Source organism: Lepidochelys kempii, chromosome 3 (genome assembly GCF_965140265.1).
Source record: "Lepidochelys kempii isolate rLepKem1 chromosome 3, rLepKem1.hap2, whole genome shotgun sequence".
Classification (NCBI taxonomy): domain Eukaryota; kingdom Metazoa; phylum Chordata; order Testudines; family Cheloniidae; genus Lepidochelys; species Lepidochelys kempii.
Genome location: NC_133258.1, coordinates 146462141 through 146703085, shown reverse-complemented (window position 1 = coordinate 146703085; position 240945 = coordinate 146462141). Strand labels below are relative to the sequence as shown.

Below are 240945 nucleotides of genomic sequence, written 5' to 3'. Positions count from 1 at the left end.
CCACCCACCAGTGGCCAAGCTCCCTGCACTGCTGCAGCTCACTTCACCTCTGCCTTGTCCTTCCAGCGCTTGCCGCCGCGAAACAGCTGTTTCGTGGCATAACAAGCTCTGAGAGGGAGGGAGGAGGAGGCCGGAAAGAGGCGGGGCTGGGATTTGGGGAAGGGGTTGGAATAGGGGCAGGGAAGGGGTGGAGACTTTGGGGAAGTGGTTGGAATGGGGGTGGGGCAGGGGTGTCGAGCACCCACCGGCACCAGCAGAAGTCAGCGCCTATGCAGATTGGAATCAAGTTGCCCCTTAACCTTCTCTTTGTTAAGGTAAATAGATTGAGCTCCTTGGTCTATCACTGTAAGGCATATTCTAATCTTTTAATCATTCTCATGGCTCTTCTTGAACTCTCCAATTTATCAAAATCTTTCTTGAATTGGGGATACCAGAACTGGACACAGAATTCCAGTAGTGGCTGCACCAATACCATATACAGAGGTAAAATAACCGCTCTACTCCGCCTCAAGATTCCCCTGATTATGTACCCAAGGATCACATCCTTTAGGCTACAGCATCGCACTGGGAGCTCATGTTCTGCTGATTATCGACCCTGACTTCCATTCCCTCCCCCCCAGCAACATTACATCCTGTTGAGAGGTCCTTCAGATTGAATATGATGTCAGCTGCGTCAGTGTTTGTATCATAATAGTTGCTACATAGGTGAGGTGAAGCAGCTTTGGACTCAGACCAGTGGAAAATTTAACTTTTTAAAATATAAATTAGAGCAACTTGTCTATTTACCGATTTGTGCTATTGAGGATTTTTTTAAAGTACTGTAATGCTTTTGTATGTTAAAAAAAATAAAGACGATAACCAATAGAAAATCTGTGTGAAAACACTAAGGATCTAAACAAAGAAAGTAGGAAGTTCAAAATTAAGGCAGTCACACTTCGTGCTTCAGGGACCTTCCAGCTCATGAGGCAAAATTCTTCTTGTGGAACTATAATGAATATTTTCTAATTCTTGATCCACTGCCTTCTACTAACTGATTTAGATGGTCCATTTTGGCCTAAAGTTTCAGATGTAAATAGCGATTTTGGGTACTCAACTTGAGACATCTTGAAGGGATCTTATGTTTCAGAACTGCTGAGCACTCTCTCTCTAAAATCCAGGCTCCTTTAAACTATCTCTAGTTGGGCACACAAAATCACTTTTAAACATGTAGCTATGAGCACTCTAGAAAAGTCAGGACAGCATGTGTTCCAGTCTCTGTGGTGCAATGCTTCTTTTGCTGGATTTACACTCCTTAAGATCAACTATCCTCACAACTCCAGGACTACCAAGCCTGTCTCTCTCTGACATAAACACAAACATTTTAAAGAAAAAAAGGGTTTTCTATCTCAATCTATTTTCAAAAATTGCTTTTGGAACACACAGCAGCCAGTCTGAGTAATCCGACTGACAACAATTCCATTCACATGGTAGTAGTGTTTTCCTGTTTAAAATAAGATTTTCCTATCTATGCTCCAGTTTATTTTTAAGTTCAGAAAACACAAGTTGTATGTCACCCAGCTGCTTTTTCTTTCCCGCTCCATTTGCATTTAGCCCTGAAGGGACATAGTTTTATTCACATTTGGATAAACAAACTCAGAAAAATGTAATTTACGTGTATATTAGCCTGTAAATGGTGTGTGTTTCCTTGGCTTCACTTATCCACCAATAGGTTCAGTCAATCTCACATCCACTGTGGAGACTAGGACTGAGCAAAGATGCATGAGGAAAAAAATCTGGTTTATATGTTCTCAGGGAAAAAGTAATGCAGAGCAAAATCAATACATTTCATTCTGAAAATAGAGCCCTTGGTGTAACCCAAGTACATATATTTCCTTAATTTACTTTATAAATGTGTCCTAATTATTACCATACAAAACCCCACACCATTTTAGGTCTTAACTATTTCAGTTTTCCCACCCCCACTCTTAGGCCTCTATGTGGTACTAAGGCAGCTTGGTATTATGGGTGGAGGGATAAAAAAGTGGGGGAAAGAAAATGTAAGATGATGTGATGTGGCATTTGTTTGGGATGACCTGCCTGACTAACTTGTGGCTTCACCATCCTTATAGATTCCTCGCTAGTCATGAGTAATGCATCCATCCCAAAAAAATCTGACCACCACCACACTGTAATGTTTTCTCTATAAACACACACAGTTGCAAAAATGTATAAAAGTACCTGTTCTAGAATCTAGGTATCATTGATTAAAAATACAGTACACCCTTAAAAAGAAAAGGAGTACTTAGAGATTAACGAATTTATTTGAGCATAAGCTTTCGTGAGCTACAGCTCACTTCATTGGATGCATACAGTGGAAAATACAGTGGGGAGATTTTATATACACAGAGAACATAAAACAATGGGTGTTACCATACAGACTGTAACAAGAGTGATCAGGTAAGGTGAGCTATTACCAGCAGGAGAGCGGGGGAGGGGAGGGGGGGCCTTTTGTAGTGATAATCAAGGTGGGCCATTTCCAGCAGTTGATAATGTAGCTTTGAACCTTATGAGGTTAATGACCTGAAAAAAAAATCTCTTGATCAATGTGATAAACTGTCCTCCCTACCCTGCAGATCCTCCATAACTTTATGCAGGACACCCCCTGCAAATAAAGCCTCACAACAGATTAGCTGTTCGAGAGCAGACCAAGGTTGGAGGTGAGTTCCAGAGTCAAGAACGCCCTGCCACTAGTGAGTTATCTTGATCACTTACCGGATAATAACTGTGCTGGCATCCTACAAGGATAGAGGTGGGTCTCTAACACAACCAGAACCCAAACTGGATCAGAATCAACATATTAAGTCTCACTCAGAACTGAAGGCAGCTAGTGCAGATTACAGGTGTAGTGTGCTTTTTGTGTGAAACACTGCGTAACAAGTGAGTCAGTGAATTCTGCACCAGCTACAATTTCTAAATGGTTTTAATGTGTAGACTCACATAGAAATGATCCATCCTGGAGACGATAAAGCCCTGGTAAGGGTGCCAAGGTCCACATTCAAAAGGAAAGGTCACAGCTTTTTGCTGTGTGCAAATAAAAGCAGTAACGATGGCTCCATGTTTATCTGGGCATCCAGAAACTCGTGTCTTGCTTGTTTTTCCCCATCTTATGCACCAGTCTTCTATTATACTCTCGTAAATTGCTTGACTGAGCGAGCAGCGTTGGATGAGATGGATATGGAGAAGAGAATTATTTGCATATGGAACATGCTGTAGTCCATATTTATCACAAACTAATAGGCCTATGTAACCTTTTGAACAAGAGGGTTAACAGAATGGAGTTCTGGGGAATCCTGCATGACAGAACCCTCTGGGAAGATGAGCAATTGCCCAAAACTACCCTCTGGGATCTTTTAGAAAAGAGCAACTTCACCTACTGCTGCTAGGGTCTCTAGTCATGTTCCATCACTAGTATTACAGGCAGCCAACAGATTTAAAAGAATCGTCATGAACACCTCATTTACATTCTTCACCAGGAGATCAACTAATGACAAGTACTAATTGGCAGGCCAGATGTGAGGGGCCTCCACTATCTTTTTACATCAGGATTGACTGTTTTGGATTCTCATCTCCCTGCACACTGGGGATTTGTGCAGAGCTAGGAGGGAAGATTCTTAGGAGGGCGCTGTAGAGGACCCCGTTTGAAAAGGTTGCATTCACAGCCTGGTTCATGTGGATTGGAGAGATCATGGGCAACGGGATAGCTAAACTGGGTTTAAAGAGAAATGTTTAAAATGAAAAGTAATTGAGATTTGTCATAGGAACTAGTAATAACTACAAAGAAGCTGGTGTTAGTTTATATTTAAAAACAGAAACATGAAACCAATAAGTAGATATTTCACAATTGCCCTGACCACTGTTGCTGGTTCCTTCTCTATCCATTTCCCATTCCCTTTGTATGTCTCTTTTTACATTTTAACCCCTTTAGTGCAGAGACAGTGTCATCCCCCTGTTTGGGAAGTGTCCAGCACACTTTGGGAGATCGTACAATTTGAATAATTGTTTGTTTACATGGGATTAATTAATTTTGCTGCTCCTCAACATTTGAGCAAAAGTCTCTTCCAAGTTTAGAGTACTGAGACAGTCCATGTTAGCTGTCCCAATAAGCTATCTGATATTTCCCTTATCATGCTCTAACACAGAATCACAGAAGAGGAGAGGCAGGAGTTTAAAAGCAGAGCAGGCTGGTATTCCTTTGTGTTAAAAGTCACCTTTTATCCTGGAAATGGGAGTATACCCAGCCACCTCAGTATCCAATCTAAGACAGGTTTGGCAAGCTTTCTGGCACCAAAGCTCATCATTTACTCATCAGGAGGATTCACTGGGGCCACAGAATCACCAGTAATTCATGAGGCTGCAGTAGTCTTGGGCTTGTGAGGGGCAGGCTTCAGTGAAAATACCCAAATTTAGGACTGTCTGGGTAGGGGAGGCAGTCCTCATGCCATACTAGGAAGTTTTCCATTGTGAAATGGGGGAAAACTGAAGTTCTTGCAGGGATTGAGTTGTCTCTGCCCTAATTGGCAACTGTCTCCTCTTGAGATTCTGAGTCAAATGTTGCTGGATTGAGGAGTACAGAAGTCAGATATCTCAGACTGAAGGTAGCTTTAGTCTCCATGACCTCTGTGAAGTCTTCCATGATGTACTTATTATTAGAGAAGAGGCCAGACACAGAATCAGTCAGGGACACAGTCAAAGCTGTCAATGTTCTGTGCAATGGAGGATGTCTGCAAAGTGATTGGGGTGGGGATGGAACACTACAGGCTGCATTAGAAGAGAGGAGGACCCTTACATGTGGCCACATCAAGTGAAGAAATAGTTGTAGTAAAAACAATCAATGGAGAAGGGTAGTTAAACCCTAATTACAGAATACTAATATTTATTTATGCACAAATTTTACCTTTATTACTTCCACTGTTATTTAAGGGCTAGATAGATGTGTGTAAATGGAAGATAATGAGGATTTACTCCCAGACTGCTAAATGAGCTCATGCTGCACATCTTCAACTTTTTGTTAAAAATGTGTATGCCACACAGAATCAGTGGACATTATTATTTATTTTGAAAATCAAGACAGCTAAATCTAAGAAACACGTGTTCAAGCTGATGGTGGGATGGTTCTTGTTTAAAATCTGCCACCACATAGAAAGGAGAACTTGGGAGATTCCCCTGCCTCGGATGGATTTCACACCTTCCTTGATAGTGCTAAAACTTTCCTTCCAGAGAAGATTTAGTGCTAGGACTCAAAAATAATTCTAAAAAGCATTTTTTTCTTCTTTTGGAATAAACCAGATTGTACCAAAAGGTAGATATTCTTAAAAAATAACCCCCGCCCCCCAAACAACAACAACAACAACAACGAACCAACTGGTGATTGAGTCTCAAGTCTCCCTACATGTCTCGTGGCCTATACTTTTAATGAAGCAAGCTGAATACTGCTATGTCCATCACTATATTTTTCATTTAATAACTTTTCATTAAATATTCACCTTGCAAGTATGCAGCTACTTGGATAACATGACATTTGCTTGAGAACACAGAAAATAAAAAAATGTAACCAACTAGAATTTTTCCTATTTCTCACCTTTCCTTTTTTCCCAATTAAGACAAGATCTAAATCGTTTTGCATTTCATCCTATGCTATATCATCACTGGGATTTCTCACTCTCTCCAATCTGCAGCAGTGTACAGCTATGTCCTGGAGCCAATTATATAATGCACTCAGGCAGAACTAATCCTAAATAAATGCTTTATAAATACGATTGGTTTTATTCCAGAAAACCCAGGCCCACAGAAGCAGACACACAATTTTAAGAGATTTAGTAGACATGACCTTAAAAACAGTTTAGAAGCTCAGGGCATCTGACTGTGAGGACATCAGTGTTGTACAGGAAAATATTTATTACAAATTTGTGTTATGTGTTACAGTTGCAATTTCATCAGCAGAAACTGGAGCAAATAAAGCATGTCATCATTGTCTTCCTTCCAGGAAATCTTATTTTTATCTCAGCACTGATTCCTCAGTTGGTTGCTCATTTCTTGCAGTTCAGCAATCATGCTGTCCATAGCTGTTACTTCATCAACTAATTCACTGGAAACCTCACTGCTTGTTGCATCTGCAAAAAGTTGCTGCATAATAAAGACAAAAACAATATTTAACTATATTTACAGTCATCATAATCGAAACTAGATGCAGTGAGATCATCCTACAAACAGAATTAAAGTCCCCAATTTGCATATCGTGACCTCTGATCTCTCTCTTTTTTTCGCATCCATGGTCATCTCCCTCATCTTAACTTGACCCACCAATGCCACTTTGTGGTGAACAAACAGAAGGCACACATAGAAGTGAATGACTATCATTCTCTTCTCAGACTCAGAGCATGTTTCCTTTTCAGTCCGCCTGACATTCTCCAGTCCGCCCAGGAAAGCTGGGTTTCTGTTAAGGCCCACTCCTGCCCCTATTAAAATCTTAAGACGTTTTGCCATTAATCTCAGTAAACAGGATCAGACTCTCCCTTCACACCACAGTTCACACAACACTGTTGTGTGGACTGATCTGTTTGGTAAAGTAAAAGTAGTTCTGTATTTTAACTGACTGTCATTTTTTCTTGTATGTTATACTATATATCATTTGTTCCAGATTGCCAAAATAAACATGTTGTAACATTTGATGTCAGAACATGAGTGGGTGGCTGCAGGCATCTGTCAATAATTAACTCAATCAACAGAAAACAAGACGCTGAAGTGTAATAATAATGCTAAGCACTTATACAGTGGTTTATATTTTTAAAACTTCAGTGTCGACAAATCCTGTAAAATACTGTAATCCTTCCTTTACATATAGGAAAAGTGAGGCAGAGAGGTTAAATGATTTGCCTAAAGCGATACAACATGTTAGTAGTAAAACTGGGATTACATCTCAAGACTTCCTGAATCACTCCTTTGTATTACCCACTAAAAGACAATGCTACCCGACAGCCAGCTTCTGCCATCCGTAGTTATGTTGCTTTCCTCAAGTTAGTCTCATTGAAATGCATGGGACTATTTGAGGAGTGAGGTACCACTTAGCATGAATATGGGTGGCAGAATAAATGTCATGCTGGTGATCAAAAGGGAAATCTGGCCATAAATTCCATGTTTTTGATCCAAAGGAAGTGTGTAGAGTAATTCACTTTGTCAAACTCAATGACTAAAAGACAGAACGAAGCCTAAATTTAGATAGGATAAAAACTAACCAAGGGCATAAGGATTGCTATGGGATATATACGTCACCACCACCATCAAAATATAAGAAAATAAGATTGACATATAAACAAAAGTATGCTATGGAGAGCTAACAAGTCACCAACTTGCTTCACGAATGCTTTGCCACTGAACAAAGAACTCCTTCTTACAGAAATATAGATTTGCTCATTTTAAAAACTACACATGATTTTTTTGGACACTCAGCCTAGCAAACTCAAACTAGGAATTTGGCAGGCAAGTTAGGTCCTTCCTGTGTAATGCAGGTAGTCAATTTACACTGGCTCAGAATTACTGACATTACACTGACTTTTTTTTTAAAAATCTGCTACTTTCTTAACATTGTTAAAGAACTAGTCAGTTAGACTAATCAACTAGATATGCATGATTTACTTTAAAAGAAACTGTGCTGATCTGTTCATATCACCTGTATGGTCAGGAAGCTTTAGCATTTGATCTTTAATTATTTTCTCCGCTCTCTCTCTTCTTCTGAAGAACAAGTCACTAGTCTAACACCTAAGATCATTCTCAGTACCTTGAAAGAAAAGTACTTTGTTCAAAATCCCCCCCAAACACTGAGTCCTCAAACTAAAGACAAGAACCAGGTGAAAAAATGGCTATACTGGAGTTACTGCTGAGCAGACATATAAATCGAAACTTTTGAAGGGGGGTAGTATTTAAACAAAAAACAAAACACAAAAATCTTTCTTAGTGCAATGTGACGTTTAAAATTTAAGACAAAAAATTGGAACATACAGAAAAATCAGTTCAGATCACCCAAACAACTTAATCTCTGCCCATTTCACTTCTCTTACAATTGTCAGAAACTTAGACACCCTTATCTGCCAGGAACATACAAGTTCATTTCATCAGTAACTTTCGGAATTAAGAACAGATTTTACTAGACTCTGATTCTTAATCTTCCAAAGATTGCACCATACAGTATGATTTAAACCACCTGGACTTGTGTTTACATCATTCATGCCAGGGACTCCTGCCTCCTTTCAAGAGTCATACTTAGTCTAAAGAAAAGACATACATACAGTCCTTTACTACTTACTGAATCAAAACAGAACACACAAACGGCAATAATTTCCCAGTATTCCCAAGAGGTACTGAAGTCAGCATTTAAACAAATGTCATTAGTCATGGAGTCAGCATATCTAGCGATACAAACTTCCTAGGCTCAGATCCTTAAATTACAGTCCTTAAATGGTAAGAACCAAGTTTAGCCAAGTTTGTAAATGTATATACATGTATATAAAACCTATGCTCTGTAATTCACACACGCTAAGTACAGACACAGGATGAAGCGATCTTAAAATCAGATAGGAACATTAATTTTTATTCAACAAAAATATATTCAGGAGCAGGCCTTAATTAAAGAATGAGTACACCTTACACTGTGAAGGGAAGGAAGAGTAAAAGATAGAATGTTGATGGTTGTACAGGGACAGAATTAAGGATGACTGCATAGCTACAAATTTTCAATTTTATTTTTGAATTATCACATTTTTATGGCATTTTCAAAAATGCTTAGTGTTATGTTTGTTTATACCTAACTACAGTTTAAAATATTTTGCCTAGGAATTTAAAAAAAAATTCAATAATGCTGAGTTGCAATAATTCTGGCAGATTTTGCAATCCGTGCAGAGTTGGAGCCCATTGCTTCTCAGACGGTCTCCCACAACCCCTGCTCCCAGAATGGTTTCCTGCCTGGCATTCTTCTCATGGCCATCCACATATGGAAAATAACCCAGAAGTGAAACATAACTCCATTTCTGAAGTCTTCCAACCTTCCAAACCACCTGTGCCAGTTTGCGTGACATTTTCCAATAAAATTCTAACCTGAGCTAAGAATTGGCCTGCGAAATTTTAGGATGATTGGTTTGGTTTAGGCAAAGATGGGGAGAGAAAAATTTGGCTTATAATAGTGACCCTTAATTAAGCAGAAATGAGCATCCCTCTATGATGTAGTGTGATTCATGGGCATTATCTGATCTATAAATGTCTTCTATTTAGGAGGTGGGCTGAGAGATCAGAACTAAAGATAAAGTCATAGAGACTTTTCCTTTGAGATATTTCTAAACCAGTCTCACCTTTGCTTTGGATGACAAGCCACGCAGGTTGAGTCGAGCTGAAGAAAGTATCTGCAAAGCTCCCTGGTGATCAGATTTGTTTTTACTGCACTTTATTGCCACTAAAAGTCAAAGCAAAAGGGGGAAAAACATTAAACACCATAATGATAGCCTGTAGGTATAAATCCAACAGTTAATCAGAACACTGAACAGCTGTCATAAAACATTTGGAACATAATATCCCACAAAGAGAAAACTTGATTAAAAATAGTAAGTTTGCTTAAGGAGAAAACAAAAGCGTAAACAAGAATATGTTCAGTTAAGGTATATTTTAGGATTCCTTCACAAGTCATTCTCACTACTTGTATTGACAGACCCTACTGCTCTATAAAAAAAAGTGCCATATACCTCCAACACATACACTATGTATACACCACATTCCTTAAGACTGCACTATAAAGCAAAACCTTAACCCTGATCTCATATTTCTCCAAGAGAAAACACACCACACCACACCACACACTTCACTGGTGCACAGATGTCTATATGGGTGTGCTGATTTTTTTGGCACATTCAGAGAATTCTGAGGGATTACTGAGGTATGATTTTACTTCGCAGAAGCCGTGTTGGTTAGTTCCCATCATGCCAAGATCATCCAGATCCTATATAATTCTATTTCTATTTTTTTAAATTTGTAATTACCATTTAAGCCAATTTACCCAGCACTGTTGTAAGGCTTATTGGTCTATAATTCTCACTATCACCCCATGTAGTCTGTTAAAAATAGATGCATTTACTATACTCCAGGATAGAAGCTAATTTTAATAAGATTGGACATTTTCATTAACAGCTCAACCACCTCATTCTTAAGTTCTTTCAGAATTCTTGGATGTACTATATGATGCTTAATTGGCAACTGATACTCCTTAATTTTTCAATATATTCCAGCACCTCTTCTTTTGACACCACAGTCTCTGACAATACCTCATCTTTACAAGAGGAGGCTACTTCCCTGTAACTGGAGATTCTTCAAGATATGTGGTCCCTATTTGTATTCTACTGAGGCTTATATGCATATGCCATACATCTGGAGCTGGAGATTTTGAAAGTAGTAGTGTCTGCTGGTCTGCACATGTGCCCTTGCTCCACCTCAGGGTTACATCCAAGGCGATAAAGGGCAGGGTAGAACAACCGCACTCTCAGTTCCTTCTCCACTGCGAACCAAGAAATCCACAGCAGAGGGGAAGGAGGGTGGGATTGGAATACAGATAGGGACCACACATCTTGAAGAACCTCCAGTTACAGGTTAGTAACCTCATCTTCTTCGAGTGATGGCCCCTATTGTATTCCACTGAGAGTGATTAACAAGCAGAACATAGTGAGAAGGAAGATGATAAAACCGTGGAATGGAGAACAGCTATGCTGAACAGGGCATCCATCGCAGAGTCTTGCACCAAGGTGTACTGGGAAGAGAAGTTACTCACCAAGGGAGAGGGAGGCAATCCCAACAACAGATAGCTGAGTGTAATGCATCCTGAAATCCACTTAGAAATCCTTTGAGCAGAGATTGCTTGCCCCTTAATCCTTTCTACTATAACGATAAAGAGTCTAGGGGACTTCCTGAATGATCTCGTCCTCTGCAGACAGAAGGTCAGGGCACCACAGACATTGAGTGAATGAAGGCACTGTTCTTTCACTGAGGTGTGTGGCTTCAGAAAGAACGCAAGTAAGTGCGTGGGTTGGTTGAGATAAAAATGGGATACAACCTTTGGCAGAAACTTGGGACGCAAGTGCAGGGAAACTTTATCTTTATGGAATGTGGTAAATGGGGGCTCCACTATCATTGTCCCCAGTTCGCCTACCCTTCTTGCAAAATAGCAATAGCTATTAGGAAGGCAGCCTTCATGGAGAGGAGAGACAGGGAGCAGGAGGCTAGTGGTTCAAAGGGTAATTTCATCAATATTGTGAGGACAAGGTTGAAATCCCATTGGGGAGCAGTGGGTTGAACGGAAGGATAAGTTTGTAGGAGGCCCTTCCAAAATTTTGTAGTCAAGGGGTGTGTAAAGACAGAGTGCCTTTCCAAATGGGGGTGGAAAGCACTAATTACTGCTATGTGCACTTTGACAGAGTTGAGAGTGAGTTCTGACTCCTTCAGGGACAGGAGATAGTCCAAGAGAAGAGGAATGCCCATGGCTTCAGGGGCAAGACTCTTCTGCTGGGCCCAGGAGGTGAAATGTTTCCACTTGGCCTGATAGGACTGCATTGTGCACTCTTTCCTGCTACTTGAAAGGACATCTTGTACTGACAACGAACATTCCCATTCTAACGAAGATGCCCATCCAAAAACCAAGCTCTCAGGTGACGGGTGTGTGGAATGGGATGTCTGATCCTGCCGTTGCGTTGCGTAAGCAGTTCCAGAAAAGCTGGCAGCAGAAGTGGGGGACATGTAGACAAACGGAGAAGGGAAAACCAGAATTGGTGAGGCCAGAAAAGGGCAATCAGGATGACCGTAGCTCCCTACTGCCCCATCTGATCTTGTATAGGACACATGGCAGGAATGGTAGGGGAGGAAAGGCATTACTGATCTGGTCTGATCGGTGGATAACTAAGGCATTGCCTTGGGAAAAGATGCAGAGCCCTCCCCAGGAGCTGTACTGGATGCATTTGCTGTTTGTGCTGGAGGCAAAGAGGTCTCTGGTCAGATTCCTCCAGCAGTTGAAAACGGTGGCAATCACAGAGTCGTGTAGCTCCCATTCATGGTCAGCCACAAATTTCCTGCTGAGGGAGTCTGCAATCACGTTCTGAGTTCCCAGAAGAAAGGCTGCTGACAACAGGATCTTGTGGGCGATGCATCAGTCCCAGAGATGAACAGCTTCTGCACAAAGTACTGGTGACCTCGTGCACCCTTGTTTATTTATGTAGTAAATGGTGATGGTGTTGTCTGACATGATGAGAACGTGACAGAAGTGAATAGATGGGAGAAATGCATGACATGCTGTCCTTACCATCCGAAGTTCTAGGATGCTGATGTACATCCTGGATTTCTGAGTGGTCTAAGTTCCTTGTGTCATGAGTTTGCCCATGTGGGCACCCCAGCCATTGAGCAATGCATCTGTGATGATCGTTGTGCTTCGAGAAGACGGAAAGAAGGGTATCCCGGTGAAAACCTGAACCGGGTCCATCCACCATCGAAGGGAACAGAGAACCTCGGGGGAAACTGTCAGTAGGAGGTCCATGGAATGGTGCGTGGGATAATAGGATCTCTCAAGCAACAGCTGTAGGCATAAGAAGCGGAAATGAATGAAGGCAGTGATGTACATGCTTGCTGCCATGTGGCCAAGAAGGGAAAGGCAAGTTCTGGTTGGAACAGAAGTACTGGAGGCCACTGTGGTAATCAGTGCTTGCAGGGCCTGAAATCTATCCTCTGGTATGTAGCCATGTGCACAGAACGCATCAATATGTGCCCTGAATTACTATACGGACTGTGTGGGATATGCTCACCCCCAGGGAGGAAAGGAGTAGGAGCAGCAAGGAGGTTGAAGGTTGAGCCTCTTGTCTGGATCGTACTCTAGTAGCCAGTCATCGAGATAAGGGAATTTAAGGACCCCTTGACACCAGTGAAGACCCATGGACCCGTGTGCCCGAATGGTATAACTCTGTACTGGAAGTGTCTTGGGCCTACCATAAATCTCAAGAACTGTCTGTGGGTAGGATGGATATCTAAATGGAAGTAAGCATCTTGCATATTAAGAGCCATAAACCACGCATCTCTTTCTAGTGAGAGTATAATGGCTGCAAGGGTGGCCATATGAAACTTTGGTTTAGGTATGAAGTGGCTGAGATGACAGAGATCTAAGATTGGTCTCCATCCTCCCTTCTTGGGCACCAGGAAATAGGTGGAATGGAACCCTGCACCTTGAAATACTGTAGGAACAGGCTCTATTGATCCTCTTTGCAGTAGGGAGTCTACCTCTAGGGAGAGCATACTGTCATGAGAGTGGTCCTGGAAGCAGGACGGGACGAGGCATGTGGATGAGGTAGCATCATGAACTTGATCATATAGCCATGTCGAATGACATTCAGGACCCACTTGTCTATTGTAATTGCACTCTGAGCTGGTAAAAAGTGTGCTAGATGTCCCTCAAAGAGGAAGGGTTGTACGTATGATAGGATGCAAGGCAACTGACGGCTCTCTAGATGCACTCAGAAATATCACTTTTGTGAAGACTGAGTTTGTGGTGTCGAAGACTATATGGGCAGACCCGGGGGATGGGACCATTGGTCTTCTGACGCTTTCAAAGATGCTTGTAGAGTTGCTGATGAAAGGACTGAGGAGTTCTGACCTGTTGTGTGGGAGGTAGGTGGTAAAACTTTCACTTGGGTGCAGGTGTATAAATACACAGCGATCACAGGGTGTCTCTGGAGTCCTTGAAGGAGTCGTCAGTCTCCTGGTTGAAGAGGTGAGATTCATCAAAAGGGAGGTCCTCAATGGAATTCTGCACCTCCTAAGGAAATCAGACAAATGGAACCAGGATTCCCTCCTCATGACAATCCCTGTGGCCACAGTTCGTGAAGATCTGTCCACTGAATCCACTACAGCCTGGAGCACTGTCCTGGTGCCCAGTCTGCCTTCCTCTGGGATAGTGTGGAAGTGTGCATGATCCTCCTGGGGAAGATTCTCTACAAAGTCTGCTAACTGACTGTAATTTAGAAAGTCATATTTAGCTAATAACGCCTGGTAGTTGGAGATCAGAAACTGAAGGCTGGCTGAAGAAAAGACCTTGCAACCTAGGAAGTCTGGTCTCTTACCTTTCTTGTCAGCTAGAGTAGAATGTGGAGGTTGTTACCAGGCTTGTTCCATTGCTGCTTGTATAAATCAAGGAATTGGACAGGGGGTGAGAAAACAGAAACTCAGACCCCTTTGCCAGTACATAGTATCTCTTTTCCACTGATTTTGCGGTGGGTGTGCAAGTGACCAGAGTATGCCAGAAAGTTTGGGCCAGTTGAGGAACAACATAGTAAATGTTGCTGATGCCCTCAGTAAATGTTGACTGGTCGCACCACTCTGAATGGTACAAATGCATGCAAGGTATCAAGCAACTGATGTTGGCTCTCCTGCACTTCCTCCAGTGGAATGTGGAGGGCATCAGCAACTCTTTGTAACAGTTCCTGGATCTGACGGTGGTCATCAGGGGAGGGAGGAGAAAGGAATCAACAGCACTGCTACATCTGGATGATTAAGGGAACCTCTCTGGTTCTGGCAGTAACATCAGAGTCGGGCTAAGTGGTGCATCCTCTGACTCTGGTTCTGAACGCCTAGTCAATGAAGGCCAGAGTGTTACCTGGAAAACAGATTTAGGGTTCCCCCAAAATAGCTCACCTATCACCAATCTGTTCTCCTAAGGCATGGATCTCCAGAGTGGTTAAGGAAATACCTGGAGGACATGGATACAGCTTTCCGATAAATGACTGACAGCCACAAGAAGTATTCTTTTCCAAAACAAGGCACCTTTTAATTGGTGCAAATAACAATCCCTAACACAGTTGCCAACATCCTCAAGTATTGAAGAATGGTATAAAGAAATAATTTAGCTTCCGCACAATGTCCTAATCCTCCTTAACGGATGTTTGTCCTGGGCTATTCTTATTACTCTTTCTAATTGCCAAATCGCTTATTACTTTCTTGTTCCTCCACTACTGGCTTATCCATTGTGTCAAGGAGTAGTTGGTGGAGAAGGGTTCTTTCTTTGTGGCTCAACCTAATTTTGCATTCTTGGTTTCTCCCAGTGATCTCAACTGCTGTTTGTTGCTGGATGAAGTTGACTAAGCCCTACTTTACACAAGTGCAGAGAAACTATATTAGGAGTTTGCACCAGTGCAACTACCTCAGTGTAGTTACACAGGTGCTAATTTCCTTCAAGTAGACTGGTCCTTTAAATTTCACCATTAACATCTTTCAGGCTTTCAGCCGTGAAGTAAGAAAAGGAAGTATATTATGAAGATTTGCACAATCTACTCTGAGCAGCAGCTAATTTTGGCATTGTGGGTAGGTGGGCTTGGCAGAAAACTACCACTTATTTCCTCGCCTCTCTTCTTAATTAAGACCAAGGTCTCTAGAAGAACATCTGAGCCCCAATGAAGGGAAGCCAAGGAGCACAGAGATCATAGGTGGTATATCTATCTGAATCTCACTGAGAGGGAGCAAAGACCAAAGAGTCTATCAGAGTCCAGAGCTACACAGTCTACTGAGAATTGCCTCTCAATTTGTATCTTGTCAGCTGAGCTTATTTTGTGGGAGGCTTGGAAGAGTACCACTATAATATTTCTCCCCCAGTGTGCTCTCCCTTTTCACGGCTGAGACAGGAATCATTTTCTCTCACTTTCTCAGGAACTTCCAGAGATCTCTACTGTGTGCTACTCACAGTGTTTGCTGGCTCACAGGCCTTTTAAATGCTGCCTCATCTTATACTCAGGAACTCTATCTCACTGCACCCAGACTCAACTTTTCACATGCAGTAACAAGATTATATCCCAAACAATAGGTGCCATATGAGTTCCAATATCTGAGGATAAGAAAGAATGTATTTTGTTAGTGAGTTTCTTAAGTACTCTGTATATTCTTTATGAATAATATAAAATGTTATGTTTCAGAGCGAACATACCATGGGCAAGCTCTATGGCTCCTTTCACCAATTCTTTAAAAGACGAAATATCTTTCTCCCAATCTGCTGATTGCATTTCACATTTATGTGCCTTGGTGAGATACTGTAGTGACTGCAAAACAATCAATTAACGCAAAATTATAAAAGAATTCCAGTTTAGCTTTATGCACATATTAAACACTCCTCCCAAAAAACTGAACATATCTTTAATATGATGGATTTTCTGAGAGTCAGAGTTTCTCTGAAACCATTAGCACCAGCTGTAACACAGATGTTCACTGATATTGCATCTCAAGGATGTCAGGCACATAAAGTAACATGTGTCTGAAGACAATTTTTATTTTTTATAAATTTGTCTAGACTGATGGACGTGACCCATGTTTGCCAGGTCAAAATAATTAAAAGCATATCCAAAAGAGAAAACACTTACATGTTTTGAACAGCAGTTCTGAACCTAAGAAATATATAGTTAAATACTACAAGGCTTTTTTCCAAAAATATTACCCAATATTGTTTTTCTTAGACTGAGCTATTGCTTTGATACTGCATTGATTCCCAAAAGCAAACAGAAGTATAGAAAATGAATGTAAACAGTAATCAAGGAAGAATTTTCATAAGCAGGAAACTATAATGAAAAACAAATATGATACCAATTTATTAAACAAATGTATAAATGAAAAAAAAAGTGATTCTGGTAATAACCACACTTTCAATACAATTTCTGTCCTTAGTATAACAATGGAACAAATAAAGGGAAAGAAAATATCTAAGATGTAACAGAACCATAAGCACTGATCACTCTGAGTTTATGAAGACCATTTCTTGCCAGACAAATGGGAACATAAATGGGAAATAGGAATCCAGTGCTGTACTACAAGGATCTGGTCGTATTCAACATCTTCACTATCTGGAAAAGGGAATTGTGATACATGAAGTGGGGGGCAGTAGCTCCCTTTGATGGACACTCAGCCAGCCAGCTAGCTAGCTATAAAATCCCTCTTGGTCTGTTCTCTGGTTGTTTCACCTGTAAAGGGTTAACAAGCCCAGATGTAAAAGAAAGCAGAGAACAGACCAAGAGGGATTTTACAGCTAAGTGGCTGGCTAGGTGTCCATCAAAGGGAGCTACTCCCCCCACTTCTTGTATCAAAGGAATCAACAGCACATTAATGAAATTTGCAGATGAAAAACTGGAAGGAAGCTATGAACACAAAGAGAAATAATATCAAGGGATGCAGAGAGATTAGATACACTGAAAAAAACCAAAACAAAATGAGATGCATTTTGTCAATGTAGAGGCTTATACATCAGGTGAAAAATAATCTAAAAAACACACAGCTCAGTGAGTGGGAGAAATTTAAAAAGGAGAAAATAATGATTGCTTGCTATTTTTTCCTTCTCACAGGGGGTGGAGTGTTACTAAAAATAAAAATTAAACATATTGTGTGAAAAAATTGAAGATGCTAAAGTTCTATCACTTGATTAAATGATGGACTAAGAGGGGCATTATAACAGTGTACTACCATCTGAAGAGTCTAAACAGAAGGGAGAAGAAACATCTTAAAGCCATATATAAATTTCATCATTAGAAGCTTTTAAAAACAAGTTGGACAATCACCTGTCAGGGATGGTCTAGGTTTACTTGGTCCTGCCACAGCACAAGGGGCTGGACTTGATGACTTCTCAAGGTCCCTTCCAGCCCTACATTTCTATGATTCTATGGATATTAGAAGCAATGCAGCGAAGATTGGTCATTAGACGCTAAGGGGACCAAGTCCCAACAATAATGTTCCAGCAGTACTGCCTGCTCCCACAGGGGGCCTCTGATGGAGCTGGAACTTACAAGCCTCTGAAGGACCCATACATCTGGCTGTCATCAGGGAATTTTGGCCCTGATGCAGGTAGTAGATAGAGGAGGAACACAATGGGGAATACAGGTTTCTGTAGGGCTAGTCCCAGAGAGGCAGCATATAGGGCTGCCTGCAAATGCTTCCTTGCTGCCACCTCATTTTCCAGGCCCAGCAACAAACGGTTGAGTATGTGGGTGTCAGGCAGGAAGGGAAAAAGATCTGAGGCTGAAGGGTTGTGTGTGTGTGTTTTCTGAGCTTGGATGTATTTGGAGAGAGATGGTACTGAGCCATGGAGAGTTTAATTGCAAATGGGAAGGGTTCTTGGCCTCATGGGCAAGTGTGAGTTGGTGTTAGATTGGAGGGAATTGTGAAGGCTTTAGAAGATTCTGAAGTGGGAGAGGGATGCACTGGGTTAAGCACAGGAGAAAACTGACTGAATTGGTGAAGGAGGTTGTGAGTAGATTGGTGTGTGTGCAAGAGAAAGAGAGTGTATGCTGGGTTAAAAACTAGATCAGAGGGGTGGAGGTTGGGAGGAGGAGAGAACAATGAAGGAGTGACTGAGGGATAAATATTTTCTCCCATACCACCATTTGCTATAAAAGGTATCCCAGTTTTTCATTCTGAAAGTACAGGAGTGGCACCTTTTACTTCCCACTTCCCCATCAACCACATTCTTCCCCCAAAATATGCTTCCTTACCAGTGTCCCTATATTTCATTTTGAAACACTGATTAACATGAAGGAGAGTGTGGTGGATTATTACCTGCCGCCTCAGCAACTATTTTGGACACCAGCCACCACCAGAATAGAGAGATGAAATTAGGAAAGGAAAAATTTAGTCTGAATACCAGGAAAATCTTAACAGCAGCCAGATGTATGAGGCTGTGGAGTATTCTCCCAAGGGAACTGCTGGAAGCCTCATTGCTTGAGTCTTTTAAACCTCAACTAGAACATTTTTTAGTGTTGTGTTCAAAGGGGACAGATGTGCATTTGCAGGGAGAGGGACAAAATGATCTAATAGGCCTTTTCCTGTCTTTATCATCTATGATGCTACGAAAACTGCAAACATTATTTTATATTCTATTCAAGCTCTTTGCTTCTTTCACACTATATGGCTTTTGAAAAATTGCAATAGACAGCTACTTTGATTTAATGCCCAATAGGCACAGGAAAACCTTCAAATTTTGTACAATATAGTAGAAGTTTTATAAATTGATACTGTAAATTAATTCAAGTTGTGCCTGTAGAGACTTTAGTTTTTCAGTTCTCTTTCATGCTCCGTCTACACTAAAATACAACCATGTCAGGAAACTGTCAAAAGTGTACCCTAACTTTTACAAATATGGTCCGAATTTGCAGGGTAGATTAGATTTTAACCATGTTTCATAACCAGTCTGGTTATGATACATAGTTAAAGTCCTGTCTCCTCTACATACTGAAACCACATTTATAACTGGGTTAGGGGAAGACCATGATGTAACCGGGCTCCCTGACATGACTACATTTATAGTGTAGATAAGCCCTGAGTTACTTTTTGTGTCTGATTAGTATTTAGGGATGCATTACATGATATTGCAACTTCCGTGCTTCTGAATGCAAAAAGGGCAAAATCATTTTCATCTCTAAAGGAAAAAATGGAAAGGAGAGAGGGAGAATCAGAGTCAGAGGAAAGCAAGTGAGGGCTAAAGCATGCAAGTTAACAGAGGAGAGTTTGAAGAGAACAGAATGAGGAAGGACAAAGTGACTAGAAGTACACTACCATGGACGTGTGAACCACAAGCCCAACAATCTGCATCATGTACTTATCACAGAATATTGAGCAATCTTCCCGCCTGACATTTCTACCCTGGTCAAAGAGTGCCATTAGGAAACACATACTGAATGCTGACATTTTATATTTTCAGGTTCAGTGAAGATCTGATAACCTAGAGATATTTTGGGAGTGTGCACGGGTATGTGAATTTTGGAAACTTAAAACCAAATTGCAAAGCACCATCCAGCATGAACAACAAAGTAAGCACTCCAGTTGTGTAGCAGTTATTTTGGAAATGCAATCACTCTAGCCTCAATTTATGATCTAACTGAGAGATCGAGGGAATGGTGATGACCTGGGATTAGAGGCTAATAGAAACAGATTAATATTAGGACAGACAACTGTACACAGGCCTTGACACCTCAACAGATTAAGAATTAAGTGGAGGAAGTAAACCCACTTTAAGCTAAATAGAAACAAGGCATTCTTCTTCTGGAATGTGTCCACATGGAATAGTTCAGGATTAGCTGTTTCTGAATTACTGCAGTGTAGACGAGCCCTAAATATATTTTCACACTATGATCCCAGAACTGAGTTTGGTAACTTATGATGACTCAGTGAGCCACTGTTTTCTGAAGGCTGCAGCCTTATTGCCAGAATCTAAGCTTTGAGTTAAAATTAAATCTCTAGCCATTATGGTTGCAATGAAAACCTTCAAAATATCAACCTAGTGTCACCAACAGATGCTGTAATAGGAAATTTCTTCTTCTGAAGAAAAAAATGTCCAAGTCTAGAATGATAGAATTATGCATATTTAAAAAAACAAACTGACGGAAAATTTAAAAATCTTCCTCCCCCCTAAAGAAAATATATACTTGGAGGAAAAAACCCCAAAAGAACAGAATGCCTGCAGCAAAATGGAGGAACAGTTGCAAAATGTGTTCTGTATCTTGCTTCAGTAGCTGGTCTACTAGAGGATAACAGCCTTCTATTGCTATAACAAACTCACATTTTAGGAAAACAAAACAAAACAAAAACAAACAAACAAAAAGCAACCTCAACATTTACCTTTTCAGTATCTTCAGGGTTATCACTCTGTCCATTTCCACAGAGTCTGGCATACAGTCTCCAGATGTCTGCATCACCAGTCACTCTTGAAGTCACTCTGCCAAACAGCTCCTGCAATTTCCCCTTCAACCCCGTTGCCACCTCTCCATTACGATCAGGCATTCCATCCACCACTGCCCTGACCAGAATATTCAGCACCTTAGAAAGCAGAAAAATCTTTCATTTATATTCTGATAAACACTGTCATAAATATAAAGGGAAGGGTAAACCCCTTTGAAATCCCTCCTGGCCAGGGGAAAGCTCCTCTCACCTGTAAAGGGTTAAGAAGCTAAAGGTAACCTCACTGGCACCTGACCAAAATGACCAATGAGGAGACAAGATACTTTCAAAAGCTGGGAGGAGGGAGAGAAACAAAGGCCTGTGTGTCTGTCCATATGCTGGTTTCTGCCGGGGATAGACCAGGAATGGAGTCTTAGAACTTTTAGTAAGTAATCTAGCTAGGTATGTGTTAGATTATGATTTATTTAAATGGCTGAGAAAAGAATTGTGCTGAATAGAATAACTATTTCTGTCTGTGTATCTTTTTTGTAACTTAAGGTTTTGCCTAGAGGGGTTCTCTATGTTTTTGAATCTAATTACCCTGTAAGATATCTACCATCCTGATTTTACAGGGGGGATTTCTTTATTTCTATTTACTTTTATTTTTATTAAAAGTCTTCTTGTAAGAAAACTGAATGCTTTTTCATTGTTCTCAGATCCAAGGGTTTGGGTCTGTGGTCACCTATGCAAATTGGTGAGGCTTTTTATCCAACATTTCCCAGGAAAGGGGGGGGGGGGTGCAAGCGTTGGGAGGATTGTTCATTGTTCTTAAGATCCAAGGGTCTGGGTCTGTAGTCACCTAGGCAAATTGGTGAGGCTTTTTACCAAACCTTGTCCAGGAAGTGGGGTGCAAGGTTTTGGGAAGTATTTTGGGGGGAAAGACGCATCCAAACTGCTCTTCCCCAGTAACCAGTATTAGTTTGGTGGTGGTAGCGGCAAGGACAAATGGTGGAATATTTTGTACCTTGGGGAAGTTTTGACCTAAGCTGGTAAAGATAAGCTTAGGAGGTTTTTCATGCAGGTCCCCACATCCGTACCCTAGAGTTCAGAGTGGGGGAGGAACCTTGACAAACACCAACAAGTTTTGGCTTTTGATATCTCTGCAACATTTGCAACACTTCAGTATATATTCACTGATAATTTAGTAAATTACAAAGACTTTACAACACAAAGATGGCAAACTAATCTTACAAAATTGTTCTTATACGATTATATGGGATACTAAAAAGTATATTATGAGTGAAGTTCACCCATTTAATCCTCATTTAGACTTTTTGCAAAGGAGTTTTATGGGTGGAGCAAGTATGCAGGAGGCTTCTGTCCTCCCTCCAGTGAGCAGTGGTGGGAATTTTGTGCTTTCCCAAAAAAGCTGGTGTAAAAGGGGGCTTTAGGAGTGGTCCAGGAGCAGGATGCTGCATGTGAGAGATACAATTTTAGATTATAAGTGGGACTTGGAGCACCACCTATTATTAAGGTTGCCTGACCCGTCTCATCATAAGACCCTGTTTTCAAGTACTTGGAATTTAACTGAACTTTAATTGTTTTGGCTGAAATTTTCCAAGCTGGGGGTCTGCCTCAGGCTGAATTTACTGGAAAATTTCTACAAATTCAGAGCAGCCATTTCCAAGAACAAAGTCAGGGAAAAATACATTGTTATGCTCACGTTAAAAATTTCTGGCAAACTTTTCTTTGAGAGTCTCTACTGTCTCCATGCTTTGGAGCAGGGATTTGAAATTTGGCAGGGGATGACCTTCGTGTCAGTGATGTGTCTTTTGCCCAACCTGTGAAAATCTGGCAATTTGTCCAAGTTATAAATCTTTGAAAAAAAATCAAAGTCTGCACATGCTCAGTGGAGACTTACTAGAGCTTTGCAGCTTACTTCCCTGAAGATTCTGTCTGCACTGAGCATACACCAGCCTAGGGCTGAGCAGGACTTTCTCTGCATCTGTAGCTCTGGGGTGCTGCAGGCTGAGCTGAGGCTAGGCACAGGAGTTGAGAGCAGGGGCCCTGTCTTTCCCGGGCTGCTAATGCCACCCTGCTGGGCTGAGACAGCAAGGAGGATGCTGCCTCATTTGAATAGGCAAGATAGGACAAGAGTCGGACTAGGGAGGTGGAAAAAGTAGATCAGGATGAAGACTGAGGCTGGGAGACAGGTAGGAAAAAAGGGTAGGGTTGGGGGGAGGGAGGTGTTGCATAGACAACCTTAATTTTGGTATTTTCTGACTTCTGACTGCTTGGCATTGCAACCTTTAATAACGTTCTTTAACCTAGGTTTTTTTCCTGTATAATATTAATAAATCATTTAGATTAAATATCAAAGAAATAATACTAATTGGCATTTCCTAACAATAAGACACTTTTTAGATAATAAAATCCATACTGTGATTGGGATACAGAATATTAATCCTGCTAGAAAGCTACATTTATGACTACTCAGAATGATTCACTGATGTACAACGATCCTGCTAAAAATATGAAAGGCTAGAACCCTTAAAAATGGAGATGGGTACAGGATATTGAAAACACTAAGTTATAACACATTCTGTGCTATTAATCGTAATTGTTGTATTTATAAGAATCAATAATATTACACATTCCAAACAATGTTACCTTAAACTAGCAAACAAACAACATTTATTTTTCATGACACAGATAAATGTTTCTATTACAAATATTTTTCTCAACAGTATAATTGGATTACACTGTTTGGTCAAAACCAACAGCAATCAAGTGATTCTCAATTATGTATTTCAAATTCCTGGTCAGTAGCCTAGTAAATTTAAAATGGGTGATATTACAAAATAAGTCTACCAAACTATTACAAGCCAATAATAGAAAAGAACGCAACCATTAAAAAAAACCCTAAATGAAAAATTCCAATAACTTTCTATTCAGCATTGTTATCAAACTATGGTAGCGAATTAACATTTTTATTTAATCTTTTTAAAAAACACTAATATATATTTTATAAAATAAATTATCTAAACTATTGTGTGAGGGCTGATCTGTTCTTCCTCTCTACTAATCAGCAGTCAGCCTTTCACTCTTGAAGATAGTCGTAGGAAACAAAAAGTTTAGTAGGGATATTGAGGGAATGACAACTATACAGAATAATTTTGTGGAAAATATGCCCAAATATTAATAGGGCTGTAGTCCTGCTGAGCCCATAAGTTCCAATACCTATACCTAGATATTTTTAGCTTTTTTAAAAAGACAGTGTCATGCAACAGTTATGTCCTTGAAATATGCCAGTGAGTAATGTAAACACACTATATTCTATTGCTATATCACACTCAATAGTATAAAACAGATAAATAATACATTAAAGTATAGGTTCTACTTGAAAAGGGGCTAAAACATAATCATGTCTTGGTTATATTGCCTGTTAAAAATATTTTTGTTAGAATTGCAAGTGAATCTAAACACCAAAACAGGATTAGCAATCAAGGCACAATTTTCTACTTTCAGAACACAATTTTAATGGTTAAACTTTTAATTAAATGTCCTCTGAGGGAAGTTAAATTGTCATATCCACTAATACTCCAGCACAGTCAATAGATGCTAAGTTAAAAAGGATCCTGTGCAAGCAAACTGCTTTTATTTTCCTTATGTCTGCTTAATCAGTTATGCCTCATATGACCACTGTACAAAGCACATGTGTGTTTAACGGTTCTCCACTATACCAGGATTCCACCTCCTTTCTCTTATTTTTTGTGCCTCACACTAATTAAAAAACAAAACAAAAACACAAGAAAAAAAAACTACCCTAAAACATCTTAACTGATGTTAATCTCATTTCACAATTACTATGTTGTACCAATAGAATATAGTGTGTTTACATTACTCACAGCTCCTTTCATATAAAAATTGAACTAGTCAAAACATGTTCCAAAGCTGCACTGATGCGAATCAAAGCTGACAGAGCTTAAGTGAGGAAAGGACCTTCAGATAATAGTTCTCCCATGATAAGTCAGCACTCTGTAAGGCAGCTCTCTGTAAATACACTCACCGCAAATACCGTCCCAAATTAAAGCTTAAAATCAAGGAATTGATCATTAATGAACCGCTTGAGAGCACAGATGTCTCTTGAAAATGTTAATCCCCCACCTCCTCACTCAAAATCCCTGTTGGAAAGTGCCCTTACAGAAACACAAGCACAAAAAGCTTTTGCTTTTGCCTCTTATTACAAAACATTCTAGCAGCATGAGCCAGTTAAATGAGGATAATACATAATGGGAAGAGGCAATAGGAATCTTCACTCTATGCTGTTTCCTGTTTGGGATCCTGTATTCACGTTAAGCCGTGCACACTGAATTCACATTCACAGACAGTACAGTATGTAGCTTTGCTCCTGAAAGCGATGTTGCAAAACATTCCAACAATCAATGCAGCATCTAGTGTCTTTCTTATCCTCAGCATGTTAACATTACAGATAAACACCAACTGCTTGGCTTCAGTGATCAGCATTCTGTGAAAAGTTATGTGATTAACACTTTTGGAAGTCCCTTGGATAACATTCCCATACACACCAGAGGTTAAATCATTGGAAGGAGGCAGATTCTCAGCTAGTGTAAAGACAGTTTACACCAGCTGAGAATCTGCCCCCAGGTCTTTTTTTTTTGGTAAATTGTGACTTAATTATTGGCTAAACTGTAGTTTCTCTCACGTACAGGCATGACCCTAAAAAACTTGCCAATTGGCATAAATAATTGCATGAGTCTTTAATATTAGATAAACTCAGTATTTGCAGTAAGTATAGGAAAACACTTATAGGACCCTGAGATAAACTTATTTATTTATATTAGGAAAAACTGGCAACTTTTTAAGGGCCATGGCCATAAAAGGGAATGCTAAGAACACATGCATAAAATTTTAATGAGACTATCCAGGAATCAGTTTTTAGCACTATTTGATATACTGTAGCCTTTTATTCTACCTTACTTCTTATAGATAAATATATATGTACATGCATATATGTGCTATATATATACATACATGTATGCATGTATGTATGTATAGTGAATGCAATGCTTCTGAAAAGGTGTCGGAGTCTCCCCTTCAATATTTTTCCTTCAACCATCCAATATCTAGGTGGCAAGATTGACAGGCCTAGTGACTAAAGTCCTCCTTTTATCCACAGAGACATTATAGTCTAGGTAGCAATCATGCAGATTTCAGTGTCTCTCTCATCAATATGTTCCAACCACTTTTTTCTGATTAACATGCTTTAAAATATAGATATTGTAAATATAAGTGTTCATATCACAAAGCTGAGAAGGATCTGTAGGCTAAGGAGAAAGAGAGGGAGTTTTCTTACATATGAAAGGCAGTGTTCTCTTTTAACAATATATCTATTTAATAACATCACCATAAAAAGTCCAGTGCGTTAGATTAGACATGTGATTCATGCAAAGATCAATTAATGTTAATGTGACACATCTCAGTTTTTTCCCCAGATCATTTTTATTTTATATATGGGAATGATTAATAATATTTTTCCTTTTAGAATTTTGCCTGTAGCATCCATATGTGTATACATTCAACCTCACAATATCCTACAGCCTATCATATTTCCTGCCGAGAAGGGGGTGTGATATCATTAGATAACTAGAATAACTCAGAAGCATAATTTCCCACAATTACATTTTGTGGTCACAAATCCAAAACAGAAAAGCAATGACCTAACATACAAATAGAAAACATACTATAATTCAATTACAAATTCCTTTAAAGAGTTAATTAAATTGTATTAGTTTAAAAACATCTTTGAATAATATGCTGAAATATTAAGAATCTGACCACAGCATACAAAACCAGGGATATTCTAAATTACTTCCATTATATACTACTAATTTGGTACATTTAGTCTTGTATCAGAGGATCCTAGAACAATGGGCTATGAAGCACACCCCATTGGTGATCTTCTATGTATGGGTTGTAAGGGCTTGTACTGTTAACATATTGTGCACTATTTGTATAGCCATCCTCCTAGTTTAGATTGTTACCTAATACTGATTTAACCAATGGTTTTATGTTTTCCCCCCTCTTTCTTGACATGTCAACTAGTACAGTAGTTAATAAAATAACATACATTCAGCACCTCTGATCTAGCAAGAAGATCAAGTTGTGCTGGCATGGAAAGAGGCATGTGAGAGACACACCAACTTCCACTTAGCCATGTCCTTAGAATCTCCTTCCTTAGAGGTTTTTAAGGTCAGGCTTGACAAAGCCCTGGCTGGGATGATTTAACTGGGAATTGGTCCTGCTTCGAGCAGGGGGTTGGACTAGATGACCTTCTGGGGTCCCTTCCAACCCTGATATTCTATGATTCTATGTCTATTATCAGGTATGCTGCTAATCCATTGCAGGAGAGATGAAGTGTCAGAGGGAAGGAAAAGAACTAATGCTGAAGTCAGGCTGCAAGGTGGGACGGTAGATAGTCAAGGGGACTGACTTTCTGGAAATATTGAACAGGATGAGTTTCCTCTAAGAACCATAACTTAGCTGTTTATGTTTATCTATTCATTTTTAGCTACTAGAGTATTCTGTTCCTCCCTGAACAATTATTAATACAAGCCTTCCTGGAATCCTTAATCAGATTTTGGGCTTGTTCATAACCACATATGAAAATCCCTCTAATTGCATATAGCTATATTAAAGAGAACATGCAGAAAAAGACAGTTACCTTTTCCGTAACTGGTGTTCTTCGAGATATGTTGTTCATGTCTGTTCCACAATAGGTGTGCATGCTTGCCATGTGCACCGGTGCTGGAAGTTTTTCCCCAAGCAGTACCCATAGGGGGGAGCACTCCCCCATGACCCTGGGAGCAGCGCCTGCCTGGCATGGTATAAGGGGGGCTGCACTCCCCCCACCCTCAGTTCCTTCTTGCCAGACAACTCCAACAGAGGGAAAGGAGGGTGGGATGTGGAATAGACATGAGCAACACATCTCGAAGAACACCAGTTACGGAAAAGGTAACGGTCTTTTCTTCTTCGAGTGATTGCTCATGTGTATTCCACAATAGGTGATTCCAAGCTATATCTGTTGGAGGTAGGTAGGAGTTCACAAATTCTTGGGACGGAGTATCTCCCTGCTGAACTTGGCATCATCCCTGGCCTGGGAGATGATCGCATAGTGCGAGGTGAACATGTGAACCGAAGACCACGTGGCAGCCCTACAAACGTCCTGGATGGGGACGTGGGCCACGAAGGCAGTTGATGAGGCCTGTGCCCAAGTCGAGTGTACCCTCACAATGGGCGGCGGGGGAACCCCCACCAGCTCATAACAGGAATGGATGCCCGAAGTGATCCACTTAGAAAGCTGCTCAGTGGAAATCGGCTGGCCCTTCACGCGCTCAGCTGAGGTGACGAGCAATTGCGAAGACTTTCTGAACGGCTTGGTCCGCTCGAGGTAGAAAGCCAGAGCTTGCCTTACGTCGAGCATGTGGAGATGGCATTCCTCACTAGTCGCATGAGGCCTGGGGCAGAGGACTGGCAGAAAAATGTCCTGACCCATGTGGTAGGCAGAGACCACCTTGGGGAGGAACGTGGGGTGTGGGCAGAGCTGGACCTTGTCCTTATGAAAAACCGTATACGGCAGTTTGGAGGTTAGGGCCCTGAGCTCCGAGACCCACCTGGCCAACGTGATAACTACCAGGAAGGCCACCTTCCATGAAAAGTGAGACCAGGAACACGTGGCCAGTGGTTCATACGGGGCCCCCATGAGACGAGCCAGCACCAGGTTTAGGTCCCACTGTGGAACCAGGGGCTTGGAATATGGGTAGAGAGGTTCCAAACCCTTAAGGAACCGGCCGCTCATAGCATGGGAAAACACCATTTGCCCTTGCACCAGGGGATGAAAGGCCAATATGGTCGCCAAGTATACTGACTGACGAGAGTGCCAATCCCTGGGCCCTCAGGTGGAGGAGGTAATCAAGCATAAGCTGGATCTGGGTGGCCGTCGGACAAACACACTGGCCTGCCACCCACCTCGAAAACCGAGACCACTTCGCCACATAGGAGCAGCGAGTGGAGGGCCGTCTACTTTCAAGGAGGACGCACTGAACCTGTTCCTAGCATGTTCTTTCCTCGCCACCTAGCCACTGAGCAGCCACGCCGTGAGGTCAAGCGTTGCTAGGTTGGGATGGAGGAGGAGGCCCTGGTCCTGAGAGAGCAGGTCCAGGCAGAGAGGTAACTGCCATGGCGGAGCTATGGAAGAGGGTCCCGTACCAGTGCTGCCCAGGCCATGCTGGGGCAATGAGGAGGACCTTGGCTTTGTCCGTCTTTATTTTCTCCAGGGCCCTGCTGATCAGAGGGAATGGGGGAAAGGTGTAGAGGAGCTGGCCTGACCAGGACAGGGTAAAGGCATCGGAGATAGTGCCCCTCCTTAGGCCCCCCAGAGGAGAACCGGGGGCATCATCGGTTCTGCCGGGTCGCAAATAGGTCCATCTGAGGAGTAGCCCACCTTCAGAAGAGCTGGTGAGCCACTTCCAGTTGTGGAGACCACTCATGCTGAGAGGAAAAATCCCTGCTCAAGCAATCTGCCCTCATATTCCGTGCGCCCGGCAGGTGGAAGGCTTTTAGGTAGATATTGTGGGCTATACAGAAGTCCCACAGACTGAGGGCTTCGTGGCAGAGAGCAGAGGATCAGGCCCCACCTTGCCTGTTGATATAGAACATAGATATAGAACATAGACGTTGTGTCCAGTAGCGCCCCGATAAACTCTATGTGTTGGACTGGGACTAACGTGGACTTGGCATTGTTTATCAACAGGCCCAGGGCAGTACATGTGGACAGGAGGAGTGCCACATGATCCCTCACTGGCGACTGGGGGGGTGCCTTTGACTAGCCAGTCGTCCAGATATGGGAATATTTGGACCCCCTGGTGTCTGAGGTAGGCCGCTACCACCGTCATTCACTTTAAGACCCTGGGGGTAGTGGACAGATCAAACGGTAGGACCGTGAATTGGTAGTGACTCTGACCCACCATGAAACGGAGGAAGCGTCTGTGCCCCTCGAATGTGTGGATGTGGAAGTACACGTCTTGTACATCGAGGGCAGCGTACCAGTCCCCGGGATCCAGGGAGGGGATGATGGAGGCCAGGGAAACCATACAGAACTTGAGTTTCACCATGTAGTGGTTCAGGCCTCGCAGGTCCATGATGGGCCTGAGCCCCCCTTTGGGATAAGGAAATACCGGGAGTAATACTCCTTGCCCAGAAACTCCTTGGGCACCACCTCTACAGCTCCTAGGTCCAGGAGCCGCCCCACCTCCTGCTCGAGCAGATCCTTGTGGGAGGGGTCCCCCAGGAGGGACTGGGGTGGAGGGCAGTTGGGTGGGGAGGAGGTAAACTGAAGGGTGTAACGTCGGGAGATGGTGTTGAGAACGCACCGGTCCGAGGTGAGCCGCGACCATTCCGGGAGGAAAGCACGCTACCAATTGGAGAAAGGGAGCTTTATTGGGGGTAGGTCCCTGCTGAGAACTGGTGGGGTACCCCTGAGCGTCCCATCAAAAATGCCTTTTGCCCGCCTGCTTGACCTTAGAAGACCCAGGTTGGGGGACAGGCCGGGATTGCCATTGCAAGCACTTTCTGTAGTCCTGCTGCTTTTTGTGGGAGGCCTTGTACTTTGGGAGGGCGGCGTGGGCAGGAGCCTGTTGCAGCTTGAACTTGGGTTTTGCCGGAGGAGGGACACAGAGGCCCAAGGTCTGGAGGGTCGTGCGGGAGTCTTTCATGCCATGCAGCCATGTGTCTGTTTCCTCAGCAAACAGAGCCTTCCCGTTGAAAGGGAGATCCTGCATTGACGACTGCGCTTCGCTGGAGAGCCCAGAGAGCAGAAGCCACGACACCCATCTTATGGACACTGCTGAGGCCACGGACCGTGCAGCCAGGTCTGCTGCATCCGAAGCAGCCTGCAGGGATGACCTTGCGGCTGCCGCCCCTTCCTCCATGAGTGCCTTAAACTCTTTCTTATTGCGCTCCCGGAGAGATCCTCAAACTTTGGGAGGGATTCCCAGAGGTAAAACTCATAGTGACCCAGGAGAGCCTGATGGTTTGCTACTCATAGCTGAAAGCTTGACGATAAATAAACCTTTCTCCCGAAAGTATCCAGCCTCCGAGAGTCTTTGTTCTTGGGGGTCGTGGCTGGTTGCCCCTGCCGCTCCTTGTGGTTGACCAACTTGACCATCAAGGAGTTGGGCACTGGGTGGGTATACAGATACTCATGTCCCCTCGTGGGTACAAAGTACTTGAGCTCCGCTTTTTTAGAGATGGGAGCCAACAAGCCTGGTGTTTGCCACAAGGCGTTTGAAATTCTTGCCCCCCTTCATGGAGCAGCAAGGCCACCCTGCCCGGTGCCGAAGGGGACAGCACATGGAAGAGCCTATTCAACCCTATTCAATCTCCTCAGCCTGGAGGGGGAGGCTCGCTGCCACCCTTTTTAGGAGGTCTTGGTGGGCCCGGTAGTCCTTCTGCGGGACAGAGGAGTGCGGGGCTGCAATCAGCTCCTCTGGACGGGGCGAGGTGTGATGCTTTGGGTGTCGTCTGGCACTGGAGGATCCACCACCTGGTTGGACTCTGGGCACGGTAACGAGGACAGAGGTCCCACCAACCTTTCTTCTGGCAGTCTAAAGATTGACGCCGATGGTGATTCCGAGGCCCCAGCCACCGAGCAAGCCCCCACCGGGAGCTGCACCGGAGGTCACGACGCTTGGTGCCATTGTGCTTGCTGAGGCACCGGTGGGGCCAGCTGTTCAGGCCAAGCTAGCCAGCCCGTAGACGGGTGGCTGTGAGTGGAGGCCAGGCTGGTGTATGATCCGCTGCTGCTACCTCTGGACTGGGAGTATCGGCGGTGCCGGTATCTACGTTGACCTCGGGACCGTGATCTCGACACAGAGGAGCAGCACTGACAGTAGTAGCTGCTCCATGAACGGCCTCGAGGGGCGGACCTGCGTCGGTGAGACACTGGCGATCGACGCCCCGGGCTACGGTGCCTTGGCAGAGACTTGGAATGGGAGTCCGAGCGGGAACGGCGTCAATGATTGTTCCATGACCGACTGTGGTATCTCCTGCGAGACGAGGACCGTTGGTGACGTCTGCCACGGTCCCATCTATATTTGCTTTGCAAAGATAAGCGGTGCTGGGAGTCCCGGTCGAACGGCACCCATCCAGACAGTCTGGCTGGTGTCGAGGGTGATCTACATGAACTGAGCCCTGAATGGTCGCTGGGCAGTTAGCGGTGTCGGGAACATTGCCTTGACTGAGACTGGTACCGGGCTGATGGCGACTGTGGTGATCCCAGTGGCAGCTTACCTTTGGAGCATGGGGAGATCATCAGCGGAGCTCTGGGCACCGGCATTGACATGATGTCCCTGGCTGCCTGGAGGGCTTCAGGCGTAGATGGCATCCGGACATCTGGAGAGGCCTGCTCCGAAGGGGCCGGGCTACTCTGCTCACATGAGTCGGAGGCCTAGGGCCTGATGGAGATTGAGGACTACCCGACATGGGCCTAGCCTCTGTCCCAGACTTCCCTCAGTGCCACTGCGATGAGGGAGTGTCTCTGGTCCTCTTGGCGTGCCCCGTGGACAGGGAGCAGTGCCGACTGGACGATAGTACCGGAGGGTCTCCGTGTACAGATGCCGCGGTGCTGGGTACCAGTCCGGATTGGCATACCGGGGTCGGGGCCAGCGTCGACTCCATCAGGATGGCCCTGAGTCTAATGTCCCTTTCTTTTTTATTTCGGGGCTTGAGAGACTTGCAGATCTTGCATCTTTCGCTGATATGGGTTTCTCCCAAGCAGTGCAGACAATCCATGTGCAGGTCGCTCCTTGAAATAGAGCACCTACAAGAGCCACATGACTTAAAGCCTGGAGTGCAGGGCCCAGGCTCAATGACTAACTAAACTAACTGAATTAGCTAACTGACTACAGGTACTACTGAACAAACAGAGTTCTGGGGACGAGCTGCAGCAAAGCTGGAGTTGAGCAGTTCCGACGCACCTTCACTGGTGGCAAGAAGGAACTGAGGGTGGGGGGAGTGCATCCTCCCTTATACCATGCCAGGCAGCCGCCGCTCCAGGGGTCGTGGCGGGGTGCTCCCCGCTACGGGTACTGCTAGGGGAAAAACTTCCAGCACCGGAGCACGTGGTGAGCATGCACACCTATTGTGGAATACACATGAGCAATCACTCGAAGAAGAACTTGGAAGGCTTTTTAAGGTCCATCTCTACTGGGACATCTTAAACAAAAACTCAGGACATTTAACATCAATACAGTCCTAACCAAATAAAAACCGTAGTGTGTGATTAAAAACTGTAGGGGAAAACAGAACAGAAAGGAAAATTATGCAACAAAAGTGGAAAATTATTCTAAGCAATATGCAAAAAGCTTAACTGAATATCCAATATAAAATCCTAAAAGAACACCCTGGATGGTGAAAGAAGCACGTGAAGCTCAGAACACGTGAACGGTCACAGAAGAAAAGGCAAATTTGTTCACATGGTATTTTACTTCTTGTAGGCTAATGACAATCTGACCAAAGTGATATTAGGATCAGTTCTGGACTGCATTGTGTAACACAACTATTATTTGAATCAGTAATTCAGAAAGGCACTTCCTAACCAGAAAAATCTACACTGTGTCCCCATGAATAAACATGATTCCTTCCTAATGACAGCATTGTAGCTGCCAATAGACTAATCCTTACCACATGGAAAACTACAGATGTTTCCACAGACATTGATTTGCGACTGAAATACACTAGAGAGCTTTAAAACCTTTTCAATTTTAACTATCTCAAATTTGATTGATTTTGCTCATATGGAATAACAGGCTGACTTGTGTTTGGTGGTTATTATACAAGTGATTAATACTAATACTTGGGCATTCTTGGTATTTAAAAAGTAAACTGAAAAAGAAAAAGAGCAAACGAGATGCCTTTGACAGTCATAGTACAGTGTATTCATTACATCTCCTGATCAAACTCAAAGTTTGCCAGGGATATAAAAGCACAGTTAATACATAAAAACAAATATTAGCCTTCATTTTCTACAGTGAAAAGCATATGAAGTTCATCCATTATATTTTCATAGTATTGGATTATGTTGGTTTAATATTCAGTACATGAAATTTAATTCATTTGTAAAGGTTTGGTTGTATAAGATATACATTTTCAAATTTATGGGGAAAAATCATAACCTTACTACAGCTGGAAGGTCTAAAACAGGGGGTCTCAAACTGGGGGTCAGGACCCTTCAGGGGGTCATGAGGTTATTACATGGGGGAGTCAAGAGCTTTCAGCCTCCACCCCAAACCCAATTTTGCTTCCAGCATTTATAATGGTGTCAAATATATTAAAAAGTGTTTTTCATTTAAAAGAGGGGTCACGTTCAAAGGCTTGCTATGTGAAAGGGGTCACCAGTACAAAAGTTTGAGAACCACTGGTCTAAAACAATCTGTATTAATGTTTACAGTGAGATACATAAGAGTGTGAAAAATGAAATAATCCCCAACAGTTCAATTTAGGGATGGACCTGAGCAGCAAACTCTAAATTTATTCTCCCTCAAAGCCTGGGGATGTTGCAATCCAGGGTTTTGTTTGGTCTCCTCTCCAGTTTAAATTATTTCTCTTTACAATCAAAATCTCATAATGAAGCAGACTTGCCTGGATATCTTTCATTGTAAAGTATGCTATTGTTATTGAAATGTACTTGATAATGATGCAAATAATTTCTACAAGGAAAAATGAATGTATACGAACATGTAAAAACATAAAAAGAAATCTGTCCCACCTGCACATCTTTGTACTTTTCTTGTAAATCCATAAGCCGATGATAAGCTTTAATTGCTTCTGAAAACTCTCCAATGTCTGTACTGGTAACAAGGTAGTTCTCCCAAATCTGCCAGTGTTCATAGTTACACTTGAGAGCTTCTTGGAGCGTGCGAAATGCTTGGATTCTAGTTAAGAATAAAAACAAAAGATTTGGCATATAACATATTAAAAGCATTCTGTATTTACTTAAAGGCTACATAATTAATGAACACATTTTGAAAACAGATGCAACATTAAGATTAGTTGCTCAGAATTTACATGAAAGCCTGAGAATCCCTTTCTTTCATGCCCTTCCGCTCAAACCAGTTGATTACATAGCTCGCTATCTCATACCTGTTCTGAGATATCGCGCTCTCTCTCCCTCTCTCTCTCAGTGATACCAGTTGGCCTCAGTGAAGATTACATTGTTGTTAGCCTTCCTGCAATAATTCCTCCTCTATTATCATTCTAGTGACATATATCGAGTCAGTGGTCCTTGACCACTTTCAAAGCCTTTCTCCCTGGGACAGCAACATAGGTAGATTATTGATTTGCCTCCTGAATACTCAGTAACCTCAGCTGTTAATAAATAAGCTGTTTTGCAGGACTTATTTGTTATCCACCTTCCTTTGAAAAGACATTGAGCTAGCCCTTAAATTCAGTAAGCACAGATAATGAAAATACTCCATTAATCTCCCCTTACACATAATCTACAAAAGAAAAACCACATAATTTACTGTAGTAAGTTGTCTGCAAACACTTGATCAGATCATAAGGTTTTGATCAAGAAGCAAAAAAATGTAATTGTCATTAACCAACAGTGATAAATACAACTTTGGCCCTTTCCAATTAACTGCAATGAAAGACACCTAGTATAATGGACAGACCTTTTACTATTGTTTGTTATGCATATAAAGAAAATATTACAATAAATACAACAATTGTATAGGAAAAAAAAGAAAGCAGGTGTTTATTTAATCACTTCAGTAAATGTAAATGCTGTTACATTTTGGCAAAATAAAACACTGTCATTCTTATTGCTTGGTAACTTTTTCTTGTTTTTTTAAAAAAGAACACAGTAGATTAAGAGATTCCAAAGCCAGAGGGACATTTGATCATCTAGTCTGACCTTCTGTATAACACACAGGCCATAGAACTTCACCAAAATAATTGTCTCCACTGTTATTTTAAATGCACCTTTGGGTTTAAATCTCCTCATACAGTTTGGCCATATGTACTGATATTTTCAATCTTGAATCTGAATTCTGCCAACAAATGATGACAAAGCAATCAACCTCTCACTGCGGTTGTAATCGATTTTTGAAAAATAAAATAGCTTTTTAATGCTGAGTTATTACAGTGGAAAGAAATATGAAAATGATGATTCAATTCACAGCACATCAAAAATATTTTCCAACACTTAATATTTTTGTCTGTGTTAAGGACATAAAATACCTTGCAATTTTGGCATGAGTTTTTCTTGATACCATAAAATTGAAGTCAAAGTCAAAAAAGTGAAGTAGAACACATCGCTCAATAGTGCCTTTGCCCTATGCTGTAAACGGGTAGGTGGAAATCATTCTGATGAAGAATACTTCTAATTATTAGGCATAGGACAATGCATACAGCCCTTGAAGTGTCATAGCATGCTTTGGAGGTTGAGAAGTAGGAGTCAAACACCAACATCCTCTGATTTGCATTTGCATTTATCTACTTCTGAATTAAAACAGTGCATTCTGAGTGACTGCATAAACACCCTATCTTGTGAACAGGTAACAGATTGTCTTTTTTAGAGTTCAACAGGGATAATGAATAAATAAGTAACTGTCTGATTCAATCTTCCTGATTTTGATGACCGATTGTGAAGTTCCTTCAAGACACTTCCACAAAGGCACCAGGAACTGAAGAAAAGGACATTTGGTCAAACAAACTAGGTCTGTTTATTTCTATTCCTCGTTTCAGCCTGGGCAGTCATTCTACTCCTTGCTTTCTTCTCTTCGTCTCTCCATAAATATGTCTAAACATCTCAGACTTATTTATAGCATTTGCTACAATGCATTTTCATGGCAATTTATTTCACGTGTTTACCACTTTGTGCGAACTCACTGTTCTCCTCATTTTTATTTCATTTCATTAAAGTTAAACCACATAAATTGTTCAGAATGTCAGTTTTTAAAACAAAACACTGGCAATTTTAATATACTTTCATGCTTCTACTTTTCATTCTAAAGTTTTATTCTTTTTTGGTAGAAAATATAATGAGACACAGTCCAAGTACAGAGTATTATCTAAATTAAATTGTTCTTCCATATTCAGCCCTTGCAAGAATATTACCAAAACTTTATAGTAAAGTATAGAGAACTTTAATATTACAACAAGTGAAAATACAGAAATAAGAAATTAGCTGCTTTGAGTCTGGGTTTCCTCTGTTAATGGTTAATTTGGAGGGAAAAGAACAAGCAGGTTTATGCATACTAATCTCCATCTGCTTTTATAGATGTCAATAGTAAACTACTACTTGTTCCCTCAAATCTCAAACTGAATATAGCATGAATCAATATAGGTTTGACTATATCCTCCGTTTTAAAATGGACATATCTTTTTTGGCTTCACAGTCCAATTAATTTCCATTTCTAGTATGAATAATTTTGATTTGTTTGTACTTAGTGTATAAGCGATGAATTATGAATTTGAAAATATCAGCTCCAAATTATTGCTCTTTACAAAGCTAATTAAATATATTTTTCTCCAATTGAAAGGTGATTAATTTATAATTAGTATCACTGTAGGAAACCTACTGGGAGACTAGACTGAAGGGTAGAGGACTAGCATTAATGAGTAAACCACATCGTGAGAATAATCTCTCAGTGTTAGGAGAAAGGAAATCAGAAATATTTATTTTGGAAGCAGTATTCTCTAAACCTTTTGAAGTACTTACTTCTGTTTCAATCTGATATATGCAGTTGATAAATTGTTCCAGGCCTCAGCATTCTGCAATTACAACAGAGGAAGCACTTAAAATCAAAGACATTCCACTTATTTGGGAAAAATCATTTGAATAAAACGTAAAATTATAATAGATTTACATGACCAATTTTCCTTATCATATACATACATTAATAAATGCACATACATATTAAATATTAAGGTGGCAATAACATTAATTAAAAAAATAAAATTTGCCTGGTAAATAAACAAAATGATAGCAACAGTCAGAAATATAAGAGAAATGTTGAATTGTAAATGGTTAAATTAATTCTGTTCTGGCATTGTACATATTGAGCCTGATTCTGCTTTCACTTACACTGAAGAAAATCTGGAGTAACTCCACTGAAGTCAGAGCAGTGACAATGGTGTAAACCCAAAACAAGAACAGAACCAGAATATTTCAGTGAAATTCATTCCAGGGCTGAGGGCAACAGACTTATGGACCACTGAAGGCCCCAGTGTTTTGCAGGCTTAGTTTAGACTTAACTAGTGTGATGACCTTGTGATAGACTTCTGCACACAGTGAATTTCAGTTATTGTGACTAAGAGTATGTCTACACTACAAATGCTATAGGGCACAACTGCAGTGCTGCAGCTACACTGTTGTAGCACTATACTGAAGACACTTGCTACAGAGATGGAAAGGGTATTTCCGTTGCTGTAGTAAATCAACATAGCTAGGTCAACCTAAATTTTAGGTGTAGACCAGGACTAAGAGCCCAATCCTGCATCCTTTACTCAAATAAATCCCATTTAAACCATTAGGAAATCAACTGGTCTATTCCTGTGAATACAGACAGGACTGAGCTATACCAAACAAGTTGGAATGATTTCCATAAAAAGTTGGTTTTAATTTATAGTTTAACAATTCATATTCATGGATAGAAGAAAACGCACAACTGAGTTAATTTTCAGATTATACTGAGAATTTTTTTTTAAAATTTATTTTTTTTAATTTAATTTTTTTTTTTTTAGTAAAAATAAATGAATACCATCAATATACTTCTCCTGAAGCAGGGAGGATGAGACAGAGGTTTCTACTCCTAAGGCCAGACCACCTGATAGAACAGTGCGGGCCAACATACCCTTGTGTAGGCTCAAAGCATTCTTCCCTACATCACTTACACACAAAAAACAAAGGGAGTATAATCCTGTTGGCATCCTGTGAGCCTGGCAATGGTGGACACACACCTGCATAATGCACACATGTAAACGTGGATCCCAAACATCTCCCAGTTTGTGGGAGACTGAGTTCAATCTCAAATTTAGTTCCAAAGGCCAGTTATCTGCCATTTCTTCAGTGAGTGTTTCTAACTGAGATTAGTTTGCCACTTCCACAGAAAGATTAATTAAGCAGCACAGCTAACTGGAGAGTGCAGGAGGCTCCTTTAAAGTCTAGAGTGGACTAAGCATTTTAACAAATTATCTGTTTAAGAATAGGCTCCTTCACTTCTAATTTTTTTTAATCAAAAAGCACTTGGGCATTATCTGCTTTATTTTAATGTTGTATACCATAAAGGACTTTACCGGGTGTGGGTGTGTGTATGTAGATGAATAAAATAGAAAAGTCAAGTATCAAGCAAATCTTTTTGTGATGCTTAATGAGAAAATACATCCTTTATGAACAGGGTAAAAATTGAACAATTAGAACTAAGGAATGAACCACTTTTTTTTTTTTTGGGAGCCCCTGGCTTCTTTCACAAACTATTAGATGAGCAAAGATAAATCTTCAATAAATTGTACATACTTCAGGTTCCAACATCACACAGCGCTGAAATGCTTTGGCAGCACCGTCATAGACTTCCAAAGCTAAATAGGCACAGCCCAAAGAAAACCACACACCCAACTGAAAAGAAAACAAAGAGAAAGGGAATTCAGTATGTATGTTCTGCACAAAATAAATTAGTTAAGATTCCTTCATTCTCAAATCCATACATTTCTTGGTGTTATACGGCATTGCTCTATATGTAGGACCCTTCACTTCCAGTTTTTATTTTGTTTAGAATTTTTTAGTGTTTATTATATTATTTGAAAAATGGGTGAAAATTAACTTCAGTTTTCTGGATAATTACTGGGGTTAATGTTGAGGGACACAGGAGAGGAAAAAAATGGAGAAAACTAAGTAGTGAAAGCAAAAGAAGTGTACTGCTGTGATTAATTTTTTTTCTTTTAAAAACAATTGACAGTTATGCTTGAGATAAGAGGTGTCAGTGTAAATTCTGAAAGTCAGTGGTAGAATTAGCTCTCAGCAGTTTTTTCAAAATGTCTTTTCAAAAGTTCATTCTCTTGCAGTCTTGGATGTACCTGAATTTAGAACAATATTCTTTCCACATCTGCTGAGCTAGGCAGGACACTGAGGATGAGGGAAGCAGCATAGCTTGAATCTGGGAAGTTGGTGTGGTGAACTTTCCAGAATTCAAATGAAGTGGTGTTGCCATTGTCTGGAGAAGGCATCGCCAGGTATGCATGGAGTTTACTCTCTCTTCATTAAATGTATTATTAGAGACCACACTATTACAACGGGGGTCAAAAAGCACAATAATTTTCCAGAATGACAATTCGTTCTTAAAAGCCTCAGGAGACACGAGTGACATAGCTCTGCGTGAAAATTTTAGAAAGCCTTTCTGAGTATTGCTCCCTGACTGGCAAAATGGACATGAAAGGATTTATTTTTTTCTAGAATCTCCCCAAATGTGCTTTTGTGCAAAGTTCTGCAGTGACTCTGTTGACCAGAGTGCCATACGCTTCTGTGTTAGAGAACATTGTGTCTACTGAAGAACAAGATTCCAATTTCTTCTATGCTTCATACGACTGAAGCATTTTGATCAAAATTTGAGTTTTGTGCAAAGGATTTGCCTAGTTTCTTGAGTAGCTGCTTGAATTTTCAGCTTTTGCACTGCTGAACTCTTCATAATCTTACAGCTGAATGAGGACACTCCATGCCTTCTGAACACTCTGAATAACTAACTACAGACTACACCATCTCTTCAGTACTACAGCAATTGGAAGGCTGCATTCAAATTTGTTCTCTTTGCAGACATCACAGAAGATATTTTTCATCTTATTGAAATACATGAAAATAGTACTAGCCTCAATTATTAACTTCCTTAAATTAGCCATTTCTGGAATACCTATTGCATGAGAGACAGCAATGTACAGTAGGAGACCTGGGCAAGACAAACAAGCAATTCAGGTTTTTCATTCAGCTTTACTTCCAATGTTACCTTCATGCAGTAAGAGGCAGAGCAGAGCAAATATGACTTGGTCAGGTTGATTGAATTTGACAGGGATTTTCACAGCCAGGCAAAACTTTCACACAAAATCTCCCAAAAGGCCATCATCAAGGCCTAACTTTTACCCTGAGAAGTACAGGGCACAGAGAAATTCACTTATTACATCACATCAATCTTGATTTTTCTTCTGTGCCTGTGTGAATGTTGCTTCCAATGTACATTTATTTCTGTTTTTGCTTTCTTCTCTTAGCCTTAAGTTTGCTTTCCAAATGTTCTTTAATCTGGGGAGCCCAGGTGCTGACTTCTATGGCACAACATGGGCAGTGCAAACATTCAAACTCACTCTCTTGTTCTGTTTTTCTTTTTTAAAACTTAAAAAACAAAATCCCTTGTATTCTGAAAAAGTTAAGATGTAGTTTTTTGATTATGATAGATGAAAAGTGGAAGTAGTTCACACTGAACTGATGTTTAAATAAGTCTTCTCTGTACAAAATTTAAGTACACAGGGCAGAGAAATTCTACTCTCTCTCAGAAAAGGCCTACTGCAGCAACTAAAATGGATTGCTATCACAGAGAGAACAGAGAGTAGGTGAGGGGTGACTAATATTCCTGGACGAGCAGTGGGCGGAGGGCAGAGAGTACCCAGCAGATGAGGGGTGTCTGGTACTCTAGGTACAGTGGTTGGGGGGTGCCCGGCAGAGGAGGGGGTGCTTGGCATTCATAGGGGCCTGTGGATGGAGAAGGGGTACACAGTATTTCTGGGGGCTGCAGGAGGGCCACTACCGTCCCTTGCCACATGACATCCTCTCAGAAGAGCTGGGAATAGGTGGAAACTCTGTCTATATGATATTTAGATATAACCTTGTATTAGAAGAAATAATATCTTCCAAACAAAATATAGAGCAGTTTTTTGTCCTAAGTTTTTAACAATCATGGATATACAAAAGTATAAAATATACGTGAATTGCTTAATTCTCCACACAAGGTTTGCGCTTACAGCGCACAGCACCAATGCACATCGGTTTAGAAAAGCAAGTGAATAACACTCAAAAGTTTGCATCCTTTCTTGTATCTTGTGAGAAAATTATGTTCATTTTTGGGTCCTGGCTATAAATATTGTTAATGATAAAAAAATTTGTTTTGCAGTACAAAATTACATTTTCTACATAAAAATGTCTGATAATTAAAAATGAATGATAGCCGCAAAAGCTATGATGTTACAATATTAAATGTTCCTACTAATTACAATTTTTTAAAAAAAACTAACATTTTTAGAGAGAAAACTGCCAATAATGTGTTTAGTTTTTTTGTTTTGAATGCAGCAAACTTGTTGATAAGCTTCAACTAGCATTACCTACAAACACACTTCTAATCCTTTTTCGTGCAATAATTAGATGTCGAGGCACTGCTTAAGCGAGTAAAGACACTCCTGAATCCTGAGAGTATGTATGCAGGTATGTACCCTACAGGGCTCTCTATTCACCCAAGCAGTGCCTCCCTTGTCTATACTTCTGTTTTTACCAGTGTAATGTCCTGCTGCTGGAGTCTTTTCCCACCACAAGGAAAGGCTCCAGCAGTGGGAAAACTGTCAGCAACCTGCTGCCTGAGCCTTTCCTTGCCACAGGGAAAGACTTCAGCAGCAGGGAAACACTCCCCCAATGCCACCCCACTGCCAGATCCTTTCACTGACAGGTAGCTACACACCACAGAGTGGGCGCAGTTTGATTTTCACTGTGGCATGCAACTACTCATACACGATATGCCATAGTAAGAGGTGTGCAGAGTAGATGTCTTTAAAAGCCAAAGAAGTGAGTTGGTCAAACAGTAACTTTTCCAACAATAGCAAGTTAAGATAAACAGTACTATCTTTCAGAACAAGTAATCTGATTTTGGTACTGAGTCCTAAATACATTGATAAAACATTTTCTGAAGTCCTTGCTGGTTAAACACATCCATAAAAAAAAATCAAACTGGATTTCAACATTTCAAAACATTTTATAATCAGCTGGGGAATTGTTCCAGACTCTAATATCTAGTGTAAAAAGCCTCCATCATTCAAAGTGCCAAGATAAGAATAATGAAAGAAAGAGTCACTATTTTTGTAGGAAGGAAAAAAAATTGGGTCAGATTATGTTATCCTTAATTCATACTGTGTAGCAATATCTTATTCCACACTGTCCTTTTGATTTCAACATAACTACTTGTGGAGGAAGGTTTTTATGTGGGTAAAGGTGTCACAAACTACCCTGTTGTAACAAAATTAACACAACGGGTCCATTTTTCTGCTGATCTTGTAGCAAGCCATTAACATAGGCTCTCACTATGAAAGTACATACAAAGTGTTACAATTAGCAATTCAGGGCCCAGACCAGGTCAGTGACCAAAAGCTGGTAGCTCAAATGAACCTTGCATCAGGATACTCATTATGATGCACATTTCTATCCACACTAGTCTCCTACTTTCAGCTTGTCCACCCCACCCACACCAGTCCAACCAGACCAGTAATTCCCTGTTATTTATTGATATTAAAATTAATTGATTTTATTCTTTCAACATTTTCAGTTTTCATTGGGCTGCAGATAACTGTATTGAAAAGACACAGCAGCTTTCTACATGTCATGGAAGGTAGGTGGGTTTGACAGCTGAAAGTTGAGACTTTTGGCGTTCAGGACTCTATGGGAGTTGTTTTTGACACCCACAAACCAGTTGAGGGTTTTGGTATTGGGGAGGGGCTGCATCTCCTTTCTCCCACTCTCAAAATTTTTGGCAGGCTAGAAGGTGACTCTAAATGTGGGACAGAGTAAGATTTGAATTCTTCATGCCTCATCCCAGGAAACCTTGTTAGCAAGAACCACCCAATACAGCCCAACATATGCAGGAACACCTAAAAATAAAAGTAGTATATTAGCTTGATCTTTCTGCTAAAATGATCATCCATGAAATACTTATCTATGCTGACATTGAAAGTATTGTTAGGTTTCTGAGTCAACATCCCTGGGAGACGCAAAGGGGAATTCAAACCTTTCAGGCTCTCTGCAGACTTAGGCAGACAACACATCGGTTTATATTTAGTTCACATTTTAAGCCATACGATCTACAAACTTTGTTTTTAAAACACAAAAAGCTTAGATTCTGGGAAACAATTATTGGTGCTTTTAAAATAAAGTTATAAAAAGCATTGCAGAAGAAAAGTTTGGCACTACTACGACTATCAAGGTTGCCCAATACGTCCTACTGTAAGATCCATTTTTCAGTTGCTTAGAACATTACAACATTAACTGTTTTGGCTGAAATTTTAGAGGCTGGGTGTCAGAGAAATAGAATATCAGGGTTGGAAGGGACCTCAGGAGGTCATCTAGTCCAACCCCCTGCTCAAAGCTGGACCAATCCCCAACTAAATCATCCCAGCCAGGGCTTTGTCAAGCCTGACCTTAAAAACTTCTAAGGAAGGAGATTCCACCACCTCCCTAGGTAACACATTCCAGTGTTTCACCACCCTCCTAGCGAAAAAGTTTTTCCTAATATCCAACCTAAACCTCCCCCACTGCAACTTGTGACCATTACTCCTTGTTTTGTCATCTGCTACCACTGAGAGCAGTCTAGATCCATCCTCTTTGGAACCCCCTTTCAGGTAGTTGAAAGCAGCTATCAAATCCCCCCTCATTCTTCTCTTCTGCAGACTAAACAATCCCAGCTCCCTCAGCCTCTCCTCATAAGTCATGTGTTCCAGTCTCCTAATCATTTTTGTTGCCCTCTGCTGGACGTTTTCCAATTTTTCCACATTCTTCTTGTAGTGTGGGGCCCCAAACTGGGGACAGTACTCCAGATGAGGCCTCACCAATGTCGAATAGAAGGGAAGGATCACGTCCCTCGATCTGCTGGCAATGCCCCTACTTATACATCCCAAAATGCCATTGGCCTTCTTGGCAACAAGGGCACACTGTTGACTCATATCCAGCTTCTCGTCCACTGTAACCCCTAGGTCCTTTTCTGCAGAACTGCTGCCTAGCCATTCGGTCCCTAGTCTGTAGCGGTGCAAGGGATTCTTCCATCCTAAGTGCAGGACTCTGCACTTGTCCTTGTTGAACCTCATCAGATTTCTTTTGGCCCAATCCTCTAATTTGTCTAGGTCCCTCTGTATCCTATCCCTGCCCTCCAGCGTATCTACCACTCCTCCCAGTTTAGTGTCATCTGCAAACTTGCTGAGGGTGCAATCCACACCATCCTCCAGATCATTTATGAAGATATTGAACAAAACCGGGCCAAGGACCGACCCTTGGGGCACTCCACTTGGTACCTGCTGCCAACTAGACATGGAGCCATTGATCACAACCTATTGAGCCCGATAATCTAGCCAACTTTCTATCCACCTTATCGTCCATTCATCCAGCCCATACTACTTTAACTTGCTGGCAAGAATACTGTGGGAGACTGTGTCAAAACCTTTGCTAAAGTCAAGGAACAACACGTCCACTGCTTTCCCCTCATCCACAGAGCCAGTTATCTTGTCATAGAAGGCAATTAGATTAGTCAGGCATGACTTGCCCTTGGTGAATCCATGCTGACTGTTCCTGATCACTTTCCTCTCCTCTAAGAGCTTCGGAATTGATTCCTTGAGGATCTGCTCCATGATTTTTCCAGGGACTGAGGTGAGGTTGACTGGCTTGTAGTTCCCCGGATCCTCCTCCTTCCCTTTTTTAAAGATGGGCACTACATTAGCCTTTTTCCAGTCGTCTGCGACTTCCCCCGATTGGCATGAGTTTTCAAAGATAATGGCCAATGGCTCTGCAATCACATCCACCAACTCCTTTAGCACTCTCGGATGCAGTGCATCCGACTCCATGGACTTGTTCTCGTCCAGCTTTTCTAAATAGTCCCGAACCACTTCTTTCTCCACAGAGGCCTGGTCACCTCCTCCCCATGCTGTGCTGCCCAGTGCGGCAGTCTGGGAGCTGACCTTGTTCATGAAGACAGAGGAAAAAAAAGCACAGAGTGCATTAGCTTTTTCCACATCCTCTGTCACTAGGTTGTCTCCCTCATTCAGTAAGGGGCCCACACTTTCCTTGACTTTCCCCCTCAGCTGAATCTTTTTTGGAAAATTTCAGCCAATGCTGTTCAGCCATTTCTGAAACAGGGACACTATGCTGTTTTCCCATGTTCAATGCAGAGGCAATGAGAGCAGGACCTTGGTTTGGGGAGGGAGTAGATTGATACGACGAGCCTAGGGGGAAAAGACTTGGACTGGAGGCTGGAAGTGGAAGGAGAGAGAAACTGGGACTGGAAGCTGGGGGATGAGCATGGGACTCACTGGGCAAGAAGACTGGGACAGGATCCAGGTGGGAGCAAGGAGGTGGAGGGAGAAATGAGAGAAATCTGACAAGGAACCAGAGAGCGAGGGGAGAACTGGGATTGGCTGGGCATAGAGATTGGGAGTACTCTGATTTGACGAGGAGATTGAGAGGGAGGCTGGGACCAGAAGCCAATGGAGACAGGGAATGTGGGCACAGGCCATGAAAGAAACAGACAGATCAGACAAGGAGCCAGGAGGGTGGAGCTAAGCTTGCTGAGCAATGAGACTATGACTTGGATGAAAAGCCTGAGGAGTGAAGACTGGGACTGGATAAGCGAGGAAAGTGAGACAGGGGTGAGGAGTAGGGGGTGGGACAAAGACAGCGACAGGTTGTATGGGGAGGGGGAAAGAGACAGAACGGTCAAGCTTGGGGAAAACAGGCAGAAGAATCAGTGCCTACTAGAGCACAGTTCTCTCAAGAGCCTGGACTGGAACACAAGATTCATGAGTCTCAGTATTCCTTTGCTGTACACAAATATCTGTGAAACCCACTGGCAATATGTTCCATCCCAATCTCATGCTATTTCACAGGGTTATGTAAGGAAAGAGACTATTGTCTGCTTCATTTGTTGCAGAATCTGGAAGTTGTATAGTGAATGAGACAGCGGATTTATGTAAAGAAAGGACAGTCTCATGGTTAAGACAGTTGAATGCCATCCTGGAAAACTGGATTCTCTCTCTGCCACAGAGTTCCTAAATGATACTAGTCAAGTTACTGACACCAAACTTTCCACAGGTAGTCACTAATTGTGCATTCCTCATTTTCTGGGTACCCAACTTGACACCCTGTGGGGTCTGAATTAAAGTGGTGAGCACTCACAACTGGAGCTGAAGTCAATGGGAGATGTGCTTTGAATGATTTAAATACTATGTACTTTGAAAAATCAGGTCCTAGGAGTCTCAATTTGGGCACCCATAGTTAGCTGAAATTTTGATCTTAATTTCTGTGCCTCAATTCCCCCTTTGTTCAGTAATGGCCATTCTGACTACTATAGGCAGCGGCCTTTGAAGTTTTTATGCCTCTTTTGTGACCCCCATCAAAACCAATTAATGAATCCATTTCCTTCGATCCTCTGCTGTATTGAGGTAACATTTATTTGTCCTTTGAACATCTAGAAAGAGTACATGTACCTTCTCTAAGTGTTTCTAAGGTGGGTAATGACATTTTTGACTAAGATGAAAAGTGAACAAGATACGCTGCTAGTTTAGAGACGGATTTGGCAGTATTCTGTGCAGAAAGAATAAGAATTCCACTTTATTGGGCAGGGCATCAAATCTGACTACTCTGCTGGCTGATGTAATAATTTCTCTGAGGAAAGCGACTGAAAAGTAGTGTAAGGCAAACTTTGTCAGAGGTTCAAAAAATAAATTTTGTCAAGGCTTGTGAAACTAGGTTAAAGTTCCTTTTTGGCACTAGTTTGTTGGTTTGATATCCAAGTCTGTCCATTGATTAGAAAAACAGAGATGAGACTGAACTGTGAAGATTCAGTTCAAAGCAGATACCATCATATGATGATAATTTAGGCTCAGATCTGTGTTATACCTTGTGATCAGGAAGCCCAAGGCAAGTTTAGAATAAAAGTTCAACCCTGTTTGTTTACATAAATTACCTTTGCCCACTGCCTCACTCGCTACAAGGCTGACTGATTTTCAAAAGGGAAATTCTTGAGAGTAAGACTTTTATTGCATTGTTTGAAGCTTTGAAATCCAGTTGCAGTCAATGGCAAGCTGACTTCCAGAGAGATACTAATATATGACCTATTTGCAGGCTCTCTCAAATCCGTGCAGGCTAGCATGCAAAGTTTTCTGAGCCACATGGTCTGGTCTGCTACTTCCAGAAAAGTGCTTGCAGTGTTGTTATAGCCATGTTGGTCCCAAGATAGTAGAGGGACAAGGTGAGTGAGGCAATATCTTTTACTGGACCAACTTCCGTTAGTGAAAGAGAGCACTTTGAGCTACACAGAGCTCTTCTTCAGCTCTGGGAAAGGTACTCAAGTGTCACAGCTAAATAAAGGTGTTAGTTAACTCAATAGGTGGAAGAAGTCTCAAGGCTTCTCAAGTTAACTCAACTATCACCCTTCCTCTCCTTCTAATTCACATGCTGTAATTCTACTGGGGAAGTGAGTCAGTAACATAAATGGGATTGTATGTGTGTCAAGAGTTCTCACTGGCAGATTACTGGGCTGCCAACTGTCACCGGAATGGGCACAACCCATTGTAGCAAGACTCTGGCTGTGAAAATGTAAGCCATTTCTAGCCTCAGTCTCAAAAACCAGGTTAGGAAGAATAGTCAATATCCTTATCTAAGAAATCTGTGGGAACACCGGATTCTGTTCACAGAAATCAGAAAGTTTTTTTGATCAATGCTAGAAAGGAAGAATAGATTCTTAGCAACAGAGAATGTGTCATTTATGTAGTTGAATCATTCATAATTTTTGGGAGGAACCTACATTTCTTCTAAGATATTCTGGAACAGAGAATTAACTTTTGGAAGGATACATTTTAGGCAGATCTTTAGAAGACAATGGTGTATGAAAAACTTCAGTATCCAAGGGGGGAGGGGCGGGGCGGCGGGCGGGCAAGATACATTATTTTGTCCAACTTGTCTCAAACAATTTGCCTCTAAATCATAGGTAGAACATCCTGAGGAACAGGAAATTTCTCTCTCCTATATGGAGGAAAGCTGCTCATTTTTATTTGTTTTGGACTGGCTTTCATTTAAAAGCTTTCTTTGGATGGAACACAAAAAATGAAGAGCACCTCTCAGCAGAATGCTTGTTAGTTTTACGCTTTAAGGAATAAAACCTGCTGCCCTTTATTAACCAAAACTCCTCTTGCCTTAAGTGGGAATTTGCCTGAATAATAGCAGCTGAATTTGACTCTAAATACTTTTTTCCCTTTGCATTTCCCATGGGAGACAGGGACCAGGAAGACAAGAATGGATCTTTCTTCCTTTTTTAGCTTCTAATGTGTATATAATTTGAGTCAACTTGAGTCCTTGTATGAATCAGAATCAGGCTCTGACTCACTGGAATCAAACATGTCATTTAAGCATTGAATCACTTCAGGATTTAAATTCTTAATGCTTCAGGGAAATATTTTCCTACAGGGTGATTTGTTTCTGCAGAACTACAATTAGCCTTGATGGTTTTTGTACGATTCTGTGGAAAGACAGGAGATTTGGAGGGGGAGGAATTATATGCCATCTTCTCATGGACCTGGGGAACAGTTATGAGAAGCACAATATACAGACATAGAAGAGGGGAAAGCACATTATAATATCTATATCCTTTACAGGACAGGCATTACTGGAGTGGGCATCACACATAACAGTAACCAAAAAAGTGATTCTATAGAAAATGTACCTCTGTATACAGCGGGGTAAATGTGGGTGGAATCTGACAAGCCACTCACCTTGGAGAGAAAAGCAGAAGTCCTGAGTTGCACTAATTGCAGACAGAGATTCTGGTATGCAGAGAAATAGGATAATAGTTCAACGAATGTCAATTGCACCCAAAAATAGAAGAGTAAGAGAAACTAATTACCACAACATTTAGAAAGGTGAGGTTGGAAAAGAACTGTCAAGCTGCTCAAAACTGATATGAAAGACAGTGTTGCAGTCCAGACATGCAAGAGATCTGGGCTCAATTTCTGGCTCTGCAGACTTTTTTGGTGACCACAGGCAGGTCATTTAATATCTGTGCCTCACTTTTCTCTCTATACAATGGGGATAATATCACTTTCTTTCTCCCAACCTGTATCGGTCTTGTCTATTCAGATTTTAAACTATATGTTCATTCACTGCCTAGTACAACAGTGACCTGATCTTGACTGGGGCCTTTAGGTACTACTCTAATGCAAATTACCACCACCACAAGCACAGCAGTGATCATGAGTAAGGGTACAATTCTGTCATGGAGGCCACGCATTCCGTGACTTTCCAGGACCTCCATGACTTCTTCCGCATCGGCAGGGCTGAAGTAGCTGTCAATCCCACGGACGCTGGAGCAGCAGCCCAGGGCTGAAGCAGTGTGGAGGGGGTGGACAATCTGCCCCAGGGCTGCCGGAGCAGCATTCCATAGGGCTGGCAGAGCAGTGGCCTGGGGCCATCCATGGGGCAGCTGAAGCAGCTGCTGGAGGCCAGCCCCTGTGCTGCTCCCACTGTTACCCCCAGACCTCCCAGGTATTTTTTTAGTAAAAGTTAGGGACAGGTCACAGGCTTCTCTGAATTTTTGTTTATTGCCCACAACCTGTCCCTGACTTTTACTAAAAATACCTGTGACAGACACTTAACCTTAATCATGAGTAACTAACAGCAGACGGAGACCAAGCTTCTGTAGTTCACTTCACAGAGATTGCTGTAGGCAGATTAAATTGTTTCTGTACATCTTAGAAGTTGGATAGAACAGTGCAGAAGGCCAGTTTTATTCAAATTTCCTCCCCATCAGAGAAAATGGTTACAAACTGAAGAAAGACTTTAGAAGGTAGACTGCAAAATGGAACAGTAAGGCTGCCAGCTGCTTCACAGATGAAGGTAGCTTAAGGTCACAGATGCTGAATTACTGGTTTTAGTTCTTATGGATGGCTCCAGAACTCTCTCTAGCACAGCTGTGTCTGTAACAATGGGAAGATCTTAATCAACAATCTTCCATATAATCTGCATTAGAACAAGCTTTTGTATTGCCAAAATAAGCAGGTGAAATGTGTTCTATGCTTTACCTTATAATGCTTGAGAGTCATGCTGAAACATTTATAGACTCCAACACCAAAAATGTAGAATTACTGATACTGCTTTCAGCATACTGTGAGACAAACAAATGTGAAGATTTTGTTGAAAAATAACTCAGTAAAAATTATTCAGTTTACTTTAGTCTCACTTGTAAAAAACAATTACTGTTGAAATACAAGTTTTTATCTCATTGAAGAATTGTCACCACATGTAAATAAAGTTTAAGGAAGAGCAACTGCCACTGGCAGTGCATTGTTTTCATTTTCCCTGCAAAGTCAAGAGAGAAAACAAACATGCTATGGAGCAGGAATCCAAATCTCAGAGCAAGGAAACAGATGCTTTCTTTTTTTTTTCCTTTTTTTTTTTTGGGGCGGGGGACGGGACAGGGTTGTTAAAAAGAAAAACTAGCCATATTTAAAGAAGCTTATATTAAATTTCTGAAAACCTCAATTAATTCCCCTGCTGCAGTACAGGAGCTCTTTACTATAATTTATTATTTTTCTTTGGATGCCAGGTAACATTGTTCATGCATCTACTTTCAGCCAAATTACTACAGAATAGCTGGAGCTAACTGCCCAGAATACTTTAGCACAACAAACATTTCCAAATGAGCTGCAGGTTCAATTTTAACCATGATGTTCTAGTGTCTCTCAAAGTCTCAGGTTGGAAAGTAAACTATTTAACATTACTATCTCCATTCTATCAGATACGTAAGTGTGCTTTTACTCAGACTTTTAAATTTGCTTGCAGGTCTTTATACTTTTATGTCCTGGGACAATGACATTAATACATTCCTTTCTTTTTATTTTCAGGTAACTTTTTCAGAAACTAAGGTGAACACTCAATCAGAAACCTAGTTTGGCCTAAATGATTAAGCGCTTTGTTTACTATAAATTGCTAATTAGCTTGTGGATAAAATAATCAGGATCTATTAATCTTTATTTTCCAAGGATCTCAATCAACTCTTTGGAATGTTGCACCTTTCTCTGTGCTTTCTTTTACTGTGCTACCAACATTTCAAAGTCATTTTTTTTTATTTCCTACATCCTCAATGAACCTCAAATGTCTAATTTTCAAAAACCTAATACAGCTCTCCTGCATTTTTCTCCTGTCTCAGTTAACAGCCTCATCATCATCTCAATTTATAAAAGTTCTTGCTGACTCACAGAGATGGCTCAAGTCAGTCACAGATACAGACACCGCCTCTGGAGTGTTTTCATGTTTGAGTGATGAAGTCTCCCCCACCCCTCTCCTTTTTTTTAAAAACTCAGATGTGGTATTATCTCCACTACTCTTCTTGCCTGGCACTCCCCTTGGTTAAATTCTGTCTATCCATATAACCAAATTTCTCCCAAATATACCCTTTCCCCAACCTCTCTCTCTTTCTCATGTTCTAAGCTTTTGGTTACATGATAACAGAGGTACCAGAAATCATAATCTGAAGAATTTAAAGGATAAGACTATTTTACTGCTTGTACCTGTTAGTACCCTCTTTTCTCCAACTGCAGGATCCCCTTATTCTCACAGCAAATCAAGGCCTTTTTGATGGTGCTCACTCTTCCCTTATTTCTTGTGGTTGGTTTTGTGAGAAGATCCCAAACTTTCTTCAATCCCCTTGAACCAAGAGATAGATCTTTGTTGCTTGGGAAGCTCCATTTTGCTTTCCCAGACCGTTTCAGCTTATCTGTTTGGTTTACAGGGTTCTCAGTTACAACCTTGTTTCTGAGTAGCAGCCGTGTTAGTCTGTATTCGCAAAAAGAAAAGGAGTACTAGTGGCACCTTAGAGACTAACCAATTTATTTGAGCATAAGCTTTCGTGCATCTGATGAAGTGAGCTGTAGCTCACGAAAGCTTATGCTCAAATAAATTGGTTAGTCTCTAAGGTGCCACTAGTACTCCTAACCTTGTTTCTGGATCTTGCCTGGAAACACTGACAGCTGACGTTCTACTTTACTTTGCTGGAACCTTCTCTCTTCCTGTGGTACCTCATGCAGACTGTGTTAAATGAAAATTCATATCTGTTTTCTGTTTACTGTCAAGCTGCAAGATCTCTTCATAAAGGACCAGAATGGGGTTAGCTACTGCACAGAGGGAGGGACAGGCCATAAGGTGCCACTCTAGGTTTGTGCTATCCATGCAGGCCTATTCATAGCCAAAAATCCTCAAACCCCCCCAAGGACAAAAACTTTGTTGGCCTAGAACCACTACTCAGCCAAGAGATGTGCAGAAGAAATGAATCCAAGAAAGGTCTTATGGGGTGTGAGCAGTGCTCCCCATATTTGTTAAGGAGCTCTAGGAGTCATCTATGAAGCACAATGCCTGCTGGGAAGTAGCAGCTATAATCCATTCCCAGTGCAAGGCAATAGTTATAAGACACAATTCAGCCCTAAACCGAAACATCAGCATACATGTTTTAAAGAGTGAACGGATTTAGCTGCACCCATAAGCTTGTCACTACCCAAATGGTAGTTCCTACGACTCTTTTGCAGGATTCGCTACTGAAAATATCTATATGGTCTGTTTTCTTTAACTAGGATGCAAGACAGCCAATCAAATTTATAAATACATTTGCGTGTAAAAATCTTTTGCCAGCAGAAAAGGAGGGAGTAATAGTGTTAAGATTCTATAAATTATAATCTCTATTTTAGGTACTTCTAAGATGCCTATAAAATTGATATATTCTTAAATGCACATGAAATACTATTTTGCAGCTAGGGAACTATATTACATGAAAAAATATCACGCTAGATTAAGAATATACATTAGTGAGAAATACCTTCTATATTATACCATAATTGTATTACTGCGTTGTCTTTTGCAAACTTTTGCACTTTAATACTACACTTGGGCCAAATAGATTAAATAATAAAATGTCTGTAAAGTAGTATAAAACTTGTAAAACTACGTACAACTATCACTTCTAGAAGTGCATCACATGAGGTCACTGAAAGTTCTGATCCAGACCATTTGGCGGTGAGAAGAAACTTCAGATGCGGTTAGTCCACCCCGCCCTTTATTGCCTAGCAACACTACCATTTGCAGTGTCTTGGCATTTTGGGGACAGTGGGGATGCAAAAAGCCAAGTCTCAATTTCAGCAGAAGGCCTGCATAGGAAAGCTTGTACATGTCCATTCCCTTATTATGCTGCTTCTAGACAGAGCTCTTAGTCTCTCACCTTGAAGATCAGCAATGTTTACCACATAAATTAATAACGTTAAAACGGTTACTCTGACCATTTGTGAACACAGTTAACCTTTTTTTAAATTTTGAAAAATACATTTAAAAACACAACAAAATTAAAAAGTAAACATGCAAACTTTAAAAACCATATTTGTTTTTCGTTCCCAACCTGCATGGGGTTAATCTTCACTGAACATTCGAAGCACTCCACACATTCTCTGAACTCTTTGTTGCGAAGATAGAGGAGACCCTTGGAGCGCTGGGCCCGGGCACTGCGATGCTTAGATAACTCCCAAGCCTTGTCATAGTACTGGTGATCTTTAAGAACATCACCCAGCAAGCAATATAATCCTGGTGTTTCCTTTTTTTCTAGCTCTCGCCTCAAGACTTCTTCCGCCTATTATAAAAATAAAAAGGAAATGAGCCCCTTAATAGGAGAATCCATGGTCAATCTAACCACATATTACCATTGTCTCTCAGATTTTACACTTTAGCAGTTCCTTACATAATCTAAGAAAAGTCAAGAAATCTGAAAAACAAAACAGTATCTTGAACAAAGTCTGTGTCAGAGATAAATCCTTGAAAAAAAAAAAAAAGTTCCATAAATTCTTTTACATCTTGTAAAGCCCAAAGACTAACATTTAAGTACTGTTGTTAAAATTCTGTTCATGTCTGCATGAACCTTAAGGCATGATTTACTTATGTTAAATACGAAAGCCATATTCATTTTTATTGCAACTCTAGTGCAGTAAAAAGGAGTCATTTCAGAGATCAATTTTTTTCAAACTGATTTTCATGGAAGTCAAGGTGAAATGTAAACTCTTACATTTTCCAGCAGAGGACTATTTGGAGATAAAGCAGAGGACTACGTGAAAAGGAGAATTTTTCTCCAGTAAAATTTTGAAATATGGTACAACCTGGGAGCACCTCAGTGTCAAAATGGGATTAACCTTTACCTCTTTGTACTGGGGAAAGTGTCAGTACGTTAAAGCTGCAAATAGCTGTTCCCCATTTCATGCCTCAACTGTATCTTTTGCCCAACAAGCAAATACAAACTCTGGAAATCCAATCTGTATCTCTTACATGGTAGTGCACTGCCGCTACAATTAGGCTACTGACAGGTCCTGCCTGCTCTTTTATTCTTCTTTGTTTGAATCACCTCATTAGGTATCCTCAATGCTTATTCCATTTCCTGATCTCTAATTTGCCCCTTCTGGAGGCAATGCTTCCAACATGTTTTATGTTACCTCTCTCTTTACTCCCTCTTGGCTGTGGCTGCTACTGTTCTACAAAATGTACAAATAAAAGCTATATTTTCATCTAAATGTAGGAGATAAAAATATACTCAGACATAAGTAAGCATTTAAAAACCAAGCTTCAGAGGATTTGCAGGCTTTTGGAAGAGAGGATACATGCTGGAGTTCCCACAAGACCTGTTAAAATTGACTGCCTACAATACCCTTTATAACTCTGTCTTACTTTCCTCAGTGCCAGGTTACAGTCTCTCCCTAACCTCAAAGTTTCAGAAAGATACTTTCCCCTCCTTAGTCTCACCAATAAATAAATAGGTAGTGGTCTATCATCAGTGGTCCAAAGTGAATTTCCCCCCACCCAAATATAACCTCAACACATAACACACACAGATATTAGCAGCATCATTCAGAATTCAACTCAGTGTATGCTCTCTATTTGAAAGGATCAGTTTGAACCATATGAGATTATGGCTTAGTCCAATAAATCCTGCCACAGAGCCAAGGTTGAGCAGTTTATTATTAATCACATTCCCCTGCAGTATGTCACTCACTCTACCTAAGGCAACTGCACTGTTGATCTTCATGTGGGAATGATTCTTCCCTCTTCTGTTCTAATGAAAGCTATTTTCCTTCCCCACACTTGCATAATCTCTAGGGAATTCAGTCAGAAAAAATGGCCAATGTGTGTGCAGTCTTCTACTGCCCCTCCCTCAATTTTGGGCATACAGGTTAATTTTGGACTATTAATAAAGTTCAAAGAGCCCATTCAGAAATCTTCAGAAAGAAAGAGCCCTTTCAAGGGTTTCACTTTGTTGTGAATTTTTTCATCTCTAATATATTAAGACATTCTTGCTGCCATCTATGGTAAGTGAAGATTTAGCAGAAACATAACAGTCTACAAATACTGGAAGGGCATAAACAAAGAAGGGAGAGGAATTGTTTAGGATTGTATGGGAACATAATTGGAAAATATGGTACCAAATTAAGAAGCAGAAAATTGTAGGCTGAGTCTCAGGAAAAATTTCTGACCAGTAAGAGTTCTTAAGCAGTGGAATAGTTTTCCAAAGGAAGCTGTGAAATCTCTATTACTTGAGACATTTATTATTAGACTGGGCAAAGCATGAGAAAAATATACCTTCATAAAAAACCCTAAGCTGGCAGAGGGAAAGACTAGATAACAAATAATTTTTCCTCACATCTCTAACTTCTCTGACTGTGATTAAATTAATAAATATTGACAGCTGATCTCAAAGATGATTAATTGTTCTAGAACAGAGAGAACCACACAATTAAAATAGGTTTCAGAGTAGCAGCCGTGTTAGTCTGTATTCGCAAAAAGAAAAGGAGTACTAGTGGCATCTTAGAGACTAACCAATTCTGCTGTGAACAGCAGCTATGAGGTGAAAAGGGCATTGCATGCTGCTCCTTTCCCTCATCCTGTGTAAGTCACTCCCAAACCCAGGTCTCTGTATGGTAGTGCCTAGTACTGTTACACACTACACAAACAGCCCAGCCATTCACTAATTACATTTTACATTTAAGTGCGCAAAAACAGTATGTTTTGGCCTGAATTTGCAGGGATTCATTGCCAATATAAATATTCCAGCTTGGAGATAAAACATAATAATTAAATATACAATACTTTGTCTGTTCACCTCCCATATATATTATGCAGTTGGTTTTTCATCCTCTCTTTGTTCCTCCAATCTTCACAGGACTTATCACAAAGTCACAAAATTATCTGGATTTTTAAAAATGATTAGTTTGTTGGCTCATACAAATCTGGATAATGCTTCAAATCAAGATTTCCCATTATGCTGTGCATTTTTGTTAAGAGCAAAATTACTCTTGTAATCTTGTAGCAGATATAAACTGGTATCCTGCTCTTTGATGGGAATTCTGGTTCTGTAGAAAGAAAAATATTGGAAGCAAAATCCTTCATGTGGATCTGAGTGGTGATCTTCTCTTGGTAAGACCATAATTTAGATAAATGAAGTGTAATCGCTATGTGAGAGATTCATTTCATAATTCTTAATCATTAAATACATTTTTAATGACTTGAAATGTTACATAATTAGCAATGAAATCAAAATAAAATGAACTTTTGAAAAATATATTTTGAGCATGTTCCCAAACTATAGAACAAGCTACTTTTCTTAATCTTCACAAAACTTCTTAAAATTAACTTTATAAAAAAGATAAATTTAACATGGTAAATCAAATCTTGTTTAAATCAGCAATATTTATGAAACTGTAATTTTAGTTTTGTTACAATTAAATGGTTTGGACAGGCGTGTCTAAGCTGAACTGGAATGAAAGCAAGAGCTCAGTTCACTAGACACTTATTTAAAACATGAAGAAAGACAATGCACGTAATGGGCCGATGGGTGGGCAGCAGAGGTGACACAAACGGCCACTGCCTGGAGCCTGCCCGCACTCACTAACCACCGCAGAGCGCAGCCAGTGCCGGCTGGAAATGGGACGGGGGCGAGGCCCTGCTGGCCGAGAGCCAGCACGCAGTGGGGGCTGTGCTGATGGACCAGCACGGGGAGCGGCCCGGGTGGGTGTGGGAGACCCAAAATACAGTCTACTAGAGAGGTAGTATGACAGAGTGGGTTGAGCATGAGAGTGGGAGAGGGAAACTCCCAAATTCTAATTCCTGTTTTGGAACTGACTCATTGCAGTCTTTGTCTCAGTTTCCTCTTCTACATATAGGGAATACTTATTTCTCTACAAGCCTGTTGTAAAGTTTAATGGCAGTAGTTACATTTTCAAAGCATCATGTAAAATATTAATTTAGTAATTTATATACTAGTTTGATCTTGCCTTGAAGAAGCTTTTCCTGATATTCATCTAAATTGTCCTGTCTTTCCCCTTCCCATGTTCCTGTGCTGCACAGCACTTCATGATACTCCTTTTCTGCCACAAATTGCACAGGCAGTATTGTAGGCATGTTGGTCCCAGCTTACACCAGGGCACATCAACTCAAAGTGGCACCGGACCCTGCCAGAACAACAGTTACAAAACCTGTAGACATTTCTCTACTGCTGTGATAATCAACACTCCCCACAACACACCTTTCAAGATCCATGGACCCTATGCATGCCTATCACAATATGTGGAATTCCTTATCCAGTGCATTAAGGCCCCAACAACAACTAAATGGGTAAAACAAGACAATCACTGCGCTCTTGGAATGAACTCACACAGAAAAATAATAAAAGACAAAAACATCATCTGAAGGTGAACACTTTTCAGAAAGCGACCACTCTCTATATCTGACCTCTCAATCCTCATTCTTAGAGGAAACCTGCACAACACCTTCAAAAGATGAGCCTGAGAGCTTAAATTCATAACTTTGCTAGACATTAAAAATCATGGACTGAATAGACACATTGGATTTATGGTTTATTACAACAATCTGTAACCCACTAATAACCCCTCCCAGCTCCCTTCCCCCCATGACTGAAGAAGTGTTAATGGGCCACTACACCTTCAATGATCTCTTGAAATGTGTTATCTTCTAAAAAAAAAACTGTTCCACCTAGTACTGAGTTGTGACACACTGAGTACATTTCCCAGACTTGAAAAAGAGCTCTGTATAAGTGCAAAAGCTAGTCTCCGTCACCAACAGAAGCTGGTCCAATAAAAGATATTGCCTCACCCACCTTGTCTCTGTAATGCATAGACAGTCAGAATAAGAGGGTGAAACAGGCTTCCCAGCTCTTCCTATTGTTGTTCCCCTGCATGAAGTAACATTTGTAATGTTTTGTGGTTTTGCATTCATAGACTTCTCCTGTGGTGACAAGGACGATCGCTGACATATGGATTGCTGCCTCTGCAGCTGCAAAGCTGGGCTCTGTTCCTGGCTTTTCCCACCCGAGGAAGAAGGGGAAGCAGTGTTCTAGGGCTCCTGCACATGAGGGAGTCCCCACCCCATTCCAGGAGCTTTCTTTCCAGGAGCTCCTCCTCTCTCCACATTCTTGCTGTCTCTCTAACACGGCAAGTGGTCAGGAGGGCCAAACCCCATGCAGGCTCCCCACAACTATGTCCCCAAATAGCTCTGTCCTAGGGGGAGCAATTCCCCTCCTCCAAAGCAGTGTCCATCTCACAAGCATCTACTGCCTTGTTACACTGGCACTCCTCAAGGTGGAAATTCACAGGCAAGTCAAAGGCTGGGGAAGGTGGGTGAGGAGCGGGGCTGGAACTATCCCCAAGTTAGGGTAAGGAACAAGTTCCCACCAAGCCTCCACAATGATGGAGGGAAGGGTGTCTTGTCCCTGAAGATGTCTTAAGAACCAAGCTAGCAGCCCTCTCCTCTGATGTCTCGCCTGACCCTAGTAAACCACAGTGGGTTCAATGGCTTGAACTAATGCAGGAGAAGCTGAGGAGGGAGCTCTGCTCCTAACAGCCCTTCATTTACACCTTTGACACATACCAAGCAGCATGGAGGGGGCAAAGCAGAGAGGAAGTAGTGGGTGTAGGTCTATTTGCCAGCTGGCAAAACATGCAGTTCTCTGGCTGAAGGTGAAGTGTGTGCACAGGGCAGGTGCTGGAGGCTAGGGGCCATTACTGAAAGGCTGGGTGATATTTTTAAACCGGATGCCTTATTCAAGGTTTCAAGATCAAGGGACCATCTTAGCTTCTATAGCCATTGCCCTCTCCTCCAAATTTATGCTCCCAGTAACATTTCCATTTGGTACAAATGCCCCTCTTTAGTTTTCAGTAGTATTGACAGGCTCAGGACCCTTTCCTCAGCCTACTTTTTTACCACATCCATGAAGACTGGTGTCTGCTCTTCAATAGGTCTATTGGAGGAATGCAACAAGTGAAAAAATTGGAATGACAAGGTCAGTAACTAACACCACACTGTGTGTTCACAACTTAAATTGCTCTTTTTGTATAAGTGTTCTGTTTTGCTCCTTGCTTGGCACTGTGTTGCTCTTTTGCTGGCTCACTTTATGATACCAGATTCCACTAATTATATTCATATTATGAAATAAATAAGTAGAGTCATATCCAATAATCATACAAAAATCCAGAAAACAGTTTACTAAACTTTAGTAACCTCTTGCTCTTAGCAAGTTTTATGCGGCTATATGCACTCTCCCAGTTATCATTGAGGCTTTTCTCAAGTATATTGGATCTAATACATGAATCTAATATATGCTGCAGTACTAATTGTAGCACTACTTTACCTCTTCACTTCTGTATCTGCATTGTTGATGTTTGTAACTTTTTTGTCAACCAAGAATTCAAAAGTAGAAATAAAGAGCATGATATGACTCTAGGGCTTAATATTCCCCCCTTAATATTCTTCAGTGTTTGACCATTTTGTAAGTTTTTTCAGCTTTTCATTACACTCATTTTAAAATAGCAATCCTGAGAATCAGGTACAAAGCCTTGTCTAACACAGCTTGCTCTGAGGCTGCTCCATCCACTGACAATATTTCGCACTAGCAGATTCTCATGCATTTCCACACGTCTAGTTACAGTGTCTTTTTAATAGGAATATTTCACATTAATAATGCTCTCTTGATAATGAGCACAAATATACTCACTCCTTGTCTTACAGCTAAATCTTTTTTTGTCGGTTTGCTCTAGATCTAACCTTGTTTTCAGTACTGTTGCTACATAGCACTTACATGGTGTTTTGTATTTTCAAAGTGCTGTACAAACATCAATTCTGAAAGCAGTTTCCTGTGTCAGATACTCTGCCTGAATGCCATTTTCATAACTCCCTATGGGCAGTTGGTGCATTTAACTAGAACAGAATGTGTTTCCAGGAAATGGAAAATATTTACCTCTATTTCTCTACTGTACTGAAAGAGTCCTTAGAGTAGCACAGTATCCCCAAGGCAGGCATAATGTGACATGGCATTTGGCAGTGAAACACAGATCTGTCAGTTTATAATTACCAAGATCTAGATATTGGCCTAGTATAATTGGAAAAAGTTACATAAGGCATTAAAAGAAATTCTAGGTTATTTGTTTTAATTGACAAGTTACAATTCTATATAAAAAGACTACAAACTGCCTCTGCAACCTTAACTCAATGTAAGCCCAGTCTTTCCATGTATGGCTTTAAATAGGTTCTCCATGTATCAGTAGATCTGAGTAAGGTGGCCAAGAGACTAAAGAGGAAAAACTTTCACCTTTCAGAAAGTTACGTGCTACTGAAAACAGGGTTTTTACCATGGATCTTATTTTATCAATCTTCCCACCTGGACATATTAGCATAATCAGAACACATTTAAAGGTATAAGCAAACAGGTAACATATCCAGTAAGCATTTTCTTAAATTCCTTTCATCAATGCTTTAGCACCAGTGCATTTTCATTGGTGTGAGCAACAGGTAGGGCTAATACAGACTAGCCACCAGCAGCTTTATACTACTGTGTCATCAGCATACGGGGTTAGATGACAGCAGTAAATGTCAACTGGCTGGCCTACCCTAGTGCTCCCACTGCTGGTCACAAGTGCTAGTGCAATGGAGGGAGAAGTTCAGAGAAACCTCAGCAGAGAAACAACCAAGCAGGGAGAGTTAAAGTGGAACTTTCAATCTTAAAAACTGCATTTCCCGACTTGAGTATTTGATTTATCTTAATGATTCTTAAAACTATGCCTTTTAAAAACAAAACGTACAGCATATGTCTGTTTGAGCTACCGTTAAATGAGAACTAAAGTTAAGTGGGAATTATAACTGGATTACCTATTTTCACACAGTCAGAACTCTTGTCCAGGCCCTCAGCATCTCCCCATTTTGATTATTTGAACCTCCTAATCTGTAACACTCACATTGTACCCCACCATATAAAACAGTCTTCATTGTCCTTAGCCAGGACCACATCACCCTTCTCTCTCTCTCACACACAATCAGTCACGCTATCAAGTTCAAACTTCTTGCTCTCACCTCCAAAGCCACTTCTCACTCACGCATTCCTCTCCCAACATGTCCCCAACCACAGGTCCTTCTCAGTTCTACCAATGATACTAAACTCATTTGCTGCTTGTCCTCTTTCCCCACAAATATTTTCTTCACACACTTCTCCTTGTGTATGGACACTGACCGTGGGCTGACCTGTACTACCCTCTCCCAGTTCAAATACCTTCGCCAGACCCACTTCTGCCGTGACACCTACAATAAATCAGCCATTGTTTGAATTGCTAAATAGAAAAAAGTTGGGTGAGTTCATATCTATTTGTACTAATACATAACAGCTCTGTGTGTATCTGCATGTGTGTACATGTATACAGTGCGTAGCACAACAAGATTTCTAGGTGCTACTGTAATATAAATAACAAAATCCAAGAAACTCAGCTCAGAAACAAGACTCTCTCACCTTCCCATGCTGTCCTGCTCTTTCATAGCAGATTACTACAGCTTCCCACATTTCCAGCTTCTCAAAGATCTGGAGAGCTGAACTTGTGCACCCCAGTTCAAAGAGTAAGCTTGCAAGTTGGTGCTGAAAGTCAAAAATAATAGAGAAAAGTTAAATGCATGTTCATTATCATTTTTAAAAAAGATGTTACAGGCATTTCTGGCCTTAACAGGAAACACAAAAAATACAAGAAACATTTCTCATGAGATGTGTAGCCAAATTTTGAAGACTAATGGGGTTGGGATAAAGTTTGGATAACTTCTGGGTGATTAATCCCAATCAAGCATCTGAATTTTGCTCATCACTGACAAATCATCCTAATAAAAATTCCTTTGTATTGTTTCAAATATATTTAAAGTAAACTTGTCCACACAATGTAACAATCTCCATAAATAATTTTTGATGTGAAAAAATAGGAAAAATTTAGAGCTCCTTCCAGAAGGCATATCAGTCCAGTTTGAGCAGCCATACAGATCTGACTTAAAGGAAAGACAAAGATTTGAGAGCAGACGCATTGCAATACAATATTTATTTAACTTTTAAAAATAAGTAATTCCATTTTAAACTAACCTATTAAGCTGTGTTTTCTAGACTTTGAAGTTTTTTGTTTTTTTAAAAAAGAGATTAATATAGCAATATCCCCTTCAGTTTTAAAGAAATTATAAACTTGCTTACCACATATAAAATACATAATTTTATTTGTAGAAATATATAGAAATTTACTAAGTAAGGCCCCAATCCTGCAATGAGATAATGAAGGCAACCCCCCTAAGCTCATTCGGAGATCAAATTGATTTAATGGAGCTCTATGCAGGTACAAGCATCCACATGTGAGCATCTCACTACAGAATTGGGATCTATAGCCTCTGCAATTTGATATGTATTCATACACGTTATCACTACCATACAACACCATCTTATTACAGCAATAGTACCCAGAAGTCACCTACTACAGGACAGGCTCAATAAGGAAAATAACAAAACACCACTGGCCATCACATTCAGCCCCCAGCTAAAACCTTTCTAGCACATCAACAGACTAAAACCCATCCTGGAAAACGATCCCCCACTCTCACAGGCCTTGGGAAGCAGGTCAATCCTCGCTTACAGACAGCCAACCCCTCCAACCTGAAGCAAATACTCACCAGCAACTACAAACCACACCACAGAAACACTAACCCAGGAACCAATCCCCGTTGCCTTCTCTATCTCCATATCTACTCTAGCGACAACATCATAGGACCCAACCACACCATCAGGGGCTCATTCACCTGCACATCTACTAATGTGATATATGCCATCATGTGCCAGCAATGCCCCTCTGCCATGTACATTGGCCAAACCAGACAGTCTCTACGTAGCAGGATAAATGGACACGCATCAGACATCAGGAATAGTAACATACAAAAGCCAGTAGGAGAACACTTCAATCTCCCTGGACATTCAACAACAGATTTAAAAGTAGCCATTATTCAACAAAAACACACTTCAAAGAGAAACTGCAGATCTACAATTCATTTGCAAACTTAACACCATCAATTTGGGCTTGAATAGGGACTGGGAGCGGCTGGCTCACTACCAAAGCAATTTTCCCTCTCTTGGTATTAACACCACCTCATCAATTATTGGGAGTGGACCACATCCACCCTGATTGAATTGGCCTTCAGCACTGGTTCTCCACTTGTAATGTAACTCCCCTCTCTTCATGTGCCAATATATATTTATGCCTGTACCTGTAATTTTCACTCCATGCATCTGAAGTGGGTTTTTTACCCACAAAAGCTTATGCCCAAATAAAGCTGTTAGTCTTTAAAGTGCCACTGGACTCCTCGTTGTTTTTGTGGATACAGACTAACAAGGCTACCCCTCTGATACTGCGTTAAATATACCACCAGATAAGACTATGCACAGTCTGACATCTTTCAAATAGCATGACCTTCCACTTAAAATTAAAACGTAGCTGGAAAAAAATGCCCTCTTCATCCTACAAAAAAAGAAGCTGCATGACTAGAAAATAAGAGTGCTTCAGCTTTGGTATTCCTCTTGTGGGATGAGGTATCAGATTCCACAGGGGAAAAGAGGGAATTATTAAGAAAATCCATCACATAGTGGAGGAGGGGAAGTGGGCACTAAAGGGACTGATGGGGGAGTGGGCCTGGATCAAAGTGAAAGGCCAACATCTAGGAGGCAGAACCTTATTGAGGTATAGGAGGACTTCAGGCTTATGTGGAAAATGGAAACAAACAGGGTTATCTCACCCACTGACCCAGAGTACTCTGGCCATGACCCACTTCCTATAAGACTTGGTCTACCTCATTAATGAGTAGATGGAGAAACAGGAAGCAGACCCCTAAGAATGGCAACGCTTTTCATTTATGGTATTTTGGTAACTGTAGAACACACTAACTCTATTTGTTCCATTTTCTTTTGAAGAATTCTTATTCTGTTTTCCATTAAAGCAAAAAACGAGAAGACCATGTAGAAAAGCTGTTTTGCAAGCAAACACCTCTAAGCAAGCAGTCAATTCTGTGTATGATAGAAATGTATATAAAAAAGCTGCACATGTTCTAGAATTTGATTTCTTTTTTTCTTTCTTTCTTTTTTAAATCTACATATTCCTATATTGTTAGGTTCATCCAGTTTTTTCAACAAGTTTTCCAATTTATACATGGTAACATGCAGCAGACAGTGGGTTTCCACTGCAGCTTCTAGGACATGGTGCTTCACAAAATAGCACACAATATCAAAAATAATTTGAACATGTTTCAGAGTGGTAGCCATGTTAGTCTATATCAGTAAAAACAACGAGGAGTCCTTGTAGCACCTTAGAGACTAACAAATTTATTTGGGCATAAGAACCCACCTCATTAGATGCATGGAGTGGAAAATACAGTAGTAGGTATATATATTATATATAAAATTATATATATATACACACACACAGAGTACATGAAAAGATGGGAGTTGCCTTACCAAGTGGGGGGGTCAGTCTAACGAGACAATTCAATTAACAGTAGAATACTAAGGGAGGAAAAATTACTTTTGTAGTGGTAATGATGGTGGCCCATTTCAAAATGTTGACAAGAAGGTATGAGTAACTGTAGGGGGAAATTAGTATGGTAAAATCAGTTTTTGTAATGACTCATCCACTCCCAGTCTTTATTTAGGCCTAATTTGATGGTGTTCAGTTTGCAAATTAATTCCAGTTCTGCAGTTTCACATTGGAGTCTGTTTTTGAAGGTTTTTTGTTGAAGAATTACCACTTTTAAGTCTGTTATTGAGTGACCAGGGAGGCTGAAGTATTCTCCTACTGGTTTTTGAATGTTATAATTCCTGATGTCAGATTTGTGTCCATTTATTCTTTTGCATAGAGACGGTCTGGTTTGGCCAATGTACATGGCAGAGGGGCATTGCTGGCACATAACACACTGGTATCACATCTGAACATGGTATCTAGAGTAAATGTCATACTGGTAGTTTGTACCTCTATGGCCCAGTGTGGAAGCACCTGACAACTGTAGAAAATCTTCATTCGTTCAGATACCAATGGTTTCTTGTCTTCAAACTGATCTACAAGTGCCTACAAGTACAAAGCATATTCAATTATTATTTATTTACATTTATTTAAGTATAAAAAGGTGCCTGAGACTGTAGGTGCCCTTAATATAAGCTACAAGACAGCAGCTATAACAGTATTAGGTATTCAAGTGTAACTTATCAGATGCTATAATGAGATAAAAATAGACATTTTTATCAGAGAGATAGGCTACACTTACACACAAGACAATTAATCAAATTTAAACCCTCCATTATATACTAAAACATACATAAAATCAAACTTCCAAGAGCATACAAACCTTATAAAAAACAATAGAACCTTACATTGCATAAAGCAAGAACAAGAAAGAATCAAATTTCTAATTCCCACCCAAACAATTTAGCAATTTAAAAAACCCAAACAATAAAAACCCTATCATTATACATATGTTGAGTAAATGGTGCTATGCAAGAATATTTGACAAAAGATGACAGGAGTTAAGGTGACTTCAGCGTATATATTTCAGTGCTTTGTTAACTTTTTCTTAGAGAGAGAGAGAGAGAGAGAGAGAGAGAGAGAGAACACTGAATTACCTTAAGTCTGAAGTTTGTTGGGAAAAAAACACACCCAAGTAAAGCCCACTGTTCTCCAAGTCGTACTTTCATAACCAGACCTCTAACATAGAATACACTGCTCTCATTGGGAAGACAATTCGATTCATGTTTTTCTTCAGGACAAATGTGAATTTATGAAAAATAAATTTATGTTCTTGCCTCCCATCTATCTCTGTAAATTAGTTTTGCACAGTAAACCTGTCTCAAGTCAACATCTAGAAATTCAACAGAGCTAGCAGGATGATAAGAAAAAAGTGTGAATTATTTACAACTAGAAAGTAGATTTGGAATTTTAAAAAAAGAATCTCCTTCAGATGGATGTACCAATAAATCCACATATCTAAAATGGAAGTGCATGTAAGGCCAGAGATAGGTTACTTGCTTTTACATAATTAATCTGACCATCAAATCTCATATTGAACTCAGCCACTGAAAGCAGAACCCTAAAAGGGGTCCTCTTGCCACTACGTACGCACAGCTCAGCACAGAGACAAATTAGAGACATGTCTGGTCCTTTTCTCCCTCAATTCTTGTCCACTAGGGCAGAAAATACAAAGACTCCAAAGAAGTGGAGAAATTAGGTTGTGATCTGTGGAGGCAATACATTTTGAAAACTCTAGTTACTGATTTACTAACCTAGCTCAAGAATGTCAAAAATAGGTGCCTAATGTTAGCAATGTCAGTGATATGACTTTAAAATTATTGAGCAACTTGGAAATATCAGTGACTTCCAGCAGTGCTGAAACAAATTTTATAGGGGGGTGCTGAGAGCCATTGAACCAAACTGTAAACCCTGTATATAATGGAAACCACTTCAAGCCAGGGGTGCAGCAGCATCCCTAGTTCCTGCACCTATGGTGACTTTAGCGGATGCGGATGGGTGCTTTGCACTTTTGAAAATCAAGCCAGTGATTTATAAGCCTGACTGTGGATTACAAGCCTAACTTTAAACACCTATTTTTTAAAATCTTGGCCTTTGTTTAAATTCTCTCCCATGAAATTGTTTCTATGGAGCCCTAGTCTCAGAGATTAACCAGAATCTAACTCCAGGTGCCTGGCTGAGGTGTATTTACGGCATCTTCCATCAAACCAGAAAGAAACAGACTAGTAATGTCAAATTCTTATGCATAGTTCTATATAGTCCAAGGAGGGATTCAAACCATCTTTTAATGTGCCATGCAAAACAAGAAGATTTAGATAAAGAGAATAATTGGCCACGGTCTATAGTTGCAAACTGTATTCTGACATGACTGAGAAGAGTAGGCTACACTTTTTTTATACACATTCCATTAAAGCAGAAGATAACAGTAAAACTGTCCAGTTCATTAGGTGTGTGTCATTTATTTTACAAGAGCTGTGCAGGAACCAGAATTCCTGTTTGGTGGGAAATTCTGTGATTTTTCAGGTTTGGTTTTGTTCCGAATTGAAAAAAAAAAAATTCAAAATATTCTGGAAAAGATTAGTTTTGGGTCAAGTGCTCCATTTCATTAAAATCTAAATGTTTTGTTCCAATTTAGACTTTTGTTTTATATATTATAATTTATAATATAATTTCAAAATTTATTTTATGTTAAGTCATATTGAAACAAAAACATGGAAGCATTCCTTTACAACCATAGCAAAATGCTTTATTTATTTTTAAAATGTAATTTTATTGAAATTGATATGGATTCCTGCAGAAAGCTTTAATTTTGAAGCAATGGCATTTTCTGGAAGCAAAAGGATTCATCAGAAAATGCCCAGCTAACTCCATCTTCTACACTGGACGCTTGGAAACAGCTTAATGTAAATAAAATGCTGCATTAGAATATGGCTATTTATAAATAAAAAAGGACTCCCCGCCCCCATCCAACAGAAATTAATGACTGTACTCTGTCTGCAGTTCCAAACTACTACACATGAAAGTATCTGAAGATTAAAAGCTCCCTGGATATGAAAAAATGCAACAGACCACAGCAGCTCTTATAATTCATAGATTTAAGTGCTCCCAAGTATGTTTTAAGAACAGGGAGCTGTTATGGTTGAGTATGCCAATGATCTGTGGATAACAGATCATTGGGATTGTATTGAACTGTTTTTCTAACTGATGCTTGAAAATTTAAAATGTGGCTAGTGTGTAGGGAGAGAGAATCCTACCCTTACTCCATAGCTGAAAATCAACCACACAACTATAAATCCATAAAATTTACAAAGTCAACAAAACTAATGAGCAACTCTCTCTCTCTCTCTCTCTCTCACACACACACACACCCCCTGCTGCCCCCCACTCCAAAAAAACCCTTCCCACTTAATCACTGCCTTCGGGAAAAGCCTGTGTAAACAGAAAGGTTTTGCAACATACCCAAATGTTGAAGTCCCTCTTGACAATTTGTCTTGCTGACTAACACCAAACTGGACAGTTAATAGGGAATCTGGGTACAGTGAGCCAGTTTCTATTCCATATTCCTGGGGGAATTCTATGCCACTGCACATGCACAGAATTTATGTCCCCTGCAGAAAAATGACTTTGTGATGAGGAAGCAAAGGGAAGCCACAAGAGTGGTCATGTGACCTCTGGACCAGATCCTTTTCATCATTACTACCACCTAGCCATTTATTCACCATTTTGTAGTTCTGCATTTGATTTTTTCTTCCTAAGTGTAGTACTTTGCACTTGTCTTTACTGAATTTTATCTTGTTGGTTTCAGACCAATTCTTTAATTTGTCAAGGTCTTTTTAAATTCTAATGTCCTCCGAAGTGTTTGCAAGCCCTCCCACCTTGGTTTATGAACCATTCAATCAGGTGTTCTTAACAAGAGCCACTTGATTATTCAAATAGAACACTTCAATAACTACATTAAGGCTGCAAAGGGCACTGCCACCTCATCTCTAGAATTTGGTGTCATTATCCTCTCAAAATATGATCTAGTCGCAGCTTCCTTAGTTTCACCCAGATGGAAACAACAGGACAGTCTCCTTCAGCAAGATTCCAAATGAGAACAGAAACAGTTCATTCATGCAAAATCTTAATTCTGCCCCTTTGAGCATTTGTTTTATGACTTAATTTCACTTTAACATAATGTTTTTCAAATAATGTGAAACATACTATTTTTTCCCAGTTGTGCATTTAAGTTCTTTTAACTGTTTTTGCATTTATTTTTTTCATACATAGATCATTTAAAATTGGCCAAACCAATTCCCAAATTTGCCACCAAAAATCACTTTTAGTTAGGTCTCAATGCTTGGAAACAAAGTCTGGAAAGAAACCTTTATAAAAAGTCAGTAGTTTAATGTTCCTCTTAAAACAATGTGAACAAAAAACAACGTGCATATTTTACATATGTTTCTAATAAATTATTCTGTTTCATAGTAGAACTTACCTTGAAACAATGGTGAAAGACTCTGATCTCTTTCATACGTTAACGTACTAGTCAGGCAAATCCTGTGTCACAACTATGGCTCTGAGTGAACATCTTTAAGCACAAGTAGTCTTTCAAGTCAGTGGAATTATAAGTTTAAAGTTATGTATATGTTTAAATTTGAGCATGTGTCAGCAGAGAACATAGTACATTCTCCCCATCATTCCTTTCTCTCAGTCCATACCTGCTCTTTGCACTCAACCAGTATAGTGTCTTTCTGGGCATATTAGGCACTCAGAAGTGCTGCGGCATATTTCACTGCAACTTTCTGCCGCCTCTGTTGTCAATGCTGATAGAGTATTAGTGATAGGAAAAGACTGTTAAGCACTACCAGAGGAAGTATCAGCAGGACTGAGAGAAAGCTTAGGACAAGGACATTTATGAGGTGGGCTGAAGAAGGTCAAACCCAAGAGAAGTAGTCAGCCCTTTCTCTTCTCTCTGGACTTACAAGAATGATAATATGGGCTTCTTAAGGCCAGCCTTAGGTATATGTGATATTGCTCTAGGGGTTAGCCAGCTTATCTAGCTCTACAAAGGCTTAGCATCACCCTAAACAGAATCTGGGATATTTCCCCATCTCTGTTTATATGTAGGGTGATTCCAACATTTGCAAATTCAATGCCTCGAAGTTTCCACTGATATCTCCTTTAAGACCCTGGGCAAAGAATTATTGTATCAAGGGCTGTATCTATATTTTGGACAGGAAGGAGAAACTAGATGGTAATCTGTAGTACAGATCTGACTGATCTTATACCAGATACCATTTATTGCTTTGCACTGCAACCTTTTTCCCAAGTCAGGCATTACAATAAAGAGATATGCTGAAAAAATTATGTCAAAAACTTGGGCTAAAGGCACAACAGCTGCATTCTTTGAGAGACTGAGTTCATCCTCAAAGACACAAACACAATGACATGGCCAAATCAATCTTTTTTAAAAATAATTTTTAAGTACCGTGCTTCATTGTTTAACATGTATCCCATTTGAATAAAGTCATGTCTCCTTATGATCCTTTTCACCTGTTACTGTGTTTACACTGTCCAGAAGGGAACATTCAGAAGGAATCATCTTGCAATTTTTCTATTACTATATGGTTTAAGTCTAACTAACCTTATGTACCTGCAGTTCATTTAACTAACGCATGGTATGTTTATGAAGAATACATCAAAATATCAATGCATTCATTATGTAAGCTATTACAAGAAAAAGCCTCATCTCAACTTGATTTCATAAAATTAAGATTCTGCACTGATAAATGCTTGTGAGATTGCAAAATAGCTTTTATAATTTAAAAATACACACATTAGAAAACCCTAGCAATTTGATTATTACATTAAAAAAAGACAACTCAATTCAACAAGCAATTAAAAAAGAAAACAAAGGATATCAGTGAAAAGTGTCTAAGACATGGTTATCAGTCACAAATAGTTGTTCATTTCCTGATTCTCTCTCTTTGTACGTAGAGATTTTGTTGTTAACAGTACCCTATTTCTTTACAGAGGTAAAAATCTAGAAAATGAATGAAATGTTCCATCTTCCAGTATTTCAATTAGACTTTTGACCTACCACACGCACTGAAATTGGAGGACGGCTTCATGTTACCAATATGATTACTTTTTTCTGAAGAGCCCACAAAGAGGAGAAAACATTTACATCTACTCTTTTATCTAACTAGTCAATCTGAGTACAAGCTTCCTAACCACAGACATTCAATTAAACTAAGCTTTAACAATAACAGTTGCTTTTTGTGATGACAAGTGTCAGAAGATGGTGGGAATGTATTTGACAAAAAAATGCTCTTTTGTATCTGCATTTTTACTCTCCTCAATCAATTACAAATTATAACACATATTTTGTTAATTTGACTTGGGGAGGTCTCAGTGGGGGCAGAACAGGACAAACAAGTTCAGTCTCTCTAGTCCCGCATTTGATTAAACTGTTTCAGAATAGTCAGATTCTTACTATTTTTCCTCTTTACAACACTTCTTTCTTTCCCAAACTTAACTGCCCTAACACACATGAAAACCTGAGTGATATATAGTTAACTTTCGTTGAGAAACTACTTGGCAGAAAACACTCTTCCAATGGCTGAGTCTGACCTAGGAAACACAATATATGGTAATGTAATGGCACCCTTCCAGCTTGAAAAATGGTTGTGTAAGCACCAAAACCGTTTAATTATTGTGTCGTGCTACAGCATCATGAGTGACTGAAGAGTCCAATTCTTGAGTTCAAGTACTTGCCATATAGTTAATACAGGTGTAAAGAACAGGGCCATAAGATGAAGCCAGCACACTATTAGCACGTGAGACCTGCTCTGCTTTCCTCTTTGCTTTCTTCATTTTTTCCCCTCTCTCAACCACCTCTCCTCTGCCTCTGGATCCCTGGTGCAGAGCAGCCCTCCAGCATAGACTGTTAGCTGCATCTTCCCAGCTAGCGGTGTCAATGTTGACAGATTTGAGGCCTTGTCTACGCTGATGATATAAGTCGATTTAAGTTATGCTAGTTAAGTTACGTAACTTAAGTTGACATAACTTACTTTGACTTAGCGCGGTGTCTACATTGCGCTGTGTCAACGGGAGAAACTCTGTAAACTTAGCTTCCGCCTGTCGTTGAGGTGGAGTACTGAAGTCGATGGGGAGCGATCTCCCATGGACTTATCGTGCTTTCACCAGACCTGCTAAATTGACGCCACTACAGCAAGTGCAGAGGCGCCAATTTAGCACCACACTGAAGACAAGCCCTGACTTCCTGTTGCAAACGTTCTTGAATGAGAGTTTTTTTATCTGTATAATATATGTACATACACACACACACGAAAAATGGATTCAGGATGAGGTGGAGAGTCCTACTGAAGAATCATTTATTGCACACTTCTATTTCTAGGCAACTTAAATGGTTGTACAACTCTGCATCTGGGAAAGCGGGGAAGCATTACATTAAAATGTGTATAATGTCCACAAACATTTCCATTCTTTATGCTTTCCAGTAACATTTAAAAATTTTAAGTAATATTTTAGGCATGGCAAGCCATCTTGCTCACAGACTCTGTAGGAAAATATGACATATCCCTGAGCCTTATCACAAATAACACAATACTTACATTTACAGCATTCAGGTAGTTATAATATTATGCATTAAGGGATTAGATCAGTGGTTCTCAAACTGTGGGTCAGGACCCCAAAGTGGGTCGCAACCTTGTTTTAATGGGGTCACTGGGGCTGGCGTTAGACTTGCTGGGTGCCAAAGCTGAAGCCCGAGCCCCACCACCCAGGGCCAGTGCCAAAGCCAAAGCCCAGGGTCGCAGGGCTCAGGTCATTGGCCCCCTGCCTGAAGCTGAATCCCTTGGGCTTTGGCTTTGCTCCCACCAGGGGTGGTGGGGCTGGGCTTTGGCTTTGCCCCTTCCCACCCCGCCTGGGGCGGTGGAGCTCAGGACAGCTCAGGCTTCGGTTCCCCCTCCTAGGGTCGTGTAGAAATTTTTGTTGTTAGAAGGGGGTCAAGGTGCAATGAAGTTTGAGAACTCCTGGACTAGATGTGACATTATTGACATGAACTGGGACCGTATAGATCATTGTTGCAACCACGGTCATATAGTTGCACCAAATCTTGTACAATGGCAGTCCAGAAAGATGTCTATGGAAAGGTTATGATCTGCTGGTTATAATTATGCTATCCGTATGCATGTATCAATTTTATAATTGAAGTTATGAATATTGGCTATGTACTTGTATCTCAATGTGTTTGATTCTAAGTGGCATTAGTGAAGCATTTGGTCAGCTTCTTGAGAAAGGAATTTGCAGATTAAGTGCCCAATCAGGAAACACTTAACTGACAATGGACCTTGGGAGACTCCAATCCACATGAGAAGTCTTTCTGAGAATGTACAAACTAGCATGTGAGCAAAGGCTGCCGCCTGCAAACTGAGTCACGCATGGACATGTGACTTGCCCAGGTGACTACAAACCATCTTGTTGATGTGATTTTGCACAGGAGAACACAGGGGTTTCCACCACCAAGAGAAAGAAAATAAATGGTCCTGGAAACCCCTCCATTTAGTCTTCAGTCCTGCTTCTTACCTCTGGAGGAACCTTGCTACACTGAAGCTCTGAACAAAGGACTGAATGACCCATCCAAACTGTGGATTTACTCCAGAGACTTGACTTGAGCCTGCAGTTTATTCCATCACTGCTACAAGCTTGAACCAAGAACTTTGCCATTACTGTATGTAATTGATTCCATTTTACCAATTCTAGCTCCCATCTATATTTCTTTCTTTTATTGATAAACCTTTAGATTTTAGATTCTAAAGGATTGGCAACAGCATGATTTGTAGGTAATATCTGACTTGTATATTGACCTGCGTCTGGGGCTTGGTCCTTTGGGATTGGGAGAAACTTTTTTCTTTTACTAGGGTATTAGTTTTCATAACCATTCGTCCCGATAACGAGTGGCACTGATGGTGATACCGGGAAACAGGAGCGTCTACGGGAATTGCTTATATGACTTATGGTTAGCCAGTGGGGTGAAACCGAAGTCCTCTCTGTTTGGCTGGTTTGGAGAGGCTTAATAATAAAGGAAACCCAGCCTTGGGCTGTAACAACCCTGCTCTAAGCAGTTTGTCCTGAATTGATACTCTCAGCTTTCTCCCGCCAGAGGCAGCATCGTTACACTAGATAACTGTAAAAGAAAGTGAAAACAACGAAGAGAGCCAGTGCTCATCCAGCTCTCCATGAAGCAATACAAACTGCTCAACAGACCAATTTGGGATCCTCTGAAGTAAGTAACTATTTTGATTTCATAACTGTCATTGGATTGGAAAGACAAGGAAAAAATAAAACAATGAAATAAGTTGAGTTAGCCCGGCATGTGAGTCCTTATTCACAAGTTACATCCAGCCCTCTCTGCTCTTGGGTTCGGACTCCAGAGCAGCTGCTTCCAACTGACAAGTCTGTTAAATGCACATTCCAGACATTAGAGGTGCAGCAAGCACACACAGTCACCAAAATTTAGCTTCACACCCACACTCCCCTCCCCTGTTATTTATAAATTATATAGATTTTGTTTTTTGGAATGTTGGAGATTTTGTTTTTGTTGGAGGGCCTTTTGGGAAGAGCATTTACAACTTACTCCTCCAGTATCTCATTTACAGATACATTTCTAGCAGTAGTATTTTCATTTTTAGATTCAGTTTCTATACTTGTATTGTCATCAAGTCATTAAAAGGAAAATCATTTTTCCCTCATTAATTACATGCACATTAGTGTACATTCCATTCCTTTTCTATTTTCTGGACCTTTATCTACGAACAAATGACCGTTATTTTTCTTCATAATTTCTCCATTAACAAGGTTTGTCACTGATTCTAATACCTTTATTAGAACATTCCCCACTTCATTCCACCCCAGTAATTTTGAACCAATACCCTTTAGGTCTTGGCATAAAAATCTGGGAGGTTTATATCATACTGTTCTTCTAATTTTATTGCTAACTCTGGCCTAATCAAATCAAATTCTTAACTGACATTTAAGAAATAAATCTGCTCAAGATTTCCATGTAGTTATCTGTGGTGCTGACCTACATAATAAAAAAAAATGTATCTAATATAATGGTCTGAGACAGGGATTGGCAACCTTTGGCACGCGGCATGCCAGGGAAAGTCCCCGGTAGGTCGGGATGGTTTGTTTACCTGCAGCATTGGCCAATCGCAGCTCCCACTGTCTGTGGTTTGCCGTCCTAGGGCAATGGGGGCTGCGGGAAGGGCGGCCAGCACTTTCCTTGGCCTGCGCCGCTTCCTGCAGCCCCCATTGGCCTGGAGCCACAAAGGGGTCCCAGGGGGATAGCCAGGAAGGAGGGGGGGGGTGGATGGGGCATTGAGGGGCAGTCAGGGGCAGGGGTTCCATAGGGGTCAGGGAGAAGGGGTGGTTGGATGGGGCAGGGGTCCCCGGGGGGTGGGGAGCGCAGAAGGTCCGGGGGCAGTCAGGGGACAGGGAGGGATGGATGGGGCAGGAGTCCCAGGGGAACCATTAGGGGACAGGGAACAGTGGGGGTTGGATAGGGCAAGAGTCCGGGGCGGGGGGAGGGGGAGTCAAGGGGCAAGAAGCAGGGGGCATCAGATAGGCCTCCCCTAACTGGCCCTTCATACAATTTCAGAAACCTGATGTGGCCCTTAGGCCAAAAATTTGCCCTCCCCTGAAACAGATGCATGGGAAATGCCTGCTGACCATGGACATGAACCAAGTTTAAATTTGTAAAGACGGCAGACTATTTTAAAAAATGCTCCACAGAAAAGTTCTATAGAATTATAGGTAAACACACCTCACAACTGAAATATTTTCTGGATTTTGTTGGCTAATAGGTTTTGCATTCACAAACCACTACAAAATAACCATTTCAATGTCACAGAAAGAAGAAAAGTTAAGGAAACAGATTCTGGTTTCAACCTTCCAAAGGCTTAATGTAAAAAAGTGTTTTTATTTACAAAATTAAATTATTTGAAAAATGCCAGCTCTCTTTCAAAGTTGGCTGTCTAAATGCTTGCAAGAGAATGTGTATGAGGATTGGAGGCAGTAACAATGGACGACCTACCTGAGTTTGCCTCATTGCTCGTTCTACTCGACGAGTGCTTCCTTTCTCAAGCTTTGTCCGGAGAAGTAAGGCTGAAGTATGAATGGCCCAGAATTTAGGTTGTGAAAGTAAACACTAAGGGGGAGGTGGGGAAAAAAAAAAGGTTAAAATTATTTATTTTAAGAGTGGTTAAAAAAAATGAGATTTGATGGTAATTTTCAACATCTCTCACTTGTTCAAGCAGATCTGCCCAAACTGTAACCTATTCTGCAATTCAAATTTTCTGTCACAGTATCTTATTGGTAAATTCAAGACATTATATGTATGCACATTTGCTGGTCTATTAAATAACAATGGACCAAAAATGACTGTACCAAATATTTTATTGCTATGCTATTTCATCTGAATAAAGTTCATCTGGTATTGTGTGTGTGTGTGTGTGTGTGTGAGCATGAGCGCACGCACACAAAGAATAAAACTTGGGACTAGTGAATCAACAAGGAAGCAAGACGGAACAAGTGGTGAAAAAACACATGGAAAGTGATTACAAGAAGGAGGGCTTCTTATTTATTTCCCTAAATAGTGGCTCTGACACAAGCAAAAAAAGTAGTTATTTGGTGTTACCGTATAAACAAAGTTGTGCTCAGCAGAATTTATCAGAGTTGTTAGTAATCTAGTGAATTTTACTTGTTTTGTTCTACACAAGAATCCAGTTTCTTGCTGTGTGGAGTTTTCTACCTGTTAGCTGAAAATATCATTCTTCCCTGGGCTGTTTTGTTTAGCGACTTGGGAGATGAATCTAAGCAGGAGATTTTATATATGCCACCTTCAATGGTGAGGTCTTGTCCACTTTCTTTCACTGAGGATTATGCTACATGTACTGAGAACACTGTGGTCAGTCATTACTGAGCTACAAACTTGACTCTCATGGCTGTAGGCTAGTGTGGAGTTTTTCTACTTCTCTCCATAATGAAGCTGAGTGACAACTGCCCTAAAAGAAACAGTGTGAGGTCACTACTCAGAAAGCCCTCTCTTGATGCCAACAACTTCACCAGTTATCATCCAATCTCTAACCTACAATTTTTCGGGGAGGTCATTAAGAAAGTGGTAGCCAAAGTGGCCTCAACACACTTGATTCCATATAGACAGCTTTAGTCTTTTCCAGTCTGGTGTCAGATGGTGGTATGCTATCATTATTTGTTTGTGCATTTTATTTTTACTTAATGAAAAAAAGTTTTAACTAGTTGGTGATAGATGTCAATATACATTTCTCAGTGAAAGGTATTTCAGCTAAATCCAAGGTTCCCAAATGTCGGAATATAAACACAAACCCCACAACCCAAAATGAATAAGGAACTGAACATTCCTAAGTATACTTTCAGGCACTAAAATTTGGACAAGGGCAACACTCTTCATTTCACAGTATGCAACTGTAATTTGTAGACAAAACAATAAACAGACATCAATATATCTTCTTCAGAGGCACAAAACTACATCTCTCCCTGTCAGTCAACTATTAATACTCTAGAAGCAGCAATAGTTATGACTTCACCTAGGCCTAGACTGAGACTTTATGGGCTTGTCTTCACTACCGGGGTAAGTCGACTTAAGTTACACTACTTCTGATACGTGAATAACGTAGCTGGAGTCAACGTAGCTTAGGTTGACTTACCCCAGCATCTTCACTGCGCTGCGTCAACAGGAGATGCTCTCTGGTTGACTTACCTTACTCTTCTTGGGAAGCTGGAGTACCAGAGTCGACCGGAGAGAACTCTGCCATCAATTTAGTGGGTCTTCACTAGACCCGCTAAATCAACACCCGCTGGTAGTGTCGATCTCTCTGGTAGTGAAGACAAGCCTGTGTGTCACCCGGAGTAAGGTAAAGATGAATAGCTATGCTGTCCCAGAAACAGTATGGGGAAGTAGTTGTTCGTCATAATTCCTTCCCTGGCTCTCCCACAGCTCCAAGAGGACAACAATCTGACAGCCTTTGTCCAGCAGCAGATTAACTTCACTCATGCTCAGTTGTGCTGGTTGGTTTACGAGAGGCAGAACTAAGGCTCCCCCCCGTCCTCCCTTCTATTGTGGTGGGGAGTAGCAGCCCTTTGAAGCCTGCTCCTCTCTCCCCACCAACCAGCAATCTGGGTATCCCATTTTGCAGTGGGTGGGGAGTACTCAGCCCCTTTTTTTCCCCTCTGCACTGGCATGTGGAGCAAGTCCCTTGTGTACTGTTAGCTATGAAACTGACATGCCTTAACCTCCTCAGGCCAATAAGCCATTGGCTTGGGAGAACTTTTGACTTAATAACAATCCTGGGTTGTTTCAAAGTTAAACAAACAAAACATCAGGTACACTCTTTCATACTATTACAACACAGCCATGGTAAATTCTCCTGTGATTTTCCTAATTAAAATACATTGTGCACAAAGCAACCTTTTGTAATATACTGTAACTGCAGTGAACAATTGGAAAACAGGTGTTAGTTACTTTCACTTTGGCTTATTTGTAACTCTGTTAGCACTCAGCTCAGTCTCATACCAAAACCTACAAATGCTCACAGTTTCTCATTTTCACTGCCTAATCACAATGTTCAAAAAAGAACAATGCAATGAAAAAAATAAATCATTTAAAGATACTACTGTTTACACTTGGGGTTTTAAAGAATAGCTTCGGAATGTGTATTCGTAAGTATTGGGCAGTCCTCACATTCCCACTGAGTATGTACTCCGAATATACCATAAAATAAATTATTCTAATTATTCTGGGCAGTCTTAAGGCTTTATAGTTCCACCTGTGGCTAAAACCAGACATTAATACACTTCACTATATTTTAAAATAATATACCTTGAAACAATAAAAAAAACAAACTTGGAAAAAACCATACATAACATACTTTCCTGTACCGTCCTACTTACTGTAAATTAAGAAAACTGCTTAATAAAACAATTTCAGAAAAAAATCTGCTCATTGAAAAAGAATCTTCACAAGAAGTCTTCATTATGTTCATTTTAGAAATTAAAATACGCTGGAGGGTAGGGATAGGATACAGAGGGACCTAGACAAATTAGAGGATTGGGCCAAAAGAAATCTGATGAGGTTCAACAAGGGCAAGTGCAGAGTCCTGCACTTAGGACAGAAGAATCCCATGCACCGCTACAGACTAGGGACCAAATGGCTCGGCAGCAGTTCTGCAGAAAAAGACCAAAGGATTAGAGTGGACGAGAAGCTGGATATGAGTCAACAATGTGCCCTTGTTACCAAGAAGGCCAATGGCATTTTGGGGTGTATAAGTAGGAGCACTGCCAGCAAATCGAGGGACATGATTGTTCCCCTCTATTCAACATTGGTGAGGCCTCATCTGGAGTAGTGTGTCCAGTTTGGGGCCCCACACTACAAGAAGGATGTGGAAAAATTGGAAAGAGTACAGTGGAGGGCAACAAAAATGATTAGGAGACTGGAACACATGACTTATGAGGAGAGGCTGAGAGAACTGAGATTGTTTAGTCTGCAGAAGAGAAGAATGAGGGGGGATTTGATCACTGCTTTCAATTATCTGAAAGGGGGTTCCAAAGAGGATGGATCTAGACTGTTCTCAGTGGTAGCAGATGACAGAACAAGGAGTAATGGTCTCAAGTTGCAATGGGGGAGGTTTAGGTTGGATATTAGGAAAAACTTTTTCACTAGGAGGGTAGTGAAACACTGGAATGAGATACCTAGGGAGGTGGTGGAATCTCCCTCCTTAGAAGTTTTTAAGGTCAGGCTTGACAAAGCACTGGCTGGGATGATTTAGTTGGGGATGGGTCCTGCTTTGAGCAGGGGTTTGGACTAGATGACCTCCTGAGGTCCCTTCCAACCCTGATATTCTATGATTCTAAACAGAGAAAAGGAAAAAAAAAAGGGGACCAGCGGTTGGAAGGAGAGAAAAAATGGAAAGACCAACAAAGCTATGTAACTTTTTGCACATTTTAAAATGAGAAAAATCACTGCTTCAGTTCTCCCCAGCAAAGAGAACTCTTCTCCAATCAACAAGGGATCCTGATAATTTTTTTCTTCCATACTTATAAAATGAAAAATGGAAATACTAATACAGCAGATAAATAGATTTTCAGCAACAGACAAGGTGGCACTTTGGTTTAGATGACACAGTATAAATAATGGAGAAGACTATTTCCAATCAGAAATAGTACAGCAATTACTATTTGGGAGTGGGGAGACATTGTGACAAATAATAAAGCAGCGGCTTTGGGGAATGGGAGCATGCTAATGCAAATAATCTTCAACAAGGCTAGCATACTTTGTATCAATCCCATTGAAGAGTTCTAGGACTCCCACCTTGCCCCAAATAAATAACAAGCCCTCCTGGACATGCAAGAGACCCTCAGCCTCCCAGGAGCTCTTCTCTACATGCAGTGCTCTGGCTTCTTAACACCACTCCACTAAATGAACAGCAACAGTTCCAGCAACCCTGCTCCTCCCTCTCCTCCTTTCTACAGAGATGCAGCATCTGTGCCATTCTACTATCTTGCTCCTCTCCTCCTACAGAAGAATCAGGAATGGCCTGAAGCAATTTTACCAGTCAGGGTGGAAAAAGATTAATTGCTGCTCCAGCATCCGGGCAAAAACAAACAAAAAACAATGCCTAACCTCCACTCGCCAAAAAACCTTGAGTGTCACGGAGGTATAGTGTTATCTGGAAGTTGGTGCCCAAGGCAACTGCCTTCCTCACTGCCCCTAGAATCGTCCCCAAGAATAGTGGTGTCTAGGATATTTTGCGCTTTCCTCCTCATCCCTTTTACAAGAACAGGACATTTGGATTCTAAAGTAAGTGGGGAGCTTGAGGCTGTTAAGCTACTTTTTTCTCTTGTGACCTCAAGTGAAAGAGCCACTTGTTCCCTGTTCCCACTCGGCTACTTGCCCAGGCAAAATTTTTACTCTGAAAGGGTTTCTAAAGCTCTGCCATGTTAAATCACCAGACATCAAGCACTTTTTAAAAAAAAAAAAAAAGCCTCACACACAAATGAACTAGAACACTATCCCCACGAGTGACTAATTATGAAACTGTTTCACTAATTCATCCACGTAATTTATACTAGAACACTATATCAATACAAACAAAAGCAAAAAGTGAAAGCTTTTGTAAATTATTTCACTTGTGGCAGAGAGGTATTTTCATGCTTGTAAAAAGAAATCAAGTCACACCACGACCTCTCTTTACAAGGCAAGCATTGTGTAAAAAAAACAAAAAAAACCCTTGCAGGTTAACAAGACCTGTGAGGGAGTATATGGCTGGGCTCAAGTGAACAAAATTCTTTGGTTTTTTTTTCGGCTGGGTAGCACACACACACCTGTTACTTCACTTTTGGTCTCACTTTTTACATCTACTGTACAGTTAATTTATTTTTAAGTGTCTGGGAAAGGGTCTTTCTACATTTTAGAAACAAGGAAAAAACAACTTGGAATATGATCCTGAGAACCAGAAGGAGAAAATGAAATTAGGGAAAATCTGATCTAGTCTTAAAAACACACTTCCAGAGAAGTGTAGACCCCAAATTTAAATCTGTTAAAAGTTTTTATGAAACTTGATCATAAGTGTTTCCTTTAGAAGAAGCTTGGTCGCATTTAAATATTCCCACGCAGTATTTGTAACCCAAAAACTGAAGTACTGATGTTGAAAGCAAAATGAACTAGAAACAGACATGAAAGACTAATTTATTTTCATACAATGGAATGAATGAAGGCTAAAGGGAAACAACCAGCATTAATTGTGAAAAGTTCATTTGAAGACCCTTTCAGGATTAATGTAAAGTATTAGTAACAATGTATCTTGTTAAAAAGGGGGGCCCAATCCTACAATCAACTATGCACAAGTTGATCCAGTGAGCTCAATGGAACTACCTCACATGCAAAGATATGCTTGAGTAAAAATGCAAGATCTGGGCCTTGCTCCATAAACTGACATAGCATCCCTCTAAGACACCAAAGGCCTCTAAAAATCCATTGCATGAGAAGTTAAAAGTTTAACTTAAGTTAAAACAGGAGAGATTTACACCTGCTTTAAACACACACTTAGAAACACTCACAGAAACATGATCACATCTGCTAAATTTTACAACCCCTTCACCCTTATGCCCACCATGACGACTAACACTATACTTTCACTTACTCATGATTAAACCCACAGACCACTCATATCCCACCGCACTGCTGACAATCGACATGGCAAGACCACCCCTGTGCACTGCTACTGACACAGCCAATAGAACTGAGTGCTGAAGTGAAGCATACTGGATCTCTCAAGGCACACATGCACTTGTTTCCTTTGATCATGCATACAGATGGATGTAGGGGGAGGGACACAGCCTCCCTCCCCAGTCTCTTAATATCACAATCGCAGCTCTGCTGAGCTGTTCCAGCTAATCCCTCCGCCATTCAATACAGCTACACCTAACAGTGAATGCACCTGGAGTGCATGCAGAGAATTCCCAGGGGTTATTGACTGCCAATAGGGAGGGGAGGCAGATTTAAGGTTTGAACCTTAACTCTATTTCCTGGTTCAGAGTTTTGCTGAATTCAACATTCTGGAAGGGCACGAGGTACTACCAGACAACCTTAACTCTCCATTAACAAAGTTTTTCCGTCAGTGAATACACCATACTTCACATTATGTTTAAACATGGCTAATAGTAAGTGTTAAAATGCAAAATATAGAACATTTGTCATTGTGACAACCACAGCAGTGAGAGACCCAAACTACTACAAAAACAGTTTCAAATGCAAAATCCATCTGAGTGGTGGAATGAGAAGGGTTTAAGGTATACATCAGGGAGTCTTAGAGAAAGGTTTAATTGTAACCGCAAGTTTGGTTCTGATAGCAGATTCCTGTCTTGTCCTGGTCCATAACACAGCAAGTCAGTTTATATTAACATTTTTTGTTCAGCTATTTTGTATATGAACTTGTAAATCTCTGTTTTGGCAAACAGAGGTTATTTACTGAGTTTGGTTTAAAATACAACATAAATAAATGCCTATCTAGGCTGTAGATGTCCTTCCTATTAAAATATATAGGAAACAGAAAATCAAAACAGCACATCTCTCCACAGATAATCACCGGTCAACATAAACATTGTAATTCAAAAACTAACACCACTCATATTCCACTTGCGTTCTGAAGGATGTGCTCTTTTACTTATTATCGAGTTTCTATCACATCACTATCGTTCAACAACCTTTCGTTGGGCTGAAGGTACTAAGAACGTCTAAAATAAACCATACAACTATATTGTATATAACTATTACCAAAGATATTTTTAAATAGAACATCCTTAAGTTACACTGACTGTATTTACTATTTTTGTTGGGTTTATAAAGAATCTTTTATAGCACCGCTCTATTTAAGTGCAGAAAATAGTTTAAATAGAGATTTAAATACAATCAAAATATTTTGTTGCTTAGCGACTAAAATTTTTGCGGAAAATAATACATTAGTTACAAGCACATCTGGCAATTCACAAGAAATCTATTTTTAGCTATACTTACATCAATAGATTAATTCTACATAATTATCCCAGTACGTATCTTCAGTATTCTCATGGGTGATCTTATTTTTATTAAAAAGAAAAAGAGTACTTGTGGCACCTTAGAGACTAACATTTATTTGAGCATAAGCTTTTGTGAGCTACAGCTCACTATTAAACTATGCTAGCTGTTGGAAAGATTTAATAGTGTCTGCATTTAGTGTCATGGAATTTGGATGTGGATTAACCAATTGTTTGTCTTAGAGCTTCAATTCTCTCTCTTTCCCAGGAAAGTCAGAGTTTAAACTTAACAAATCCAAGCATGTTAAGGTATGAAAATGCACAATTTGGGCACCTATACAACCTTAACTCTGCCCTGTATTACTTTGCAACAATTATAGGGTTATGACTAAGTCACTTTAATGTTTGTAGTGCTCCCAGACTAAATGAAACTGAATTAAAAGATACTTGACACTTTTTTTATCCACTCTCTCATGATGTTATACAATTTAAAATAACTAACTCCTAAACTAATTAAGAGATTTACTTGTAAATTCTCAGTTAATTCATTTGACACTTAAAGAATAAGTGCTGTGACTATGGGGAGCATATGCTGTATTTTTTATACATAATTTACAAGTATAGAATTTCTTTTTATATAACCACTCAAAACAATGTAAAACTTGGCAGCCTACAAATCAAAGCATGAAGGGGCATATAAATGTTTAGCATATCTGGCATACAAATACCTTGCAACTACAGCTACAACAGAGCCATGCAAACACCTGTTCTCACTTTCAGGTGACATTATAAACAAGAAGTGGGCAGCATTATCTCCTGCAAATGTAAACAAACGTGTGTGTCTGAGCGATTGACTGAATAAGAAGTAGGACTGAGTGGACTTGTAGGCTCTAAAGTTTTACATTGTTTTATTTTTGAATGCAGTTATTTTTTGTACCTAATTCTACATTTCTGAGTTCGAATTTTGTGATAAAGAGATTATACTACAGTACACTGGCATGACATATGGTATTTCCAAATAATTATTTGGGAATTTACACCACTCAGTGTGGTACCTTGGGCACTTTCTATTAATTTCTCATCTTCACAAGTACTGCACAAGAAATGTAGTTAATATTTCATTTAACGTATCATCAGGATGATACATACCAAAATGAAAAAAATTGAGAATCTCTAAAGATTTGCTGTCTTGAACAGAAATAAGCTGATTACTTACAGGAATAAGGTCACTTTGTGTGTAAAACAATCTGAGTAGAAGTTGTAAACATCAATATTCATCAATCGCATCTTATTTGCTATAAAACCTTCATATCTTCTATAATTGTGAAGATTTTTCCAGTAGAATTTCACTGCATGTTATTCTAGATACACTATTACAAATTCTAATCCTATTTGGCATAGCTGACTTTCAACATTTAAGAGTGTTATCTCCTTCATGAGATGTTGCATATAGGCAGTGTAAATCCGCTCATATATTGAAAATGTAAATGTCCCACAAATATAGCTGTTATAAGCATTATGTTTCTAGTAAGGATAATTTAAAAGGACATAAGCACAGTCTTTAGGCAGAGAGAAGCAGTCTCTAGGCAGAAATGAAATTTGATGACTTGAAGAGATTCTCTCTCAGAGGTTTATAATCCATTTAAGAAAGACTAGTCACTGAAGGGTTTTTGCTCTATCTTCTCTAGGACTCTCACAATTTTCAGACTATTTGGACCTCATTTTCGATCACATCCACTTTATGCATAAAGTTCTGATTTTCATTGATCCCTTTGAGAACACGGCCTTGTACTCAGGCAAATGGCTTCTCTAATGTGAGATGTTCATCTCAGAAGAAATTACCTCCAACATTCTATGGATGCAGTCAAGTCTCTTCTTGCATGCTATTATGCCGTTCCTTTACTTCCTAAATTTACTGTTCAGCTAGCTGGTGATAGAAAGTTCTGTGATGTAGCACTGCCACTTCTCGTCTACTGAAAGATAACTACATATATGCTCCTTAATACTGAGTGCCAAGTACATTGGGTCCAGTTCAAAAAGATTAATCCCTAACACTACAGCATTTTTAAACTGAGCCTTGTAGCACCCATAATGTACCCTGGTTGTGTTGTGTTAATATATTTATTTCTTCAGTACATTACAGTACAGTTGATACAGTTAGTACATTAGCTTTCCACATTAAAAAAAAAACAGGTTCTGAATCTTCATTTAGGGAACAAGCGAAAATCTTTTAGTGGTCGTTAGCCTCATCTCCTGCTTGCTCCACATCTCAAAGACAGAAGAACTGCTCAACAGGGAGCAAACTGAAACATAAAGGGTTCTGCAGACACTTTGCCCGTAGCTGCCAGAAGCTGCACTCAACACATATCTGTTAATGCCTCACTTTCAGAAGCACTAAACTTAAACTTAAAAAAAAAATTAAAATGATTTTGGATGAAAACCCAATGCTTCAGCTACAAATCTAGAAAATATTTTTTTAGTAGGGTTCTGAAAGAAATTAGTTCTTAAAAATTCCTATATTTTTCTATATTATTGTGCTTGTAATACTTTTAGCACGAAATTGATTGTACATTTTTTCACTTAGATTTAAACATTTTAGAAAAATACCCATAAATCTTTGCAGTTAAAGACTGCAAAGGGGATTAACTTTTGTATTGTAACAACTGTATTAAAACAAGTATAACCTCTCACTATTTCCAGTGAAAAATCCATGATTTGTGTTTTGTGGTCAAAATGAATTAAATTCCAGTTATTTGTAACAGCTGTGACAAAGTTCCTCCTCTGTCTTGGTGGGTCCTGCGCTTATTGGTGGATTTGCTCACCTCAGAGGTTCACGGCAGCCCTCAGATTGGCCACTTTCGTGGCTCAAATGTGCCGTTCACTCAGTTAGCCTCATCACTGGCCAGCATGGGGAAAAGGAAGAAGAACAATCCCTGCAGTCTCTGCTGATCCACCTTGTGGATCAGGGAACAGGCCAGAGACCTTCCCCTCTGGTGGAACCCACAGTCCAGGTCAACTCCTCCAGTATCAAGTAGGGAGTTGTGGGGGGATGGAGGGAACTCGGGCCCACCCTCTACTCTGGGTTCCAGCTGTCTACAGTGACTCCTGTAACAGCTGTGTGACAGCTACAACTCCCTGGGCTACTTCCCCATGACCTCCTCCCAACACCTTCTTTATTCTCACCACAGGACCTTCCTCCTGATGTCTGATAATGCTTGTACTTCTCAGTCTTACAGTAGTACGTCTTCTCACTCTCAGCTTCTTGCGCCTTTTTCTCCCAGCTCCTCGCACGTGCACCACAAACTGAAGTGAGCTCCTTTTTAAAATTCAGGTGCCCTGCTTAGCCTGCCTGTCTTAATTGATTCTGGCAGCTTCTTGATTGGCTGCAGGTGTTCTAATCAGCCTGTCTGCCTTAATTGTTTCCAGAAAGTTCCTTATTGTTCTGGAACCTTCCTTGTTACCTTGCCCAGGGAAAAGGGACCTACTTAACCTGGGGCTAATATAGCTGCCTTCTATCACTCTCCTGTAGCCATCTGGCCTGACCCTGTCACACTGCATTCTCAGTTTTTAAAACCAGTGGCCCCAGAAGTCTATTAGGTGAAGCTAACAGACCTTGAATGTGTGTCTCCCTCAGTTTACATTCCCTTCTCTGAAAATATAATTTCATATATTTCCAGTAATCGTTTAGTAAAAAAGGGATTATTTCAGAATAATCAACTTGAATCAACTGATTCAAGGTGACAGTAGCTACCTTAGTTAAAATTTCACACACACAAAAAATATACACAGGGCAAGTGAAAAAACATCCAGTTGCTCTATTACCGAAAATATCAGATTAGTATTCCAAGTTGCCTATTTGCAGGAGTCCTTCAATGGGGAAAAAAGTGGCATTACCTTGGATATGTCTTATGTATTTTCTGGTCCCACTTAAATCACAATTTTAACTGCCTCCTTTTGGATTTTAAATCAGGTAAAGAGTTCATAAATACTGCACAAGAACTGATTCTGCAAGAGAGATTGCCAGGTGTTTGTTTTTGAAACAGCTTAGTAGGTGGTTTTTTGGTGTGTGATCAGATGCTCTGCCAAGCCATAATTTTTTATAAAATTTCTGTCAAAAGGGGAAAAATATCCCTATCATCACTTCACTGGTGTCATTTTTCACATCTCTTCAAATTGTTTTTGAACACTTAAATTGGAGCATTCAGTTAATTCGCTACCTGTTAAAAAGTGTTGATTATTGTTCACCTGAAGTGACAGAGAAAAAACAGAAGTCTTAAAATTATCAAAATGACAGGGCACAAGAGATGTACTCTCTTGTATTAGCTTGGGAGATCAGCACACACAGGTAGTGCCATTTTCCACTATTAATCTAATATCCCATATATTTTTCAGTTGGTTTAGACCACACATTCAGTATGTCTTTTCCAGAGACTAGAGCTGCTCATTCAAGTATATGACAAGGGTTTATTTCAGTCCATAAAAACTAATCCTGGGAGTGTACAACTAAAATAGCATTTCACCACAACAGGTGTTAGCTGAACATCAGCAGAGCTGGGCTTAAAGCTCTTAACCACAACCATTAGAAATACCTCTCCAGGTGTTAAAATCAAGAGCAAGGCCAAGACACAAACAGTGATCTGCACCAAGGGACAGTTTAATTAGAAAAGTATTCTTAAAATTTGCTTTGTCTAGTCTTGTCTAGTAGCCTATGCACTAAAGTTATAACATTACGTAATTATAAATATAGCTTACACTTTTGGTTTTAACTTTCCCATTTCAAATGTCAAATAATTTAAAAGTGAAACACACATTTGGGTTCTTTTAAATATTAATTCATGTGAAGTAAGCATATTCAAATAAGTTGTTTCACAATTAAATATAGCTGGATATATTTGTATTAGAATTTTCACATCAAAACAATCGTAAAAACTTTTTTGTTGCATAGACCAAGTGTGATGAAGCGGGACTGTTCTTAATGTTTCCTCTGAATATTGTGGGGGTGCCTCAGTTTCCCCTATGCAGTTCTTAAGTACCTAGGTGGTGGGATAAGGGTGTATGATCGTTGCAGAGCCCTAGAGGGCAGGGGTGTGGACACAGAGAATGGCCAACACCCTGTTTCCTGGCAACTGATGGCCTGGCCCTTCCCTCCTGGCAAGGTGAGAGCTAAAGGGTTGGAGAACAAAGGAATCAGGTGACCTCCTGGCCTGGGAAAGGGACAAAGCCCAGAGGAGGAGGGGGGAGAAAGTTTTCGTTTGGGGCTGGCTGGGGACATGGAGTGAAGTGCAGACGTGGTTGTTTGGCTCACTGCCCCCCAAAATGGATCCAGCTGAAGGGTCTTGTTCCCTGCACCTACAAGCTCTGTTTTAGACCATGTTCCTGTCATCTAATAAACCTTCTGTTTTACTGGCTGGCTGAGAGTCACGTCTGACTGCAAAGTTGGGGTGCAGGACCCTCTGGCTTCCCCAGGAGCCCGCCTGGGCGGACTCGCTGTGGGAAGCGCACGGAGGGGCAGAGGATGCTGAATGCTCCGAGGTCAGACCCAGGAAGGTGGAAGTTGTGTGAGCTTCTTGCCCTGGAGACAGTCTGCTCACAGAAAGGAGACTTCCCCAGAGTCCTGACTGGCTTCGTAGGGAGCAGTTCCAGAGCATCGCCCAGGGACTCCGTGACACCAAGGTATTGTTTTTTTTCCCTGTTAGGGTTTTATTATAAGTTTACTCTCCTCCCTTTCACCCTCGGTTACCACATCACCAAGCACATTTTCCCAGAAGGAAAGTCACAGCACTGTTCCAAATGTCTGCCTTTAACAGCTAATTGTACTGTTCCTGAGGCTATGTCCATGCTTAAAACGCTACAACAGCGCAGGTGTTGTGCTGCAGCTGCGCTACTGTAGGGCTTCAGTGTAGACACTTAATATAGTCACAGGAAGGGTGTTCTCATGGCTGTAGTAAAACTACCTCCCCGACAGATGGTAGGTGGGTCAACAGATAAATTCCTCCGTCTACCTAACACTGTCTTCATGGGATTTAGGTCAGCTTAATAAAGTCGCTCATGGGTGAGGATTTTTCATGCCCAAGTGATATAGGTGGGTCAATCTAATTTTCTAGTGTAGAACAGCCCTTAGACTAGGCTTTGGCATAGTCCCAAATGATATCCCAAAGCCCTGTAGCGGTTCGACTGCACTCACGTAAAATACAGATTTAAACTTCTTAAATATATTTAATTACCCTTGAATCTGCAGGAGGCTGAATGCCTTCAACTTCCACTGGATTCGAGAGAAACTGAAGTTATACTAAGCATCCCCGAGAAGGTGCTCAACATAATCAAGCTGTATGACAGCACAGAAGATTAGAAGGAAAAACATTTTCCTCTCACAATATTTAGAAAGTATTCTATTACAATGTATAAGACAGAAAAGGCTTTTTTTAAGTCCACTCCCTCTCACTCCCCTGCACAAAAGTCCTGCACTGCCGTAACAGAGCAGTTCTCCCTTCTACATCTAGATTGAACCCGGTGGTGTTCTTTGGTTCACTTTTTACCTCCACACCTAGGCCATGTCTACACTTATTGGTAGATTGGTGCTGCTATAATCAATGGAGGGGATGTTGATTTACCAGGTCTAGTGAAGACCTGTTAAATCGATGGCAGAGCTTTCTCTGGTTGACTCCGGTACTCCACCAGAACAAGAAGAGTAAGCTAAGTCGACCTAAGCTACATGGACTCCAGTTATGTTATTCACATAATTGGAGTGGCATAACTTAGGTTGGCTTACTGAGGTAGTGTAAACAAGGCCCTAGTCAGTTTGAATATATTCTTCCCTTATCAACCTGCTTATAGGCAGCCACCTAAGCCTCTGTATTTTACAGATGGTTTATCCTCTACATCATGGATGTCCCGTGGAAAGGAACAGACCATTCTAAAAACTATTTTTTTAAAAAGCATCATTGTTGTATCAAGGTGGTAGCAGTCTGAAGCTATAAATATAGGCTTTAACTGTGCAAGGGATTTAAGTGCACCTCACAGAATCACATCATATAAAATATCAGAGTTGGAAGGGACCTCAGGAGGTCATCTAGTCCAACCCCCTGCTCAAAGCAGGACCCATCCCCAACTAAATCATCCCAGCCAGGCCTTTGTCAAGCCTGACCTTAAAAACCTCTACGGAAGGAGATTCCACCACCTCCCTAGGTAACCCATTCCAATGCTTCATCACCTTCCTAAACCTACCCCACTGCAACTTGAGACCATTACTCCTTGTTCTGTCATCTGCTACCACTGAGAACAGTCTAGAACCATCCTCTTTGGAACCCTCGTTCAGGTAGTTGAAAGCAGCTATCAAATCCCCCTCATTCTTCTCTTCCGCAGACTAAACAATCCCAGTTCCCTCAGCCTCTCCTTGTAAGTCATGTGCTCCAGCCCTCTAATAATTTTTGTTGCCTTCCACTGGACTCTTTCCAATTTTTCCACATCCTTCTTGTAGTGTGGGGCCCAAAACTGGACACTACTCCAGATGAAGCCTCACCAATGCCAAAATAAAGGGGAATGATCACGTCCCTCGATCTGCTGGTAATGCCCCTACTTATACAGCCCAAAATGCCACTGGCCTTTTTGGTAACAAGGGCACACTGTTGACTCATATCCAGTTTCTCATCCACTGTAACCCCTAGGTCCTTTTTTGCAGAACTGCTGCCTGGCCACTCAGTCCCTAGTCTGTAGCAGCGCATGGGATTCTTCCATCCTAAGTGCAGGACTCTGCACTTGCCCTTGTTGAACCTCATCAGATTTCTTCTGGCCCAATCCTCTAATTTGTCTAGGTCCCTCTGTATCCTATCTACCACTCCTCCCAGTTTAGTGTCATCTGCAAACTTGCTGAGGGTGAAATGCACGCTATCCTCCAGATCATTTATGAAGATACTGAACAAAACCAGCCCCAGGATCGACCCTTGGGGCACTTCACTTGGTACCGGCTGCCAACTAGATATGGAGCCATTGATCATTACCCATTGAGCCCGACAATGTAGCCAGCTTTCTATCCACCTTATAGTCCATTCATCCAGCCCATACTACTTTAACTTGCTGGCAAGAATATTGTGGAAGACTGTATCAAAAGCTTTGCTAAAGTCAAGGAATAACACGTCCACTGCTTTCCCCTCATCCACAAAGCCAGTTATCTCATCATAGAAGGCAATTAGATTAGTCAGGCATGACTCGCCCTTGGTGAATCCATGCTAACTGTTCCTGATCACTTTCTTCTTCTGAAAGTGCTTCAAAATTGATTCCTTGAGGACCTGCTCCATGATTTTTCCAGGGACTGAGGTGAGGCGGACTGGTCTGTAGTTCCCCAGATCCTCCTCCCCCCCTTTTTTAGATGCATTGGTGGTATAGAGATGCACCACTGTTGCTCTTTACCGGCATCTTGCAAGGCTGATCATATGCTAAAATCTTTGGGCAGCTGCCAACGGTATTTTTTTTCACTAGCGGACTTGTAGGTGGCAGAAAAACAGTGGTGTCCTTTTAATCATTTCTGTAACGTATATGAGCCCCACTGTACTTCAGCCTCCTGCAAAGCTGTATGACATAGTAACTTGTTTGGAGGACTGGCAACAATCATTTTGTTCATGAGAAAATAAATCTTCCGATCTTGGCTCACACTTGATTCCCCAACTCTTAACAGACATGAAGATATAGCTTTATAATTTTATTCCTCTGTCTCGACGGGAGGGGACGACGACTTAAATTAAGCTTTATTTACTGCAAAAATTGCTGACTCAATGAGAGATCAGGGGTTGCCCTACATCCTATTATGGCTACCCACCCAGTGTTAAGTGCACTATTGAGACAAGTAAATTTGTTGAGTAAGTCGTATCAGTTTAGGCACTTGTTCAGATACCCAGCTGTGTGCTAGAAAGCAGATGGAAGGCTGCAGAAATGACTGTAATGTTCTTACAGAAATCAGCTATAAAAAATGAACATCTCTTTAAAAAGGCATAAGAATCACATATATTAGAGTTAGGGCTTGTCCACATGGGGAAGTTAGTGAAAAGCAAGTATGGTGTGAATTTAAAATGCACTAGGTATTCCAGGCTTTTTCCTCCAAGTAGACAAGTCCTTACTCTTATAAATAAAGTAAAACTCTGAGTTGCTTCTATATTGTAAAAGTAAACAGTTACATTCTGTACCTAACACTTAAAAACAGATAAGGAATAATAATAATTTACATTTAAAAGGCTACAAATTTTCCCCTTTCAATGTAAATATTTAGGAGACAATACTGAATAGTGCCAATCAGTACTGGATTTTAAATCACTTAAATGCATCCACTACTTATTAGCGAAGAGTCTGTTTCAACTTCAACACAATGTTGCAAAGAATATCCTAGATCTTGGCTCCAAAATATTATGCTACTCTCCTCATTAGAGCAATTTATACATTTTTACTCCTTTCTATATATTTCTTCCATCTGCTCTAAAAAGCAGGCCTTCTTGGTCTTAAAAAAATTAAATAAGGGTAATTCCTATTGATTACCCTTTTCCTTATTGATACTAATTTTTGTATGGTATTTGGGCTCAACTGAAAACAAAGCTGAAGAACCATTGGTGAAAGAATATCCATGTCCAATAGAGGAAAGCAAGAGTCAGGCCTGACAGCCCACTTCTCTTTAATCTTTCCTTCACTGGTGGAGGTGGTGGCAGTTAAAGCCATGCAAGGCTGCCCTAAGCAGAGTCTCTGCTCCAGCAAGGTACTAAGCTACAAAAGTCCCCTTTTTCTCCAGTTTTGGTTAGAGGACATAGGTTTGAAGGCTGGAGCAAGCCATCTCTTGCCCAGCAGTTCTCTTCAGTGGGTCTTCTGGAGTTTTCAGGAGAGGGATGGAAGAGACTGAGAAGACAAGGTTTCCAGCTCCCATTTCTCTTCACAAATATCCATGAGAGGAAGAGAAAGAATTGGGCCAGAAGAAACTGTCATTCCCTTCCAATTCTCTTTTTTACATATAAAGGGAGGGAGAAAAGTTAGTTAAGAAGACCACCTCATTTCTGACTACTTTAACTGCTCTTCAGTGAAGTAGTGACAAATAGGGTGGGACTACACATTGCTCATAAAGAATACACACAAAGTACTCCTGTCCAAAGCTCACCCCCATACCTGGTCCCCCACCCCACTTTTAACAACTCCTTAAAACAACCAACATCAATCATTGCATGACGTTGCATTTACGCTGTCTGTTTTTAGTGTTTTTCTTGCAAGATCTCCTGTCTCACACTGACGCAAATTATGTCTACACTTTAAGGAGCAAAAGAAACCCATCTGGTCTAGCTGCATGTACTGGAATATGACATCCTGTCATGGGTAGGAAAAAAAATCCAACCATGAAATGACCCAATTTCTTTTTAGTGAGCTGCGAGTAATGAGCTGCAAGACTTCCATTTCTCAATCAGCAGGGGACCAGGCAAAAGGAGTCTGCCCTGCCTTCTCTAGGGATACAAGCACACATGGGAGTGCTGTACAGTGTCTCTTGCAGTGCACATTGTATAAGAGGAAAGGAAGTTAAAGGGGAAGTGAGTGTTAGAGGAATATCAGTCTCAGTGGATGGACAAGTGATGGAAGAGTGCATAAGATGTGCATCTCATGGTGGAGAGCACACGTATGGAATTAATGTCTAAGTGAAAGTATGCAGGAGATGAACATATTGGATGCAATGAAGAGTTTCTAACGGGGGACAGCAAAAGATAAAAAGCCTTGATTTGGGCTTGAATATAATAGGGACACCAGAAAGCAAATTCAGACTAATTTGTCTCAAAGGAGAGGAATAAAAATAGTAACAAGGACAGAATATTACTTACATACACAGTCAAGAGCATGATTCAATATTCATGTATAATGCAGTTCACTATTTAGCTGTTAAATTTAGGGTGGAATTTTCAAAGATAACTAAGGGCTTGTCTACACTGCACTGCACTTCAGACTACCATGTGGAGGTTGTGGGAATGAACTAAAAGATTCCTACTTTGCATTAGTAAAATCCTTTTCAAACAAGATTACATTAATGTGAACTAGGAACCCTTTAGTTTGCACTCACAGTGTCCAAACAGGGCTGTTACATCACAGCACTTTGTCATGTAGTGCTATTCACACCTCAGTAGTCCAAACTGCAAGGCAGTGTACATATGCCCTAAGTGGTTTAGGAAGGAGAACAAATCCAATTCCAAATCACTTAGGCACTTTTGAAAATCCCATCCTTAACAAAATGTTTAATCACGCTCAATGACTAAATGTTTTCACAGAAGTGTGGCTTTCTACAATAACTACTCTAGGATTCATCACTTTCTAAAGATACTTTTGGCACATCAAACAAGTGTTGACACCAATACTTTAACCCTACAATTTGCAGAATCCACTCTTGATGTGAAAACTTTCATTATTTGAATATTACATCATAACAGGTATAAGTAGAATGGTACCTATTCAGCTTTTAAGAGCTCACTCTCCAAATACACTATAAAGTACATACATGTAACCTTCCTATATTTGTAAAGGATAGTAGATGATTTTCGGTGCTGTTATTTCTTTGACTGGAATTTTTTGATAGACAGTTTTAAGGAACATATTTCACCACTAAAGTAAACTTTCTTCATAGGTACTCACAATCAACTTTCTTCAGGAGAAGGAAAAAACTGAAGACAAGGAAATGTCACAAAGAAAGAGGATCCTGTTTTATTTAAAGAAATTTGTTTTCATTGACCAGTGAAGGGTGAAACCACGTAAGATATGTCTTCTATTTTCACTTAGAATGGAGTCCAGCCATATTACTGACATACTATACTTGGCCAAATATATCACTTATTCTGTGTTATGCTGAAAACCACTTCAGTCAGGTTTGACTGTAGTAGCATTGTCTTTTTTCAGGTTTACGGTTTGGATTTGTTCCTGAAATAGCGTAAGGGCAGACTTCCACACCACATCACAGTACTACATTTATTTCCTAAAGCCCAATCTTAACAGCAATAAATCAGGCACTTGGATTCAAATTAGAAGAAATTAACTCTTTGATACCACTGATAAGGATTTCCCTAGACATTAAACAATAATGCATGTCTCATAACTGTCCAGCATCAGGAATTCCAGACTCAATGCCAAGGATGTAAATGCATCATGTGCTCGAGAACTTTACTGAAAAACTGAAATTTGTACACACTAATTCATTCAGTATTACAATTTACAAGCAGAGTTCAATTTAAGTTTTGCTAAGTATTTCAACTCCTGCAACTAATGCAAGATTTTCTTAGGACAGGATATAGAATTATTTTATTTTAAATATTGTGGACCAGTGTTTTCAAACTTTTTTTCTGGTGACCCAGTTGAAGAAAATTGTTGATGCCCGCGACCCAATGGAGCTGGGGATGAGGGATTTGGGGTGTGGGAGGGGCTCAGGGCTGGGGCAGAGGGTTGGGGTGCTGGGGTGGGGGCTGCAGGGTGGGACTGGGAATGAGGGGTTCAGGATGTGGGGGGGCTCTGGGCTGGGGCAGGGGGTTGGGGTGCGGGAGGGAGTCAGGGCTTTGGGTACAGGCTCTGGGGTGGGGCCAGGGATGAGGAGTTTGGGGTGCAGGAAGGGGCTCCAGGTTTGGGGGGGCTCAGGGATGGGGCAGGGGATTGGGGCACGGGGTTGGGGCGCGAGCTTACCTCAGGCGGCTCCCAGTCAGCAGTGGGTGCTAAGGTAGGCTTCCTGCCTGTCCTGGCACCGCGGACCACGCTGCACCCTGTAAGCAGCCAGCAACAGGTCTGGCTCCAGAGTGGAGGTGCGCAAGCACCGCCCCTCCCCAGCTCCCATTGGCTGGGAACCAATGTACTATCAAGCATTGCCATAATAAAATTAAGGCTGTTAAGGTGTGTGATGTTACGTCTGGGGGAAAAACAAAAGATCTCCAGATTGGTAAGGCATTCCAGGGCAGCAACCACAGTTCCAGGCAGGATGTCACTGGCAGTTTAGCATACCTGGCATACCCAGTTTTGAAAGCCAGCATTCACCAGAGGAATTCTGTCCATCACTCTCTCACATGTTCAGTCTCCTATATGTTGCATCACCAGAAATTCACCCATAAATGTGACTTGCTGAGTGAAAGACACACACACCTCAGCTGCCACTTGGTGGGCTACATCTTTGGTCTCATAAAGGTATTGACAATTATAGGGGAAATTCTGGGATTGTCACAATAACCTTCCAGAACACCCTTCAGGTCTCACGTTACCAACTCACAATTTTATCACAACAATCACAGTATCTGGATTAAGGATTCTCATGAATTTCTGATTTCTACCTTTAGTCTTGCAAAATTTGGCCCTTTTCCAAAATTGCCACCATCTCCCATTACTATCAATGAGACAAAGATTGTCCCCAGCAACAGCAAATCCCTTTAATCTTTACAGGTGAAAGTAAGACTGCCTCCAGCAAAGATGGCTGTTATGTTCCAGTGTTTTCCAATGGGCCTAAAGCCACGTGGCCCTCAGTGAAGATGGTGGCCTCTTCAGTTACTATGTGAGGGCTAGGCAGCAGAAACAAAAGAGACTAAGGGCAGCAAGGGGAGGATGTGTTAGGAAACAGGACTGGAAATTATGACAAGCAGAAGAAAGTGGGGAGGAGGTGGCTAACTAAAGTCTCAGCTCCAGGAGATGTATGATTAGGTGCGATTCTCAACATTTGTTAAAACAAATCAAACAGTTCTAGCTCGTGTCTATAGAGAAAAACTTGACAACATGAATTAGGTGAAACTTAAAACTCAAAAACCAGAAGGCAAATCAAGGAACCTTTTAAAGTCATGATTTCTTGGCACTTGACTCATGATTTTGGAACACCGGCGGTTGGCAATACTAGGATAGAGAGGAAGAGAATGGCAGTTCTCTTCACTCTTGGGAGGAGATGGCAAGTGGAATCCTCTTTATGGAGTGAACAGGAAGGGTTTATTCATGGTTGAATTTTTACCTGAATTGGGGGTGGGCAAGTAGTGAAAAAGAAATTGGAGGAAGGTGAAACAATGTCATATTACTTTTAAAAAAAATCACAAGATTTTTGCAGAGTCCAACTCATGGTTTTTGCATGCTTGGGCTTGCAATATAGTCTTATAACTCCCCGATCTAAGGAACTATCAGGTTTCCCACAACACACTAACACAGCAACAGCTGAAGGCATTACTGTTCGGTGACAATGCACTATTTTACAGAAGCAAGACTGGCAAGTGTACATACGCTGAACTACTGTAGAAACAAGCTATTTTTGTCAAGGGGACATTGAACATACACTATTGATAAACCAGACATTGTGTGTTCAGAACAATACAAGTATTAATAAAATATTTTATTTAAAATGTTCTGTGAAAACTGGGTTGAAGAAATACCAGTTTCATGTGACAATCCTAGTTACTTTCAGCTGAATATAAAAAAAATGCAGTTCACTCAAAGGCTATAATGAACTAACTTCAAGCTGTAGTGTGTTATTTTTTCTTCTTTAATAATCTGGCAAAGATCTTATAATTTGTATACAATGATAATTTGTATTTAAAAACACTACTCCCAGGGTCCTGCAGCTTTGAAAGCAAAAGAAAAAGGATGAGAGGAAAAAAGACCTTATGGTTGAGGCACTGGACACTCAGGAAACCTGGATTCAATTCTCAACTCTGCCACAGAAATTCCTTTATTACCATAGGCAAGTCTCTCAATCTTCCCATTTCTCAGGTTCCCCATCAGTAAAACGGGGATAATACTTCTTTTTCCCCTTTTTTGTTTGCCGTGTCTATTTAGATTATGAACTTTTTGAGGCAAGGGGATATCTGTTATGTGTTTGGAACAACGACCAGCACAAAAGGGCACAATTTTCTGTTAGGTCCTCTAGGTATTACTCAAACAAATAGAAATGAGGTTTATTAAATCATTTTAACATACTATATTTTTACATAATTTTAGGGGTGAACAGAGCTTTCTTGTGTCCAACTCTTAAAATAAGTCAGAATACAGCAAGGTAAAGTGGTTTAATAACACTAATTATTATTATTACCAAGATCTGTTAGACATCTAGCAAGCAAACTACATTCATGTACATAATTATCTGTACAGCTTACTCTTGGCGTACAAAACTCCATTTCCATAGAAAAAGGGTGTGGACAGAAATACATAATATACTCACTGCAATGGTAATGATAACCATGAAATAAACTGCAGGACTATGTAAATATGGCCTTTAATCACACAACTTTAACTGCCATATTTGCTTTCTGTCCACTACTATTCCATATCCCACAAGATTATGATTAATGCTCCAAATCTTTGAACTGTTTCAAATCTCTGAGATGATCTTGAAAATAAAATCAAAACAACCTGCCAGATATATGGTTCCTTTCTTTTCCCTAAATATAGAATCTCCCAGAGCAAGCAATATTCAGTCTCAGACTAATGACAGGTGGGATGTCTGATATGTCGCTACTTAGCAGGACTAGAAATACAAGCTTTGTATCTCTAAAAATGTTGTGATTTTAAAATCTAACCTCTTGCTGAAAACTGCTGTTTCTAACTCTAGTACAGAGAAATAAAATCTTAAAATCATGTTTTCAGAGGTTTCTAAAATGTTAAACTCCCTCTCTCTCAGATCTTGTCTAGACTAGAGTAAAAGGTATGTTATTCTAATTAACGTATTTTAATAGTTTAGTGCACACAAGGCATACTGCCTTAGCTGGTCAAGCTAAACCCAAGTGAGGAGCCTCGGCTTTAACTGGACCTGCTTAGCATGTGCTAAAGTACATACTGCCTTGTCTAAACTAGGCAGTCGAAATATGTTGGCTAATGTGTGGTCTAACACACCTTTTATCCCAACCTGGCCCAGGCCTCAGAAGCCTCTGCAGTTGTGTTCATGCAGCCTGGATTTACAAGCAGATAAAAAAAAAGTATTAATGTAATTTAAAACACCATTAAAACATTTCTAAGGAGTTTTTTTTCCATGAAGCATAGCATAAACAGAATACATAACAGTGTTTTAAGATTTTTACGAGCATTCATTCGGAATGGCTTGTACAATTCACTGAAGGCTTCACCACACATGCCAAAAAACAATTACCCATATATGCACAGATGAACAAAAGGAGCCAACACGAACATCAGTGAAACAAAAATTGGTGGGCTCGCTGGCAAGAATATTTATGAATGATTATTGCTTTATTCATACCACACATGCATTGAGTTTGCAGAAAGTTCAACATTGCCATTCATATATAACATAAGTATAACTCAGGATATAAAACATACTTGTGTAGCTGCTGCTATATTTAAATGCTATTCAAATTCAGCTTATTCTTAGCTTTAACCTCTAGTCACTAACGTTTACAAAGGATTTCACTATTCAATAAAATGCTCTCTAGTAAGATACAAGAGGGGAAAAGTATAGCAAAGTCTGAAAGCAGAATCTTTACTGTTTGTGTTCCCACATTATACTTGGCTCAAGCCAGTGTTCTAAAATATAAAAAAGAAAAGACTTCCTTTCTCCTTTGTGCCTCTTCCTTCTCTGTCCAGCAGTTTATGGACCAAAATATTTTGAACAAGAGTCTTAATTGATGAACCTCCAAAAGTACAATCCAATTGGGAGAACACACAAAAGTTTGGATGCTTACCTAAAATTCTGGAGCTAATTAAACTTTACATGCAATTCTACCTCCAACTGCACTAAAACTTTAAATGTTTACATTAAGAAACCACCTCTCCTGTGTTGGAAATCAGAAAGGAGGTTGTAAATTCTCATCTAAAGGACGGCTCAAGCTGGGTTCATCCTCCTCTAATTCATTTTATTTTTTCAAACAGGAAGATGAGTAGGATAAATTGACATCACCAATTGTTGCTTTTCTAGCATTGATTTCTTTAATGATAATACATGAATTCAAGGTATGAAAGCATTTCCCAACAGCACAGTCGATTAGGCAGAATGAAAAGTACCAAATGATTGTACTTAATTGTAATTTTAAAATATAACCAATCATATAGGACTGTGACAAAGGATCTGGCATTTGTCAATAATTCCTATTTGACAATACAGAATGACCGATATGAGGGAATTAGGAGGAAAAAAATAATTTCTGCTTAAAAGTCCAATATACAGAAATAGTAGACAGACTGAGTTAATTCAATCTAATACCAGGAACAATTTAACATGCAAATCAGAATTCTGGATTTTTTGGGATAGTTATGGAGCAAAGAAGGTCAAAACCACCTTTGAAATGCTCAACTGAGAACCAGGAAGTTGGGGGACCATTGCAGAACTAGGCCATGGGGTGGAAATGAGAGTAAGGGGAATGTTAGCATAAAGAAGTGACACTGTATGGAGAGCAGAGATTATTTCATCAACCCTCAGTAAATACACCACATCAGACAGCACTTTGTTGAAATGTGGCCGTAACTTCATCCTGTTTTTATAACGAACTCTAAAACTTTTCAGCTGAAATGAATTATAGAGGTTACAACTTGACCAAAAAATTAATGGGGGTGGGGTTGGGAATCCTGGGACACAGGCTGGCTAGGGAAAAATGTGAGCAGCTGAAATATAAAGGCAGAGAAGAAAATCTGTTAGTCACTGTCATCAAATTTAGTTTGCTTAACTTTTCAGAGCACAAGACTAGCAAACCATTTTTGTTTAAATGTGGTTTTCTTGTTCTTTTCCTAATAAATATTGTTTAATGAGATCTCTGAAGTCTGTTGCTTGGGTACTTCCTTGCAGACTGTACCAAAAAAACCATCCAAAGAAGGAAGGGTGTCTGAAACCTCCCTCCATTCAGATTCTTGCTCCCAAAGCACACAACTAAAGAAGTCCTCTCCTATAAGATATGTTGCAAGCAGTGCTGCCAGTCAGGTGGACTCACTGAAGACAGACCACAGAGGTAAATAGAGTTTAAGGAGATGAAACAAGTGTCAGTTATGTATAAATATGATGTTCTGTAAAATAAAACAACTTCAAACTAACCATTACTTAATCTCAGTCTTGGAATGGAATGTAAACTTGTCCCCCGCAACACATGTACTACAGCATCTAATTTTCTTAACCCGAAACCACAAAACACTCCGAAAACAGTAACAGCAAAAATCATTAAGAATTCTTTGCTAATCCTACTCATAATACATTTTAAACATACATACTAAAAAATTTGTGAACAAGAACCCCAAAAACCATTTGAGCCATTGTGCATGACAACTCATCAGCATGAAGAGGCAGCTTCAGATTCTACTGTACTCAAGAGGCAGCAATCCAATTTCCTAGCAGTTGGACCAGAAAGCATACATACATTAAATTAGCAGTAAAATTTTGGATCTTGACAATCCTAGAAAATGATTCACTCCTTTCACTAGTGCCCCTTAGAGAAGAGGGGGGAAAAAAAGAGTAGAATGGCCTTGAAATCATTTACCCTCTTACATTTGTTGGCACTAGTACAGTTCTGCTGTGAGAAAGTCTTTGCAGTGTTATAATCTTGTAACTGACAGAGTTTATCATTTTTAGCAATGCTGCTCAGAAGAGAAGGTGAAAAAAAACTTTTTATAGAGCCACAAAAGTTACAACAGGAGAACATTCTTAATGAGCATCTCATTATTTTTTCTGGTTATAAAAAATATAAAGATACTTCACCCCTTGTCTCAGCAGAGACAAAAATGAACTACTTTTATTTAAGCTATAGAGGCAGTTTTTATAAACCAAGTTGCCATGTTATTTTTGCAGAGATATTACTAACAATTTTACATTGAAAATGTCATGTGCCTTGATTTGAGCAGTCCCTGGTTCTCCCTTAATATCCCAAATGAAATATAGAGGTTGAGAGGAACAAAGGGAAAAAAACACATTAAAGGGAGAAAAATGACAACACATATACATTTAATAAAACGTGCACTAAAATGTATGGCCTGATTTAAAAAGGGACTAAGCACCTTTGGATCCCACTGACTTCAGTGGATGTCCACCTCCTTCGAAGAATCAGGCCAACCTCAAGATCAAATTCCATAGTAAAAATAGTCTTATGGAATTATGGATCAGCACAGTGGAAAACAAAGGAACAGGAAGAATGGCTAGCATTACCATTTGGTCCATTTCTGGTTCCTTTGGTTTGGACAGGTTCCCCCACCCCTCTCAATCATACCTTGTTTTTTCAATGTGTTTCATCTGATTTTTCTAACTTATGCCTATATTTTCCTTGGCAAGAGGAGGTTGAATGTTCAACTTCTGTAGTCAGATTAACACGAAGAGAACAGTAAGGAGGATAACTGTTATGTAAGATTTGCTCTCCCTTTAAATGGTAAGAAAAAGATCTCTCACAGATTAGAAATGTCTGAAGGAGGACAACAGCCAACTTTCCCTGCCCAATTTTATGCATCAAAATAACGGCACCAAGCTGCTCCGCTCACCATAAATCACAGAAATCTTAAAAGTTCAGTGAACCAATGCAGTACACCTTTTCTTGTCCCCTCTTCTCCTCCCCATGGCTCCACAGGCATATCAAGATGGGATACAGAATGAATTCAAGAAAAAGTGGAGAGCACATAGTGACAGTTTCCGCTGCACCATTTGTGTTTGCTCTCCCTCCCCACTATTTTATTCCTAGTACCACTACTGAAGCTAGAGTCCTTTGATCACTGTATGCCAGGAGTGCAAAGAATGAACACTCCTCCCTACTCTGTGAACCCATGCAGGGATAGGCACACCAAAGCTCTGGAAGGTTCAGTTGTCCCCTGAAATAGAGCTCAATGCAGCTAAGCAGTAGTGGGGGCAGGGGGACATCTCTGAGCAGAATGCAGCTCCTTAATCCTCCACTTCTGGGTCATGGTGCTAGAGCAGCTGATATGCTGCTCTAACCCATGCCCCGGCCTGAGATCTAAAGGATTTCAGAGCACTGAACTGGTGTGGTAAAGCCCTGTCCTACCCTATCCCCAGCACCTCCCTTTTCCACAGAAATATCTTTATCATCATTTCTGAACAGAATCCTGGAATTGGTGAGGGGATGACATGATTATGTCAACAAAGACTGAGAAGAACCTGGAGTTGAACAAAATGAAGCCATAACTACAGTCTGTTACAGAAAGCTACAGATAATACTACTTTACAGATTACTTTATACAGATAATACTACTTTACATTCTAGTAATAGTAATGAACTTTCCTGCCCTACAGGTCACTGTATACACACAAGCCATATTTAATAGATATTTTAATGTTACATTTTTAACAAATTTTCAAAATATTCTGAAGTCTCATGTACACTCATACAGTTATCGTGGTCACTCAGTCCTCTCAAACATACTGTAGTGAATGCATTAACCAGATCAAAGAAATTCAGAGTAGACAAATGAAATGAGCAAAAATTTAAACAGAGGAAAGGCATTTTGGTTTTTAAGGACTCATTTTTGTTGATTCACAAAAAGGAATTTTAAGCCAATGCAAATATTAAGGACACAAACATGAGGCGATCTATTTACATATTTGTGAACTTGTAGGGAAAAAATACTGCCCAATATCACACCAAACCAGTAACTGTTAGAACTGTAATTTCTTACCCTTAAACTAAGAAAATCCATTGACAACAGAGAAAGGGTAATTTGATATAGACTTTTTAGGGATTTTAAATATTTGTGTAGTTGGGAGTACACAAAAATACAAAATCAGTATCTGGAAAGATGCTGAATTAGCTTTCCCTTTGTTTATTTGCCCTACCTATTTTCCACTTTTTAACATAAAAGCTCTAAGAAACAAATGCTGATTCTGAAGAGATGATAATGACGGAGAAGTGTAAGTGGCACCAAAGTGAGGTGACAGCACATTTGCTGTCATAATTCTTTGTATTTTTTGCCTTTTGAAAATTACTGGTTTTTATGTGCTATTCAACAAGAGAACACAAAAGGTCTGAAAAAATGATACATGCCTAACTATGAGCAGGGACTCTATTACTTGATTGTGCAATGTTTAGCACAAAGGGGCCCAAATTCCTCTTTGGGTTCCCCATGTGCTATCAAAATAGAAATAAGATAAAATAATCTTTTAAAGAAAAGTGTTTCCTTAAATCCTTAAACACACAGGTAAAATATGGAATCTCTATTTTAGCCACACCTAAATCCAAATACTCATTTTGTGTTAAGGAGTACTTGTGGCACCTTAGAGACTAACAAATTTATTTGAGCATAAGCTTTCGTGAGCTACAGCAATCTGATGAAGTGAGCTGTAGCTCATGAAAGCTTATGCTCAAATAAATTTGTTAGTCTCTAAGGTGCCACAAGTACTCCTTTTCTTTTTGCGAATACAGACTAACACGGCTGCTACTCTGAAACCTGTCATTTTGTGTTGATTGTAATATGTATAGGAGCCAAAACCTTTAACATGAAGATATCTAGTTAACAATTTAATCACAAGAATGTGAAAGCTCCAGAAATGGCTACATTAGAAAGGAGTTAATAATTTTAGCGTCCAATCCAGAACTTTTGTAAAAATCCTTAAGATTATATCTGCGCACAGCACAAGGCTATTAAATTCAAAGATAAAAGTCCTACGTACACCCAAAATGTTATTCAAATCAATGTTAATTTACTATGTATATTTGATTCTTTAATTTCAGCTATAAATTAAGACAAGCTATTAAAATATTTGTGTATGTGATGTTCGATTAATAGGTTTGAGCAAAAAGCTCTATACACTAAATCGAGATGGGCCTACTCAGATGTAGGCCCATTACAGTGAATGAGATTATGGACACAAATAGGATTTGACCCAAAAATAATGCTTCAATAGTTAGCAGTATTAATTTAGTACTTATTGATTAACAGTACTTATTAATTAATGGTCACTACTGTTAGGGCAATACCAAAACTCCCTGTCAAGTTCAATCATGTATTTCAACTCCAGTATTCGTCTTGTAGCAGGATTCAAGTCCCCACTGTAGCTCTCAATAATTTTAGGACTACAATCAACATTTATAAAAAAAATTAAATTAAGGACCTGAACCTGATAGACACAGAGATCTTCAACTCAGAAAAACTTCACTGAGTGTTCAGGGCATTCTGCAACTTCCAGAGGTGCTGGGTACCTGGCAGAATCAGGCCATTAGTTTGATCTTATTTTGTTAATGTCCCCTATTGTACTATCTTTATTTTAACTATGACTTAACTACATCCATTAAAAGGGAACTGCAGGCCACAAGTACCTCTTCTGATTAAAAGTGCCCAAAGTAAAGGGGACTCATGATGATCCACTGCCTTATTAAAGTGACTTAAGATTTCTGATGTTTCCTAAGATATCTTGAAAGGCATTCCTTTCTCCAGGAAAGACACATTTCAGTAGATATCAGATGAACGTATGACAACCATCTAACCAGCCTGCAGATTTAGGAATCCACATGTAGGCTGAGAAGATGCCTGCTCACACATACACACAGCAGTTTAAATAATGCTAGAGGAACCAAGGGCAGCATTATTATATGGCTTTTTTGCCTAATTTCATTGTATAGTTATTGTTTATATACTTAATAAGGTGCTTTGAACTAGCTTAAATGAATTGCAATTGATTAATTTATAGGAAAACAACTGCTGAGCAAATAAGCACATGCAGTGCCCTTTTAAAGTCTTCATTAATAGATGCTTTAGGAGCCCTTGATGCACCAACTCTCCCCATCGTTTAAAAACAAACGAACAAAAAAACCCAACCCACTGTAAGGTCAGAAGATGTAATTTGGCTTGCCTAGTCTTCAGGTTATGATGGGACTCATTCTCTCAACTGCAGGGTAGGTCAGAGACTTTACTTGGGATTCTTCCACAAGATCCTTTCCTAACTACATACAATTTCAGGTTAAAGCATAAACCTAAGAGAGAGCCTTTGTTGATATAAAGTACCATATGAAGGCTAGAGTCTAATTTGTGCCTTTTGATTCCAAGGAAGATTTAGGATTGTGTGGTTACAAGCCACACATATTTTTACTTGGATTTATGATGTTACAGTAAGTAGGCCATGGATCAACTGGCTCAAAAGATGAAATGAAGGAAAGAGGATTTGGATTTGGGTCACTGTGCGCTGTTAACTATGTGGTCCTAGGCAAGTGCTTCAAAGTGTATTATTCTAAGAACAAAAGAATGGCTATAGTTGGTCAGACCAATGGTCCATCTAGCCCAGTCTCCTGTCTTCTGACAGTAGCCAGTCCCAGATGCTTCAGAGGGAATAAACAGAAGAGGGCAATTTTGAGTGATCCATCCCATCATCCAGTCCCAGCTTCTGGCATTTAGTGATTTAGGGACACTTGGAGCATGGGGTTACATCTGTGACCACCTTGGCTAATTCTGACACTTATTCTTATTACTTCTTTGCATTTGAAAGTATTTTCTTATATCTGGTATAGCATTGATTTCAAGCATTCTTGGACTTTTACAGCATTACTGTTATATGCTCAGTTCTGCACTAATTTAGGAAACCTCTTTCTTATTTTCTGCTTATTTGGTTCTGTTGCCCAGAATAAAAAGCAATGTGATTGCTTCCACACATCTGGTAAGGTTAAGCTAATTTTCTCTGGAGACATCTCCTGCCACCTGGCTAGCTGTCTCTGCTGTGCTTTCCATGTGAAGTAATTTGTAGCACCTCTGCAAAGGAGGTACATTAGTTCCAGAAAAGTGTATATTTAAATAAGCATGCTTGTATTCACTAGAATAAATGTTTACTATAAATACTGAGAAGGGAGTACAAGTAAAAACCACCATGATTTTCAAATAGTTGGCCACTAGATGGCATGATAATGCTATTCTATTTTTTTCTCTATATGAGGAATTCGCCCAAACAATGGGCCTCTACCACTTCACAAATATCAGTGAGTATGATTTCCTGAGCAATATCACATGAGCAATCATAAGACTGTTTACTTTTACTGCATAGACCACATGCTATGTCGGGTCAGTATCTCCTGTTTTTACACCTGAGCAGAAGTATTTATATTTTTGAAGAGAAAGTTTAAAAGGTCCAAACTTTGGTCATTTATAAGTACATATTTTACATGTGAGGGCAGTCCTGTTAAGGTCTTTTATTTATTATAATTTTTAAATGACTGAATTTAACATTAAAAGGATTATTTAAATTAGCAATTTAATTAGACATTATTGCTGTACTTCATCCATCATTAAGTTGTGCAGGAGGTAGCAAAGATATGAAGAGCAGGAGACTGAAGACATGAAGATCCTGGGGAATTTGACAGAGCAATGGAGAACTTAAAATAGGGTAAGAGGGCTTTGGAGTTTCCACAAAAGTACACCGAATAATAATTAGCAATATCTACTGTTTTACAGCAAAAAAAGTGAGACTGAGAGACACGTGTTATGAAAATCATGGAACCTACAGGAAAACGTAGGGCTCCAGATGCATGGCGCATGTGTATAATCTTCAGTGGACTACAACAAGGACCAGCACTCAGAAGAATTATAACATTCTACCAAACTTTTTATAATACAAAATTTAATTTAAACTTGATAATCTTATTTTTGTTCTTTTTTCCCTTTTATGACATTCTCGTTTCCTACTACTGTATATCTTTCTGTATCTTCTCTCCTCTCCCCCATGTATTTTCACTTAGACTAATGTTTCTAAGTTTAAACGTATTTTTCACGAAATTCATTAATTCTCTCTTTTCTGTTCTGATTGTGTATTTTAATATTCTCCCCTGCCCCGGTATTTTGTCCCTATTTAACGTTTCTTCAAATATTTTTATTCCTTCATTCTGGAATTATCTTGTAAACCTCATTCTCTCTTCTCTTCCTTCATACCTTAACTCTTTCTCTATTCCCCTTATTTCATCCTTCACCTTTCTCCTTCCCACCTCTCTTTCGAACTCCCCGCTCTCCAAAAGTATTAATTCCAATCTAAACAACAGCTGTCAGTGTGTAAACTAAAAAATACTTGTATATCAGTAGGCTTAATTTATCTATCACAGCAATGATTTAAAATTAACATCTGCTAGTACAAGGCTAAAAAGCTTACGTAAACATGAGTAATTTATAAAGTGATTCACTCAGCTTCCTGAACCATTTGCTTACAAGTACCTATACATATTATGTTGTCATATGGACCTCGGCAAGCCAAGGAGAAAAATTATTTCTCCAGGGCTGATGATGACTTGCTGCATGACCTTCAAAGCAAGTCACTCTGCTTGTTTATCCATCTGTAAAAGTCTTTCAGTGAAGATACAAAACTTACTTGAAAGTTTGTAAAATGCTTTAAGATTCTCAAGGAAAGCATTAAAGAAGTGCAAAAGATTAAAATAGACTCAACATTAATCCAATGCTGACATATACCACCACTTCAACGCTGGCCAACTAATGTTAAATTTATATCTGTTGCAGAAATATTACTATTGTATTTCATAGGTCTGATTTCTTGTTTATAGCATAAAGATAGGTTAGGTACACTGAACCCTTACCATTGTCCTTAATCATTACTTAACTGTAAATTTACAGGGCAAAATCCTGGCCCTATTAAAGTCAATGGGAGTTTTGTCACTGTCTTCAGTGAGGTCAGGATTTTACCCTCAGTACTTAATCCTAATCTATTCCCTCAGGTGGCAAGTATCTTTCTAGAACATGCTATGATTGCAGTGTTGAGGAACGAAACAAGTAGTCTGTCTGGGGACTACAGGCAGATCTGCAACTTGTAATCTGCCATGGAATTTTTAAGATACTCACACAGTCTTACTCTCAAAGTTATAGATATTCCAGAAATGTAGCCTGTCATAAAAATAAAGGGAAGGGTAACCACCTTTCCGCATACAGTGCTATAAATTCCTTCCTGACCAGAGGCAAAACCCTTTCACCTGTAAAGGGTTAAGAAGCTAAAATAACCTCGCTGGCACCTGACCAAAACAACCAATGACAAGATACTTTCAAAGCTGGAGGGGGGAAACAAGGGGTCTGTCTGTGTGATGCTTTTTCTGGGAACAGATCAGGAATGCAGCCTTACAACTGTTAGTAAGTAATCTAGCTAGAAATGCATTAGATTTCCTTTTGTTTAATGGCTGGTAAAATAATCTGTGCTGAATGGAATGTATATTCCTGTTTTTATGTCTTTTTGTAACTTAAGGTTTTGCCGAGAGGGATTCTCTATGTTTTGAATCTGATTACCCTGTAAGGTATTTACCATCCTGATTTTACAGAGGTGATTCTTTTACCTTTTCTTTCATTAAAATTCTTCTACCTTTTCTTTCATTAAAATTCTTCTTTTAAGAACCTGATTGATTTTTCATTGTTCTTAAGATCTAAGGGTTTGGGTCTGTTCACTTGTACAAATTGGTGAGGATTTTTATCGAGCCTTCCCCAGGAAAGGGGGTGTAGGGCTTGGGGGGATATTTTGCGGGAAGACTTCGCCAAGTGGGCTCTTTCCCTGTTCTTTGTATAACACACTTGGTGGTGGCAGCATAGGGTTCAAGGACAAGGCAAACTTTGTACCTTGGGGAAGGTTTTAACCTAAGCTGGTAAGAAAAAGCTTAGGGGGTCTTTCATGCAGGTCCCCACATCTGTAGCCTAGAGTTCAGAGTGGGGAAGGAAACTTGACATAGCCTGAACCACTACGTTTAATAATCTGATGGTTAAATCTTGTTGCTTTTCGGTTTTGGAACTTTTTCAAATCAAGATCTGATCACCAGCTGGATACCTGTATTCAGAGAAAGATCTGATACCCCAAACTTATACCCTTTTCAAGTGGTGCAACCCAGAGCCTGGCGTCTCATCACACAGGTACAGTGCTATAAACTGAAGAATTTGATAACTACAGCCCTTTTATTGGTTTGTGAATTTTCCAAGAGCAGACTGATCTTTGCTAGCTTGTTCTTCAGAACTGTTCAAAAAGACAGTTAACTTTTCTGTAACTGGTGTTCTTGGAGATGTGTTGTTCTTGTCTATTCCACAACAGATGTGCGTGCTCGCCACGTGCACCGGTGTTGAAAGTTTTCCCCCTAGCAATACCCGTAGGGAAGCACCCCTAGTGACCCCTGGAGTGGAGCCTCCATGGCGAAGTATAAGGGGCACTGGGCACCCCCCCGACCCTCAGTTCCTTCTTGCCAGACAACTCCGACAGAGGGGAAAGAGGGCAGGATGTGGAATAGACACGAGCAACACATCTTGAAGAACACCAGTTATGGAAAAGGTAACTGTCTTTTCTTCTTCGAGTGATTGCTCATGTGTATTTCACAATAGATGATTCCAAGCTATATCTGTTGGAGGTGGGTAGGAGTTCACAAATTCACGGGACGGAGCACAGCCCTGCCAAACCCGGCATCTTCCCTGGTCTGGGAGACGATCGCATAATGCAAGGTGAATGTGTGAACTGAAGACCATGTGGCAGACCTGCAAATGTCCTGAATGGGGACATGGGCTAAAAAGGCAGCCGATGAGGCTTGCGCCCTAGTCGAGTGCGCCCTCACAATTGACAGTGGAGGGATTCCCGTCAGGTCATAACAGGTATGGATATACGAGGTGATCCAGTTGGAAAACCGCTGAGTGGAGATCAGCTGACCCCTCATGCATTCAGCTGAGGCGATGAACAGCTGCGAGGACTTCCTGAACGGCTTAGTCCACTCCAGGTAAAAGGCCAGAGCCCATCTCACACCCAGCGTGTGGAGGCGACGCTCCTCAGTGGATACATGGGGCGTGGGGCAGAGGACCATCAAGAAAATGTCCTGACCCATGTGGTAGGCGGAGACCACCTTCAGGAGGAATGAAGGATGTGGGCGGAGCTGAAACTTATCCTTATGGAACACCGTGTACGGGGGCTCGGAGGTCAGGGCCCTGAGCTCCGAGACCCGCTAGCCAACACGATCATTATTAGGAAGGCTACCTTCCACAACAGGGGTGACCAGGAGCACGTAGCTAGCGGCTCAAAAGGGGGGGGCCTGTCAGCCAGGCCAGAACCAAGTTCAGGTCCCACTGCGGGACAGGGGAATGTACGGGAATGTAATGTACGGGAATAGACTATCCAATCCCTTAAGGAATTGGCCAGTCATGGCATGGGAGAACATTGTGTGCCCCTGCACCGGCGGGTGGAAGGCCGATATAGCCGCCAAGTTCACCTTGACAGACGAGGGCGCCAGGCCCTGGGCTTTGAGGTAGTCCAAAATGAGTTGAATCAGGGTAGTCACGGGGGAAACATCCCGCTCAGCCGCCCATCTGGAAAACCAAGACCACTTTGCCAAGTAGGCTCGGCGCATGGAGGATCTCCTGCTTTCCAAGACGACATGCTGAACCCCTTCCGAGCACGTCCTTTCCTCCCATCCTAACCATTGAGCAGTCATGCTGTGAGGTGGAGTGCTGCTAGGTTGAGGTGGCAGCCCTGGTCCTGGGAGAGCAGGTCCAGGTGGAACAGTAACGGCCATGACGGGGAGACTGCCAGGCTCGGGAGGGTCCTGTACCAATGCTGCCTGGGCCACGCCGGGGCAATCAGAAGGACCCGGGCCCTGTCCATCTTTATCTTTTCTAGGACCCTGCCGATCAGTGGGAATGGGGGGAAGGCATAGAGGAACTGACTTGACCAGGACAGGAGAAAGGCACCGGAGATAACGCCCTGTCCCACCCCCCCCCCGGAGCAAAACCAGTAACAGCAACAGTTCTGCCGAGTGGCAAACAGGTCCACCTGGGGAGTTCCCCACTCTAGGAAAAGTCTGAGCACCACCTCTGGATGAAGAGACCACTCATGCTGAGAGGAGAAGTCCTTGCTCAAGCGGTCTGCCTGTGAGTTCTGGGCGCCCAGTAGGTGGTAGACCTGTCGGCAAACGTCATGGGCTATACAGAAGTCCCACAGCCTGAGGGCTTCCAAGCAGAGGATCAGGCCCCACCTTCCCTGTTGATGTAAAACATCGAGGCTATGATAACCCTGCCCACTCTGCCCTCCAGGTATGAGCGGAAGGCCATGCACACCAATCGGACTGCCCTGAGCTCTTTGATGTTTATGTGGAGGGCCAGGTCCTGTGCAGACCACAGACCTTGGATCTGAACGCGTCCCACATGGGGTCCCCACCCCAGGTCCGATGCATCAAACACCAGTTCTAGCGACGGGGGCCTGCCTCTGAACGGGAGCCCATGGAGCACGTTCCCCGGGGAGGACCACCATTGAAGGGAGGCGATCACCGATTCAGGCACAGTGAGGACCTTGTCCATCCTGTCTCTGGCGTGGGAGAACACCAGGGCCAACCAGAGCTGGAGGAGTCTCATCCTGAGTCTGGCGTGACAAACTACGTATGTGCACACCAACAGGTGACCCAAGAGCTGGAGACGCTCTGGCTGTTGTCACTGGAAACCTTGTGACTGCGTCGATGAGCCCTTTCAGGGTCTCGAACCTGTCCAGAGGGAGGGAGGCTCTGGCTGACGTGGTGTCCAGGACCACCCCGATAAACTCTATGCCATTGTACTAGGACTACTGTGGACTTGGTGTTGTTTACCAACAGGCTCAGAGTGGCACACGTGGACAGAAGGAGTGTTACATGGTCCCGCACCTGCGACCGGGAACTGAACTTGACCAGCCAGTTGTCCAGATAGGGGAAGATCTGGACGCCACGGTGCCTGAGGTAGGCCACACCACAGACGTACATTTTGTAAATACCCTGGGGGCAGTGGACAGGCCAACCGGGAGGACCATGAATTGGTAGTGATCCTGCCCAACCGTGAAACGGAGAAAGCGTCTGTGCCCCTCGAATATATGGATGTGGAAGTACACGTCCTGCAGATCGAGGGTGGTGTACCAGTCCCCAGGATCCAGAGAGGAAATGATGGAGGCCAGGGAGACCATGTGGAACTTGAGCTTCACCATGTACTGGTTCAGGCCTCGTAGATTCAGGATGGGCCTGAGCCTGCCTTTGGGATAAGGAAATAGCGGGAGCAGTACCCCTTGCGTTCAAACTCCGCTGACACCACTTCTACTGCTCCTAGGCCAAGGAGCCACCCCACCTCCTGCTCGAGCAGAGCCTCATGAGAGGGGTCCCCCAGGAGGGATGGGGGTGGATGGTGGTTGTGCAGGGTAGAGGTAAACTGGAGGATGTAGCACACAACTGGTTGGAGAAGGGAAGCTTTATAGAGGGTGGATCCCTGATGAGAACTGGTAGGTTGCCCCCGGGTGTCCCATCAAAACTACCATTTCCCTGCCTGTTTGCCCTTGCAGGACCCAGGCTGGGGGGCAGACCGAGATGATCTCTGCAGCCTTATAATCCCGCAACTTTTTATAAGGGGGCTCATATTTAAAGTGGGTGGCCTGGGTGGGAGACTGCCGTGGCTTAAACTTCGGTTTAGCTGGAGCTGGAATATAGAGGCCAATAGTCTTAAGCGTAGTGCAGGAGTCCTTCAGGCCATACAATTTTATGTCCGTCTGTTCCGCAAACGGAGCCTTGGCGTCAAACGGGAGGTCCTGCAAGGAGCTCTGCACCTCACTCGACAGCCCGGACAGCAGAAGTCACGATGCCCTTCTCATGGACACCGCAGAGGCTATGGACCAAGCGGCCACGTCCGCCGCATTCGACGCTGCCTGCAGGGTTGCCCTGGCAGCTGCTGTAACCTCCTCCTCCAGAGTTTTGAACTCCTTCCTGTCACACTCCTGGAGGGAGTCCTCGAACTTGGGCAGAGAGCCCCATAGATTGAACTCATACCAGCCCAGGAGAGCCTGATGGTTCACCACCCATAACTGAAAGCTCGAGGATGAATAAATTTTTCTCCCAAAAGAATCCAGCCTCCTTGAATCTTTCTTTTTCAGAGTAAGGACTGGTTGGCCCTGCAGTTTCCTATGGTTGACCGACTCAACCACCAGAGAGTTAGGAGCAGGGTGGGTGTAAAGGTATTCATGTCCTTTGACGGGCACAAAATACTTGCGTTCCGCACTCTTAGAGATGGGGGACAATGTGGCCGGGGTTTGCCACAAGGCATTTGAAATTTTTGCCACCCCTTCGTGGAGTGGCAAGGCCACGCTGCCCGGTACTGATGCGGACAGGACGTTCAAAAGAGAGTCCGAGGACTCCTCCACCTCCTCTGCCTGAAGGTTGAGGTTAGATGCCACCCTTTTCAGTAGCTTCTGGTGGGCTTTAGAGTCCTCCTACGGGAACAGAGGGAGGAGGGGACGTAAATCGGCTCATCATGGGAGGGCGAGGAGGCAGGTGCAGTACTTTGCGTGTCCACCAGCACAGGAGGATCCACACCCTGGTCGCTCTCCGGGCATGGCGCCAAAGATGCACGTCCCACTGACTCCTTCCTCGGAGGCTGGCAGCCATTCCAAGGCTTCCGGCCACTGAGTGAGCCCCCATCAGGGGCTGCATCGGGGGCCATGGTGCTCACCAGTACCACTGTGCCGGCCACGGGGCCCAGCGTCACTGCACCGGTGCTGTGGCACCAGTGGAGCAGGCCGTTTGGCCTGGCTGGCCTGACCCATCAATGGACGACTAGGAAGGGAGGCTGGGCTGACGTAGGACCTGCCACTGTCCCTGGACTGGGAGGAGTGGCAGCGCCGGGAGCGGTGCCGACCATGAGACATGCGACCCCGACATGGAGGAACGGTACCACTGGAAGCAGCTGCTCCATGATCCGCTCCCGTGGGTGGATCTGTGCCGGCGAGTCGCAGATGACCTATGCCCGGGGCTGTGGGAGCGGTGCTGTGGTGGGGTCCTGGAGCGAGACGATGAACGAGAATGGCGTTGATGTTCGTGTCGCGACTGCCTACGATAGCCCTTCTGAGACGAGGACCTTCGGCATCATCTGCCTTGGTCCCTTCTGTATGTGCTCCTCGAGGCAGAGCGGTGTCTGGAGTCTCTGTCAGATGGAACCCAGCCAGACAACCTGGTTGTCTGCGTGGACTATGCACGGTACGGTTGCTCAGGGGTAAATGGCGTTTGGAATATTCAGTTGACCGAGATCGGTACTGAGTTGGGGGCGACTGCGGAGAACCCAGCAGAGGCTTGCCTCTGGACCGCGGGGCCAACATTGGCAGTGCTCCTGGTACCATCATGAACATAACATCCTGGGCTGCTTGCAGGGCCTCTGGCGTGGAAGACATCCAGGGAAGCCTGCTCCAAACAGGCTGGGCTACTCTGCTTGACCAAGTCGGAGGCCTAGAGGCCGATGGGGACCGAGAACTGCCCAACATGGGTCTAGCCTCTCCCCCAGTCTTGCTCTGGTGCTGCAGTTGGGAAGGCCTCTTCTTAGCCTTCTTGGCATGCCGCTTGGATGGGGAGGGGTGCCGACTGGTAGATGGCACCAGGGTGTGACCACGCACCGACACCGCGGTACCCGGTGCTGACTTGGAGCGGCGCACTGGAGTCGGGATCAACGCTGACTCCATCAGGATGGCCCGGAGCCTAATGTCCCTCTTTCTTGGTCTGAGGCTTGAACGACTTGCAAATCTTGCAGCAATCGCTGAGATGGGTTTCACCCAAACAGCGTAAACAGTCTGCATGTGGATCACTCACTGGAATCTGTTGCCTACAAATGTTGCACGACTTAAAACCCAGGGTGTGGGGCATGCCCCGGCCCGGGTGCACTAACTAAAACTAATCAAACTACTAACTACAGGTACCATACCCTGAACGAACAAGAGTTCTGGGAATGAGCTGTAGCAAAGCTGGACCAGAGCAGTTCCGAAGCACCTTCACTGGTGGCAAGAAAGAAGTGAGTATGGGGGGAGTGCGCAGTGCCCCTTATACCGTGCCATGGAGGCGCCACTCCAGGGGTCGCTAGGGGCACTCCCCTATAGGTATTGCTAGGGGGAAAACTTCCAATACCGGTGCACGTGGCGAGCACGCACACCTATTGTGGAATACACATGAGCAATCACTTGAAGAACATCCTATACAAACATCTTAACCTCTGCACAGTTTGCAAATGATTTACCTCCATTTTATCTTCAACCAATTATTATATGTGGTATCTGAATGATCACTTAGGTCACACAGAAGCGTCAATCATGGTGGAGGAACAATACTATCAACAAGAAAAGCAAAATAATAATAATTAAAAAAACAAAGGTTTCAGAGTAGCAGCTGTGTTAGTCTGTATTTTCAAAAAGAAAAGGAGTACTTGTGGCACCTTAGAGACTAAAATTTATTTGAGCATAAGCTTTTGTTAGCTACAGCTCACTTCAGCATCCGATGAAGTGAGCTGTAGTTCACAAAAGCTTATGCTCAAATAAATTTGTTAGTCTTTAAGGTGCCACAAGTACTCCTTTTTTTAAAAAAAACAAAGCAGAGCAAATCTTTCTGAACACATTTGTATGGATATTCATGAGATCTCTTCTAACAAATTTTCTTGTAGCAAATAGAATTCATAGGAATGTCATGGAAAATGAACACAAATCAATGTAAATTCATGGTTTTTACCCGAGTTAATATCCATGAATACTCTTTCAGTATTTGCCCAACTCTAGATAAAAATAGATTTGTGGATTTCCCCATTTATCCTGACATTAGATTTGTAAGAGATCTAAATATGTCATTCTGCTGTATTCATCATAGTCTACTGCTTTTCCACAAGGAAAAAACAATGTGAGATGGGACAGCGATGCTATTCCAGGGAAGAACAAAGGACAAGTAAAGGAGCCATCAGCGGCTGGTATTAGAAGCGTGGAAAGCCATCATTTTTAACGGCAATGCAGGGGATGAGTAAAGGGAAAACAGTTTACTGATTCAATATAATTTATGTCCGATACCACTGAAAGGCAGTAAAAAGTGTATTTCTAAATGCATATCCTTATTGAACGTCTAATTTAAAGGCTTAAGAAAAAGGGAGGCGAAGTAAAGGAAGATACTGACTGGAAGAAGTTTCAGAAGGGGCATCAGAAATATGGAGTCTAACATCCAGTGCACTTGAAACTGGTTTATCATGACGAGAAGTTGTTTTTGGTTCAATACTTAAATCTGTGGCAAAAGATCAGTGTCTCAAAATCACCAGAGATAATTCAGTAAAAGACAGGAATTTTTCCTCACTTGAATATTTAAATGCTTTCTTCCCAGGAAGATTGATATTTTTAAGCTATGAGAATATTAAATATTCAGACTACTTATTTATTATCATCTCATCATAGTCTTAACTGCACTCCAACAGCCAGAATGCCTCAGAAATCTAGCTTTTCAGTTTCAAGTATTGTCTAAAATTATAGACAGGGCGTGAAAAAAAATCACTTTTCCTGGTGAGCATGGAAACCTAAGCTATGAATTTCTACAGAATGCAAGACTTCATTAAAAAAGCAGAAATCTCTAGCCTTAAAATTTTCGTTGCAGCCATACTGTACATGAACAGAACAACGTAGAATTGTCTTCTTGAGTCTCCAGACAACTCCATCTCCTCTCCTCTGTTCATGACAGTCAAGCAGCAGGAGAGGGAATTTTAAAAGATTCTGGTCAGTTTCACGGCTGCTATCCAGAATCTTTGGACAGCAATGAAGCTACAGTATCAAGAATGTCAATATTATGCCACTACTAAGGACAGATATGAGCACCACAGACGTAGACTCTAAAGATATACCACGAGGAAGACAACCCAAAGAGAGAGTCTGGGGTAACCAGAGAGTAGTTGTGACCTCTTCACCAAACTCCTTTACAGTAACTCAGGGTATGTCTACACCTCGATAAAACAACTGTACTAGCTAACTCAGCTCATGCTACAGGGCTATAAAAATTGCACGACAGACATTTAGACTAGTGTTGGAGCTCTGGGACCCCCCCGATCCTGTAAGATGCTTTGACCAGACCAGAAAAGAAGATGTAACTAGACATCACCATCAACTTTATGGCTGTGTCCCTGAATAACTCTGGACTCACAGGGACATCAGTTTTCTCGAACCTGTTTTCTAGCAGTGTCCTTTTGCCTTCTACCGTATCGCAGTTATTTCGGAATTAGCCGAGTTACCTCGAAATAAAACTGGTTCTGTCCACACGACCAAACCAGTTTTTTCAATTTAAAGGGCTCTTTACTCCTATTTTTGTATTCCACCTCAGCAAGTGGAGTAGTGCTAAAATCAAGATTGCAGGTCCGGGTTACAGGTACTGTGGACTCAATGTGACGATATTGGCCTCCGGGAACTATCCCAGAATGCTCCCTTGTGACCACTCTGGACAACACTCTGAACTCCAATGCACTAGCCAGGTAGGCAGTAAAAGCCCCAGGAACTTTTGAATTTCCTGTTTGGTGACCATCAGCACAGTCCACCACCACAGGCAACCATGCAGAGTCCACCATCACAGGTGCCCATGCAGTCCCAGATTCACAGACGAGCTCCAGCATGGTCCGAACAGGAGGTACTGGATCTCATTGCATGTTGGGGAGACTAATCTGTTACGGCAGAACTACGTTCCAAAAAAAGGAACGCAAATACGTGTGCTAAAGTCTCTAGGGCCATGACAGAAAGAGGCTACTCCAAGGACACAGAACAGTGTCATACAAAAATCAAGGAGCAAGTGTACCAAAAAGCCAGGGAGGTGAATGGGTGCTCTGCGTCACAGCCCCATACATGCCACTTCTACCGTGAATTGCATGCAATTATGGGGGGTAACGACACCACTACTCCACCACCGTCCGTGGACACCTGCAAGGGGGGAATAGCCCGGAGCGAGAAGGATGAGTTTTTGGAGGAGGAGGAGAAGGAGGAGGTGAGTGCACAGGAGGAAAGTGGGGAATCTGTTTTCCCCCCTAGCCAGGAACTATTCTTAAAGTTGGAGCCAATAGCCTCCCCCTACTCCCAAAACATGCTCCTGGACCATAACCCTGGAGAAGGCACTTCTGGTGAGTGAGAGCTTGATTGGAGCCATGTGGTGGGGGGAAACCCAGCTGCGCTGGGCTGTTCGCATTTAGTTTAAAGGACTCATCACTGCACAGAGCCTCATCGGAGTCCCATGGTGGGTGTGTGTGCACGCGTGCGGTGAGGGTGCTGTGTGAAGCGATCATCCCAGAGAGCCTGCAGGCTGCCTGCAACCTGAATTCTGTTGCCTGGCCGCTGCCTGCAAGCTGAATTCTGTTGCCTGGCCGCATGTGTTGGCTTACTCACACCAAAGTGGCAGGCACTTCAGTGTAAGAGACAAAATGAGATCTTGTACAGAAAGAACATGTGCCGTGTACTATGAATTACCTGTTTCACTGAGAAACAGCTGTCCCCTTTGTTCTCTAAAATGTATCTTAAAATACTACCCTCCCTTTTTCTCCTCCTGCAGCAGGTGCAAATGTTTCAATGTGGCCCCTATCTACACCGTCCCAGAGGCTGGTCCAGATTAGAAAGCGGAAAAAACGAACTCGGGACGACATGTTTGCCGAGCTCATGCAGTCCTCCTGCACTGATATGGTCCAGCTGAATGTGTGGAGGCAAACAATTGTGGAGTCATGTAAAGCATTACATGAATATGAAGAGAGGAGGGACATGCGCGACGAGAGCAGGCAGGATGCTACAGTCAAGCTCATGAGGGAGCAAACTGTCATGTTCCGCTGTATGGTGGATCTAATGCGGGAAAGGCAGCAAGACCACAGACTGCTGCTGCAGCCCCTGAATAACCGCCCTCCCTCCTCCCCAAGTTCCATAGCCTCCTCACCCAGATGCCCAAGAACATGGGGGGGAGGGCGGGGGAAGGCTATGGGGATCCACACAGTCAACCCCAGAGGATTGCACAAGCAGCAGAAAGCTGGCATACCCGAAATTTTGATCTGGTTTCTGGACTTGTCCTTCCCTCCTCCTCCACACCTGTAACCCAATACCCGCCCTCCCTTGTCTAGCTTTTGATTTCTCTCAATGTTTTGTGCAACAAATAATAAAGAACGTTTTTTAAACAGTTGTGACTTTATTTCCTTTCATTATATATATATATATATATATATATATATATATATTATTAAGGGTATATATATATTAAGGGGCGGGTAACTAAGAGAAACAAACAACTCTCACACGGTACCCTGGCCAGTCATGAAACTGGCTTTCAAAGCTTCTCTGATGTGCAGCGCGCCATGCTGTGCTCTTCTAATTGCCCTGTTGTCTGGCTGTGCGAAACTGGTCACCAGGCGAGTTGCCTCTACCTCCCACCCCACCATAAACGTCTCCCCCTTACTCTCACAGACATTGCGGAGCACACAACAAGCAGCAATTACAACTGGAATATTGGTTGCGCTGAGATCTAACCGAGTCAGTAAACTGTGCTAGTGTGCTTTCAAACATCCAAAAGCACATTCTACCACCATTCTGCACTTGCTCAGCCTATAGTTGAACTGCTCCTTACTACTGTCCAGGCTGTACGTACAGCTTCATGAGCCATGGCGTTAAGGCTGGGTCCCCGAGGATAACTATTGGCATTTCAACATCCCCAACAGTAATTTTCTGGTCTGGGAAGTAAGTTCCTTCCTGCAGCTGTTCAAACAGACTAGAGTTCCTGAAGATGTGAGCTTCATGCACCTTTCCCAGCCATCCCACGTTGATGTCGGTGAAACGTCCCTTGTGATCCACCAGTGCTTGCAGCACCATGGAAAAGTACCCCTTGCAGTTTATGTACTGGCCGCTCCGGTGTGCCGGAGCCAAAATAGGGATATGCGTTCCGTCTATCGCCCCACCGCAGTTAGGGAACCCCAGCGCATTAAAGCCATCCACAATGGTCTGCACATTTCCCAAAGTCACTACCCTTGATAGCAGGTGGTCAATGATTGTGTTGGCTACTTGCAGCACAGCAGCCCCCACAGTAGATTTCCCCACTCCAAACTGATTCCTGACTAACTGGTAGCTGTCGGGTGTTGCAAGCTTCCACAGGGCTATGGCCACTCACTTCTCAACTGTGAGGTCTGCTCTCATTTTGGTGTCTTTGCGCTTAAGGGCAGGGGACAGCAAGTCACAAAGTTCCATGAAAGTGGCCCTATACATACGAAAGTTTCTCAGCCACTGGGAATCATCCTGTACCTGCAACGCTATGCGGTCCCACCAGTCTTAGCTTGTTTCCTGGGCCCAGAATCGGCGTTCCACAGCATGAACCTGGCCCAACACCACCGTGATCTCCCAATCGCCACATGCCATGCCATCTGTGTCCATGTCCTCATCACTGTAGTAATCACGCTGTCGTCGCTTCCTCGCCCGGTTTTGCAGGTTCTGCACATACTGATGGATAATGCGCGAGGTATTTACAATGGTCAAAACTGCAGCGGAGATCTGATTGGGCTCCATGGCTATGGCGCCTGGACAGATAATCCTGGAAAAAGGGTGCGAAATGTAGGAGAGCAGAGTGGCAGCAGAAGCTGTGCTGTTTGGTTCACGGTAGCCGAACAATGGCGGAAAATGGTTGTCTTCTGTGGCTTTCATGGAGGTGGAACCCAGGACAGACAACATGGAGAAGCTCCAAAGTGTGACAATAGCAGGAGACCAGAGTTGGCGGCGGAAGCTGTGCTGTTCGGTTCACGATGGCCAAGCAAAGTTGAGTTGGAGATGTGGATTCATAGTAGAAGGAGAGCAGCGGTGCACCGTCCGCTGAAAGCAGTATGGCATCTGTAAGCCAAAAAGGCGCGAAATGATTGTCTGCTGTAGCTTTCTGACGACACACACCCAGAAACACCTGCAAGAATGTTTTTGCCCCACCATGCACTGGGAGCTTAACACAGAATTTCAATGGGCAGCGGGGACTGTGGGAAATGTGCAATAGCTACCCACAAAGCACTGCTCTGACATTCGATGCTAGCCTTGGTACTGTGGACGCAATCTGCCGAATTCACACACTTTAGTGGGTACTCAGAAGACTGAATGTATAAAATAGCTTCTGAAAATTCAAATAGAATAATTTCAAAATAATTTCGTACTGTAGACATACCCTAATAAGATTAACCTTCACTGCAGAATTAACTTGAGTTATCTAATCTGAAGTTAGTTTAGTTCAAGTGACAGTGGTCATGCTGAGAAAAGGGAGAAAAGGTGGAGAAGTTGCACTGTATGTAAGAGAGCAGTATGATTACTCAGAGCTCCAGCATGAAAAATGGAGGACAGCCTGTTCAGAGTCTTTGGGTTAAGTTTAGAGGCAAGATCAACAAGGGTGATGTCGTGGGGGGCATCTGCTATAGACCACCAGACCAGGAGGATGAGGTAGACGAGGCTTTCTTCAGACAGCTAACTAACAGAAGTTTCCAGATCACTGGCCCTGGTTCTTATAGGGGACTTCTGACATCTGCTGGGAGAGCAATACAGCAGTGCACAGACAATCCAGGAAGTTTTTGGAGAGTGTTCGGGACAACTTCCTGATGCAAGTGCTGGAGGAACCAATGAGGGGCTGTGCTCCTCTTGACCTGCTGCTCACAAACTGGGAAGAATTGGTAGGGGAACTAGAAGAAGGTGGGCAGCAGTAACCATGAGATGGTCAAGTTCAGGATCCTGACAAAAGGAAGAAAGGAGAACAGCAGAATATGGACCCTGGACTTCAGAAAAGCAACTAATGGACAACTACTGATTAATAAATTTTCACAATACTATTATAATTTTGAATATTTCAATAAAGTCTCCCCACCCACCACAAATGACAGACTTAGAAATGTTGATGAACCTTGACAATGGAACACAGAACAAGTTCACAGAGTAGTAATGCTAAAACCTGGATTTAGTGGGCCACTCTAAAGCACTCTACAAAATCCTTCACTTTCAGTATAAGTCAAATATAACAGATAGAAACTATCCTAAAGAAATGTGTAAACAATACTTATTTGGCTTTCAATTACTTCAGTTCAGTTGAGCCCCAAAAAAAGAATATGTACGCTCCTGTGTTTAAGGCTTCGCAAGGATCAGAATACTGTTTCTGACTGCACTATACTATTTAGTTTACAAAAGACTCTTGAGAATTAGATGCTCACAAGGTAGGGAAGTACTTTCAGAACTAAATCAATGTGAAGAATTTGTTATAAGGGCCTGACCTGTATCATTACATTTCAACTCTGAGTAGGGAATCTAAATCTAAAATCATCAGAAATTCTCTCATTAAATGTTTGTAAAAGACATTGAAATGAAAATAGCATTTGGGGTTTTTTAAATGTAAACTTCATAATGCAGAGTTGGTGAAGCAAACAAGGCTGAATTTCAGCATTGATATGAGAGAGAGAATGAATGTGCTTTTTCATAATTATGGACGCAACAGACCAAAACCAGATTAGTTTTTATTCATAAACAATTTCACCAAAATAGCTGATGGGTCGCAGCTTAGTACTTCACTTAGAGAAGTTGAAGGAACATATAAATATAGTAAAAAGCAGAGATAAGTTACTTACTGATGTAAATGCTGAAAGCTCCTCTTCAGTTAGCTTGTGTATTGGGTTGTTCTTTTGGAAATCTATGCTGTGAAACAAGAATTATTTGAGTATACACAAAATAATTTCAGTTCAATGGGTACAATCTTTATATATAAAGCATGCTTCTCAAATTTGCAAAAAGCTAAAAACATCTTCTAGAAAACAATGTTATGAATAAAAAATATTTTATTATGTATGTGCAACAGAGGGTTTGAGCCTTTGTCCTTAAGTCAGATAATTGAAAAAAGAAAAAAAACCCATATTTGGGTATGTTACATCCTGTCAAGGTGGTTTTCGAAAGATGGTACCCAAGAGATAGGTTGTTAAGGCCCTTCAAAGTGGCCATTAATCACTGTTTTCTCTTCCTTAGTGCCACCTTCTAGAGGGTGGAGAGCAAAACTGTTGTATGAACTTCTATTATAGCTCTTTGCCTTCAGAAAACTGGGAGAACTAGAGAAAGGATTTAATAAGTGTGTCAAGGGGGACACAAAGAGAAAGAAAGTGGTCAGAGAAAGGGATTACTTTCAAGGGATGTTATGCGTTTAGTTGTCTTTTTTATCCACTCACTCTCTCTGTAAACAAGCCAAGATACTTTATCTCGTTTAAGCTTATAAGCAGTGTAAACTGAGCTATATTAAGCCAGTATTTTAAATCCATTTTCTGTCTTTCCAGGAACTTGTTTATGTTTGGATTACTGATCCATGGGTAATTGGACACAATCTTCTTCAAAAAGAAAAACTCCATAACCTTTAAAGGAGAAGTACTAAAAGGTAAAGATTTCTGGAACCTGCAACCTCCTCTCAATCTGTCAAGGAGCACTGACAGAGGGCTCCTTGTCCAGTAAGCTGCCAGCAAGCCATAGTGAGCAAACACAAGGGAAAAGCCAAAAACAGAGCAGAAGATGAGAGTTGGCAAGCATATTAATCATAGTAGGATGTATCTGTAAAGCCAAAGAAGGAAATGGGTACACAACTCCAAATAATTGGACATTTCTTACATGAACAACTCAGAATAGCTCACCAAATCCCATAATGTAATGCTAGTGATATATGAAGTCCATCAATAATACAAAAGGAGACAACAGGGTTATAATTCCACTCCCATGTGAAACACCAAATTATATTAAGGCCTAAATCACACTATAAACAAAGAATGCTCTCCGCTGAAACTTTATAATTGCTTTTTGCAAAGTATAAAGAATACAGTGGTAGCGTTCTTCAGATAAAGTTGCACAAATTCTCATGTTATATACTGAACATGAAAAGTGATTATGCTCTTTAATTCTATACACTTCAAATGGGAGAAATTTTTGGTCTCAAATCTAATTATCCTCCAACTGTAATAATTATACTTTGTGCATATATTGTACAGTTACATTATAGACATAATATACAACTATTTGTATACATAATATACAACTAGTTAAAAGATTGTTACCACTCATAAGCACAATGGACACAGTTAAAGTTGCATTTTAATCATAACATTTTCATTTCCTGAATTGTGTCCATTTATATTTTTCAACCTTATGTTTCATTAATATCAGAGCAGAACATAATTTCAATACAGAATAAATTCCCTCACTGACATCTATCTATGGAGAAAGCTTAACTTGAAAATGTTATATAGTATTGTACCTAAAATATTTACATTTTGTTTTCTTTGCTCTCACCACACTGAACATCCTCCTAATCCACTGCAACTACCTAATTAAGAGTTGGGAAAGAATTTTCATGGATCATGGGATTTTATTAATCCCATTTAAAATTTTTTATTGAATACCATTTTACTTCCTCCAGAGTAACAAATATAATATGTACACAGCATCCGAGAAGCATACCATAGGTTTTTCAGAACAAAGGAAAGAGATACCCTGTCCAAAGAGCTTTATCTAGCTCTACATGTGACTCAAGAACTCAGTGACAGATAAAAAAGATGATGGGGTCTCAGAGAGGGCACAGTAGGGAAAAAGGAGGATGAGAAATACAATAATTTTTATTTGCATTCCAATAGTGCCTAAACACCTCATCATTGTAGGTTTCAGAGTAGCAGCCGTGTTAGTCTGTATTCGCAAAGAGAAAAGGAGTACTTGTGGCACCTTAGAGACTAACAAATGTATTTGACCATAAGCTTTCATGAGCTACAGCTCACTTCATCGGATGCATTCAGTGGAAAATACAGTGGGAAGATTTATATACATAGAGAACATGAGACACTGGGTGTTACCATACACACTGTAACGAGAGTGATCAGGTAAGGTGAGCTATTACCAGCAGGAGAGCAGGGGGGTAGGGGGGGCGAACCTTTTGTAGTGATAATCAAGGTGGGCCATTTCCAGCAGTTGACAAGAACGTCTGAGGAACAGTGGGGGGGGAGGGGGAGAAGGGGAATAAACATGGGGAAATAGTTTTACTTTCTGTAATGACTCATCCACTCCCAGTCTCTATTCAAGCCTAAGTTAATTGTATCTGGTTTGCAAATTAATTCCAATTCAGCAGTCTCTCGTTGGAGTCTGTTTTTGAAGTTTTTTTGTTGAAGAATTGCAACTTTTAGGTCTGTAATCCAGTGACCAGAGAGACTGAAGTGTTCTCCGATTGGTTTTTGAATGTTATAATTCTTGATGTCTGATTTGTGTCCATTTATTCTTTTACGTAGAGACTGTCCAGTTTGACCAATGTACATGGTAGAGGGGCATTGCTGGCACATGATGGCATATGTCACATTGGTAGATGTGCAGGTGAACGAGCCTCTGATAGTGTGGCTGATGTGATTAGGCCCTATGATAGTGTCCCCTGAATAGATATGTGGACATAGTTGGCAACGGGCTTTGTTGCAAGGATAGGTTCCTGGGTTAGTGGTTCTGTTGTGTGGTTGCTGGTGAGTATTTGCTTCAGGCTGGGGGCTGTCTGTAAGCAAGGACTGGCCTGTCCCCAAGACCTATGAGAGTGATGGGTCATCCTTCAGGATAGGTTGTAGATCCTTGATGATGCGTTGGAGAGGTTTTAGTTAGGGGCTGAAGGTGACGGCTAGTGGCGTTCTGTTATTTTCTTTCTTGGGCCTGTCCTGTAGTAGGCGACTTCTGGGTACTCTTCTGGCTCTGTCAATCTGTTTCTTCACTTCAGCAGGTGGGTATTGTAGTTGTAAGAATGCTTGATAGAGATCTTGTAGGTGTTTGTCTCTGTCTGAGGGGTTGGAGCAAATGCACTTGTATCGTAGAGCTTGGCTGTAGAGAATGGATCCTGTGGTGTGGTCTGGATGAAAGCTGGAGGCATGTAGGTAGGAATAGCGGTCAGTAGGTTTCCTGTATAGGGTGGTGTTTATGTGACCATCGCTTATTAGCACTGTAGTGTCCAAGAAGTGGATCTCTTGTGTGGACTGGTCCAGGCTGAGGTTGATAGTGGAATGGAAATTGTTGAAATCATGGTGGAATTCCTCAAGGGCTTCTTTTCCATGGGTACAGATGATGAAGATGTCATCAATGTAGCGCGAGTAGGGGCATTAGGGGACGAGAGCTGAGGAAGTGTTGCTCTAAGTCAGCCATAAAAATGTTGGCATACTGTGGGGCCATGCAGGTACCCACAGCAGTGCCGCTGATTTGAAGGTATACATTGTCCCCAAATGTGAAAAAATAGACTCCAACGAGAGACTGCTGAATTGGAATTAATTTGCAAACTGGATACAATTAACTTAGGCTTGAATAGAGACTGGGAGTGGATGGGTCATTACACAAAGTAAAACTATTTCCCCATGTTTATTTCCCCTCGACTGTTCCTCAGATGTTCTTGTCAACTGCTGGAAATGGCCCACCTTGATCATCACTACAAAAGGTCCCCCCCGGCTCTCCTGCTGGTAATAGCTCACCTTACCTGATCACTCTCGTTACAGTGAGTATGGTAACACCCATTGTTTCATGTTCTCTATGTATATAAATCTTCCCACTGTATTTTCCACTGAATGCACCTGATGAAGTGAGCTGTAGCTCACGAAAGCTTATGCTCAAATAAATTTGTTAGTCGCTAAGGTGCCACAAGTACTCCTTTTCTTTTTTCCTCATTCTAGGTGCTGGACAAACAGCTACACATTTCCTCTGCCTCAAAGAGCTTACAGTCTAAGCGAGCAAGACAGGAAAAAAAAGTCATGTTGGATATGTCTACATTTTTACTTATTAATTAACCCAGAGTATATATTAATACCTGGGGGTGGGGGGCAAACAGCTGTGCATAGCTCTCTATCAGTGTTATAGAGGGCAATTTTATCAAGACTATAGCTTAGTATATGCTCTAGTCTTGATTTAAAAAAAAAAAAAGACCTTATTTCACTGAGATTTTATTTTTTAACATTTCACAAGATTCAAGGGAGATTTTACAAAAGGAACAAAGATACCAATAAACTTACCAAACTCCAAGGATAACAGCAAGTTCTTCTGCACACAGGTCAGGCAACTGGTACTGATCAGCATCTGCTAATTTTATCTCATTTAGCACTGTGTCATCATTTAAATCATAATTCTGTTGAAAAACACATTGTAAAGTAAATACAAACTATTATAGTAATACCTTTAGCTTATTTTGTTGCCCCCAATATCAAATGAGAACATATTTAACTGTTTGAATGTCACAATAGATATTTTATAAAATAACTGAACTGCAAATCAGCTTTTATAATTCTTTAGCAGCAACCTCTCCAGCTGTCTGAACAGTGGAAAGGAGCATCATCCAGTCCTTTTTTGCTAGAAGGATAGTCATTGTGCTGCAGAATGTCAAAGATCTGACACTGGGGGCATTTTCACTGCTCTAATAGGAAAATGAATATTGTCTTCAAGAGAGAAGGGCAACAACTATGACTATCTTTACTGACTTTTTTTCCCAGTTAACAACACCATCCAAGAAAGACTGTTTTTATGGTTTGTCACAAGAGAAGATGGATTTTACAATGATTCTCAGTAATTAGTTTTTGTTTCAATGCTCACTGAACATGCAATATTTTATGATTACTGACCCTTTAAATGATGAAGTTAATGTTAAGACCTAAAAATAATCTATAAGGTCAATAACTGAAGTTTAATCGTGAGGCCAAAAAGCTTGAAACTGGCAGAAGTACAAAAATCTTAGAACTACAACAATACGTCAAATAAAACAAAGAAGTTCTATTCATCTACTCCCTCAAAACAAAGGGCTTTTTGTGTGAAAATATGCAGTTCTGTTCTCTTTTTAAAGTATACTGAAAGTACATTTCTAGAGTATGTTGGTATTCATCACAGTTTCTATGTATTGACTAAACACAGCCAACCAAAAATTCTATCCTCTTCCAATATGAGCTAGCCACTTAAGAAGAGAGCAGCTGACTCTACTTCATCAGACGTAACAGAAGTTACATTAAGGAATTATAAGATAATCAATAAGCAGTGTCCAAGTTCTAGTCTACAAGCCAGAGAAATTACAGCAGTCATTAGGCTGACTGAACAGATTCAGTTAGTGTTAACTTACTTATGTAAGATGGTCAATTGAAATATATTATATTGAGATTAGATCATGTCTTGCACATGTTTTTACAATCCAAGCTGACAAACTACATGCAAAACGAAAGAAGCTGTTCAGGACTGTTTTCAGATTAAGACTAATCCAACATTCCTCACACCAGAATGGCATTAAGAGTCTAAACATATACCCCACATCTCAGGCCTTGCCTCTACACAATCATGCACCTATTTAACTAAAGGCATGATTTTAAGAGATTTAGTTTAACTTGTGTACGTCCATCTGACTATAGACAAGGCCTCTGAAATTTACCTTCTCACAGCTCTATTCTTCTACCTTCCTGCAACAAAAAAGAAGTCTGAAACTGTTTGTTCCGAGATACAAAATATATTTTCTTGTGATGCAACCAAACACACCAAGGCTACCTCTACACTATGAATGAGGGTGTGATTCGAATACACATACTCGTGCTGGCTTTCACAGAGCTAACAAATAGTGTACTCATGGTAGCATGGATAGCAGCTGCGGAGGCACAGCTTGTCCTTGCTAAGTACTCACCCACTGGTTTTCATGTGCTTCTGCAGCTGCTACACTGCAATTTAGACTCACACTAGTTCAATGAGAGTTAGCACAAGTATGTGTATGTGAGCAGGGCAAGCACACCCCTAGCTCATAGTAAAGAAGTAGCCTAAAGCTGGCCAGCACCAGATGGCATTAGAGAGTACCTATGTTAGTTTGATTGCATCTAGTCAAGTACAAAGTCAGATGGCTTCATTGGCTTTGTTTTGTACAATTATTATTCACCATATATTGCAATTAATAGGTTTTTTGTTCAGTAAACTTTTCCATATTCCACAGAACACAAAGGAATTTAAGGATGCACTAAAAAAAAAAAATCAGCAAATGCCAGATTTAGAAGTTACATACAGCCTTAATTGCCCCACTTTTATGCATTATGATATAGTATTTAATTTTTTCAGCATTAAGAAATTCTACTTGCCCACACTCCTGGAACAAGCTTTTTTTGGACATGCAAGTCATCTTACTTGATGGGTGAGTAAAATGCCAGAATGATAACCATAAGATGAAAATAATGAAAGGACAGACAAGCAAATTTTGTGCCTGAGCTGTTTTATTTTTTTTTTTACTTATCAGTTTTTCAAGGCTGAATCACATAATCATAGACTATTTCTCAAACAGTATAATATTGTACATTTCCCCCCACAATCCTAGACACGCATGGAGTGCCTTTTAATGTTTGCCATACTTATTCTGTGTGACTGAAAGCAGTCCCTGGATTCACACCCTACATGCTATGTAATAATCTTTATAGAAAATATGCCCCAGCCCAGAGCCCTATCCTGCACTGCAAACCCTTCATCCCAGGCCCCACTCCAGAGTCTGCATCTCCAGTCGGAGCACTCACCCCCTCCCACACACCATCCCCTTGCCCCAGCCCAATGAAAATGAACATGTGAGCAAGGGTGGGGTGGAGCGAGCTACAGAGGGACGGGGGATGGAGTGATTGAGACAGGCCCCTGGGGAAGGGGTCGGACAAGGGTGTTGGGTTTCCTGTGATTAAAAAGTTGGCAACCCTAGGAGACGATGGCAGGAAACAGCACAATTTGTTTGCATTGCAAAGCACATGTTTTAGTGAAAATCTGGGAGTAGGAGTGTGTTGGGGTCAGCCTGCAAGTAGTAACCAAGGAAGCCAGAACGTGACTGGTGTGTTGCTGGCAAACTGCTGGAGTCAGAGCTGCTAGACCGGGGCCTGCCACTATACACAGCTAACACAGGTGGGGAAGAAAAAGCATGGAGGCTCCTTCACCACCAGACTTTATGTTGCCTTCCTTACCACTTGTATAAACTTTACTTTGAAGGGTAACCTTCACATGAATCCACTTTAAATGTTCACTGGACTACAAAAGAAAGGGGCGGAAAATCCCAAGTTCTCTCTTTCACCTAAGACAACAAAGGCACCATCACCTTTGGGCCTCTGGGAGACATCCTGACTGAGGAAAGGGTCAGCCATCGTCTTGCTGGAAGATTGTGGATGAGAAAGGCCCTCTTGAACCAAAATTTACTAGATTAAGTTTTTGACTTTTAGACACTTGTTTTTGCTTTTATTTGCTTATAATCATTTTTAACTTTATCTCTTTATACTTGAATTCACTGAAAATCCTATTCTTTTGTTAATAAACTTGTTTTATTTTTACTCTAAACCAATCCAGCGCTGTGTTTAAACTGAACTGTTTGATAACTCAAGTTAAAGTAACAAACTGTTGAATATTGATTCCTTACAGGGGCAATGAACTGTCTAGGAGAGGGCTAGACATTGCAAAGCACATGTTTTAGTGAAAATCTGGGAGTAGGAATGTGTTGGGTCAGCCTGCAAGTAGTAACCAAGGAAGCCAGAGTGTGACTGATGTGTTGCTGGCAGGCTGCTGGAGTCAGAGCTGCCAGACCAGGGCCTGCCGCTATACACAGACACTCAAGGTGTGAGCTACATGCTGGTTGGATGGCTGTGAGCAACAGCAGCAAAGCCTTCTGAGGCACCTAGGGGTGCATGACAGGCACTGATACAACGTTTACTGGTCAGGCCTGTACCCCAGAAGGATTTTTGGATGTCAGTGGAAATTGCTCTGCCCCTCTAAAGATTTAGCCCCTAGCCATTTAATGCTAGTTCTACTCTAAAGTGTGAGAGACAGGGCATCAGATGCTAGAAACCTACATGGTAATAGTGTGTTATTTCTGATGACCAGGTGAGCTTCAGTAGTTCCATTTTGGGCTATGAAAGGGTCCAAAGTGTGTCTCTCAGGGAGAAGGAAATGAGGGCAGGGACAGAGGCCTGATTAATAGGTGTATTTTCTTTAAAACATTATTAAATTAAATAACAGTCTTCTTTATCTGTGCACTATGCGAGTTTAAGAGGAAAACGTATGCCAAGTGAGTATGTGATCACAACTTCTGGATATGATCTACACATGAAAATTTCTGTGCATCAAATGGAATAAGACAGTCACTAAAGTCATACAACCAATCTTAGGGATTTATATACATTTATTTGTAATTTATTTAGATTTATAAAACAGATAATAGAAGCACCTGTCCTAAGCTCTGGATGTCCTTTACAAAACTCAACATTCACAATAAACAAATTAAACCAAGTAAATCCACTAATAGTCCCAAAATCATGATCAAAACTTTTTCAGAACAAATAAGTCCATCCTACTCACATTCTGACCCCTTTCCACAAATGTTCCAGAAGAGAAGCTTTGCTGTGTGTTCAAATGAGTTTTAAAAATCGTGAACTACTAAAGAACAATTTATTTCCAGTGCATACCTTTGTTAAATTTTCCAGAGCAGTTGGTGCTGGGCTTAGCTCACGGTGAGAAAGGACGACATCATCTTTCCTTTGGACATCAAGTATAAGTTGTGCTACATGCTTTTCCTGAAATCGTGTCCTTTTTCCCAAAGCACCTACAGAAAATTAAGATTTATTACTATTAAGAGGAATCAGGATCTCCAACACCGCCTGGAACATGTATTTACTTACAAGTTTCATGTAAAATAAAAACAAAATGAGAACTAACCCACAAAATCCAAGAGCATTTTTTATTTATTTCTAACCCTGGTTCTTAAAATATTGGACTTTAAAATTCAGAGGTCACCACTGGACTCTGTCTGAGGACTATCACCTTTTCTTTAAAACAAACAAAAAAGCCAACAACCCGACCCCCACCATATTTATTTTTCATGATGAAAAACTGTTCAGTGAATAAAGACTATAGTCATTAAAAATGATTTGATATTTCATTTTTTTTAATGAAATTCTTCTTAAAAGCTTTAAAATTGTATCTGCTGGGAGGTTGCACGTTTCATATTAAACCAGAATTTTTTTGATGCAACATTCCTACTATCCAGCCAAAACATGAATGTCAAAGTAAGTTTGTCTAGAATGCCAACAATCCCCACATGTTCATTTCATTTGCCTTCACATTAGACATCCTTTGTAACCCTTCTGATAGATTTACTGAGAGAAACCACAATACTTTTAGGAGTCTCGCTAGTTGAGAGAAATGCATGATCACCAGAATTCATTTCTAGGGCTATCCTAACCTCTGGCTAAAGTAGTAATTAAAAGCACACATATATCAAGGGCAGCAAACTATTTTTTCCGTTTAACAATAGCTTTTCTAGTTTAAATCTTTACATTTGAATGAGTTATTTCCCTAACGCCCCTTATTAAGAAAAAACAGGTATAGCCGTTTAGGTAAAATCAAGCAACAGCTGACAAAAATCAACTGTCATTGCTGGGGTTTTATTGTCCCTTAACTTGTTAAACTTTTATGTTCTGAGTCTCACACCATATGACACTGATTATGTTTTTAAATACATGAACTGAAAACAATTTGAATTAACTTTAGCAAAACCACTTTAGAATATCAAGTTTGTAGTACAGTCCATATTAGAACGTAACAGAATGTCATGTCTTGGCTGTAGCATCAATTGCATATATTACATTTTCATATATTCAAAATCTATTGCAACCAGCTTTGTAACCATTTACTACTTAATCTTTAAAGTACTAGAGCTCTGAAAGAAGAATATGCTATTCAATTTGTATCAAAGACCAATTAGGAAATTACTGATCCCTTAAAATAGAGGGCAACGAAGGAAGTGTGGAGCCAGTTAGAAAGTCGGGGACTTAATTCCAAATTATGTGGAAAGAAGTCTTATGATTTTAGGAATTACTTTCCGCAGTGCATAATGAACGTTGCATAAGGACATTCAATATGCACCCATCGTTCTTATTAAAGGATTACTAAAATTAAGTTTTAAGAGGAAAAAAACCTTGTGAATATACTGCTTGAAGAAAAATGGGAAGAAGACAGTTTCTAAATAATATATTTACAATTAGTTTAACAAGTACACAAGATTTTCCTTTTGGACCCAGATATGAATGAAATATGCAGGTGAAAAATTAGGTTTAAAAAATTATTTTATTTACATTATGAGACATTTTTAAAGACTTATAAGTAAACTTAATGTTCACAAAAAGTGTCCTATTTACAGCTGGGAAATCCTATATTTATGGTATGAGGTATAAATAGAGGCAACAGAAGTTCAAGATTCTCTGTACAGCCCAGCCAGTAAGCCCAAGCCTTGCTCTGAGGAATCAATTCATACGGAGGTTTGTGAAGATAATTCAATTTCCATGTTTCTACAGCCAATCGATTCTTGTCCTGTCTGTCAACATTGCCAAAAGACAGGATAGTGTGTTCTGTGATGTCAACAGCTGTTCATTACAAATTGGACTGATGCCACTATATAGGCACTGAACAGTCTTCAGAACTACTTTTGCATCCTACTAAAATAGACTAGACTCAATTCAGTGCCACAGAGGTGAGACTGAATCAAATTACCAATCCTCTGAGCCATCCAGACTCCATGCATTCTTGTTTCATCGTTATAGTCTAACCAACAGTTATTGGTTTCAATTTTTATGTCCAAAATTTTGAAGCACGCCACCAGCCAGATCTGGAGACTCATTGACTAAGAATTTGCTTGAATATTAGAAACATATCAGGATGTGTCCTAATGCAGTAATACATGAAGCAGTTCCTCACATGGTGAAAGTTGATTTTAAAAGATTACCATCCACCACGTAAAGAAACCAAAATAAAATCTTTTTTCCTTCCTGGTGAATGACTTCGCTTGATACACTTTTTAGATTTCATATATTGGATATGGTATTCTAGTTCTGACCAAGAAAACCATGTGTTAAAAGATTGTAACTAAGGTTACTATGAATATTGTACATAATTTTCTTGGTCAATTTGATGTGGAGACAGATATTTTTAAGATCTTGTCTTATTGTGGTAGATATGACATTTTTACAAGTTTGGGCAATTTTCCCTCTGTTCCCAGTCCTCTCCATTTCCTCTATAGTATTTCTGGAGTTACCATTACATCTTCTTTCATAATCATGAATAAACTATTGATACACAGAAGAAAAAAAACCATGTAATAAAATCCATTGCCCTTGCTATAGAATTACAAGACACAGAAAAGAAGGCTAATTTTCCAACAGCAAGAGGGTTAAGTGACTGTTTGTGCCATTTGTTACTACTATTTATAGTCTGTGTACACACTCTTCATCTTCCATGTTGTACATGAGTACTTCCAGGAATTACAATGATGTTTCACAACAAACAATGACTGCCTACTATTCTGCAGTTTTTCAGGAAGTGGTGCTTTTAGAAATGAAATCACAATACAACACTAAGTATCTCAGTGGATGTGTTGATTCTAGTTTTTCCTTCTGCACCCTCTCAGCACTATTTACAAGAGAACAGGAGCACAAAATGTAACTGTACAGATACCAATATAAATTCAGAATATGCTACAAGCTCAAAAATCAATCCCTTTCCCTCCACTTAAAATGAACCGTTGCCCTTAACAAGCAAGCATTTCCCAAACATTACCTCACTTCTATTTTTTCTTGGCCATTAAAAAAAGTCAAGCCATACAAGGCTACTTAAAGCACATTTTCATAATATTTGTAAACAAAAACTTACCTGTCAAATTAATCTGTAGTTTGGTTATGTCTTTAGCTGCGTTGAAATGCTTTTTAGCATTTTTATACTCATGGTAATTCAAAAATGTATAGGCACATTCAAGATGGAACTGAACTGCTAAATGCCAACATTCATCATCTGTGAACAAAGTCTCTAAGTTTGTCACTGCAAAATAAAAACCAAGAGGAAAAAAAGACATCAGAACACCCTCAGGGGAATGAAGTTCTAAGAAAAAACACTAACAATAACCCCAAAAAGGAAAGTTTGTTAAACTTACAGTGGGTGTATCATCCTCTATATCTCCACAAATTTAAAAGTTTGGAAGTGGGTGTTAATATGTTATCTGAATCTAAATCAGAACTTTTAAAAAGATATACATTTATTTAAGAAATTTCTTAAAAAGTTTCCTCTGTGGGGACAGCCACACAAAAACATTTTATCAGCTATATGATAAAAATGAAGGACAGTTCAATCTTCCTCTTTTATATTTGACAGTAAAGCTACACAGGACTGGTATCTTACCGATTTATTGCAAGTAGACAATCACTTGACATCCTCTTGGTGAAAGAGACAAGCCTATTTAATGTTACCTTTTTATAATCAGATTCATTCTCCAATTTACCGTGTCATGGGAAACGTGTTCAGGGAATGAGCTCAGCTTTATTTAGAACCGATGTGATATTTTTACAATGTAAATGGTCACTGAGAACTGGAGTCCCCTGGGTGCTCACTGAGGGTAACAAATACAATCTTTTCATAGACAACCATCTTGTTAACTCTCTTTTAGTCACTGGGGTGACCATGGCAATAATGGAGAAGAGTAAGACTACATCTGTCACACCACCTTGAATGAAAATTAGTTAGGAACTTCTGTTCCAAGTATCTCGAGAAGTCAGTCAATGCAGACTGTCCAGCTGAACTGGACAGTCCACCTTCACACCAATTCCAACCGATAAGCGTACAGAATCTTTTGTTATTTACTTCACTTTACTAAAATAAATACTTCTCAGTGTTGGATCATATTAAAGAAGTTCTGTATTAAAATCACAAATGAGTTTGATTCCCCATAGTTTAAATTCCAGGGTATTACTAATTAACAGGTCTCTTGGTTTTTGGTACTGTTTCTCTCCCTCTATGTGTGTAACTTGCAAGCTGCTAATTGTGTTAGTACATTCTAAGACAGAGTCTGTTCTCAAAGCAATTCACAGAGAGAGAGAGAGACTCAAAGCAATACTCTAACAACAGAAACAGCACCCAGAGACTCCCCGCCCTTTTGTTGTATTAACAATTGTGATTAAAATAGAGATAGAGGATGTATGTGGATGGATGTTTGGTGTGGATAATAACTGAATGATCAGGGAGGTGCCAGCCTAAGAATCCAGTGTCCATCGGCTGAAGAAGGCGTCAAGTGGAAATAACCAGAGGACCCCCCGGAGGGCAGACTGGAATCCACCCAACAGCCTCAAGAATGGGAGAACCAAAGAACAAGATAACATCTTGGAGCCGTCAGGAACGTGCTATCTGCTGATTGATTCAGCAACAGCATGATGAAGCAATTCCCATAGACTGGCATAGGAAGAAATTCCTATAAAAATAGACTCTAAAAAGTGAGAACTTTGGGGTCTGATTCTGCAAACCAACTTCCAGGAGCATCAGATGAGCATCTGACCAGGCCCTGCTCCCTCCTCATGTCCAGGCCACCTGGCCAGTGGCTTGGCATGAGCAACTCTAAGGCTGGTAACTATGGTAACAACCTTGCAGAACCTGTGTGTGTGTGTTTGTATGAATGAATGTGTGAATAAATATGAGATTGAATGGAATGTTATAGCTATAACTAACTGCTTACTATGATTCTTTCTGTATTCACAATAAATGTGGTATTTTGCCTTTTTCCCTTTAATAAGATCCTGCTGGTTTTTATTTTATTGGTATAACATCAGTAACTGTACACCTGAATTGATAATCCTGTGAATGACAAGTGTATGTCACATACTTGTGTTTCATTAACAAGTTTAATGCTAGTTGTCTGGAAATAATTGCTAAGCCAATACATTAAGAGTGCCAAGACTAACTCAGCATAGCACTACCTATGACAGGAAAATGACTTTCCTGCAGTAAAAACAGCTGAGAGAAATCGTGAGTGTCTAAAGCAATCACAGTCTAGAAATGGCACAGAGCTTGTGGTCACAAGAAAATGACAGCTTGTCAGAGAGATGAAGAAGCTTCAAGATGTAAGCTAAAGATATTTACTGTTACTGTGACCTGATTTGCTATCTTCTGATAAGCTGTAATACCCCAAGTTAAATTCCTTCTTTTAAGCTTGCTAAACCCTATTAGTAAGCTTAATCAACCCTCTTAGTAATCATCTTTATTTTATTTACCATGATTACTTGTTCTCTCACTAAACATTCTCTTTTGATTAATAAAATGAATTAAGAATTCCCAAGTTTGTTCTTCAGCTAAGCATCTGAAATACAAACAATCATGAAAAACATGGTACAGATAATTGGTTCTTTAAAATGTATTAGCCAATGTAGGCTTTACAATCCATTTTTCTATCACATTATAAATGAAGGTCCTCATGTAACCAAGAAAAGTATGTCAGAAATTTTAATTTCTTAGGTAAACAGAAAAAGCAGCAATATGGTTTTTTAATGTTTTTATTTTGAAATAGCATATGTACTAACACAAGAAGGTGAGCACAAAAACAGATTCTTTACCAAAATGCAATGAGTTTACACTGCAGTTTGTCTGCTGTTACAGGGACAATGAACTACTACAACCAGGACCTTGTTTACACAGTTGTTTTTCTAAAAAAATCAGAGTGTCCATCTAGCATTGTAGGTGCAAATCACAAAGGTAATGCCAGGGGCTAGTACACACTAGCACCCAACCATTGCTAGCAGTGGTGTATAATTTCCTTAAAACTGAAGGTGTAGACATGGACCAGGATTTATACAGCAGAGTTTATGCAGCAAATTACAAAGGAATACACTGCGTTTTAAGATTTTGGGCTAAGGTTTTCAAAAAGTATGCATAAAGTTAAGCACTAAATTAAGTGGCCTGATTTTCAAAAGTGCTCAGTATTCAACAGCACCCAATGAAACACTTTTGAAAATTGGGTCATTATTCAGGTGTTAAGGATGTAAGAACCTAACTTCAGACACCCATTTTTGGAAATGTTGGCCATCATTCATTAAAAGTGCTTTAGGAATCTCAGATGGATGGCATTATGTTAGTGCAAAGTATTATTAAAAGGTAGAAGAAATAGGTCAGATTAAAAAGTTCAATTCACAAAAGTTTTTTTTAAATGTACAGTTCACATAATTGATAGCATAGGTCAGAATATCCTCCAGCCACTTATTATGTTTCATTAGGTAAGATAAAAAAGAAAAGGTTACTCACCTTGTGCAGTAACTGAGCTTCTTTGGAGATGGTTGTCCCTGTGGGTGCTCCAGTTTAGAGGTCTTGGTGCCCTGCACTTGTAATTGGAGATTTGTAGTAGCAGTACCCTCGGCCACACCGCTCTGAGCGGTTACCTAGTGTGCACAGCCAACCGTCCCTCGGTTCCTTCTCTACCCCAGAGAAACAGCGTGAAACTCCAAAGTAGAGGGGAGGAGGGCGGGTAGTGGCGCACCCACAGCGATAACCATCTCGAAGAATCTCAGTTTACTGCGAAGGTGAGTAACCTTCTCTTCTTCTTTGAGGAGCGTCCTTGTGGGTGCTCCGCCCCTCAATGGAGGGAGGTACTTTGAAGTAGCTTTGTTGACGGTAGATAGCACCAAGAGTCCGAACTGAGTGTTGGCAGTGGAATGTTGTTCTAGGGCAAAGTGTCTGGTAAAAGTGTGGGCCGAGGCCCAGGTAGCTGCCCTGCAAATGTCTATAAGGGGTATGTTCTTAAGAAAAGCTACTGATGTGGATAGCGCTCTGGTGGAATGTGTATGAACTTCTGATGGAGCCGGGATATTGCTCTGGTGGTAACACAGGTGGATACAGCCAGAAATCCACTTAGTCTTTGTTTAGAGATGGCCTCACCCTTTGATCATTCTGTGATAGATAGAAAGAGATGTGATGACTTTCTAAAGGTCTTTGTTTTTTCTAGGGTAGAAGGTCAGAACTCTATGGACATCAAGCGTTGAAGAGTTGTGTCCCTGGAGTCAACATTGGGTTTTGGAAAAAACACAGGTAAGTATATGGGTTGGTTTAAATGAAATGGGGAGGCTACTTTGGGTATAAATTTAGGGTGGTTTGGCAAGATCATTTTGTCCTTATGGAATGTGGTATAAGGCAGGTGTGCCATTAGGGCACCTAACTCTGCTACTCTTCTTGCTGAAGTGATAGCAATAAGGAAGGCGACCTTCACTGATAAGTGTAGCAATGAGCAGGTTGCTAGGGGGTTCGAATGATTTCCCCATGAGGGTGTGGAGCACAAGGCTAAAGTCCCACATAGGAGTAGGGTCTTTCAGAGGTGCGTAGATGTTAGTCATGCCCTTTAGGAAACACTTAGTTGTTGGGTGAGCAAAGATGTTGGTTCCATCTACCTTCTTGTGTAGTGAGGTGATTGCAGCTAGGTACACCTTTATGGAACTGTTGGAGAGGCCCAATTTTTTAAGGTCTAGTATATAGTCCAGGACCCTGGGTAGAGGAGCGGAATGAGCAGATGTGGTTAGCCTCACTCCAGGTGCAGAATTGTACCCACTTCTGAGCATATGTTTTGTGTGTGCTTGGTGTGACCGGGGTGCCTAGGGCAGCCCTCACTGGAAATGAGAAGGTCAGGGCAAGCTACAAAAGGGAGAACAGATACTCCCAAGACTGGTGGGTAACACTGAAGTTAAATTCCCCAACCAGTCACAAACTGCACTTCTGATTCCCCACACTCTGTTTATCAAGAGCAAAAAAAGAAATCACACAACCCCCTTTATTGCATCCCAGTGCTCTGGCTCCCAATCACCACCTAGGTCCAGTACAGTGAGAAGTTATTTGGAAAATTCTGCTTAAATACACAAAAATGTTCTTCTGACCCCAGAGGGTCAGCCACATTACCAGGTCAGTATAGGTTTGGATCTTACCCAAAATACCACACTGCCAGCCAATCCTTTAGTATCTAAAACTAAAGGTTTATTATAAAGAAAAGAGAACAAGAAGAGATGTTAAATGGTAAAACAGTCACATACATACAAAGACTTCGAAGTCCATCAGGTTCTTAGCAGTATTGGCGAGTTTGCTGGCTTGAAAGTTCCTCTGGAACACATCCACAGCTTGGATGGGTCATTCAGTCCTTTGTTCAGAGCTTCGTTTGTAGAAAGGTTACTCCAGAGGTAAGAAGCAGGAATGAAGACAAGAATGGAGAAGATGCAGTTGCCTTTTATAGTCTTTTGCCATGTGGCCTGTGCTTCCTTTGTTCCAACCACAAGCTGACCCGCATATGGCTTGAAAGCCTTGTTTTGTCCATAAGCATGCCCCTGCACACTTTGCTGAGTCATAAGATGTATCTGCCTTCTCTCATTGGTTCAATTGTATAGCTGATGGTCCTTGATGGGCCATCAAGCAGCCTAGGCAGTGCTGATGCCAAACTGTCTAGGGGTGTCACCCAGAAGCATAGCCCAACTTTGAAATACAGACATATGTATAACTCATAATACAAAGGTAATACATAAATGAGATCATCATAACTGGCAAATAACATCTTTGCAGCTACCTTAAATGGCCTATCTAGCATAACTCATTACAATACTGATAATGTGGGACGTTGCACTCCATATGTTTTATGGAAATATGCTTATGAGTGTGAATATGATGCAACTTGAATATGCTTTATGCAAAAGGTCTCTTGTAAGGTATCCTAACAAGGTTATAACCTACTGAATATATTCCTCCTATTTGTATGCATGTATCATTCTCATATCTGAAACTAGAAATGTGAAGTATAACTGAGGTCCTATTGTAATTATGCAAAGTTTAATGATGGTTTAGAATCTTGATGGCTCCCATTGACTAAGACAATTGGTTGTAAGTTGTTTATTTACCTGCAAACCTTCCTGTATACGTGTGGACCAACCCAGGAAGAATGGAGACTAGGAGGTCTTACAGTGACATGTGACCATGTCACATGATACTGGAATCCATCTTAATCCTTGTATTTATCCATTGATGAGGCGGGGATGGGGACAAGCACAGACAAAAGATTCCCTCCTTGTGCCAAAGCTATAAAAGGGGGTGGAGCAACACGCATACATTAGTGGTGCATCCCATTTTGTAAGGAGGGCATCACCGAGGAAGTGGTGACCGAGCCCTGCTTGGGAGCAATACTGAGGGCATTTCATATTGTGAGCCATTGCAAATAAATCTGAAGTAGGGAACCCCCAATGTTTAAATATGGTAACGAGGGTTGGGTAGTCCATCTTCCACTCGTGGGCTTGCGAGAAGTATCTTCTCAGGTGGTCTGCCGCAGTGTTCTGAAGCCCTGGCAGGTAAGACGCGGAGATGTCTACATTATTGGAGATGCATCATTGCCATAGGCATACTGCAGGGATAGGCAAACTTTTTGGCCCGAGCGCCACATCTGGGTGGGGAAATTATATGCAGGGCCATGAATGTAGGGCTGGGGCAGGGGGTTGGGGTGCGGGAGGGAGTGTGGGGTGCAGGAGCGGCTCAGGGCAGGGGGTTGGAGTGCAGGAGGGGGTGCGGCAGGGAGTTGGGATGGAGGAGGGGTGCGAGAGGGGGCTCAGGGCAGGGGGCTGAGGTGCAGGAGGGGTGCAGCAGAGGGTCTGTGGGCTTAGGGCAGAGGGTTGGGGGGCAAGATCTGGCCCAGTGCCGCTTACCTCAAGGGCTCCCTACCTGCCCTGGCCCTGCACCGCTCCCGGAAGTGGACAGCATATCCAGCAGTGGCTCCTGGGAGTGGGGTGGGGCAGGCGGGTCCACCGCGCACTGCCTTCACCTGTGGGTAGCACCCCCGAAGCTTCCATTGGCCACGATTCCCCAATCCCAGTCAATGGGAGCTGCAGGGAGCAGTGCCTGCAGGCGAGGGGAGTGCACGGAGCCCTCTGCCCTCCCTCCCCCAGGGGCTGCAGGGCCATGGTGCTGGCCACTTTTGGGAGTGGCGTGGGGCCAGGGCAGGCAGGGAGCCTGCCTTAGCCCCACTGTGCCATGGGGATGGCAATCCCACGGACGGATGGAAAGCCCTGATGGGCCGGATCCGGCCTACGGGCCATAGTTTGCCCTTCCCTGGCATAGTGCCTCAATGCACAGAGGATATGATTGAGCTCCCCCCGTCAGTTTATATAAAACATGCATGCTGTGTTGTCCGTAAGACTTTGATGGTATTGCTGCGGATGAGTGGAAGGAAGTGCTCGCATGCTTTTCTGAATGCTCTGAGTTCTAGAATGTTTATATGCAAGTTGGCTTCCACTGGGGACCAGCGTCCCTGGATAGTGTTGTTGTCCAGATGAGCTACCCACCCCATGAGGGAGACATCTATGGTGATCGTTATGGTGAGAAGCTTTTTGTTGAAATGGGATCCCTGAGCAGACATTTTGCAGTTGCAACCACTACTGGAGGGAATCCTTCACTTTGCAGGGCATAGTGAGCCGTTTGTGGAGGGAATGCCTCTGTGATATATAGCAGGTGCAAAGCCAAGCCTGTTGGCATCTCATATGTAGTCTGGCATGTTTGACTACATAAATCGTAGCAGGCATATGCCCCAAGAGCTGTAAGCAGATCCTGGCAGATGTTTGGGGGCTGTCTGTGAGCACAGTTATCTGTGTGGTTAGGAGGAGGAATCGCTGCTGGGGTAGTCTCGCTTTTTCTGAGAGACAGTTGAGATAGGCCTCTATAAACTTTAGTTGTTGGACAGGGACCCAAGGTGGACTTTTGGATGTTTATTTGAAACCCTAAGTTGGTGAAGAAGGTTATTGTGGTTTGTGTAGCTTGTACTGGAGTCTGCTGTGTTGGTGCTCTTATGAGGCAGTCATCCAAGTATGGGAAGATCATTTCCCCTAGCCTGCGGAGGTGAGCTATGGTGATGGCTAGGACCTTGGAGAATACCCTTGGGGCTGTCGATAATCCAAAGGGTAGCACTTTGTATTGGTAATGTTGATGGCCTAGTGTGAAGCGCAGGAATCATCTGTGCACTGGATGAATGGTGACATGAAAGTAGGCATCTTGTAGGTCGAGGGACGAGAGCCAATCTCCTTTCTCTAATGCCGGAATTATGGTTGCCAGGGTTACAATTTTGAAATGCTGAGTGCTCATGCAAATTCAACAAGTCTGTATAAGTCCAGAATCGATCTCCACCCATCATTCTTGTTCTGCATGAGAAAATAATGGGAATAAAACCCTCTTGTGTTGAGGTGCTACTGATTCTACGGCTTCTAGTTGCAGGAGATGGTTTATTTCCTGCTGTAATAGGGGCTCATGAGAGGGGTCCCTGAAGAGGGTGAGGGAAGGTGGATGGGTAGGTGGGGATAGAAGTAAATGGGATAGAGTAACCCGTTTGAATGATTTCCAGAACTCTTGTCTATAGTAATGTTGTTCCAGACTGGGTAGTGTGGCAGCACGCGATATCCAAATGGATTGGAGGTCATCTGATATTCCGGAATGAGAGAACATAGAGGTCTCGAGCCCTCGCCCAATATTTCAGAACGATTGACGTGACGTTGAAGGTTGAGACATAATGGGTTGATTTTGGTGCCGCATGCTCCTCTATTGTTTTTGTTTGCAGAGCTGATTGTAGTTTCTCTGAGTTGTGAGTATGGTGTAGGATGGAATCTTTGAGTGTAAAATCTGACCTGTTTCTTCTTATTTGGAGGGACATAAATACCCAAGGTCTTCAAGGTAGTTCGAGTCCTTTAAGGTATGTAGAGATGAATCTGTGCTTTCAGCAAATAGTTTTTGGCCCTCAAAGGGCAGGTCCTCAACTGTGGCTTGTACTTCCCTCAGGAATCCATAGAGGTAGAGCCATGATGCTTGATGCATGAAACGGACATAGCGATAGAACGAGCTGCTGTGTCAGCGGAATCAAGGGAGGCCTGTAAGGCTGTTTTGGAAATTAAGGAGCCCTCCGCAAGGTTAGCTCTGTATTGCTCCTTTGATTCCTCCGGCATTTGGTCAATAAAAGATGTCATTTTATTAAACAAGTTGTAAGTGTATTTCGCCAACAAAGCTGAGTAGTTTGCTACAAGGAATTGCAGTGAGGCCAAGGAATAGGCTTGCATCCAACGAGGTCAAGACTTTTTCAAATCTTTGCCATAAGGGGTGGTTTTTGACTGGTGCTGTTTTCCCCTTTGGTTTACTGCCTCTACAACTAGTGAATTTGGAGACAGGTGAGTAAATAAGAACTCAGCCCCTTTCGCTGGTACATAATATTTTCTATCCAGTGTTTACAGGAGGGTGGGATAGTGGCAGGTGTCTGCCATATTGTCTTTGCAGGATCCATTATGGCACTGTTGATGGGAAGAGCCATCTTTGCTGATGGGGATGCCTGTAGGATGTTGGTAAGTTTGTGCTGGGTCTCTGGCAGCTCTGTGAAAGAGATGTCCAGGGATTCTGCAACTCTTTTGAATAAGTCCTGGAAGCACTTGAAGTCATCTCCTGTAGTGGGAGGTGGTGGCATAATTGTTTCATCTGGAGACAAGGATAAAATATGGGTGGGTGGCAGTGTATTGGCTTCAGGGGCCTATTCGGGCTCTTCTCCACCTTCCTCCTGGGCCTCCGGTGGTGGTGGGCCCATGGGTGAAGGGGACCAGGTGGTCCCTGATGCTGGTGAGTTGAGAGGTTTAAGATTCTGGGCCCTGTAGATTTCTCATGGGTCCCAGTGTGGCCAATTGGGTGGCAGAACAATGAGAGGTTGCATCCAGGGTTGTGACTGCCAACTTCACCCTTCCATAGGTGGTTGTTGGTGAGAGGGTCCCGGTTTCGGGGAGGAATGACGAGGGGTGTAAAGGCCTACGTCATCCTCATCACTAGATAGCGGAGATGCAGATCCACTAGGAGTGCTATTCAGCACAGTCCAGGCCTGACTGGGGTACCATCAGTGCCGAACAAAGGGGTCCCTGGTGTGGAGGTGACTATGAGGTCTGTATGCCTGCTGAATTGGCATGGAACCAGGAAGCTTGGTGCCAGGGATGGTAATACACTCTGAATTGCAGTTAATGTCAGAACTGTTGGTATTGCATACCTGCTATGCTGCAAGGGTACTGGGGATGGCGCCATTGCACTGCTCGGTGAAGAGGATTTCTTTGGCTCCGCCGGTGCTGAGGTAGGTCTCAATCTTTTGGCGTGCACCTGAGAGACAGCTTGCCCATGCTGGGTCTTCAGCTCCTTGAGACATCTCGGTACCCGACATTCCTGGTGCCTTGTGGTCCAACGGTTTCAGTGCCGTCGGTACCAGGGCAGATTTTCTACCTGGAGATCGCTTTCTTTTGGGCGAATCTCTCCGTGGGGATGTATGTGTCTGCTTTTTTGTGACCTTTTTGGAAGCGGACTCCCCGGCAACAGTCTTAGAGGTAGAACCCCTGTCAGAGGCTGCTGATGGGGATTGTTGGCCTGGAGGCATTCTAGTCTCAGGGACTTTTCCATCATTAACAGTTTGAGTTGGAGGTCTCTGGCCTTTCGTGTCCTAGCAGTTAAGTTTTTACAACACAGACACTTTTGGGCAAAATGAGTCTCTCCGAGGCAGCGGACGCACTGAGCATGGCCGTTCAACACAGGAATGGAGAGTCTACAGGTTATGCAGCATTTGAAACCAGGAGAGCCGGGCATGCCTGAGGGAAGGAGATGAGTCCCGTACTTGGTTGTTGTTATTCAAAGTGGGAGCCCGCTGAAGGCGGGGTGGGTGGAAGAAAGAAGCTATACAAAAAAAAAATTTTAAAGGGTAAAAGTAGGGTAAATAAGAGAACAAAATGAAAGGAAGGGTAGTTTACAAACAAAGAAGGGTAACTATCTATGATTTGAGAGATGTGCTGCTGTTGGTGGTCCGACTCAAGCCAAAAGTGGTAGAGAAGGAACTGAGGGATGGTTGGCCGCGTGAAATGGCTGCTGCGTGTGCGTGGCCAACCAGGGCACTGCTACTACAAATCTCTGATTACAAGCGCAGGGTGCCAAGACACTTGGAGTGGAGCACCCACAGGGACGCTCCTCGAAGAAGAAATAAGCGATATAAATTCTCAGAGCTAGGAACAACCCAATATAGCCATTTTCATCCATAGCTTTGGAAGTCCTTTACAATTATCTGTATTTACATTGGGAAGTTTCATTCTAGAATTTATCATTAAAGATTCTTGCACCTTCTTCTAAAGCATCTGGTAGCCATTGTCAGAGACAGGTTACTAGACTGGATAGAATATTGCATGATCCCTTTTGGCAATTCATATATTAAATGCACTGTTCAGGAATCATATAGTATTCGTTATTTCTCAAAATGTTTCCTCTAACAAAGAAAATGTATATTTGTACATTTGAGCTCAGATACATACATAATTATTCTTCCCTAGCTATGCAATCATACAAGCTGAACAAAAAATTAACACTATATTTTCTGATTTTTGAAGAAATGCAATTTTAAAAATATTTTCAAGAGTCCAAGAAGAAAAAGTGTTTTATAAATTACTCTACCAATAAATGACAGTTCCATTGATGATTTTTCATTTTAAGTAGACTGACTGGGTTCCATATCCCATTACTTAAGCATCAAAAAATGAAGCTCTCAGGATGCTAGCACTATTTAAATGTTATCTTGGTGTAACCTGATTAGCACACTGGAATTTATTTCAACAGACTGCTTTAAAGTCTGGGGAAGTTATCTGAACATTGACCTTACATCTTGGTAATTCACAGGAGCACTTTCTTGTTATGAAGCCATCTGATTTGCTTTGTGTTTTAACTTGTTTTCACATTCATCATTAAACACATCCTCTTTTAAATAAATGTTTTTGGACTTCAGACTTGACCCATAAAAATGTATGTTTCTAGCAGAACCCATTTTATCCCTCTTCACCAATTTCAGTAACTGACAGAACATTTCAATGTCAACTTATACAACTTACAATACCCATTTCCCTGATCTATATCACCATACTTTGATAGCTTCTTGAAGGTCAGGCAAGCACATTAACATATATAAAAAAACATACAGAAGAAAGTGTCATTTGTTTTTCTCTCTCTCTCTCTCTCTCTTTTTTTTTTTTTAAAGAAAAGTGCATAAAGAAACCCACTAAGGATTTTATACACATGCAGGCCTAGATTTTCATTCGTTCTTCACAGCTCTTTCTTGAGCTAGTAATTGTTAAATGACAGCTGTCTGTGCAATGGAGCCTATATGACAGTGGGGGGAAATATTACAAAAATGCAGATTTCTGATCAAATAAGTATTACATGATTCCAGAGAGGGGCAATTACTTACACATTGCAGTTGTGCATCATTTCCTGGGTTTAAGGCTTCAAGGGGCAAGCATTAAAAAAAAAATACAGCTATCTGCTCTGCAGTACGTCCAGAAAGGAATACACTACCATAGTAATGAACTGGACAATACAAAAAAGTATCAGGGGGTAGTCATGTTAGTCTGTATCCACAAAAACAAAGTATTCACTTGTCTCTTAATAGTACTTGTGACGTTCCCCTGGTGTTATCTGGACCGGTGATCTGCTAGGTCACTTCAATCCTCGACCCTGGAAGCCAGCCTTACCCTGCTTGCTGAGACACTGTGACGTTCCCCTGGTGTCATCTGGACCAGTGATCTGATAGTGTCATTCGGTTGTACAATCCAAGCAGCGGCTGGCCAAACCCCATGGCCTTAATGGCTGGATGCCAAGAGAACACAAACTGCCTTTGAGATGGTCAGTGACTAACCGTCTTGCAGTAAACTAAGTGGACAGGTGTGACACACTGCATCTCGGGGGAACACCCTGCAACCCCATGTTCATCCTTATAATATAATTGTGTGGTAACCAATGCAAAGTTTGTCATGTCAGGTATCTTCAGAATGTTCATGTTGCACTGAGCATTGTTGTTATAGTAATGTTATAAGTTGTAATTTCATGCATGTAGTTTTGAGGCTGAAAATGTGTCCTCATGGCTTAAAAAAAGCCCAGGCAAAACTCTCCAGGAACAGAGGGGCAATTCACACCTCATCAGGACATGTATGGGACAAACCCAACCCAGCCCAGCTTCACAGGAACAAAGGACACCGGCCTAGGCAGCAACAAAGGATTGGTTGGACTCTTGAGTTATCGGTCCTGCTTAGAGCAGAGGGTTGGACTAGATGATCTCCTGAGGTCCCTTCCAACCCTGATATTCTATGATTCTAAGTCACTTAGTCACCCCCATGATAAAAGGGAGAGATACTTTCCATGCTGGCTCTCTCTTCCACCTCCACCTACAGATACCACCACCAAGTGACTAAAGCGCTCATCAAAGGGAGATCCTGGCTGAAGGGCAACCAGCCAGCCTGTGGGGAGAAACATCTAAGTTTGTGAGGGCACTGAACATGTTACGATCAGCTTAGAATGCATTTTGCTTTTATTTCATTTGACCAAATCTGACTTCTTGTGCTTTGACTTATAATCACTTAAAATCTATCTTTTGTAGTTAATAAATTTGTTTATTCTACCTGAAGCAGTGCGTTTGGTTTGAAGTGTGTCAGCGACTCCCCTTGGGATAACAAGCCTGGTACATATCAATTTCTTTGTTAAATTGACGAACTCATATAAGCTTGCAGCATCCAGCGGGCATAACGGGACACTGCAAGACTGAGATTCCTAGGGTTGTGTCTGGGACCGGAGATATTGGCTAGTGTCATTCGGTTGCACAATCCAAGCAGCACCTGGCTAAAAGTGCTCACTCATGTGCTGGGAGCAGCTTACATGCTAGTGCCTGTGCGTAAACAGCCTGATAGTGAGGGTTCTCACAGCGGAGCAAGGTAAGGTTGGCTCCCAGAGTTGAGGATTGGAGTGACATAACAGATCACCAGTCCAAACAACACCAGGGGAACTTCACAGTACTTAACTTTTAAAAATATTTAATACGGTTCATGTGACAAAAACAAATGCTGCCAATTAAAATACATTACTTTAGGGGGGATGCAAACAAGAAAAACCTATAAAGATCTGCCTTAATTAAGTTCATGTTTTAACTAAAAGATATATTCATTACTCCCTTATCAGCTTAGTCTTTTCTCACAATGCTAGCACCAGGGCCCAAAAAATTTAGACACTTACACCATGTTTGCACTAGGAATGTTTTTGGAAAGTTTCCCGACTCTCACAAGCATCATTTTGGCTCCACTAGTGTTATCATTGAGATCCCCAGAACTGACAGCCCTCTGGCTACCCACACCAGATTAAGCACAAGGTTCTAAACAACAAACAGAGAAATTGTCCTGAGTCCTGATTTCACAGGACAGCTGCTTGAGAACAGCAGCGAGGCACTGCAGCTGTCCACCTATTGAATATAAACCAGCATAATCTTGGCAACCACAAATGCGAGACACTACTTATTTTAAGTAAAAGGTTAGCAGATCGATTCTGCAGAACTGGAAGGTTTGCATCACTTTACCAATGGAATAATGCCTCCTCCTTGCTTGCGTGTAAGTAGGCAAGTAGATTTTTCAAGGCCAGCCAAAGAACTGTTTAAAATCTTTATCATTTCAGAATGACATTTAATTGAAAACCAAAGACACGACATAAAATTAGTCTCTAGAATAGCTAATTTATTTTAGTTTATAAGATTTAAGGGCACTCACCTGAAATGCCTTTCATGTAAGTTACCCAAAAAAAAAAAAAAAAGCCAGCAACTAAAGAATAGCAGCTAATGCCCTGACCCAGCAAACTCATCACACTCACAAATCTCAATCTGCATCAAAAGCCCTCTCTCTCTCAAAGCTCTAGGCCAGCAATCTCCAACCTTTTTAAGCAGAAGATCACTTTTTGAATTTAAGTGCAACCCAGGACCTACCTCAAAGAAAATGTAGAAAAATAGTAATCACACAAACCCAAACACCTTTGACTCACCCCTGCCAGGTCCCTTCCCCCGAGGCCACACCTCTGCCACTCCCCTTCTCCGAGGCCCTTCCCCACTCACTCTCCCCCACCCTCACTCACTTTCACCGGGCTGGGACAGGGGTTTAGGGTGCGAAAGGGGGTGTGGGCTCTGGGCTGGGGACCAACGGGTTCGAAGTGTGTGAGGGGCTCAGGGGGTTGGGATGCAGAAGGGGGTTCAGGGTGCAAGTTCTGGGAGGGAGTTCGAGTGCAGGAAGAGGCTCAGGGCTGGGGCAGGAAGTTGGGGTGCAGGAGGGGGTGCAGGGTGCTGGCTCCGGGAGGGGTCTCCGGCTCAGGCAGCAGGTTGGGGTGCAGGCTCTGGGAGGGGGCTGGGGTACAGGAGAGGGTGTGACCTCTGGGAGCGGTTTGGGATGCAGACTCCATCTGGTCACCGCTTACCTCAGGCAGCTCTGTGTTGGCAGAGGCGCAGCAGGGCTAAGGCAGCCTCCCTGCCTGCCCTGGCCCCGTGCTGCTCCTGGAAGTGGCTGGCATGTCCGGCAGCGGCTCTGGGGGTGGGAGGGTGCAGGTGGCTTCGCACACTGCCCCTGGAAGCAGGCACCACCCCCGCAGCTCCCCTTGGCCACATTCCCCTTCCCAGCCAATGGGAGCTGCGGGGACAGTGCCCCCCCCCCCCCCGGGGCTGCAGGAACATGCTGGCTGCTTCTGGGAGCAGCATGGGGCCAGGGCAGGCAAGGAGCCTGCCTTAGCCCTGCTGTGCCACCAGATTGTTATCGGCTGATCTCCTGGTTAGGCTGCAGGAGGGTTGGCAAACCTAGACAGACTGAGATAGACTGTCAGAGCTCCATGATCGATCTACCGGTTGGTGACCATTGATCTAGGCCAAGATTTTCAAAAATGGGTGCCTGAAGTTAGATAGGTTTCAGAGTAACAGCCGTGTTAGTCTGTATTCGCAAAAAGAAAAGGAGTATTTGTGGCACCTTAGAGACTAACCAATTTATTTGAGCATAAGCTTTGCTCAAGGGACCCAGAACTGTAAGCCACTGTGTTACCCTCTGCCTGAGGAAGAATGAGCTTTACTGGGGCTTAAACGGTGTATCAGGTGCCTGCCACACTGCTCTGTGAGCCTCACCAGCCAACTCCTCAAGACTCTGCAAGTCTCAACATTGCCATATTGGACATTCATAAAAATTATTAAATTCACTACCCCCAAAGAGACAGTATATACCCCAGCCTGTTAGGTTACCTGAGGAGACTCTCTTTAGTTCAATAGAACAGAATGGAGATGGTTTATAGTAAAATAAAGAACAGAGATTTAAGTGATACAAAGCAAGAGAAAGACAGGTACAATTATAAACAAAAGAAAACAAGACACCTTTTTAGTGACAAACTTAATTTTAGCAAGTTACAATCTTTGCCTAATAAGTTCACTTTTACCTAGTCCTTATTTAGGTACCTGAATAACAGAGCTGGGCAAATAGCTGACTTTTCAGTTTTCTGGCAGTTCAGGGAGGAAGAAATAAAAAAACCAAAAGAATTTGGTGCAGGTTGAACTGAATTTGAAAACTGGGAAAAATGTCAGCGAAACAAAAAAACAGTTTTGGGTGAAACAAAACATGTTGTTCAATCCAAAACACTGAGTTCCAATCAGTTTGAAAGGGATAGCTTTATAAAACAGGAGGAGGAGAAGTTATCAGATCGAGAGGAATTGAACCCGAGTCTCCCACATCCCGACTGAGTGCCCTAAGCAATGGGCTAAAGTTATAAGATGGGAGTCTCCTTCTCCCCCACATTTTGCAAATGGCATCTAAGTCCCAAAAAATGTTTGGCCGAAAATATTTGGAGAATTCATGTCAAATTTGTGAATAGTTTCAAGGCAACTGAAACTGCATTTTTCAACAAATAGTGTATTTGTGCAAATTTTTTTGCCAAGCTCTACTAGATAGGCTTAATTTTCAAAAGTGCTGAGCACTCAGAACTTTCCAGGGCTCAGCAGTTCTAAAAAAAAAAAAAAATCAAGTCATATCTTGAGTAGCTCTGGATCCACAGTGCTAAGCTACTTCTGACCTGTCCAATGCACATAACACAGTCACTACCCCACAGTATATGTGGTGTCCAGGAAACTGATCAAGACTGCACAAACTCTACCCTACCTGGAGTCTACTGGATAGAAATTCATCTAGTTATATTCTCTTTTTCGCTGATTTTCAAATTACTTATCTGCCTTACTTCAGATATATCCGCCATAAACGCTTATAAAATTATTTTTCTTGGTCTTTGTTGTTGATGCTGCAAAGCATAAATTATTACTATAAAATCATTAATATTTAAGGCTATGTCTACACTGGTGACTCTACATGTGTCCAGGCATGAGGTTGTGTCATTCCCCCCGCTCCGCACACTGTCCATGTCGAACCCATGAAGTGCATGTCACAAGACGAGTAGATTCCAAGCTAGCTAGCTCACTTAAAGGGTGTTGGAAAGAGCATGGGTGAGCTGTGGCTTGGCCCAGTACCTAGGCCATTTTGCAGTGTGGATGTGGGAATGGGTGGGTACTAAGGCTCAGATTTCAATAATCCTCCACTGCCATTCCCACAATGCACTGTACCCATTTCTTCCTGACCCGAATGAATAAAGTTCACGCTCTCCCTGTAATGCAGCTGTAGCAGCATGTTGCACATCTCACCAGCGTTCTGTTGCAGTTCACTACTACAAGAAAACATGACAACAGCTTAGCAAATAGCTAGTTGGCCCAAGAGCATATCAGAGCTTTAATAAATACCTGGATGGAGTACAGCAGTCAGCAAAATTTTGGGTGGAGCAGCAGTAACATTCACCTGTAAGGGCAAATTTCCAGCAAGCTGGAGGAACTGTGCAATCTCCTTATTGCTATTTAGTGTGGGGAGTGAAAGAAGCACCTGAAGTACTTGTACAGAAAGGCCTAGGACTTCAACAGACAGTTTGGGAAAGCCCCTGCCACATTTCTGTTCTATGAGGAACTCGACTATATGATTGCAAGGTTTCCCCGTACTGATCATACAGTGGCTCACCTTGTGCTGCTGAACCCTTCCATTCTCATCATTCAATGGGACAGTGACCTGGGTGCAGCTAGAAATATCAAGGATAACCCTGAAGACCCAGAAAGCAGCCAGGAAGGAGGAGGATCAGGCTGCAGAAGTCCTTACGGAGGATCCTGAAGATGGACTGGTGCCTCGGCAAGATGCAGAACCCCAGGCTGGTAAGTTAATAATGCAAGCCACTCCTTCCCTCCAAAATATTCCCCCCTTTTTGTAGTGCAAAGTTTGCACTTTTAAAAACAAGGACATTTGAAATGATGTGCAATTATTTTTCTTCCCTCAATAACATACCAAGCATTGCTCTGTGTGTTACTGGGTGCAAGGAATAATGCTGAAGCCATGCCATTGTCATGGCTCATCTCCATACCACCTCGTCCACCTTTCCCCCCTCCAACCAGCCTCTGCTATTCTCAACCCCAAAATGGACCTACTGGGGGAAAAAATTCTTAAACATTAAGTTTACTGTTTTCCAAAGAGGGAGTGTGGGTTAAGGTGCACACCACATTCCATAGAAACTTGGGAAGGTAAAAATCAGCATGCTTCTGTGTCTGTCTCTTTCCTGACCACCTGGCAGACAGGGAATGTTGTGGGAAAGCATGGAGTGGGAAGTATGGTCTCAAGGGAGGAAACAGAAGAATTCATCATACGCTTGCATTTGGCTGAGAGAGAGGTTTCTGGTGCAGGGACCAAGGTAACTAAATGAAGTCTCTCTCACTGAATTTCCTTTTCTTTGCTAGAATGTCAGGCCAGGCCTATCTACAGGATACAAGCAGCCTTCTGAGGCCACACAGAGCAAAGGGGGTGGGTGGTCTGGTCTGGGGGAGAACACAGCACAGTCCACCATCGCTTTAAAGCTGTTTAGGAAAGAGATATCTAGTAGAGTTGCGGGTCCTGTGAAACTTAGTAAAGTTGCATATGTAAATAGTAGTATTTAATAGGGACTTTCAAAACCCAATTAGACACAAAAAGACTGCTGCAATGCCCTGCAGCAGCTGCAAACTGAACCATAAAACCATTGTGGAAATCTTGTAACTATGGGCTCCCCCACACAGTTCCAAGTTGCACATACAAACTCAAAAGCAATGCAAAGCAACAATGGCTGTAACTGTTGCCAGAAACAGACCCACACCCAGATGTAAACACATCAGAGCAAAGTTGTTAAAATGGGTTACATATGATATGGATGGCAAGAAGCACATGCACAGTGAAAAAGGAATGCATCACACCACTGTCTTAAGTGCCCCCAGAACAAATTGCATCCCAAACTGTAAACGCAGTTGAAGTAATCTGTAATGATGGGTTTCACACAGATATACAATGGTATAAGCACAGATTAAAACCTTCAGCAAGTGATAATCAGATGAACACAAAACCTTTAAGAACTTTTGCACCACACTCTGAACTTGGGATGTGCCATCATGCATGGTTAAAGGAATAAAGGAAGTATTGCTTCACACTATGTACAGTCAACTTGTGGAACTCTTTGCCAGAGGATGTTGTGAACGCCAAGATTATAACAGGGTTCAAAAAAGAACTAGATAAGTTCAGGGAGGATAGGTCTATCAGTGGCTATTAGCCAGGACGGGCACGGATACAAGATCATGCTCCGAAGTGTCCCTAGCCTCTGTTTGCCAGAAGCTGGAAATGGGCAACAGGGGATGGATCACTTGATGATTACCTGTTCTGTTCATTCCCTCTGAAGGACCTGGCATTGGCCACTGTCAGAAGACAGGATACTAGGCTAGCTGGACCATTTGTCTGACCCAGTATGACTGTTCTTATGCTAAAGCAGCTTCACAGGAAGGCTGTAAAGGTAGCCCCTAGCAGCAGCAAAAGGTCCATGTCGTCCTCTGTCTCCCTGCACTGCCAGGATGTATGCACATATGGCATCCCTATTTTGTCTTGCATGCCTGGACCCAGCATCAGTATGCACATGTGTAGGATCCTGCTGACTGTAGAGAGTTTGCAAACCAGAAGCATCCTGAGTTCACTTGATGCAGAAATATGTGCCTTTAGCCTCGTAACTGTTGTGCAGTGTGAAGCAGCCCACACTGGCATCCAGGCTGATTCATAGACAGCACCAACGAGCCTTCAGCCTACCAAATGCTCACTCCATGACCATCCTGCAGCTACAGCGTGTGAAACTGAATTTCTTTTTCTCCAGGGCTCCTGATGTCAGGGTACAGTTTCATGAATCATAGCAGGAGTGGGTTTTGGGGGAACCCCACATACAACAAGTAGCACAGATACCTATCATTTCTGGGGAATAAAGTCCCTGTTTCCCCCTTAAAGTACAAGAGAGATCTCAGCACCCTGGCATCATGAAACTTTACTGCGTTTCCCACAGGTTAGTACTCATGAACCTACCTCTGTACTACACCAAGCCTTGTATAATGATGGAATAACCACCTTTGTGGTTCACATATTCACTTGTTCCTTGTGGCAAACAAATGGACTTGTGAGTGCCATTGATGGCCCTAATGCAGTTTGGGGACCCCATCCTTTTAAAACTAACTACTATTTCAGGAGCATTTCTTATGGCAACCACCAATGGGTAAACCACAGTGTTAATCACCTCACAAACCTCCACAACCACAAACCCAACAGTGAACTTTCCTACTCCAACAGACCTGTAGCTGTCTGGGATGACCAACTTCCACAGGGAAACAACAACCTGCTTCAGTACCAATATGGCTTCCCTCAATCCAGTGTCCTGGTGCTGGAGAATGGTGCAAGATTCTTACATAGCTCCATGAAGACCTTTTCCTCATGTGGAAGCTCTGGAGCCACTGCTGCTGCTCTCAAGCCTGCAGGATAACGCGATCCCACCACACCATGCTATTTCTCCTGCACCAGAAATGATGGTACACCAAAGGCAATAGCAGCATTCAGCATATCTGTCCACTGTGCGAAAAATGAATTATTCTTGCACGCGTCGGTCTTTGATTTTGGCAAAAAGTGATGCTGAAATGCCATCCAGCATCTTGCCAAGCACCTACTCCACTACATAAACAATTTGTCCTGCAATAAGGAATAGGAGCAGCTCATCCAAGAGATCCATGACTACAACCCAGTTTTGCAGAAACAGAAGTGAGGGCAACATGATCCAGAAGTGTCATCGGCATGTGTGTGAAGGCAAGGCACAAATGTGTTCCACATATGGGTCCAAGGAGGACTGAAACATAGTACCTACAACACACCAAAAACTGGTTCCTACAGTGTCTGTGCGATTCCAAGAACCCTGGCATATAGTCCCTGAAATAGTAGCACTAAACTTGTGTGCCCAGAGCAGCACTGTGGATGCACATGGGTACACAGCATTATATGAATGTCTAGCAGAGCAAATGTAGACTTTTGGGGTGGGTTTGGCTGGCTCGAGCCTGCATCAACACAACCCATACTAGAGTATGCACACCAGTGCAGACATAACCTTAGTGTGCCCCAATCATAGCATCCTATTTTTAGTATTGCTCTAAAATCTTATTTTTAAGAATTTCTAAGGCAACACACACATGCTGACTACTCAAAATCACTGTATGACAAAATACTCCACGTTACAGGTTTTGTTTTTCCTGCTACCTTGATTCTTTGAGTAAGAGTTTCAGACAAGCAAGGACACTTTAAAAATAAAGTAAAATACTTTGTACTCTCCAGCAAAGTCATCATAGAAATGTTCAGCCAAACAAATGATAAACTACAGTCTCAAGTGCAACTGAATAACTGCTGGCATATAGACTGATGTTGAACCTGTCTCCCTCTCACTGATTACTCATCTATACAACTCTCTTGTATTCAGAGCAACAATCACTGCAGAGTATTACTAACAGGGTCATTTGCAGTCTCTATAATAATGAAAAAGCTTTTGGAATCCCTCCACCTTCCCCTTCCTAACCTGAACAACAAACGTCAGCAGCCACCTGTCTGACATTTAGTTAATTTTGTACAGAGTTTTTAAGAAGCAGCTATCTATCCAGTCTCGGAGTTTTGAAGATTAAAAAAAAAAGCAAAACGCCACTCCTTTATAACTAAGTACCAACATTTTCATCTAATCTAGTCCACCCCTCACCCCCAGCAGCAAATCAGCAAAACTCTCTCACAATTCAACACCTTTGCAATTCTCCCCTTTGAAGAAGGGGGGGAGAGGAGGAGACTGGCTTTGCAGCACACCTTGAGGGTCAGATTTTATAGGATTTTTTTTAAGCAATAGGTTGATTAGGTTTAGGGTTTTTTCTGAAGTGCTCAATTACCATATTGATCAGTACAACATCTGATTTTTACCTTAAAAATACAGTTTGCCAAAATGAATATACATTTGCTAATTAGGACATTAGCAGCTCAAATTAGACTGGCTTATCTCCATGTCAGTTAATGTCCAAGATTTCCTTGGCCTGTATGTCTGCATGTCAACTAATTTAATTTCATGTGCTGATAGTAAAGGTGTCCTAGAATTCCTTTCTTCTGAAAAGTGTGATTACACAGCAAGTTTCCCAGTGTTATAGATTAAAGACATTTGGTCAATTAGATATCTAAATTACTGAAATGAAATGGTTTATAGTCCATAAATGAAGTTTTCCCACACTCCTACAATAAAACTGTGTGGAAGTTTGTTTAAAGCTCTCAAACAGAGAAAGACAAACACTATAGAATTTAGTGGATGGATCCAATGCTGGAGCCGCCCAATGGCAGTGGAGATCACTCACCAATTCACAGGATTGGGCCCAATATAATTGTATGTTCAATCTCACCATTGTATTTTAAAAGTTTTTGCTATTCATATGGTAATTTTGCAAGGGCCCCAAACTACTATTTGGTATTCTGACATCACTGTCATGCCTTGATCCTACAGCTGGTTCAAACCCCAAGAAATAACCTTTCATTACCAGAAAACGAGTTCATCCTGTAAAATAGTGAATTTTAAATTCCTTATACCTTTTTTGGCAAGGACAAAATCTATACATGCCAGTGCATGTCTAAGTGGGAGAGAAAAATGTCTTTACCACTGTTGAAAATATCTTAGGCTTCCACAGTTACAGCAAAAAATCTTCAGCTAACAAACAAACTCAATGTCTTAAAAACCAATGGTATTTTATTTATGTTTAGTTCCAACACTATTAGTCTGCTTCGCTCAGCATCAATATTCACTTCAAAATTCAATTTAAAAATAATACCCTCCTTTTGCAATGTAACCCAGCATGTCTTTGGAATTGAACACCATGTACCGAACATTTCTGGTTCAGGTTAATAAGATACTCTGTGAGAAGGAGCAGTAGAAAATTGCTCAGTGTCTCTCACAAAGTTGTACAAAACCAGAAGAATTCACATTTCAAACTCAAATGAGCTTTGTTAAAAGACAGGCATAATGCCTGCAAATCAATTTGTGACATGTTAACAGTAGCATACCACTGAAACACTTTTTTTTGTTTCCAAGCAGATAGAATGTAATCAGGATTACAGAGCTTTAACCAACAGAGCACACACCAACAAGAGAGAATTGTTAGATCAACATAAATTTAAGAAGTGCCTTTCTACTCTCTGCAGCTACAAAAACACCTGACAGGCACCATGCTGCAAACCGTGACACATCTTCAAAACTCTTCTGACAAGTGAATGGTATTATATGTGAACATAATCAAATAATTTGAAACTTACCTTGTTCTATACAACTCTGGGCAAGAGCAAAGAGCTCAGGCGATCGCTCCTCTAGTAACTGCTGGTGAATATTCACATATCGCAAAGTCCACCAAGGCAATGTCTAAAAGGGGGAATAAGGATATTTTAAATGAATGATAAATACAACTGATTTTCTTTTATAAACAGATTTTAAAAATATAATTTCAAAAACACAAATACAGTCGCTTTATAAAAATTCAATACCAAATCTGATCTATTTGAGATTAGATTAAGGTAGGAAGTTTCCTAAAGTGTAGATTCAAATTATATCAAGGCTGAATAAATCTTGAAAGAGTCAAAAGAAATAAATTAACAACAAAACCTTACTATATAGATGGGTGCTCAGTCACTTAACAGTTAATATTTTTTCCCCTCTTGTATTCCCCTCAGATGATGGCTTCAATCAACAATGCTCCTTTCCAAACATCCCATCCTTTCTTCTGAAAAGGGGAGTGCTAAAAGTCTGAAGCTGTCTCACAAATAAGACAATTACTGTATCTTTATGACAGATTTCTAGTTCAATACAAATGCCGCACAGCTTTCCGATATAAAATGGAGAAAAGGTGTCACCCAACAAAAAGGGAGAATTCAATTAGTTGTGATTTGAATTCCCTACAGCCTTGCCTCACTTTCTCCTTGCTATTTTAAGGGTTGTAGTTTAAAATTTCAACCATTTGTCTCTTCGGATGCAGCTCTGCACTGAGGGGTTGAAGACTGGTAGTGAAGGTTTTTCTTCTTCTACACGTTAGAATTTAAAGTACACCTTATCAAGATATCAATTCCTTGACTCAAGGAACATGCACATCGCTCAACATATGTAAAGGAACTGTCAGATTCAGACATTTTAGGATCTCATATTAAGATCTGTCTTCGTGTCTGGTTTAAGTTTTCCCCAAGAATGTGCTCACCACAACCTTCATGTGGGGAGAGAGAATATTTTTGTCTTGGTCTTCATGAACAAGGTCAGCTCCCAGACTACTGCACTGGGCAGCACAGCATGAGGAGGAGGTGACCAGCCCTCCGTGGGGAAAGAAGTGGTTCGGGACTATTTAGAAAAGCTGAACGAGCACAGGCTCATAGGGCCAGATGTACTGTATCCGAGGGTGCTAAAGGAGTTGGTGGATGTGATTACAGAGCCATTGGCCATTATCTTTGAAAACTCATGGTGACTGGGGGAGGTCCCAGATGACTCAAAAAAGGCTAATGTAGTGCCCATCTTTAAAAAAGGGAAGGAGGAGGATCTGGGGAACTACAGGCCAGTCAACCTCACCTCAGTCCCTAGAAAAATTATGGAGCAGGTCCTCAAGGAATCAATTTTGAAGCACTTGGAGGAGAGGAAAGTGATCAGGAACAGTCAGCATGGGCAAGTCATGCCTGACTAACCTAATTTCCTTCTATGCCTAACTATCCCTATTTTATGGGTATCCCCATAAGATTCCCATAAGGGTATCTTATGGATATCCCTATCTTATGCCTTCTATCCCTAATTGCCTTCTATGCCATCCACTGGCTCTGTGGATGAGGGGAAAGCAGTGGACGACAAGCCCCTGGCTCCAGGGAAGGACACACTGCTGCCGAACAGTTCCTGGCCAGGGATGGCTCACACACACACCTGACTGGTGAGTAGGGCCAGTGACACTGGATCCTTGCAGACACAAGGTGTAGGAAAGACCGGAGGAGTCCTGGCCTGGCAGAGCAGAAACCCCCCCCGGCAGAACTGCAATGATTTGTCATCATCATCCCTGGCCGCAGAGGAGGCCACCCCTCTGCTGAATGGCTCCTTTTCCAGCAGGAGCCATTCAGCAATGGAGTGGCTTCCCTCATAGCCAGAATCTTGTCCTCCTCCTCATGGCCCGAGCTAGGAAGGAGTGTGTGTGGGGGGGTCTGCTCTCCCAGGACCCCAGCCTTCCTCTTATCTTGTGCAAGGATTGGGTATCACTGGTCACAATGCACTGCAGCCTCCCTCGCACCTTGTGCCCCAGTGTTTTGGGCCTTTTGGCTGCACAGGGAGCCCACTGCAGCCCCACTGTCAACACTGCCTTAACTCCAACCCTACCCCCCACCCCAACTGAAAAAAATGAAAATACTTACAAATAGAATTTTTTTTAAGTGGATAAAAATGGTTAAAATTAGAAAAAAATAAAAATCAAATTCTGCCAAGCTTATCTATATGTTACATATATTGAAGAATTCTGAAGTCGGAGGCTAGGATCCCTACAGGAGCAGAATTAAGGTTGCTGACTGTGGTGTGCAATAGTGGTAAGGTGTGTCTGTGGGTGGAGGATTAGAGTGTACATATTGATTGTGGCTTAACTTTTAAATTTCCTTGTGTTTGTGATTTGGAGTCAGGTATGTATGTTGTGTGCATAGCATCTTTTTTTAAAAATAAAACTGAGGGTTTTATACACACACAAACATACCACATACATACAAATTCAATTATGGTTTACCATTTATGTAGGGCAGGAAGCAGTTCTCTCTCTCTGAGCTATCCAACTCTCACTGACTTCAACAGAGGCCTTTCCATTGACTTTAATAGAAGCTGGATGAGGCTTTAGGAGCTTTTTGGAAGCTACAGTAAGGAAGCATGAATGGCTTTCTTTATAATAAAAAATATCTGACAATGATGAAGTGTTTGCTTTTGAAACCTAATTGAGGAAAACAAAATTGTAATACTAGGGATGGAAAAGGTTCTACAGCTGTCTCAGACCATAGCTCAAAGGAGAATTATAATTGATTAAGGTTATGCATATACAAGCAATATAAAAATCTACCGCAATTTAACTTACCCCACTCTGCTCGCACTGGGAGAAAGTGCATGCTAGAGTTCACAAGTAGTGTAATTTTGTCAATAAGATATAACACTAAGGTTACTATCCATAAATATACTATGACTCTCTATACAAAATGACACTAAGCCCTTAATGCTTACCAGATTTGTTAATTCCAGTTATTTCACTGTGTGTGTGTGTGTGTGTAAACAAGTGTTAAAATATGCTACTGTCTATAAATGCCAAGAAAGTATCTTATATATACACACACTTCTGTTCTTCAGGTAAGTGTACATCAACCTAAAGGACTGCACACACAGCATCTAGGGGAAAAATCTAAACCAATTTACACGCAGTTGATTATAATCTGCCTAGAGAGGAGCTATCAAAACAGATAAAATATTGTCTATTTTAAACTGCAATGAAATATGACTTGTGATATCAAGCTGAAGAAAGCAGTGGCTCACAAACAGGAGACCTTGTAGAAGAGGTCAAATCCTTTTCCTCCTCCCCACCATCACTTTGTTTAGAAACCCAAAGGCAATTTAAACATGACTGTGTTAGGAAATGAATACTATTCTATTCACAACCCTGTAGCTAAGGATATATCTGGGGTTTATAAGATCAGTGATAAAAATTTCCTCTAGCCTACAGCTTGCCACACAAATGTATCAAAGTAGAAAAGAATATTTTTGGAAAAATTTCAGTTAAGTCAGTTGAGCTCTGCATGGAACTTAATTTTATTAAGTTTAATTTTGTGGGGATGGTTTCAGGATTTTCTTTTGAATGATTTTAAAATTTTTCAAGTATTTAGTCTTTCATGTGGAATAGTATTTGTGAAAAACAGGGCTATATTAATGTTTTAAAAAAGGTAGATCTCTCAGAATTTTATCCAATTCTAAGCTCATTTACATGAATATTACAGAACTGAAATATTGAGAGTTTTTTGTTGGATTTGAACTTACATGAGAAAGAATGGCTGGGTCACATTAGGAAACTTACAGAAAATGAAAAGGAGTACTTGTGGCACCTTAGAGACTAACCAATTTATCTGAGCATAAGCTTTCGTGAGCTACAGCTCACTTCATCGGATGCATACTGTGGAAAATACAGAAGATGTTTGTTTTTATACACACAAATCATGAAAAAATGGGTGTTTATCACTACAAAAGGTTTTCTCTCCCCCCACAAACCCACTCTCCTGCTGGCAATAGCTTATGTAAAGTGATCACTCTCCTTACAATGTGTATGATAATCAAGGTGGGCCATTTCCAATCGTACACATTGTAAGGAGAGTGATCACTTTACATAAGCTATTGCCAGCAGGAGAGTGGGTTTGTGGGGGGAGAGAAAACCTTTTGTAGTGATAAACACCCATTTTTTCATGATTTGTGTGTATAAAAACAAACATCTTCTGTATTTTCCACAGTATGCATCCGATGAAGTGAGCTGTAGCTCACGAAAGCTTATGCTCAAATAAATTGGTTAGTCTCTAAGGTGCCACAAGCACTCCTTTTCTTTTTGCAAATACAGACTAACACGGCTGTTACTCTGAAACTTGCAGAAAATGGTTTTCAGCAGCTGTTGCTCCTGAACTAGCATTAAAACTTGGTGTTATCACTTTTAATAGTGTAAACAAGCCTTTGGACAGGAGGAGGTCCCTCACTATGCCTGTTTATACACCAGGTACATTTTCTCCCCTTCTGACTGACCTGATTGCTGGAGCTGAACAGCATTCATCTGGAGTGAGAGGGGAGAAACAAGGGAGAGCCTGGCTTCCAGAAGTACAAAACAACCAGGAACATCTCCCACACTGTTTAATTCAGCCCCCTATGAAGATGCAGCTGGAAGTAGGGGTTGCCTGCCCAAGCACCAAGATGGACTAAGGAAGCCTTTTGACCTCCTCAACGGCAACGCACTGGAGCGAAGTCACTGCTGTTAAAGGCCTCCCCAGCTCCAGAATCACCCTCTGCCAATCAGACTGCTTCTAAGCTAAAGCAAAGGAGGAAAATAGTCAGAAAACTTTATTTTAAGGAGGAACTCAGTGAAACCTCTCTGTCTTTCATGTGAAATCAGAAAAGGGGGTTCGATAGGGATATGGTCCACATTGTTGTTTAGTACTCCTAATGTGTTGGTATGGTGGGGATCTAGCTGACAATCCAGAACTAAAGGAGAGGAATCTCTTAGCTCCACTTCCATGCATGGGAATAAGGCAGATAAACCCATCCTGTCTAGAATGGGAGCAGCAGGCATCCAGGCCAAAGAATAGTGCTGCAGTGTCTTACAAAGATTAACAGTTTTTAAATAACTTTATAGTATGTAAAAGTTTGTGAAATAGAAAGGTTACAGTATGTAAAAACAAGATTGTCCCAACTGTACGTACTACTGTTCATTTACACTCATGTTATTCTAATTATACATGTAAGAAAAACAGCAAATTCTAACACTGAAATTATCTTCATGAAATAGAGGTGCCTTCATCCCTCACAAGGGAAAAAGCCCTAGTAGACATTTCTCTGGCTTAGCTATTAGAAATTCAATTTACATAACTTATCTTTTAGAAAAGATAACACTTTATTTTAATTCCCTCACTACTGTAGTCACTGCTTTGTTGTGTAGAACTGTTCCTTTAGAGTAAGACATCTCTGAAAGCAGAACAGGATAAAAAAAGGAAGACAAAAAGAAATGGAAGAGAAAGAAAATAGTCAACAAGACAGAATGAGATAGTGGAAGAAAAATGAGAACCAATCCATGGTTGGCAACCACAATAACTATTTCCACATATTTCATACCTGAATAGCGGCAAGTTTATGTCTTGAATGCACAAGAATCACTCTGGCTAACATCAGCAAGATAGGAAGGGAAGTCAGATTATAGACTGATTCACCATCCAGAACCAGCATACTCAGAACAGCTGTACACAATGCTTTGGGCTGAAAGAAGAAAGAATAATAATATCAGCACCAGACAATATTAAAGCACTTAACTAGCAAATAATGTATTGCAGGGCTTCAAAAAGATTACCCAACACCTCACCAGAGGATAAAGTCTGCTCAACAAGCCGACTGGTACCCTCAAGCCACAACCCCACCACAAGGCCTGCCCCTTCTTGCTTCATCTCCTGCAGGTGGGGTATCCCTGCTAGATTGGGCTTAAAGACCCCAGTTCCCTGCTGGGTAAAACCTGCATCTCCAGTTAACAGCAGCCCCAGCACATAAATCGCATGTCAATTAATGATGCTGCCCACTAAACAAATTAACCAAAGCTGCCTCAAATAATTTAATGAAGTCACCTTATAGCCACCCAAAAAAGTCAATTTAGTGTATCCTTCCATTGTCCAAATAAATTAATGCTGGGTGTTCCTCTAATAGTCAGTTAGTGCATGCTATCTCCTCCCTCCCCCAGCACAGAGTCCTCTGATGGGGATAGTGTCAGCACAGTTCCCCCATGTACATGAAGAACCCTCTGCTTGGGAAATTATGCCCCATGGCTCCCACGAAAGGGACTGCCCTCCAGAATGTCTCCTCTGCTTAATGGGGTACGGGTGCCAGCCCCCACAGTGCACCCTGCTCTTAGCCATAGAGTCCATGCATCCCTCCAACTATTTTAACTGTAATGACAGCCTTCTCCCTTTACAAAGGCAGCTGAAGGCGTTTGTCTTCATGTTACTCCATGTCACTTAGCAAACAAAAGTTATGTACTTTTTTTCAAAAGCAACAGCTTAGATTCTCCAGAGATTGAAGGCACTCACCTGAGAAAGATTCTTAGTCATCTTGGGTGAGTGGGGATTGTTCAAGCCCTGATGTAATATTAGCTGAGCAGTATATATATTTGGCTGTTTAAATATTAATTTGTTCCCAAATGAAGTAAGGTTACCTGCATCTAAACAATATTCAGCACCTTGACTGCCAATTTACAGGTCAAGAAAAAACTTGCTAAGTGAAGTTGCTCCTGTAGTTCACTTTTTAGTGGAGGCAAATCTTTGCCAAAGAAAGCTGGCTTTTTTTCCCTACCTGATTTTTCTGGGTAGTACTGTAATTCATTTATATATATTTAGACCTTTCAGCCTTGTATCCTGCAGCCAATGCTGTAGGATATCAAACTGTTTGATACCGAGAGGAATTTTTACTTGACATCAGCATAGTGGTTTCAATTCCATTCATGAAAATGAAGTCTGATGGTCTGAAGAAGCACTTGTGAGTAAAACAGTAAAGGAAATAAATTGTTTAAAAGCTGTACCAAAAACCCAACCCCAGGCCCACTCAAAGGAAGAATTTTACCAACATCTGTAACTGATCTGATTTTATGAAAAAAGTAATATGCTAAAACAGAGGTCCCCAAACTTTGGGGCATGCTCCTGTAGGGGGGCACAGAGGATCATTCAGGGGGCACAGCTGAGGCCCCGGGCCAACCCCCCATGAGGGGTAGGGAGGGAGTGCCACCCAGCTCCGCTACAATCCCTGTCTGCCAGCGCCGGGTTCGGGGCTCTGGCTGCCAGCGCTGCTCCCGCCCCCAGCTGTGGCGCCATTCTCTGACCCCTTACCTCTGTCCACGCTCCCCTCCCCATGAAGCCTTGGCCCTGTTCCTGGCCCCAGTTGAGGGACAAGGATAAGGGGGGAGTGCAACCCTTAAAAGTTTGGGGACCACTGTGCTAAAGAGTAGCATCAGGGATTCATTTGGAAAGTAATTTATGCATACATCAACAAATTCAGTGCTGATTTTAAACTGGCTTAGGTTTTTTTCTCACTTAAATAGCATATTTCCAGCAGGAGTGGGTTTCAGAACACACACCAAATATCACAAAAGCCGGTATAAGAACTGCAAGAGTCAACAACACTATGGATAGGACCTTACCAAATTCACAGTCCATTTTGGTCAATTTCACAGTGTTGTAACTATAGGGGTACTGTCCCAAAAAGGAGTTGGGGGGGGGACAAAAGGGCGGAAGCTATTGTAGGGGAAGTTGCGGTACTGGTACTCTTACTTCTGTGGTGCTGCTGGGGTCAGTGCTGCCTTCAGAGCTGGGCAGCTGGAGAGCGGTGGCTGCTAGCCAGGAGCCTAGCTCTGAAGGCAGAGCCACTGCCAACAGCAGCGCAGAAGTAAGGATGGCGTGGTACGGTATTGCCACTCTTACTTCTGCGCTGCTGCCTGCAGAGCTGGGCCCTCAGTCAGCAGCTACCACTCTCTGGCTGCCCAGATCCAAAGGTAGCAACACAGAAGAGTGGCATGGTATGGTACTGCCACCCCAACTTCTCCGCTGCTGCTGGAGGACAGGGCAGGGGGGGCATGCTGCCTTCAGAGCTGGGCACCTGGCTAACATCTGTCACATTCCGGCCACCCAGTTCTGAAGGCAGCACAGAAGTAAGGATACTCGACCCCTCCTAAAGTAACCTTGTGATCCCCCTGCAACTCCCTTTTAGTTCAGAATGCCCAAAACACTGGTCTCCGCCATGAAATCTGTATAGTATAGGGTAAAAGCACACAAAAGACCAGATTTCAAGGCGGGGAGACCAAATTTCATGGTCTGTGGTATGTTCTTCATGGCTGTGAATTTGGCAGTGCCCTAACTATGGATAATCTACAGTAGATAGGACTAAGGAATATTAAACTTGCAGGCCACAGGGCATACGGCTGCAACTAACTGATGGAGGCTAGCAAGACCCCATAGCAGATTATTGTACAAATGGTCTTCTGCAGTGTTTCTTGCACTTCCTGTAAAGCATCTGGAACTGGCCACTGTTAAATGCAAGATACTGGACTAGATGAAACAAACAGTGGGCTGATGCCATCTGGTAATTCCTATCTCATGTCAGATCCTCACTAGTTCCCTTCCCCAGTCTTTGGAAATGAAGCAAGCAAGCACACACACACACCCCATCATCTCACACACAGAAAAAACTCTTGACTGAGTGACTTTGGGGGGCGGGGGGGCAAGAGAGAGTGTTAAATCCCTCCCAAATATTATAAGTACACTATGATTTTGGTTACAGAACTCAATGCAAAATAGTTTTATTTTATTTTTTTACTACTTAAAAAAAAATTGGGGCAGAAAACAATATGCAGAGGGAAAGCACAAGAGTGTGTTGGTGGGGGAAAAAAAGGGTGAGACGGAGAAAGACACACGCTGCTCTTGCATGATGTCTTTTAGGTCTAATAAATCTAGACTATAGCCTTGAGGATTTTTACTTTCCAATAGACCCGCAATCAAAACCTAAAGGGACTGTACTGATGACAAGCAGTTTTCCTAGAATACAGAAACTGAAATACATACTGGAGAGATTACTTTTAGTGACTGCTCAAAGAACACTCTGCTAAGCACAAAACCTGTACTCACTTCCTACTGATAGCTCTATTCAATAATTTATGAACTCAGAAGTGGAACAACAAAGTATACTTCAGAAGGCATTCTAAATATTATTTAAAAAAAGATCTCTGAAGCACAGCTGATTACGCATTCATTTCTACAAGCCTTAAATCAGTCTTTCCGTAACTAAGATCAACTGCAGGCTGGACACTACTCCCCATGCCTATTGTAGTTCCTGAAAAAAAAAAAAAAAAAAAGTTAATTGTATTATAGCACATGCTCCTTGCACTGTGCTCCTCTAGAGCCAAACAACCAGGGTCAGGGAGTCAGAACTGGAGTCTGGGTTACAGCCAGGGAACAGAGGGTAAGCTAAAATTGTACGCTGGTTTGCTGGGCTGCCTCGACCACTTCACATACGGAATTAATATTTTGTCATGTTTTGTAGGAGGCCTGGCTTCACTCTCTAGCTACCCAAGCCTTGTCTGCAACAATATTCTGCAGACAGCCCTCTAAGAAACTCCTTTCTCCTGTATATGCATAGCAAGAAGGGAGCTTGTAGCCAGCTTCAGCAGACCAACATGTCTTGCCTCCTGCAATGCTCTCAAGGCAGCCTGGCTCAACACCTGCTTCCCCACGTCTGCCTGAACAGTTGTTGTAACAGTTTCAGGGGTTCATCTTTCAGGACACTGGGTTCCATGAAATTCTCCAGGCAGCTCAGTTGGCTTGTCCATACTTCTAACTCCCTGCACTTTCTGGATAACTTAGACTAACACAAACCTGATGGATTCAAGAAATGAAGTGCCAATTTGAATGTGAGAGAATAGGGATTCTCAAAGCTTTTACGAAAGTCCCATTAGCTAAAAGAGTTTCTCGTTAATTTAAAAGTGGTCTAAAAAATTAACTGACAGGTGAAAGGTCAGCAGGAATTGTTGTTTGTTTTAAACATCCTAGGGCTTGTCTACAAGAATACTTGTTTCGTGGCAAGTGGAAGTGTAAATCCAAGTGGCCGTATAGACCTTATTGCCACACACTAAAAGTTCTCCAGTGCTCTTTAATATACTTCCATTTCAAAGCAGGCTAGCACCAGGCTAGGCCAGGGTAGATTTACACCTCAGCTTGCTGCAAACTAAGTGTTCATCTAAGCCCCAGGGTGCTTAAAGTAAATAATTCCTGCTAGCCTTTCATCTATGAGCTAATTTTAACTAAATGAACTAACTGCTAATGTGGACTAAGGGCTAGTCTACACTGGAAGTGCTACAGTGGTGCAGCTGCACCAATGTAGCTGTGCCGCTGCAGCACATCTGGTGAAGATGCTCCATGCCGATGGGCAAGAGCTCTCCTGTCAGCATAATAAAACTAACTCTGCGAAAGGCGGTAGTTAGGTCAGTGGGAGAAGCTCTCCCGCCGACACAGCATTGTCCACACTGGTGCTTCGGTCGGTGTAACTTACATCACTCGGGGGGCGGCTTATTCACACCAGCGAGTAACAAATTACACAGATATAGAGCTTTTCTACACGCCAGGTTAAGTCTTCACAGGATCAGGGCCACAGATTGTAAACTTTTTACCACAGAGGCCACTTTGTTTTTTATTTAAAAAAAGGGGGGGGGTTGTGATCTTGCTTATAACCTGGGGTATTATCAGAATACAATTATTTTAAAAAACAAATTTATCCTATTTACCAAGACAATATTAACTTTCCTTAAAGTAACTGTAGCATCCTTACATATTAAATAATTCTCCCATAACCTGATCCCAGCAAGTTCAGTCCAAAAATTGAGATGTACTTTTTTTTAATTCAGAGCCATTATTTGTCAGCTTTCACCATTCCGCATACAAAACCTGAGGCAATGTCAGGTAGACTATTTAAGCAGTCAAGTTCCTTAATGGGTACTGTGCATTCTGAGATCACTTCAGGGAAATAGAACACATACCTACTACTAAACTGTCAGCTGTTCCTCCATTTGGAAGTTATTACACTATCTCAATATCTATACTCATAAGCATCAAAGCATAATTCAATTCTGTTAAAGATCCCACATGAGTATTGTTGAATTTACCTATAGCTTAAGTGGGGATAGGATTAATTCAGAGGGGAAGAATAAATGTATACACTCTTACGAACACATTGCTCGTGCAAGGTGTCTATAAGGACCCTACATGTAGCTAATCTAAAAAACAGTATTCGCAATTTGTTCTTTCACCTGATTTATCCAGGGACAGAAATAATTATGGTCAGACCCAGTTATCAATGCACTCAGAGCACAATTATAATTAGAAATGCCTTCAGAGGTTGCTGCTGCCTACGAGTAGGAGTGCGTGTCTGCTATCAACCCCGGAAGTGAAGCTGTACGAAGGAAGAGAGTAGGCAGAACCAACCAACCAAACGGCATGAAGTTAAGACTAAGCTCATAAAGAACTTTGAAAACAAGAAGGGTAGTTTTGAACATGTTCTTGAAATGAAGGAGATGTAGAGGTGGGGAAAAGGAAGGCCTACTATGGTATTTAAGATAACATAACATAATTGTGTTTCTTTATTATTGAAATAGACAGCAGCTCATTTAAATATGGAAAGTTGGGACTTGAAGTGGTGTAGGAGAAGGCATTGCAGTAGTTATAGTGACAGGTGATGGAAGCATAGGCTAGGGTTTCTTAACAGAGAAAATCAGCAGCATTCTTTATTGATCTCTTTTAGTTCGCATATGCAGGGTGGAGAAACAATGGATTCAGAGAGAGAAACAAAACGTCTCAACTGGACTTTTATTTTGTTAATTGATAGAGTATTTCTTTTGTTTTCCCCCATATTTCTTGATATAATCTATATCAAGACAAGTACTAATATGTAGATGGGTTAGATATTAAGGAAAGAATAGAAATCTGAAGTTTATGTTTTGTATTTAAACTGTCTAGGTTCCGGGAGTGGGAGACATGAACAGGGGTAAGGGGGCCGAGGCTGGGAGCGGGGCTGGCTGGCGCTGCCTCCGCATCCCCCATGGGGCTGGCCCAGAATCGAGCAATGCCCCCTTAGGGGGTGTGCCCCACATTTTGGAGACCTCTGTATTAGCTGATCTATAATACAAATGCTGGACTTTATAATCCTTCCAAGGAAGTTAAAAAAGTACTCTATGAAGTGGACAAAGGCAAATCAATATTAGTTGCTGCTGGATGCTAAATCAGTTGTTAAAATCCATCTTACACAATAATGTCCATATATACTAATGCTTAGAATTTATATTAAGATATTAAATCAAGTTTACTGAAGCTACAAAGTTTAAAAAAAAGAGGAGTTTGTGCCTTCTTTGCTTCTTTTTGATATATAAAGGCAGCCTAAAAAAGTCTATCTTACAAATGGCAGAAATGTCAAAATAAATTAAATAGTTTTAAATCCTTTGAACATCCTTTCCTCTCAATGAAGTTTCACGTGCTCAGCTGCCAATATCATAATCCTCCTAATTTCATTGTGGACTCTTGAACCCCAAACAAGATCTGAACTTCTAATGTTAAATACAATAAGGAAATTTCAGGCTCTTTATATATTGGAGACCAGCAAACTGAAAACACCCAAACACACTCAATTTGTTTTTTTTGGTCAGGTCACCTTTAACATACTCCAAAATAATAGGTCTGCTTTTAATATGAAAAATACCATGTCTGAATTTAAATATACTTAGAAATATATACCTGCAGACTACACTATGACAGGCTAACCTCACCATTCAAAAGTAATTAGCTTCCCAGCAGAACATGAATTAAAGAATTATATTTTTAAATTACACAAAACATTGGATGCATATTTTTCTATTATAATATTTTCATTATGCTCATTAAATCATTTCCTTGATACTGTAGTTTTTAATCACAGTCACTTATATTGCTTTAAATCTTTTTCATAATAAAATTCTATATCCAAAGTAAGTCAGGTATGGATGTAAAATTAGCAGATAAATACTTAATACTTAAATAGAAATGGACCTTGTGGTGGTGAAGAGTCCAATTTGATAAATCACTCAATCCACTAATATCAGAGTTTCAATTAAGTCTAATTAAAACCATGGGTAACAGAGAGGATTTGTCAGAAGCAGAGATCATTCCTTCAGAAGATAAGGTTAATTCAATTTTATTCCAGGAGGTTCTCAATGCAGATATTCCATGTTTTAAATTCAGTGAAGTCTTTCTATTTGTTGTTTCATTATTTTCTCAAATAAGTAGCTTAGTACAGCGATTTTCAAACTTTTTCCTGGGAACCCAGTTGAAGAAAATTGTTCATGCCCGCGACCCAACAGAGCTGGGGATGAGGAATTTGGGGTGTGGGAGAGGCTCTGGGCTGGGGCAGGGGGTCGGGGTGCAGGAGGGGGTCAGGGCTCTGGGTTTGGGGCACGGGGTTGAGGTGCACACTTACCTCCGGTGACTCCCAGTCAGCGGCGCAGCTGGGGTGCAGAGGCAGGCTTCCCACCTGTCCTGGCACCACGGACCGTGCTGTGCCCTGGAAGTGGCCAGCAACAAGTCCAGCTCCTAAGCAGAGGTGCGCAAGTGGCTTCACGCGACTCTCACCCGCAGGCACCGCCCACCTCCTGGCCAATGGGAGTGCAGAGCTGGTGCTTGTGGCAGGGGCTGTGCGCGGAGTCCTGTGGCCCCACTGCCTAGAAGCAGGACCCGGTGCTGGCTGTTTCCGGGGCGCAGCGCAGCCGGAAAGGTACGCACTAGACTGCCTTAGCTGGGCAGCACCACTGATGGGACTTTTAACGTCTTAGTCAGCAGTGCTGGCCAGAGCAAGGCAACCCACTGCCTTACATGCCACGACCCAGTACTGGGTTGTGACCCATGGTGCGAAAAAAACACTGGCTTAGTACATTTATCAGTACTTTCAAGCCATATGTTTTACTCTTAATGTTATTCTTGTATGGTTGTGGCTGCCTGAGTGTACACACTAACTATGATGTCCAGTTTTAGTTCCTTAGTGTCTCAACAAGTTGCTAAACATAAGCTTACAAAATGCACAGTTGCGGCAAAAGCACAAGCAGATATAATATTGTGCTATTACGGTAAAAACTCTGCTAACCCTCTCGGTTACTGAAAGGAATTAGGCCTTGGGGAGAAAAAGTTAGATCACCTACTGTCTAGAAGACAGTTCAAGATGGCAGTGGTTGGTGGGAGCTCTCCAGCTCCGTACAGGCTAAGCTAGAAGTCCAGCACGGATTCCCTTCCTGGCTTTTGGGTCGACTGTGTGCTGAGTTGCCTGACAGCATATGGTCCCCAGACCATTTTTGGGGGAAGGGGAGAAGAGGCAATTTTTAACATTGTTTTTGACTAGTTAGGAGGCTGTCAGTAGTCAGCTTCTCCCTCTTTAGTCTGCCCAGCGCTCTACCCCCACCTTCATTCATTCTCACTCCACTCTAGTCACGTTGTTGAAGGAGGGAAAGGAGCAAATTTAAGCAAAAGCAAACACTTTGCCCCACCTCCAGTCAAGACCATGGGGAGCACTAAGATGTGGATCCTCTAGTCCCTCCCCTGAAGGCCACTGAGAGGGTGAAGAAGTTAGGTTTCTCTGTTGCTTTGATTCCAATATTCTAGGACAGAGTTAATACTAAAGAAATTATGCTGAACCACAGATACAAAAACACTCATCAGTGCTTGCTGCACTGCTCCTTTTTGCTGTGATCCTGCCAGGAGCAAGAGCTAAAAAGATGAGCAGCCAGCACTTGCCCATTCCTATTCACTAGGGACAGACACACACAATGACTCACTAGGGTAAGCGTTCATCACACACTAAGAATAGTATCTACAATTAAACTAGCTATGATACAACTATTCTTGTACAAAGTTCTGTTTTCTCTGTGCAAGAATTGATATCAAAGTGGTGCAAAGAAGCTCCCTGATCTGTTTTAACGAATGGTTACATCAGCAGCTGCAAGAGCAGCAAAAAACTGATGATGATGATGATGTATACTTTTACTTGTCCAAGATTTAACTAAAGGCATCAGCTATTGTATTCTTGTAAGTAGATATTTGCATCCGCTCTAACTTCTATTAGTACAGGAGATATAGTGAAGTCTTGGTGAGAAAGCGGCAATTACACGTCAGTCTAACTACATACTTCTAAAACATAATACTTCAAAAAGTTATTACTTTGTTGTATATGAAGAAAAAGATTCCAAAGTAAATAGAATTATCCACCAGTTCTAACTTTGAAAATTCCTTTGCTATCTTGTAGGAGTATCATGTGTCTCAGTAATATGAAAATGCTTAATGATAACCCTATTTATTAAGGGTTTGATCCTGAAAAGGTGCTGAGCATCCACAACTCGTATTGAAATCCACCTCAGCTATAGATGCTCAGCATGTTTTGGGATCATCAAGCCTGAAGCTTCCCTTCTATACGACAATCTTGTTGACAGTCCTTGAGAAATAGCTTCTTTGTTAACCATTTTAATTGGATCAAAACATTGTAGGTTAAATACTCTCACAGCAATTATGAATATACAATATTGCAATTAAAGCCTCTGCCACATCCCAAATAAATTAGAGAGATCCCTTAAACCAGGGTGGCCAAACGCGGCTCGCGAGCTGCATGTGGCTCTTTTGCACTAAAAGTACGGCTCATGGAGCCCTCCATCCACCACCTACCAGACTAGGGCAGGGGGAACTTGGGGTGTCAGCCCCACAAGAGGTGCCTGCCAACGCTTGGGGCTTCAGCAGGAGTGGTGCTGGAGCTCTGAGAACTTCTGAAGATTATAGTATGTGGCTCGAAGAGTCAGTAAGTTTGGTCACCGCTGCCCTAGACACTGCCTCTAACTGTTCTGTTGATACTGAATTTTTTTTTTTAAGGTACCATTTCGTTCTGTAGTCTGACCAGGTTGAGATGTTTGGAATAGAATATGACAAATTGGAAAGGGCTGGGGGGGAAATCCCTGTGATTCCAGAATCCTTGCTATTCTATGGTTTCAGAGTAGCAGCCATGTTAGTCTGTACCCGCAAAAAGAAAAGGAGTACTTGTGGCACCTTAGAGACTAACAAATTTATCTGAGCATAACCTTTCGAGAGCTACAGCTCACTTCATCGGATGCACGCAGTGCAAAATACAGTGCGGAGATTTTATAAAAAACTAGTCGGAGAACACTTCAATCTCTCTGGTCACTCAATTACAGACCTAAAAGTTGCAATTCTTCAACAAAAAAACAGACTCCAACAAGAGACTGCTGAATTGGAATTAATTTGCAAACTGGACACCATTACATTAGGCTTGAATAAAGATAGAGTTGATGTGTCATTACACAAAGTAAAACTATTTCCCCATGTTTATCCCCCCCCAACCCCCCCACTGTTCCTCAGACGTTCTTGTCAATTGCTGGAAATGGCCCACCTTCATTATCACTACAAAAGGGTTTTTTTCTCTCCTGCTGGTAATAGCTCACCTTACCTGATCATTCTCATTACAGTGTGTATGGTAACACCCATTGTTTCAGGTTCTCTATGTATATAAATCTCCCCACTATATTTTCCACTGAATGCATCCGATGAAGTGAGCTGTAGCTCATGAAAGCTTATGCTCAAATAAATTTGTTAGTCTCTAAGGTGCCACAAGTACTCCTTTTCTTCTTGCTATTCTATGTGAAAACACCAGATGGCAGCTTTGAAGGTGCTCAAAAGACTTTACAAATATGACATTACCGCCTTCCCAAAGTTTATGACAGCACTTTTGAATCTAGTGCTTTAGTCTAATACATGGCCATGGAAGCCTATTAAAATATGTGCTTGTGGAGAATGGCTGGGATTATCAGGGAGTTAACAAGGCTAAGAAGAATGTTTTAATACAGAAAATAGGAATGCTTTGGATATATATCAGATCTTTGCAAAAAGCCATAATCTCAGAGTCACTGAAGTTTGCTTCTCAGGAGTTTGCAAGACACAAGTTGTCACAGGTTCTTTGAATGCAACATTTCTGTACCTTATGTTTGCTAGACACCAAAAAGTGTCCACTCTGAAATACTCTCGAGACTGTACCTGGAAGAGGTTCATGCAGAGAAATGAGAAAACCCCATGATACTCTTACATTTACCCCAGCTGGAGCAAAAGAATTTGGGGAATCGCTTCAGTTTCAGAAGTCCACTTACAGATAGTAAATGTCTATTAATCCATATTTCCCGCATTTGTTTAGGACACCTGTATATGCTTGTTTCAGGAGACATGTGCTATCAGCGAATAGAAGTGACAGTAATTAACCAAAATGCAGCTTTTTAAAATGTAAGCATACCTCACAGAACTGGTGTAGCAATGAAGATGGCAAAAAGTCCTGAGGCTGTAAGTGAACAGGAGGTCCGGTCCAATTGCTCTGAACAAAGAGCTGCAAACTGCCTACACCCAGCAGAAATATCAACCTTTGTCTGCAAGACAGATAATCAAAGCAATTAACTGATGATTTTTTCATCAAAAAACATTAGAACAGATTTAGTCTCATACCAATTAAAAAACCCTTACAGCCTTAAAATTTGCTATTTCTTACTGAAAGAACAAAAAAAAAAAAAAAGAAATTCAGTATCCAAGGCTGTAGAGCTGTGGGGGGGAAATAACGAGAGTATGGATATTTATATGGTCATCAAGAACATTCGGAATCATCGTAATTAATAAAGAGTATTTTAGAAGCAATATTAAGTCTCATGCTTCATTGCTTAAGCCAATCTCTATTAGAGATCAGGGTAAGGCCTACCGTGGGGAGCAGATTAATTCACATCTGCATACTACAGGAGTCTTACACCTTCCTCTGTAGGATTTGATACTTGCCAGAAGACTAGACTACATGGACCTTGCGTGTGATCCAGAATGGCCATTCTTATGGTCTGGTCTACACGACAAAGTTATGTTTAACTAGTTGTGCATGTGTCTACACTTAAATGCATTTCCCATTGATAGGTTTCGGAGTAGTAGCCGTGTTAGTCTGTTTTCGCAAAAAGAAAAGGAGTACTAGTGGCACCTTAGAGACTGACCAATTTATTTGAGCATAAGCTTTCGTGAGCTACAGCTCACTTCATCGGATGCATGCATCGGATGCATCCAGTGAAGTGAGCTGTAGCTCACGAAAGCTTATGCTCAGATAAATTGGTCAGTCTCTAAGGTGCCACTAGTACTCCTTTTCTTTTTCCCATTGATGTAAGTGCCCCGTTATGCCAACACAGTAACACCACCTCCCTCAGTGGCACAGAGCCATGGCCAATGTACTTAGGTCAAAGCAGCATGAGTGCAGACACTGTTATTTAAGTCAACCCCAACTATTCTCCAGAAGCTTTCCCACAATGTCCCACGCTGACCACTCTGGTCACCATTCTGTACTCCACTGCCAAGGGGTCATGTAGACCAGTCACTCCTCCTGACCTTTACAATCGCACAAATTTTTGAAATGCCTGTTCCAGATTGCCCCGCTTGACAAGTGCGTTTAGTAGCTCTCCATTGTTGAGCGCAGCTGGCCAGCTGACCATGCCAGCACATGCTCCTAATGTGCTCCTGCCTGGAGGAGACAGATTTTTGCATCTCCTGGGCCTGCAGGGAGAAATGGCTGCGCAGGCACAGCTCTGAATCAGCCTTAGAAATGTCAACATCTATGAACAGATTCCTTGGGGGATGCAGGAGAAGGGGTACAACAGAGACCAGCTGCAGTGCCCTGTGAAAGCCAAGGAGCCGCAGCAGGCATACAAGAATGCCAGGCAGGCTAACAGTCAATCTGGTGTTGAGCTGCAAGCTTGCTGCTTTTACAATTGGCTGCGTGCCATACTCAGCAGAGACACCCCCCCCCCCCCCCACACACACACACACCATGGATACCTCCAGAAAGCCCAAGTCACAGGCCCCTGCTGTGAACAGCAAGGAGGCGGCCGTGGAAGAGGAACAAGGAGGAGGAGTATGGGGGAACAGATGACCAAGTGATCCAGTTGTGCAGCAAGCCAGGACCTGTTTTTGACTCCATTTCAGGTCAGCTACTCCAACACAGGCAAGCCCAATGCAGGGTAAGTGTGTAGATAAATTTTCAATTACAGGAGTGGCACTCCCAAAATAGCAGGGAACATCTTTTGCCTTTTCATTCATTTACTTGTGCTAGAAGAGGAAGTGGTACAACCAAGAGAGGCAGAGTTGCAATCTGCTTTTCATTCCCCTATAGAGTTCGGTGTGAGGATCCATGCAGAGCAATTTGTTTATGTACACAGAGATGTCCCTTGAATCCTCCTGAGAGATCTTGATGACACCTTCATGGAAGTCCCCTGCTGCTACCATCGTGGACTTTAGGGTCTCCCCCTCCACACCCTCAAAATGCTTAAACCAAATAAGGAGGAGAAAGAAGAGGGACTTGGGATGACATGTTCAATAAGATCCTGCAAATCAGTGCTAAACTGGACTGAACACAGGTCCTGGAGGGTGAATATTGCAGACAGCCTGGAGAAGGCAAGTGTGGAGAGAAAAAAGGCCCAGGAGTCCCAGAAGGAAAAGGAGAGGAAGATGCACGAGGGCATAACGGGGCTTCTCAGGCAGCAAACACAGATATTGCAGACTCTGGTGGACCTGTAGGTTTGCCTCCCTCACAGCCCATTGAGAACACAATATCCCACCTCAACACTCCATGTGGCATTGGGGGTCACAGGAGTATCCCTAACACTGTATGCTGAGGGACGTTAAGGACTATCACAGCTTCACATACACTAACCTGTGAAAGCCAGGGTTGGTGTATAAGTAGCTGAAATGGACATGAACGTTCTTTCCCTTTAATACCTTCATAGAACAGAACTTAAGTTTTTAATTTTTTTAAAATTACATGGGGGTTTTTTGCACTGATTTTGTTACAGAATAAAATTCTATTATTTAGAACATAATTCATCTTTATTAGTTCACAACATATGTAGCCAACTGCTCAGCAGTTCTGAAAGGAACCAATTACCTGTTACTGCACAATGTCACACAACAAATAAAATCAGTCTCAAACAAAATTAATAGGGGCACTGGCAATATTATATTCTTACACGCACAGCAACCACCACATTTCAACATTACCAACTGTAATCTGCTGGTCGGGAAAGAAAGTCCCTGCTTGCAGCTTTCCAAACAGTCTTGTGTTCTTAAAGATGTGCGTATGATGCACCTTCCCTGACCAGCCCATACTGATGTTGGTAAAGTGTCCCCAGTGATCCATTAACACTTGCATTACCATAGAAAAGTAGGTTTCTGGTGCTAAAATAGGGATATTCATGCCATTTATTGCCACATTGCAGTTTGGGAACCCCATTTGTGCAAAACTATCCACTATGTCCTGCACATTTCCCAGAGTCACAGTCTTGTGTATTAGAAGGCAATTAACAGCCCTGCACACTTGCATTCCAACTATCATGGTGGATTTCCTGACTCCAAATTACCACCAGTCAATCAGAAATCAATCTGGCATCACAAGTTTCTACAGTGCGATCACAACTTGCTTCTCCATTGTCAATGCAGCTCTCACGTTGGTGGCCCTGTGCTGGAGGGCTGAGGCACAGATCCAGGAATGTGGCTTTGCGCATCTGAAAGTTCTGCAGCTACTCCTTATCATCCAAAACCTGCATTATAGTGCAATAACACCAGTCAGTGCTCGTTTCTTGTGCCCAGAAGTGGCACTCTACCATCTCCAGCTGTTCCATGACCATCATCCAACCTTGAATTGGTTCTCACTATGTCCCACAGCAATCAGTCCTCCAAGAAACTGTTGACTCCCCTTACCAGTTGACCAATAATTCCACTGTCTATTGCTTGCTTGTTAAATGTTTTAAACAAGCACCTTCATGCTTTCTTCCATGCACCATCTCTCTCTCAAGGAGAGGAAAGGAGCAGAGGCACAAGTGCTGCTGCTCTTTTAACAGGATGAGAGGTGCCATCGAAGTTATTTTTGAGAGTGGGAGGAAGCAGAGTGGCTTGAGCTGCTTTTTTCCCCCCACAGGGAAGATAGGGGACAGGGAGTGGAACAGGCCCAGGGCTGCTCTTCACAGAATGAGAAGTGGGTGGTGAGGGGGGAAAAAGGAGCAGAGATTTGTGAGCTACTGCTCCTTTAAGAAGGGCAAGAGGAGTAACATGTACCAAAGACCTAGGTACGGAAGAAAGAGCAGTTGAGAGGCAGAAGACCTTCTGCACATCAGGAGTACAGCAACAGATGCAATGAAACCCTGTGAAGAGGTAGAGTCCACTGTAAATTCATTGGGGTGTGGGGCACATCATTATTTCAGGGCTTAATTTAAATCAACAAGATGCATCAATGCTGAATACTATTTATTATCAGATGATAATATCTTGAACAGTTAAACTTCAACTTTCAAAAGACTCATTTCTTTAAAGTGCACCACAGTGGGCTAGAGAGGATGTATTTCAGCTTGGCGATTAGGATTAGACCTTAGGCTAGTAGGTATTGGGTACATTTTTCAATCCCTGATTGAGTGTCTTTTTTCTTTATATACTCCGAACAAGATGTTCCAAGAAACAGTTTACAATATTGAGAAAAAGAAGAAGTCAGTCACCATTAAAACTGTTCTGATCCAGAGACCAGTAGCACACCGCACTATAATTCTATTCTCATAGCTCAGAATATCTCTCTGCATATTCTACTTGCTGACCTTTTCTACTTGATAGACTATAAAGAATGCTGTTCTCCACACCTCTACAGATAAACATATCGTTTTGATAGACTATGACCAAAGATCATGGGAGGCCATTATTATTTTCAGCCCAATGCTTTAAAAGAGCCAGTTACATCTATTTTGCCTTCACTGTGTGAAGTTCTGCAGGGACAGGAATAGGGATGTAAAAGTTTAACCGGTTAACCAATAAGCTCGATGCTTATCAGTTTCTGTTAACAATTAAATGCCACCCCCGGCAGCGAGGATCCCCGGCATGCAGCATCCCCGCACCCCGAGTTCCCTGGTTAAATGTTTAACCAATAGAATTTCAATCTGTTACAGAGTTATGGTTTTAAACACTATGTACATCCCTAGACAGGAACCTGGGTCTGTGGGGTGTGAGATAACCAACTCCTTGCCACAACCCTGCAGCCATGGTAGTGCAGTGGAGATAAATACAACCAGAAGTACTGCCTCACAAGGCCAGAATGACAGCTTCCCTCATTGACCCTGCTTGGTCCAGGCAACCTATTTAAGACCAGAAGTTGTTCCAGGAAGGGTCCCTGCCAGCCATAGCGACTGACCTGTGTCTTGGCTTGCTTTTGGACTCCCGACCCCAGCTTGGACTCCTGGATTCTTACCCTTGGCTCTGATCGTCAGTGCTGTTCCTGGCCTCTGACCATCACTGCTCCAACCACTAGACCTGACAGCCCAAGCCCTGGTTGAGACACCGTACCTGACATTCTTGCTAAACTGTTTATTGCTTTTAAGTGTCTCATACTGTATGTAGGCATTTGCAGTTCTTTGCACTTTCTTGGTTATGCTTAATTACTTTACCATCTTGCTCTTTTGTTCTCCTCCAGCCCTTCCCCCAGTGCAATTACTACTGTTAAGGATAAAATTATGTAAGATTAAGTAATTTTAATGATTTCAGCTATTTAAACCTGAAATCTTATGGTATTGTAATTGTAGAGGTCCTGACCCAAAAAGGAATGGTGATTGAGGGGGGGGGGTCACAAGGTTATTGTGGGGGGGCTGTGGTACAGCTACCCTTACATCTGCGCTGCTGCTGGCGGTGGCACTGCCTTCAGAACTGGGCAGATGGAGAGTGGCAGCTGCTGGCCAGGAGCCCAGCTCTGAAGGCAGAGTCACCACCAGCAACAGCACAGAAGAAAGGATGGCATGGCATGATATTGCCACTCTTACTTCTGTGCTGCTGCCTGCAGAGCTGGCTCCTAGTCAGCAGATGACACTCTCCGGCCTCCCACCTCTGAAGGCAGCAACACAGAAGTAAGGGTGGCATGGTATAGTATTGCAACCCTTACCTCTGCGCTGCTGCTGGCTGGGCACTGCCTTCAGAGCTGGATGCCCAGCCAACAGCTGCCACTTTCTGGCCATCAAGCTCTGAAGGCAGTTCAGAAGTAAGGATGGCAATACTGCAACCCCCCTAAAATAACCTTATGACACCCTCTTTTGGGCAGGACACCCAATTTGAGAATCGCTGGTCTCCCCTGTGAAATCTGTATAGTACTGGGTAAAAGCACACAAAAGATCAGATTTCACGGTCCATGACATGTTTTTCATGGCCATGAATTTGGTAGGGCCCTACCCAGAGTGGGGCTTAGGCTCTCATACCCACATCCCCCATTATTTTTAGTAGAAGTCACAGACAGGTCATTGGCTTACATACATTTTTGTTTATTGCCCGTGACCTGTCCAAGATTTTTACTAAAAGTAACAGTGACAAAATCTTAACCTTATCTATTGTACACCTTATAAATATCGATGGTTCCTACCCTGTCCCTACTCCCCACCACACCAACTGGGGTGGGTCTGCTCTCCTTGCTACCACTTTCTCTTAAAAAAACAACACAAACCAACAAACCCACTTTCATAACTCCATTCAATTAAGAATCCTTAAACTATATATTATTTATGTGACAAATTGCAAACATTAAATTCAAACATATTAACATCTAGTATTAGAAAGAGGACTTGAATGTATTGTACAGTGGAAGTGCAGTAAATGCTTTATAGAAGGTCAGGAGGAGAAAATAGCTCTTACTCATAGGAAATAGTCCTTCAGTTAAGAGCTGTCATTTTAAAAGGATAAAGATATTTTCACATTGTGACTCACACTGCATAATGTAAACATTGTGTTATGTCATGTTATGTTTTGTGGACAAATACGTAATCTGAGGTTTACAGAGTTACAAACGACAATCAATTGTTTATGGAAGCAGAGAAAAGGGGAAAGGTGAGATTAATTTAAAACCGATTAACTTCTTGATTCCAGAAGCTTCGGACAAACACGCTGCCAACAACAGATGTGACTTCAAAAAACTCCTGAACCCACTATGTTGAAATATAATATAGTGAAAAAGAAAAATCAATACTGAATTAATGTTTCTAAATAGATTTCTTAGGTTTTATCTCTGAGATTTGTCCTCTGAACAAAAATCTTAGAGGTCCCATACTGTCAACTTTTATAGACGATAAAATGACCTCTAATAAAACTAACATAGCCTCTTCTAGCCTCACATATAATAAATCAATGATTTCCACCTTTCCACGTTATCAGCATCTGCAGCAGAACAGTCCAGGTACGCTACTATCAGCTTCTCCAAGTAGGTGTCAATCTTCTCTGTCATTGTGAGTGTAGTGAAAACATCCTGGATCACCTCACTTAATAAAATGGCCTCATAGTTCCCTTCGAAATGCAACTGCAGTAAGGATTCACTTCCTGCAATTAAAAAAAAAAAAAAATCAGAGTGCGATGACAACAAGATGTAAAACAACAGATGTGTAAAGGCATACAAGACCAATTCAAACCAAAACATTAAACATTCCCCATTCATCTTGGAGAAAAAGAATCTCTATTCACCTGACATTAAATGCAAATACACCTTCTTTAAACAGCACAGCATCAGCAGGCTGCGATCTTAATGTTCAAGCTGAATTTTACAAATCACTGCTACCTTTTCCCAATGGAAATATGAATTGCTCCCTGGAGTTCAAGCATAAACAATCATATTTTTCAACACCACGAAGGAAACCTCAAGTTTCAGGGAAAAGACCTGAAAATATTTTACATGTACAGGACGTACACATTAAAACTAAATAGAAAGATTTTAATGGTCTTAAGTGAGAACAGCACTTGTAGTCCAAAAATGTCTTAAATGCTATAGGTAACTCTAAGACACTAGCTCTGTATCACATGCTAGAAGACCTTTTCAGAGATCATGAGACAATTTTATGACAAGGAAAGAGAAAGGATTAGTTCAACACACTCTTATAAAAGGAGTTCAAAAGAATAAATTTCCATTTAACATAGCATATGTCACACACTCCTTCCTGTAGCTGCCAAAGATATTCACAAGGAATGAGCAAGATAAACTCTTATATAGATAAGGAAACTATTTACCATTTATCATCAAGAAGTTTGCACACAGAATGGAATTTTCAGAAATGCTCAAGCTAGGCCTAAATCTATTCCTAGTGAAGCGCTGCAAAAAACTATCATCCTACAGTGCTGAAAAGTTCACACACATTTAGGAAAGCTTCTCAAACAGCATGGGTCTATTTCTTTTATGATGGACAACAAACAGCATGCCTGTTTTCCTGCAGGTCAGTACATTCAATCCTCAAGAAGCACTGGACCTCTGTAAGTACTCAGTCTTGACCCAAGACTTGTGAATTTGACCCATGCTCTTCCTGGCTGAAGAAAGGGTCATGAGCAACTGTTGCCACTCACCAGAACAGCCTATCCCTTGTTCAGGGAAGGAATGTGATAGTGTGACCAACAATAAAGAAACCCACCCTGGATACATTCATTTTAACATAAGCTACTACTGTGAGCACATCAAACCTCTCCTTCATTCTATAAACTGACTTATTAAAGAATATCAAATCAAGTTCAAGATTTTGGACCTTATCTTCAGGATGGTCAATGGACTGGACCCAGTATATCCATAAGATCACATAAAGCTCCAGGTGAAGACCATGGTTGACAACTCAAGTTGCAGTGGGGGAGGTTTAGATTGGATATTAGGAAAAACTTTTTCACTAAGAGGGTGGTGAAACACTGGAATGCGTTACCTAGGGAGGTGGTAGAATCTCCTTCCTTAGAGGTTTTTAAGGTCAGGCTTGACAAAGCCCTGGCTGGGATGATTTAACTGGGAATTGGTCCTGCTTCAAGCAGGGGGTTGGACTAGATGACCTTCTGGGGTCCCTTCCAACCCTGATATTCTATGATTCTAACTCCACTCCTGAAACACAACAGGACTCTCTACTGTAAGGGTGAAGCACAAATGGGAAACAGACAGAGCTTTCTCAATGGATAGTTTGAAGCTAAGAAATGAACTCCCACAGGAACAAAGAACCATCACAAACCTTCCCACCTTCTGTTCCATGTACAAGGTGCACTCCAATGTTGTCGTCTCTACAAAACACACACAGCAGCATTACTCGGCACACACAATTCTCTTACCGGGGAAAGGATAATAGAGAAATTGCATGACAGATGTTAGTCACATCACTGAATAAAAAACTGGAAGGTGCTTGGATATTACTGTGATGGAATTGGTATAAGAGTAGTCTTTGAGTAAAACAGACAAGGGCCATCTGGACATGTGCCATTCTCTTTCAAAATCCACCACTTGCTTAGTCAAAGCTCAGAAGTCTCTCTCCCCACTGACACTTAAGTATTTCAATAGGTGGAGAACTGGCTTGAGAGGGCAAATGCTTATTTGTGCTTGACATACAGAAGAGTTAAAGAAGTATGGGCTGGGTGAATGGACCATAAGGTGGATAGAAAGCTGGCTAGATTGTCGGGCTCAACGGGTAGTGATCAATGGCTCCATGTCTAGTTGGCAACCGGTATCAAGTGGAGTGCCCTAAGGGTCGGTTCTGGGGCTGGTTTTGTTCAATATCTTCATTAATGATCTGGAGGATGGCGTGGATTGCACCCTCAGCAAGTTTGCAGATGACACTAAACTGGGAGGAGAGGTAGATACGCTGGAGGGTATGGATAGGATACAGAGGGACCTAGACAAATTGGAGGATTGGGCCAAAAGAAATCTGATGAGGTTCAACAAGGACAAGTGCAGAGTCCTGCACTTAGGACGGAAGAATCCAATGCACCGCTACAGACTAGGGACCGAATGGCTAGGAAGCAGTTCTGCAGAAAAGGACCTAGGGGTTACAGTGGACAAGAAGCTGGATATGAGTCAACAGTGTGCCGTTGTTGCCAAGAAGGCCAATGGCATTTTGGGATGTATAAGTAGGGGCATTGCCAGCAGATCGAGGGACGTGATTGTTCCCCTCTATTCGACATTGGTGAGGCCTCATCTGGAGTACTGTGTCCAGTTTTGGGCCTCACACTACAAGAAGGATGTGGAAAAATTGGAAAGAGTCCAGCAGAGGGCAACAAAAATGATTAGGGGACTGGAACACATGAGTTATGAGGAGAGGCTGAGGGAGCTGGGATTGTTTAGTCTGCAGAAGAGAAGAATGAGGGGGGATTTGATAGCTGCTTTCAACTACCTGAAAGGGGGTTCCAAAGAGGATGGATCTAGACTGTTCTCAATGGTAGCAGATGACGGAACAAGGAGTAATGGTCTCAAGTTGTAGTGGGGGAGATTTAGGTTGGATATTAGGAAAAACTTTTTCACTAGGAGGGTGGTGAAACACTGGAATGCGATACCTAGGGAGGTGGTGGAATCTCCTTCCTTAGAAGTTTTTAAGGTCAGGCTTGACAAAGCCCTGGCTGGGATGATTTAATTGGGGATCGGTCCTGCTTTGAGCAGGGGGTTGGACTAGATGACCTCCTGAGGTCCCTTCCAACCCTGATAGTTTATGATTCTATGATTCTAAGAGGCTCCTCACAAAGAATGAAAGATTGCATTTAAAAAGCCACTAAGAGTGTGTTAGAAGAAAAATGGGCCACTTAATAGCCTCATCAGACCCTCCCAAGGAAAGTACCTTTCATTGTTATTAGTTACATGACTGATAAAAATATGGAATAACTAGCATGTACCAATGTTTTGCTCTCCTTCCCTGCAATAAAAAGTCAGCCCTGGTTGGCACAAGCCAAATTATGCCATTTTGGGCCTCTCCAGTGCATCATCAAGGACCTACAACCTATCCTGAAGGACGATCCCTTACTCTCACAGACCTTGGGAGACAGGCCAGTCCCCACTTACACACGGCCCTCACAACCTGAAGCAAATACTCACCAGCAACTACACACCGCACAACAAAAACACTAACCCAGAAACCAAACTTTGTAACAAATCCCAGTGCCAACTCTATCTGCATATCTATTCAAGGGACACCATCATAGGGCCTAATCACAACAGCCACACTATCAGGGGCTCGTTCACCTGTACATCTACCAATGTGATATATGCTATCATGTGCCAGCAATGCCCCTCTGCCATGTACACTGGCCAAACCGCACAGTCTCTACGCAAAGGAATGGACACAAATCTGACATCAGGAATTACAACATTCAAAAATCAGTTGGAGAACACTTCAACCTCCCTGGTCACTCAATAACAGACTTAAAAGTGGCAATTCTTCAATAAAAAAAATCTTCAAAAACAGACTCCAATGTGAAACTGCAGAACTGGAATTAATTTGCAAACTGGACACCATCAAATTAGGCCTGAATAAACACTGGGAGTGGATGAGTCATTACAAAACCTAATTTTACCATACTAATTTTCCCCTACTGTAACTCACACCTTCTTGTCAACATTTTGAAATGGGCCACCCTCATTACCACTACAAAAGTAATTTGTCTTCCTTTGGTATTCTATTGTTAACTGAATTGTCTCCTTAGAGTGACCCCCCACCTGGTAAGGAAACTCCCATCTTTTCATGTACTATGTATAAATATACCTGCTACTGTATTTTCCACTCCATGCATCTGATGAAGTGAGTTCTAACCCACAAAAGCTTATGACCAATAAATTTGTTAGTCTCTAAGACAGGGGTGGCCATCCTGTGGCTCTTCAGAAGTTCATATGAGGCTTCTTGCATAGGCACTGAGTCCGAGGCTGAAACTACAGATGCTAACTTTCCAATGTGCTGTGGGATGCTCACTGCTCAACCCCTGCTCTGCCCCATGTCCTGCCACCACTCTACCCCTTCCCCCAAGCATGCCATGCCCTCACTCCCCCACCCACCCTAGAGCCTCCCACACACTGCAAAACAGCTGATTGCAGTGGGAGAGAAGCATGGGGAAGGAGAGGGAGATACTGATTGGTGGGGCTGCTGGTGGGCAGGAGGCGCTAGGGGCTGGAAGGGGTTAGCTGATGGGGGTCTGCTGACATATTACTACGGCTCTTCGGTTATGTTCATTGGTAAATTCTGGCTCCTTCTCAGGCTCAGGTTGGCCGCCCCTGGTCTAAGGTGTCACAAGGACGCCTCATTGTTATGGCAAAAAAGGTGTGTTCTAACTCAAGCTACCATACTTGGGTTAAAATAGCAGTGAAGACACTGCAACTCAACTTTTAACTCCAGTTAGCAGTTCGAGTTCAACCTCAAACTCCTTCTAGGGGACATCTATACTGCAAAGTAAAGGTGCGACTGTGGCAGAAACAGACATACCTATGCTAGCTCTAGTCTACTACCGCGTATAACAACAGTAGCACAGCCATACCAGTACAGGCTTCAACCCGGGCTAGCAACCAGCGTACAAGCCCTCCAAGGGTCCCTGGGAACATACTCCGGTTGCTAAGCTGTGCCACCATCCACATCTACGCGGCTATTAGTACCCATGCTAGCTAAATTAAGGCTAAGACAAGTATGTCGGCCCCGGCTACTATCATACTTTCACTTTGCCGTGCAGACGCAGCCCTATAGGCTTAACTACAGCTGTTAACCAACGCTGCTGTGTCTTCACAGCCACTGGACACCGAGCGGAGAACGCGCCCTGCTCGGCAGGAGACTGACCCTGTGAAGCGATGCTACCTGGCCCTTCTGTTCGAGGGCAACAAGGTGCCATTCCCCACCAGCAGCAGAGCCGGTAACGCCCTGCTCAGGTGTATCTTGCGTTGTTACAAGTAATAACCCTGCGCTCTCCTGCGCGGTGCGCTAAGGCGGGGGCCCGGTGAGCGGGGCGGTGACCCTGCCGCGCTTGGGGTTGGGCTCGCTCCGCAGAGCGGGGCATTTATCAGCATCCCCAGCAGGCGGCACCACCTGCACATCCCTCCGGTCCGGCTTCGCCGCAGCCTCGGGGACCCGGGCCCGGCCTCTCACCTGCCGCGGCCAGCTCGCTCTGCTTCCCCCGCCGGGACTCCGCGGCGCTGGGGAAGCCCCTCAGGAGCGCCCGCTCTAGCGCCCACATCCTCCACGCCTCCTGCCGCCGCCTCGCGCTCACTCTTCGGACCCCACCGGCCAGGCTGAGGCGCTGCTCTCTCACTGACCGCAACCGCCGCGCTCCCAACCCATGTGCAGTAACCGGCCTCAGGGAGTCGCCATGACAGCTTCGCGAAACACGTTGGGCGGAGACCGTTAGCGCACGCGCGGTGGAACTAACTGCCTCTGGCTCGCGCGCTGAGCGGGGCCGACGGAGTGCGCGTGCGCGCGCGCGCTCTATTGCTGAGCAGTTGAGCGCGTGCCGGTGTGAGATGAAGGGCGGCACACCGTCTCCCTCCTGCTCCTCCCCCGCGCGGGAAAGTAGCGCATGCGCACCTTGTGTAGAATGCCGTGGGTATCCCTCTGCCCGCGAGCGGAGATCGGGCCGCCTAACCGAGAGGCGCCCGAAGCCTGATTTCCCCCCCGCCCCCACCGCACAGAAATGCCGAGCCCTTCACACCCCCGCCCAGCCCCGCCTCCTGCGTGCGGCCGGGCCAAGCCGCTCAAGCTGCTGTTTAAACGTCGCTCATGAGGGGAGGCGGGGTCAGGGGGCGCCCGGAGCAGCTGGGGGGTTGGCGCCGGCCTCTCGGACTCTCCGCAGGAGCTGCGGCCATGGGGGCTGCCCAAAAACTAGGTACCATTTGGGGGCCGTTTACCAGAATCGCCCATCCCTTGTGACACCGTGTGCCGCACAAACAGCAAAACCAAGGATGGGAGCCTCCCCGCCGTACTGGATGGGCAGCGCCGTGCGCGGCCCCAATCGGGGTGGATCTGGGGAGGTGTTTTCTGCCGCAGCGCTCCCCCCCCCCCCGCCGCGCTCCGAAACACCCGGTGATGTATCCCCACGGCTGACGGGAGGGTGTGCTTGTGCTGGCACCCCCGAGCAGGCTGAAACGGGAACTACTAGGGGCTGTAGTGCTGGGCTAGTGACTAATGTTCCCTGTGCCTTGCCCCTTGTGCGTGCGATGGGTGTAAAACAACGGTCGTGCGATTTATCATCGTTTCTCATGGCCACCCTGAGCTGGTGCGTTTCCAGTTTTATTTGGAAGGGCCCCGTCCCCACGGTGGCCCTTGCTATCAGTGGAGGATGGGACTGAGAGCACAGCGCGACCTACGCTCAGAGCAACAGTGGAGATGCTACGGCTGCTGACCATCTTCTGGCATTGGGCTCCCTGGAGAGAAACTCTGCAGCAAGCCTTGTGGGGCCTCAGATTGACGAGCAGGGGGGTGAATGGTGGGTGTTCTAGTCTTACACTGCGTACCCCACTCCCTTTCTAATACTTTTATTTAATTTTGGTGAGGAGGGAGAGGAGTCTTTATTATTTCAGCAGTGTCAGGGGGTTAGTAGGTAGGAGTTGTCTGGTTAGATCGCAGCGGTTCACAAACTGTGGGCCCAGACCCCAAAGTGGGTTACAACCAACCGCCTTTGAATGGGGTTGCCAGGACTGGCTTAGATTTGCTGGGACCCAGGGCTGAAGCCCAAGCCCTACTGCCCAGGACCGAAGCCAAAGCTGGAGGGCTTCTTCAGCCCTGGGTTTTGTGGCTCAGGTTGCAGGCCCCTGCCTGGGGCTGAAGCCCTTGAGCTTCAGCTTTGGCACCCCTGCCCAGAGCAATGAGGCTCAGGCTTTGGCCCCCCCACCCAGGGCAGTGGAACTTGGGCAGGGTCAGGCTTTGGTCCCCCATCCTGGTGTCGTGAAGTAATCTTTGTTATCAGAAGCGGGTCGCGTTGCAATGACGTTTGAGAACCCCTGGGTTAGGGGAATGGAGTCACTAGGCCATGTCTCTGCTATGGGAACTACAGCAGCACAGCAATGGAAAGGATTGGTCTGTCACTGTAGGAACTCCGCCTCCCCCAGGCAGCAGTAGGTAGGTCAACAGAAGCATTCTTTCCTCATCCTGGCTGTGTCTACACTGGGGATTAGGTTGGCATAGACACAATATTCAGGGGTGTGTGGATTTTTCAGACCCTTGAGCACAGTAGATATGTCTACACTAAAGTGGATCTGCTACAGCCCTGCGCCATGCTTCTGTAGTATTATAATGTAGAGTCTTTCTACATGCACAGAAGTGTTTTTTCCCTTGATGTAGTTAATTGATCTTTTCAAGGACACTGCAGCCAGTGCTGGGTTTACAATGGCGCCATGGCGCTGGGCCCACACTCTAAAGGGGCCCTGGTCTGGCCCGCTCTTCTCTGCCCACTGCTTTCTCCTGCGGTGGCAACTGGCAGAAGCTTGGTCCTGCGGGTTCCTGCGGCAGGGCAGGCTCTGCTGGCAGCCAAGCTCCTCCCCTGCCTCTTCCCCCAAGTGTGCCGTGTTCCCACCCCTCCCCCACCACCTAAAAGCTGTTTGCTGGCATGAGGGAGGAGGAGAAGCGGGGCTGCAGTGTGCTTGCGCTAGGGGGAGGAGGTGGAGAAGAGGCGGGGGTGGGGCCTTAGGGAAGGGGATGGAATTGGGGCATACCTCCTTCAGCCACCTGCCATGAGTGGCTGGGGGCTGGGAGCACCCCCATGACCCCAGCCCACACCCCCAGCCATCTGACCTGACTCCTGCACCCCCCTCATACACCCTCAGCCCCCCCATACCCCATGCCTTGACTCCTGCACTCCTGCACCCCCCCCACATCCTCACCCTGAGCACCAAACAGGAGCTCCTGCACACACACACACACACATTCCCACCTGCACCCCTCACACCAAACAGGAGCTACCCCAGGTAAGCGCTCCACACCCCAACCTCCTACCCCACCCCTGAGCCCCCTCCTTCACCCTAACTCCTGGCCAGACCCTTCACCCCCAACCTGCTCCTGCATCTTAACTCCCTCCCAGACCCTGCACCCCCACCCTCAGCTCAGTGCAGAGAGCGACAAAGAGAATGGGCTAGAACTAGGGAGAAGGTAGGTACCTGCTCTATGTGGGCAGGGGCGGGGGGGATCCAGTTTACCCCTGGCCCCTCCCTTGCTCTAGGGACCAACCCTAGCTCCTGCCCTGCTATGCTTTTGCCCCCGGGCCTTGCCTTGCTCCAGTCAGCAGGGACTAATCTGCCCCCCATGCCCTACTGTGCTCATCTTGACCCTGGCCCCTGCCTCGCTCCAGCTGGGGACCAATCCTCTCCCACACATCATGCCTTGCTGTCAGGGTGGATACAAATCAATATTTAAAAAAAAGAAATAAAAAAATTGGATTTTTTAATTTAAATTGGATTTTTGAGGGAAAAGCCTATGTAAAGATAGATACACTATATCTCATCATGGAATAGGGATTATAAATTCTAATTCTATAGTATGAGACAATATATTCATGTAATGTTTAGGAAAAGTTTTGTAAATGAGTTCATGGATTAGGGACCCAATCTGTTGGGTTTCCAGGGGCTCTGTGTAGATTATTTAGGTTAATCTTTCTGTCTACCCAATGGGACTCAGTGCTCAGTCTAGAAGATACCATCAGAGATGCTTAGTTTTGCAGTTCTTAAACTGTGGATTTGTGTCTCCAGAGGTAACATGCTTGTTAACAGCAAAAGTGTTTTTAAATAAATAGTATAGAGAGGTGAAAAATAACAGACCTCAACTCTATTGTCCCTCTGCAAATTTGAGTACATGGAGTCAATCCCTTACCTCTCTCTAGAAGTGCAAAGTTTCAAAAAGTTCAATGACTAGAAGATTGTTGGGGGCAGAATAGATCTGGACAAGGAGAAGAAGTCTGGAGATAAATGTTAGAAGTGAGGGACACATGCTTTTTTGTTAAAATATTGTATGTTTGCTGTTGAAGAAAAAAATCCAGAATACTTCACATTGTTGTTTTAGTTAAATAAAGCAATTTAAATGTCTGTCTGGTGGTGATCTCCTCCTAATACAGCCTGGCAAGAAAATCCTCCAAACATTAATGATTAACCTGTTGAACTGGAGATATTTAAGAAGTCATTGGGAGGTGAACTGTCTGCTTCGGTTATCTTTGGTAAATGAAATAACCAAACAATCATTCATTTTCTGATAGCTGTAAAACTAATCTGAAAAGTTTTCAAAATAAATCACTGTTTAAAAATGTATAATATGTACCTTCTAAAAATGAAACCTACATCTATCTCTGAGTTGTGAAGAATATGTGTTAAGGTTATAATAACCAACAAGAATGCACTTTTATGTAGAAATCTATGATTAAATCGAGTCTTCCTGACTAGTGATTTAAATCAAATCCACCCTACCCGCTGTGGTCTTGCCCCTGGCCCCTTCATTCCCCAGGGGGGCTCACAAATATGTTTGGTACCGGGCCCACAAAAAGTTAATCTGGCCCTGACTACAGCAGTACAGCTGCAGAGCCGTAGCTGTGCCACTTTAGCATAACCATGGCGCTGTAATGTAGATACTTAGGACAGCAGTAGAACAGGATTTTCCATCACTGTAGTAAATCCACCTCCTGAGAAGCAGTAGCCAGCTTGATGGAATAATTCTTCCATTGACCTAGCTGCATCTACAGTGGGCACTAGGTTGACCTAACTATGTCACACAGCATTAAATTTTTCACAGCCCTGAGCCATGTGGTGAGGGTGATCTAAGTTTTAAATGTAGACTAGGCCTTTATCATTGGAAAACCCAGGAGTGCAGAGAGCCATGCAAGTGTAGAAAGGGTTAGGGGCAGGAGGAGTTCCTATCGAGAGTTAAGACTCCTCCTAGAGTTCCATCTACTGGTGTATATGTATGCAGAGGTATATGTTTGACCATAGTGATGGAAAGTGTAGGCCATAGATTGGCTCTCTATTTTATGGATGTGTTTTTTTCATACTTAGTAGCTGGCAGACCCTATGTAACCATAACATCATTCTCTAAGATAGCGTTACACCGCCTGGGAGTAATTTTTCTCACTCTTCTATGCTATTTCTACCCACTGGTGGTTACATTTAAACAGCTCAATCTGGGAAACACTGGGGTAGATTTTCCACTGACTTGTGCCTTGTGTAGGCATTTAAATCTATACAAAATGGATGTAAAATGCTGCTAAATCAGAATAATATTATTTTACATCCACTTTGCACAGGTGCATGGAAGTGGGAAAATTTGTACCTGATCCTTGGACTGTGTCTTAATTGACTCTTGATGCTTCTGAAAAAAGCTTTATCTCCTGTTTGAGTCAGGGAACTTTACAGTTTTTTCTCACTTCAACTAAATGTGTAAAATAGATATGGAAAGATTTCATCTCCATTATGTCCAGATCACTGAATGAAGCAGCACAATGGAAAATGCCTGAGGTGACACACTACCCTGGAACTGTTGATCATTTGAGATGAGGGGACAGCATTTGGGCTGGATAAATTGAAGCTGATGCTGTGGCTTGAATCTCTCCATATGGGCTGTAACAACCCTCTTCACAGCTATATGACTTGTGAAATTTATTAACCTTTATTTCCTGCCATACTATCAGGTTAGAAAGACAGTACCAGGAATTCTATTTCTACTCCTCTTGCTTTTCTTCATAATGTTAGGGTACACATCTCTTTCATTCAAAAGGAAGATCAGACTCCTTTCTCAACACTTTTACAGCACTACCATCTCCTAGCTCTCCATTTAGAAATCTATACTGCTCTCAGAAGGACTGTTTGGTCTTCAATACCCTTCCAATTACTCTTCCTCATGGTAGATGTTGGATTTTAGGAACTTAGTTCTGAAATAATCGTTGGAACTTTTTCAGTTTTTCTGATGTTGCTTCTTTATTGGAATCATGTCCATACATACTATGTAACTAGGACAGGAACATTATGAAGCCCTTTCCTATTTCTTATATCAGTGTAATAAACTCTTCATTTTCAAAGAGGTTTATGCCACTTGCTATGGAATTGCTTTTCCAGTTTTCTGAACTGAGATCACGAGCTCATTTTACGTAGACCACTGAACAGCCGTCAACTGACTACAAGTTCCAGGTACAATAGTTTGTATTTGAATCTACAGATAAAAAGTTCCAGAACTATTTACTAAAACCAAATAATCCAATTCCCATCTCTTGTATTTGTAACCTAGCGTACTGATCACTGTTTTAAAATTTACCAGGAATCAGTAAAACTATCTGGAATCACCATGAAATTACTTTGCTTTTTGTATCCATAGAACATGAGCATATCTTCCTTGTCAATCCTGAAGACTCACATATTGATAAGTGCATTCATGTATCATGCATGTTTTGAGTGACACTTCAAATAGAATCAGATGGTCAAAATGAGTCATTTAGTGACACACTTAATTGTCTATGTTATGCCATGTCACAGTTTTACCCTAACGTTCAGTTGACTTAAATATTCATAAAAATTAGTATTGGGAGCCCTGTTTTAAGATTATCTTCCTTCCTGTCATCTCAGCACATCTGTCTCTCTCTCTCTCTTTTTTTTTTTTTTTCCCCCTATATCCTCCTGAAATGTTTTTGGGTTTTTGTTTGTTTGTGAGTTGGTTTTTGTTTTGTTTGTTTATAATAAAAGGTGGCAGTCAAGGATTAGGCTTTTTTCCCCCTTGGACTCTGCTGAAAAGTTGCATTGTTCAAAGACCACTAGAAAAATTGTTTTCTTCAACAAATTACAGCACTGCATTTAGTTTAAACTGGAATTTTTCCAAAATCAAACTGACAAATTCTTAAACTTCGTCTAGTTAGTAGAATAAAAAAGAAAAGTTGTTCAGAATTCCCTAATTAAAACAATGCCAAGCAAGTACTAGAAGTTCAGTAGATTGTGGGAGGGTAATACATTTGCATGGTTTGCTGATACAATTTTCAGTGAAATAAAATTAGTTGAAATAAAATTTCCTGTTACAGTAATTTCTGCTTGTAGTTCCCAGTGGTAATGTAGTACAACTGACTTTTTTGAATGGTAATAATTAGTAAATGTTCTTCATTGTGGTTGGATGACTGTTTTAATTCCTGCTTTTCTCTCCCCCTCCCCTTCCCCACCCACCCATTAGATTGTCTAATTGAGCTCCCAGGGGAACTTCAGAAACAGCAGCAAGGAACTGAAAATCCTCCAATAAGTTCATATAAATTACACATTTTACTTAACTCAGTATTAGCTTCACTGACTTCCTAGCCACCAGTGAATTGATTTGAACACTTTATTAGTTGTCCTTTGATTATTATTCATGTAGAGCAGTGGTTCTCAACTTATTTACCATTGTGGGCTGCATATGCAGCTCTGTGTTATGTGGGCTGCATCCAAGCAATACATGTACTACCTGTGTGGCCCTGAGGATGTCACATGGATCGCAGCTGTGTGCTGATTGGCATGTGCAAGCGGGCCACAGGCTGAGATCCACTGATTGAGAAAATGCTCTACATTAATGTGGCTTATTAGCTTCCTTATACTCTTCGTTTTGCCACAGACTTCAAATCTCATCCAACAACCCTGTTTCCCCTATGTGCTTTGAGATTACTGAAGATTGCTTGAGCTCTGTATGTCTTGGGTTCCTCAAAACCTAGAGGCAATAGTTTTTGTTCTCCTCTAAGTCACTACTGTCCATTGCCTCTAGATAAGTAATTAATGCTCCAACAAGACTCTTGGAGCACTCTGTGTAGTAGACACACAAATACTTTAGAATGTTGATTTCCATTAATATTAAAGAGGAAGTGGGTGTCCAAATACCTTACGTAGCTTTAACAATCTCAGCCTACAGGTTTTAACAGAAAAGCCTTCAGTTGTTTGTTTTAGTTAATCTAAATCCTTTATTGCAGGATTTCTCAAGCTTTTGGAGCTGATGAACCTTGGGGGGATTATGAAACATTCCATAATCTGTCCAGACCGCCAATAAACATAACCAGGTAAATATTTGCAATAACAGTATTAAAATAGCAAACTGTTATGAAGTGTGATTACAAATTGCAAAATATTAAAGAAATTCACAATTCAGTATGGTGGGGAAGCTGGTCTTGCCGAAGAAAGATGTTCTACAGGAGATTGAATTAGGGTAATACACAGTTTAATAATTTTTGATCAACAGTTTGCGATATTTTGTTTTTTTAATCACTATGATCAAGGGAAAACCTACTCACAGCCATACAAGGATGAAAACTTGCAGGGTTCTGGATCAAGAACTACCCAGTTTTACAGAGAAAGCAAACACTTTCTGAGTGCCATGGTAGAGGAAATCAGCTGAGGTCTTGCCACTGGGAAAATCTCTTGGTTTGTCTAACAGTGGCTCAGTCGGTTCAGCTATTTGGCATCTTATGCAAGTTGGTGATCAATCTCTTCCCCCTCTTTACGTCATCATTTGTATGTCCTGGTATTACATCTTCAGTGAAAGCGTCAGAACCATACCTCAAACATACTGGGGGTTAGATTCACAAGTGGGACTTTGTTGTCTAACTGCCAGTTGAAGTGCCTAAGTCCAACATTTCAGCATCACGGGCATTCTTAGTTGCCTGAGTTTCCGTCCCTGAGGCACCTAAATTTTGGTGGCAGGCATGTACTCAGCAGCCTAAATCGCCCTCATCTGGGAGGTGAGACACCTGGGTTTAAGTCCCTGCTCCAACTCAGGCAGAGTGGTGATTTACCCATGTCTTCCATATCCGGTGTGAAAACTAGTGTGAAAATTCTAGCTAGTGGGGCTAAGGGGTAGAGGACTCCGCCTTCTCCTAGTCCAGTCACTAGAGTTTTTCACACAGGATATGGGAGATGAAGGTTCAAATCCCTACTCTGCCTGAGAAATGACTGGTGTTTAAGCCAGGTTAAACTCCAAGAGAGAGGTACATGGTTATGAATCCCAGGTAGAGATAGGTGCCTCCCTCTAGCCTGGACTCAGGCATCTAACTCCTTTTGAGGGGCACGGTGTGGGGCCTACTACTCTCCTCAGCATTTCCTTTTGGCTAGCTTAAGCATTTCATCATTCAACATGCTGGTATTTGTGCATGCATTTAATTCCACTAGGTAGCAGGGTACCCAACTTGCAGTGCTTAAGTTCCCATTGTGAATCTATCCCTGGAAGCTTTGCAGCACCAGGGACATCAGTTGGCTCAGCAAACTGAAGTGTTTTGTAGTGACTTTTCCTGAGTATTGAAGTATTGTTTGACAACGGCGCTATTTTCACAAGTCTCCTCACTCCCTAAAATCAAGGGAGAAAATATGGGTCATGCAGCATGCCCTGAAGGTCAACAAACTTGGCCATTGTTGATCAAGGAAGGGGAACAAAATCCAAACAGAAGGGTCTGTAGCGAATGATGGTGTATCAGCAGCCCTCTCTCATTTATACCAATAGGGCTCCAGCTCAAGTGGCTCCACTGATCTCATTTTTATCAGGGTTTTAAAATAAACGCAGAAATCTAATCCTGAGGAGACAAAGGCATGAATTACAGTTGCAGGGCCCACATGTCAAAGAAGTGGTTCTAGCCTTTTGGTGGTCCAAAGCTGGAAAGAAGCCAATCGGCTCTCACTTCTACCGTACTTGCTTGTCTAGCAGCAGCTGAGGTCTAACCAGCCCTACGGCTTGCATATCTAGTCAACAAGTGGCAGTAGCATCCCTCAGACAGAGGGGCTGGTATTATCCTTACTGTATCTTACAGTTGCTTCACCCAATCAGCCATCACCACCACAGTCTTATTTGGCCTTCAACCAAGTCTCCCAATACTGAGTAATGCAATTGACTGCTCAGGCTCAGTCAGCTCAGATGGAGATATAAAGCTGACTTGGGTGCCAATGTGATACCACATGGTGGAATTTCTGTGGTTTTGGTTTGCTTTTTCTAAAACCTAGAAAATTACACATAAAAAATTGAGTTATAAAGCATTAAGGTTGCAAAGTCAAACACTCAAAAGTTAGGAAATGCCAAAATTAGGTTGCCTCTGCAACCTCAATTCAGCACCCTTGTGCATATAAATTATAATACAGTCTTTGGTAACGTGATCACATAATATTTTTTCACAGGATCCCCATCTTATTTAAGAAGAACTGAAAGTATATTAGTACATAAGCCAGCAGTTCTCAACACACAGGCCACATGCAGCCCAATTAGCACACAGCTGTGGCCCAGCTGTGTGCTAAAGGCCGCACGGCAGGGTCTGCGTGCCTGGCTGCCCAATGTGGCAGGGTCCACGCTACCCAGCAGGGGCAGGGGCAGGGCTGCTGCCTGGGCCCACAGGGTCTGGGATCGGGGCTGCTGGCCCTGCTGCACGGCTGGGTCCAGGATTGGGGAATCTACCCTTTTTCTTCTTTGAGAGGGTTATTTGCCTAGTGGATAGGAGAGAAGCAAGAAACATGACATATCTTGATTTTAGTGAGGATTTTGACAGCCCTACATGGCATTCTCATAAGCAAACTAGGGAAATGTGGTCTAGATGAAATCATTATAAGGTGAGTGCACAACTGGTTGTGGAAGACCTTACTCAAAGACTAGTTATCAGTGGTTTTCTGTCAAATTGTAGGGTATGTCTAGGGGGCTCTGCAGGGGGGACAGTCCTGGGTCTGATACTATTCAGTACTTTCATTAATGACTAGGATAATGGAGTGGAGAGAATGAAATTTGTGGATGATATCAAGCTGGGAGGCATCGCAAGCACTTTGGAGGACAGAATTGGAATTTAAAATGATCTTGGGAAATTGATTTTAGAAATCACCAAGATGAAATTCAAAAGAGACAAGAATTTAACTTCAGAAGGAAAAATCAAATGTACAACTTCAAAATGGGGAGTAACTGGCTAAGTAGTAGTATTGCTGAAAAGGATCTTGGAGTTTTAGTGTATCACAAGTTGAATATAAGTCAACAACGTGATGCAGTTGTGAAAAAGGCTAATATCATTCTATGGTGTATTAACAGAAATGTCATATGTAAAACATGGGAGGTAAATGTCCTGCTCTACTTAGCAATAGTGAGCCCTCAACTGGAGTACTGTGTCAAGTCTGGGCACCTCACTTTAGGAAAGGTGTGGATAAATTGGACAGTCCAGAGGAGAGGAACAAAAATGATAAAAGGTTAGAACAGTGTCTCTCAACCTTTCTGGCCTATACCGCTTACAGGAGTCTGATTTGTCTTGTGTATCCCCAAGTTCACTTAAAAACTACTTGCTTACAAAATCAGACATAAAAATGCAAAAGTGTCACAGTACACTATTACTGAAAAATTGCTTACTTTTTCATTTTTACGATATAACTATAAATCAACTGGAATATAAATATTGTACTTACATTTCAAAGTATAGTATGTAGAGCAGTATAAACAAGTCATTATCTGTATGAAACTTTAGTTTGTACTGACTTTGCTAGTGCTTTTGATGTAGCCTGTTGTAAAACTAGGCAAATATCTAGATGAGTTGATTTACCCCCCGGAAGATCTCTGCTTACCCCCATGGGTACACATACCTCTGGTTGAGAACCACTGGTTTAGAAAACTTTACCTATGAGGAAAAGTTAAAAAACTGGGCATATTTAGTCTTGAGAAAAGAAGACTGGGGCTGTAGGGGGGATAATAGTCTTCCAATATGTTAAGGCCTGTTATAGAAAGGATGGTGATCAATTGTTGATTATATCCTCTGATGGTAGGAAAAGGAGTAATGGGCTTAATCTGGAGCCAGGGAGATTGAGACCATGTCTGCACTATAGAGTTAGGTCAACTTAAGTTACGTCAACGATTATAAACTGCTGTAATTACATTGCTTATGTATGTTCACACAATGCTTCTTGTGTTGGCAGATTGTGTCCACAGTTGGTGCTCTAGCACTGACAGAGAGAGCAGTGTACCATGGGTAGCTAGCCCACTGTGCAAATTGCCACCTTCTTCTGCTAGGAGTTCTGGGAATGGATCGCAATGCATCATGGGGGTGGGATCACTGCTCCATGATGCAGTTTTCTCCGTCCCATAAGTCCAAGGGCTTCGGACTGCGTTGCGCGCTGCTTTTCAGCTGCCCTGTAAACTTTGCCCCTGCCATCTCCGCTTGAAAGCATAGATCCTACATTGCTCCCCACTCTTGTGATAAGCATTATGAACACAACGCAGCTGATCCTGCAGTATTTCGTGAGCTGCAAATCTGAACAGGAATCCATGGTGCTGTCCCTGCTGTGTGGAAAGAAACAATTCAAGATTGATGATGGCATTCACAGAGCAGCTGTACACGGTGGACTGTTGCTATTGGGCTTGGGAAACAAGCACCGAGTGGTGGGATCAGATTGTGATGCAGGTATGGGATGATGAGAGATGGCAGAACTTTCATATGTGCAAAGCCACCTTTCGTGAACTCCGTATGGAGCTCGCCTTCACCTTTTAGCTCAAGGACACCAAAATGAGAGCTGTCCTCATGGTGGAAAAGTGTGGGGTGATCACTGTGTGGAAGCTGGCAACTCCAGACTGCTACCGGTCAGTCATGAATCAGTTTGGAGTTGGGAAGTCCACCATGGGGTTGCAGTGATGCAAGTGTGCAGGGCCATTAATCGCCTCCTGCTACGAAGGACTTCGACTCTGGGTAATGTGTGGGAAATAATGAATGACTTTGCGGCAATGGGATTCCCTAACTGTGGCGGGGCAATAGATTGCACGCATATCCCAATTTTGGCCTCAGACCATCTTGCAATGGAGCACATCAATAGGAAGGGCTACTTTCATATAGTATTGCAGGTGCTGTTGGATCACTGGGGTTGTTTCATTGACATCAACACAGGGTAGCCAGGAAAGGTGCATAACACACCCATCTTCAGGAACACTGCCCTGTATAGAAAACTGCATGCAGGGACTTTCTTTCCAGACCAGATGATTCCAATGTGGGATGTGGAAATTCCCATAGTGATCCGGTGAGACTCAACCTATCCCTTACTCATGTGGCTCATGAAGCCATACACTGGAAACCTTGACAGCAGCAAGGAGCACTTCAACAACAGGCTCAGCAGGTGCAGATTGACCATAGAACGTGTGTTGGGCAGATTAAAGGGTTGCTGGTGGTGCCTTTTAGGAAGGTTAGACTCCATTGAGGAAAATATTCTCATGGTCATAGCAGCCTGCTGTGCTTTGCATAACATTTGTAGAGCCGGGGAGGGAAAGTTATCCCAGGGGCATAGCTTTGAGGTGGATCGCCTGGCAGCTGATTTTGAGCCAGACACCAAGGGTATTAGAAGAACTTAATGTGGGGAAGGGGAGGCTATTCAAATCAGGGAGAGTTGAAGCAGCATTTTGACAATGAGTCCCAGTAATGTGTCCTTCTGTAATGAATTGAGACAGACATTGTTTACTTGCCACATTGAATGACCCCTGTAATAGAATCATAGAATATTAGGGTTGGAAGGGACCTCAGGAGGTCATCTTGTCCAACCCCCTGCTCAAAGCAGGACTAATCTCCCATTTTTGTCCCACATCCCTAAATGGTCCCCTCAAGGATTGAACTCACAACCCTGGGTTTAGCAGGCCAATGCTCAAACCACTGAGCTATCCCTCCCCCCCAATAATTCCTGCCTGAGTGCTAATTGTAGTCTGCAAATGTGATGGTTGCCACTGTGCATGAATTTCTGTTGCAACCACCTGTGTAGGTCACAAATAAAGAATCACTGTCTTTGTAATACTATCTTTTTATTAAATAGCAATACACAGATTAACATTTCTTACAAGGGACATGCCAGTGAGCAGCACTCTCTGAAGTGAGAATCTCACCGCTGTGTGTAAGTCCAGCTGTCGTTATGGAAAAATGTTCCTGGGGTCGAGTGTGATGGGCTGGGAACATGAGAGGAATGTGTAGGGGTGGTTTGGGGAGGGCAAGGAAGGCAATTCTGTATGGGCAACAGTGCAGTCAGGGACCTCAGCATCTCTATTTGGTCCTCCGTGAGCTTTATCATCCGCTCCTGGTCCTCTATTATCTGCTTCTGCCCGTCTCCTTTCCTGGTTATCCATTTCTCGTTTTTTGTTTGTCTCTCTCCATGCTCTGTGCTTGCGATCAGCTTGGTCTGACAATTGCAGGACTTCGTGAAACATGTCCTCCTTACTCCCCCTTTTATGTCTCCTAATCTGATGGAGGCGCTCTGCCAATGTATAGGAGCTGTCCCTCAAGGGCACATCTGCAGAAACAAAAGAAACAATACACAGAGTCAGCATTATGTGTGCACTCTCAGTCTTGAATCATAAAAGTTTCATCCACCTCTTTCTCACCTTCGCTTGGCAAGCACGCAGCACGACCAGAACACTGAATATGGTGCATTCGGCCTCTCGGTGGGGTGCAAGATGGGACAAAGGGTCTGGGTGGTTTCAGAAGGGGATCAATAGAAGCACCTAGGGACAGTATTCTGAGTACTGGCACCATTTTCCACGGTCAGGGGCGATCAAAGCTGAAATCACTCTACTGAGGGTAACTGAAGATGCAAGGGTGCATCTCCTGCAGTCGTGCATGTTCAGACAGGGTCTGTATGCTGCTTGCCTGTGAGCTACTTTGGTTCCTGCAGAAGTAATTGCCAATTAGCACAGCAAAGTTTACTACAATGGGGGAAGAAACAGAGCAACTTTGCCAAGGAACCTTTGGCAGAGAATTGCAGAGTATCTCCTAGAGATCTCTATGGAGGATTCCTGGGAGATTTTGGTGTGCATTAACAAACTTTTCCGCAGGGCTCTCACTTCGTAGCTGCACAGGGGAATGCAAAGCAGATGCAAACAGTACCTAGTGTCATTAATTTTGATCCCTTCTCCCATGTGCACCATGTAACAAAATAAAGGACATCTCTAACTCATAACCATGCACCATCAAAACAAAAGGAGTACTTACTGGAGCTTCCGTGTCCTGCTTTAGGCACACCAGAGCTGGACTATTGGGACTGGCTAGACCCCTCCAGAGTCCAAAAGAGGTCCTGGCTCACGATGCCACTAGGTGAGCCTGTCGCCTGCCCCACATCTTCCTCCAAATCGTCCACCACTTTGTCCTTGGAGTTGACTCTGCTGGCTGCTGCCTCCAGTCCTCCGAAGTATCCATGAGGCTCTTGGCAGTGGAGGCAGGGTTGCCACCAAGGATGACATGCAGCTCCTTGTAGAAGCTGCATGTTTTTGGCACTGCACCAGAGCATTGGTTGGCCTCCCTTGCCTTTTGGCATGCCTGTCTCAGCTCCTTGGTCTTAGCACAACACTGCTGCATATCTCTTTCATGTCCCTTCTCATCCATGCCATGCAGCAATCTGCTTGGGGAGGTTAAAGTTCCTATGGCTGGATCAGAGCTGCGACTGCACAGTTTCCTCTCCCACAGACCCAACAGATCCAGCAACTCCGGTGTACTCCAGGTGGGAGTGTTTGTGCTGCGGAAAACCAGCATGGTCAGCTGGGAAGATGCAATGTGGGCTGTCCATGTCAAACAAACGAAGCGGAATTTCAAAAATTCCCAGGGTTTAAAGGGGGAGAGGCACGTACCTGTGTTCCTGGCTGCAGGGCAGAAACTGCTTACCAGAGCTGTCATGATAGGTACTGTGGGACACCTCCTGAAGGCTTCTTAGGGTAACATAAGCAAGCATAGTGTCTACCCTGGTACTGTGTTGCTCTAACTTTGTTGCAAAAACTGCTGTGCTGCTCATCTAGATGGTTTTATTATGTCGGTGTAGCAGGAGAGTTAAATCATGGGGAGGAGCATTGTTGTGTATGTACACCTCCACTGTTTCGTTGACAAAACTGTGTAGTATAGACAAGGCCTTTGGTTAGCTATTAGAAAAAAAAATTCTAACTATAAGTGTAGTTAATAGGCTTCCAGTGGAAGCTGTGGAATCCCCGTCATTATAGGTTTAGTAGGAACAGGTTATACAAACACCTGCCAGGGATAGTCTAGGTTTACGTGACCCTGCCCCAGCAAAGGGGGTTGGACTTTAACTTCTTCAGGTCTCTTTCATCCCTACATTTCTGTGATTCAATGCAGAGCATAGACATGCTTAGGTGAAGTATCAAGATTGTCTAGTGAAGGAAGCTGTTGTCTATAGGACTCCCCCCTCATTCGTTGCAGAAGTTGGAAAGTGTATAGTGAATTGAACAATGAGGAATAAACAAAATATTGATGTTCATTGAGAACCTTCCCTCCTGTGCACTAAATGAGTAGGAGGCGTCCTGTGGAAAATATAGTATGTGATCATGGAATGAAATACTGTACTAAATTCATACATGCAAGAGGACTGAATTAAGGTTAAAGAGGCAACCTTAACTCTGGCATTTCCTAACTTTTGAATGCTTGACTTTGCAATCTTAATGTTCTTTTAATGTTATTTTGTGTGTGCAACAGACATAAATAAGAGTAATGGAAGGGAAAAATTGAGGGACATGACTAATGTAGATGAAATGGGTCAGATTTGCACCATCGTAGTGATGTAAATTCAATTATTTCAATTCAGCTACTCTGGATTTTTACCAATGTATTTATATTCAAAGGCCTTATGCTTAGCTAAGCCCAGTGCCACCATCATCCACAACCTTTGTGATAACCTGATATGTGTCTCAACAAGCATATGCTAATTGTAGCCATTACCCTCCACACTGCTGCTCATTGAATTTTTGTGGCAAGGGCCCTTCAACCATATTTGAGTATTATTGCTGAAGTGGTGGCAGCCCATCTCAATGAAGAGCATACCACCATTCAGTTCTGGCAGGAGTCCTCCAAGGCTTGCTTCTAAAATGGATATTCCTGCCCCAGATTAGGATAGTTCAGGCAAAGGTGGTGTGCCAGTAGTACCCTTTTGGATGAGACCTCCAGGAAATGGCTACTTCCTATCCCCCTTCTATCCTTGTCTTGATTATACTGGCTTTCTCAGATCTTCTCTACCAGTGTTCTGTTTACTTTATAAACCCCATCATCCTTTCACTCTCACCTGTTTTTTGCAGGGTTTCCTCAGGAGTTGGCAGCATATAATTCTCAGATTCAGTGCCAGCCCACCCCCTACATGCAAAGTTGTGGCATATTACTTCTAACTGAAACATACCTAAAGCTCTCTCTTCAAATGCCTACTCTGGTCTGCTTATTTAGATTTCTTGCTACTGGAGCATTGTTACATGTAAGCTCCTGTGGTCCATTCTCCAGTCACTTCTGCTTACAGGAATCCTTTCAAAGCTGTGGATTTGAATTCTCACACACATACTTTACATTGTCTGTTTCTCTTCATTAGAGGGGCCTAGGCATTTGGCCTATGGCTCCCCTCAATAGTTACTTTTAGTTTTATAGGTACTCATCGGGTCTCCCTTTGAGCCCTTAGGGACAATGGGTTTAAAATTCCTGATCCTTGAGGTCATAATTTTGATGGTTGTGATAATGGCCAAGAGGGTTGGGGAATTATGGAACTTCCATTGACTCTCCTTATCTTTAGTTTTTCTATGTGTCAGCAGTTTTCCATTTACCCCTGATTTCTTTCTAAAGTTCGTGACCATATGTGTCTTCCTGGCTTTTTTTCTGAACCCTGAATCACCTGAGGAATGATGGTTACATTCACACACATATGGGTATGACGCATAAAGCTTTGAAGCTTTATTGGCATAGAACCAACAACTTTTGTCAATGTACACCTTTATCAGTCTGCTTTGATGGACCTACTGGCAATAAAATTGGGAAGGCCTTCCTCTGTAGATGGTTATGATGCTAAACAAGCACATCTGAAGTCCATCTATCTTTTAAACTTTGCTGTAAAGTGTCATGCAACCTTCTAGAAAAAAATCTTGTTTTTAAAAAAAGCAGTCATTTGAGCACGAAGGCAGGTGAACTCTCTCTCCCCCAAATAGTGCTTCAGAAGGGATGACAGGATTTACTGTGGGCATGAGGAGCGCTGTATGACTGTAAAGATACAAGGCCTATGTATGGCATGGTTGGAATCTGCAGCTGCTTTGCCAATATCTTTTGAAAATATATATTATGCAGTCGTAATTGCTGCAGGTATTTCATCTGCTAAAATAATGCTGTATTGCCTTTTAGGAAGCTTAGAAAGGTAATGAACACATTACGCTTCATTTTCCTTCTTTTATATTTTTTATAGTTGAGTTTAGATTGCAAAGAAGACGAGACTTTTTGGCTTGGAGCCAGATTCTAATAGAATCACAGTGTGGAATAGATCAAGACTTAATTTAGTCTGGCCTCTAGTGATGTGAACAGATTCTCCTCTAATGTCATCTCTTTGTTCCCGCGATAGAATAATAGCTATTTCTATTTATATCTCATTTTCAAGGCATAAAATTACTATGTTAATATTAAAAATGTAAAAAATGTGTAGGAGGAAGGTAGTGTCCTTGTTATATTTGACTCCTTTCTGACAGACTTAGATCAGGGATTTGATTATCTTCTGATACTTTTTAAAAAAAGTGCAAGTGAGAGAAGACTCAGGCATGAGGCTTGTACATTGCAAGCTCTAAGAGATTGGAAGAAGCAGTGTTTTTTGTTGAATTTCACAAGGCAAAGGCAGGTTAGCCTAGTGACTTATGCCACTCCATAGTAAATATTACATGTCTTTCTTTAAAAAAAGGGGAAAAAAAGAATGCCAGGTTTTGATGACAAGAGAGACCCACTCTGTCATTGAAATCTACTTAGATACTAGGATCTGATTGTGCCCTGCTTGTGTACAGGGGTGCAAGGAGCTTCACGGAGAAGTTTAAAAACTTTTTTTCCCCATCTAGGATCATGACTTTGCACTCTGTTTTGTTTATTCACCCCAACAGTAGGTGTTAGCTATTCTTTTCTGTAGTGTCAATGCATCTGCTTCTGGGTTTGTTTTGTGTATGTAATCTGCATTTTAAAGCCTCATAACATCTTGAATCCATTTCAGGAGATGAAAGAGATAACTAAAGTATTTGTGGTAGGCAGATGCTCCTGTATTTTGCATGCAGAGAGCTTCTAAGCACTGTCAACTTGACAAATGAATTTAGTTGTAAATGTATCCCTTGTTTATTTTAACAACTGAGTGTACTAGTATTCCAAACTGTGTGTTCCATTTCTACAGTGAAACATGTAGACTCACTGGGAAGAGGGCTGCATATTTATTCATTGCATATATAGTATATGTCTGTCTTAATGCTCTCAGAAATGATTAGCCTTAAATTTGCTGCCATAAATCAGGGAATAGCTATAGAGCCCTCCTTGCCCTAACCTATGCAACTCATTGCAAATATCCCATTGCTTCAACTTCAGCAAACTTATTTTTAAAAATATCTAGTGCAGGTGTTCTGTCAGCTCTAGTGACATTAGTATTGTTACATACACCCCTCTTGCACTAGAGAGTCCCCAAGTTGGTAAGAGACTTCTACACAGTTGCGGTGTCTTAAGTCTCTGCGATCAAGGCATGAGGTCTTGTGATTCCAGACAAATACTATGCTAAGTGATATGTGTGACATGTTGTCACCCCTGGCGTGCAGTCTGGGAGCTGTGGGAACTGCTGGGCTCCTCTAACCACTGTTGGGTTGGCCCTGCTCACACTGCTTGGGGACACAGTCAGCCTAACCCAAGCCCTGTTATCACCCAACCCAACAACAGATGGTGCCACACACACTAACTGAGCTACCTGAGAGAGTTGACCGATGCCACTCAAATACATGCAGCAGACAGCAGCCAATTTCCCAGCTTTCCAGACTCTCACCCACCACTGGAGTATAAACCCAAAATTATACCGTTTTCTGCTGTACAGGGAACTGTACAGCGTGAGCTCATAAAATTCACCCCCTCCCTCAATGTTGAAAGGAATATGCAATAGCCTTTGCCCTGAGTTATGATTCCCACACACTTCACTCCAACTTACCGGTTTAAACAAAGCAAAAACGAGTTTAACTACAAAAGATAGGTTTTAAGTGATAGCAAACAGATCAAAGCAGATTACCTAGCAAATAAACAAAAAACACAAACTAAGCTTAATATACTAAATTGATTGGATATGAGTAGCAGATTCTCACCCTAAGAGATGATACAAGCAGGCTACAGATTCTTAAGGGGCAAACTTCACTTGCTTTACCACTTGGAATCTCCAGGTGTTTCATTCACAGGCTAGAAGTCCCTTTAGCCTGGGTCCAGCACTTCCCTCAGTTCAGTCTTCGTTCCTCAGTTGTTTCCCGGAGTCTTCTTGGGTGGGGATTGAAGAACCCCAGATAATGTCACTCCCTGGCTTATGTAGCTTTTGCATAGGGCGGGAACTCTTTGTTTCAAAGCTTGGTTCCCAGACCAGTCTGTGGAAGAATACTGACATCCCAAGATGGAGTCCAGCATTATGTGGTCTGATCATATGTCCTTGTAGAGTCATAGCAGCCATTACTTGGAGGCTGCCTGTAGCATTTGCAGAAAGGCTCCCCAGATGGGAGATAAGCTTATCCTAAAGTCTGTTGTTTTTTCCTAATGGACTATTGCCCTGAATAGGCCCTTCCCCACCCACTATCTAGACTGACTTGTCTAGTGGGTGTTACCCAGGTGAAAACTACATTTGAAATACAGATACATAGTCAATATTCATAACTTCAGATACAAAAATGATACATGCATACAAATAGGATAATCATATTCAGCAAATCATAACTTTTCCAATGACACCTCACATTACTTGTCTTGCATAAAATACATTATAATTGTCAATCCTATAATATCACTGCAAAGTGTACGGGGTGCAGTGTCACAATATGTACAGGAGCTTATAGGAGGAGATTTTGAAAGGTGCTATAAAACACATAAACTATGAAAATCAGTATAACATTCCATGCATTAACCACCATAAAAATTTTATTGTCCCTCAATGACTTAATACAGAATGGGGAAAAATCTCTGCCAAGGTACAATTTAGAAAATGTCATTTTATCTCCAGGAAAAGATTTTCTAAAGGACTTGGACTAATGACAGAGTGCAGGCTCACTGCCTAAATAAATAGCCTTCATATTCTATTTGGCTAATAATAATTAAGGCTATGTTTTAGTCACAGGTATTTTTAGTAAAAGTCGTGGACAAGTCATGGGCAGTGAACAAAAATTCACAGCCTGTGACTTGTCCATGACTTTTAGTATATGCCCCAACTAAAACTGCGGGGAGGGTGGTCCCGGACCCCCGCTGGTCCTGGTGGGGGTGGCGGACAGCAGCGCACAGCTGGCATGCCTGCTGGCGCACATGGGGGGGAGTGATTGGCAGGGGTGGCAGGCTTCCTACCGCACGCTACTCCCGCCATAAGCGCCGGCTTCGCAGCTCCCATTGGCCGGGAACCACAGCCAGTGGGAGCTGCGGGGACAGCACCTGCGGGCGCGGGGCCTTCTGGCCCCTCCACCTTGGAACCGCAGGGACATACCAGTGGGAGCCAGGGAACCTCCCTGAGGACAGTACTGCCCTTCATTCCAACCTCCTGCCCCTAGCCTCCTCCCACACCTAAACTGCTGCTGCTGCCTAGCTCGGGCAGTCCCTGAGCCAGCTCCAGCCACTGCAGAAGTCACAGCGGTCAAGTAAAGTCACGGAATCCGTGATTTCCATGACAGACATGCAGCCTTAATAATAATTCATTAAAATATATTGACATCACATTGCTATAACGTATCAACAACTCAGCCTCAGATATGACTAGTAGAAAAGAAACAAAGAACATAAGAAATTTTAGGAAGAGGCCATCCAGACCCAGTATTCCTGCCATTTTTTTTAGTTACTGTAATTATAAATCCTCCTTGCTTTTTTCACCATTCCCCTTAAATCTTTTATTTTCAGGACACAAATTAGTGAATCTTTCACTTCCCCCTGTAACTTTTCCCCATATGTTTATTACTCTTTGCATTAATCAGCTTTTCCCAAATCTATTCTTAGCTTGCTAATGTTTTATTTGTGTATCCTTACAAGCCTGTGGACTTCTTACCATAGAAACCAAGTCAAGCCCAGTTCTGCTGTCAGTGATAACCATCATCAATAATAGCATAATTTGGTTCCATATCTCTATTAACTGTGTCATTTTCTTTTGTAATATGGAATATTTGTAAGAGATCACTTTCAAGTCTTCTCTTTACCAGTAAGAATTAATAGTCTATATTCTTCAAATTTAGGTTCTTGGGACAGAAACCTCAACTGCACCACGCTCACATTTGGTACACGTACGATGGAGGGGGAAGAGGGTGGCTCTAATCCATTGTGGTTCCTTGCTCGCCCCAGGATCTTCACAGTGGAAAGGTGATTTTTTCTGTTGGTTCTCTACTTAAAATTATGCTGCATAATTATAAGTTTGGGTCATTTTGTGTTTCTTGGTGAAGTTTCTCAAATTTTGTTTCAGAAATCGGTGGAACTTGAGACATATTTACTTCAAACTTCTGTTCCTGAAGCTCCTCGCTTTCACTAGGCACTCTTGAAAGCATTATTACTATAAGAAATCCCTTATAGGTTTGGTATTTCCCATTGAACAAATACTTCTGTAATTTCACGATTATTTTTTGAAGCCCTGGTAATATCATGCACAATGATTTCTGAGATCTGGCTTCCACTGATTTACAGTCTAATTTATGACTGGTTTCAGAGTACGAGCCGTCTTAGTCTATATTCGCAAAAAGAAAAGGAGTACTTGTGGCACCTTAGAGACTAACAAATTTATTTGAGCATAAGCTTTCGTGAGCTACAGCTCACTTCATCGGATGCATGTAGCTCATGAAAGCTTATGCTCAAATAAATTTGTTAGTCTCTAAGGTGCCACAAGTACTTCTCTTCTTTTAATCTAATTTATGTCTCAACCACTTTCTGCCTATAAACACATTCACAACCAAAATTGCCAACATTTATTTTTTCAATCTGAGCTTAGTTCTGCTGTGTGTTAGCATATGTCATTGATTGATCTTCTTGTAGATACAAGCTGGGAACTGTCCTATCAAGCTTTTACACTCTGTATTAATCTCAGAATATTTCAGTATTGTGACTTCTGTGACAAACTTTTTAAATTCTCAATGTTTTTCTTGCCAGGTAGCATTGCCATTCTGTTCTGTCTTCAAGCAGCATTCTGAATAGAGAACTTAATTATTAGGAATAATTTTCTTATACATATTAACATGCCCCAAAATCGCTGTTAGACTTTCTTGGTTTTGGATCTTACCTTTTGTGCAATTGCCTCCATCTTTCTTTGATTGCTGCACATGTCCAAAATAATCAGCCTCATTCAGACCAATCTGACCCTGTTCAGTTTAAGGTTTTTTTCCTTTGAATAACTTTACTTGGTTTCTTATTGTGGTGTTGACCATTTTCAGTATGTTTCAGGCCTAAGATTGTCAAGTTGCCTGAGGGTTTCCATGAACTTCAGGCTGTCCATACTGAGCTCCAATCTAGTTGTATTGCTGTCATGGCACTGACCACATTGCTGGCTCTCCTGGGGGAACTGCAGCAGCACCAGTGTAACTGCTTCATAGTGAGACTGTTTTCCTGCTGAGAGGAATGCTGCTGGTTGCTGTCTACTCTTGACCCAGGAAAATAGTCATGACTACCTCACTACTGGTGACGGCCCTGAGGATTCGGCTCTGAGGATAGCTTCCTCATTTTTACCATGTTTAAAAGGCTTGAAATACACAAAAAATCCCCAAAAGTGCTGACAAAGAAGGTAGGATTGGGGATTATAAGAATGAGGCCAGAACTATATTTTGATTTTTAAAAATTCCAGGTGCTGTCAAATATTTTTTTCACCAAAAAGGCTGGAAGATAATTTGCTACAGTTCAGGGCTGATTCAAATCAGTCAAAAATACCAAAACCTTTAAAAAAAGGAGTTTCTTCTGAATGCTCATGTGCAAACTTGTCTTCTGAGCATTGGACTGGTACAGGCAGCCAAGGATTAAGTGTAAAATTATTTCATATGGTGCTTTGCTGTAAACAACAAAGCAGAAAGTAAAACCAAGATTTTATTACTGGTTTACTCATTGCATATAACTTTCAGAATTCCCAGACCAATCTATTGTTGCTTCTCATGTGAACTGAAGAAAGTTGAAAATTTGGCTTGTATATGACATATGCTAAGGTCTTATTTTCCAGAGGAACCTACCTCAGGCACCAGGCCCACTGACCTCATCTCCTTATCTGGAGAACAGCAGCAGTAGGCAGTAAAGAAGGGATACTGTGGAAATCTCCAAACCCTTGAAGATTAATAGAAAGATTTTTTTGCTTAATATGATCAGAAGCTGAGCTAGGTGACAATGTTGTTTAAAAAAAAACTATCTACATTCTGGAATTTTTCACTCTATGTTTACTCTGTTTGCAAGTGACTAAAGTGAGATGGATTCATTGCCACAAGTCTATTTGAACACCATCTAAGATGGAAGGATAGTTTGTCACGCAAAATGGATCAGTTCCTACAAATATTAATCTCTATATACTTCCACAAATAGTCTACATAATTTCCCTGGGCATGAGCGAATTCATAACATCTGCACTGTACAGGACTTTTCAAACAAGATGAAGTAAAATTAAATTGAACTTCAAATAAAGCTAATGCTAAGCTTACTGCTTTGTGAGCTAATACAGCAGCAGTCCCTAACTTCTGTCTGGCACACACTCTTCAGTGCTGCAGGAGTCAAATGTGTGTCCTTGGAAAAATCCTGTCATTTCCAATGTGGGTCCCCTACATTTAAAACTTCTGCAAGTATTCTGGAGTTCTTTAACAAAAGCTGTTGCTCAGGTGACTAATTTAAAAGTTAAGGAGAGTTATAATTGGGAAATGGTGAGCAGTGCTGTTCTTAGGGCCAAATTTGATTCTTGCAGCCTGCAGACTTCAGAGCTGGGGAACTTGATGGAGTCTGTATATGAGTGTCTTCAAACTGTGAGTAACTCACAGGATGAAATAAACTGAAATGTCTTATCTTAAACTTGTTTCAGCCATATTTACTGAACAAAAGAAAACACCCTTTCAGATTTTTAGTTCTGTTTTACTCTGATCTTTATACCATTACAATTCAGTGCCATCAGGTATAGTTTTACTTACTCTTCATCTGTATTCATTTAATAAAGCCAACGTCAGTATTTTTAGTCACTGGGGTCTTGTAAATGAGGGACTTCAATGGAGCTAAGCCAGTTCACACAAGCTGAGGATCTGGCCTTTTGTCATATTAGCATTTCTGAAGTTCACCCTAGTTCTCAAACATGCTACAAACAGGCTTAACAGAGGCATATACATCAGATACAGACACGACGGCTCAGTCTTCAATCTTATAAGGCTTAAAGCAAAAACAAAAGTAATAGAACTACTAATAAGAGAAGCACTCTTTGCAGATAATTGTGTCCTCCTAGCACAAACAGAGGGATGTCTCCAGTGCATCATAGATCGCTTCGCTGAAGCATCACAATTATTTGGCCTCAATTTTATTTGGCCTGGAGAAAACTGTGGTGTTGCATCAGTCATCTTCACCACTCCATGCCATATCCCCCCGCATCTCCCTTAGTGGAATCCAACTAAAGCAAGCTGACAGTTTTACTTATCTCGGCAGCGACATCTCCAATGATGGATCTCTTGACAAAGGAATCATGAACAGGATACAGAAAGCTTCTCAGTCATTCGGAAAGCTACATAACAAAGTCCTGAAATCCCACAACGTAACCCTCTTAACAAAAATAAAACTACAATGCTTTTGTGCTCACATCTCTCCTCTATGGCTGTGAGACGTGGACACCATACAAATGGTGCTTTAAAAAGCTAGAGGCCTTCCATATGCGCACCATTATGGGGATCCGCTGGCAAGACAAAGTTACCAACCTGGAGGTTCTCCAAAAGTCAAATACTACAAGCATCGAGGCCATGCTAATAAAAGCTCAAGTACATTGGGTTGGACACATCATTAGGATGCCTGAACAGCAACTTCCCAGAAAACTTTTCTATGGAGAATTGGCACAAGGGCACCAGAATCAATGCCACCCCAGAAAGCACTTCAAGGACAGCATTGAGAACAGCATACACTTTGGTGTAATAAAACCAGTTGATCTTGAGAAAGCTGCATCAAATAGATCAGCATGGTGATACAACACTCAGAGCTTTCCAATCCTTTGAAGAAGCCAGAAATAAACTGTTAGCTGCAAGGGGAAAGAGTCATACCACTGCTATAGCTACCAAGATGCTCACCAATGACTTTGTCTGCCCGACTCATGTGTGTCATGCTTTAGACTTCAGCGTCACTCCAGTTCCACAAAAAGAGATGATGACATTTTCATGCTGTTGAACCGACAGACTACGTGAGAGATTTCTGAAGTTCAGTGGTGGAACATGACTGCCTTTATTCCCCATCATCAAGAACAATTTTCTAATTATCATAATAGATTATTACAGTAGAGCAGGGATGGCCAACCTGTGGCTCCGGAGCCACATGTGGCTCTTCAGAAGTTAATATGCGGCTCCTGGTATAGGCACCGACTTCGGGGATGGAGCTACAGGCGCCAACTTTCCAATGTGCCGGGAGGTCCTCACTGCTCAACCCCTGGCTCTGCCATGGGCCCTGCCCCTACTCCACGACTTCCCGCCCGCTCCCCTGAGCCTGCCGTGCCCTCACTCCTTCCCCTTCCCCCTCAGAGCCTCCTCCATGCCATGAAACAGCTGATTGGAGCTGTGGGGAGGGAGGGGAAGACGCTGATCATCGGGGCTGCTGGTGGGTGGAAGGTGCTGGGAGCGGGAGGGAGCTGATGAGCAGGCTTCTGACATATTACTATGGCTCTTTGGCAATGTACATTGATAAATTCTGGCTCCTTCTCAGGCTCGGGTTGGCCACCCCTGCAGTAGAGTCTAGAAGCCCTAATCAGAATTGACCTGCATTTATGCAGGATCCTGTAGAGCGAGTACAAGGATAGCTCTTGCCATAAAGAGTTTACAACCTAAATTTAGGTCAAGATGCTAGAGTGGATATAACAAACAGTTGGAAGGAACTGGGGAGGGAGGATAAGGTAAGCAGCAGAAAGAGCATGCATCATTCAGAGATCAGCTTTGTGAATAGCTAGAATTTTTTTGTTAAAGGTTTCTTTAATTAAAATATATAAATAATAGCCGAATAACGGAAATCCCTGCAAGTCTACACTAACAGATGATGATTTACATTTGGCATCATGGCAAACACAGGTCTTGAGAGAGGCTTTAAAGGAGTATAGAGAAGTGGCATTACAGACCAGCTCAGGGAGGGTGTTCTATGCATAAGGAGCAGCATGGAAGAAAGTGAGACTGGCAGAGTGAAGGGGGCAGGGGGTGACGAGTTACAAGGGTAGATAAGTAGGAAGGGGCTAGATTACATGTGAACCTTAAAGTAAAGGACTAGAAGCATGTATTTGATGTAGTAAATGAGGGGGAGTCAGTGGAGAGCTGAGGGGACTGACATGATCAGTGGAATTGGCAAGGAAAGTGTTTGTTTTTAATAGCAGCATTTTGTATATGGACCTGAGTGAACAAACTAGTGTCAGGAAGGGCAGTGGTAGGCCAGAAAAGAGATGCTAAGGGCCTGGCAAGAGGTTTCAGTGGTGTGGACCAAGGAAAAGTCAGACTTCGAAAATGTTGTAGAGGATGAAACTGCAGGATTTGAATGTGGTCCAGATGTGCAGGTTTAAAAAAGAGACTGTCCAAAATAACACCTGAGTTATGTGCCTGAGTGACCAGCAGGATTGAGGTGCCATCAGTGGCAGAAGATAGATGGAAAAGGGAGGACTTGGGAGAGAAGATGAGCTTGTTTTTGGCCATCCTAATTTTAAATTTAGGGCAAGATGTCAGGAACACAGGCTGAAATGTGGGACTGGGTGTAGATCAGGAGCAGAGGTAGATTTGTGAGCCATTGGCAAAAGCTAGTAGTTCAGGCTATATGAGTAGATGAGGTAATACCGAGATAGGGTGTAAATAGCAAAGAGGAGTGACTCCTCTGGGATTAGAAGCCCACCAAAAGAGGATGAGGACCCACAGAAATGTGACAACGAAGGAACAACCAGAGAAGAAGGAAGAATACAAGGAGGGGCAAGATTCACAAAAGCCAAAAGAGGGACATTTTTAAAAGGAGGGTATGATTGACCGTGTCAAAGGTCTCTGAGCAATCAAGGAGGAAGAGGCCAGGAAATGGTAATTGGAGACCTTGGTAAGAATAGTTTCAGTAAATTTGAGGGGTCAGGAACCAGGTGAGTGGGGAATCAAGCACAGAGCTGGGAAGGGAGAGCAAGCAGTTGTTAATGGTGCACTCAGTGAGCTGAGAGAGATTGAGGAAAAAGGGAAGGAAAGTGGGGAACAAGGAAGGTCATGAGGCAGAAGGAGTAAGGGTCACTGGAATAGGTGGAGGACTTAGAGGAGAGGAGATGAGAAACCTCAGCATCAGTGATGGGAAAGATAAGATAGACTGGAAGGAGGAAGAGAGAGTAAGAAGGTCACAATGAATTTCTCTGAAATATTTGGCAATATTCTGTATGGAGAGGCAGGAGAGTGCTGGAAGTGTGGTGGGTTTATGGAGGAAGTCAAAGGTGGCAAACAGGTGGCTGGAATTTTTGTCTTGGGAGTCAAAGAGAGTGGAGAATTAGAGCTGTGAGACCAGGAAAATTGCAGAGCTGAAGGAGGAGTGAACCAATATATAGTGGCGGAAGTCCATGTGATCATGAGATTGTCTTTGGAGAAACTCTGAAGCCTGGGAGTAGGAGAGGAGGAAGACAATTATGGGAATGAGCCAGCCTGGAGGATTTGTGAGGCAGACTTTATACTGAGAGAATCTTGTGGTGGTGTTCTGTATATGCCCCAACTGTGACAGAAAATAAATTGTATGATTCATTATTTGAGGAATAGTATGTGATCATGTAGGTGTACATTAAAATACACTCTCTGAATAGCTGCCAGTATATTCTGGTTCTTCTGATCTCTCTCTCTCTCTTTCTGTTTTTAACTGCACATTCTTTCTGTGGAATGCAATAAAATTTTCCAAGCGAGTTCAATTCCTTCCTTCCTGTATACAGATTTATGTGCACTTCTCTAAAGAGCTCTTTTTGTTATCTGCAAAGAAAGTGATACATATCCCTGGTTCTGAGCTAAAGCAGTACAGATGGTGTCCTCACCAAACTCAAATAAGACATCAGCATATCATCTATGACTGATAGATGCAGTGGGTTTGTAGTTAGAAGATTTTTACATTGAGGTGTTCCCTTTACTAACATGACAGTCACAGGGATCAGGAAAATCCTTCTCTGGCAGATGCTGCATACAACAATTCTGCAAGATGGTAATCCCCTTGCTGACTGCAGTGCATCTGACAGAAAATGATTAAGGCAAGATGCACAAAGTACCGAGTTCAAAAAGTCTCATTAGTTCTAGCTTGTAATATGGTGAGAGAAATAGAGGGACATTTCATACAACCATGATTGCTTTAAGAATAATTTTGCAGCTTTAACACTGCTCTGGAAAATAATGGATTTCCATATGAATTTTAAAAGTACACCACATTGTTAAGGAGTACAAAAGTGTGACTAATTCACTTTTCCAAAACAAAAAAATAGAAATGATACAAAGATGTGCAATTGCATATTATCTCAAATGAATTGCATGTGAAGAACATTAAGAGCAAATATGTTTTTTCCTTTTATTTGTGTGGGTCATATGTTACCACCCTTGAGACATTGTTGATTTGAAGTACATTTTTCACAGGTTTGAATTCCATTTAACAATGTCTCTTTAAGAGTGGCAGGGAGGGCAGAAGCATGGGTGATAGTTCAGACTGAGCAGACTTCCTAGCTGTGCTAGTTTAAGATACGTGAAAAGATGTTTTTTGGCAACCTGGAAAGTACTGCAGGAGTTTAAGAGAATAAGGCTTCAAAATAAAAGATAATATCTATTACATGTCCTAAGTGGTCTTGAATTATGGGCATTAGTTACAGAAGAAGAGGACCATTCCTGAAAATATGGGAGGAGTGTGGCAAGACTAAGGGGAATACAGAAAACAATATTGGATGTTAAGAGATTATTTCTGGTGAGATGAAGAGGATGAGTGAATAGAAAATCCATAGCTGATAGAGGGGAAGGTGTCATGTAAGGAGACAGGACACATTCATAAAATAGTTCAACAACAGTCTTCTAAATATCTGAGCAAGGGGAGTTCACACCATCTGTACCTTGAAGTTTCTGGGGCAAATACTGTGTTGTGTCTTCTGAGAGGGAGAGAGAGTGCACAGAAGTCACAGTGTGGGGAAGGGGTGATAAAATGGCTTTACACCATCTGTATACTGACTGACTGCCCCCAAGGGCTGCTCTAAATTAAGGCAGTGTCCCTAGGATGCCTATGGATTTCTCTTTAGCCCAGAATCCTCCGTAGCATTCAGCATTACAGGCACGCCACTTCCCACTCTTATCCTCCCCCTCTCACATACTGCTATGCCACAATCTATTACAAGTTGATTAAGTTCACAAAACTCATCAGGAGATAAGAGACCATGAGTTGCACAATCAGAACTAAAATGCAAATTTAATTTCTGGGATTTAGCATTCCTGAAATAAGTATCTCACTCACATAGAAACCTATAAAGCTATCAAGAAATCTGCTGGGTGGGTGGGAGAGGGAAGAGAAAAAAATGCATTATGATTGTGGTTTGTGAGGTGCTCAGATACAGTGGTGATAGGTGTCATTTTAAACCTTAAAAAGAGAGAAGGGGTTCCCTATAGCATACGGGGCCCTAGAGAGAAAGAGATTACAAACAGGAAATATTCAGAATAGTAGGATAATGGTCACAGTTTTATAACTTTTTTCATACTGTTCCATCTTATCCACTAGGTACTATGTTTCATGGGGGAAGGACACATTAATAATATGCCACATCTACAATATGTGTTTCAGAGGGCTTCTAAAGGACTTTAAAATTAAGGAGTCATATACTATTTGCAAGAAGCCATACTAAAGTAAATTTTAGTAAGCAGTGTTGGTGAAGGGATCGGGCAAAATTCACCAAGAGACTGTTGTGGCTTATTGCTTTACTGAATCAAATAAAACTTTATTGCTATTGGTCTGTAAAATATGTTAAAAATGATTAATAAAAAGCTTTCTACAGAGAAGAAAATTAACAGGTATAGAATGAGTGGGGAAAAAAACAAGAACAAAACAAGTTAAAGTCTGAAGTGACCCACACTAATGACCAAGGAGTTTGTGCAAAAGGTTTAAGAATTATTTAATTAATTGTTTTAGAGAAACAAGCAGCTCCATAGAGCTGATTGTTTTATTAGTTAGGAAGGCAATATAAAGCACACTCAGTCAGAACATCCTAACTGAAAAAATACCATCTATATCAGCAGCTGATGAGTAGAACTTCATACTTGAGAGGAAATGAATGAAACAATTTCATTTTATTTTACCTGGTTTAAGTGTTATTTTCTGTCCTTGAATTAGCAAAACTAAATAAAAACTGTTTCTGGTAAAAGAGGAAAAGAACCATGTACCACTACAGGGGCTGGAACCTGAGGGATCTGATTTCTAAATCGCTTTATTTATCTAGGTATTTATACTAAGCTGATCACTGTAAGCCATTTTGCACTGGCTTCAAGAGGGGTAATTTCAGCAGAATCTGAACTGAAAGGGAAGCGTCGTCTTTATTTTCATAGAGACTGAATATAAAGATAAGCATTCTGGGAAGAAGTAGTTCTGGATAATTACAAAATAGAACATTCTTTTGTAGAATTATCAATTGCTATGCACGCATTTTATTTTCTTTATCTGTTCTCAGTAAAGTTAGTACAAATGGGTGGATGGAGATACCTGTATTCTTGCTAGTCCTTTTAGGGTATGTCTGTGCTGCAATTAAAAACCTGTGGCTGGCCTGTGCCAGCTGACTCAGGCTCACAGGGCTCCGGCTGTGTGTCTCTTTAATTGCATTGTGAACTTCTGGGCTCAGCCTAGAGCCTGGGCTCTGGGACCTTCCCACCTTTCAGGGTCCTAGAGCCCAGGCTCCAGGCTGAGCCAGGAAGTCTATACTGCAATTAAACAGCTGCTTAACTCAAGCCCTCCAAGCCTGAGTCAACTGGCATGAGCCAGCTGCAAATGTCTAAATGTAGCGTAGACATACCCTTAGATAACTGATAACTGTGGTAACAGTTAAAGAATCTGGGAAATTGGAAAAGCAGTTTTGATCATTCTGTTCCTTTAAATTTTATATATATTCCACTTTAATTGTCCATCACATACCTCTCAAAGATCCCAGAGAATTTTGACATGGATTCAAGCTTAGCAGCATCATATTGCATAGCGATATTACCATATGTGTATTATGGGGTTTTTTTCAGAAAGGCACATTAATCTTAAAAATTAATAAAATTAACTTTTAAGCAAGATTAAGTATATCCATTCCATTTAGAGGAAGCAATGCCATCTTATCCAGTTTAGACTACAAAGAAGTTTATTATTCATAATTTGCTTTGGGAGGCAATGTTTCCTAGGAGGTAGAGCACCGGACTGGGACTCAGGGCACATGAGTTGTCTATTCCCAGCTCTGCCACTGGCCTGCTGGGTCACCTTGGGCAAGATACTTTACCTCCCTGTGCTTCAGTTTCCTCATCTATAAAATGGGGATAGTACTGGCCTCCTTTGTATACAGCTTTGAAATAAATGGATCAAAAGTGCTATGTAAGAGCCAGGCATCATCATTATCATTATTATTTGTTATTCAGTTTGCACTTGATTGAATAACTTGTGAACCAGTGTCAGATTGTCACATGGTTAAAATCTGTATCAAACTTCACATTTTCTGTAGAACAGTACAAAATTACTCCAGTAGCCTCAGACTAGATTTCTCTCTGTCATTTCTTACAGGACTACATAAGCTGTGATCTGCAAGAGCATTTACACCAATTACAAAGCCATTGAGAAATCAGAGCACAAGAAGCTGTTTAAGGTACAATGGAAATATTTTAAAGTAAATAGTATAGTTAATATTTGGAACAAATTGCTAGTATGTAGATTTTAAGTATGTACAAAATGCTCTATTTAATAATAGTAAATGCTAACTGCTTTGTTTGTTCCAGGAGTTTTATAAACATTAGCTAATTAATAAGCTTCTAACTTATTGAACATGGGGTAGATTCTCTGCCTGGCTGTGCTCTCTTTCCAGGCAGAGAAAGAGAGTGCAAAAAGGGAGAACACTTTCAGCAACCCCCAGCTGGAAATCCTCAGTAGATACAAAATTGGTGTAATCTGGATTGGGCTGCAGTCATGGGTGGGGAGGAACATGGCCAGAGCACACTACATACCAGAGGTGAAACCCTGCAAGTTTTGCCTTTAACTTCAGGTGGGCCAGGATTTCATCCCAAGTATCTTGAGCTGATGGACAGTCCTTTGGGACTGGACAGAGAATCAGGGAGTCACTCCTAGTACTCTCACAGTCTCCCTTCTCTCTGCCCTGTCAAACAAAAATTGGTTGAAGTAGAGAATCTGGTCTGGTATGTTTTTAATGTGCATGTTCTTGATTCATTCTGGAGTCACACACACAAGTTACTTAACTATAAACAGGATTATTGAAAAGACAAAACACAAAAGGGGAAGACACCAATTTCCCCTAAAGCCTTGCTGAAAAATCTTCTATGAGGACATTTAGGTTGTATATATGACATTTCACAGCCCTTCTGTTTTCTGTGATGCCAGATGTATATCTATATTGCCAGACTGCTGTAGGAATTCAGTAACTGGCCAATGTTTGGATAAGTGGATAAGGACTTGCTCAGGCTACATCATTTATTTATATGTGAAATAAATTGATGTTTCTATCATATATTATTGCTATATTTAAGCACATCTACGTACATGACCAAATCACATACATAGCCAAGTTTAGGGGGGAAAAGGCATAATATGGAATATGTAGAACCCACTGTGTTTTACATTTGATGTACCTGCATATAATATACCAAAATTGCTTCTCAAAGAAACAGTACTTTAAAAGGTTCAATATATTAATCATCCTTCAGTGTTCATTTTTCTTTAGTTTCAGTCCTGTAAATATCAGGAAACCTTATAAGCAGCTGGAGTTAGGATTTTATTCTAGAAGTGTCCTGGACATTTATTGTTCCAAAGTTACACTATGTCTATGTCCATTCAGACACTGAGGGGCGTGGTGTGTGGAACCCATCTTTATGGTATTCCGATACATTTTTCAGAAATAAAAGCAGACTATTCTTATGAACAGTTGGCACCAATCACACCCACCCCTAGGTAACCTTCATTGCCAAACAATGTTCCAAAAGAGGAAATTTATTACAGCACCTATTTAGGTATTCTAACATCATTCCGTCAAGGCCATAAAGTGATTTACATGGACCAATGTATTACCTCTGCTTTTAGACAAAATGAGTTTATTATGATTAATGATTTTACCATGACTATAAGAGGACATTTACAATAAAATGACCTATATTTTTACATTCTTCCTCCTTATCCTTTTCATTTCATTTATTGAAGAAATAAACTATTTTACAGTAAGATATGCAAAGAATGATTTACCACTGAAACAAGTTTAATATACTGTTACCATAGTTGTACGATGACTGAGTAACCAGTACTATAAGAGAAAAACTTTAGCTTAAATTTCAAAGTTCTGTAAAATCAGGCATAGGCAGAATGGAGCTTATTATATGATGTGATGGTAAGTATGATGAAGCTGTTTAAAAACATTTGGGATTCACAGATGTATTAGAAAGAGAACAAAAAGGAAATAATCCCTTCTGATATATATTTAATATTACACCTGTTACTTTTTAAGTCTTCCAAGTGACTGAATGCTTGGTCTATCTGGCTTTAGAGGTAGAGACGATGAGAAGGGGTCAAAAAGGTCATCTGTTACTTAGGACAGTACTTGTAATAAAGTCCTCACACTCAAGACAATTGGTTTTATTCTACTTTATATGATATTTCCAAATTTACTGCAACAGTAGCAGAGCAAGATGTTTTGTTTCATAAAGGATTATAGCGTCTACTAAGAAACCAGCCAAAGACCTTACAGGCTGAAGATTAAAGTTCCCAAATAAGGACTTATCATTTTGGTTTGGACTGAATCTGGTGGATATAAGAATGTTTGAAAGAAAAACTATTCCAGTATATTTTGGACTAATGGAAGAGTCTAATGGAAGACTATGGAATTGCCAAATGGACTCTGCAGTTTATTGCTATGTAGATTTCTTAACTAATAGAACATTGTACTATGTTTAGAGTCAGACATTGCCTGATTTAGTCAGTTTGTCAATGAGGTGATGAGTTTAGCACAATAAGAATTCAAGAATTCATTTTATTTTATGGTTACACAATTGATTTGTGGTTACTTTTGTGTTGCTACCAATTGTGTTTTAATATCACTCAGAATGTATAAAATCAATATCAAAATGGCCCTTTGTAGTTAATAAGTGCTTACACAGAGTCTATAAGTGAAAGCGTGGCTCTGTTGATGTCAACAGCAAAATTTCCATTGACTGCAATGGGACCAAGTTTCACCCTGGATGCATTCTTGGTGTGGACAGGCTATCATAACAGTGCCTGCTTCTTTTTGTTTTTGCTTACCTGTTAGAGCAACTTCCTTTAGATATGAGTTCTGCTTCGATGTGAGCATTTGCAATTACCAGTAGTGTATACAAAGTCTAGGTGCAATGCTTACTTCTTGATACTACAGTTACCAAGAACCATTTTGAGAGTAGTTAGCAGGAGGTGAACATTCATGTCCACATTGTCCATTTTTTTGAAGGCTGACTGGATACGTATGACATCACAGAAACTTGGTGGAATAAATCACATGATTGGAATATTGGTATAGAAGGGTACAGCTTCTTCAGGAAGCACAGGCAGAGAAAAAAGCATGGATGTGTTGCCTTGTATACCAAAGATGATAGTAGGACCTGTTGAAAGTCTCTGGGTAAGGATAAAATGGGGAAGAAGAAAAAAAGGGTGATGTCACATAGGAGTCTACTGTAGACCTCCTGACCAGGAAGAAGAGGTGGATGAGACTTTTTTTTTTTTATACAACTAACAAAATCATCCAAAACACAGGACTTGGTGGTGAGGGGGGACTTCATCTACCCAGACATCTGTTGGGAAAATAATACATCAGGGCACAGATTATCCAACAAGTTCTTGGAATGCGTTGTAGATTATTTTTTATTACAAAAGGTAGAGAAAGCAATTAGGGGATATGTGCTCTTGATTAGGTTCTGACAAATAGAGGAACTAGATAAGACTCTGAAGGTGGAAGGCAGGTTGGGTGAAAGTGATCATGAAATGATAGAGTTCATGATTCCAAGGCAGTGGTTTTCAAACTTTTTTTCTGGGGACCCAGTTGAAGAAAATTGTTGATGCCTGTGACCCAACAGAGCTGGGGATGAGGGGTAGGGAGTGTGGGAGGGGCTCAGGGCTGGGGCAGAGGGTTGGAGTGCGGGCTGTGGGGGTGGGGCCGGGAATGATGGGTGTAGGAGGGGGCTCTGGGTTTGGACAGGGGAGGGTGGGAGGGAGTCAGGGCTCTGGGGTGGGGCCAGGGATGAGGGGTTTGGGGTGCAGGAGGAGCTCTGGGTTTGGGGGGGCTCAGGGCTGCGGTGTGGGAAGGGATCAGGGCTCTGGGTGCAGGCTCTGGGGTGGGGCCAGGGATGAGGGGTGTGGGGTGGATGAGGGGCTCAGGGTTTGGGGGGGCTCAGGGCTGGGGGTGCAGGAGGGGTCAGGGCTCTGGGCTGGGGGTGCAGGCTCTGGGGTGGGGCTAGGGATGAGGGGTTTGGGTGCAGGAAGGGGTTCCAGGTTTGGGAGGGCTCAGGGCTGGGACAGGGGATTGGGGTTGGGGTACGGGCTTACCTCCGGTGGCTCCCGGAGCTGGGGTGCAGAGGCAGGCTTCCCGGAACCAGCCAGCAGCAAGTCTGGCTCCTAGGCGGAGGCACGCAAGTGACTTCGCGTGACTTTCACCTGCAGGCACTGCCCCCCGACCCCAGTGCTTGGTGCGGGGACAGTGTGCGGAGCCACCTAGGAGCTGGAGCTGCTGCTGGCTGCTTCCAGGGTGCAGCGCGGTGTTGGAGCAGGTAGGCACTAGCTGGCCTTAGCTTGGCAGCACTGCCAAGAGGACTTTTAACGTCCCGGTTGGCGTTGCTGATCAGAGACACCCAGTGCCTGACATGCTGCGACCCAGTACTGAGTCACGACCCAAATTTTGAAAAACGCTGTTCTAAGGAATGGTAGGAGGGAAAACAGCAGAATAAAAACAGTGGACTTCAAGAAGGCAGATTTTAGCAAACTCAGAGAACTGGTAGGTAAGATCCCATGTGAAGCAAGTCTAAGGGAAAAAAGAGTTCAGGAGAGCTGACAGTTTTTTAAAGAGACATTATTACAAGTACAAGAACAAACTATCCCAATGCATAGGAAAGATAGAAAGTATGGTAAGAGGCCACCCTGGCTTAACCAGAACTTCAATGACCTGTAACTCAAAAAAGAGACGTACAAGAAGTGGAAACTGGGTCATATTACAATAAATATTAAAAAAAAAAAAAACAACCCAAGCATGCAGGAAAAAATTAGAAAGACCAAGGCACAAAATAAGGTTAAACTAGGTAACAGTATAAAGGGTAACAAGAAAATATTTTACAAATACATAAGATGTGAAAGGAAGACCAGGTACAGTGTAGGCCCATTACTAAATGAGGAGGGAAAGACAATAACAGAAAACATAGCAAATGGCCAAAGTGATAAATGTCTTTATGTTTCCGTTTTCACCAAAAAAGTTAGCAGTGCTTGGATGACAAACATAGCGAACATCAGTGTAGATGGAATAGGGTCTGAGACTAAATAGGAAAAGAACCAGTAAAAAATTACTTAGAAAAGTCAGATGTCTTCAGTTCAGCAGGGCCTGATGAGATACATCCGAGAATACTTAAGGACTAGGCTGAAGAGATCTCTGAGCCATTAGTGATTATCTTTGAGAACTCATGGACAATGGGAGAGAGCCCAGAGGACTGGAAAAGGGCAAATATAGTACTTATCTATAAAAAGGGGAATAAGGACAACCCAGGGAATTATAGACCGGTAAGCTTAACTTTAGTACCCAGAAAGATAATTGATTGCTTATTTGCTCCATCTCTAAGCACCTAGGAAAAAAAAATAAAGAAGTAACCGTCAACATGGATTTGTCAAGAACAAATCATGGCAAACCAACCTAATAGCCTTCTTTGACAGGATAACAAGCTTTGTGGATGGGTGCGGGGAAGCAGTGGATTTCATATATCTCAACTTTAGTAAGGCATTTGATACTGTCTCACATGACCTCATAAACAAACTAGAAAAATATAGTCTAGATCAGGGATTCTCAATCTTTTTCTTTCTGAGGCCTACCTAACATGCTATAAAAACTCCATGGCCCACCTGGGCCACAATAACTGGTTTTCTGCATATAAAAGCCAGGGCTGGTGTTAGTGGGTAGCAAGCAGTGCAGTTGCCAGGAGCCCTATGCCACAGGGGCCCCCACAAAGCTATGTTGGTCAGGCTTTGGTTTCAGCCCTGGGTTGTGGGACTCAGGGCCCTGGGCTTCAGCCCCATGTGGTGAGGATTCAGCTTTCTACCCTGGGTCCCAAACAACTTGGCACTGCTTGGCGGACCCCCTGAAACCTGCTCGTGGCCCCCTCAGGGGGCCCCAGACCCCTGATTGAAAACCACTAGTTTAGATGAACCGTCCAAAAGATGGGTGCACAACTGGCTGGAAAACCTTACTCAGACAGTAGTTATCAATGATTCAAAATCGAGCTGGAAGGGCATATTGACTGGGGTGCCACAGGGATCTGTCTTTGAGCTGGTACTATTCAATATCTTCATAAATGATTTGGATAACGAAATAGAGAGTACACTTATAAAGTTTGCGGATGATACCAAGCTGGGAGGGATTGCAAGCACTTTGGAGGACAGGATTAGAATTTGAAATGGTCTGAGTTAAATGGAAAGAAATTCAGTAACGACAATTACAAAGTACTGCACTTTGGAAGGAATAATCAGTTGCAAACATACAAAACGGGAAATGCCTGCTAGGAAGGAGTACTGCAGAAGAAGATAAAGAGTCACAAACTAAATATGAGTCGTCAATGTAATACTGTTGCAAAAAAAAAAAAATGACCATCATTTTGGGATGTATTAGCAGAAGTGTTGTAAGCAAGACTTGAGTAGTAATTCTTCCACTTTACTCAGCACTGATAAGGCCTCAACTGGAGCATTGTTTCCAGTTCTAGGCATCACACTTCAGGAAATATGTGGACAAATTGGATAAAGGCCAGAGGAGAGCAACAAAAATGATAAAAGGCCTAGGAAAACATGACCTAGTAGGAAAGATTTAAAAAAATTGGATTTGTATAGTCTGGAGAAGAGAAGACAGATGGAGTACATGAGAACCGTCTTCAATTAAGTAAAAGGTTGTTATAAAGATGAGTGTGATAAATTGTTCTCCTTATCCACTGAGGACAGGACAAAAAGTAATGGGCTTAAATTGCAGCAAGGGAGATTTTGGTTAGACTGTAATAAAAACTTCCTAACTGGAAGGGTAGTTAAGCGCTTGAACAAATTATCTAGGGTTGTGGAAGCGCTGTCATTGGAGGTTTTTAAGAACAGGTTAGACAAACACCTGTCAGGGATGGTCCATGATATTTAGTCCTGCCTCAATGTAGGGGACTGAGCTATTGACCTATTGAGTTCCCTTCCAGTCCTACATTTCTAAGATTTCTAAGTGCAGTAGCTCCAAGACAAGAAAGTGACAGTCTGTTTCTGTGAAGGAGTTATCTACTGTAATGTTCTGTGCTGATCGAATTGCACACTATAATTGTATGTCTTGTGGATCTGGACATGGAAATTTTATGGATATCTTGTCAGCCTTGTGGACTTCGTATTGCTCTAGGTTATAGGGGAAAAACAACAGGGTGAATTCTCCTGCAGTAAGACAGTTAGACACATGTCTTATTGTTAAGTTAAAATTAGTGATATTCTTGCCTTTCTTCAGTAAAATCTTTCAGTAAATATTGATTCTAAAAAAATGTTTCCTCCACTGGTATCTTAGGGTACACTGCAAAAAAACACCCATGGCAGAAAGTCTTAGAGCCCAGATCTATAGACTTGGGCTTGCTATAGCACTAAAAGTAGCTGTGTAAATATTCCTGCTCGGTCTGGAGCTCAGGCTCTGAGGCCCAGTGCCCCGGACCACAGAGCCCAAGCAAGAACATCTACACAGCTATTTTCAGTAACGTAGCAGCAGCCCAAGTCTTCAGACCTGAGCTCTGAGACACGTGGCTGCAGGAGGTTTTTTTCAGTTAGAAATATACCCTGGGGTCCCCAGTGATATTCTGAGAGCTGGCAGAGACCTGCTTACTCTGTGTAGTTTCCTAGTGTGCTGACAGACTTCAAATACCTTGAGAGGAATGGGACACAGTGTTGACAGACAGACATTCACATTTTTAGTGCCTTGGCTGTGGGGGCCTCTGCCACATATTATTAGTGCTCTGAATATGGCTTTAGCCAGGGAGACCAAACTTCTCAGACAATCCCATGGGAAGCTCAACAGGTATGTTGGTTTTCTGTTGAAATAAATCTGTTCTTGAAACCTACAACTAACTCAGGGACCAAGCAAGTAAACTTTGAGGGTTATAATAGGGAATTGGAACTTCCAAGAAATACGTAGGAGAAGTTGGGTGAGTTTCTTGAGAGAACATTTATGGAACAAATTAAATCTGATAAAAAGATAAGGCTAGAGTGACCACTTACCTCCACTTGTCAGTGAGACTTCCTGGAATATCTACATCAGCCATGGGTTTAATGCTTAGCTAACACTACAGAATGAATGCTCATTTGCTGGTATACCATGGTGCACCGTGCTAGGATGCTGTGTCATTGGAGTCTGACTTCTGAAAAAACAAGGCTACAATTACATGCAGATGGTGGAGGGTGGGACGCTATGTGCTGTACTGTTGCATTAATGGAGCTTGGGTGCATGGAGGATGACAGCAGTGGGATGTGGAAAAAGTGAGCTGTCAGGAAAAATAGAAAGTCTGTGCACGTTGAGAAGTATGCTCTACCATCAGAGATGCCACTTCTAAAGATGGACAGAACACTGACAAATCTCCTGGCTACCATATTCAGTGCCTGAAAAACCCATCAAGTAGAAGAAACGTCTTTAATCAGAATATAAAAGTTAAACAAGGAAACTACAAGGCAGTATTTAAAGCTGTCAGTGAAAATGTGTTTAAAAGCAACAGTCTAAGTAAAATCTCCAGGAAACGCAACCTGTTTGAAATTAATTTACAAAGGAGTATTTTAAAGGACCACATTACATTTATTCAAATTAAATTTTAATGATTTACCCTATCTTTCCTTACATGAATGTACGCTGGAGCAAGGGAATTTTAACTAATTTACAATTCTATTGCAGTTCTCTATGTGCAAACCAGCAGTGAAATTCCAGAAACTATCCTCACTTGGATCCTGCAGCAATGTAAAGTCTATCAGCAGCACAAGCAAGTATCTGTCTTTCTAGAAATATACAATAGTCAGTCGGGAGTTTTACCATTGTCTCCCATGCTCTGTTGCTATGACATAGCTTCTTCTCTGACATGCAGGTTGTTGCACTTTACAGTTTCCTGCCATGTGCTACCCATTAGCATGACCTTGTTTTCTAATAGTAATTTTTCTGGTCCCCTATTGTTTCTTTAAGGATAAGCACTTTCTGATCCCTTCTATTTCTTTGGGTTACTGAAGCACTGAGTTCAGTCTTTAACAATTTTGTGGCTAAAGGAAGATTAACACAGAATAATTCATTTGGCTGTTTTTTGCCATTCCCAACTGTGACGGGATCCTCGGGGTGCCCCCTGATGGCTCTCCAGCCTGGGCTGTCTCTCACAATGCCTTGCTAGTGACCAGCAGCAAATCCTTCCAGGTGCTGTTATCACTCAGCACAACTGCATGTGGAGACCCACACCCAGCTCGATTGCATGAATGCTCCCAGAGCCACTCATGCATCATACAGAGAGAGGCACCGGAGCCAAATCCCCCCAGCTCCCAGCACTGTATCTCAGGAATATACCATCTTACACTGCTGAAGACGATAAGCACAAATTTATTAATTGGTTCACCACTTCATCAATAGAAAGTGGATATACACCAGCCTTTGCAAACCTGAGCAGTTTTGCCACACCCCATACAAACTCACTGGTAAAGATAAACAGTTAAACAAATGACTACAAAAAGATAGATTTTAAGTAACACGCAAAAAAATCAGAGTTAGTTACCAAAATAAAATAAAATATAAGCACACAATCTAAACTCTCAACCCTGTTAGACTGGGCAACATCTAGATTAAGCAGTTTTTCTAATCGCACTGGATATTGCAGTTCATAGTACAGATTTCACCCTTGAAGCCTGGGCCAGTCTCCTCTGGTGGAGTCTTCAGTCTTCTCAGTGTCCTTGTTGCTTGCAGTATAGGTGGGGGCAGGAGAAAGACAAAGCATGGGCCTGCTGTGTTCTGTTTTATATCCTCAGTCCTATGCGCTTGGAGAATACAAGTCCAGGCATGTCTGCTGGGCATTGCTGAGTCTCCAGGCAAGGTTGAGCAATTCTTCTGGTGTGGCCTCATGCAGGTGAGTCATTGCATTGTAGCTCCCTTGCTGGACAATGGCTACCTCCCTTGTCATTGTTCTGTACAGCTATTATCTGGGTGCCTCCCAAACCCACAGCATATTTAAGGGCTTGGCTACATTTGCGAGTTACAGTGCAATAAAGGAGCCCCAGGCGCCCTAGTTCACTCCCTGTCCACACTGACAAGGCACGTAGAGCGCCCTGTCTCCGCGGCTACAACGCTGCTGGTACTCCACGTTGGCGAGTGGAATAATGTTTGCTGCACCACCACTGGAGTGCTGCGGCGCCAGTGTGGATGCCCTGGTCTGTTATTGCGCTGTGATCGGCCTCCAGAAGTATCCCACAATGCCTGTTCTAGCCACTCTGGTCATCACTTTGAACTCTACTGCCCTGCCCTAAGGTAACCAACAGTCAGACCCACCCTTTAAATTCTCTGGGAATTTTGAAAATCCCCTTCCTGTTTGCTCAGCCAGGCGTGGAGTGCTCTCAGCGAATCTTTCCAGGTGACCATGCCTCCAGGTGACCATGCCTTCACGCGCCAGGAGATCCCCAGTATGGAGCAATGGCGAGGTGCTGGACCTCATCAGTGTTTGGGGGGAGGAAGCTGTCCAGTCCCATCTGTGCTCCAGCCGCAGGAATTACGATATCTTCGGGCACATATCAAGGGCCATGCTGGAAAGGGGCCAGGACCAGGACGCACTGAAGTGCAGGGTTCAAGTGAAGGAGCTGTGGAATGCCTACCTCAAAGCAGAAGAGGCAAACAGCAGCTCCGGTGCTGCCCCTGCGACCTGCCATTTTTACAAAGAACTGGACGCGATACTTGGGAACAACCCCACCTCCATGCTGAGTACCACCATGGACACCTCAGAGGCCAGTGCAACAAGGCAGGAGGAGGAGGAGGAGCAGCAAAGCGGGAGTGAGGGTGCTCTGGTGGAGGAAGACACCCTGGAATCTCTAGATGCATGCAGCCAGGAGCTGTTCTCAATCCAGGAGGAAGGTAGCCAGTCACGGCGGCTGGTGCTTGGGGAAGGACAAACACCAGAGGAGGTTCCTGGTAAGCAGCTTTTATTTTGGGAAGGAAGTTATTCGGTGTAGGCTCTTGGGGTGAGGAGGGTTAGGGCTGCATGCATGCCTAGATGCGGAATAGGGCGTTGACATGCTCTTTCACATCGCGGTAATCGGCCTCAGTGATCTCTTCAAAGGTCTCAGCCAGAACTTGGGCAACGCTCTTGCACGGGTTTTTCAGGAGAGTCACTGTTGTCCTCATCCCAGTAAGGCTAACTTGTCCGCACCACTGTGCCGTGAGGGGCGGGGGGACCATTGCTGCACACAGGCAAGCTACATATGGGCCAGGGCGGAAGCCGCATTGCAGTAAAAGACCCTCCCTTGCTTCCCTGGTCACCCTCAGCAGCGAGATATCTTCCAGGACGAACTCCTGTGGAAAATGTGGGGACAGTGTTCAGTATAGGGGCTCCCTGCCACTGTTGGCTCTCCTGAAGGTACAGAAACCCAGAGGACAGTACAGCCGTGAAACAATCAGTCATGCTTGACCCTGTGCTTACTCACCATTTTGGGGGTCCCGTGGGTTGTGTGTGCTCGCTTTGGGCCAGGCAAATTATGCTATTCTGTAGACTGTGCTTGCCCTTGAGTACGGGGGAATCATTGCTCTGTCTGGTGTGAACAATGTTGCCTCTGTTAAGTGTTGCATTTTGCCTTTACAGATGCAACCTTGAGATCTCAGCCATCTGTGTTATCAACGGCCGAGAGGCTGCAAAGAATCAGGAAGAAGCCACGTAGAAGCAAAGAGGACATGCTGCATGAAGTCATGCAACATTCAACTAGCCAGGGGGTTGGACTAGATGACCTCCTGAAGTCCCTTCCAACCCTGAGATTCTATGAACTAATGAAAATAAAAAAGTGCAGGAGTGGCAGGAGAGTGAAAGGAGGGTCTGCCAGCAGAATGCGGATCCCTGGCACAAAAGCACAGAGCGGCTGATAAGCATCATGGAGCGCCAAGCGGACTTGATCCAGGCGCTTGTAACCATGCAGGCGGAGCACTACCACCCCACAGCTCTTGCCCCAAAACTCTTTCCTTTGTGCCACCATGTCACCTCCAAACCACTTTCCCCAACATCTGAGTGCTTACCGCCACCTGCTGCCTCCAACACCTGTAGCTTCACCACCCAGTTGTGAAAACTACAACCCTGCGCACTGCACTCAACCCCCATCACCATGCAGTATAGCCATCCTGAAGTGCAGCACGCATTGCACAGCACTCCAGACAGGACATACGCAAAACTGTGATTGTACTGTTCCCCACCCCACCCCATCTCACCTCCTTGCCCTTTGTGTTTCCCAAGCAGTTGTGTTGTGTTTCTTTTCAATAAACTGATTTTTTTGGCTTTGAAAACATTCTTTATTATTGCATAATGTAAAAGAAACCTTAGCCCAGGAAAGCAACAGGCACTGCAAATCAGAGTATCATACATAGCAAACACAGATTCCTACTGCACTTCACTCCCGTGCAGGACACCACACCAGACATAACTGTTGGCTTTCAGCCTCATATTGCTCCCTCAAGGCATCCCTAATCCTTGCAGCCCCTTGCTGGGGCCCTCTAATAGCCCTGCTCTCTGGCTGTTCAAATTCAGCCTCCAGGTGTTGAACCTCCGAGTTCCATGCCTGAGTGAATCTTTCACCCTTCCCTTCACAAATGTTATGGAGGGTACAGCACGCGGATATAACCGTGGAGATGCTGTTATCGGCCAGGTCCAGCTTTCCAAATAGAGTGCACCAGCGACCCTTTAAACGGCCAAAAGCACACTCCACAGTCATTCTGCACCAGCTCAGCCAGTTGTTGAATCACTCCTTGCTGCTGTCAAGGCTCCCTGAGCCACGGCATCAAAGGGTAAGTGGGGTCTCCAAGGATCACAGTGGGCATTTCGACTTCCCCTACGGTGATCTTCTGGTCTGGGAAAAAAGTCCCAGCTTGCCGCTTCCTGAACAGGCCAGTGTTACAAAAGATGTGTGCGTCATGCACCTTTCCCGGCTAGCCTGTGTTAATGTCAATAAAACACCCACGGTGATCCACAAGCGCCTGGAGAACCATAGAGAAATAGCCCTTCCGATTAACGTACTCAGAGGCTAGATGGGCTGGTGCCAGAATTGGAATATGTGTCCCACCTGTTGCCCCTCCACAGTTAGGGAAACCCATTTGTGCAAAGCCAGTCACAATGTCATGCACGTTACCCAGAGTCACGGTTCTTCTGAGCAGGATGTGACTAATGGCCCTGCAAACTTGCATCAACACGATTCCAGCAGTCGACTTCCCCACTCCAAACTGGTTAGCGACTAATTGGTAGCTGTCTGGAGTTGCCAGCTTCCAGATTGCAATAGCCACCTGTGATCCCACCACTCAGTGCTTGTTTCCTGAGCCCAAAAGCGGCGTTCCACAGTAGTGAGCATGTCCGTGAATGCCACAAGCAAACTCATGTCGTTTGCATTACTCGAGTCGATATCATCGGAGTCCTCACTGTCACTTTGGATCTTAAGGAATAATTCGACTGCCAAAAGTGATGCGCTGGCAAGACTCATTAGCATATTCCTCAGCAGTTCGGGCTCTGTTCCCGCAGACCAAAAGGGAAGACAGCGCGTAGTACAAAAACTGTTGAAAGATGGTGCCAAATATGGACGGAAGCAAAGGGAAAGCTGGGATGCGAACCGATGCATCACGGGGCATTGGGACAGGACCCAGAATGCCCTGCACTCCCCGCCCCTTCCCACAAGCCACAGCACCAGAATGGGAAGAGGTGCTCTGTGGGATAGCTGCCCACAATGCACCACTCCCAATGCTGCTGCAAGTGCCGCAAAATGACACTGTATACAAGATACTGTCTTTAGCCTCTTTTCCTCCCACTCTCGTTGATAATGGTTTTGTTTCCTCGAGTCTAAAAATGTCAACTGGAGACATTAAAATTATGTTGACTTGTGCTACTGAAAAACTACTGACAGATAGGGGTGTGTTTTCAAAACAACACTGAAGAATTAGCGGAAAGAACAAGGAGTACTTGTTGCCCCTTAGAGACTAACAAATTTATTTGAGCATAAGCTTTTGTGGATTAAAACCCACTTCATCAGATGCATGCAGTGGAAAATACAGTAGGAAGATACTGGTATACACACACAAACACACACACACAGAGAACATGAAAAAAGGGTGTTGCCATACCTACTATAACAAGAGTGATCAGTTAAGGTGTGCTATTATCAGCAGGAAAAAGAAAACTTTTTGTAGCGATAATCAGGATAGCTCATTTCCAACAGTTGACAAGAAGGTGTGAGTAACAGTAGGGGGCAAAAATAAGCATGGGGAAATAGTGAAGAAACAGATTGACAGAGCCAGAAGAGTACCCAGAAGTCACCTACTACAGACCAGGCCCAACAAAGAAAGTAACACAACGCCACTAGCCGTCACCTTCAGCCCCCAACTTAAACCTCTCCAGTGCATCATCAAGGATCTACAACCTATCCTGAAGGACGACCCATCACTCTCACAGATCTTGGGAGACAGGCCAGTCCTTGCTTACAGACAGCCCCCCAACCTGAAGCAAACACTCACCAGCAACCACACACCACACAACAGAACCACTAACCCAGGAACCTATCCTTGCAACAAAGCCCGTTGCCAACTGTGCCCACATATCTATTCAGGGGACACCATCATAGGGCCTAATCACATCAGCCACACTATCAGAGGCTCGTTCACCTGCACATCTACCAATGCGATATATGTCATCATGTGCCAGCAATGCCCCTCTGCCATGTACATTGGCCAAACCGGACAGTCTCTACATAAAAGAATAAATGGACACAAATCAGACGTCAAGAATTATAACATTCAAAAACCAGTTGGCGAACATTTCAATCTCCCTGGTCACTCCATTACAGACCTAAAAGTGGTGGTAATGCAACAAAAAAACATCAAAACCAGACTAATGAGAAACTGCTGAATTGGAATTAATTTGCAAACTAGACACCATTAACTTAGGCTTGAATAAAGACTGGGAGTGGATGGGTCATTACACAAAGTAAAACTATTTCTCCATGCTTATTTTTCCCCCCATACTGTTACTCACACCTTTTTGTTAACTGTTGGAAATGGGCCATCCTGATTATCACTACAAAAGGTTTTTTTTCTGCTCCTGCTAATAGCTCACCTTAACTGATCACTCTCATTATAGTGGGTATGGCAACACCCATTTTTTCATGTCTCTGTGTGTATATATATATCTTCCTACTGTTTTTTCCACTGCATGTATCCGATGAAGCGAGCTGTAGCTCACGAAAGCTTATGCTCAAATAAATTTGTTAGTCTCTAAGGTGCTACACGTACTCCTCGTTCTTTTTGCTGATACAGACTAACACGGCTACCACTCTGAAACCGATTGAAGAATTAATGTCACAGAATAGCATGCTGCAGAGGAGCTCAGAAATTTTACATAGTGTGGACTACCTCCCCATCCACTGGTGAGCATGCAGACCATTTCCTCCCACATTGGTGTTCAAGTTACACCTTTGTGACAACTGCAGCAATTGCTTACATGGGAAAGAAAAATTAGGAAGAATTCAAAATATTTTAAGCTTCTTTTAAAGCAATATAGCACATGCAAAGAAGCTTAACTATGTGTCAGCCCACTTGCTGCCGACCACTACAGAGGGCTGCTGCTGATCCACAGACCAACTTACTATATTGTAATTACACAATTTCACATAGGGAGTTTGCCATGTTTTAAAGATAAAAATCTAGTGTTGCTTAATATATAACTTGTTTATGGTTGCAGTAATGATAGCTGTACAAATAGCTAGCTCTTGTAAAATGTTTTTTATCTGTAGATCTCAAAGCTCTGTCCATACTAGTACTCAGGTTTTACCTGTTCGGAGCAAGGTTTTGGACATGGTAGTAAACATGGCTGAGCCTTATCTGCACCAGTTCTCTCACTGTCAGCAGCTGAAAAACAGGAACTAGTGTAGACCCTGACACAATCAGCATTTTTATGCTTCGCTCAGCTGTTAGTTGCCTCTATGCATCTAAACCTAATGTTGTGAAACAGAGTTTGACCTGTTAAATAATATTGCAAGTATCCACTGTTCCAATATCCAGCTGCTATGGGTTTCCTAGGCTGCTGGCTGTATTTCCAACCTGTATTTTTCTTACTTAAGTTGGCAGCAGTAGAGTGGGTGCAGAAAAGGATGCTCTGCACAGGGATGTGTAACTCTGTACACTGACTGGAATTCAAAAGTGAACTAGTGAGTTCTACAAAGGCATCAAAAAGCTGAAGTCACACACATGCTTGAAAACCACCTCATATTTGGCGGAGTATGTTTGTTCCATGCAAAAATCTTAAAAGGAAATTATTGCTCTTATTTTTATGAAGCAAACTCTTTTAGGCTGCTCAACCATTTCTGCTAGTCTTATGGCTACTCTAGGCTGTGCTATTATGAGAAAGCTTGGCATTATGTTTGTGGAAATAGGACATGAAACCTCAGGACATGCCAGTGCTGTGTTGATAAGTAAAGGTAAGATGCTTGGTGCAAACTTTTCGCCTTTTTGCAAGGTGACTGCAGAATTCAAAGAGCACCATAAGAAAGCGCAGGCAATATAGTGTAGATCTGTCAGTAGTGAATGATGGGCAGATTGGCCTAAAAGTAGGACTACAAATTATGGGGGACATTTTCAAAGACACAAATGGGAGTTGGGTACCCTGGGTGATTTTGAAAATCTCCCTCTGTTTTTAATATAGAAGAACCCGCTTCTTTTGGTACAACACTAGCCAGAAGATCTTTTGTGTTAATTTAAGAGAGATTAACATTTTAGGTAACTGTAATGTGAAGACTTTAAGGACCACATTGTTCTATTGTGTCTGTACAACTCAGTGATAAAGAAATGCTTGTTTTGGAAAAGATTTTGACCTCATTGGTTTATGCAGCTGGTATGCTAATGAAAGAGCATGGAGAACTTATTTTTGGGAACTAATTAAAGGAGTTTGACTGCTCCATGGGTATTGCAAAACATGATGATTTTATAGCTTGATAATGCATCGGCTCACTCCCATGTACTGATGCTTAGAAATGTGAAGATGCACTTTTTACTACTTCACACCACCTTCAAGACTAGGTCAAAGAACTCAAAATTAGATAGCGCTGTATCATTGCCAACAGTTGCAATACTGGGCCAAAGTCAAATACAATTTAATTACTGGAGTAAAACAGTCATACAATGGTGAGTGCAAAAATAGTGTAATTTCTATTGATTGGATATTCATAGAGGCTTGATTCTGATGTCACATGCACAGGTTTTACACCTATGTAATTTCACTGCATTGATTTCAGTGGCACTACTCCCGATTTACATCGGCATGTGAGATCAGAATTATATCCCCTGTGAAAAAATGTACCCACCAGAAGAGGGTCAGTCATTTTGCCCACCCACTTAAAGTCAAATTGGTGCAAGTTACATATTTAAAATAAATTATGGTTAGTGAGAGTAGGACTTTACATTTTCATTAGATAATTTACCTTCATGAAACAGATCCTCAGGTAGGCTAAGTTTGTGATAGTTTGAGTGGCTTTGCTGGAGCAGTCACAATTCAATCCAACTGAGAATGTGTGTGGAGTTTTGGCCCAAAAGGAATATTTTTTTGGAAAAATTATTTGTATCTGAAAATGGAGATATATAATGGAAACAATTTTACAGACTTAATTAGAGCGTTTGCTTCACGAATATAATACAAAATATAGTTAACTGGATTGTGCAAGCCTAAGGTAATTGCTAGAGATATGGGAAAGTGATGAGGTGTACAAACCTTACACTGGGCAGGCCCAGTAGCCCTGCCTCTCTAGACCTGCAGAGCGTGCTCTAACTAGAGAGGAAGCTTAAATGCACCTCACTCAGGGGGAGGAAGACAGACCTACTGTGAGGGCTCCTGGACAAGGGTGCTGAAGAAGCCTCCCCGAGTGAAACAGGAGTTCATGCTGAACGTTTGGTTATCTTTTCTTTTGTTATTTTGTATTGGACTTAGAGCCATGGAG

General features: G+C 42.0%; 2 protein-coding genes across 4 annotated transcripts; one reads left to right on the top strand and one right to left on the bottom strand.

Moving 5' to 3' along the window:
* Positions 1-5483: 5483 nt before the first annotated feature.
* On the bottom strand, positions 5484-190617 carry TTC27 (tetratricopeptide repeat domain 27). 2 transcript variants are annotated; one of them, XM_073338420.1, is made up of 20 exons: positions 190359-190617; positions 184659-184836; positions 177728-177857; positions 165965-166105; positions 160381-160483; positions 136667-136831; positions 133429-133565; positions 129004-129116; positions 124588-124654; positions 76841-76954; positions 66190-66285; positions 62667-62789; positions 54240-54467; positions 39326-39424; positions 37529-37581; positions 34571-34736; positions 20686-20883; positions 16019-16130; positions 9378-9478; positions 5484-6162 (listed from the first exon to the last, which is right to left on the bottom strand). In XM_073338420.1, the coding sequence occupies exons 1-20, from the start codon at positions 190444-190446 to the stop codon at positions 6040-6042; spliced, it is 2535 nt and encodes an 844-aa protein (XP_073194521.1). In that variant the 5' UTR covers positions 190447-190617; the 3' UTR covers positions 5484-6039. The 2 variants fall into 2 exon arrangements, with proteins under 2 accessions (XP_073194521.1, XP_073194522.1); XM_073338421.1 differs by lacking the exon at positions 76841-76954.
* A 201-nt stretch (positions 190618-190818) lies between these two features.
* LOC140909346 (uncharacterized) lies at positions 190819-235225 on the top strand. 2 transcript variants are annotated; one of them, XM_073338418.1, is made up of 7 exons: positions 190819-191691; positions 198151-198237; positions 212361-212484; positions 223060-223141; positions 231656-232859; positions 233327-233911; positions 234579-235225. In XM_073338418.1, exons 6-7 carry the CDS (start codon positions 233383-233385, stop codon positions 234851-234853), a joined length of 804 nt encoding a protein of 267 aa, XP_073194519.1. In that variant the 5' UTR covers positions 190819-191691; positions 198151-198237; positions 212361-212484; positions 223060-223141; positions 231656-232859; positions 233327-233382; the 3' UTR covers positions 234854-235225. The 2 variants fall into 2 exon arrangements, with proteins under 2 accessions (XP_073194519.1, XP_073194520.1); XM_073338419.1 differs by lacking the exon at positions 212361-212484.
* The last annotated feature ends 5720 nt before the right edge of the window (positions 235226-240945 follow it).

Coding starts and splice junctions, on each gene's coding strand:
- TTC27 (XM_073338420.1), bottom strand. CDS start 190,446: ATGTGGGCGCTAGAGCGGGCGCTCCTGAGGGGCTTCCCCAGCGCCGCG. Junction 66,286..76,840: donor GAGCAATGAGGCAAACTCAG/GTAGGTCGTCCA, acceptor TTGTACTTGTAG/GCACTTGTAGATCAGTTTGA. Junction 9,479..16,018: donor AGCCATAGAGCTTGCCCATG/GTATGTTCGCTC, acceptor TTTGACTTTTAG/TGGCAATAAAGTGCAGTAAA.
- LOC140909346 (XM_073338419.1), top strand. CDS start 233,383: ATGCCTTCACGCGCCAGGAGATCCCCAGTATGGAGCAATGGCGAGGTG. Junction 233,912..234,578: donor AACACCAGAGGAGGTTCCTG/GTAAGCAGCTTT, acceptor TTGCCTTTACAG/ATGCAACCTTGAGATCTCAG.